At 41.7% G+C, this 261,945-nt stretch overlaps 2 protein-coding genes across 4 annotated transcripts; both read left to right on the forward strand.

Annotated features, from left to right (window-relative positions):
- Positions 1-61,688: 61,688 nt before the first annotated feature.
- Positions 61,689-66,736, forward strand: C6H11orf24 (chromosome 6 C11orf24 homolog). The gene is made up of 3 exons (XM_062494713.1): positions 61,689-62,647; positions 63,684-63,800; positions 64,948-66,736. The coding sequence occupies exons 1-3, from the start codon at positions 62,491-62,493 to the stop codon at positions 66,075-66,077; spliced, it is 1,404 nt and encodes a 467-aa protein (XP_062350697.1). The 5' UTR covers positions 61,689-62,490; the 3' UTR covers positions 66,078-66,736.
- Positions 66,737-105,110: 38,374 nt separating this feature from the next.
- Positions 105,111-235,729, forward strand: LRP5 (LDL receptor related protein 5). 3 transcript variants are annotated; one of them, XM_062494691.1, is made up of 23 exons: positions 105,111-105,210; positions 135,597-135,993; positions 149,833-150,030; positions 153,572-153,768; positions 155,397-155,528; positions 170,546-170,942; positions 171,413-171,584; positions 207,208-207,424; positions 208,891-209,180; positions 211,117-211,343; positions 211,655-211,839; positions 214,059-214,382; positions 215,190-215,392; positions 215,678-215,889; positions 217,555-217,745; positions 221,246-221,455; positions 223,746-223,871; positions 226,832-227,068; positions 227,613-227,723; positions 230,328-230,564; positions 231,872-232,011; positions 234,866-234,963; positions 235,468-235,729. In XM_062494691.1, exons 1-23 carry the CDS (start codon positions 105,111-105,113, stop codon positions 235,727-235,729), a joined length of 4,863 nt encoding a protein of 1,620 aa, XP_062350675.1. The 3 variants fall into 3 exon arrangements, with proteins under 3 accessions (XP_062350675.1, XP_062350677.1, XP_062350676.1); XM_062494693.1 differs by lacking the exons at positions 105,111-105,210; positions 135,597-135,993 and having other exon boundaries at positions 230,328-230,570; positions 234,866-234,979; positions 235,466-235,729; XM_062494692.1 differs by lacking the exons at positions 105,111-105,210; positions 135,597-135,993 and having other exon boundaries at positions 234,866-234,966; positions 235,465-235,729.
- Positions 235,730-261,945: the final 26,216 nt, after the last annotated feature.

Consider the following 261,945-nt stretch of genomic DNA (forward strand, 5'->3'; position numbering starts at 1 on the left):
GATATTGACCCTATATGGGGAAGGACTCGGTAGAGTCAGCAATCTTTATTTCGAAAGTGGAGACCAGGACAGAAGAAGAAAGGAGAAATTAGTAAAATGCATGTGATGCTGCTCAGCTGCATTTCTCCGTCTGCTCGGCATCACAAGTGTTCAGTCAGCATTATCGGCAGAGGCTTATTCTAACACCTAATTCTTGTTCAGTGAGAGGCACTGCAACACTTGCTAAATAAAAGTACCAAAACTGCAAAAATCGGAGGGAAGGATGAAGTTCAGTAGATTCTTTGCTGTAACAAACACTTCTTGCCTGCTCTTTCCAATCAATTTATTCTGCTGTATGATCACAGAGGGATCATTGTTAGGTTTCCTTATAGTAATCACTGCAAGGTATGCTAAATTTTTGGCATTCTCTCTCTCTGTTTGCCTTCAGGAAAACTCCATTCAAACTAACTGCAGAGTAGCAGGTGTAAACTAGCCTGTATGAATCTTTCTGCCACATATGCTTTAGGGTTTTCAGGATCTGGGCTAGCTCTTTTAATACTCTATTTTATGATGACATTGGAAGCCCAGCAGTTTTCAATCTCCACGTTGCTGTGAGTGAGTTTTTTCCTATGGCATGACCAGCTTGAGTTGGATTGTGCTCGCCTGCTTGGTGTTCCATGGTGAATATCTGGTATTTGTTTTAGCATGAGGTGCTGGAAAGAGACTGCAGAATCCTTCATTGCATCAGCCTTTCTTATGCAGTAGGGTTTCTGTAAATGTAATGGATGTGTTGAATGAGAAGTGTTTCTTCAGTTTGGAAAGAAAAGAGGAGTAGAGGATTTTCTTAGCAGTATCAGGAGCAGGATTTCTCCCAACACTTGCATGGTCTACTGAGACACATTCTTTCTTAATTTCCATTCCAGAGGTCAAGAGGTGGAAATCATGTCTCTCTGTGGGAAAACCTGCTCTGAGACACTCCTTCCAAAGGGTTTGAAAGGGCATGGTTGTATGTGCAAGTCCCAGCAAGTGCCAGTTGCATTTCTTTGCCTGGTTGGAAACCCTCTTGAAGTATTCAGTAGTAAGGCAATGCTCTACTTGAGAGGGAGCAGGCAGAGAACATAATATTGACAGTATTTAGAAGTTTTTCAGGTCTGTGGACAAGATTAATGCACTGGGAACCAGGGAAGAATTGCAAGGGAAAAAACCCACAAGTTAAATAGTTAAGAGACTATGGTTTCATGTTTAGTCTGGAAACCTCTCAGGATGTCCTGTGAGTTCATTATGGCTCCAGTGGTGTTTCCTATTATATCACACTACAGTCTAATCAAATAGAGAATGTATATAATGCTCAGGACACTTTAAGGGACCTAAACCTGTACTTTTTCTCTGTCTGTTGTTTTTCTTTTGGGCAGGCTTTGTGAATAAATTGTGAGAAGACATGTTTTCTTCTGAGCCACTTGTTTTGTACTAGCAAGAGAAGGCAGCCTCCTTTATCAGTCAGTAAAGGACAGCTCTGCAGTGAAGTGTGTGTCTTGACAGATCAAAAATATGCCTTGGCAAGGAATTGCTCCAATGAGATGGGTGAAGGGAAGACATTCCCATCACCTTATGGACCTAGGGGCATAAAGGCAGCTTGGACTGTGAAAATAATTTTGTCCAACAGATGAGGTCCTAAAATGTTATTGGAGCATCTGAAAAAGGAAGATAGTCTCTAAAATCAGGAGAGATAAAAGTGTTTTACCAACGCATAGCAAAGCAAAAGTTTTTTTCTGACCCACACTTGTCTTCTTGAAGTAGCCAGTCTGAAACCTTGTGCACATGGCTTCTAAAAGCCCTGAAATGTCAGTGCCTCCTAGTTTGTGGAGATGAAACAGAACATTGATTTGGTAGCCTGTAAGAGTCTGGCATGGTGTCAAAGATGATCTTCATTGTGTTATGAGGGAAAATTTGTGTTTGCTGTGATCTGATCTCTTTTGCTTAACAGTCCAGTGATGTCATTTAAGAGATGAGAGGAAATGAAGAGTGTTTGGTCTTTGTGCTGATTTTATTGGGGTAGAGTTAATTTTCTTCTCAATAGTGTGGGTCTGTGTTTTGGATTTGTTCTGGAAACAGCTCTGAAAATTCAGGGATGTTTCAGTTATCATTGAGCTATTCTTACACAGAGCCAAGACCTTTCCTGCTTCTCTCACCTCTGCACCAGCAAGGAGGCTGGGGGTGCACAAGGAGTTGGGAAGGCACACAGCCAGGACAGCTGACCCCACCTGACCAAAGGGATATTCCAGACCATATGGCATTGTGCTCACCTTATAAAGCTGGGGGAAGAAGGAATGGTTGGATGACGTTTGCCTTCCCAAGGCACCATTACACATGATGGAGCCCTCCTTTCCTGGGGAGGGCTGAACACCTGCCCATGGGAAGTGAATTAATTTCTTGTTTTGCTTGTATACACATGGCTTTTGCTTTACCTATTAAACTGTCTTTATCTCAACCCACAAGTTTTCTCACTTTTACCCTTCTGATTCTCTCCCCCATGCCACTGTGGGGGATTGAGCGAGTGCCTCTGTCTGGCTGAGTTGCCAGTTGGTGTTGAACCATGACAGTCTCAGATCCAAAAAGATATTTAACCTAAGACTTGGGAGGATAAGCCACAGGGTCCAAAAAATTATGTATGGGTTTTGTATATTCTAGTTCTCAGAAAAATATAATTTTACATCTTGATGATTTGAGATTTTTAATCTCCAAAAATCCTTGTTTCAGTATCGTATCTATTTGTACTTTTTGAATGGTCTGTGTTGATATTTCACATCAATAGAAAACTGGTTTTTGGAGAAAGTAGAAGCATCTGGATATGGAACACTATTAAATATACAGTACAGCAGAAGCTGGATGCACTCTGCTTACTTTTAGTGCTGCTCCATTTCATTTGAGACCATGTACTTAACTGAGTCTGGAAATCTGTGTTTTGGGGGCTGCACAAACACAAGAACATTCAGAAGCCATCCTGTTCTGAATGACTGCTAGGCTGCAATCTTTCTGTCTAAACAAAAAGCTGGAGATAAACAGGGAGGGAAGGGACCAGTTTCAGAGATGTGCAGAGCTGGGCAAGTCTGATCCTTACTGTGGTGATTTGCCAACTTTTCCGTGCTGCTTCCTCAAACTATGCAGGGAGCAGGGCAGTTACCAGTCTCTGCCAGGGTACATACACTGCAGCCACACACAGAAGTGCAACAAGTCAGGCAGGACACAGGGAGAAAACAGCAGTACTTAATTTGAACTGACAGCGTTTGATGCAACACATCAGGAGCTGTAAAGGGACAGGAGGCGTTTCTCTTTAGCTGGACAGCTGATGTCAACTTGGATAGCAGATGCTCCAGCTAGATTACAGAGGCAGGATAGAAAAGGTTTTACTTTCTCACAGGGTCTACCTGCTAATTCTACTGTTTTCCTCTAGCTTTCTCAGTTTTCTCTTACATTACACTGAGACCTCTGTGGTTTTCATATGTAAAAAGTGAAAATGTGTGGTCCTAGTTCTGCATCACTTTTCCTACAGAGGGGCAGAATTGGCAAGAAATGGTGATTAAATATTTGCACTTTCTCGCTTTCCATTTATTTCAGTAATCAGCCCACACCTGCACACATGCACATGTTGAAATGTGAAGCTGAAGTAGTCAAGGTTGATACCATCCTTTAATTGTGCCTTTTGCAGTCAAGATTATACTTAGTGGTATGATGCAGAAGCATTCTGTGGGAAACACAGCAGGGGCAATCCCATCAAACCATTGACAGGAATGCATAATCTACAGCCCTGCATAAAACCTGGGTCCTACAGGAATCTAAATCTGACCTGTACAACATAAGGAATTGCTACACTTGAGATAACCCGAAGCAACTGGAGAAGGCTCAAGTGCTGACCTTCCTGTTTTAGACACCTGCTGGCCCAACTCAAGGAATTCTATCCTGATCCTGCCAAATGATGTATATTCACACTGCTTATTGAAAAAGACAATGCCCTGGCCATTAAATCTCATACTTCCTGATGGGTTTGATATTGTTGCTGTAGCTGTTAAGTAAAATGTGTAATTTTTACTTTCTTTTTACTTTGTTCTCTAGGAAGTTGTTTTAGCATGTTCAAGTTGCCTTTGGTATAATGGATTGACTAATCTCTGTACATAACTATTATTCCAGTAGAGCCAGGAGAAAAACCTGGGTTTGGGGTGCCAAGTAGAAGGCACTGTATGTGCATATTATCTGCTTCTCTGCAGTGCTTTGTTCTTGCAAACTTGCTCTTACAAAACACAACACGGAGAATGACAGGAGAAAGTGAGATTGAGAATTCAGAGCTGTGGAAATTACCAGTTATCTGAAGGTTTGTTCCTGTTCTTAGTGTCTTGGATGGCTGTTGGTTCGGTTTTTTGTTCAAATCCCGAAGACTGTAGTAAACGAGTAAGAGGCAATTCCTTTGTTTCTGCTCTGTTTGTATCAGTGTGCAGCTATTGGTATGAAATGCTGCCATTCCCTGGGCATCCCGGCTAAACAAAAACCTTGGGAACAAAGTACTTAGAAAGGGCAAACAAGGAGTGTGTGCATGGGGTGAGGATGCGTGTGTGAACACTGGTGTTTAATTTACACTGATATTTCTTCATCCACCTAGGAAAGAGTTAAACGGCAGAATCACCTGATCTGCTTTTCACCTCCCGAGGTTGTTCCTTAGAATGAGAAATTCTTTCCTATCCGCTTTTGAAAGAAACAACTTCAAAACCTTTGTGGCCGGGATGGCATCATGCTCTGCACAGCCCGGGTTCAGCTGGACCGAGATGCAGTCACCGTCAGCAAGACAAAGGCAGAGATAATGAAAACGGGAACTAACCCAAAGAATTAAGGGGACCGAGCAGCATCTGATGAGAGCTGAAAGGAAAACCCGGCTGGTGTTTGCGGGCACTGTGTGGTCATCTCCTCTACAAGTGACCGGTTTCATCGCAGGATGCCAGGAGGTGAGGACGGGACCAGCAGCTCCCTCCGCAGAAGGTCCCCTATCAGTCACAGCATAGCTTGTGGCCAATTAAAGGAGGGGAAGCGACATAAATGGAGGGCTTTCCCCCCCCTCCCCCTCCGGCAGAATTTTGCAGAGAGATTGGAAGTGGAGGGAAGGAGTTAATCTCTGTGCAGTCAGGCTGTGCCTCCTCCCCGCAATTTTCTCCTCAACTCCTCTGTTGTTGCTGCACTGTAGTGCTCAGGCTGAGCTGCCGATGGAGCAGCTCCCTGACTGCACTGCCCAGGCACAAACACCGCCTGCTCCAAAACTCGGGCGAATGACTTTTTAAATCACAAAAGAATCCAAAAAACAAAAACCCCAAAACCAACCAAAAAATCAAAAACAAAAACAAAAAAACCCAAACAAAAAAAAACCACGCCAAAACAAAAACAAACAAACAGAAAAACCAAAACAAGAAAACAACCCCCCAAAACCCCAAACCAAACCAAACCAAAAAAAACAACTAACCAACCAACCAGAAAACCCAAAACGACAAAAGCCCTCAACACCAAAACCACTCATACAAGGGCTTATTTAGCATATGCTAGCAGTTTGCTTTCCTCTTCCCTTAGGATTCAGCTTAAGTCTCTGAGGCAAAGCCTCATCCATTGCCTTCTTGAAAGCACTCCCAGACACTGTAATTCTGCTGCTTCTGTGCATTCCTAAGCAACAGCCGCCACCACTGTCAGCTCTGCCATGCGGATCATCCTGCCTTCCCACTACTTCTTCATTTATAAGCTCTGCTGCTTTCAGAGATCTGTGTGATTGTTCCCGTGGGGCTACTGCAGAAAGGCACAGTTACAAACTTAAATCAGAAAGGATCATTATTATAGCCTAGCTCCACCCTTCCCATCTAACAGAGGACACAAAGCTTCTTGCTGGAAGTCTTGAGTTGGATCTTGTAACTTTTGGCTGAAGAATAAATTGCCTAGATACCTGTCTCCACCAAGAGAGGATAGCAGAGCAAATTCTGGATCAGATCAGGAGTTTGTTTTCCCCAGAATCGTATTTTCTTAGGTGCTAAAGTAATTAACACTTCAAAGGCAAATGATATAACATTTTACTTGCAAAATTGTAGATAGGGTGTTGATCATAATACTTTTGGATTTTGACATGAGCTATTTCCTGACAAGAAACAGGAATGGTACTGCATAAAGTAAGATCTCAATATAAAAATTTGGAAGTTGCCAAAGTCCATCATGCCAGTGTACACATTATTATCTATCCTTACTTTGTGAAGACTTACCCACAACATCTGACATAAGCAGTAATCCCTCACTCTGTTAAAAGGTACAGGTAGGATGTTTTCGTCTATTTTCACATCTAGGAAATGCTGCACCTTGAGGTCCCTATTTTGCAGTATGACTGTGGGTGCACACAGCAGCCTGCACTGTGCTTTTCATGTGACAAAGTCACCTCTTCAACACTTGGCCCTGTGTTGGTGACAAGATCTGAGTTTTTATTTTAGTATTTAAACTGGAAAAGCATTATTCTTTCAAGAATGTCTGAACATCAGCAATTCTAAGCTCTACTTAGATTTTTTGTGACCTATCTTGATTGCAATGTAGTCTTTTGGAGTTTATTTCAGAGGTGTGCACAAGTTCAAAATCTTCCCAAGTACAAGCATGTGCAGTCTCACTTGGCATGAGGGATATCTGCTGTGCCTGCAGGGCAAATTACTGAACTGAATTTAGCCCAGAAGCATAAGCCAGCTTTCTGCTTCTCTTGCACAGTATCAGAAATATAATCACATAGGCCTGTTCCTAGAACACTCCTAGACAACACAAGCTCTGCCAATGGAATCCCAGTTTTAAATGAACTGTGAAACCAAAGAGCTGTTGGTGATATCACAGGGTGGTGGTAGTACCAGAACCTTGTAGAAGAGTTATTGACTTTTCTCTGCATCATTTTATTTTCAATTACAGAATCAATCTAATCTAGAAAATCATTGCGGGGAAGTAGTCTATTAATTGACAAAATCAAATCATTGACTAACATGATTTTAATTTTAGGACTAGCAATAAACTTTTCTATTTAACCCTGGGTTTAGTTTTATCTTTTGAAGATCAGCCATTCTGGCCTCTTGCTTTTCACAAGGAGGTAAACTTTCCATGATGCAAACTTTCAGTCTTCTTTCTGGAAGAAAAATAAACATTTTTCTTTAAGAGGAGAAAGAAGAGTACTTTTTGTGATGCTTGAAGTCATATTGCATCATCTTGCAAAGCATGGAAAAAGGATTTGTGACTTGCTCCCTTTTTCAGGGCCCTCAGACACAAAATATTCATCTTATATTATAAAGCCTTTTGCAAAGAGGTGTTCCTCATTAAGAAGTTGATAAGGTGAAGTTGATAATGTAAATTGCCCTTACCTGTGGGAATGTGACAGTATGTGCCAAACCTCAGTAAGTTCAGTGACCCTTGGAGTGAGCTGGAAAGTGTGTGCTTACTTCAGCACTCAGCTCACTCAACTCATGTTGAAACTCAGCCCATTTCCAAGGAGTCTTAGAGGACTGTCTCTGGAAAGTTAGTTACCCATGGACAGGCAACATAAATGTCATCAGGCACGAGCTCAGCCTCCACACAGTAGCAGTGATCCTTCCTGAGCTGACAAGTTGTTGGGTTTCCATGGCAGTTTAAGGCATGCTCAGATTTACACTCAAGCCTTAAAACCTTGCCTTGAAAATCTTAGAATTTGAATCCATGGATTGACTCTGTCGCTTGTCATCATTAACAGGAAGACAGAAGAAGCACAGACTCATTTTCCCTAGCCCAAAAGGCTTCCAAAAAAGGTTTCTCAGGGAATAGGGGTCAACCCAAATCATAACTCTTGTTGGCCACAGAGAATTTCTAGTAGACAAGTGAGAAGTCAGGGTGAAAAAGCAGATTGACATAGTTTGATCCCTTATTGTTCTCATGTGCAGGCTGTGCAAAAATTCATGTGTGCTTTGGGCTCCATTTTACACCAGTGATCTCCCCCAGTAACACAAACCTTATAATTAGCTATGGGTATCTTATTGTCCCTCCTCCCTGCTTGTCGAGTCTTCCTTGGTTAACGAAGCCTTTACATTTTTGAAATGTTGCCTTCAAAATGTGAATTCCATCCAGAGGGACTACAGCAGATTTGGTTCTGTGGTAGCCTCATTGCACTTTTATGACTGTCCCAATGGCTGGGGAAAGAAGGTGATGTGGGTGATTTGCACTTGTTTCTGCAGAGCTGTTAAATTTCTTAACAACATTCTTAAACTAAGACCTAATTCAGTTTACACGTGGTATCCAAGGGAAAGGCATTCGGGGAATGTCCAAATACTAAGGCTGTAAATTTTATCACTGAGCACAGTTAGATGGGAGGAAGAGAGAGAAGGAAGGTGGGCCTGCTGCTCTGTTGCTTTTGTTGATGTCTTCTTCTGGACACAACAACCAGAATGCAGCTGATCCTTTGCTTTGAGCTGTGAGTGATGAGTGTATTTGTATTTGTCTGCCTGGCAGCACATGCCAGTTTAGAGGTAAGGAAGCCATGGCAGTGGGGTGCAAAATAACTTAAACCACAGAGCTGGGCAGTGCAGAAGTACAACTGTTTAGTTTTCTGAAGCCAGAGAAGTTAGTAGTGCTGCCTTGTGAAAATCCCCTGCCCTGAAGGATAGCTGTGGGGGGATCCTCATGGATCACAGTATAATCTGGTGCCCAGAAACGCCCTGCTGCTAGCATAGCTCCAGAGTCGAATCATCATGGATATCAAACGAAATCCTGACCCATGTTTGCCCACACAGATTTCAGACAGCACTAACTCTGAATGTGTGGCTGCTGGATGAGACTGTCCAATGCCCGAAATGCAGGCAAGGGAGTGTATACCTGCCCCTTGTTCACTGACAAACATTTCAATTTCAATTATGGGTAAAGGGGACTTTGAACTGAGACATGAGTCTACAAACTGCAGCACCCAGCAGCTTCTCCCATTCTGCCAACTGTGCTGCAAGGTGTGCTCCTGCTGCAGCAGGGCTAGCAGAAACCTAAGGATGGTGGTATAATAGGCTACCCCAGGAAGAATTAATGAATTTTGCTCACCTGAGTCCATAAACTTGACTCTGAAATTGCTACAGTGGTTTTAATAATTCAGTTTCAATCAATACTTACAAATTAGCCTGGGGAGATTTACTCTTGTAGATAAAGCTCACACCTCTATATTCTGCAGCATGTTAGAAAGGGAAGATGCCCCTTTATCCTAACTCAGAAGGATGTTTTTATTACTGTGAGATAGTCTGAAGATGAGAGTAGCTACATAAATGAGAGGGTATGGACCTTGCATTCCTGTATGTGCATATGCATCACAGAATCATAGAATATATCAAGTTGGAAGGGACCCCAAGGATCATAGTTTCCAATTCCTAGCCCTGCACAGGACACCCAAAGAATCCCATAATGGACCTGAGAGCATGTCCAAAGGCTTCCTGAATTCCATCAGGCTGGTCCTGTGGCCATTTCCCTGGGGAGCCCGTTGCAGTGGCCAAGCACCCTCTGGGTGAAGAACCTTTTTCTAATATCCAACTTAAACCTCCCCTCATGCGACTTCAGGCCATTTCCTCAATCCTGTCCCCGTTACCAGAGAGAGGAGATCAGTGTCTGCCCCTCCTCTTCCTCTCACAAGGAAATTGTAACTGCAGTGAGGTCTCCCCTCAGCCTCCTCCAGGCTGAACAGACCAAGTGACCTCAGCTACTCTTTATCCAGCTCCTCCACCAGATCCTTCACAATCCATCCTCGTGGCCCTCCCTTGCACACTCTCTGATAGCTTTATGTCATTTTTGTATTGTGACACCCAGAGCTGCCCCCAGCACTCGAGGTGAGGCTGCCCCAGAGCAGAGCAGGACAATCCCCTCCCTTGCCCAGCTGGCCCTGCTGTGCCTGGTGCCCCCAGGACAGGGTTGGCTCTCCTGGCTGCCGGGGCACAATGACTCAGATCCAACTTCCCATAGACCAGGATCCCCATGGCCCTTTCCACAGCACTGGTTTGTGGCATCTCATTCCCCAGTCTGTCTGTGCATCCAGGATTCCCCATATACATAGGTATGTATCTACAAGCAGCATTAAATATAGTTCTTATTTGTCGCAGACTGATCTAGAAGCACTTTGGAAATTGGAAGTGCTCCACCCCCCTTCCTCCTACACACATATTTACAAATGCCCTGGCACTAGTGTTCTTCAGACCCTCAGTGTTACACATGGGTTTGTAAATGGGGAACTGAAGATGCCAAAGCAGGAGAGACAGAAGGAAACAGAAGCCAACATCTAGGGGGGTGGACTGATCACAGCCCAGGGACAATCTTCTCCACTGGTAAGGGTGGCATGAGATGTCTAGTAACCCCACAGATGATCCAATTCAGCATGACTAGAAGATTGACCTCATTGTTTAACTTGGTGTCATTTGTGGTGAAGCTACATGGAGAGTGAAGTTCACAGGGAATGGAAACAGAAGCTGAGCCCTCCCAAAAACCCCTGTCATGACATAACCCCTCCGGCCCCCCAGCAGTTGAGTTTTGTGTAAGTTAGCACCCCTGCTGCCCCTCCTGAGGACACAGAATTCTGTGTGACCAGAGCACAGCCAGCAGTAGCACGGCTGCAGGCTAGGAGTGAGGGGAGGAAGGCTAGTTCTTCAGCTCTGAGCTTTGTTGACACTGGTTTGTATTTTACCAAGATTGGTGTTTGTATGCTAATATGCTAAAGGAGAGGCAGAGCTGGTTTGACAGATGCACACTTGTGTTACAATGAAATTCCTGGAGCAGTGAAAATTTTCAACCATGCGGAAATTTTTTGATGTTGCAAACTGTGTTCAGAATGGCAGCACTTATTCTGGGAGCCCCTAACCATGAGCATGTAGATAGTGACTTCAGAGACAGGATGGCATTGGGTGAAGGTTTTATTCATGGAACACTCTTTGACACACAGACCTATTTGATACAACAAAGGAAGGGAAAAGTCTCAAAGCTGGAAGATTTTTTTCTTCTCTCTTTCATATAAAGGGTGCATAATCAATGGATGTGTCACTGAGTGAAATCAGATTTGTATCAACAAGATGAACTGGCCCAACACAATATTGCAAGGGCCAGTCCCAGTAGTCAATCTGAAAAGGTAGAATTGCAGTCATTTGCTAATAACAGTTTCTTCAAGTGTGAGCTATCAGTTCAGAATTTCATTATCAAGCGCTGCTGAAAAATGTATGTGTTTATATTTGGTTATACAGCAATCTGCAGCTACACGAGGAGAGCAGAATTACAGTGACATATAAATGATGAAGCTTCAAATGTTATTCCATTACTGGAAATGTCTAATGTCACATGAGTTTGGATTATTGTGCTTTATCTTAAACCCTTTAAGATTCAGCTTAGAATTGAGCTTTTGGGGTCAAGCTGGGGTGAATACAAGCAAAACTTTCAAATTTTTCATTACTTCCACCTGAAGTTACCGCTCCAGTCAAGTAAAAAGCTTCTGAAAGTGAGCAGGCTTCAGATAATCCAGTGAAATAATGTGTTTGCACTGGAACCTGAACTTTAATGAGATGCACATGTTTGATGACAAGTTCTGCAGAGATTCAGCTGTGGCGTATGGGTAGACTTCAAGTGTTATCTCTCAGCATACCAGGCTGTTAAATGTCAAACAAAAGAGCACAGGGATAGAGTATGGTGACAGTCTACATCGAGGAAAGAGCAGATATATAAAAAAAATCTTATTCCATTAATTGTTTTCATTTGTCATGAAGGATTTATTGTGAAACCTGTCTTGCTCATGAAGAAAACAGCAGTACAAAATGTGAGAGACCTGGACAGAGAGGTAATATTGAAAGGTACTCTTGAGCCTGAGCAGTCTTGAGAATCATGGGATACACAAACGATGTGTGGTTGTAGAAAATGGAAATTAAAAGTTCCTGGGGCAATGATGTGGAGGAGCAGGAAAGACTGCTCAACAGTGCAGACCCAGATGTGTGACATGAGACCATCACACTGTGTGACAGAATGTGGGAGTAAGGCAGGACATTTTGTGAAAAGTCTGGAAGTGCTAAAGTGTTCTTGCCAAAAGAAAAAAAAAGTCATTTTCTGTGGGAGGGCTCAAGGTGACAGCAAAGGGAAAACAATAAAGTGAGTTGTTCCGGGCTAAGAGGTTATTTCTATCATTAAGGGATATTAAAAAGTTTACTGACTGGATAGATGCTGGATGCTCTGTCTTTCCTAAAGATAAAGCTACTGAAAAGATCACTTGGTGCTCATAGCTGCCTGTATTAGGAAAACTTTGACAGAATGAAACTTGATGGAGGGCAGAAATGTGAGAAGTAGAAAACAATATAATTGGTGTGGCAATCAGTGCAAATGATGCAAGAAATTTGTAGAGCTTGTAACAGACACAGGTCACTGTCAAAACATTTACAAAATGCAGGGAAACTGCATAGAGAGCAAGGAAAGAGATTCCTACGTCATGAGAGATATTCTTAGGATTGTAACACAGTGCATCAAACCAGAAAAGGATTTTTCAATTAAGAGTCGCAAACACGCCATTACTGGCAATATCACGGTCAGTGTGAGATGTATGTTAAAATGGAAAGGTGACAAACAAAGCTGCAATGAGCTGCTAGCTGAAAGAACCGTGCCTGAGCTGGCAGAGCATGCCCTGAGAAGGGGAAATGGTTAGAAAATTAAGATGCAAGTCATCTAGTGTGGTGATGTAAGTCACCTAACTATGCGTGACAGTACACGCTCCATCTGTCAGTGCACAATCATATTGTCTGCATGAGACATTTCACACCCATGATAAGGCCATTGTATCTCTGTTTCTCTGGCCATATGCGTCTCAAGTGTGAGCCAGGTATTAAAAAAAAATAGGCTGCAGGCTTGCAGGAAGGAGACAAAGCTTCACCCCTTAATCTTTCATTTTTCTACTGAGGTTCTCCCTGAGAGGCAGGTGTGCAAACCCTCAAGGAAGGCCAAAGGGCACTGACCCTTCTTTCTCTACTTGTGTTCAGAGATTGTTCCTATGCCTTATTTTCAGGATAGAGCACAACACTAAACTGGCAGCCAAAATATCCTGTGATAGCACTGATTGCTCTGGTCACGTGATGAGAAATTACTGGACTGAACAGCAGAAGAGCAATGACTATATCCAGAAGAAAGAGGCAGAGAAGTTCTGTTTTGGACATAGCTCAATGAAGCTACAGCACAAATGCAAGAAAAACAGTTAGGCATGGACCAGCCCAGAAAAACAGAGATTGTCAGGAGAAAGGACTGAGATTGCTCAGTGAACAGTTTTCAATTTCAGGGAGAAAGATAAAATTTTGTGAGGCTGTGACCAGCCTGTGGTTGTATCTTGTGAGAGACCATGGGATGGGACTGGGGTGGGAGATGTAGGAGATGTTGAGACAGATATCAGCAGGTCAGCCAGGAGTAGGTGTGTAACAACCCACCTTCCTGATTCAACATATGTGCCCACACATATCCCTGTCAGTCTCATCCAATACTGGAAATGATAGGTACTGTCAACAGACATATGGATATCATCTGGCTCATGTGGCCCCTTGCATCTTGCTCAGAGTAATAAAAAAAGTGAAAAAATGAACTCTACACAATATGAGTGCATGCCCAGGACAAGGAAATTGAGATCAGATTCAGAGGCTGGAAATTATTCACTGAATTATTTCCCTGTTAGTTCCAAAGCTGAACAATCTGTTGCTAGTGTGGATTTATCTAAAAAAGTTACATAACAGCAGATTAGTAAGATTGACTGAACTTCCAGAAAGTGCTGTACTTACCATGATTTTCAAGCAACCTGAAGGCTTATGGTATTTTGTCTTTTACAGGTTGCTATCTTTACAGGTAAGAAAGGAAATTTCAGATTACTTCTAAAAAGTAGTACAGTTTGATATAGAACAGTAGTTTTTAATCTGTTGTCTATGAGACATCAGGAGGTAGGCTGCAAAGCATTATCAGTTTATTTTCTTTAAAACCCACATAACATATTCCCACGTATTCAGACTGGGAAAATCACCTCAGATTTAGAAGCATCCCACAATATATCTCAAGAAAGCATTTATTTTAAAAGAAAGCACTGTGCCTGTAATAGCCCATTCAACTATTTTTGTAACAATTGCACCCACTGTACTTAAAATTGCTTTGTTTTCATATGACGTGGCACAATGACAAAACCCATAGACACATGAGCACCATGGCAAGAGCTTGTCCCAAGAACCTCAAGTATTGTGTTATACACTTAAGGGGTGGGTGGGGAATCTGATTTGAGGGGGGAAGTTTTGCATGCTGATAGGACAGTGTGGGATTGAAAATCTGGTAAAACCTGGTTGCTGGCAAGAGAAGACTGGGGAGGTACAGAACACATTTCAAGTTTTAAGTACAAAATTGATGGAAGTTTTTGTTAGTTTATTTTGTATGTAATTTCCACTTTTAGTTGTAAAGGTTCATCTGCAATCAGTCTTGTCTGTTAAGCATACAGCATTTGTGACATCTCAAAATCATAGTGTTGGGGTTTGTGCACTATGAAATACAGTGCTAATGACTTTAGAAGAGCCTAGCAGGACTCAGTTTGCTCTCTGTGGTGAAATTCTCTGCATTTTTATGTGCTCTGCTTGGTACACTGGCCCACTGAGTAGTTGCATGATGTCAGTTTTCCTGTCTAGGACTTTACCTTTCTAAAGCTTTATGTTGTTACGGTGTGACACACCAAGGTGCAGAAAAAGAATGCTTCTCATCAAATGAGCTGAATTAAGGGTCCTTGAACTTGAGATTCTTGAGCAGCTGAATTATTTTTGGTTATATCTTTATACCTTGTGAACAGCAGAAGTTAACAGGATGAAGTAAATATGCTTTCAGGTTCTCAGGGGAGTCAGGCACACTTCACTACTACTGGCAAAACTTGCATAGATTTTTTTCATTAAAAGAATTGTAGAAACAATAACAACATAACCATTACACACATAAGAAACATTTGCATTGTTCAGAAGAAAAACAGGGGGCTTCTGTATGAAATAAGATAACCTAATTATGACGTACCAGCAGTAAATATTAAAAGACAAAGACTTGATCATATAAATGGTGTGTATGCGTGTGTGTGTGTGTGTGTGTGTGTATGTATGTGTGTGTTTGAATTTCTATGAAGATTGCTGGAAGAAAATTATTGTACATCCCTAAATAAGGATCCTTTAGGCCTATCTCAGATCAGTGAGCCATAAGCCTGCTGGACAGTGTCTTCCTCTGTCTGCTCTGTGCATCCCTGTATGCCTCTGAGACAGAAAGGTCTGCCTCTTTTTGGCCAAAGCTTGGAGCTCCTTTCAATTAGTGGCACCAGATGTGCATCACTTCTCCATTTGAGGGCAAGAGGAGCTACGAGGGGGAGTTGAGAGAGATTTAGGGGCCAGGAATCCACACTGGACACAAGAAGCATCTTGTTTAGTGCTTTGTTACAGAAAAAAACTCTGGCATGAGAGATGCATGGGTGGAGTTGCAAGCTCTTCCTCTGCTGGAAACAGCATCTGGTTGTATCTCCAACACATCTTTCCTCCTGCCCTTGGTGCCTGGCAGTGTGGGGACACGAGGGGACTGCCACTGCAGGAGAGAGGAGTCCTCTGCGTGCTGCTTCTGTAAGGAGTTTTCCCTCAAAGGGAGTCCTTGTCTTTGCTGGCTGTTTTAGGGATATATTTGTGTGGACTTAGCAAACATGAACGTGTGGTTTGGTTCTGCCAGGACAAGTGGCGTTACTCGGGACTGTGTTAAGAAGGTGAATTATATGCTAACAGCAGGCAGGGGGTCCTGCAGCTTTCCCTGGAGCCTCTAGGCCTGGCCTTGGTGGTGAGGAGACCATGGCCAGCCAGATCAGGGGCGGACAAGGTACTGCACACTTGGCTGAGTTGCTCTTGAGTTGACAGTCCCTACTGCTCCTGTTTAAACAAGCATGCTTTAGAAATTGCAATGCTGTTACCTGACTTGTGCATCACCTAAAAGGCAAGCAGGCTTGACAGCAAACGGGGCTGAGCAATAAATGGACTTGTACTGTGTGACTTCATGTGGTGACCAGTGACAGGACCAAAGGGAATGGCCTAAAGTGTCAGGGAAGGTTTGGTTTGGATATTAAGAAAAGGTTCTTCACCCAGTGGGTATTTGGGCACTGAAACAGGCTCCCCAGGGAAGAGTCAAAGCACCAAACCTGACAGAGCACAGGAAACATTTGGACAGTGCTCTGGGGCACATAGTGTGACTCCTGGGGATGGTGCTGTGCAGGGACAGGAGTTGGACTTGATGATCCTTGTGGGTCCCTTCCAACTCTGCATATCCTGTGATTCTGTAATTCATATGCCAACAGGACAGGGAGAGAATGTGGAGGAGAGAAAAACCACAGTAACTCACAGCTTAATTTCAGACCTATTTCTCTCTCTGCTTCAGTGATACAGGTTCCTGCTTAAATCAGGACCCTCCAATTTTTCATTTTCTGAATGATTTACTGCAATTCTGAAACAGAAACAATAAAGTAAGGTCTGTCTATGCCACCCAAATCATTGTTGCAGCACATCTGTGGCTAATGATTGCCAGCAGCATTTGCTTTTTGCCCAACCAGGAATCTGTACCTGCCTCTGTAGGAAGTGGCGTGACTAATTTTTTTCTTCAGATGGAAACATTCCAGTCCTTAGCATAAGGTGAGGAGAGTGATTCTTGATCCCTTGGCAGTTCTAAGGATGCAGGAAGCAAAGAAATATACACAATTCTGTGAAGACACAGCCCCCCACACTCCATTCTCCCTTCCAAGAAGGATTAGTTCAGGCTGTAATGAATATGCACAAGAAAAGGTTACGGAGATGATCAAGGAGTGAAGATCCTATCTCACGTGAAATCAGAAAGGCTGTGGATGTTCAGCCAGGTAATCAGGAATGGAGGAGGAGAGATGATTCTTGTCTGTAAATCCTGCATCTGTGTATTCATTATCTGAGAAGAGAGAAAATAATGATACATGTTGGCACAAAACCTAACACATTTATTTGGGATATATACAAGTATGTCTAAATTTAAGCAAGAAGTTAGAAGGCTTTTAGTTGTTTCAGGGATGTCTCAACTGCTGGGCAGCTTTAGAATAAAAGCCTTTGCTTTTCTTTCCAGAGTCTACAACAAAGCCATTATTTGTCTTTCCCTGAGAAGTGAGAGCACATGTCTTAAAACATTTCCAGCAAAGATATTCATTGGAGCAATTTGTGTTCTCTGATTTCTGTTTCTACAAGGTTTCATCTTAGACTGATGCAACAATTTCTTAAATGAAGAAACTGGGTTTTAACCTAGTTTGTTTTCTTCTTGCGTTCCTCCCACACCCCACACCCCCCCCCCCCGACTCTCCATTTCTATACAAGTGCTGCAGGTCTCTCTTGAGCTTGCAGGGGTGGAGAGTAATTTCTGCCCTTGCAAAATTGCTGTGGCATCAAACACAGCAGAGGGAAGGAGACCAGAGGAGCTTTTCTACAGCATTGCTATCATAACCGCTCAGTCATATCACAGACAATGTGGTTTTATGGACTACAGAAACATCTTTTGTGAGTGTAGCATTTCTCCCTGGTTGTGCCTAGTTTAAATGAAGCCTAAAAAGAGTATGAATGGGTGCGATGGATTTGCCTGTGAAACTGGGGACAGTGCTTACAAGCTCAAGCAGTGTTTTCTGTTCTTATGTCCCTTTTTGTTCAGTGCTGAACAAACTGGTGTCTGAAGAAAGTGCTGTCCTGCATTTTGGATGGGAAGCAGAACATTAGTAAAGACTCTGGTTGCTGGAGTGTTGGAGCTGTGCTGGGAGGGGAAGAGGCACTCGTTACTACTGGCTGTTATCAATAGCCTGGGGGTATTTTAATGGAGGATGAAGATGCTGCTGGCATTAGGCTTTGTGCAGGCAAATCTTCCCTTTGGTTTCTGGAATAGGAATAAAAATAGGAGCCCAAATGAAGCCTCATGTGGGTAAAGGTGCATATGCCCAGGAGTCAAAGCTCCTCTGAAAAATGTTTTATTCTGAAAGCCACAATCATGACATAGATTTCAAAAGCATCAAGTGAAGCTTGGGTTGACCCACTGTACAACCCACCTGCCCTGCCAGAGCAGTGCACCAGAGTCTTCCTGTATGCTTGCAGCTGTCATCCACAGGCAGACCTCAGCAGTGTGGCAGACAGGGAGCAGACTCCTGAGCACAGAAATGCCTCTGGTGGACCTGTCCGTTCTGCCTGTGATGTGACTCAGTGTCCTAACAAACTTGGTGAGCAGCTGGTTTGTGGTAAAGTCCTTCTCTCATAGGGACAATGCATCTGTATACATCTCCTTCAGAGAGATGACAACGTCAGATAAATCTTGATCAGGCTATCATTCCTCATTTTTCAGCAGCTGAGAGGCAGAAAAACTCAGCTTTTTTTTTTAAGTTGGGTTAGAAAAAGGAGGGTTGAAAAGGGAAATACAATTTTTTTAACCAGGTCCAAAAGTATTGATGATGATGATGATGATGATGATGATGATGATGACCTGCTGACATCCCAGCTGTAAACAATTAGCTGTAGTATTTGTTAGCAAAGTCAAATCTTATAAGGAGCAGCTGAGGGAGCTCAAGTTCTTTAGCCTGGAGAAAGGGATGCTGGAGGGAGCTCATCATTCTCTACAACTGCCTGAAGGGAGGGTGTATCTGGGTGGGGGTCAGTCTATTCTCCCTGTTAATATGATAACACAAGAGTAAACCCAGCCTCAAGCTGTGCCAGGGGTGGTTTAGATTGGATATTAGGGAAAAATATTTCTCTGAAAGGGTTATCAAGCATTGGAACAGGGAAGTTGTGGAGTCACCATTCCTGGTGGTATTTAAAAGACATGTACTTGTGGCACTTAGGGACATGGTTTAGTGGTGGATTTGGCAGCATTACCTTTGAACTTGATGATCTTAAGGGTCTCTTCCAACCAACCTACATGATCCTATGATTCTGTGTTTAGTGCGATTTGAAATTAACATCTCTCACAAGATTGTTAAAAACCTATGATTATTTTCTGGGAACAGAGAAGTTCCATTTCTAGCATTCCCTCTTTCTAAACTTTACTTTTTTTTGGGGTGGGAGGGCTGGGAGCTTTGCTCTTCATTGCCAGGGTGGTACTGGTTTAAATACTCTACTTTCCCGAACTCTAGTCCTAACTCTGACCTCTCCCTCCCTACCTCAGCATCATGGCACTCTGTTTTATTGTGATGTTCCCTTATCCACTTCTGCTGTCACGTGAATGGGCTGTTGTGCCACTGCCAAAAATAAATGCTGTGCTGGCTTTTCCTAAATATGTACAGACTCAGCTGGGTCTCCAGGACTTTTTATAGCCCTCCAGCGCAGTCCTATCTTTGGTAGCATCAGCATTTCCATGGCAACTAACTGTGATGTCAAAGCAACTTGGGGTTTTTTGGTGAGAACAGGCAGGAAGCAATGAGCTCTTCATAAGCAAAGATCCAATTTTAATTCAAGCGTCTCTCATAGTGTCTGCCACCACTGCTGTTTATGGTTCTAATCCTAATTATCTCACTGTTATCTTGCTGTCCCCCATCTGTCGCACCCACCTGCTGCATGTTCTTCGGTTAGGTCCTGCAGTGTGCCATTCCTTACAGGAATGTGTGTGTATTATTGAGGACAAAGGTGTGCTCCATTCAAAGCAAGGAGAAGCACCAACTGGAATGGGAGAGATAGAGCAATGGCATTTATATACAAGCTTTTGTTTTCTCTAAACCAAAACTAACATAACTGGTCAACACCAGCCTTCTCCAACCTTTTTCCAGTGGTGGACGTATTTCCAGTGAAATGGGTAGGTTGTAGTGGTGTGACCCGAGCCTTCTGACTATAGTTTCCAGGACCTCTTACAGTCAGGTTCTCCAGGGGGAAGGATTGTGGATTGATGTGTTACACTGACAGCTTATAAGGGGAAAAAAGGGAGCAAACAAGCTTCTGAGTCCCAAAGGCTGTTTGCTAACCCTGTCTTAAACCCTCAAGACCACAAATTCTGCCTCAGCCTTGTCCACTTGCAGTACTGCCACTTTTCATGTCCTCTACCCAGAGCACAGCAGGGGACAGTAGGGGATTTAACTTTTAATAGGATCTCTCTGTCTTTATCTGTAGTACTGCATACTCCTTGGACCAAAGATTTACATGATGGAGACTGCCTTGTGGTATTAAGGATTAAGCCTGTAAGAATTTTGATTTGTAGGGCAGACTCCTCCCCCTGCTGAGGGTGGGAGAAACAACACATTGTGACTTAATGCTGCAAAGAGTATAATTTATCTACTCAGAGCTTTCCTAGATGTCATCTGTTTTGTGGGACTGGTTGTGTTTTACAGTTTAAGTGAAAATATAAGAGTGATTTTTCTATCTACAGGAGTGAATGAGGTTTACCCAATTCTACTTTGGGCAAGGAAGGGTCAATGTACTCCTCCCTGCCCAACCTGAATCAACAGATAAATGAGTTTACCTCTTCTTTAATTACAGGTAAGTCACTGGCTCGTTGGCTCATTGTGGTTTCTCCTGCTTTTAATTCTCAAACATTATTAAACAAATACATACATATAAAAAAGAGCTGAGAGGGAAAAATGAACTACTGATTCCCTGGCCCTGCAGAGGAGACAAGTTCACACAAAACCTTGTCTGCCTTTACTACATGGGAAGACATAGGCAGGGCTCTTACTCATCTATACATTGCCTTGCAGACTTACTTCTCCCCCATCTCACAGGCACTGGCTGGTGCCCTGCATCCTCTGGGATCATGTTGTGACCATGGGGGTGCTGGACTGGGGTTTCTTAGCCCAGGTGAGGCACAGTGCAGCTCTGCATAGAAAAGGGACATCTCATCACTCAGTGTCCCTAGGGCAGAAGTTTCTTCTACCTTCTGTACCCATGACAGCATGACAAGACCATCTGCAGCTCCCATCTCATCCCTGTCTGCTGTGCAGTTAAACTGTTTGCTGTGCTGAGCTGGCTGCTGGCTCCAGCAGCAGGCAAGACACTGCTGCACACAGCCAGGGGATCTGCAGAGTCCCACCTCACATCCCCAACCACCTAGGTGCAGCCATTAATCCTGAAAACTAATGACGACCACAAACCTGGCTCGTATTCAATCATTTAAAAAAATGCATATAAACTCAGGGTAAGGATAGTTCCTCTCATAATATAGCCATCACTGTTTGCAAAATGCTATGGTTACAGTTACTCATTACAGACATACTGCAATTTACTTCAGTTTTGTCACCATTTCTCAAAAATTCTATCTGTGGCAAAGTTTTTCAACCAGTATGATGACAATAATAATTATTTTAAGGAAAATCAAGCAAGTCAAGCCAACAAATACATACATAATGATTCATGTTTTATGACAAAATATCCTAGTAGAATATACATAATACATCATGGCTTTAAAAGTTGTGCTGATGGGGTCTTGTCTTGAGACCCTGCTGCCCATCCACTTCCATGCCAACAGAGCTGAATAAGCATTTACTGTTTCTCAAAAAAGCCCCCAAATGCATTCATCAGAGTACAGGTCTTTTGCTTTTCTTTTCTTTTTTTTTTTTTTTTTCCTTTCTTGTCTATAATGCTTCCTAGAACCTGAACTGCAAAGGTCAATCAGCTCAGATAACCAGTGTCTGCTTAGGGAAGAGAGCCAGGTAGGTCCTCAATGGGATTTAGAAAAGGAAACATGTGTTGGCACTCAAGCATCCTTTATTAAACTCCAGCCAGATCTCACCCACTGCTGATCTTCTTTGCCTGTGACACTGCCAACCAGATGAGGTAAATCAATGCCCAGAAATCTTCATTTCTTCCTCTAAGTTTGGCATTTCAATGCTAGTAAAAATATTATTAGGAAGTTGGGGTTTCTGTCTGTCATCATAGTGTGATTTAATGTGCTCACCAGCACACTCAGGTTTATGAACTTTGTGCAGAAGATGGTCTTTAGCAGCCCCTCCTAAGGAAAATCACCTGCTCGTGCTTTTTGTATTGCATTGTCATTTTTGCAACTGCTCTGCATATCATCTTCTGTGTGGAGTTTTCTTAGCAACGGTGTTAACAATTGGCCCAGGTATAGACCCCAACATTAACTCATGTTTTGGTTCATATGCAGTGCCAAAAAAGGAGGGGAAATAATCTGCTTATTGGAAACCCAAGATAAAACAATGTTACCATTTAAAATGTCTAAACTTTATAATTCTTGTGCTACAAGAATCAGCTGAACCTGACCAATGCTACCTAGTGAACAAGCTCCTGTTTTCATTATGGTATGAGTATAATATGGGATTGTAGCATGACCTGCATCTGGCCAATGAGTAACTGGTTGTTTTGTGATAGGCCACAAGTAATCTTGACCCCATGTATTTGTAGAGATACTGGAATTTAATTCATTTACTCAGCAAAATTTTATTCACTTGTTTGGTTAGCAAAACTGATTACAGTCAGGATTTGATGGTTGTACTAGGTAGAGGCTCCAAGTTTCAGTCCTAAATGTTTGGAAACCTGGAGAGAAAAAGGGGAGGGGAAAACATAAATTTGAAAAATTATCCTACCTCTAAGGCCTTCTCCATGTCAAAAGGAAGGCCATGATTACTTGTACTGGCAGAAGAAAGGCAAGTTGCAGAGGTAATACAGGTAAAAGGAGAGAGCTTGTGGTGCCCTGGAGGTTATTACAAAGGCGGTATCAATGGCTGCTATACTTGTTATGTAAAGCTGACTGAGAGGAGAGAGTTATAACAAATGTCTCCAACATCTTCAAGTATGTGTCATTTGGTGTTACTGGGACCACCCCTTTTCTCAGCTTGTGCCTGAATGCCTGTACAACACAGAACCCAGACACCGCTTTTCTATCCTTTTCCTTGGAAATGCTCAGTACTGCACAGACAGTTGTTCCAGAGAAGCAGTGTAACAAGCACATCTCCCTCTGCATGCCCTATATCTGGAGGGAAACCAAGCCAGACTCTGCAGGATATGTCTGACACCTGGTTCCTGTGTGGTGTCAATCTTGTGTCCACATTTCCCCTCCGTGGGCTCACTAACACAAGGTGTCTGGGTATACAAGTATAGTTATGCTTCTGTGACTTGCTTGACCTGTGGTAAACAAAGACAGTGAGCTTTGCTCTTTGCCATTCATTTTGTTCTTCCTGAGGTGGCAGGGATCCTCTCAGACACTGCTGAGATGATGCACAGGGAAACAAACAAGGCACACAGAGGAGCTGAGCTTCCACATGTAAGGTGAAGGTGGAAGGTGTGCCTCTCCTCTCGTTCCTAATCCATGAGGGTCCTGTCTTGATAGCACTGCATTTTTTTGGAGGGGGGAGGCGAGGCCCTTTATGAAGCCTCTTCTGAGAAATTGCCCATCTGTGAGGGGACAGCTTCTAACTTGCAGTGGGAAACCAGGTACCTCACTCACAGAGAGCTGATGTGTGACACCTGTGTATTGCTCATGAAGCAAGGAAGGTTTATCTGCTTTTGGAGCTGCTTTGTTACATTTAGATTTTTAGTTAAGTTTCCTTAAAATAAGAGGCAGCAGGGGAGGATGCTGTTCCTCTACCTACAATGCTTTTCCAGATGCCAGGATGCCCCAAGGGGCTAAGACATCCAGGAGAACAGGTTCTTCCAGCAAGCTGGGAGAAAAGCATCTTCCTAGTGATTCCAAATGGTTAGCATTCAGAAACTGGTCCTGATCTCCCTGCAAGCTCTTTGTGCATATGCTGTGGGGAGGACTTTCCCTGCTCCCTTCCATCTTTATAATCTCCTGGGCCTGTTAATAAAAGGAAGCCACAAGAGAGGCAGCTGTTGCAGTGAAACATGGCAAAAAACTTCCACAAAAGACAATATTTATCTAAGGCAATAAAAAGGAGCTTCCTTATTTTGCAGAGCTATCAGTTTTGCACGTCTCCATTTTTTACATTTATTTCCAGCCTGCACAAGCCAGTGGGAACTGTCATTGTTTGCTTACAGGGATTGTTTTGCCTTCCAGCAAAAATACCAGTTATTGCTAATTCTCTTTTACTGCTAAAGAGATAACTCTGCTTGAGGGAAGGCTGATATTGAAAGCTTTGAGACTCTCCCAACTCTCTGAGGCGCTTTCTCCACACACCTGTATGGATACACCTCCCTCCCTGGCTTCCTTTCCCCTGACCCAGAGTCTGTTTGCCATACTGAAGAACAAAGGGATGTCACCCATAGAGAGGAAGTTATCCTACAGATGGGATATCCTTATAAACCCCCTCCAGACCAGTCTTAGCCCAGGTTGTCCTGCTAAGGTGACCATGGTCTTGCCCTGGCCTCTCTGTAAGCAACACTGTGGTTAACAGGTTTTGGAGTGAGTTTTTTCTACCACCTCTGAGATAATCCAGTGATCATGTGCTGGAGAATGACAGCAGAATGGCAGTGATGGCAAGACTGATCATGCTGGGTTGGATACACGTACAAGCTGACAGTCCAGCCACAGGATCAGGGCAGGAAGACATGATGACTGTGGATTCGAGCACTGTGTGTGAAAGGCATGAAAGGAAATGGTTACTGACTAGAGAGCAGCTAGAAGCTCTGAGTGAGGCCTTCACCTTTGTATTACCCATGTTTATTATGGAAGTGCCTGCAGAATTCAACCTTTTTTTGTGGGAGTGGAACCAAGTAAGGAATCCCACCATTCCTTCTGGAGTAGTTCAGAGATCTCTCCTTGGCAACACATTCTTGGCCAATGGCTACTCCGTGAAAGCTGGGACAAACCTGAATTTCATCTCTTGTTTATGCCAGGGCTCCCTTAGGATAAAGAAAGTTGCTGCATTTTCTCACCCTCTAAAAGCATTTATGTGTATGGGGGGAGAGGAATCTGTCAGTCTGCATCCATAAAGCTGGGCAAAGAAAGGCACAAAACCTTTTCTTGTGGTCCACTGATTGGGACGAAAAAACCCAGGGAAATCTCTTCCAGCTGTTTTTGTTCACTCAGGGCTTCTAAGCAAGACGTTTAGTTCCTCAGGGCACAAGGGAGGTTGGGTATATTCTCCTCAGAGCCCAACCCCACATCAAGCACAAGGAAGGTATTTCCCAACACTGTCTCCCTCTTCTTAGCTGAATTCAAGGGCAGATCCCGGGCTTTTCTTCAGCCACTGAGGATGTGGCAAGGCTGCCTGCCTAGTCCAACACATGGTCTCAGGCTGGTTGTCTCTGCCTCTGACATCCCTGCGTTTCAGACTTTGGACTGAACAGCCCCAATCCACAGATTGTGAATGACTCAAATGCTCTTCATCTGCAGTTGTTGAAGCTTTCCCTTTTACTTTCCAGGAAGGGGGAAGAGACTGATTTATTCACTTTGCTGGGGTGGCAAAGGACAGAGACAAACTGTAAAAAGGAACAGCATATTCCAACATTATTCAAATCCTGCAGTTTACTGCATGCAATCTGCCCTTCCAGGATTACAGCCCTCTCATGAGTGGTATCTTAATTTGCATCCAATTATGAATAAAGTGTGCACCATTTAACTTTCTAATGGAACTCTCACAAATTGACATGTGAAATGCTGCTCATAGCTTAATGATAAACTGGTTGCAACTCTGTGTGTGTGGTTGTATCATTGCTTTTCAGAGAGCTCAGACTGCTCATCTTTGTCTCATGTTCCACACTGCAAACTTCTCAGGGAGATTTTCATTTTGTTGGAGAGTGAAAAAAAAGGGAAAGGAGAGAGTGAGAAGTCAATTTTTTTTAAAGGAATGTTATGCAAACCCCCCTCACTGTGGTGCTGAAGTCCTGAGAGGAGTTTTATCACTGGTATTTCCTTTTACTATGATGATGATGATGATTAGAGGTATCAACAATTTTACTGGGCATGGTGCAAACATTATAAATTGCTTCTCCCAGCCTCTCAAATTACCAATAATCTAACAGTCTGATGTCAGCAAATCTGAAACCATCGAGTGGCTGGGAATTTATCACCCTACAGAGAAAGAGATCACTGATCACCTCCCCCACATGCTCCAGCCTTTCCCTCAGTCCCCTATGCAGTGTCTTCTTTTCCCTTTAAGAAAACAGAGCAAATCAAAGGTCTATGCCATGACCCAGGATTCTGTAGGTCCTGAGACTCCAGGGACTGTTGGTAGGGAGCCGAGCTGGGTCTGTGGAAGGCTTGCAGCAAGTGACATTTTGCAGCCAGGCAGGCTTCATTTCAGGGTGGGTTCATCTGTCCAGAGCTGTGTATCCTACCAGCCCAGCCTTTTAAAAGACTTAATTAAACAAATTCCAAAGGAATGCTGCCAGGACACCACAATCAGCACTGCTAAGATTTTTTAAAAATCACTCCACTACCATTGTTTGAAGGGTATTTTCTATTTCTGCTATTCTTTTTTTTGCTGAGAGTTGGTGACACCCATGGAGAGAAGCATTTGTAAACATGCATAATTCTCTCCTGGCTAAGGCCAAGACAATACCCTTTCCTTATCTCAGAAAGCAGTTGAGTTAATGGTGATGTCAGTCAATGGAGTCTTGATTTTGCTGATTCCTCTCCAGCTCAGTCACCAGCCTCCAAGGAGGATATGAGGTTCAAACTGGTTGTGTAGCCAATAGTTTTTACAAAATTTTTGTGTGTCATGCTGATATGATTGACTTTTGTGAAAAGCCAATTTCCCAGTCCTTCAGTAAAGAAATCCACAAGTCTCAATTCTTTCCCTGCCTTAGATAATCCACATTTTAGCCTCTGGGGAGCTGGTAGGCCCAAATTCTGGAGCAAATTGTAATTAAACAGCTGTATTTCAGCCACACAGGACTAGTAGCAAAAGGCAACAGCTGTAAGAAATTTTTCCCCCTTCAGTGCTGAAGGTAGTAAGCTGAGCAAAACTTCTTGCATTCCCCATTCCCTCCCTTGTGCAGGTGGTTTGCACAGTGCAGAGCACCACGTGGGCCTTGGGTTCTGAGCATGTTGGAACACAAACAAGCAAGAGGGACTGAAGCTTCCCTTCTATCAAGCAAGAAAAGGTGCATCATCTTCAAACAACTCTATCCTCCTCCTGAGAGGTCAGCTCCCCATGGAAAAGGGGGATGTGCTCTTTTGGATGATGGGGAAGGCTTAAATCAGTTGAAAAAAGGAGGCCTGAAATCTTGTCCCTTTTTTTTTTTTTTTAAGTGGGGATGGGGGGGATGAAAAATGAAGTATTTTTTCCTCAGCTTGGTTATTTTTCATTACAAATAAAGCCAAGTACCACCTGGCTTTTCCTCTGAAGTGATGTGGAAATGGGTGAGTTAATACCACTGTAACCATGACAGATGCCAAGAGAATTCATTTGAAGGGGACTGATAAGAAAAAAAGACACAACCGTATTTTCTTTTGTCAACACTGAATCAATTCATATTTTCAACAAAGGCCTGGGAGAATAGACTCTGAGAAGGGGTCACAGGCCATCCAGAACCATGGAGGATCTCCCACCACTCTTGCTGTGCCTGTGGTTCCATGTGCCTTGGTTACTTGGTCATTTTATTTGGGTGCTGCAGCTGGAACATCTCACAGAGGTCTGAGACTGTCAGCCTCCAGGATACCCTAGTGAAGCTAGAGCAATCAGTTTCAACCACACCTTGGCATTTCCAGCAGCCTACTTGAGTGCAGCAGATATTTTTAGCAAGATTAGAGGCTCTGAGGTCAGTCTGAAACATGCAGGGACCTTCTAACAAAACAGCATCTGTAGATGCAGCTGACACCTCAACTTAAAACAAACCAGCAGTTTTTAATTTCTGGTAAACACCATGCCTGTAGGAGAAAGGCAATTTCATCCTCCTGCCTGGCTGAATGACCTAACTAAAGCAATCCAGCTCTTGTGAAGTGTCCCTTGACAATACAGAAGTAGTGTGGGGCCCTAGTGCCCAGTGCTTCTCCCATAGTATCTTTTTCTGACTGACAGACAAAGCTTACTGTAGTTTCAGCTGCAGGGCTCTCCTCCCCCTCAGGGGCCTGCTGACCTCATAAACTACCTTGGCTTTGCTCTTGTGTCCTGTGCTTTATGGTATGAGTTTCACACTCACTGGTTGCTTTACAGCTTTCTGCCTATTCCTACTGTGTGTAACAGGACGGGACTGAAGAGCCAAGGATGAATGTAAATGGGGCTCCTGAGTCCATGGGCAAAGACTGTGTGGTGGTTGGATCAATTAAGATCTATACATGTCACTCTAGAGCTGCCTGAAAGGACATTGTAGGGAGCTGGGGGTCAGTCTCTTTTATTCTCCCTGGTAAGCAGCAACAGGACGAGAGGAAATGGCCTCAAGTTGTGCAGGGGTGGTTTAAATTAGATATGAGGAAAAATTTCTTCACTGAAAGAATGGTCAGGTGTTGAAAGAGACTGCCCAGGGAAGACTTGGAATTATTATCCCTGGGAGTGTTCAGAAGGCATATGGAGGTTGCAACTGGGGATATGGTTTATTGGAGAACATGACAGGTGCTGGGTGACTTTACAGTCTTAGATGCCTTCTCCAGCCTTGATAATTCTGTGTCCTCTAGGCCCTGACATGGCTGCAAAGGAGAAGTTGTAGAAGTTGTGAGTGAGTCTTGGGTACAGTGAGAGCCTCCAAGTCACTTGTGCCTAGCAGTGGGCAATTGCAGACACATGAAGAAGAGCCCAAGAACAGATCAAGCCCAGAGTGTGAGGGTTTTCACAGCCTCCACCAATTAATGGTTTCTGTATTTTATGGTTCCTTTGTCTGCCCTGAATCTGTCCATCCTTTCCTGTCCAGAATCCAACACATCCTGCTGTAGGCATTACTCCAGTGTCACTACACATCATAGGAAAAGCTCCTGTTCCCCCTTTATGAATATGTTGTTTCTTGCCTTTGTTTGAGTTCTCTGAGCTTTTTTATCAGAGGAGGCAGAAGTTAGTTATCTTTACTAATTTCTTCCATGCCATCTGAACTACTGATTTCATGATTTCAATAGGCACAGAATAGCTGAAGGCTGCAAATTCTGTGTGCTGTAACATGTCAGCAAACATACAGTGGATTGGTAGCACATTCTGTGTCTTCTCTCTGCCTTTGAATGAGTTGATTTTAATAACTTGATGGCATAGAGAGAAAGGGATGGAGGTACCCAAGCAGATGCTTCTCTCTAGTATTGCAACTACTAGACTCTTTCAGACAAGAGAGCTAACAGCACTGTGAAACTATGGCCTCTCTTGCCTTATCCCAGCCTGGCTGGTTGCCAGGCCAGCTAGGCAGATGAAATCCCACTGCATCTCATTGCTTGCTATGACCTGATGTTGAAAAATGCACTTTTTCAGCCCATGTTCTTGTGTGCCACCCATCTCCTGAGCCATGGAAATTCAGTTTGAGACAGGGAGTGACATTTAGCTGTGCTATTATCTCCTTCACAAAAATTACTATCTCTTTATATGTTTGCTTTTAGAAAAGTCAGGGCCTCAGGAGAACAATTTGTCCTGTCCCTAAAATACTGGGATATACAAACACTGAGACCTTGGGCTCAGTGTTAAAGGTCACTGGAATAAGCTGCACCTCTCTGCTCTCTCTCCAATTGCTGATTCTTCCAATTCTACCCTTCAACTCTGAATGTGTCCCTGGATATTATTCCTTCAGACAGCCAGTCCCCAGCAGCTTAGAGGATACTCCTGCTTGCACAAGAGCAGCTGGATCTCCTCTGCATGCCTACAAGGCTAAAACCCGCTGATTATTTCATGGGAAAAGATGGGAGGGAAAGACCCAGATAGCCAGAGCAGAATAGCTTAACTCCTACACTGCTGGATCTCCTACCCCAATGCTGTGCTGATGGTCTGACAGAGTGTGTGCAGTTTGGGACACACCCAGGTGCTGCCTAGATGCCTGACTTTTGAAGGAATAGTTGGTGAAAGGGAAAAAGGTGAGGTGATATCAAGCAGCAAGGAAAGAAATGCAGCAGGGAAATAACACAACGCCTGTATGTTTTGAGGAGAGACAGCAGAGAGGAGCTGGGAGGTGCTGCTGCATTTCTTGACAAGGGGAAAAACACCAGGGTTGGGTATCCTTTCTGAAACAGTCATGTTCTGCTCACACTCATCCTTTTCTCACCTGGAATAATTTTCTACTTTCAGAGGAAGTAACATCGTTGCTCTTAAAGGGTCAGGCTGGTGTGTTGAGAATGAGCCAAAGAAGCCATTCTTTGAGGAGGGCCCCTGGGTGCCCTGCAGATGGTGAAGACCACCTGCAGTAGGTAAGAATTGGGCAGGTGGTGGCACAGTTCTTTAGAAGAAAAGCCCCTCTCTCTCTCAAAGCCTCCTGCAGTAGCTGGAGCCTTCAGTCCTCTACAGAGCTCTGACTGATCCAGAGGCCTTTGCCAGGCCTTCTGCCTTGCTTTGGTGAGCAGGAAAATCCCTCAGGGAGAATTTGCTCTTGTACTTCTTTAGCTTGGCTGTCTGCTGGGCTTTGTTCCATCCTCAGTCCCAGCCACTACGCCTTCCTTCTTTCCTTCCTTTCCTTCCTCCTTCCTTCCTTCCTTCCTTCCTTCCTTCCTTCCTTCCGTGCTGTTCACCACCTCTTGAGTGCAGCTAGCGTGTGCTGGGGCATGTGAGTAATTTGGTGTACGCCAAGCAGGGAAAAGCCATCCTCCACCCCCCTGCGCTTCCCTCCCTCCCCATGACAGCCCCACGGCTCCTCCCACACTCGGAGGGAAGGCTGCTTTGCCTTGTCCCTGCAGGGGAGGACGAAATGCACATCCCTCGGCAGTGTTCCCTCCTCCTCCCCTGCCAGCAGCATCAGCCTGACGGAACTTGGAGCCGAGCTGTCACAATGTGAGTGGGAAGCGGCAGCACAAAGGGACTCGCAGCCCGTATGGATCGGCCCACCGTCCTGCCTCCTCGCTCCCTTCATGCCCGGGCTGTGGCTTGTTTCCTGCAACCATTGGCAGGAGGAAGGTGGAGAGGGAGGGGTGCAGAGGGGACAGTGCCCCGCAGTGTGTGTTGTGTGAGCCCACACCCAGGAGCCTCCGAGCCGCGGCTGCTCCGTGCTGCATCGACCACGGGCGCGTTTCGTGCGGTGGCTCTGGGCTGGGGCCAGCTCGGTGCTGGGGCGTGCGTGAATTGAAATGTGTCCTTGGAATAACACCCCACCACGGATGTTACGCGTGGGCCACTTGCCCCTCCTAGAAGAGAAGTTCCAGCATGTCTGGCTCAGATATCTCTGCCGTCCACTTCATCCCGAGTTCGCTGCACTTGGTGGAAGCAGTTCAGTCAGTTCTGGCTTGCATCTGTGTCAGCAGGGAACAGCAGAGGCTGCCAGCTGAGCTGAGAGATGCCAGCAAACCAGTGGCGCCCTCTTCTGCCTTATCCTTCCTTTTCGGTTTGCAGCCAAGTCCTCGCTGTCTGGACAGGGTTTTGTGGGATAAAGTACCCGCTGTCTCTCCCCCATCCCGGGAATGCAAGACTTAGCGCGTCCTCCTGGAGACCTCTTCTTTTCACAGCAGTTTGCAAGCCACCACTCTTACGGGCCGGTTGGCATCTTTCCCTCTTTTGCCTCTCATTTCCTTCTAACAGTTTTTAAAATCGAGAAGACTCATTTATTTCCTTTGTTGTGTGTTCCTGAGGACAGATTTCCTGGCTCGTAGCTTGGATGGAGGTCTGAACAGACCCTGCACTCACCTATCCTGCCCCAGCAGTCCTGATGGTGGCAGCTGGGCTCGTTCTACCTGCAGCACACCCTGGGCTTTGTTTGCAGCTGCCTGGTACGGGGAGCTGTACAGATCCACGCTGGTGTGCGGTGGAAAGGGAGAGGTCTGATTCCTTTGGTACAGGGCTTGCAATTCCAGCAGTGGGGTCCTGCAGCAATGAATCAGTCTCAGACTGACACAAAGGGACTCCTGCCCTGCAAACTCAGGTGTAAGAAGTGAATTTGCAAGGGGATTTTTCATCTCTATAAACACCATTTGAGACAGTATTAATTATTTCACAGCAAGTGATCAGATTTAAAGGAGAGAGAAGACATTTTGTCATTGACTGTAGTAGTTATAAAATTAGAATATGATGCAGGTTGGGAGACCGATGTTGTTTTATTTCCACCCAGATCTCATGTGTGAATACAGAACACTCTGCAGTGAAGAAAACATGCACTTTACTCTGCATATGATTCCCCCATGAGGTGCCTCTCTGTTTAGGTAGAGTTTTCCAGCAGTCAGTTGTCCTTCACATCCTGAGCAGCAAATGCTGCAACCCAAGATGCCCAGAAAATTGTCTATTATTGTGGCTATTGCCATTAATGAAAACTTGCATCTTAAGAGGCTGGAATGGCAATAGCTATAACATGGTACTAAAGGCAGTGGTTCCAGTAGCAAGTGATGAAGCCTAAGAAAACTCTGCAGGCTTGAGATCATGGGAAATACAGGAATCTCTGACCTTGTATTGTGTGCGCACTTTTTCTGCCAGCTGATGCTAAATCTACATTTGCTTTGAACAGCAGAGAGGGAAGAGGCTGGCTGGCAGAAGGTGAAGTCAGGATGACCACTGATCTGTGTCCTTGCTCTGAAGTTTGACAGCCCTGTTGGAGACCTTCAAACCATTCTGTTTTCCTTTGGCAGCTACTGCAGTCCAGCCCTGAGGGAGGACCTTGCTAGCTGATTTGGAATGTGATTTTATTGCATTGATGCTGACTCAGATGGTTTACAAGGGTAAATTCTGAAAAGCTCATCTACCTGCTACTGTTTCCTTAGATGTCTGGGGAGTTAGAGCATAGGAGCAGAGCATCTGTCACCCCCAAATCAAAAGAAATATTTGATAAATTCACTTGGAAACAGAAAAGTGCATCAGCTAGGGGTCAAATCTGGGACTCTTACACTTGAATAACCCCATATGGAATGGTATTGGCAGGAGCTGCACCCTCTAGGGCATACAGACATGTTGCATTACGCATCTGAAATGCATGGCTGTGCGTGAAGACTGCCAGAGTCAGGAAGAAACAGCTGCAAAAGAAGCACCAGATTTTGATGTAATATGTACTGCCTTCCATTGGATCAGAAATAAAACCCGTGGGGAAGAGGGAGTGCTGTCCATTCAGGCAACCTAGCTGTCTATGGTAAAATGGTCACTCCTCCTGCCAGCCTTCAGCAAGGGATTAGATACCCTCAGCAAAATGACACCTCACAACCTACACCCCAGGAACACCTACCCAGGACACAAGCTGATAAAACAGATTAAAATTTGTAAATCCCTGTTGGATTTGGGGCTTTCAGCTCTGCTATGTCTATGTGAGCCCAGGAACTGCCAAGGAGTGCCAATATTTTCTAATATAAGTTGTGGATGACCAAGAGGGGATTAATTGCATATCAATTCACTCTGCTCTGCTTGACCATTGAAAGTTGTTAGATGCAGATAGAGTGATAAAAGGCTGAGCTCAGCTGTCACTCTGTGGCAAAGCCGGACTGGTGCCCTTTGGCAATAGTAGTGGAACAAATAAGTAGGGAGAAGGTGTTCTACCTGCCCAGTGAGAATCTGGTTGGAGATTCAAGAATTGGCTTTAAGGTGCAGATTCCTCAAAGGAGAGTAAAGCTGGGGGATGGAGAGGGTGACCATAAGCATAATATGCACTAGTTCAACATTAAACATCTTGAAATACTGTGGATTTGTTTTTTCCTAAAAACACAGCACACTGCTGGTTACTGTAGGCTACAAGGTATGCTTGTTCTTAGGCTTTTTTCTCTGCTCCTAAGAATTATAAATCTGTCTTATTGCTAGTGGGTGAAACCTCAGGTATCTAAATCACTATTATGAAACTGGAAATACACCATCTGAAAGCCCTATTTCATGACTGCAAAATATCCAGAGTTTACAATGCTGCAGATAACTCAGGTCCAAAGCATCTGAGTTAATTCCCAAAGGTTTCCCTCCAGCATCTCCTCCTCCTAAAGGCTCCTGACTGCTCTGATGTGGGTGATCTCGATTGATAATGCAGAGATGTGTGAGAAGGCAAAAGCAGCATAAATCCCTAGAGGCAGTTCAATAAAGCAACAAATGGTTTTCTCCTGAGGTGTGTATTTATCCTGACAGTAGTGTGATGAGACAGATAAAAAGCTAGGCAAGGAGGCTGGTTCTAGTGACTCCTAGAGCAACAGGCATCTTGTATGGCTCCCTTCTGCCTCATGACAGATCATAGGCTTTGCATCTCCTCTTCCTCAGCAGAAGTACTGATGAGATCCTGGCTCCTTACAGTCTCAGCTCCTCAGAGCTCAGCAAGAGAGAGCACAAGCATTCTGTCCCACAGGCCCCAGCTACTCTGGAGAATGCGACTTTAACCTTCACTTCAAGGGGGAGCCAGAGCAGCAAATATGTAATTGAGGATTAAAAAGAAGTGATTGGAACAGGAACCTTTTCTGTGTCAGTTCTGTGGCTGTTTTTCCGGAGTGGCACAACGTGCATGGAGAGGTCTGGGATTAGTAGACATAGTTTAAATGCTCTTATTGTGGAAATTTATATAAGATGTGTGACACCCCATTGGATGAAATGATGCCCTGATTAGCTCACTCCTCTGTTTTCTATTCACATTGCTCAGATATGTTTCAGTGCTGGTCGAGGTAGTGGTGCAGTAATACAGGTTGGATAAAATGGCATTGCTCTGTTCCCTTTGGAAAATCAGCCCATCTTCTCACACACAGGTCTAGACTTGGATTCTCCTATTCCCTCCCGCCCTGAACAAACCCTTGAGCCACCAGCAATGTGACTGTGCCCTGTCTTCCTGCATCTTATGGGCAGGAGCTGGTCCAACCAGCCACCACTCAATACCCTCCTGACACACTTGTACAGACAGTGCTGCTGCTCTTGGCTTCTCTGTACCATGCTGGGGGCCCACTATTGCAAGGCCTTTTTGGCTCTGGGCTCTGCCACCAGCTTTAAGATTGGGCTGGGAATAGATGGGCTGTGTATGTGTTTGTCTATACTGGGTATGTGGCCTGCAGCAATGCATGCAGGCAAAATGGAAATACGTGAGAAGCAACATTAGCAGAATGTCTAGAGGGACAGACCCTGATGGTGTACATGCACCTCCACACCCAGACAAGTACCCTCAGTGCCTGCAGTGACAACCAGCTCAAATGAAACCTATCATGAACCAAAAGGAAAAAAGCAGCTTGACAACTCAAATCCTTGGCAAAATAAAACTGATGTGAAAGCACATATGCAAAAAATATGGCAAATTAACAAACTTATTAATTAACAAATTCTCTTGTAATGAGTAATGTCTCCTGGCACCTAGCAAACAGTCAACCTCAAACTAGCAGAAATCAGGAAGGATGTTGAATAATCCTGTTTTTTGCATCAGGTGGTCATTCTGGAGGCATGTGTCTTCCCTGGTTGTTTTAGAGGCTCTAGCCCTTTCAAAGGCAAGGCTGTAAGCTGTGGTTGCAATTCATGAATATGATCCCTGAAATGTAATTATTTCTTTGAAGGCTGCTGGCCCTCTTTTGCTGGAACTCCAGTTTTCACTTCCCCTTCTGCTCTCTAACCTATTAAACCAGAGATAATATGTTACTGTAGGAAGTTAGAAACTACTAAAAGTGGTTTCTGATCTGCTAAAAACTTGGAAAGTTTTTTCTGGCCTTTTGGGTAACCGTGTGAACTGCCCAAAGTATTGCCTAACTTGCTTGGACTGCTGAAGGTTTGATGTGGCTTTAGGATGTAAGGAAAAACAGTGGCTGTGTGCAGCCATGAACAAATGGAAGACCACAGATCTCACTCGTTGAGCTCAGAAGCCAGCAATGGCAGATTTTTTCACTGTGTTATGTTGTTGCTCAATGAGTTGTGCAACCACTCAGGGTTTAGAAGTACTGCACCCATTACCTTATTAATTCAAATAGCATGCTGCCAGCCTCAGATAAAGAGGAACTAATGACCTCCTGCAGTGTCAGGGGTTTGTTTGCATTGTTTTCTATGCCAACAACTGTGAATATTTTTCCTGGGGTGAAGAAATTTCCTCTGGTTGGGTTCTTTCTGATGACCAAATGAGCAGAGGAGTGGCATATGGCCATATTGCTTCATACTGATAGACAAAAAAAAGGCCTGTAAGTATATTTGTTTGCTCAAGGGTTTTTCTTCTCTGATGTGACTGCACTTGTTTTTTTCTATGCTTTTGCAATATTAGGGATGTTGAGTCCTCTCTTTCTCACTTTTGATGGAATACATGTAAACTACCAAGGAGTTGCCTAACACAGAGATATGGCTCATGACTACATCTGATTGCCAGTTGCCAGCCCTGAATAATCCCATGTTCCTTTTCCTGCACTCCTCCTATAAACAGCTCTCCAGGGTACACAGATCTTTGAGACAAGCTCCCAAGACACCTGCTCTCTTCTCACCTGCTGTTCTTTTTTTCTTGGCATGAAATGTCTGGCTAAAGTTCCTGTCCCAAAGGACCTAACAGCTGCTGAACTGGGTTATTATCCACAGAGAAAGGAGCTAGGGAAACAGAGAGACCAGTAACTTAGCTCTAATTTTTTCCTCTCCAAGAGAGGAACATTCATGAGACTAAAAGGCAAGAAAAGAAGCTTTGCTTGAATTGTCAGCTTTGTACTGTGTCTCCCCTTCCCTCAAGACTGATCAATCTACAAGGCTTCTGTCAGCCCAAAACTAATTCTTGGTACCCAAAATACCAGTTTTTTCCTTGTATCAACAGAGAGCTCTTGTTACCTCACCCTAAAGTTGTATTAGCTGGTTTTGCTGTCTTGTGCAAGGCACCATATATCTGTATTCAGCTTGTGTTTCATCCACCATGTCCCTATCCAAGATGCAGCCTGTAGTTTTCTGTCCTCTACACCACATCTTGTCAGCTTAGGATGAAACCCTTACTTCTTGGAGTTTGTCCTTACACATTATTGTACTAAAAAGTACTCAGACTGAATGGGCCTATGGCCAAGTAATCCAGCTCATGCCATATGACTGATGATGGAAGATACTTCTCTGGAACCTGCAAAGAGTTGTGCAGATTAAACCACCTGGTAGTATTATGCTGCCCTTAGGTACACTGTCAGTGTGATTATTTCTGTTATTTGTATTCTTTTCTTCCCTCTCTATCCTCTTTCTTCTTACAAGAACATCATATCTATTCTGAGTACCACTATACACCCATTGCAATGAGACCTGGTGGAATTTGGTGCAAGACCTTTTCTCAAGGAGCCATTCAAGAGCTTCTTATTAAACTCTCTTTTCCCCTCCCCTTCCATAACAGAACACCCTTACTTCTTATAGTGTATTCCATCTCTCATCTAGCAAATACTCTTTGAGCCAATGTGCATTGCTGGAGAGCAAATCTGAGCCAAAGGAGTTTCCACACTTCTGATTTGGGAAATAGAGATTACAAAGAGGTCAGCCCAGAGGAACAAGCAAGAAAGTTTAGCTGTTGACTAGATCAGTGGTCTCCGAAGTGGGGTGTGTACACACCATGGGGTGCACAAGACCATTCAAAACTTTTTTTACTGATAGTGGTATGCAAGATCAAAAAAGTTTGGAGGCCATGGATCTACATTTATCACAACACACCTCCCCTTCCACGCTGTTCTGTCTGGAGGATCTTAGCTCTACATTTATGTCCAAGGAGCCAACAAGATTAGCCATTGAATGGGCACTTTAAACTTGGTTATGAACCTCAGAGACAGGACGGCCACATGAAAAAGAGATGACCAGGGAGAGATCTCTGATGACTGGGTTTCTGCATATACACAAGACAGAGGCAATAATTTGCCCTGTGGACAAGCAGATCTCCATGGACTGGCATGAGTCAGTGTTTGCCAAATGGTTGTTTTCTGTTTTCAAGGTGATTCTCTGAAGACCTGAACATGAATGCTGACAGATGGTGATCTCTGGTATAGTGAATGTGTTTTTAGTATAAGAACACATATTTTAGTACCATTTAGAAAGCAATACTTACGCTTATAAAGGGCAATAGATATCTTGCCCCATTAATATGGGCATTTTTGCATACTTGTAGTTTGCTGTTGTGTTAGGCAGTACCACATTCTGCATTCGCATCAAGTCTGTCATCTTAATGAAAGTAAAAGGTGTGAAGCCAAAGAAGGCATGTATCTGTCCACTGATGATTTAGGGACATGGATGTACTTTAGTGTGTATGTTTTTTGGAAACATTTATCGTTTTTCTACCATTTTCTAGGTGTGTGGTTTCAGGGTGAGAAAATGGGTGCCAACTCTAAACAACTGACATTTTGAAGTGATTACCACTAGGTTTCAGAGTTAAATTATCTAGTTGTAAGGATGGAGATAGTGCACACTTTCTGTCAGTTTGAGAGAGGCAGAAGAAACAATGCTATGACCAGAGATTGTAGTGCAGCTGTAAGATCAAGCACTTGAAAGTCCATTGAAAAGCAGTTTGCTAGTTCTGAAGGTATCACTGTAGAGCAAAGGGGAAGAAGGACACACCAAACTGAAGGAAAGGTAACAGAAGCAGTAGCTGATGACAGCCTCTTCTGCACTGTTTGTGTGGTCTTTGGGAGTGTAGGTATCAATGGAGACCCATTTCCTCTGTCTCCAGCAGCCTGGGGAACTTCACATGTAGCATAGGTTACAATCTGAAACTCAGATTGTTTCGGAGCAGTGTTGCAGAATGGTGGTGGGACAGGCACAAAACGTCCCATCTTGCCTCAGAAATGTGCAACAGTTGGTGGGGCACTGAGCAAGGTTCCCCTGCCAGCCTGCTCCCACATTACACTGGCACCTTGGACAGCCTCCAAGTACTTCCTAGCAGCTGCTGTGTTGAGATGTGCAGGAGATCCGGTGCAGCAGGAGGAGATGGTCTGTCACCAAAGTGGCATGATGGTGGGCTTATATCAAAGACATTAATTTTGGCTGACAGGATGGCAATAGGTTAATCAAGCAGAAAAAGCAGCGGGCAGAAGATGCTTTAACCCTTTTCTGCTTCCTCGCAGGCTCTGGAAAGGGGAATCAGTCCCTAAGCCACCCTCAGACATGTGCATGCACCTCCTTGTCTAGCCTGCTCTCCAGGCTTTCAGTCCAATTCCCCACTGCTGTTCAGGCTATTTCTGCTATCTCCTCCCACCACCCCACTCCTTCTTTGAGGCTTTTTGTCAGTCCTGGGTCATGTCTGGAGAGGAAGCCCTCATAAGACACCATTAGTGGTCAGCTCTCAGCTCACTAAAGAGATTATTATTTAGGAAACTAAGCACCAGAAAGTATGCTAATGGTTAACTGCCCTCTCTTCCCTGTCTGTACCTGATCTCAGGAGGAGACTGGCACCAGGCTTTGCTGTTCTCCAGCTCCTGTGGATACTCCATGGACCCCTGTTTAAAAAATGTGGATGTTCATGCATGTGCTGTATCATTAGAGCAGCTGCCTTGTTCTTCCATTAGTACTTCTACTATTTAGACTGTTCTGTGGTTTGTTTGGGCTGATTTTTCTTTTCTTTTTTTTTAGCTAAATCTACAGGTACAGACTCTGATGGGCTGGTAACAATACAGTGCCTCTTTCTATGCAGGGATGCCTCAGAATTTGTCTGAATCCAGTCAAAAGGCTTTATTTTAAAATAGCCAGCTTTTTTTTCTTTTGTAGAACAACAAACCAAAACCACATCTGCTCCACACTGAGTTAATTTGAGCAGGCTCTTGATCACCTCATGTTTCAATATTGCAGCTATAACCCCTGGAGTAGAAAGGTGGTGGTCAGAATGGTGACTTGCAGAAATGCCACCAGACACAAGGCTGACAGCAACACTGTGAGGCATTGCTTTAATGATATTTGTTTCTTTGAGTTATGCAAATAGCTACAGACTTTTCCTTCTGTATCTGTCTAAGGCCAGAAGGCTGGTGGCTCAATGGAGGCTGCTGTTAAGGTGATAAGTAGAGAGAAAGTGATAGAAAATTCATTGGCAAATCCATGGTTTGCACACACACAGGCTGAAAACGAAGCAAAAAAGCCAGCAGCAGCAACATTTGCAGAGCATTCATCCAGTTCTGGCCTCACCTGTACATAGTCTTCAGATGTTCTTGGCATCAGATCAAGATCCTGGTTTGTGGTGTTAGGAGGGAGGGAGGGGGACTGAAGCAGGAAGTCCTGTGTTGGAATTGAATACTTTGCACTCAAAATCAGGTGTGGTGCAGTCTGCCATCTATTTGATTGGGAAACTAGCATTTGAGCTTGACTCTTTATTATTGATGATCTTTTCAAGCAAGAAAACCCCTGCTTTCAGCATAAAGGGTATAGGCTTAAGTTGCAGGTTATTATTTTTATGCACTCCTAATCCCTCAAATTCAACACCACCACTCCCCCCCCCCCCCCCAATAGCTCTAGGCAAAGATGGGATTTGGTAACTAGTATCATTATTACTTTTTTTTTGTCTTTTCATAATGGTGGTTCCCTGTTCTCTGCCACTCCACCCAAACCCCCACTTTCCACTGTATACATTCTTGCTTATGTTGCTTTTCCAGCATTACTTTCTGAAGAGGTTATCTCTTGATCCCAAATACATTCTTTCCACCAGCCTGGGCTGTTCTGCAAAAAAAGGAAGCAGCCAGTGCACAGCATTCTAGCATGAGTCAGAAATTCTTATGGATGAGCTAAACAGAGCAGAAACCAGGTCAACAGCAGCTCTCATGAGAATTTATCTATATCCTTGGAGTGGCCATTCTGATCTGTCCTCCCAGCCCTTCTACTTCCCTGTACGGTCACACCTATGCCAGGAAGGGCATGCATAAAATCTTTGTGTGGACAAAGCAGGTTGTGCTGACCAGCGACAGTACGTTTCACTTTTCCTTAGGAAAAAAAATCATCAAATATATAACTTACTGGAAACATTTTCCACCCCCATTAGTGAAACAAAGCCTGTCTTCTCCCTTTCAGAATGGTGTTTTGCATGTGAGGACCAGCTCTTGTGTGTGTCTGTACAATAAGCATTGGACAAGTCCCATGTCTCTCTCGTCGGGAACATTACAAACCAGAAGCAGAAAACACCACATTCTCCCCCTTGTGGTGCTGTTGGAGACTCTGCGTCACAAGAAATGCAAATGCTAGGACAGCCAACAGTGTGGATTTGGACACTTGGGAATTGGAATTAATTCATCTGGCAAGCTCCAGTTCTGGTTTATTATATAGCCCTACAGCATGTATAGGTATATACAGGATATATAGGTATATACAGGATGTATAGGTATAGAACAACAGCACTGCCTGCTGAAGTGTGTACCAGGCCACATAAATGGAGCACAGCTGTCCAGAGGTGAGCTACAACAGCACTCCCATCCAGACTTCACAACATCTTCCATGGATGAAGCATTCATTTGTGCTTGGCTAAGATATTTTCCTGGCTACAGTTTGTTAGCAGGGTAAAACAGTAGGTCTGTGGTTAAAAACTTCTGAAGAGCTGCTTTCTGCCTTGTGTCATGACCCCAAAGCAATTTTAAGTTTTCTGATGCCCCCTTTCTGCCCTACCTCTTGAGCAGTTTGTAGCTCTCTTTGTTCCCAAGTTCTCCCCATTTTCAGACAGACTGAGTTAAAAGATGGAAGAGATAGAAGCACAGCTAAGTAAAGATAAATGAGCGCAGGATGTTGCAATACATTACTCCACAATGTCAGGTACAGCACACATCTGACAACACACTGCTAGAAATATCTTTCAGGCTGCTTCTGTGAGGAGGTAATGTATATTTAACTTGTGCTTCAGAGTTTCCCACGGCCTCTAAGAGGAAAGATTTCTGGCAGAGTGTGATATGCATTTTTCATGGCAAAGCTGCAGTAATGTGATGCCAGTGGCACAGCTCTAGGAGTTTGAACATAAACAGGAGCATCCTGGTGAGTCCCAAGTAATGTTATATCTGTGGTTGAAATATTCTATGGATGCACAGAGAAGATAATTCGTAGCTGTTTGCATTTACACTTTACAGTAATTAAAAATTCAGTCAATCTGATAGTCTCTCCTTGTGACCAATTAATTTGATGTATACTGTTGAAATTAAATTACATCTTGGCTTTAAAATAAGTTTAAAAATAGAATTTGGGATTTAATTATGAAATCTTTTAGGTGACTACTGTCAGTGGATGGGAACCCCTCTGCTCAAATATGAGGAGCTAATCTCAGTGAAATTTAGATAAGTTGATCCACATTATCACTTTTAAGGGCACTTGTTTCACATTTCCATATGTTTTCTCACATACACCAAAACCAATTTAGAATGATAATCAAGATTTGTATGCAGTATCTTGCTTGAGGGAGCTAGAATGCTCTGAAAAGGCTCAAAAATTAGAAGAGTTGGCCAGACTCATGACTTGGTGGGACTGAATTCAGGAATGGGCAAGATGTAGGATCAGAAAGAAGTCCAATCCCTTCAATATTGTCATACCAAAGCAAGCCATTGTACACTTGGCTGCTGGACAGCAAGGACTCTCTTTCCCCAGCTAAAATGTCTCTTCTGATAAACTAGGAAAATCAGTAGTCCTGCAACCTGTGCTGTCTCAGTTGCACAGAGCAATGCCTATTCCAGTGTTGGTATTTTGCAGAGAATGTAATTCCCAAAGAATGCATTTCCTTATCACACCACTGTCTTTAAAAATAAAAGCTTCAAAGAATCATCATGCAATTTTTTTTCACAATGTGATTTTCATTAGTAATTTATTCAGTCTAGCAGATGCCAGCATGCAAACTATCCAAAGAGCAAATCTCTTCCTCCAAGTGTAAATATTTATAGATCATATTAAATGGTATTTAGTACTGTGCAAACATATTGTCAACAGTTCTAGCCAGATTCTTCCCTAATCACAGCCTGGGAGTTGGCACAGGCATGTCCTCCATGAGAAGATCATTATCAGAAAAAACTAATAGCAGGCTAAATAGGTTCTTGGCTTAATTAAGACTGGAGTTTACACCAGAGGTGAATCTGGCCTACACCAAGTTAAAACTCTGTTATAGCAGCTTGTATGTACCACACACCGAGCTGGAAAGATGATGCTTCCCTGGGGGGACAGCTTTCCCAAATAGGCTGGGAACCTCTCTTGGCACTGGACAAAATGGGCAATTACAATGCAGGGCAGGGAGTTTCAGCCTTTTATATGTTTTAATGTAGTTCCACACTTTCTTAGACATAGTAGGAGATGTATGACTATTCTTCAATTTGCATTGACTTGGCTACATTTATTTGAATAGTCCAGAAGAGCAAATATTCCCGATTCAAATCACCATCTGTTCTTGAAACAGAAATGTGTTATTTTCGGTCTCCAGCTCAGCCAGAGCAAACCCTGAATGGGTTAATGTCTGGGACGTAGCTTGACTGTACTGAAGCCATTTGTGTTTAAACTAATATCCTAAAATCTCCTTTCCTGAACCTCCAGCCCAAACCCCTTTGATAGCATTTTGTTGTATTCCATAATCTCTACTCTCCTGACAATCTGGAATAAATGCTAACCAAATGAAAGCTCATTTATATTCCAAGAAAACCTGCTTTTGCAAACATGTCTTAGCACCCTGGCTTTTCACAAGAGACATGTCAAGTTGCAAAGATCTCTAAACACTTCAGAATTGTCCTCTGGGTGTCTCAAACAAAAAGCTCAACTGTCTCCATGCATTGTAGGGAGACAGGCGAGTGAGGGCACGTTCATGACATCCCATCCTCTTTGGCTGCATGAACACAGCTTTTTTTCAGTGCCTGCACTTTCCCATTGCACATCTGGACTTCTCTATGGGCATTTTTTCTGTCTCCTGGGACTGTTTCTCCCAGAAATGTGTTTGTTTTCCCCTACACCAACCCTAAGGGCCACATGCCCTTGTGCTTTGCTTAACAGCTTCACAGTATTTTCTCCACCATTGTGCTTGGTCCTGCCAGATAATCTCTTCTACAGCAGACAGTCCCCTTCCCCCCTTCGGCTGTCTCTTCTAATTCTCTTATATTGCAGAGCTTCCTTCTCCCTTCCTCCTCCTCTGGAAAGGAGGGGAAGGAATATTTCAGTAAATGCTGGTATCCTATATGAATGATGGAATGATATACAATGTATACAGACAGACATGCTTTAAATGGACTACTTAGAGTGCTGGCCAGCTTTGCATTTTATCTATTTTTAATTAACTGACGGAGCAGAGTTTCAGCTCCTACTGAAAGGAGCCTCCTCCTCACTACTCATTTTGAAAAGTAAATTCTTGAGTTCTAAAATTACATTAGGAAGTGTGAATTTTTGGCACCACTTTGATCTATGGTCAAATTAGCAGTAGCAGAGAAATCCATACATGACTTGAAGGAACAAGGATTCCTTCCTCACCTTTAATGGTACGGTAACTATGTGAACTGTCTCACAGTCTGGACTATGTGTGTGCACAAGGCTGGTTTCTGCACAGTTTTTTTTGATTACTCTTTTTTCACAGCATCACCAAATGGTTTCAGTTGGAAGTGATCTTAAAGATTATCCAGTTCCAACAACCCTGCCATGGACAGGGACACCTTCCACTGGACCAGGTTGCTCAGGGCTCCATCCAGCCAGGCCTTGAGCACTGACAAGGATGGGGCAACCACAGCTTCTTTGGGAGAACTGATCTAGTGCCTCACCACCCGCACAGTGAAGAATTTCTTCCAGTGTCTAATGCCTGTCTTCTTTGTGCAATCTGGAAACAACCCAAAGGAGCTCAATTCAGGAGACAGTGCGCTCGCCCAGAAATGGGCACCCATGGTTTCTTGAAGTCGTGCACCTGATGACATTTCATGGAGCCAGCTCCACACTTTGGAGTGCAGCTCAGACATTTATATCATGTATATGTTTGCATATACATGAGCAGTACATGGCATATAAAAGATTCAAAGATCTGCTGCTGTCAGGGTTTGCCCAAGTAGCTGGGGGCTGCTGATGTGCAATCTTTTACCATGGACAGCAACACTAAAAACAACAAAGCAATCGTCGAAGAGCTGATTTCTGGTCTTTGACTTAATATTTATTTCAGCAACATTCTCTGTTTAAACAATGCTGTGGGCAGTGGATTGGCATGTGCAGTAAAGCAAAGTTTTGTACAGTGTAGGGGTTATATGAGAACAGTTATGTTTGGATTATAGTGGAATGTGTGTTTTTCATACTCCAGTATACCAAGACGCTGTTAGCCAGTACACTTATCCATTTCTTTTTAATTTTTTTTTCTTTTGTTTTTCCTGCCGGGTGGTCATAACGAATGCTTTGGGTTGGAAGTGGCTTTAAAGGCTTTAATGCTGATCCAGTTCCAGCCCCGCTGCCACGGGCAGGGAAACCTCCCACTAGACCAGGCTGCTCAGAGCCGCGTCCAGCCCGGCTGGAAACGCGCAGAACGGGCCGGCACCAACGGGAGCTCTGCCAAGGCCACTGCTGCTGCCGTGCCAGGACCCGCAGCCCGTGGGGCCGGAGCTCACGGTGCGGGAAGCCCAGGAGGAGAAGGAAAATAGCCTCGCGTGAGCACAGCCTCTCTAGGGCCGCTGCGCCCTGGACAGAATTGCGCACACACCCCACCAGTGCTAAGCCGCGGTAACTCACAGCAGCCCCCGGGGCCGCGGTCCCGTCACTTCCGCGGGTAACGCCCGCCCGCCCTCCGGCCCCGGCGCCTTCCCGGGGCCTTCCCGGGGCCTTCCCGGGGCCACCGCCGGGGGGCGGGGCCTGCGCGCGAGGGGCGGGGCGAGGGGGCGCAGGCCAATGGGGCGCGGGCAGGGCGGGGCTCGGCCGTGGCATGTGGCGGGGCCGCGGGGCTCCGGCGTTTCTTCCCTTCCCTTCCCTTGCTTTCCCGGGGCTCTTCCCTGCCTTTCCGTGCCCGCGGGACCGCGCCGGCGCCACCCGAGCGCCTCTCCCGCCCCGGGGCCGCGTCCTCCCACGGGCTCCGCCACGTCGTGAGTTGCGGGCGGGCGGTGCCTCGTCCTGGGCCTGAGGGGGCGCGGTGCGGACGAGCGGCCGTGGCGGGGTCTGCGGAGGGCGCGGAGCCGCGAGGGGGGAGCGGCGGCTGGGCTGCCGTTCCCGTGAACTGCCGCTGAAGTTGCGAGTGCCTTTGTGGCACGAGTTGCGAATAAATGTTGCAGTAAGTTGCGGCGGCGGCGGAGGGAGCGGCGGCTCTGCTCCCCTGCGGTCTGGGAACGCTCGTAGATGGTTTTGTCAGTGGGGAGGCGGCGGCGGGGACAGCTGGGTTTCACTGCGGGGAAGAGGTGATTGATTCAGCAAATAAGTCGCCGCCGGAGCGAAACATCTCCAGGCCCTGTGGAGCGCCTCAAAGATCCGATGTCCGTAGGAGTCACCACCCGTAGGCACGGCATCGCTGATACGTAAATATATCGTGGGTCCGAATAAATAGTGTTGAGTGTGTGCAAGTGAGGCTAGGCTGGTAAGTGGCATCCTGTGGTATCGCACTGAAATATTTTTCAATTTATCCTAGCTTAAGTAAAGGTTTTCAGAAGGTTTAACTGTACCCTGGGCTATGTTAGCAAGGTGTCAGCCGGAGTCCAGGAAATAGCAGGGAGAATAAACACTGTTCTTTGACCAAGCGCTCAAATTCGGCGTTCTGTGGGGTTATCCTATTGCAGTGCGTCTTTGTCTACTGTATTTGGCAAATCCTCTTAACTTTCCCCTCTGTCTCCCAAACTTTGTTTTCTAGGTTTGGCAAAGAAAACTGCTGTTGCAGGATCGTGTCAAGTAATGTGCTTTGATATCCTACGTGTTAGCTGACTGAATCCCTGCCAGACTTGGTCATGCAACACCATTGCTGTTTCCTGATAAAGTGAGTTATTGGACTGCTTACCAGAGGGACAAACCCAAGAAATCCTCCCCATCATAAGATAGATTGCAATGCAGTTTTGATGAGCAATAGAAACTTGCTGATAGTGAGCATTTGGTGCCCTTTAGTCCTCAGGGTTTGTGAGTGAGCAGTAGCTTTGAAAACTAGGCTATAGGATGGAGGTTGATGCAATGTTTCTGTCTCAAAACTGCATGTATTTCTGTATTCATCCAATCTATCTGCCATAATCAATCACTACTATCTATGTTAATGCAGTACATTATGTGGCAATGGGTATTTTAGAAGGAGTCCATCAATTTGTATTACCTTTCATGTCTGTAGTAGATTTGTGCGTGTGTTGTGCATGTTTGCTGCTTGTTTCTGGCTTATATATATATATGTATATAATGCATGTATACACACATGTATTACTTTAGTACTTTTTTGGGAGAAATTCCAGGCTACATGCCTCTTAACATGTTGGTGAGGACATCTTTATTTTTTGGTTTTAATTGCAAATTCCCTGCTGGATTTATAAACCCATCTGCCAGGAAACAGACTTTGAAATTCTTATTGACACATCCATACAACCTGAAGCCTCTGCCTTCTGAGGGAAGTCTCCTGGCATGGGCATTTTGAAGGCTACAGATGTAATTTGCAAGCAAAATTTCAAGCTGTGTTGATGAAAAACATCAATGCTGAAGACCTGGTGATGTATCTAAAATGTCTGGATGCATACCCTGGATTACAGGAAATGTACTAGTAGACTTTGCACTTGGATATTACTGGCTAAATTTACAAGGGAAAATATTGCAGGGACATTAAGATGTTTGGGCATGGGAAAGCTGGAGGAAAAAGCAGTCAATTCACCAGGACTTGCAGATAGCTCCTCAGCTGCTGTGCTTTGCAGAGCAATGACAACTGACACCAGCTGGCCATTTGTCCTTGTTTCAGTTGGGATGGGATGCTTTTCTGAAGGAGGTGCCTGTGCCTATATACACAGCTGGTTCAAAGTTCATTTGTGAGGTACATGAAATACCTTCCCACCCCTGTCCAACACAGTAATTGTTGGATGAAATGCCATGGGTTGTGCTGAACCAGCAGCCAGCCAAGATGATATGGGTGTCTTTTTTTTTTCTTTCTGCCCTTAAAAGGACTGGGAGGGCAGTATCCTTGCTATGTGTGCAGTTGCTGGATGCCATCTGACACTGTGTGCTCTGGCTCAGCCAGGTTTGTTCCCTTCCCAGCTTCCAGCCTGTTCTGTGGGTGTAATTCTTCATCATACTCTACATGTCAGTGATACCCAGCCTGTCTGGGTCTGGAAAGGGCTCCCAGAGGGCTGTTGACTTGGCTGATAGCAAAGCCAAAAAGTCCTGTGAAATAAACTGCTATTGAACCATCTCTTGCTTGATGGTAGCAAGCATTTGATGTGTTCATTCCTCCAGTCATTTCTGGTTCCTTTCCTACAGCTTAGACTGGGGTGAGTTAGTGAAGGGGTTGTGAATTGGCAGCTGGGGTCTAAGGATGCTTCTGGTACTACAGGGACAGTGACAATGCTGAAAATTAGTGCAGGCACCTGGTTGTGCATTTTGGGTTCACAGCTCCTCCAGCTTTTGACTGCTGGCAATCCAAGAGAGTCCCTGTGCAGGTAAAGGTGCTCAGGGTGTTTGTGGTGCAGCATTTCATGCAGTAAAGGACAGCTTATCTATACCATGGTTTGGAGACCCTCTTCTTGAAGGAATGTCCACACAGACATTTCTGCATGTTCCTGTGAACAACTTAACCAATGAAAATAAGTAGCAAGAACTGTAGAAGTGGGCTCTAATGCTCTGTGGAACCATGTGATTGTCTTGCTGGTGTGTAAAGTAGCACTCGGTTGCTGTTTTTGCTGTCTGGCTTGCTCACCGCTTTGCTTCTGTAGGTGAAAACCTTGTATTTAGCTGAGGGCTCTTCTTTGCAGTTCTTGTGACTCAACTGTAATGAGGTTTCCTCAGGGCAGTTATGAATGTCCATCACTGTAGTTGCCAAAATGTCTTACAGTCTTCCATTTCCTTTGCTGGCTTTATTTTTCTTTGCTGTTCTGGGCACAGCCTCCTCAAGGCTCAGATTTTGGGTTTCAGTGCTGAGGTAGGTGTGCTGCTGCACTGATACCAAGGTGGTGCTGTGTAGGGCTATCAGACTGGATGGGACTGAAGCCCTCACTGCAGTGGTGGCATTGCTGTGGTAGGAAGGCTGGTCTTCAAACACCCTTTCCAGAATGTGAGGTCTGTGGAATGGCAATGTGTGGGTCTGGATTCTTCATCACATCCTTTCCTCCTGTTTCTCATAACTTGTCAACTGTCTGGGAAGCACACTGAGTGCTTGTTTGGTTGGTTGTTTTCTTACAGGACGATGTGCTGTGAAGAAAGGTTCAGGAGGCAGAGAGCCAGGGATATGAGTACTTGTTTATTTTCAGCCAGCTGGACTGTCCCCCAAGGTGGCAGAACCCACAGTCCATTTGTACATCTTGCACCTGCTTGAGGTACCAGCTGGTGACTTGTTTGAGCAGGAAGCTCATCCCATGCTGACAGTGTGGGTTGCAGGAGTGTGCCTGGATTATCTCTGTGGATCACCACAGTTCCTGGCACCTTTGCTTGGGGAGACTCAGCCTGGGCTGTGTCCCTAAAGGACAACTAAATTGTGTTCTGCAGATGTGGCCGTGGGGTGTCCAAGCCCCCACAGCTACCTCTGTTATTCCTTAAGTATGCAGAGAGGAAAGGAGGGGTGGTCTGTGTACAGGAGCCTTTTTATTAACTTACTGAGACATTCAGCAAGTCCCCTTTACTGCTTATGCTATCACTGACTGTCCAGGAGAGCATTGGGATTGCCTTTCCTGGCTCCACCTAACTCTGACTTGGTGCCAAGCCTGGAGAACTACTTACGCAATAGTCCAGCAAAACATGTCAGTATATATTTCTCATGTTTCCTGGTGTCCTGGTTTCAGATTTGTTTAAAAAGGGGTAAAGGAGAGTGGCTCATAAAATTTGTGTTGAATTTTGCATATATGTTTGTATTGGATTTATATTTGTTTGGCTTGAGGAGACTGCAGCACTCTAACTAAATCTGGTTTTAAATCCACTTAAGTTAAACTCCTACTACAACTAGTGTGTGGAGACCAGGATGAAATCTCATTAATTTTAATAGGATTAAGCATGTTCTTTTGCTGAGTCGTCTTCTCTATCTTTTTTTTTTGTGTGTGTGTGGCTTCTCTGTAAAGAAAGCAGGATAAACCTTTCCACTCTTCCACCTCTTTGTGAAAGTGCTTTGACAGTCTCACAGAAATGTCTCTGACTGCATACAATGACATTTTACACATTTTTTTTCTATGCTTTCAGCTGTAGTCCTACTGCATCCAGGCTTTTATTGGCTTTTGCTTTCCCTAAAGGTGCAATAATTCCTGACAGCAAGAAAACAGTTACAAGTGTTTGCATGGTAAGTTTCTGCACTCAAAATCATTATTTTTGCTTTTGGTCTCTCTGGATAGATTTGAAACTGCTGTAAAACAAGCCAATTATTAGAGAGAAACTCTGTAGAAGTCAGCAGGAACTGAGCATGTGCAGATGGGTGAGGGCAAAATTAAACTCTGTTCACCAACCCAGAATAAACTGAAGAGCAGGAAATAAAGGTAAAAGTGGTCTAAATGTAAACTGGTTGAAGGGAAATATTTGGAATCTGTAGAAGATTAAACAACCATTAACTGAGGAGCAGGCTGCTTCATGCATTTGTGTTGCCTCTTTACTTCCATATTGCTCAGTGTACATCATGTCCTGAATATCGATATAGGAATTGGATTTGTTTGTAATTTATGTTATATGAACACTCCTCTTCCCTCTCCATCTGAAAAGACAAATCCCACAGCAGGTATTTCTGGACATTCCTGAGATGCTCCTGATGACACACTTACTACGTATGTACTTGCATAGGAAAAGCTGACTGTCCTGTAGCTGTGTACTAAGCTGGATTTCAAGAGACTTGATTTTTTTGTTCTCAATTCTAGCTCTGACCAGTTGCTGCTGTAGCTACAGACAAATGACTCAGTCTTTTCACACCCATTTTCCCACCCTGTGAAATAAGGGAGGATTGATCTATGTTGCCTCTGCTCTGCACTTTTGAACTGATGCCCTGTTGTGCTGTGGACTAACCCATACTATAAAGGTTGGGCTGGTGTTTTTGTGTCAGCAAAACTCCTCTATGCTATCAATCCTTTTGATGAAACTTTATATCATCAGTGTGTTGTCTTGTTGGCAGTAGCATCTAGATTGAAACTCCTGTATCTAATTAAAAAGGAGAATGCGGTGGGGAAAAAAGCTTTCTAGGTATTTTTTTTTTCTATAAGATAAACAGAGATTGTCTTACTAAGGGGGTTAAGGATGGAGAATTCTGACAGATGAGAAATGCCCAGTGATATCTTGAAATTCTCTATGTGCAAGCAAAGAGCATTTATTCCCATCATAAAAGGGTTAGGCTTGGAAGGGTTAGGCTTAAATATCATCTAGTTCCAAACCCCCCTGCCATGGGCAGAGATGACCAGGTTGCTCAGGGCTCCTTCCAACCTGGCCTTGAACACTTTCAGGGAAGGGATATCTACAATTCTTCTGAGCAACCTGTGCCAGTGCCTCACCACCCTCCCAGTGAAGAACTTATTCCTGGCATCTAATCTAAATCTCTCCTTGTCCTGTCACTGTCTTCCCTTGTAAAATGTCCATCTCCCTCTTTTTTTATATGCCCACTTTTAGTACTAAAAGACCACGTGCGGTCTCCCCAGAATCTTTTCTTCTCCAGCCTGAACAACCCCAACTCTCTCAGCCTGTCTCATAGGAGAGGTGCTGGACACAGCACTCCAGGTGGGATCTCACCAGAGCAGAGAGGCAGAATTCCCTCCCTTGACCTACTGGCCATGCTGCTCTAAATGCAGCCCAGGCTTTCTGGGCTGCAGTGTGCATTGCTAAGACATAAATTATATCTTCATCCATGAAGTTTTTTTAAGGGATTGCCAGCAGTTCATATCTGCATTGTGGAAGTGGCAGGACCCATGTGTTCTGGCTGTAATGACCATCTCTGAGGTGGCTGGAGTAGGTGTGTGCTGTGGCTGGAATGAATCACTGACATTGTCTGGGATATCCCTGATCCAGTGGGCATGTTTTGGGTGGTGGAGCCATCAAGGGAATGCAATGCCATGAGCCTGCTGGTGGCTACACAACTTATCCAGGTCCCAGGTTCCACAGGTTCTGCTGGACTTATTCTCACATATAAAGTTAAACATGGGCTTTGTGTGTTTGAAGAATTCCTGCCTAAAACAGGTATGCAAATGTGGAAGCAGCTGATAACGTTCTTCAGGGACACTTGCTTGAGTCTGAGAAGCATGTGGCCTGGTCTGAGCTCTAATGCAGATGGCTTTTGTTACCTGCTGACTGGGTAAGAAAAAGCAGGAAGTTGTGTTTGCTTGCTATTTAGCAAATACCTTTTGACTTAATCTCATGTATTTGTAGATTCCTGTTTGTTGCTTTTCTGTCCATTGTAAAGGGAGCAAGGATTTTGAGGCTATGGAAGTTTTGTCATGCATAGAAGCTGAATATATGCTGATGCTATGAAATATGTGAATTAACAGCTGTAGCAGAAGTGGGTTTCCAGTGCTGATGATCCATCCTCTTAAAGAATATCTAAATGAAAGAGTTTAAAAATAAAATATAAACAGAAAATGCTGGTGAGTTGGGGGATTTTAGTTGCCTTTTTTTTTCCTGCAGGTTTTGGCAATATTAGTAAGCAGTTCTTTCTGGGTGGTATGTTCTGCACTTGGTCTTTGACCCCTCTGAAAGTGGAAACAGATGTAATGCAAACTGTGGAGTAGGCAACCTGTCCCCTGGGAGCTGAGTGGAAACAAACCCATCTACTGAATGAGCTCTTAAGTTATGGCATGTCTTGGGACAAATTTGTTTGCAGTAAATCAGTAAGGTAACACCTACAGAGGTCCCTTCTGGAGTTAAAATACACGCTCCAAAATTGTGATAAACAGCTGACTCAGGCATTCACGTTTACACTTGCTTCTTAGTAGGATACAGTGAATGCCATCCAGTGAACATAGAGCTGTAACACAAAATTTCATACAGAGATTTATCTGCATGAAAGGTGTCTGGGTGAAGGAGAGAATTTGTAAATAACATACGTGGACAGATTTATTTCAATATTTTTCTCTCATCTCCAGGAATGTTACTGCTGGAGGGAAGTGCTTTAAAAAGCAAAGACTGAAATGGTGGGCATACAGTTTAAATGCTTAGAGATCATTTGATTTTGCAGATGTTAATATGCATCTGGATATGTAGAGTTTTTTATCTTGGCCTGTCGGTGTTAGAGGGTTTGCTAAGCAAGATCCTTTTCAGATGGCTGTCAGAAAAAAGGCATATAAACCCAACACTAACCCCAAAATCCTCAGCATGTGACCCTCACTGCAGTGCAGTTTTTCTGCTCCACTGTCACCTTGGGCAGATTTACCTCACAATATAATTCCAGGCAATTGACGTGGAAGTGCTCTTCTCCATTACATCCTGAGAAGGTGCTCATTCTAAACTGCCCAAAATAGAGAAGTAACCTGAAGAGAAAACTTCTAGTCCTCTGACCCATTGCTGTTTGGAGTTTTCTCTGATCTCTTTTGGAAGCTTTCAGATTTCTGGGTGATTTTAAGAGGCAAACAGTCTTTTCAGTAGTTGACAGTTGTGATGCCATACATGCATTGTGTCACTCTGAGATTCCTGACATTCTGTAGGGATGATTGTGCTGCTTATAGGGCAGTTCTTGGTTTACTACAAACTGCAGCTTTTGAAGAAAGCAGAACTGGTGCCACTACTTCTTGTGCTCTGAGGTAGTTTAGTGGTGGGATTTAACCCCTCTGCTTCATTGCAGTTGAACAGCAGCAAGAGCAGCTGAGAGGCAGGTTTATGGGTTTGAGGTCCCTACCAGCTGATGGGACTCTTCAGCCTTCAAGTTGGACTTGTTAGTCTGGTCTCTAGTTCTGAGGGTCCTAAACTTTGTTTAAAGGATGAGGCTGAAGAAATGTTGCACCTCAGTGTTGCTGCCTAGGTTCTCACTTTTCTGCATTTATTGTATTTCTTATTCCAGTCTTGCAGAGTCTCTAGCAGCCAACAATTTGAAACAAAAGGTGTTGTTTGATGGGTAGACATGCATGTTAATTCAAGCATGAATTATTTCGTTCTTGGCACACCTTTTGTTTTGTATCTGATTTCATCCAGTCACAGTCTGTTCCACCTGTTGATTCCTGACCTGTAATGGTATTGTGCTGATCTAATGATACTGGACAGATTTGTACTGGAGTACACTGGAGGTGAAGTCTTCAGAACACCAGTCGAAAGCAAGCAGTGAGAGTTACTGCTTGTACTGTGGTTTTCATATGCTTGTCCTTTCCCTTAATTTGTTGTCCAAGCTTGGACAACCTCTCCCAGGGAAACTCTTGGCCTAGATACTTGGTGTATGGTGAGCTCATCTTTGAACCAGGGTCTATCTTGTTGGTAGTTTGGCTTTTCTAGTCACTGTTCCCCTCATTACAGGATTGGAGCTTCTTTGGCATAAAATCAGTTGCCAGAAGTTTCTCATAGGTTCAGTCTTCCTGCTGATGCTAGGTCACAGCTTCTGGAGGAGTAAGAATAACCTCTTGGTTTTGTTACAAGTTCAGGTGTTAAAATTTGAGAGCGAGGTTTCAACTTTGTTTTTTTTTTTCTGTTGGCTGCTGTACTGCTCAGCAAAAATTGAAGACTGATGCAAGCACTGAGGTATCTGAGATGGCTTCTGAAAATATCTGTATTTGTGCCCCCATCTATCCAGTCAAACACAGAACACTTCACATTTGTGTCTTTGGTACAAGTTAAACTGATGTTTGTGGTGGTTTTAATTTCTCCTGGTAGCTGCTCTGCTGGCTTTCTGTAGATGCCCATAATATTCAAGTAACCCCCCCCCCCCAAACAGTTTTGGAGTTCTTGTTAGCCACATCAGCAAAAGACAGACAGATAGGCAGAATTCCTATATGGGGCTCAGAAAGGTTCAGAAGAACCTGCTGCTGCCTGTGCAGTCCCTCTTCCATGAATGAGGGGCTCGGTGGTACTGGAAGAACTTTGAGGGGCTCCAACAAGCTTATTTTGCTTTGATTTATCAATCAGTTTTTGACTATCAAGACTCAAAACTGTAATAAAGGATTACTCTGAAATGGAAAAGAGGGAACCTGGAGTGATGTAGGAGAACACAGCTACTGCTCTGTTGGTGTGTAGGAGATGAGACCCAAGAGCTGGGCTGAAGCACTGTTGTAGATGCTGCCTTGGCAGTCCATGAGAGTAAGGAGAGGGAAGGATGTTTTTCCTCTAGGTTCTGATAACAGGTTTAAATTCAGGTTGGTGCATGACCTCAAGACTTGCTGGCTAAGAAGAATCTGCCACAGGATAAGACCAGCAAGGATGAGGAGAGCTGTTGCTGCATTTGATTCTTTCTTTGGAAAAAAATAGATTTGGCTAAACTTTCCCACCTACCCTGCCCTGTGGTTTCCACACCTTTCAAGCTGTCAAAGTCACAAAGCAGGGATGCATGTGCCAACAGACTTTATTTGGTATTGCTATAAATATATTCCTGGCTTGGAAACTTCAGGAAGAATCTGTTCTTTGTCCTAATATATATATGGCGGAAACCTCCCCAGTGTCATACTGCATCGAGATAAACTGGAGTGTCTTTCTGCTGTATCTCACCTGGGAGGTCTTCCATATGAAACTACCTTTGTTTTAACCTGATTTGTTAAGTAGAGGAAGCCTCTTATAACATCTTATAATCTAGGAGCCTTCAGGTTGTTTTGCCTGTGAGGATAACTGGAGGTGGAGAACATATGTTTATTTTTTTAAAATTTGTGTTCATTTTCCATATTTCAGGGTGTCCACAAAGATCTTACTTCCCTGAAAAAAGTAGAAATAGCCAAAAACATTTCCTTTTCTTCCAGTTGTTTTAGGGCTGAGCAGGCATTCCCTTTCAGTCATTGCACTGGGGTCATATTTTGGCTGTTTCCTGGCTCTCTGGACTTTTCCTGAGTTTCTGAGCTCCCACAGTTTTGCTTGATGCTTTTGTAACATAAGATGACATTTTTGCCCTGCTGAAAACCATGCACAGGCTTAAATTTCTAAGCAAAGTTGCAGAACCTCGTGTTCTGGGTGGAGGTATGTCCCATGTTTCCATGGGCCTAAAATTAGTATTTCAGCTACGTGAACCTATAAAGGAACATAATGATTTCTCATAAATAACTGGAGTGGAAGATAGCATTTCAGTGAAACTTGAATTGGTCTGGATTGCCAAGAATTTGCTGACTGTGGTAAAATTCTGCAGGGCAGGAGGTGGGTGGGTGACCAGGCTTTAACACACTGGCACTTGCTGCAAAAGTAACACTTGGTTATTTGTACCTTCATGCTGAAGTTGCTGCTTGCTGAGTCTTTATTAGCTCCACACTTGTCAGTTTTGGATTCAATGGCATATTAGGCACAGTTTATTCCTGTGCATGTGGAATGTGCTGGTTCTAACCTCTAATGCCATCCCTCAGCAAGCACGGAGCACCTGCCCTGCAGAGTACCTGCTTCTGCAGGCACTTAGAGAAACCAACATTGGGAGTTGGCCTCTTACCCTTCTTGATGAACTTTGCTCTGTGTTAGTTCAGGGGCTGCAGAATTCATGTGGGAGCCCACTGGGATGGTTCCTTTGAGGGTCTTGTTGAAAGCTGGTTAATTTGAAACACATGGTGTGAAATGCCCTGCATATGATCTCCAGTTCCCATGAGACAACAACGTGTCTGAAAATTTCTATCTGCTTCAAGTGCAGACCAGACATGGGAAGATTGCAGTTGAGCCATGGTACACATTTTTATTGCTTAAAGGTATTTTTTGTTGACAGATTTATTGTTCAGTCACAGCTTTATGCAGTTAGCCTTTGGCAGCTTGCTCTTCTGTATATTAAAACTAGATTGTTTCAGATAGTTCAAAACAGGGCATATTTTCATAAATCAAATAGCTGTCTGATCATTTTTCACAGGAAAAATGATTTGCTGAGTAGTACTTCTCAGCATCAGAACTGCAGCACATGGCACTAATATGGGTGAGAAAGGATGATGGATGGGTGGTGCTGGTTTGGGAATTCTAGGCTTTAACATTTATTTCTTCAGAGGCAAACATGATGGCCACGAAGCCTCAGTAGTGGCATTATGAATTGTCCTCAGCTGTGTAAGCTGTCTGCCTTGTGCCCTGAGAAAGGAATCAAGTGGGCAACCAAGAAACAGAGAGATAGAGATGGGTAAAGCTGGTAGAAACAGCTTTGCAGCTTGTCAGTAACTTTCCTGGAGAGCCAAGTGAACTTAATGGCTCTAAAGCTGCTGTTCAGAGAATCTGATTTCATCTGGTCATACTCAGCTGACATTGGGTCTGCCTGATGTGCCTTGGTGTTGCTCCTGTCTCCAAACCTATCTACAATACATGTGCATCTTCAGTCTTGGAGAGAAGCTTGGGAAGTAAAATGCATCTGAGGATTGCAGTGCATATTCCCTGTCTCCTCTGTTCTTGCCTCGATTTACAAAATGATGTGTGCTTGTCTTGCCTTAGCAAAATCTGGTTTAATTCTGTTTTTCTAAAGAGAGAAAGGTTGCACTTGTTTAGAGAGCTGACAACATGTCAAACGTTGAGCAGCAAATGCAAGTGGGAAGCAGGCCTTATGCCTCCTCAGTTTGATGGAAGAGTAGCATTGTCTGCAAAGGCATTCCACTCTTGTTTTCCCTGCTTTGTTGTTGTACTGAAGATTAGAATATTTCTTTGCAGCTCTGATCTTATTTCATTCTGAGTCCATGCACACTTGTGGGTATGAATTTTGAGGCAGTGTCTACTGGCTCTTCACTGACAGCTCAAAGGAGCACATGTTGCCCTTGCTTTGCACACTTTGTACCTGTGATCTGACACCCACACTCCTTTTTGTGTTTTTTGGTCTAGTTCTGTATCTGTCTTCACCCTGGTGCAGTCACTGCATACACCTTGCAGCTGCTTAAACAGGAACAGCTGAGGCTGCTGGCAGGGGCATGGAAGGGAGGGATTTATATTCCAAGGGCTTCTCTCTGCTCTTGCAACATTATCCCAATTGTTGTTCTTTGAAATAATGATTTCTTTTATTAGTAGTGTAAGTTCCTTGGCTTAGGCACTGTGAGATCAGCAAGAAGTGAGGAACTCTTCTGAAACCCAGCAGGCAGTGCCCTCTGGATATGTGTGTACACTGCAAAGTCATCAGTCATTCAGTTGTTGACTCAAAGTTGTTCTTGTTTGCCATCATGCTTGTTCCCTGCTGAGTTGCAGCCACAGATAACAAAAGTGAACTTTGTATTTTTCAGAATATAGTATTTTCCCAGATTTTATTTGTTTCTGTCTTTTGTGGTTTGTTTTTGCTTTGGTTGGCTTTGAATTTCCATGGGGTAATCTATAGGTGGAGAAGGTAGTGCTGGAGGAGTGGATTTTGCCCCAATTTCTCAAAATTACTTCTGAGGGGAACAGTAGCATTAATCTTTTGGACTGTTGTCCAGACAGGGATCAGCATGATTTGGACAAGAGGGTTTAGTTAGTGCTGTTCTGGGATGTGGGTGTGAGGGGTGGATGCTCAGAGGGGTCTCTGAGTACAGATGGAGCCATGTGGGACTGGCCAGAAGTGTGACAGAAGTCACAGAAATACAGCTTATTGCTAGTGATAACAGGGCAGTTGTGAAGTTGGGAAAAGTGATCTGCAAGTAATTGTAGCTCCTGTTCTTGATGAAAGGAATTGGCTAAGGTGGAAGAGGCCATAAAAACACACCTCTAGCTGGAGTTTCTGATATTTAACACAGCATCCCAAGCCTCATCTGTACTGCATTAAGGTATGGCTGCAACTGATTATCCTCTCACTGGTCTTGGAAAGGAGCTGTTTGCTTGTCTGGTATACTTATAGTCTGTGCATTGTTTGTCTGCTTCACACACTCACTGCAGTCTGCAAAGGGATTTCTATAATTGGCTAAAGGATGTTGAAAAGTGTTTTAAGCTTGTTATCTTCTATTGAGTGCCCTAGGGGAGGTATTGCCAGTTGGCCCCTGAGGAGACCATGTTTAATGAGAGGGAAAGGGGGGACAAATTTCTTGTGCATGAGCTTGGTATGTCCCCCTAAACCAGTACTGGCCCAATCCAGAAAGGCTGCCAGGTACTTTTGAAGAGGTGAGAGCCATTTTCTGGGGTTTTGTTTTGCTCTGCAATTGTTGCAGTCAAGTGGAACCAAAGTCAGCGGTGATGGGAAAGACTTCTAGTGATTTGATGTGGCTGGGGATACAAAACATCTCTTTGCATAGGGGATGCATGTTAATGCAACAGCTTCTAGCTACTGGGGTGATCATTTGGTCTTGCAAATGTATGTAACTCTTGGGTTGGTTGAGATTAATATTAATATTTTATTTGTCCTAAAACTGCGATTTTAATGATAATAATAATGATAGTGTTTATTTATAGCTATAATGCTGTTATATCTGCAGTTTCAAAATTCAATGCAATAGGTTTATTCTTTGAGGGTGGTTATTATAATTGCAAAATTCTTACTAAAGGTATGAAAAATGCCTGTAATAAATGTTTAGTGTTTGTATTTGCTGCTGTTATTCATTACTAATTTATTTAAAACAGTGTATTCATATATGACATGGGTAATTAATTCTCAGGGTCACTTCTTAGGTTGTAAATAATGCTTTTTATAAACCCTGAACCTTGAAAAGGGACATAAGCTGCACTCTTGAAAATGTAAAAAACATGAATGATGTTTTTTTTCTTTCCTTTCTGTTTGTGGGTTAAGTACTACTGCTTTCTGAGTCTCTGCCTATGACCTGTGAACTTTGCAAAAAGTGCACTTAATTTGGCACCGTGTGGGGGGAGTGCAGGTTGCTAAACAGTGCTATGAGGTGAGGTACCTCTAGTGTGTATGAGGGAAACCAATTCACTTGCTTTAAGTTGAAGGGTTTGGGGTTTGAAGGAAGTCCTTGCTGTCTGCTCTAGGAAAATCTCTTGTGGGCAGAATATTTAAAGTTTTTCCTTGCTTTCTCCTTTGCTCACAGTCATATCAACTGCTGCTTTCAATGGTTAATCTGCAACACATGTGAAGAGTGACAGTAGGAGTGTGATAAAGGCTGAGACAAACTTGTGAAAGTGCCTTGCAATATAGGACTGTGGGAAAAGTATTGGTAATTGGCTTGGCTGAGCAACACCAATTAGTATTGCCAATTCCCTGATGAGAATGTGGGGCTGCTTTCCGGAGCAGCTGATGCTGGTGTAGCATGTTGCAAAGGCTGTGCTGGTATTGCACAGGTCATCTCCTCTCCTGTCCCGATTCTTTCAACTTTGCTAAGGTGCACTTGAAAGAAGTGATACATAAAGAGCAAAGTCAGTCTGTGCTGTGCTTGCACAGTGTGTAATGACAGAGAGGCCCTGGCAGAGCTGATGCTGGCTGGACACTGGGCGTAGTCCCTGGTACGTAGGACTAGATGGGGCTGCTGAGCTGCCTTTCCCTGCCAAGATTTGTTGTCAGGTCAGATTTAGAAGTATTTCCAGCTCCCGGGTGAGATGATGCAGGCTTGAACTTGTGGGTGCAGTGAGAAACCTGCTCATACAAAATGAGTGTGATTCTGTGCACACTTGCTCCAGAGAGAAAGCTGCGGAGGGGTGCATGAGCTGAGGTTGGCAGTTCAAGGACCCTACAGTCATTTGGGCTTCCCATCTCACTGGGAGAACAAATCTAAAAATGCTCCATCTATTTTTGAACAGGTAAAATAACTCTTTTTACTAGAATAAACGGGCAGGAAGGTATCAGCAGTCAAGAGAGGGGGAAATCCAAGTTTGGATCAGAAGCCAGTTTTATTGAGTACACATGGCATTTATACAAGGTTTTACTTGTATGGCACTTACATAACTTACATAGGGTTCTATTTTTTTGGGAACAATTTCCCACTGGTTATGCATTCTTCATGACATCTTATCACCTGGTAACATTATATTATAGCAAAGTTTCACAATATGTTTCTTGGTCACTTCTTGCCCAGGGAGCATTTACCTGTGTCTGTCTCTCCCATGGTTCCTGCCCAATTAGGCCTAAGTTATCAGGCTCCTTTATTAGTTCCAGTGTACTCTCTGTTTCATTACCTATAGGAAGGCGACTCTGAGTTCCTCAGGGAACTTGAAGGTTGACTAGGAAAACCAAATTTGAGGCGCTGCATTTTAATATCAAGTTTTGTCCCCATCTTTGGCTCTTTGACAGTCCAGTGTGGACCTGTATATTGTGTGTCTTGTGAGAAGCTTGGGGTAGCTGTTTATATTTCACCCCTTTTCAGATAGAGTGGTTTTGAAGCTAAATCTCTGTGGCCCTGTTCAAGGCTTTAGGATATAGCAGAAGGAAAAATTGGAAGCACAAGTTTAATGGTACAAAGCATCAAAATACTGAAATCTGGGTAACAGCTAACAAATGTTATTTGGGGCTTTTTTAGAGGAGAAATAGCTCTTAGATTCTTAAACTCACAAGCATGGTGGAAACTGGAGTTCTCATGGTTGAAACTGAGACTTCTAGCCTGGATGGCTAAATTAGGGTCTTACGCACATTACTGAGGACTGTTAGATGTTCTTCACTGTGGTATTTATACCATTCACACATGCTGCTCATTCTGTGTTGTGAACTGCCTTTGCAGTCATCACATCCATCTTGGAGATGGCACACAAAGCTGAATCTCCACACTCTTTGAAGGCTGTCACATTTCATAACTTCAGAACAGTGACTAAAGCTTGCTTTTGTGATGAGGAAGAGGATTGTCCTTTAAAAATTACTTAGTGAAGAGGCTTACAATAGATTTGGTTCAGGCTGAACTGTTTGGAAGCTCATACAAAGCTCCAAAGACCTCAGAACCAAGAGGGTAAATCCAGATAGAAGCTACTAATCTACTCTAATGTCAGTGGGAGCTGTTTCAGTGTCTTGAGTGACAAAAGCCCCTCCATTGGGTCAAAGTCACATGTGTGCATTAATAGTGAAGGAAGGAAAGACATTATCTATTGTTTTATGTGGGGACATGAAGGCTTAGTGTGGGTGTGAATATTCTTTAGTAACAGCTGTATCTGTGTACTGTCTTGTAAGACTAGAAATTGTGGGGTTTGCTGGTTTTCAATCAAAATTTCTTTGAGCTTTTTATAATGAGCAGGAAAACCAAAGCAGAAGTCAACCTTGGTTACTTGATTGTGACTGACTTGGTGTAAAGGCAGGGCCAGAACAATAGTTCCCCTTATCAGCGTGCCCAAACTGGTAAAAACCCTTCTGCTGAGCCTGAGCACAATATTTGGCTCAGAATGAGTCAAAAGGCATGCCTGTGCTGCCACATGCTTCTGGGCTTGAGATTGACTTTGTACACATGATTTTTGACTTAAGCTGTTCTCCACTGGGATGTGAGGGAAGGAGAGCAAAACATCTTTTCAAAGAAAAAGCTTCTTTGGGAAGTTGGGAAAGGTCTTTACTCCTCTTGCCTCTGAGCCCTTGCTTGTTTGTGGTGTGTAATACTTGCCTGCCTTTTGTACATTTTTATTTGTCATTCCTGCTCAGAGGGATATAAACTGTTACTGTTTTTTTTTTTTTTTTAAATAGGTATATTGCAGTGAATCTGAAGTTGATATAAGAGTGAATTTCTTCTGGGAAGAGAAGCTTCCCTGTAAGGCTAACCCTGAAGATGTGGACTGCCACTGTGTTCTTCCTGCTGATTTCTGTCTGTATATGTGAACACCAGTTTTCTGTCCTGAAAGGGAGAGGAGTCCATGTAGTGCAAATAAACAGGCTTACAAGTGAAGAGCAATGCAGGCAGGCTTGTCAGAGCCCAGGTGCTTCAGGTGAGGTTCTTGTCCCTTGGATGGAATTCCAGCTGTGTTTTCTGCTCCTTGAACATCTCTGCTGCTCCTTTGATGACTTTCTTTTTTAATTCCAGTTGTTGGCAGACACTTACAGTTATGGCTTGTCTGTGTAGTTCTGTGGTGCTGAATAACTTCTGACAGCTTTGGTTAAATTGAATCCAGAACAACTGTTTCCCAGGGCCCTTCAAGCTTCCATAAGAAGCAGCATGTGCTGCTGGTGTGCACTGATAGCGTGCAAACAGTGTTAGGTCACTTGAATTGAAGAATGTTTGTTCCCTGCTGCCAGATGTTTGCAAGTGAGCAGTGCTGTTGTAGACAGCTGCACTAGAACAAGTAATCTTTGCTCCCTGGTATTTGTGTGTGTTTTCTGCTCTAGAAGAAACCACTTTGTCCTGCAACCAAGCACAGGGTTAAATCTGTTGAGGTAAAAGTTGTCTCACTACCTCTGAGATGTCTTTCCAAAGAATTAAACTTCTATAAAAGTCTTTGAGTTGTCCTTTTGAATGTCTTAATCCTGTCTAGGCAGATGAGAAAGCTTGTAGCTCCTACAAAAAGCGGGTGATGCTGTGGTAAAGATGATGCTTGGCTCAGGTGGATGAATATCTGACATTCAGATGGTCAGGAACCTAATAAATATGCTGATTTTTAATGGCTGTTAATGGTAATTTTCCTCATGAAGAAATCTAGATGAATTTTCATGGGTCCTAACTGTAATGCACTTTGTTTGTCCCTGTCTGGGTGAGTGAATTGCTGTTGTCAGGAGATGCTGGTACCAGAAGACAAACAAGTGGGTAGACTGCATTGGCAGTATTTGTTTTGTTGCCTTTCTTTGGTTATTTTCACTAAGGCTGAATCAGGATCCTTTAAGGACAGACTTTCTAGATAGTGTGTAGTTTGGGGGCTCTTTTGGTTGTGTTTTTTTTTCTTTTTTTTTCCTTTAATTCTTTAATTAGAGCCATGAAGCAGCATGTTTGGTGTCCTGTGTGCAGCAATCCATTTTCTCTTCTGTTTACAGGGAGCCATCACTGTAATTGGTCTGTGCCCTACCAGAATCACTGCCTCTTCCTGCAGTGTCACCAGCTGAGTGTGTGCCAAAATGCTGGAGAGCAAGACATCAAAGACCTGCTTGCAGGTAAAGCTATCTTTCAGGCTTCTGGGAAATCCAGGATCCTGATTCTTTTGCTTTAAACGCCTGTGTTTAACCCCTGATAGGCTTTCAGCTGAGGAAGTTGGGTTGTGAAATGCCTGCAGGGTGATTCCGTAGGTACAGTTCACTGGAATAACTGTTCCACTTTGTCCTAGGGACTCTGGCACTTGCATGAGTGCATGATGTGTCTTTGAATAGCTTTTGTAACACTTACTGAATAACAGTTTGTCTCAGTGTTGAAGACATCATTCATACAAGCCATTTGCACGCCACACGCTGTCCTAGTGAAAATAAAGGCATAACAGATGTATTTATATCTTTTTTCAGAGAAAGGGAAAAAGTCCTGGCATTGTTTTTCTCTCAGATTGCCAGGATTTTGTTCCAGAGTCAACAGACTGCTTCTTTAATCAGAGCAGCAATTGCTCATGGTGACTTTCCAGTGCCAGGGTATTCAATTTTAATAAAGTGACACAATTACAAAATGGAGCTTATTTATAATTGGAAAATCAATCTTCTGAAGTTGATTTCAAGAGTTCACTGTACCCAAGTTTAAAAAAGAAAATAATTTGTTCATGGTTCTTTTGGGTTGGCAAATGTTTCTCTGCAATATAACAACTGGACTTGTGATAAGCAGGTGAGATTTATGTCACTATAAATCTAGCTCAGTTATGAAGGAAATTGTCCTGATGTATGAAGGTGTAAGTTGAAATTTCTGCTTAGTTTTGATAAGTGAAAATTATGAATCTAGGCACAAAGGCTTTGTCGATGATGTGTAACTTTGAAAGCATGAGTCGTCTCAGGAACTGATGTTGGGTAAGACTGCTCCTGTTGATACTGTGCTTCTGCATTGTAGCTCTCTACTTCATTACTCCCCTTTTCGATTCCCTGGTTTGGCAAATAGTAGACGTCTGTGGCAGAAAAAAACTAAAAAGCCTCAAAGGGATTATGTGCAATAAAGGCAGGGGGGTCTTGAGTTTTTCCTGTTCTTGCTGAATTCAGGACTGATTTATTCCACTTGTACTGTGTGTACTGCAGAATATGTGTTCTGGTTTGTATGTTGGGGGTTGAGGTTAAATTTGAGCTTGAGAGTTTTTTATTCTTAAAAAAGGTAATTTGTTTTGTTTTTTGGAAGAAATTGTCGGTGGCAAATGGGAAACAGCCCTGTTTCAGCACCAGAGCCATCTGCAGAAAACGGAGAGGATGCTGAATGCACAGATTGACCAACACGGTGTGGAAAACACGTTTTCTTTAGCTGCTCAGACTCACAATATTCATTTGAGGTATTTGCTTGGGATTGAGAAGACAGATGTCACAACTAGTACAAGAAGAAGAATCACAAGCAATGCTGCCACCACTGCCCCTGCCATAACAGCAAACATAACACTTGCAACTTTCTCTACCACTTATGGAACAACTGCCAAAGCCTCAAATACCCCTGGAGATTCTGATCCCTTTACTAAAGCCACATCATCCTCTGCCTTTTCTCGCCCTCAAGGTAACATCTCTGCTCCCACTTCCACCCATGTCACCCAGATGGTGATCACCAGCGAAAAATCAGGAAACGGGTCTGTCTCAGTATTGTCTCCCACTTCTGCTCCCCTCACTGTTGCTTCTGAAGCAGGTACCCAAGCACAGCAGCCTGGACTGGGTATCACCAGCACCAGTGCTCTTCACCCTGACAGCTCCACCACTGCTGGAGCTGACCTGAAGTCACTGACCACCCCTATCCCACAGGATGCAGGAAACTCTTCCACTGCTTCCACACGTGCCATGGCCCCCATCCCAACAGAGACTTCTCACTCTATGAATCCAGTGCATTCTAGCACCTTGCCAGATCAAAAGCCAGAAGCAAATACAGCCACAGCATCTTTGAATGAATCAACTTCTATTCTGGGCTCTACAAGAGGTGCCGTAGTTTTAACTACAGCCTCTACAGTAGCAACTATGACTGAACATGGGATGAAGTCAACATCTGATGTCTTTTCAACAACCATGGCTCCAACAGATGCAGCCAAAACAACAGCTTCGGGCCTCACAGAAACTCAGGACACAGACAACGAGTATGTTCTCATTGCTGCCGAGCCCTTGACTCAGTACTTAGTGGATAAAAGTTCACTACTTGCTGTGCTTTTAGTTGGTACATTCTTTTTCATAACTGTTATAGTACTTTTCCTCATGCAGGCCTATGAGAGCTACAAGAAGAAAGATTACACACAAGTGGATTACCTGATCAATGGAATGTATGTGGACTCAGAGATGTAAAGAGGTGGGGATAAATAGTTGGCCAGAGATGGAAAGGAGATTCAAAGTCTGCCTGACTTGTTTTCCCTTTCTATCTGCCTATAACACAAACTGAAAGTGCTTCCAAATTTACTTCTAGTGCAATTGAGGAGAAATGCCATGTACTGTATTAAGAAAAAAATAATACTTTTTTATTTGACTGTGCAACAGGTTGCTGTAAAATCATTAAAAGAGGAAACAATTTTAACACTTTCATAATGCACACTAGCTTTGGCCATTATAATTAATTGCAAAACAAATCTAACAAGGTGTAAGTTGCCATCCTCTGAAAATGCTGTAGCGCTTTTCAGCTGTTTACAGTGCAGGTTGTGTTTCATTTTTTCATGTGTGCTCCTCTGAAAACAGAGCAAAGGATGCTATCACCTTTTGTGAAGTGCTCCCAAATAGCCAGATGAGAAGTGTGGGGTACTGTTGCAACAGGAGACTTTTAATCCAGTGAGTGTCATATTTCAGTGTGCTTCTTGCTTATGAAGAGGTCTGTTTACAAGGTATTGTAAACTCTGTTTACTGCTAACCCAAGGTATCTTTTCACCACGGAGTGGATTACTGTGCCTCTGCACTTAAATGATCTTATTTTTATATTCAGTTAATAAATGGGGCCCTGGAAGGGCAGATCTTCATGTGTTTCTTGTTTCATTGCTGTCCCTGCCACTTCAGAAACAAGCAAATGGGCTTTTGGGGCTTAAGTAAATTAGCTCCACTTCAGTATTCCAAGTGTGGGGGCTTTGAAGACCTCACTGAAAGCATGGACATGTCACAGAAGATACTGATCATCTTCCAGAGTACTGCTTCTATAATTTAAAACAATTATGCTGCCAGTCTCCCAGGTATGCAGACCCACTTACTGCTTATTATCTTTCAGGCTTAGAGCATCAGCCTCTGGTTTTGTTTTTTTTTTCATTTGCATTTAGGACCAGCACAGAATTGTTAGTATTTTGGGAACTTAATTGCACATGTAGTTGCAACTTGCCTCCCAAGATCTGCAGCTGAGGGAATGAGTAGAAAACACTTGATTTTTTGTGTTTTTTTTTTTTTTTGGCAAGTATTCTTCAGCGATTAATGCATCTTACTCGGATGACACGTACATACCAATAGCAAAGTGCTGGATTGAAGTGTGTTGGGGCTTTTTTAGCCATATTGATAGCTTGTCTTTCTCTTTGAATTACTTGGCTCTTCTTTAATCCAGCTTGCATGTAATCTTCAGTGAGAATGCTAATAAGCAAACCTCAGAATTTGAGCTGCTGGGTTTCAGTTTGATTATTTATTCAAATTCTTGGGCTGTTTAGAATTTGGAGGGAGCCTTTACCCTGGAAGAGGCTATTTTGTAGATGACTTGATTATCAGCTGAGAGTGATGTGAAAACAGCTGCAGAGAGCACAAGCAGCAGCACAGCCAAGGGGTTGTTTGAACGAAATAGGCTGGAGAGATTTTCCTGAATCTTACCCAACACAAATTTTGAGGGTAAAACTTCAGCAAGTAGAGTGTGTTGAGGAAAGATTGCTTTGGAAGTGAGAGAAGCTGTTTTTCAGCATCAGGGTGCATTTAGCGGTAATTTTGCGTGGACCTCATCTGCATGCCAGTAGGCAATGGGTTAGAGCATCTCTCAGGGTAAAGGGGTGTGGGGAGTCTTACTCCTTGGAAAGTTTGAAGTCTAAGAAGCATAACCCACAAAATTTACTCCATGTTTCCCCAAGGTGGGGGAAGGGGCCAGAATTTTTGAGGGTCTCAGTTTTATTGTATTGGAAGATTACTATTAATTGGTTTGCCCTGAGCGGGAGGGAACTGAATTCTGATTTCTCCATTTTCCAGGAGCCACCCGTGTAGAGCATCTGTGCAAACAAGGTGCTGGGAACATCCCCCAGCACAGCTGGGGAGTTGCACCCTGTTGAGATGCTTGGGATTATGTTGAGCTTTTAGCAGATGTCTGGCAGATGCTGCTCTACATCCACCAAGTCCAGAGATTTATCTTTACAAAGTGATTTCAGGTTTCACCTTAACTGCAGGTGAGTCACTAACCACAGACCCAAGCATGTGGTCTTGAGCTCTGCTGCAGATACTGAGATAAGAGCTGTCTGCTGGCTTCCTGCCATCTCCCAAGTAGGGAGACGAGCTTTGCCTCAGACTCGGCTCACTTCTTTTCCTCCTCATTTAGCTAGCTTGGATAAATGCATTTTGAGAGGACAAATCCAGGCAATAGTGCTCTTCCTTTCCTGTCTGTGTAGTGAATTCCTGCCTTTAGGAAGTACCTTCCTACAGAAAGGGTCAGTGTTGCAACTCTTCTCCTGGTTCTCTGCAGTATTTTTGGGTTTTTTTCTGAGTTGCCTGAGCCATTTCCACAAATACAAACCATGATCATCAGACTTGCAGTTGCTTATCCTGGAAATGGGGAAATTTCTGATGAAATTAGTACTCACTGTGGCCTTTAATCTTTTGGTCTCTGTGGATCTCTTCAGAGAGCTGGAGTTAGTTAGACACCAGGTTCTGTGGCACGGAAGTTTGTCAAGTTGCATTGGTATTTATTTTCCTCTTTGAAGAGGTATTAGACTCTTGTCCTGATTTATTCAAGAGACTTGGAGGGGAAGGGAGAGGAAGGTGACATTACTTAAAAGAAACTCTTGAGTTGTTTCTAAAACTTGAAGATTGGTATATTTATATATATTAAAAACAAATAAAACCCTTCAGGGATAATTTACATGGGTATGATACAATTACAGGAGTTGGAATTGAGTTGCAACTCTATTTACAAGAGTCTTGGGGAGTTTCTCATGGACATAGTGAGAATATTACAAGTACATTGCGGCTAAATGAAACCACCACTATAAAAAATCTTTGTGGCTTTTTAGCAGGTCCATACAGGAAGGTGAGTATTCATCAGAATCTTGATGCAGTTCCCACAGCCCTGGTATGTTTACATCCAGGTCTCATCAGATACTGGCACAGCCTGTCTTTTTTGTTCTTATTTGAGTTAGTGCACTTGTTTCCCAACAGAAGCTGAGCCTTTTAGAGTAAGGCTGAGCACCAGAGTCTTACCTCAGTGCATTTCTGCATACAAGGTGGAGATCTTTGTTTGCCATGGAATCATAGAATGGTTTGGGTTAGAAGAAACCTTTAAAGGTTATCTAGTTTTAACCCCCCTGCTGTGGCAGGGACATCTTCAACTAGACCAGGTTGCTCAAAGCCCTGTCTTACCCTCATCATGAAGGTTTCCAGGGATGGGGCAACTGCCACCTCTCTGAGCAACCTGTTCAAGTGTTTTATCACCCTCAGAATGAAAAATTTCTTTTTTATATCTAGTCTGAATCTATTATTTTTAGTTCAAAGCTGTTACTGCTTGTCCTATCTCAATGGTATTTAAATTGCAGTGCCAGCTGAAATAGGTTTTCCTTTGCAGCCCAACAGTATTATTAACAAAATAGCTCAGTTTAGGCATTTCAAAACAAAAAGGAAAAAAAAAACATCCAAACAAATAATAAAAAAACCCCACAGACAAAAAAGCCCCAAATCATACAAACCTGGGCTGGACCTTGGCTCTGAAAGGCTAGGTATGTTTTCTGGCTTGTACATTGAGACCCAATTGTAAAGATTTGTCGACTATGATGCATTGTGTCTATCTACTTGTACGTCTTGAAGAAGGAGGGCAGTGGGACCCTGAAATGTGGGCTGCACGTGCACTTTTCTAAAGGGCTTTTCTGTATTGGTGACTTGATCTGCAAATCTAAAGCAATCAGGCTTTCTCCCCTTCTGGCTCTTTGAGCTGGGGGTCACCACCAGCAAAACATCAAACATTCACTTGGTTGTTTCTACCTCCACCTCTTTATTTCTCTCTGGACTAAAATTATCCTCCTGGAATGGCTTCCCTTATTTTGCTTTTGAGGCCACAAATGGTGGCCCATCTACTGCATTTCATGGTGTAGTGTTGAAATAGTTGATAGTATGTTAAGGGAGAAAATGCAACAGCTTTGGAAGTTTGCTTGCAGAGCTCACAATATAACAATAGATAGGGTCCTACCAGGTTATCTGGAAGACATCTGCCAAGGAAGTGCCAAGAATAACATTCTGCTGCTGTGAAGTGTATCTCATGCATATTGGGATTCAACCTGTTGTATGGTCTAAAACAGGATCATCCTGGAATTAAATTTAGATTAGATTAATTCTAAATGCCACCTTCCTTTTGTTTAATTACCTGGACTAGAAGGACATTCTTCTAGACAGAAGAGAAGAAAGGAAATAATGGAATATTATAACATTCAAAGGAATATTAGGAAACAAGAACTTTGCAATTGCAAATGTGAGTTTGCAATATGCCGTGTAGTGTCCGGAGAATTAAAAAACATATGCAGAACTCTTTAGCAGGACCTTTAAAGCAGCTATTGGTCGTTGGAAAATGCTCAGGAAGGTCTGGAAATTGAGGTATCATGGACTTGGTTTCTCTGGATGTGTCTGGTGGCTGCTTATTTTTGGCATCAAAAAAGGAAACCTGAGCCCTTTTCTGCTGAAGCATTTCTGAGGGCTTTTTCCACTGTGGGTTCTCTGGTATGCAGTGAAGGCAAGTGTCCTTAGTTCAGCTGGGTGAGAGTTAATTTTCCTTTAAGTAACTGGTACAGTGCTGTGTTTTGGATTTAGTATGACAAACATTGACAATATTCTGATATTTCAGTTGTTGCAAGCCAGCGGCTGCTTGGTACTCAGTTGCCAGCTGAGGTTAAGCTGTGACAGCAAGTTCAGATTGCAACATCTCCCCAGCCAGGGCAACTCCAGCTGCCTCCTTTCCATGGCCTCTGAGTCTCATGAAACTTCATTTCCTTTGTTGTGCTTGGCTGAAGTTGGCCCGTGGGTTCAAAGACAAATGCTTTCATCTTGCACAAAGTATGGGCTCGTAAGATTGTGCTTTTCTAGAAGAAACCAGGCTGAAGAACAGCAGAACCTAGGGCTGTCTGCTGGAAGGACTAGGTAGTTCAGGGTTAGGGATTACTTTGACTTTTTGGGCTTGCTGGATAGCTGGTTTTTGTGGGGAAAGCTGGTCTTGGCTCTACAGCGTTTGGGGTCGATGTCCTTGTAGTTTCACGTCCTTGGATCTTGTCTTTCTGTGCTGCTGCTGGGTTGGGTGATGTGTTTCGAGCAGCGCTGCCTTGGCTGAGAAATGCCAGCAGGTTGTGCTGCGGGGCTCCATAACAGCTTGTCTGTTCAGCCTCCCTCTGGCAGGGAAACCCCAAAGGATCTGGGGAAAAGTCTCCGCCTGATCCGGGGCTTCCTGATTAGCCCTGGGCGATGTTCAACTTGTGCCTTGGCTGGAGTTATGTTTGTTTTATGATGTTTGAAGGAGAGGTCCTTTGCAAGCACGCAGAGCTTGCCCAGCATCCTGCTGGTCCAAATTAAGAGGGCTAAAACTGTTTGGACTGGATTGTACAATCTGTTTGAAAAAGCAAGCAAATAACTTGTTTTCACGAAGAGTGGTGAAATTATTTTAACTCTTTCAAGCTGGGACAGGTGAAACTAATTTCACTGTTTTTGAGGGTCATGGATTTATGCAACTTGTTCCTGTTCTTTACTGCAGATGATATAGCCAAAGCTTGTGAGTGTGAATACTGTTACATCTTTCATGTAACTCTTATAGCATTGAGGAACAGAAAAGGAAGGAGGAGAGATTTATTCAGCTGGAAAAAACTCACGTTTAGAAGTGACTATCATGGCTAGTTAAAACAAAAAAACAACTAATTACAATTTAACCACATTCTAAAGTTTAAATTAATCTCTGCTCTCAAATCTTGATTACAGGCACTGCTGTAGATTAGAAAGTGGGAATTTTCAAAAGTACCCATGTTGTGATTTCTCACAAGTGCTGCACCTACTATAGGCATACCTGAGCAACTTTGCTCATCCTTGGTCAGTGCAGTTAAGCTGAAGTCAGCAGCTGACTAATGACCAATGTGGGCTGTACCCTGGGGCAGAAGTTCCCCTACTCTTGCAAAACTGAAACATTCTACTGCAGTAGAGGAGTGGGGATGTGCACAGTGGCTGCCAGCTGGTCCTTCACCCTTGTGGCATCAGGCAGTGACAAGAATATCCTTAGTCTGGTGTGGTATCTTGTGTGATGCAGGTGATGCCAGGGAGCAGATGAGCCTGTAAAGTACCAGAAAAGAGAGTTTGCTCAGGGAGGAAGCTTTGCTGATATTGGTGCATAGGGCAGTACTGTTAGGCAGCAGCTGAAATCCTTGCTGATTACTTTTATTGGAACTAGGAGAAGCTTGTCATGTAGGGAGGTACTAATATGGTTGTTCAAGGGACAGGGAATAAATGGAAGTAACTTTGGATGGACTGAGCTGACCAGCTCAGCTATGGGCACTTGCTGCTGGTAGAAGACAGCTCTAAACTGATTCTTCCTGCATGCATCCTGGTGAGTATTCCTGACAGTGAGAGAGCAGCAGCAGTGCTGTATGTGCTACAGCCAGTGCCTACAAGTTCCAGGCAAAAAGCTGTCTGATCTGCAGGAAAAAAAAGCCACCTGTCCTATCTCATTCTCCTGATTGCTGGGTCAAAGTGTACTGTAGAGATGTTGCAAGAGCTCAAGGCAAGTTGTTTACAGCTTTTATTTTTTTACCATTTATTGATTTTTACATATACCTGCATGTCTTCAGTATTTAGACTGAAGTAGTATTGGGCTAAAGATTTTCAGAACACCATGAGCTTCCCTGCTAATGGCACCCTGGAATAGGTAAATTTTCAGTGGAGATTGTGGAAAATTTTTGTGGAAAAGTTTTACACTTCTCATCCTACTTCAGTCTGCAAGGAAAAGTAGAGAGACTCTTCTGCAGGAAAGAGCGATCTCAGACACCAGTGGTTTGTGACATGCAGTGAGCATCCCATTTGGAAGGAAATGGTGAACCTCATGAGCATGGCCTCCATGCCGCTCCCAAATCACACACAGTCCTGGGGCGTGTTTATAGCCAAACATGGAACTTTTTCAAAAGATGTCACCTGTTAAAAATCACATCCATGTGAATTCGAGCAGGAAGGGGAGCAGCGGCTGAAAGGGGTGGGGGGCTTCACATGGGCAGCAGATGTTAATGGCTTGCAGTAGGACAACCCATGTGGTTTTTTCCAGCTGTGAGCCGTGGTTCTGCCATCATTGTGCGCGAGGCTTGGTAGAGTGTACTTTTTGTTGAATGTTTGCAGTTTTGTTTGACAGCGGGAAATGCTGGAAAATGTTAGTGAGATCTGTCAAACCCTGTAATGATCTCCCAAGGGAAGGAGTAGCATCCTTACAGGAGTTCAAATCCTTACGGACTTGATGTAGCACAGGAAAAATCCTGGCAATGAAAGGATGACCTGAGAACTCTCCTGTGGAGAAGTAATGAATGATGTGAGCAGGAGAGATCTGTGTGCATGCTAAATGTAAAGGAAGATTAGACATTTCCATGAAGAACAGTCCTTCCGTAATTGGACTGGGCTATTATTCTTTATGCTTCTGGGTATATGTGATTGCTGGCCAGATAAAAGCAAAATATACCTCTGAGTGTATTTGTACAGAACTGTCTGCAGAGGGAATTAAAAGCCAGAACAGAAACATTCTTTGAGGTATGTGATATTTGTGCTCAAGTCAATTATTTCCCCATTGAGTTGCTGGCTGAAAACACTGGGCTGAGCAGATCCATGTGGCCGAGTCACAGAGCCAATTTCTGGCCACAGGACTGGGTAAAGGTTTGCTACATTACCATGTCTTTTTCCTAACTGAGCTTTAAACTTATTCTGATACCTGTCACTAAGGAGAGAGGACTGCAGAAGTGAGGTGAGGTTGCCTCATGTCCCCACTATGGTGTGTGGATGCCCACTGTGGCTGCTCCTTCCCACCCTCAGCATGTGTTCATGTGGGGATGTCTTGGTCTAGGAATTGTCCCACAACAACTTTGAAGTGTATGTTCTTCACCTGTTCCCAACACAGATGTCATGGCTCTTTTCAAAGCAAAATGCAAGATCTCTCCTGTTTAAAAAACAAAAAGTCTGAGATGTCTCTTCCACATCTCTGAATCTGGCTCCAGCTCTGATCTGTGAGGTTTAATATTCCTTCATGTCTTGCCATTTCCTGCCAAAAATGACCAGCAAAGTGCCAGGAGGAGGCTGATTCTTATTCTGCGATTTATTACACTACAAATCCCCCTTTAGCACTGCTAATTAAGTCTGAGCTCCACTTACCAAATGACCATGTACCTTTTTGCAGGACTGCCATGCAATACCTGTTTGTTCTCTCTCCATGGGTTTCCTGGTCATTCCAGTGGGTTGAGGAGGCCATAGTGTAGATGAGACTAATAATAAACCTGCACTAAAAGCAGCTACAGTGTGGAGGAACTTTAAACCCTGAAGCAAAGCAGGCAGGGACAGTTCTAACCACAATGTGCTCTTTAATTGAAACCTGGGCTGGAGCTGACCTGCCTGCCTTGTGATACTGTGTGGGCTGGGTGGGGATGCAGTCTGTGTTGTTAACCTACTGGTATAATATTTACACAGATAATTTTAGCCTCTGACATTGAGAAAATGATTTTCTGTACAACCTTGTGGCTTGGGCCACCTATGTACTCGGGGAGAGAGGAGATTGCATGAGTACTGGCATGGGTCCTTTTGCAAGTTTCCCATGCTCCTGACAGGTAGTCACTGGCTAGGAGACAGCAGTACCTCTGGGGATGGTATATTGCAAATCACTTTACCTTGTCTTTTGCTCATCCCCTAGCTAGAATGGCCTTGTCAAAAGCTTTTTTCCCAGTGCACATCCCTCTTGTTGGGTGTTTATGTCGATTTCACAAGAGACCCTTACCTTTAGCATCTGGCTTTGAATTGCACTGCTGGAGCTGAGCAAGGGTGTGGGACAGAGCAACTTGTGCTGCAAGTTGAGGTGGGGCTGAGGTGCCAAGGCAGGTCAGTGGAAGGTTGAGACTCTTCTCTTTTTTATTGTTTTTTCCTTCCAAGGTTTCCAATGTTCCTGGCCAATACATTTTAGCTGCAGCTGTCACTTACTGGGAAGTGCTGCTGCATCACCATTTTGAGCCAGCAAAACTCAGAGAGAAAGGGGTGTCTTGAGAGACCCCCTGCTAGTAAGGTCTGTGGGCTGATTTGCTGAAACAGTTCAGCCAAAAGAAGACTTTGGGTGCTGATTTCATTGGGACCTCCTGAGGTACCTCCTTATTCATTGGCTCTGGACCACAAGTTAAAGCAGAAGGTTTCTGGAGCACAGCTGCTGCTTAGCCCCCAGCAGGGGTGAGCAGTGGCTGCCCTACCCCAAGTACAGCTGTTTTGTGTTACTGGGGCCTCATAATAACTTCCTCTTCCCCGTGTGTGTGCTGGTGGCCTGGCGCTAGTGGAGCCAGAGCTACTGGCTGTCCTTGGCACTGCTTTTTGGGAGATCTGTGTGTGCAGGCAGCAGAAGGGAGTCACTGATATTTTACCTTTGGTGTCAGGGCAGGCTTCCTCATGTTGACTCAGAAGAGAAGGGGCTAGGAGAACTAAAAACAAGCTGGGGGTGGCTCTTCTTGCTCTGTGGCTCTCCCAGCTTTGTTCACCAGAGTCAGGGAGGGCAGGAAAAGGGGGGTGTTCAGCAAGCTGTATAGAACAAGCTGTGTAGAAGTAGGGAGCAGGAGACAGGTTCTTGAAGTTGTGTGTCAAGCACCCCATCTGTTGAATTTTGGCTGCCTGCTCAGGAAGAGCAGTCCTTGCATGGACAGGCTGAAGAGCACCAGATTCCCTTGCTTGTGAGACTGGCTGGGGATGGGGGCCTGGACAGATGACAAAGCAGCAGCTGTGGGATAGGTGAGAGCATGGAGGGGTAAGTGGCTGTACCTTGTTCCTCCCAGATACAGGTGTCTGAAAATGAGTAACCTGTGAATTCAAGTGACAAGAACCAGCCTTGCTGCTCATGCTCTGAAACACCTTTCTGGTGGGGTCTGTCCTCCATCCTTCTGTGGCTGCCACACAAAGGCCAGAGGTATTTTACATCTGGGGACAAAAGAGTAAGAGATGCTTCCTTAATGCTGTACTTCCCAGATTAGCTGGCACAGAATTGTGCTACAAAGCATTTAACTTTCAATTGCATAAAAAGAAGAAAAGTTGACCAGCCCCTCCTATGCAATATGGGGTTTATTATTTGATGTTTCATTATTTAAAATATTTTAGTCATCCTCCCTATTGTGTTAGGCTGGAAGCATGGATATATTGAGATGCTGTCATGGCTTAAAGAGCTTGTGACCTGTACAGCCTGGACAGGTTTAGGGTACAACAGAGAGCCGATCTGGAGAAGGGATTCTGACTTAGGGAGGCAGAGGAGGAGAGTCATGAAGTCAAGAGAAGTGGCTAGGCCTCTCATGTGCAGCTTCCTGCTTCCCACCCCATCCCTGACAATACAGCTTTCCCTGTTTTAACATAAAAAGGATTTGTGGGAAGGGGGGAAGGAAACAGAAGTTGCCCTGCTCTAGAGGTAGTGTCAGTCCTGCACTGCAGCTTTCCACAAGGCACTGGCTCCCTGTCAGATGTCCATCCCAAACAAGGTTGTTCAGGATGTTTTCTCAATGTGCTGTGCCACAGCAGTCCATGTTGGCTGCAAAGCTGAACAGACTACTCAGGGTGGCTTGGAAGAGAAACAAACTGCCTGCCAGGAAACACACCTTTATTTATTGCCAGGCAGGCAAAAATGTGTGCAGGGCTACAGTGGTTTTGCATGTAAGAAACAATGGATATTTCACATTGCAGAGGAAAAAACATAGTACCAAGGCTCAGTATGCCTTGAAAGGGCAAGAGATGGCCTGCTGAGTACTAAAATCCATGGATTTTCATAAAGATCTGTTTCTAACCTTTTCTGGAATGGGGCTAGTTATTGCAAAAACAGGGGACTTTTCGTTGTCTGATATCCTCTCTCCTGCGAGAGACTTGTGTTGAACCTGTGGCTTCATGGTGCTGTTCTGTCAGCTACAGGCCCTTTTTGAGGTGTCACCTTATCGGATGTTTGTTCCCAAGGGTTGCTGCCTCATCTGCAGTGCACTGATTCAGCTATTTCTGCTGCTGTACTCTGTATTGAATTAACAGCAGGATTTTTGGTGGCAGACATTGATTTCTTTTCTACTTTTTCAAACCAAAATCAGGAGCAGGTATTTTTCCAGCACCATCTTTACTTCTTCATGCGTTGGATGCAATATTTGCTTCAAATTGCCTCCCTTTGACCTCAAGAACAGGTCAAATGTTTCTCTGAAAAAATGTCCCTCTGAAAAATGTGTTTTCTAGCATTCAAGGGCCATGACCTCTATCACCATTCCTGCTATTGAGTGGTTATTGCCTAAGACACTCATCTCTGGATTTGTTCCTGGATTTTAAGTATCAGATTCTGGGTAGGTTAGCTCAGTAGGCATTGCTGTGATTCAGCTAATTTGAGATGTGTTTTCACTGGAAAACTAAGAAGTGCATGTGTGAGCCAACTTTAAGGTTCCTTTTTCTTGGTGAAGTGAGAGATTGCTCAAGACAAGGTGACAGAATATTTATTTTAACTTTTAAATCGTGGCAACAGTTGTATTTTCCCCCGCCTACTCACTGTCTTAAAACTAAAAAACAGCTGAACCAAACTTTCCAAAAGCTTTACTGGCAGAAACCAGAAGGGCAGAATTCCACCTGAAAAGGTTGAAGTTGCTTACAACTGAAAAAAGCCACTTGAGAATAGAAGTGAGAGCTGTCTATATGTGCTTCTCTTCTAATATTAATAGTAATGAGAGTCCTAGATTGTCAAGGAGTGTTTTATAAGTACTTCAGGTACCTCAGAAGATGCCAAAAATCTGTCACGTTGACAGGCCTTAACAGTATAAGACAGCATTGCACAGCAGCTCTTCAGAAGTGGAGAAAACTGGTTTCTGATGAAAATTGAATTAAGTAAAGGGAGCTGTAATTACTGCAGCTGGAATATGGCCTGGCCAGTAAGATTTTTAAAACTTTGCTTGCTGCAAGCTCTGTCAAAAGCGGTCTATTCTCTACTTTGCATCCCACACAGAAAAGAAATCTCTGAGAGCAAAGATTAGCTGGTACCGTGCAAAGATACAGAGTTCAACCTGGCAAGGAAATCATCAAGTAAAATTCAAATGCCACCTTTGGCAGTACAAGGTATTTTATTGGCAGCTGTTTATTCAAGTGTTGACTCAGCCTAGCTTTTGAGATCTAACAAGATTGAGAGCCCTAAGGGCTAATGGCCATGGGCATTAATAAAGCAATCTAATTAAGAGATAATTAAGTCACATTTATTAAATTCCTAATTAAGCAGCCAACCGTAAATTTGTTAAGTAAGGAATGCTCAGTTGGGATTATTCACTTTCCACACCCTAGCAAAAGGTTAAAATGGAGGAAAAAGAACTCCAAAAAAACTCCTTCTGAAGTATGATTTATAGTTTAGGTGTGGTGCCTGTGGAAGAAGCAAAGACTAAACATCTCTGCTCTGCTGAAGTACAGGGAGAGAAACTTCTACAAAGTTTCGCTCTTCCTTGGAGTGATAGCGCAGTGGGACTGGATGTATCTGCATAGGTGCTGCTCCTTGGGAAGAAAAGAAATGCAAATCTGAAGAGGGGAAGGAATCTCTGTTTGCCTCCCTTAGTGCTGGGTTAAGCTCAGCTCTGCTGAAAACTCATGGCCTCAATTCTTAACTAAGACAAGAACCAGTCCTGCACTTCTCTAGGATATCATATCTGACCAGAAAAAAAAGTAAAATAAAAAAGAGAATCTTTTATGTAGAGAAATAAGATTTTTCTACCCCTGTTTCACAGATGAGGAAAAATAGGATGTAAGAACAACTGATGACATACCTAAGATGACTTGGGGAGACCATAATTGAACACTCAACGGGAGGCCTCTGAGCAACCTCTCTTAAACAGCATGTGCTACCTCTATACTGACAGGCTTATCCTCTAGATGTTACAGTTCTCTGCTCTAACTTTCCACTGGCTTCAGCTCTTCTTTGGAGGAATCCCAAACAGGCCAATTTCTCTTTGCTGAAATTCAACAACAGCAACAAAAAAGCCAGCTAAATTGATATTTACGGACTTGGGAATCCAGGAGAAAAATGTGCCAGTATTATTTCAGGGCTTTTGTTTGCTGATGTAGAGAAGAGGATGACGGGACAGGACTCCAACAGTGCCCACGAACCTTGCACAGAGCTGGCGAGGGCGCGGCAATTGCGCTGGGTTTGGCCACACCTTGGGGAGTGGATGGGAGGCAGCAGCGTTTGGCCTGGGGCTCTGGGGCAGACTTCTAGGTGGAGCCTCATAACCTTCCTTTCCTGCTCCTCCTAGCTACTGACAGCAGTCTTGGGAGCTCTTCTAGATTACTGATTTGCCTCCCAAACTGTGCTTCTTTCCTGAAGACTCTTTTGGACCACAGCACTAAGGCAAATGTCTTGCCACAAAGTTTAGCTTCCCTCTCTGGTTTATATTTGAAGGGGTGGACACACTCATAGCTGTAGACAGCTGGTGTGTTTGAACTGAGCACAGACACTTCTGAGATTTTGTTTCTCTCGTTTGTCTGTCTGGTTCAAGCTCCTCAGTTTTCCAGAAGATTACAAAAATGCTGATGGAGTTAGAGGAATGGTTAATAGTCTAGGGCACTGGCAGGTGTCCAAATTTGCCAACTGCTAAACTGTGGCTCAGGGCAGTAAATTCTGGTTCCAAGCTATTTAAACACCTGGCCTGTCTGGGAGTTGTTTCTTTCAGTAGTCAGAGTCAGCAATATGAGATTTCCAGATCAAATGAGGATTATTTTCCTTTCTTGCACACGCCATGGCTGGAGATCGTATCCCAGGTTAGCATAGATCACAATAGAGACTGAAGGATAAAAGTGTTAAGCATGCATGCATGCAGCAATAACCAGTTTATGAATTGTTTTGTTCCTGTTGCCTTTCCTGGTGCCTCTGCCTTTGCCTCCTACTGTGCAATGGATTCCTCAGTCTATAACAGGACCTATAGCTTTAATGATATTTTCAGGCAGAGCCGAGTCTGCTTCTTTCTGTCCCGAGTCCAGTAAAGTACAGCCATCAAGTTTCAGGCTTTCTTTGGCTTGCCTAATTTTGAGAGGCCCCTTGCTTCTCACAGGCTGGGGTTTTTGGGACAGCAGTAACCTTGAGGTGCTCCAAGTCTCTCAAACTCTTAACAGCCCGTAGCAGAGATCCAGTGCTGTGGATGGGCTTGTCTACAGCAGGCTGAGCTCACAAATGTAGGGGTTTAGATAAAGTTTCCAGTCAGTTCTATCCTTTTTCAGTGCCTTTTGCCCTTCACCATTACAGAGCATACAGGTCAAAGGGAACTGGCCATGCTGCTTTTTTTCACCTCTCCCAGCTTGGGTAGTCTCAAAGAAGATCTAGGTTACAAGGCAAGTTCTGAAGATGATGGCTGGACTCAATGATTTTAAGGGTCTTTTCCAAACTGAACAATTCTATCACTTACAATGATGGAACAGAAGCACTGTGGTGTGGACACAGTTTATGCTGCTTCAGCAGTTGCATCCAGCTCTGGATTCACCTTCAGACCTTCTCTAAGGAAAGCAGGTCTGGTGAGATGGGCTGGGTGAGGGACAGAACATGGAATTAAGGACTCAGGCTACAAGGTGGATGAATGCAGATAAGGAGGATGCTTTCTTTTGTCCTGTCCTTTTCCCCTTTCAAGTAGCAGGACAATCACTCAGAGCAGTATTTTCTTGAGCAAAATGATCTTGCTTCCACTGTTGAGCTAGGTCCATGGTTTTGTAGGAAGAGATGGTCTTGGGCAGCAGGCAGGGCTGTCTTTGAAATACCAGGAGTGCTATCTACCAATGAAGCCTTCTTTCATATGAACCTGAACTTGCACTTGCAGAAGCTGAGAGCGTCTTGTCACTTTTGTAGATTTATATTCACAATCACATACTAAGAATGCATTTTGCCCCACCCTGCCTTTTTTTTCTTTCCATTAGCTTTACTTTCTCCATATGAATTCTCGTTTCTAATGATACTTCTTCTGGTTATTAAGACTCCTTTTCTCTACACCCTTCCTCATGGCTCTTTCGTGGCCTAAGCCAAAAATATTTGTCTACCACAAGTGATCAATGCCAGATTTGTTGTGTGGGCAGGATTAACAGTGAGGGATAACAAAATAGAGGCAAATTGATGCTTCACTAAAAATAGACCTGCTGCAGAAGGTAGAAACTGTTTCCTCATGTTGAAGCTGAAGGGTAATTAATAGAGCAATTGGGATGAATTTGGGAAATGGTTCTTGGTGAACCACATCCTTCCTGCACTCAGTAAAGGAGGCAGAGGATGGTATGGATTTGAAGCAAGCACAGCAGTGGTGAGAGGGTTGGTGTTTGCAGACATTAATAACTAAAGCTGCCTGTCATTTGGCTTTGTTGTAAGTGGCTAGAGCACTACTGCCCACGGCAATGCTGGCAGTTTTTGTCCTCTTCCTTTGTGGATGAGCAGGAATTTATGTGGATCCCAGCCTCAAGTGGAGGTAGCAGATTGTGCAGAGAGAGGGACCATGACAAGGTTTCTTGCTTGCTTGTCTGTTTTGCATTCTGGATCAAGCCCTGAGACTTAATTCTGCTATTTAATTGCACATAATTTAATCTGGTGTCCTGTAAATCATCTTCTTTCCTATAAACTGTCTGACCAAAATGTTTTCATCCTTTTAATACAACAGATTGTAGCAGCCAATTCCCTAAGCAGCACCTGTTATTTAATTATAGCTAATAGACTATTACCTACAAGCACCACTCTTGCCAACATGGGGAAAAAAACTGTGCCAGAAATGAGACATTTCTGATGTTGGGAAACTGGAGGTGGCTGGAGGGCAGGGAGAATGTCCACCTGAGTCTGGTGCATATTCCTTTAAAGGTACTTTGCAGTGAGAGGAAGGGAGAGATGATGATATAACAAGTCCTGGGATAAGGTTAAAAATGTGCACTCCTTTGCTAGTCAGGTTACTGCATCAGGATATGGCATCTGGGGCCCCCAGCACAGACCAGATCTACTGGAGTGGGTCCAAAGGAGGGCCACAAAAATGACCAGAGGGCTGGAGCACCTCTCCTGTGAGGGAAGCTGAGAGAGCTGGGGTTGTTCAGCCTGGAGAGGAGCAGCTCCAGGGAGACTTCATTGTGATTTTTCAATATTAAAAGGGGGCTCATAGGAGAGACTGTTTAGTAGGGCCTGTTGCAATAGGACAAGGAATAGTGGTTTTAAATGAAAAGAGGGTAGGTTAAAATTGGATACTGGGAAAAAATTCTTTATTTTAAAGGTGGTAGGACACTGAAGGAGGTTGCTTGGAGGAGCCCCATCCCAGGCAGTGTTCAAGGCCAGGTTGGATGTGGCTTTGAGCAACTTGGTGTAGTGGAAGGTGTCCCTGCACATGACAGAGGTGTGCAATCTAGATGATTTTTAAGGCCCACCCAAGCCATTCTAAGATTTTGGTATGTGATAATTTGCATTTATTATATTCGTGTCTGTGGTAATGACAGACAGTCTATTTTGAAAAGTAGGTTCATCTAAACCCTTATCACCCCTTAATCTTCCATTTAATAGCTTAGAGGAAAGCTGGGTCTCACTGAAACCAGTAGGTGAACCAATCACTACCTGAATAATTAATTTCATGTGATGATTCCAGTGATGCCCACTGATGACATATTAGGCAGAGGACTTGTAATGAGGGTAGTAGTTAAGTGCCTGTAAATTCAGTGAATCCCCTGGGGACGGAAGTGAGGAGCACAGGTTCCCTGAGCAGGGAGGAGAATGGCAGGACTCAGCTGTGACACTGCCCCAGGATCTGTTTTGCCAAAAAAACATGATGTGGTCTGGCCAGCCTAGCACATGTGCTAGACAGATGATCAACCTACACACAACTCACAACTAGCAGCAAAGCAATATTTTTTGCCTGGTGGGCATGAAACAGGGAAGGTGAAGGATTTTTAACTGTGAATGTATCACAGTGAACACTGGACATAGATTACTGGAAAAAGAGTTGTATCAGTTCTGCTCTTATCAGAACAGCTTATCACAATCAGTGCAGATTTCCCTTCTCTCCTACTGCTAAGTCTTTAACAAATGGGATACAGCAATTCTTTCAAACATTCTCACAAAGCTTTAAGAATGCCAATGTGATAAAATGTATAGTTTTCTATGGGCAATTCTAACTCCCCTTGTGTCTTGCCTTGTCTATACCTCACAGTTAGTCTTTGCTAATTTCCTTCTTGGCTTCTTGAATCCATGGGAGTCCTAGACATGTAGGCTGGAAAAGACTTGATAAGTCATGCAATTCTTCCTATGAGCACAGGTGGGATCAATATACCTGGACCACCTTGTAGACCTTATCAAGACATCTTGGCAATGATTTGTCTACACCTGTTCCTAAAGATTCTACATGAAGAGGATTCAATATCTGTTTCTACTATAATGCTTAACTAACTTAATAATTTCTATAAAATTTCTTATTTATAAACTGAAGTCCTGCTTTTAAAAAATGTAGCCTTTTAGATTCTTCTCCAGGCAGAGAAAACTTACAGAATGTAATTTAGTTTTAAAAGTTTGTAGTTAAGGTGTTTTGGAAAACTTTACTAATTTTCTTCCTGTGAGGCAAAACAAGTGTGCTCTTTCTAACTTTTTTCTTGATCATAATTCCTCTAAACTATCAATATTGTTAGTTTTCCTTTAACTAGATCACATTTTCAGTGAGAGATATTTCAGAGAGGTTAAAACTCTGCTAAGGTGGAGAACTATAATTGTAGAAAGACCTTTTAATACCAGCTCAGACAAAATGGTGGTGGGTGTCTCATATGTCCAGTAATGAACAGGGAAAATTTAAAAACTGGAATATGCTTCCTTCATAAGGCACACTCATCTTTCATCAATCAGTGGTTTAAAAACTTCCTGAACTGGAGGTTGCATTTCTATCATCACATTTAATAGACCCTGATGGGCTAATTCAATTGACTGGAAAAGAGATTAGACAAATTTTATGGTTAATCTTCAAAGCATGTGGTGACATTGAGTTCCTCAATTTACGTGCTATCCACATGAAAAACGTATTTCCCACAGCTTGTCTCAGACGTGTTTGCCTGGCATCTTAGCCACTGCTCCCACCCCTTTTATCCCCCATAAGCTCTTGCATTCTGAGAAATAACAAGTGTCCTCCATATCATGCAAGTTTGCACAGACCTGTGGAAGCAGTAATTTTTTTTTTCTAGGAACAGAAGTATATCACTCCTGAAGTCCTAGAATAAAATGGACCTTCCCTAGTGAAACTATGATAATTGGTCAGCACTCCAGGCTCTCATCTCACAAGATAGGCAACCAGAAGTTTGCTTTGGTGTTGTCCACTTCTGCTTGGAATTGTCCTGTATCTGTTTATCAGAGCAGAAGCAGCAGACTGTCTTCACTAAGGATCTAAATGGATCCATTTCATCTGTGGCAGGGAATGAGTGCACTCCTGCGGACAGTTCCTGTACATTCCTGCCACGTGGGCCATGAACTTTGAGAAGTTATTACTGGCTCTACTAGGCTAGACCAAGAAAGTCTTTCATCTGCTTTGTTCCATGGTTCTATAAGAGAAAATAAATATTAAATGCTGGTCCCTGCCCAAATTAGTCTGCCAATTCTTCACCTTAATGGTTCCATCCAGCTAAACAAAGATGATCACTTAAGGATCAAAGCTTTAATCTGAAAATTTAAGGATGAGTCGATGTGTTGGGAAATGTGACCAATAGCAATTAAAACAATAATTGGAAATTTTTGTCTTCTTGAAAGCTTAAGGGAGGAGGTAATGCAAAAATTCAATTTGTAGTAGTGTACTGTAAATCACTTGAAACCTTCCTTGTGGAGTCTCACTACCAGGTGCCCAGTGACTGCTTGGCATATGGACTGTTGGGTTCCAGCAGCTGGCTGGGAACTGGATGATAATCTGTCTCCTGTTAGCACTCTCAGAGTTGTGTCCCTGTGCTATGCTGTGCCACCAAAGGAAGACAGAGGGAAAGTTTCTTGGTGGCTCTCATTTGGGCTCTCCTGCTTGTCTGCAAGCTTAACCAGGCCACTGCTGTAGGCTGAGAACTGACCCTGCATACTGCTTCAAGTATGAAGGGGTTCTGCTGCAGGTATTGCATGTGTGTGTATTTGTACATCTCAAGTTCTAAAACTAGATGACCTAAAACTGCTACAGGCCCACAAGGTCCTCAGCAAAGGTTACAGTAATCTCTTGCCTCTCTTCCAAGTATGACCTGAATTAATGGCTTTGGGTGTGACCTCTAGCACTTTGTAAAAGGGAGTTCTTGCATCTCAGCAAAGCAGCATGGCAGTCAGTGAGAGAAATGTAATAACCTCTTCTCTTTTTCCCCTTTCCTTCCTGAAAATACTGGGTCTTTCCTGTTCTTTGTGTGCTTTATCATTCACTCTTACTTGCATGTATTTAATACATATATTTCTCCAAAACAGCAGAATGGCAAGACCTGGTCCAAATGTTAGCAGGGATGGCTCTGTGGGACTACAGCTGGACTGAAGTGACCTGCAGGTTTAACAGTGCTCTGGAAGACTGAAGAGCTACAGTGTTCTGTGCTAGGACAAGTCCTGCTTCGTGGTCTGTTTTTGGAAGAGCACAGTAAATATATCTTATGGAGCTCTGTGAGGTTTTAGAAAAGAGGTTGCACATTTTTTAATTCTTGAGGGTAATGAAAGATCAAGAAGCATATTATTATTATAGTTTGCAATCACCAAAGTCGTCTTTTTTTTTTTTCCCCTATCTTGACTATTCCTTGACCCAACCTCAAACTTCTTTCATGCGCGGAATTGTCCCATGCACTTTCTTCCCAAAAGAGATCCACCCTGATTGTTCTGCTTCAGTAATGTTATAAGTCTGATTCAGTAAAAAAGAAATTGCTGTACAGGTGTCCCTATAGATGTTGTGAAAATTTTTTTCTTCTCTTCCTTTTCCTACTTATTTTCTATAGCTTACTCAGGAAAATTATGACTAATCTTCTGAGACCATAGCTGGCTGCTGGAGCCTGTAACTGTAGGGTGGTGTAGAAATCATACAGTGGCCCTGCATCTATACAAAGAGTAATAAAGTTGTGTGCAAGACAGGAAATCACAGTCCAAATATTGGCAACCACATCCTATGTAGATTTTGCAGAGATTGGCTTTGATTGCCAACTGGTGGCCAGAAGCTGTCTCTGATTCAGTTCTTCCCTAAGGCCACCCACCTGGTGGCTCGGAGGCACTGGAGCAGCCAGACTGGTTATGGCCACAGCAGTGTTCTAGCCAAAGGTCAAGTGAGCATCTCCTGCCAACACAGAATGGGCTGATTCCTTCTTTTTGGTAGATTTGTATTAGGTAAGGAATTAGGATTGCTGTGTTTGCTGTGGTTTTAAAGAGTTGCGTACATTGATTTACCTCTTTCTGCTAGGAGAGTGCAAATTTCAGGGTTTGCCAGTAGTTTGTGAAAATCTATTGTCAGGGTGGGTAGCAGCAAGTGTTTCCAAACCGTCCCTCTGGGGACTTGTGCTAACAACTCACTGCAGTAAATTGGCCAAAGACCTTGTTGTTGGGAGGTAGAATTTGAGATGGTTGTAGATGTGGCTGGGATTGCCCCACTTAACCAAAATACATCTGCAGGTACAAGCTCTAGAGAGTCCTGTGAAGGCTGGTGTTTGCTTCTCATGGCCTCTAGGTACTCTGGTGAGATGGAGCTTCCTGGGATATCTGAGTGATTTTTCTGGTCATCTGGAGCAAGGAGGAGATGGCAGGGGAATGATCTCTCCATAGGATGTGATCTACCATGCTGCCTATGTAGAAAAGTAGCTGGACTGAGAAGGAGAACCAGGTAGGAGTTAAAAGGCAAGAAAACTTGCTTTTTGGCAGTCAGGCTGACAGAAGACCTTCCTTTCTAAGCCTCAAAAATTCCAGTGTTATGGAAATTGTTGCCTGAAGAATAGCTTGAAGGAGGACAACCCTTGTGGTGGTAGTCTTAATGCATCCTGGTTATTAAAGAAATAATGTTCTTAAAGGTCTGATGGGAGGAGAGGCTGTTTTTTGACCTTCCTTTGCTTGGCTTTGATTGCAGACTTTCCCTTGCTTGTTTGTATAACACTGGAGCAAACTTTGATAACTTAAATTGCTGATCTGGAGCTCAAACAACTGGCAGAAAAGGTCAGGAAAGAAAGTACAGTGCTACTGCTTTCTCCTGGCTGGTGACCCCTCCTTCTCCTTATCACTGCAGCCATTGGTAGCTCAGATTGCCTTTATTTTTGTAACCTGGGTAGGAGGAGAGTTGAGCAGCAAAAGGCAGACAAGACCTCAAGAGCACTTTGCAGGAGCATGTGTTAAAGCTCAGTTCAGAGTAAGGGGTGAGCACGGCCTGCATAAGAAACTTTCTCTGCAAAAGGTTGCACAGATTGTGCCAATACACATCCCTGTGCTCCCCTCACCATTTCCAGACTGCAGTCTGTGATTCGTGGAGTTGGATCCTGCTCTTGAGAGGCTTCTGCTAAGATCCATCACCAACCTCATCCTGGATGGTATCCTAGGACCTGTCTGACACCCCTGTATGGCAGCTGAGGGCTGTGTGGGACTTGATCTAGCTCACTCAGATCACTGCAGTACTTAAAGCCACTTAATTACAACAGCACACATTGACTGGTGCCTGAACTCATCTTGTATGTCTTGACTATGTCAGAGGCTTGCATATAGTGTTTTTTTTCCTCTTGTGAGTAGCAAGATTTACAGATGATCACTCAGTGGGGTTCATAGAGTCATTCTGACTCTTGCATGTTTGTCCTCACGTTTTTCAGAGTGCAATCTACAAAAATCAATTTAATTGCTTTTGTGTGTGCAAAGGCCAAATTCAAGACTTGTTTTTTTGCAGTCACACCAAAGGGGTAAAATGTACATTGGTTCACAGTATGCTCCTATTCTTTTTCTTTGTTTTGAAACCGAAGTTGAATTACCCAGACTGCTTCAGTTTGCAAAACTGGGCCTGAAATATCCAAAGTCCAGGCTTTCCCTCTGAACTTTGCCATACTAACTTCTGGGAAAAACTATCAGAAAACAGAATGCCAAGTAAAATGCAGGGGAAGAGAGGTGTTCACCACCTCCCTGTTTTTAAGCAGTGATCCACGTTCTAAGAAGGTCTAGTACAGTTCAGAAGGATTCTTGTTGTGTCATGGTGATTTTCCTATCTCTACTTCAAACCATTCTCTGCAGTCTTTCAGAGAAGGGAGCATGTCCTACTCTGCTCCACAGAAGCTACTTATAGCAATGTTCATGGTGCTGGAGAGCTGTCAGCTTTGCTAAGTGGTGAGGCAGGGGGGAAGCAGAGACTTGAGATAAGAATAGTAAGCAAAATCTTAAATTTGACAGGCCTGTCAAGGAGGAAATTACAGCTTGGAGGAGGAAAAGTGGTTGTGTTTTGAATTTTCTGTAGTAAATATAAAGTCTGGGGGTTTTGGCGGTAAGGAGGCAGTTCCACCAGGAATGTGTAAAGCTTTGTTTTGGACATGCCTGCCACAGCTGTTTTTCATTATAAGAGGGCAAGAAGAGGACTTGGTGACAAGGAAACCTTGTTTACTATGGTAAAGCTGATGTAGAAGATGCAGGAAGGCAGGCGGAGATGAGTGTAAAGGGAGCCTGGAGGACACTGGAAATCTCTTAATCCAGGTGGCACCTAAATGAATTTGGTGTAAGGTTACCCTTTTTACCCCATCTCCACTGAAATAACAAGTTGCTAACCTCACCTGGAAGTAACTGCAGTGCAGTTCCCAGCTGTGCCAGGGGCTGGGCATTTGTTTTTCATGGGCAATGTTTAAGAATGTGATGCTTGCGTTTTAAATTTTATTCTAAATTCTGCTCTCAGGCCAGCTTGAACTTGTACTGTGGAAGAAGTGCTAGTATTTGTGGCTGCTCTGCTGGGTTTCCATCAAGATTTCTGCCAGAGGGAGTGGAGGGTAAAAGGGGGGTTGAGGGATGTGCAGGAGGGCTCTTTGAGTCCAATCTAGAAATGTGCCAGCACACAGGCACGCACCATCACCTGCTGCTTACAGGAGGCAGAGATGTCAAATTATGTTTCCAGGGCCAGGCAACAGGCTGCAGTCAAAGCATGAGCAATGCAGCCACGTCTCAGCCCTTCCTGCTGGACTCTGCACTGCTCTGGATAAGCTGTGCTACTCATTTCCTGCTCCTCCACATGGAGCATCAGCTTTTTTTTCTGCAGGCTGCATTCATGTAAACTGAATGCAATTTGCAATGGAAATGGAAGAGACATACACCTTCATCCTTTTCTAACCTTCCCCCCCCTCCCAGAGTACTGAGGAGGTTTGGTCCTGCACCAGTAATACCAGTGATGAGTTTGGCAAAAGGAGGGTCTGGGGCACCAGCAGTGACAGTACTCCAGTCACAGGATGTTCTGGTCTCACTTTTCCTCACTTTTGAGGAAAACTCTGGGTGCATTGTCCTACTGTTGGAACAAAGTTGTTCAGCAGGACTGACACTGAGACATTCTCTAGCTGTGCTGTGCATTTCCTCCTGGATGGGACCTCTTGGGTGAGCTCCTGTGCAGCTGCTTCACTGGATTTCAGTAGTGACTCAGATGTGAGCAATCCTCATCTCAGCAGGCCTGGGCTGCTTAGGCTGTAGGAAAGACCTTCCCCATGGGAAAAGGGGACACTTCTCTGTGCCTGAGTTAATGGAGGGGTGTCAGCTATCCTGATGCTATGGATGCAAAGCAGCTGGGCTCACATTTCTCAGGTGTGACCCCCCCAGGACCAATCTGGCCATTCTTAGTGCACTCAGATGTTTAAGATATTCAGCTGTTTATTTTGATGCTTCTCTGTTTGCCAGTCTAATTTAAATACCTGTTCTCAAGAAGTGAATGCTGAAGCACTTCTGAACATTGCTTGTTCAACTCTTAGCCAGTGTTTTGTAAGAGATTTAGCTTGTAGCTACCTGGGCAAGTGTCAGGATCAATCTGCTCTCCTATGAATCAGCTGGAGGCTTCAGTGCCTAATAAGAGAGAAGATCTGATTTGAAAAGTTGCCTAGACATGGGAGTCCAGTAAAGGGTCTTGACCACTAGAGATTCTCAGGTGTTTAAGGAGAGTTTAGGTCCTGCCTCTCTCTTCCTCTTATGACTAGACACCTATTTCTATGAACTCATGCAAATTTGGCATCTTGGAGCCCTTACTTCTGTCATGACTGAGAAAGAGTTTTAAAGGATTTCAGGAGGAAAAAGAAAATTATGGGTAGCAGACAGGCACAGGTAGAGCCTTGTCATGTAAACTGAATATACAGTTCTGTTTCTGAGCACTTATGGCCATTTGAGATGGCCACGATGTTCCTAGGATTGTTTGTATAAGATATCAGGGCATTTCACTTTTCCTAATTGTCCTCCTATTTAGACAGAAGGGATGAATGACTTTTGCCACTTGAAGTGACACTCTTAGCAGTGTTAATATCCAACATATCATGTTATTGATGAGCTCAGTCTTTGAGTACAAAGCTGTTTGCTCCCACCTCTTCCAGAGTGGATTGTGCCCACGATTTCTAAGCTCTGACAAAATCCTTTTGGATACTTTCTTATTGTTACAGAGCAAATAAAGGGGAGTTCCTAGTGCAGACAGCAGGGAAATAAGGTCAGAGCCAAAAGCTGTTGTGGTCCCTGTGGACATGCTGGTGTGATAATGGGGAGCAGGGTAGCCAATGGCTAAGCCAGGGCAGTGCCAGAAAACCATCCTGATCAGCACCTCCCCTACCAGGGGTCTGGTGTTAGATCCTTATAGTGTTATCAAGGTGCCAAGAGCCTGAATCAGGGAAGCCATGGAGCCAAAGTAAATATTTTAGCAAAGGCTGATGAGCACAGACTGCTTCTGTAACATGGGTTTCTTAGAAATTTGAGTGCTAGGACCTTTAGCTTTTTTCATTTCTGCCATAACAAAAAAGTCTGCTCAGGTGACCTCTTTCTTTCCTTTCTTTTCCCCCATCCCTCTTCTTTCAAGCTTTTTTTTTTTTATTTTTTCCCTAGGTCCCAAATCACCATTATTATCACTTACAAGGGCTAAAATAAAGGTGAGAAAAGGGAACAAGTATTCTACTTTACACATTCAGATTCACTTTGGGCTGGAGCACAAGGTAAGCAATGGGGTTTGTGTCCTTGTTCCTGCAAACAGTGCAGAGGATGTGCCAGCCATGGTGGCAGAGAAAAAGGTGGTGATAAAGCACTGCTTGGTTGAGCCTGGATGTTGCCTCTCTAAATCTCTCTTCTTTTTAGCTCCCCCAGTCTACAACACTTGCAAAGAGGAGTAGGTCTGGCTTCTGCTTCCCAGTCAGCTGAAATGCCACAGGATGTGGCTTCTCGTTTTTGCCTCTCTAGTTCTCTGGGAACAAAACCTTCATATTCCAAATACAGGCACTTCAGAGAGGAGGCACAGGCAGATTTCCCCATGCCTGCCTCTCCGTTTTCCTCCTTTGACCAAGCAGCACTGCACTGGGTTCTTTTCACAGCTTCTTGTTTAAGTTAACTGTCACAGATTTACCCATCACTTGCCTTCTTTCAATTTCAAATTATTCATGGACTAAGGTATACCTTTATGTTCAAACCCCAGGAGTCCTCATATTTCATAGGAAGTAGACACATGGTCATATTTCAGCCTGCAATTTTTAGAGGTCTGGAAATAAATGTTTGGCTTTTTTCAATGCCAAGCTGCTTAATAACCTCTTACAGCCTACCCCTACTAATGCTCTCAGACACAAAGCTGTTGTGCCTTTATTTTTTTTTCTCCTGGCATGCCTTCTTGAGGTTGATTTTTTTTTTATTATTTCTTTTTTTTTTTTAGTCTTGGCAGATAAAGTGCAAGGTCTTTTTTAGCAAGTAGCCACTTTAAGCTTTCCACTTTGGCTTGTTATTGCCCAATTGCTAAGAATCTTATTTTCTGTTTTCTCTTTATTGTCATTTGGTTTTGGTTACTTCCTGAGTTATGGTGTCTTCTCACAATAGCAGCAGATGTCAGCAGGGCGTTTTGTGGCATAGACTGTACAGAGAAAAACAATATTGCCCACTGTGCCCATTCCAATGAGCTGGCAGTGCACAATGAAATTCCTTTAGTGCATAAACGGTAAAGACAGGCTGATTTTTCATGTGAGAAAGTGATGGAACCTGTGTGTAGCTGTTACTGTGTGTAGCTGTAGTGGGCTTTACTGGTAGAATTGAGTGCCTTTCAGAGATTGCAGCGAGGTAATTCCAACACTTTTATAAGTGGGAAAGCCAAAGCACATGTAAAAGTTATTCAGCAGATACGCTGCTGAGCTGAGAATACAACCAGAATATAAGTCTCCAGCCTCTCAGACCTGTAACTTCTCTTTTCCCTGAGTGGAGAGGGTTTATGCACAAGCATGATTAAAAATGCCAAAAAACTATGCCTTGACTAGGTTATTATGTGGCAACTAATGTTGACATCTGTTGATTTATTTTTTTCCCCAAAGCTCATACAGCAAATGGAGAGAAAAATGAGAGGATTGGAATGTGTAACACTGTAGTATTATTCCTCATATAAACCCCAGGCCCCCATCTTGCTGTGATTTGATGCTTGTATTTGAGCTCTTCACAAAGGGCACAGAGGGTAGCTTATTCCTTTCTTCACAGCAGCTAATACTGTTCTCACCTCTCCTCAGTCCTCCTTCCTTTAGGCTGCCAGTGCTGGTGAACATTGCAGCTACTGATGCAGTTTTTGCAGTGAATACTCCAGCACTCTGTAATGTTTTCATCCACACCATGTTTTTCCTAGTTTGTTTCTGCCACAGTCACATGAAATGCTGTCAAAGCCCTCAGCAGAGTCAGTGTGTGTGGGGTTTTTTGTGTTTGCCTGGTCTCTCTACAAGGTTTTTGTCATAGAAAGAAACACACTTAATTGGATCTGGTTGTGACAGATTGTGGGTGGGATTTTAACTACCTCCCAAATATTAGGTAGATGCTCCCACATGGTTTGTTAGTGTTGTTTTCTCTCAGAGTTGAAGTTTAATGAAGCAACCCATAATTCTGACTCCTCCCTTTCCCCTTTTCTGAGATGGTCACTGTCTTTACAACTCTTTTGGAAGCACCCTGCTCCTGCACAAGCTGTCACATACCACTTTTGATGACTCTGAGGGTTCTTCTGAATTCCTCTGGATTAATTTCATCTAACTAAAAACTGTATAGCTTATCTATTTTGTTCTTTATGAATTCTAACCTGAGGTTAAATATTACTGGTATTAATTTTGTTGACTGCCTGATCTGTAGTGGCTTTTTAATAGACCATTAATGAAGGTCTTTAATGAAGCAAAAAGAATTCATGAAACACTTCCTTGCTTAGTGATGTTTAATAAGAGCTTCTAATGCCTCTTAATAGATCTGTTCATGACTTGTTTTCCTTTTACTAATTTTTCCATTTACTGAAATGCAAGCTTTAACATGTTCTTTTTTTCTCTGTTAGTTTTATGTTACTTTCTGCCATGGCCTCTCTGATTTTCATCTTTGTACATCTGTACCATCATTGCTTGTAATTTTTATCTCTTTTTCCAGAATTTACATGCTGCTTCTCTGTGGAGGAGGTTGCTGAACAACCATATGATGTAGTCTCTTTGTCCATGCCATTTCTGCATTAGGACAGTTTGTGAGTTAGATGTGCTTCATTTAAGGACTTCAGGCTCCTACGAACTTTTAAAAATTCTTTTAGTTTAATTCTGAATTCTTTTAATTTAATTCTTTTAATTTTGTTCTTCCCACTTTTTCTTTTCCTAAGATTCTAATGCTTTATGGTTTGGTCCTTCTCTACCAGTTTCATTCCTTGCATTTCTGTTTCACTGCATTTCACTACTGTCAGCATCAAATACTTCTCTGAGGGATTTCAGAAATTTTGCATCTACAGTATTTCTTCTTGCATAAGGCTGAACTACCTGTGGAACAGCCTGTGCCTCTTGTCTCAGCTCATTCCTTGCTTCCCCTGATTACTACAGGTAACCACTGTCTTGTTTTAGTTTGGCTAAAGTTTCATAATTTGGTTTCTAGATTGTTTTCTTATGGCCTGAATTTACCCCAGCCATCTCTGCCCTCTCTGTCAGATCTTATTCCAATTTACCAACCATACTGAGGAGTTAAAATGCTTGTTTTACAAAATCCCTCAGGGAAGAGAGCAGCAAAGAAAACTCAGAAATGGTGGATGTGTGTGTGGTGGAGGGTTGTGAAAATCAGTATAGCAAACTGAACTTGGAGGCTAGCCTGTTTCTGAAGTGAAATCAGTAAACTGAAGATAGAGCTGATAGAAATTTCTTGTAAAGACCTTTTTTGCTCTCGAGTGAAGAGGATGAAGACATTAACTCAGTCACCTTCTCCTTGTCAGCAGAGTGTTCTGCTGCATTGGCTGGAACAATTGTTTTCATCTCATAGAAGTCCAACAAGTAATGAAACTTTAATGCTTCTGTTTCCTAAGCAGAACATCATGCGTTCTTTATTTTAATTGGCTTGAGGCCATGCTGATACTTCATTAGTACAACTATGAGCCTTACAAATTCTCATGCATAAGTTCTGATCTCCTGAATGATGTTTCAGCTTCCTGTTCCTGTGCCTGTGTGTGCCTGCTGTATTATTCTGTCAAAAATCCTGTCTAATACGTATTTGTGTTATGCAAATACTGTGTTTTTGACATATACTTTTATCATCAGATGAAGATGCATGGAGAAAAACTGTAAGGTCTGGAATATGCCCAGTATCTGATCATAGAATTATTTGGGTTGAAAGGGATTTTTTAAAAGATCATGAAGTCCAATGTCCCTGTCTTGAGCAGGGGCGTCTTCATCTCCATCAGGTTGCTCTGAGCCCTGGAGGGATTTGTTCTATGAACTTCCCAGGCACAGGTCAGTAGTTCACAGGATCTCCCCTTCTACCCTTTTCTAAGATGGGTGCAATGTTTCCCTTTTTCACCTGGGACTTCACCTCACTGTCATAACTTTTCAAACATCATGGAGAATGGCTTGCCTGCCAACCACATCAGCCAAATCCCTTGGGACTTTGGGATGCATCTTGTCAGGTCCCATAGACTTAAGTATGTTTCAGCTGCTTCCTCATGCGGTCTCAGAGCTGATCTTCTCTTACAGTGAGAGGGACTTCACTCCCTCAGTCCCTGCCTTGCCCCACTCAAGAGGTGTGGGAAGACTGATGAGGCAAAAAACTGAGCATCTTGTCTGTTGCTCCCAGTTTGCTGGTCATGTTCATCAGAAATAGTTTATTTTTCAGACATTCTTTTCTGGCAGATGTGCCTGTAGAAGCCCTTCTTAGTATTCTTTGCATCCCTTGCCAAGTTCAACTCCAGCTGCACCTTGGCCTTCCTGACCCCATCTCTCTACAAGTAATATCCCTATAGTCTTCCCAGGATACCTCTCCTTATTTTCACTGACTGTGCATTTTTTCTTGCCCTTTTACTTTGACCATCAGGTCTTGACCCGTCTATGGTGGATGCCATCTCTTGCCACTTTTTCCTAATTTCTCACAGGTGGGGATCGAGAATTCCGACTAGTTCACTTGTGCTGGTGAATAACAGGTCTGGTATTGCATCTCCTTTGACAGAGATGTCTATTACCTATCTTGCCTGGCTTAAGAATTTACCCTTAATGCATTCCAAGAGTTTCCTGGATCACCCACAGCTTGCTCTGCTACTTTTCCAGTAGATGCCATTTGTTGAAGTCCCCCTGAAGGATGACAGCCTTCATCATGACTTTAAGCTTCTCTTCTGTATGCTGTATTTGTAAGGTGCAAACTATGTGAAGAACTGAACAGATGCAGCAAGTCCAGCCCCAAAAACAGTTTGTAATTATTGATGCTTAGAGGGTAAAGAAGCTCACAGAAATACTGTTGTGTTTGCTTATCATTGTACACACAATTCAATCTGTTAAGCTCCCTCATGCTGTTTACAACATAAATTCAACAGTCACCTGCTGGCACATGAGAGTTTGGAACTCAAATTAACTCTGAAGTGAGAACAGGTTTTGTAATTCTGTATGAACAAAAGTTTGTTAATTTTATAATTGATCCTGGACTGTCTGTAAAGAAAATTAACGTTCTTTAAACAGTATTGACAGACCAATAGGAGCTCAGATTTTTCATCACTAGATTCCTAACTTCCCTTGCATTATCACTCTTCCAGAAGTAGCAGCAGCCCTTATCGTAGCCGGGCGCTGCCCATTCCAGTGATTTCCTTATCACTCTCTGGAGTTCCCTCGAGCTGCTGACACAGCTCGGATTTGGTGCGATGTGCTTTGTCCAACAGGGATGAGAGAAGGAAAACTAACTATTAAAAAAAACCAACCAAACAAAAAAAAACAAACGTGAAAAGCAAATTAATGGTGAAAACCCCGCCGGTGCTGCACAACGAGGAGCGTCACAAGCAGCGATCGCTCTGCCATCGCGGGTGCCGGCGCGGCTCCCAAGGCTGCGCTCCCGGGAGCGCCGCTCCCCAAGGCTGCCATCTGCAGGTTCCCCAGCTCTGTGCCGGCCCTTGGCAGCGCCTCACACTGCGCCACGACCGCCGACACACAGAACTTCATTCGGCCTACGGGCAGGGTTTCGGCATTCTGATTTGCCGCAAAGCGAACTCGGGGTAGGCGATGTGCGCTCGCAGCCCAGAAAGCCAAAGGTACCCTGGGCTGCATCCAAAGCAGCGTGGGCGAGGAAGGGGATTCTGCCCCTCCGCTCTGGTGACACCTCACCTGCAGTGCCGTGCCCAGCTCTGGGGTCCCCAGGACGCACGGGACATCAGCCTGCTGGAGCAAACCCGGGGAGGGTCACAGAGTTGATCGGAGTGATGGAGCACCTCTCCTGTGAGGAAAGGCTGAGAGAACGGGGGCTTTTCAGCCTGGAGAAGTCTCTGAAGTGACCTAACTCTGGCCTTCCAGTACCTGAGGGGAGCCTACAGAAAAGAGGGAGGGGCTTCTCACGACATCATGTAGTGGCAGGACAAAGGGGAATGGCTCCAAACTAAAATACTAGGTTTAGTTTAGATGTTAGGAAAAAAAGTTCACTGTGAGGATGCCGGATTTCCCCTGTGCATTACAACATGAGGGTAGTGAGGCACTGGAACAGATTCCCAGAGAAGTTGTGGACACCCCATCCCCGTCTGTGTTCAAGGCTAGGCTGGAAAGGGCTCTGAGCAACCTGGTCTGATGGAAGGGGTCCTTGCCCATGGCAGGGGGTTGGTACTAGCTCTTCTTTAAGGCCTCTTCCAACCCATGTCATTCTATGTTTCTATATACTTTTATTTGTTACGAAGTGCAGACCAGGTACTGTTCAAGTGAATGTTAAATGCAATTAATTTTCATGTGTATTGACATTTAAAAACATGCAAATCTTGTATGAAACTTTATCAGTTTTTTTTCTTCCCCCCCCTCTAGGTTACATTCATCTGCAACTTTCCCCCACAGGTAACTTCTCTTATTTTTTATTTTTTTTTTTCCTCCCTTAACTTCTATTTTGTTTGGCAGCCACCAGAAGCATACAGTGTAATCCCAGAAAGAACTGCTCCCAGCATTGTCAGTGAGCAGATGGCAGGTAGAATTGATGTAACTGCATTCAGGGTTGGTTTTGACATCCACCATTTTAATATCTCAGCAGTCATGGCACTGAGCCATATCGTAAGGGCCTTTCCTACTGCATGCAGTGGAAAGATTTACATCTTGCTGGGACAGAGCAAGTCTTGCCTGGCATCTTAACCACCCACAAAAATTAGTCAGATGGTAACTTGTTGAGCGTGGCTTTACCCCTACTCTAGAATAGTTTTTGTGTTTCAAAAAGTCAAAGAGCAACTTTCAAAAGTAAAAGGGACTCCTAAGGCTGTAAATGTTGAAAATCTACTTCAGTCTGTGACCTTGTCAGTAATCTATTTCAGGGAGAATATCACCACCAGGTTGTTCTGATACTTTTCTACATCTTCCAGTCCTACTTGGCTGATGCTTTTAATAGTGGAAGTGAGCTTTGGCACTGAAGGTGTGAATTACAATGACAGTCGTGTGCCGGTGTCATGCACTGCTATTTTACATGTGTGTATCAACTGCAGTTGGTTGGGGTGTAAAGTGAGGCAGAACCTGGCAGTGATATGGATACAAATTGCGTTTATTCTTTTTTCAAAAAAACCCTCTTGTTGCTCTCCTCATTATCTAGACAATTGTGAAGTGCAGATATGTTTGGACCAGTGCAGGGGCATGTAAATATGTTACCCTAAATCACATCAATTTTCCATGACCCATTCAGCATCTGTTCTTGAATCCTCAGGGTGGTTCTGTCTGACGTTTACTGGATCTGGAGAAAGTTTCTCATGCTACCCCTTTTCCTGTGCTGTGGTGAGACTCCACCTGGCGTACTGCATCCAACTCTGGGCTCCCAAACACAGGAAAGGCTGTTGGACCTGCTGGAGTGGCTCCAGAGGAGGGCTGCAAAAATTATTAAAGGGCTGAAGCATCTCTGCTATGAGGAAAGGCTGGAGAACTGGAGTTGTTCAACAAGGAGAAGAAAAGACTGGGGAGACTTTGTTGTAGCCTTTCAATATTAAAGGGGTCTTCTAAGAGAGATGGGGCCAGACTGTTTAGCAGGGCCTGTTGCAATAGAATAAGTGGTAATGGTTTTAAACTAACAGAGGATAAATTCTGACTAGATATAAACATCCTGGTTTCAGCTGGCATAGAGTTCATTTTCTTCTTAATAGCTGGCACAGTGCTGCATTTTGGATGTGAGTGAGGAGGTGCACAAGAAGGGAAGGAGCATGGCCAGGAGAGCTGATCCAAACTGGCCAAAGGAATGTTTCATATTTTAAAATGTCAGGCTCAGTATAGAAACTGGGAGGACCTGGCCTGGAGCCACCAGTCACTGCTGGAGGATGGGGTGGGCACTGGTCAGCAGGTGGTGAGCAGTGGTATTCTGCATCACCTGTGTTTCTTGGGGTTTACTCCTCTCTCTCCTTTTCATTGCTAATATTGGTGTTGTTATTGATATTATAATTGTTATTGTCGTGTTTCATTTTAATTCACCTATTAAACTGTTCTTATCTCAATCCATTAGTTTTGTTTCTGATTCTCCTCCCCACAGAGGGAGGGAATGAGTGAGCAGCTGTGTGATACTAGTTGCAGGCTAGGGCTAAACCACCACAATATAAGGAAGAAATGTTTTATATTGGGAGTAATAAAAAGTAATAAAACATTGGAACAGGTTGCCCAGAGAGGTGGTAGATGCCAAATCCCTGGGAACATTCAAGGTCAGGTTGGGCAAGGCTCTGAGCAGCTTGGTTCAGTTGAAGGTATCCCTGCTTATTGCAGAGGTATTGGACTAGATAATTTTTAAAAGATCCCTTCCAACTCAAACAATTCTATCATTCATATAGGGTTTTTTTTAAGTGTTTCTTCAGTGTTTATCTCTGTGATGACTTCTTTAATTTTTGCTATTGCTTTTGCTACAGAAATATCAATGTTGCTTGTAATAAAAGATGGTCCTTCATAATTTTGCCTTTACAGGGCAAAGAACAACTTCCTCCTTTGAGGTACTTAAGATGGTCATCTCTCTCCCCTGCAAAGTAATTTCCATGCCCCTTCACAATATTTCCTCATTTTGATACAGAACTTCGATGACATATAGTTAATTTTGTAAACAGCTTTGCAGATGTTGCTATCATGGAGGTTTTAAAGAAAAACTTTAGCTCTTACAGTGCAGGAAAATGTAGTTACTGCTGCTCTGGTAGCTGTAGCAGGGAGTGTAGTTGTAACCAGAAAAGCATTCAGAGTCCAAGAATCACCACTAAAAAAACCCACCGAACTATTTTTATGTTTTCAGAACTTTTCATGGTGACATGTTTCTCAGGCAGTGTCAGCCACTCTGTTCCTGACATTGCTAGCCAGCATGAGGCTTTGGGAACAGGCTCTTTACACTTGCTGTCTCACTTAAATGTTTTTGAAATGAGATAGCAGCGTGACATTTGTCAGACTTTTTTAATATTAATTTTCCTCTTGCAATCCTATGTGAGCCATCTCTCACCTGAAACTCATTTCTGCCAGGAAGTCTCTGTCCTGTAGCACTCTGTTCCCTTGGCTTCCAGTGTCTTCTGATTTCCCTGTACTGGAGTTACTGGTGTGTGTATCCTATTTATCCCTCTTGGAGCAGAAACTGTTGGCAGATGAGCCCTGGGCACTGCAGAAAATCTCAAGTACTGACAAATCTCAAGCACTTGTTCTTTCTGTGGTCCCACCTAGGTTACTTGCAGCACTATCTTCCCTTAAAACATGCCACAGCTATTTGAAAAAAAAAAACCTTTTTTTTTTTTTTCGGTTGATCTCCGAGTCCTGTTTGTGACTCCATAATTGACCTCACTGTAGTCACAACACTGGAAACGCTGGGGCTGCAATTCAGGTGTGGCACTGGAGCCCTCTCTGTGCAGCAAAGTCCTCCAGCTTCCATGTACTATAATGCAAGATAATCATGTGCCTAATGATCTCCAGTTATACCTGTAATGCACCTGTGCTCTTTCACATGGCTGCCTGAAAAACGTAGTTTTCTTCTATATTTCATTTTAACCTTTCACTGCACATCCTAAGATTTTCAAGCTTTTTTAATCCTAAAGATTTCCCAATAAGCATAAAAAGTTCTGTATAGAGATTTTAAAGGCACTGAAGTTTGACTTCCTTTCCATAGTTTCTTTTAGGACTGCCTTAAAAGGGCCTTACAACCCACAGGCTGAAAGAGCATTGATTTTAATCTGTGTCTGCATGGCACACTGTGGTGGTTTAATTGCAAATTCATGTCAGGGTTGAGCTGTGGAAGGAGCAGAAGAAAGGGGAAGAAAACTGTCACAGAAGTTAGGTTGCTGAAATATTCCATGGAATTAGTTTTTAAAAATTAGGCTATTGCCATTATGCAAAGGCAGGGAAAAACTTAATGATACAAACAAAGGTATTATTTTCTTACTGCCATTTTCTTGATGGATAAGAAGGTGGTGATGGTGACACTTTCCCGCCCTTTCAGGCAGCTTGAGTGGCACTGCAGTTATTTAGGTTTAAATGTTTAATTATTATTTGGTAACTAACACCCTACCTTTTCCAAAGCAACACCTCAATGCCCCACGCAGCCTCAGAACCAAACCCACCCCTTATAAAGACTACTTCAGATTTCTGCTCAGGAGGGGTAATCTTAACTATGGCTGAATGCATAGATATGTTTTTCTCAGTGTGTCTAGTTTTTTTTGAGGAGATGAGGGAACCTGTGTCCAGATAATACTTTCTGCTATAATTTCTGACTTGTTCTAGATTACCTGTGAACATTTTCTCTTCTGATACAGGGTGATAGAGAATAGAGGTCCATACACATAGTTAGGTGGAGACTGCTTTTTAGCTGGAAGCTGAGAGCAAAAGGGTGAAGAAGTGTATTTGAGATGTGGTAGAGGAAAATTAATTTGTCATATGGCCTTAGAAGTAAAGAGGAAAAATGTTTTTACTTTCTTTGTCTTTTACTAATCACTTTACCTTTCTTTTGCAAAGCACCAAAAGAGCAGCTTCAGTCTATCTGGGTCTAGTGATTTCATCTTGACTAAACTGCACTGCCCCAGAGGAATAAAGATGTGTGTCTTGGTATGATATTCACCATGAAATAAACCTGGGTGTCAGCTGCAAGACAGTAGATTCACTTTAGGGCCTTCTGCAGTTGTCATTAAATGTTAGCTCCACAGAAGCTCAGACAGCTCTGGCAGCTGGGAGAGGATACTGTAAACCGGGGTAGGAAGGAGAAGTCCAGGAGGAGTAAACATGCAGAAACATCTGGAGCATTTCAGTTCAAACCAAGCTTCCCAGCTGTGGCAGGATGGCCACATTATCCTGGTGCTCAGACACAGCTCTTTGTTTTCCTTCCCTTAGCTCTGCGTGTCCCTCCTTTCCCCATCAGGGATGGCAATGGAAGAATGCAGGAGCTGACCTGCTTTTACACCTTGGCAGGGGAGGGCTGGGCTCCCAGTCTGCATTTTATCCCTTTCCTGCTTTCTACAGTCAGGCTCCAAATTTGCTGCAGTTTCTGTCAAACTATAAATAGAAGTTATGAAAGTTAGGAAAATTATTCCCTCTCCTCCATTTATTGTAGAAAGAAAAACCAAGGAAATGTTAGACTGACTTCCCCAGAATCACACAAGAAATATTAGATTAAATAGGCCTTTTTGGGTTTTTTTTGTTTTTGCATTCTTGGATGCTGTGAGATGCAGCAGTATGAAAAGAGATCCCTCTTTCTTCAGTTAAAATGAAGGTTAGAACTATGATTGTGCTATCCTGAAAAGTGTTTTTTGTTTATTTTGACATTGTATTTTTACTTTCTTGTAAAAATATGTACACCTTACATTTCAGGAATGTCACAGCTTTGCCTCTCCTGGTTTTGCTGAAGGAGTTGTTGCAGGGCTGGAAAATAGATGGAAGGCAGCTTGCTCAGCTCATGACTTCAGATTTGCACAACTTTAACTTCCTCCAAATTCCCCTTACAACATAATATATAAATTTAATATGGCATCTTCTGGCTTGGAGAAAGACTGTGTTCCTGGCTGCTACTGCATTTGCCATCACTTTAGATGAATGGTTTTAATGTTTTTTTTAGCAGAGGAGTTATGGTCAAAGCCCCAAAGATGTATTCTAGTAAGATTCTCTTCCCTAATTTCCTGGCTCTGTGGCCTGATCTCTTCTCATTTTGTTTTAGACTGTGAGTCAGTCTATTACCCAATCTGCTAATTGCTCACATGCTGCTCTCTCTCCCTTCTGGTATAAACTGCTGCCATTCCTAACTTGACCATGCGGTTTGACAGGGTCACATAGGGGGATAATCAGCTCTTGGATGGAGCAGGGATAGCAGCAGGCCTGTTGCATCCCAGTATGGGACCTTAGCACCCAAGTTGCCAAGTTCTGGGAGCAGCTGCAAGCTGAAAGAGAAGTTGCTGCTGCCCTCCAGCAGCCTGTGGGCAGAGTCACCCCCTCCACATGGCTTGGTGCTGGCATTGGAGTGATGGGGATAAGTCATCTCAGCAGCTGATCCCTGATCCTGTTAGGGCCTGGGGCAGGAAGGGCAGGGGACCCGATTGCCCTGGTGCCATTGAGGCCATCACAGGACAGCCTGGCTCTCCCTGCAGGCACACAAAGCAGTTTTGTATATGGCCCCCAAGCAGCTTATGGTTTGGGATGGGATACGTACCCCACTGTTCCCCACTGCCTGCTGCAAGTATAACTCCTTCATGTGCCCTTTCTCTGCCTCTAGCTTCAATTAACCCCACTTACTGTCATGCCTGGACTGCTGGGTAATTTCCACGATGCAGGAGGTCAGACCCATCAAAAGTAAAGTCCAATCATTGTCTTCAACAAAGAAATCTTTCTTCCAGTTATTTGTCTGGTGTTGGGCAATTTCTTTAAGCAGATGCAAAACAAAACCCTCATTCAGTTCATGTTCACACAAAGTTTTTCCATTAATGATTTACAGCAGTTTATTACAGATCTATCACCAAAGACCAACTTCTGCTTTTCCTGCCTTCAAGGAAGTTGAGATTTTTCTAGGTTTTAAATACCACCTAAAATGAGCCCCCCTTAAAACACACATTCTCTATTTGTTAAATGAGAAGCAAGAGAGAAGAAGGTCTTTCCCCTTTATAGGTGATCCTTAATGTCAGCACTATAAGCCTTTTGTAATTCCTTGAATTTTTAAACTGCTTTCTGAGCTAAGGTGAATATCACTGACTTTAGAAACAGACCAACTAAAAACACTCAGCCTTTCCCCTTGCAGGGGATGTCTTCAATGGAGTAACCAAGAGGACCTAAAACAATTTTTGAGTATTTGATCCTGGTATTTGAGTTGGGCAGGGGTCCCTGAGGCACCAAGGAAAAAATCTCAGTTGCTGTTCTAGTGCCTACAGCAAGGCAAATAAATTAGTGCGTGGCAACGGGGCAACCTGAAAGTCACTCATCTCTGAAATGTAATGAAACTATTAAAATGTAGCATCCATTTGCTAAGTGCTTGCTTGTGATTTATGGCTCCTGCTCTGAGACTCGCAAAAACCATTTAAAGGGGAGGCTGGGCAGACCCTTGTGATTTCCACCTCTATACAAGGCCATCTAGCAATCTTATTGTCAAATTGGTGTCAGTACAAAGACGCTGATGCCCAAAACTGGACACTTAAATAAAATTCTTGATGTACGCCGTTTGGTTTTATCCCAAAAAAAAGGGAGGCAGGGGCAGTATCTGGCCTGCGAAAGGTGGGGGATGTTTCAGCGTGAACCGGGCGCTGCTCAGCCCTGTGTCTCTAACCCCGGCACCACGCAAGCCACGTGTCACAGTGCAGTTTCTGCCTCTTTCCTGGTGGCAATGTGTTTATAGGAGCAGGTGGCGTGCTTAACAGGGACTGGGGAAAGGAAGGCAACGAAGGACTGTTATTGAATGCATTTTTCTTTGTAAAATTTTTTGTAGAAGAGTGAGTTAATAAGATGTCTGTTTTGGGGAGAGGAGAAAGGCAAGAATGAACCTCCGTTCGGGAAGAAAACCACTTTTTCCCGGAGAGAAAAAGGGGCGGCCGTCCCCGCTGTTAACTTCCAAATCCACCGGCGAAAGGTTGCTTTAGGAAAACGCAGCGAGCCATCTTCTCCAGCCTTCCCGGCTGGCTCTGGAGTAATTGCTCCAGAAGGGAGTTAACAAGATAAAGAAGCAAGCCCCACCTCCATCCCGCGCGGCCAGGTGTTCCCACGCGTGGGACGCGCCTCGGCGGGACGGTGCGCCCCCGCTCGCTCCCGGGATGCGGTGCGAGCCGGGATCCTCCATCCCAGCCCCCTCCCTGGCGGCGGCGTGAGGAGGAGGAGGAGGAGGAGGGTCGGCTCCAGCGCCTCCCCCCTTCCCCGCCTCCCTCCTCGCCGAGCGCAGCGCCCCGAGCATGGAGCCTGCCTGAGACGCTCCGTGCGCTCCGGCAGCTGCTGCGGCGGCACAACATGGAGGCGGCGGCCGCCCCGCCGCTCCCGCTCCCGCTGCTGCTGCTGCTGCGGCTCCTCGCCGCCTCGGTGCTGCGCTGCGAGCCGGGCTCGGCCGGGGGTAAGCTCGTCGGGGCGTTGCGGGGCCCGGGCCGGCGGGGAGGCGAGCGCCGCTGTCCCTTTTGTTGTCGGACTTGGGCAAACTTTCCCCCGCGCTCCGCCGGGAGTGGGGCGGGAGCTGGGCCAGGCTCCCGCCGAGGGAGAGGACGCGCACATGGACGAGACGGGTCGGGAGGAGGACGGGGGAGGCTGCCTGCGCCCGCTCCCCCAGAAAACTATTGCTCCTCGCCCCTCTTTCCTGCAAAAAGGGTGCTCAGGAAAAGGAGGCCTCTCCTCCCTGTTCCCTCGGGACATATCCCGCTGGGGGGACGAGGCGGTTTTCCCTCGGGGGCGGCTCAGGTAAACGCGCACAGTTGCAAAAAGAGAGACAAAAGTCGCCCACCCCCACACCCTCCCACTGCCGTCCTTCCGCGGTCCCGGGCAGGGATTTCTGCGGGGTTTGGAGGGGTCGGTGTCGGGTGTCGCTCAAACTCTTGGCCGGCCCGGGGAGGGGGTGGGGGGAAGGAGACTTTGGTGTGCGTGCCCTGTGTTTTCCCCAGCTCCGAGGTGAGGCTGCGGGCGGCTCTGCGGCGGCGGCACCGGCGGGCGGGGGTCCGGTCCGGCCCGGCGGGCGATGCGGTCCGGGTGGCCCGTCCCGGGCACGGAGCCTGCCCTCCGCTTTCCCTTGGCCGTCCCGTTTTGAAGTGAGTGTGCTAATCCTTTTAAATCGCAAATGAACGGAGACTGTGCTGTGCCTGCAGCACCCGTGGGGAGCGGGCCGGCGTCCGTTCCTTCTCCGTTTCTCCTGCGTGCGGCTTCGCTCCCGACTTTGTCTCGCCCAAGACGGGGAGTTCGGGCTGCATGTGCGAGACTTCTGGTTTTTTGCTGCTGCATGTGGTCTGCCTGAATACACCACCTCGGTGCTTGAGCAAGCTGAAGCCTGGTTGTTGCGATTTCCTAGGTAGTTTAGAAAACTCGGCAGCGTGGCCAAGGCTGTCAGAATATCACCTCAGGGCCTCTTTTTATTAGGCCACCCACCTTTTCAAACCTCCTGTAATTATTAGAACTGTCATTTAGAGCAGGAGAACCGACCATTTTCTGCTGGCATCATCATTCTGTATTTTTAGTTGGAACTCTGTGTGGGTGTGTATTATGTATTGCTTATTCTGTCTGGATTATATCAAAAAGATAGCCTTCATATCACAGGGCTCACCTTCTCCATATGCACTGCCACAATCTTTTAAAAATGTTTCTGAAAACCTGAAGCGTGGTTTGTTCCTTCTGAGCACTTATGTTTGTGTAAAGATTTTCACATTCCTGCTTGACTGAATGAAGCTAATGTAGCTTTTGGGGGGTGGAGGGTGGAAATTGACTTCTATGATTCTTACATGAAGGCTTTTTAAAGGATTTCCCTACATTTACTCAACAGGCTCTAATAAAAAAGGGTATTCTTATAAAGGGATAACTTAGCACTTGGAGCTCTTAGGAAAATAAGAGTTCATGATAAAACTAAGGAGTAAGTTCTAACTTGGAGTTTGGTTTTCTTTCACCTAGTTTGAGAGTGATTCATTTTATATAGTGCATGTTTGGTATGAACAGTCACCTTCCTTAACATGCATGGAAGAACTTGGCTACAAATGTACCATTTTTAAGAATTAGTGAAGGAGTCTTAGTTATAGATCTTAATGACATTGCCTGCCTACTTAGTAGGAAGGTTTTTTTGTGTTGATCTGGACAGCACTTTTAAGGACAGATCATCTGTCCTCATTTTAGAAGGAGCATGGATGTACTACGAGAGGCTCTCCATGGATTTAATTCCCTGTCTGAGAATCCCTACTCTGTAAGGAGATGCCCGACTTTTAGCTATTAGAAGTATTTTGATGTTCTTATCTTACAAATATGTAAATGCATCTCTGCATGATTGGGGATCTGCTGGAGCTTCTGCAGCACTAAAGCTTCACTGAAGTTTGGCATGTTATAATAGATCTTGAATACTTTGGCTATGAAATTATTTTGCTGTAGAGCTAAGTTCTTGCTCTCTATGTGGTGGTGTCAGGAGTGGTTTGATTTATGTGGCTTGAAATAATGATAAACCTGTTTTAGATATGGCTTGTACTTGACTCATTTCACTGTGGAGAGACAAAACAATCATTGCATTTGGTTCATCCTTAGGAAGAAAGGGGAAATTTCTTGTTCTTGCAAAGTATTTAATGCTTTTTTCATTTTTTTGTGAAAATAATATAAATTCTAGATTCTTAACTATTGCACAGTGGGTATTTCATGTAGGGGTCTTAAAATGTTCAAGTAAGTTGAGATAATGCTTGCTTAAGAACCATCTCAAGCAAGAACTAGTTTTACTTAAGCTTGCAAATGCTTGCTTAACTGGGCCTTGTCATGCACTTGAATGTTTCCCAAAACTGTGCGATTGTATCTCAGTTTTCTTTAATGCAACAATTATTTGCCTCCTCCAATAAACGCAGGATACAGAAAGGTGGAGAGAGAAGCGTGACACAGGGAAATGTGATGGTTGCAAATCTTTGAAGCTAGAGATGAGCACGAGGTAAAACATGCTGTTGAGCACAACCCTAGAATGACTATTAGTCCCTACTGTTTTCCTGAGATAACCTATAGCTAGTGAAACCTGTTGCTGTGCTTGAATGTAGAACATAGCAGGAAAAATCGCTTACTAATTTTATGACAGGGAAATGTGCTGTGTAAGAGTCCTGAAGTGCATTTCAGTGCCATTTCAGTCAGTCTGTCATTGATTTAGGGGGCTGTTTTCCTGGTAACTACTACTAGCATGATGTGAGGGTCTGTCACAAATTATGGTCATAAATCCTCTTGAAATAGTGAGGAAATAATGAAAGTTCAGGTTGGCTCTGAAGTTTAAGTTGATACTTTTGAAGCACTGAGTCTTCTCTCTCCAGGGAAAGTTAAATGGGTTTAACTGTCTTTAGGTATGGTATCTGAACTAATTTGTTACTATTTCATTTTAGATTAAATTATTTAAACTTTTATTAAAGTGCACAGATGCTTTAAAATCACTCCTACTATAGATGTCTGAAATATGTAGATCAGCATGACACACAAAGTCAGTACTTAGAAGAACCTGAAAGTATTTCATCGATACCCCAGGGTAAGTTCCACCCTTGCCTCTTGCTGCTTTAGCTAAGATTTTTTAGTTGTTTATAATGCAGTTGTTAGTAAAATAGGCTATGGGTTTTGTCCCAGCTGTAAAATTTCTCAGTCCTGCATGTTTCTGGAATAGGCAAGCCAAGGTAACTTCTTAGCAAACAGAGATTGTTTCTGGGAACTTGTTATCCTTTAGTGTTAGGGCAAGATTTGGCAGCATAACAAGAAATAAAGGTTACAAAACCTCTTCTGGAATATAGACACACCTGACTTACTATGTAAGAGTGTCTACTGTAACTCTGCTTCTAGTTAAAAATTAACAAGTGTACATTTCAAAGCAATTGTATCTCTTTTTGTCAGAGCAGAAATACATTTCTCTTGGTGAATTTCAATTGGTGGTGCTCAGAAACAGCTGTAGCGACAAAGACAAGCTTCATGTCAGATGAGTATTTCTTGTGAACTTACTGTATGGTATGAAAGCAGCCTGCCATCTTGAGACCCCGGGGAAATAATTTGGTTTAAATTTCTTCTTACACTGAAGAGAAATGAAGTTACCTACAATACCTTCCTTATAAGAAATAATCATATTTTTTTTTCCTTATGTGTTTTACCCAAGAGCTATTAAACATTCAAAATGTTTGGCTTTTTTGAGTTCAGAATTTCTCTTGGGAGTTGATGTGACTGAAAAGAAACCTACAGCACTGAGAACACTTGAAAGAAATGGATGTTATTTTCTGCTCAAGACTTCTGTGGAGAACTCATATAGGTACCAACCTGAGCTTCAGGTTCAAAGACAGTTGGACAATTATCCCCCCAGGTTTGTGGCACAGGCCAGAAACAGTGCAGCTCTACTGTGCACAGTGGAAAGCAGCATTTTCCTTAGAATTTGAGGCATGTGGATTGTTCTTTTTCCTATTCTTTCTGACAGGACATGTCTCACAACACTGCAAGTTCGCTTGGGACAGGAACAAGTAATTAAGATAATGGTTAGGGATGCTGACTAGCCAAATCTGTGTGCTGTTTGGACACTGAGGTCTTTCTGAAGAAGGCAAAGATGTGCCATCTCCTGATAGCTCACATCTGGTACTTCTAAACTGGAAAAAGTAGTTCTGGAGAGTCCAACTGCCATTAAGTTAGGCTATGGAAAAGCTTATGATAGAGTCAAAGGATATTTTTAGCAATTCTTGAGATTTTGTGTGATGAAACAGTTGTGGTGAGAGCAGGAAAGAAAATGGGAATGATGTCCCACAAAGTATTGTTCAGTACAGTTGTTTGTTAGGAGCTTATGGGCCAACAATTTTTCTGGTTTCTTCTCTCTCAAAAAAACTGGAATGTGGAACTTAGCAGTGTCTCATCTTTGTGGCTTCTGTTTACTAAAGACGGAAAATATCTGTTAATCCACACAGTTCTACTGAGAAGCTCAAAGAGTGTAAGGAATGGGGGATGGGCAGGTAAGGGTGCTGAGGGTCTATGTAATAAACAAAATTTTTTAATTTAGCTGTTCTTTCCTTTATTCTTGCTTGACTCACACTTTGCCTGCCAGTACAGACAGATATAAGGTGTCATTTTGTACTGATGTTAAATCCGTAGGCGACTTTTGCAAGGATGCCAGTAAATTGACACATGCTTGATTTAAATTGGTGTGTTTGCTCTGGATGATAAAACTGCTAAAGCAATTGAAACTGCTTTCAAACCAGTAAATAATTTGTGGTATGTTAGATTAACTTAATGGAAACAGCCTACTGGGAAAAGAGATTTCTTGACTGTAAATCAGCTACAGAATTGTCTTCATTTCAGAGTATGAAGGCTTTTTGCTGTTGCAATAAAGAACACTTACAGCAGATGCAGTAGTAGGTTGTTGGTGAGATTGTCAGTGGTCTGAGAAGCTCAAATGTTGGCATGTGTGCTTAAGAATGTGCCTGGTCAATAATATAATAATTGTTGAATTTTTTTTGTCACTTTCTGAAATGCTGTATGTATTTTTAGCTAATTCTGAATGATCTGCAAGGATGGCATCTATTATTTTTCTATAATACATAAGGAAATTGAGTTTCCTCAGCTAAAGTTTGCTTGCTTTAAACAGTAACAAAAGTTGTCCTTGTGGCAGGCAGAAGTTTTGAACTCTGGTCTTCCTGTTGAGACTATAGACGTAAACCAGGTAATTGTTCAGTAAATCAAATGTGGTGTTCCTGAGCTATGGTGAAAGGTGATGCAACTGGAAAAATGAAGTTGCAAGTGTGTTGTGTCCCCTCTACTGTGGAAAGTAGAAAGATGGAAATTGTATTTCTGGTTTTTATTTGGTTACACAAAGGTCTTGGTTTTCATTTTTTTTTCTCATCAATTCTTGTTAAAGGGCATATGGTGTTCTGTGAAAGTGTAATGCTTTTAGTCTGGTAGTTCTGTCCTTAGAGGACACCTGTTTGCTTGAGTTTTGTCTGAGAGGGAGATAGATGAGTGAGTTACTTATCTTGATATCTCTTCATGTGGCTCAGAAATTAATTTTGTGATGGTGATTCTGGAGGTTTTCTGTTGCCATTTCTTTAAAAGCCATGACTGCATATTTAGTTTATTTCACCATGTTGTTGTATTAAATATGATCCATTATGCATTTTTTAGTACAGGTTTTTGGAAGTGACTTGTTACACGTGATTGCTAAGATGATAAATTAGCCCTGGGGGGGATTCTTAATCCTCAGCCTTCAAGAATTAGACTGGAGGTAGGAGAGTGCAGTCAGTAGAGGCAGAAGCTTAACCCCTTTTTTCTGTGGTGTTTTTAAGAGTAAAGCAAGGCCAGAGAGTGTGAGAGAGCGTTGTCTGCATTGTGTTTCTGCACCTCTGGGCAGATGTAACAGGAGTAGCTGTGGATTGCATGGACCTGCTTAATGAACTTCTTGGCTTTGGGATTTGGCAATCATATACTGTTACTAGAATGTGATTTTGTTCTTTTTCTTTTCTGCCATTCACTTCTGGTTTTAAGTAAATCAGAAGGAAAAGGAGTAGAGAATCTGAGAAGACTCAGATGATGAAAGTGTACAGTGCTGCTATAATCCATCGGTTGTTGGTACATCATTTGAGAAATTCTATAGAATTCTGTATGTATTTATGGCTTAAGCATATACTCCAGGGCTTGAATTAGGCACAGATTACCCCTAACAGCAGTAACACAATTAAATCCTGGTCAATAACTTCAGCATGCCTTCTGTGGAAATTGTGATTCCAGTTTCATGGATGCTTTTTCCAGTCCTTGTACTATTTCGATTTTGCACAAACACATTTTCTGTCCTTCAGAGCAGAAAAGGAAGATTGAACTCGTATTAGCTGGGCTTAAGAAGAGGCAAAAAAAAGTCTTTAAAACACAAGAAATGTAACTAAATTGTGTTGATTTGGTTTTGGTTGGGTGTTCTTTTTGTTCACACAGCATCACGCTGTAAAGTATGGCCATCAAGAAGGTCAAGTTGCTTCATTTTGGCTTTGCTGTAAGAGATGAAATGCTTTTTTAGTGGACTTTCTGTGATGGTGGTGTTCAGAAGTACCTTGTTTTTATTTAGTGTGTGCTCTTGAAGCAAACAGCTGGGTTGTGCATGGGGTAGGTAAAAGATTTTTCAGGGCTCCCACCATGACACATCTCTAGGGACTTTCTGGCTTATGCCACCTCAATCTTGATTTCTTTGTAGTTAGGATTTTTTTTTTCTTGTTTCTCAGACTTCCTAAATAACACATCTTTTAAATCCGTTCCTTCAGGTGAGACTGAAGGGTATTTTTTGTGACATTGAGTGGGTGGTCTGTTAGCTGCATTATTGTTATGAGGTTTTGCTCTTCCTTGCACACAGTGGGGTGCTTGGGCACTTTGTCATGTTGTTTTCCTTCAGCCCATCGTTTCTAGGGTGTTGTGAAAGCTGTGGCATGTTTCTGTGTAACAAGACTTTGTCTGGAGAGGCTGTTGAGTGTTGAAATGACAGTGTGTCAAATTTTAGAAACTCTTCTGATTTCTCTAGTTTTAGTTCTAAAGTGGAACATATACAATACTCAAGGAAATGTGAAAGGACTTGTCTTTACTATAATTACTAATGTTCAAGGATTATTTTCAAACAACTAATGAGGGACAGTTTTTACAAGTTTTTGTTCAGATACAAAAATAAGATTTCTGGGCCAAAAATGATTGCTTTAGAAGGACAGTCACAAAGCCCATGGCATTTGGAAATATTTCTGCTGTGTATTTGTCTTCACAATACTGTTTTTAGTTCTGTGGTGGTTTGGCTGGATGCCAGGTGCTCACCAAAGTTGCTCTATCCCTCCCCTTTTCAACTGGACAGGGGAGAGAAAGTTTAATGAAAGGATCATGGGTTGAGGTAGAGACAGGCAGAGATCACTCACCAATTGCTGTTCTGGGCAAAACAAACTCAGCTTGAGGAAATTAGTTGAATTTATTACCAATCAAATCAGAGTAGGATAATGAGGATTAAAACAAAATCTTAAAAATACCTATTCATCACCCTTCCTTTCCTCCCTGACTTAATTTTATTTCCAATTTTTCTCCTTCCTCCCCACCAGCAGTGCAGGGGGACAAGAAAAGGGGGCTGCAGTGTCTTACTGATGCCAGGAAAATATATTCTGAAATAGAGCTATCTTTTTCTCTCTTTTACATTTCATTGTAGAGGAAGAGAAAAAGCGAGAATTTGCCTCTGAGGTAACAAGCTGTCTCTGCTGATGACAGTGAATGATTCAAGGAAGAAAAGGAATGGGAGGTTATGAGATTTATTTCTGTAATCTAGCTAGGGAATGTCTATCTAACATACCTGGTGTTCTTTCTTAGCACTTGAAGCCAATACAAAAGTCAGTATGCTGTTTCTTGAACTTCTCAAAGCAGCAGAACATGAAAACCAAAACCCTAATCCTTTGTTTTATAGAAGGTGTCACCTTTGGCCACTGAAACATAAATTACCCAGTGTTAAATATATATATATATTGGCCCCTACTTACATTGTGCATATTGTTCCAAGAGCTTTGGAGGCTTTGTATAACTAGTTATTTCAAATAAAGTGTCACTTATGTATTCTGTCCCCTTAAAGGAAGTTTACTCATGATCACCATATTTCCTCTTTTCTCTGTTACCTTTTGCTTTGTTTTCAGTTGTTGAAAGGTTTCTGGTTTTAGAAAAAGCTCAGAATAGAGTTGCCTGCCCTGTAGGAATGAATTTGGACATAAAATATTATATAAATAGTTTTGCTTTAGATTTTTTTCCCTGATTACTTCCCCTGCTTGAAATTCAGTAGCTTGAAGTATGAGGTGTTTAAGCATCTATGGTGGTTTTTTTTTTTTTTTTTTCCCCAAAGGGAAAATGTTTTAACCTCAGAAATCTGTATTGCTGACTTACCTGGATGTGTCTGTCCCAAACGATATAAAAGCAAATTAAACTGCTGAGCTATTTGTGTTCCAAGTGAAAGCTAAGAGGATGAAAATGCACATGGGTGTCATTTCCCACTTAGTCTGCCCAGCTGTGGATGATTTTAAAAAATCTATGCATTATCTGTATCTTCAAAGGCTGAGTAAAAGAAATACGTAGTTGGGGGGTATTTTGGACTGTCTGAATTTTAACTGTATGCTTTTTACTGTCTGAATGTGGCAGACTATTACTTATGTTCTAAATCTCCAGTTTGCCGGTGTTCAGTTATAGAAGGGGCATACTCAGAAACAGTTACACATCTGGACTTAATTAGGCAAGCTACATGGTGAGAGTAGGTAGGTGTAGCTAAGGCAGGCAAAATTATGGTGGAGCCTCAATAAATTGGAATTGAATCATTTGCAGTCTTTTCCTGCCCCTAAAACCTGTATGAACTTGGATTTTCGTCTCATCTGGCCTATCTTACATATCTATCCCACAAACCCCCCTGGCTGGATGTCAGCTGTGACTTTGGAATCTGTGCACAGGAGGAGGAGGAGGAGGAAGGAGGTGTTCTATGCTGCTGTTAAAAGTGTGCACTTTTCAATTGCAAAAGCCGGGTATGGAAACTTAACAGAAGGAGCCATGCATCCTCTAAAGAGTGGGCAAATATTCCTCAGGACTTTTTGAATAGAGTAACTGAATTTTTAAGGGTTCTCTTAACTTGGTTTCTGTGAACACTGTAGCTAATGGTGAAATTTGGAGAAATGCACAGACACCAGCACAATTGCAAGCATTGGTTATACTTGCAGTGAATAAACCATGGTCTGCAGGTGTTCTGTAAGAGTTGCAGACAGCTCAAATGAGCTCTGCAGCTTGTGTGTAGCTCCCAGACCATTCAGGTTTCCTGGAGCAGAGACAGAGTTGCTCCTAGTTTAGAAAACTGCTGACTTAGACAGAAGTAACCTTGCAAGGTCCTGGCTAGTTTAGGGTGAAGTATTTACACAGGGAAGGGTGTGAGACTTTTGGGGGAATGGGGTGGTGATGGGGAGGTTTTCCTCATGTCTATGTGTGAGCATGTATACAGCAGGTACCTATGTTCTCACATGCTTACACACTTGGTTAACCAGTTTCTCCTGCTGTTTTTTCCCCTTTCATTCTAATGCCTGTGTTATTGAATAACCTCCTGTTTCTGGAAAAAAAAAAAACTCTCCATAAGCCAGAAAACCACAACCATACTTTTTATGTAGACTTGAATGCCTGATGTTAGGTGTTGACACAGAATTTTAAGGAGGAGAGTTTCACAGTCACCAGGTATGGGACTGGAATTCAGTATACCTGGATTTGGCTTTGGTGGTGTTACCAAAGCATGCCCTGAAGTCTGTTAACTCTCAGCATTTTGTCTCACTACAGGTGACAATGATTCAGAAATGGTCTCTGAATGCAGCTTGGAGTGTTTTACACAAGAAGCACCTCAGAACCATCTTCTGTGCATATGGTTTTTAAATAACCGTGGATTACTCCATTTACTCCAAATCTAGGAATATGCTTTGTTTGACTTCATTGCATTGTTCTCTTAATGACTGTTGTTCCATTAGAGATAAATGAAGCCTCAAACTAACAGGATGATAGGTAAAGTATTCCTTAAAAGGCAGGGCATTGAGTATTTTATTCATCAAAATTGTATGCCTGATCAATGCTCTGCACCTAAATATTTGACCTTGCATAATCACTTTCCATACCTTTTGCAGTCTTTGCATTGCAATTTCTGGATGCTGTATCACTTTCCTATATTGGTAGTATTTCTTCTTCACTTGAAAGCTCTTCTAGGCAGGGTTTTGTATATTGTTTTTAAAACTTTTACCTGCTTCCTTTGTGTTGTTCCCCCCTCTCCCCTGACTGTATGAAGTGCCAAGATTGCTAAAGGCTGAAATGTCTGTAGGTGGGTAATTTTTATTACCCAGTGGTCAAGAGAGCTCTTGGGAACTTATTTGGTTCTTTCCTTAAGTAGGATGAGGAGGCAGCATTATTGAATGAAAGGCAGAAAACCAAGCCCTAAACAAAACAAAAAACCAGCCCCAAACCACCCTACTGTTTCTGGCAGTTTGGAAAAGCTGCCTGCTGTCCCTTTAGCGTGTGGCTCCACTAACATTGTCTGCCCATGGCAGAATTGGTGAAACTGGAGAAGCTGCAACTGAATGTGTGTTTGTGTATTGCTGCTTCTCATTCAGTCTAGGGCACAATGGAGAGAAGATGAGCACATGGAAATAATTGTGACCTCTCTTGATGTTATCTCTCAACTTAACATGGTCCAAATTAAGGTTTCCATTGTTACCTGCAAAATGTGTAAGTGATCTAGGATTCATTTACCTTGGGTCTTAACCACCTTGACACATCTGGTCCTTCACCATCTTGACATTAATTAGTTTGTGGAAAATAGTGCTGGTTGCTGATTCCCAGGTTATGGAACTCCTGTCATCTGGAGATAGAGCACATCTGGTGCTGGTCCTCAGAGGCAGAATACAGCCAGCCCAGAGTTTATTGCATGTGGGGAATGATGCAAGTAACTTGTTTTCCCAGAAAATGGCTATGGGATCTTTGTGAGTGTTGACCTCCTGCCTCATTGTTTTGTTTTTGGTGGTTTTTTTCTTTTCCCTTTTTTTTTTTTTAGTTGGTTCCCCCCCCCTCCCCCCCCCCCCCCAAGGAAATCTGTGCAATGAGGGAGGATGTGGAGTACTGTAAGTTCTTGATACAGCTGACTTGGTCCTCCAAACAGTCTTTGCTTCTTGATAGTGCTGCTCTTATATGTGCAAAATGCCTACTTCTACCCATATAGAAGACATTGGTAGATACAGGTAAAGATTCTGGGGTCCTGTCTTTTGTGCTTTTCTGACTCCTGGGATTCTGTGCAGTCAGTGTTGCAGGGCCATAGGAGAGTTTTCTTTCTAAAGGAGATGTACTGAACTGTTCAACTTTGAGGAACTTACTTGGGGCCTGTTAGGATCTCCTTCCTTGTACAGATTATAAGGCTTTTGTAGGGTAACAAAACTTGCTTTGTTTGAGGTTGAACATGAATTCAAAATCTAACAGCTATTCCACAATTACTTCCCCTGGGGTGCTTGTATTTTGGAATGCACAAAGATTAGTTCTGGAATACTTTATTATGGTCTTGTATTCGTCTTGGTCTTGGAACTCATTTCACACTGTGGGGATTGAGAGTGAGTTACAGGCTCATGTTACTGAATCTGAGCATCTGCTGGTCACATCTTGATGTAAACTGTTTCATTATCATGGCTGTTTATAACATGTCACGTTTCCATACACTCGTTGATGGCTTCTTAGGATCCTTTTGTCCACAAAGAGTCATTTCTGAGGGCAGAAGCCTTCCCAGAGTCTGTGGGAGCACTTTGGGTCCCGTGGCAAGAGTGTCTTTCAGACACATTTGGCAATGAGGCAGAGGTGGGTGGGAGGACTTGTTTGAATGGACAACAGTAAAAATACTGATTTGCTTGGGAAGTCATGGTGTGGGACAGGTACACTCAACTTGTGTGTACTAGTGTAGGGTAGGAATTTGTTCTGTTGCTTGTAAATCCTGCTGTTGTATTTTCTAATTACTGTAAATTCTCCAGGTGTTTAGATCCCTGGCCATTGAGTTATGAGGAAACTGCTTTACACATTCTTTCTTGCTTATTTTGAAACTGTAGCAGCAGGTTTGTTTGGTTTTTTTGTTTTGTGGGTTGTTTTTGGATTTTTGTGGGGTTTTTTTGTGTGTGGGGTTTTGCGGTTTTTTTCTGTTTTTTTTTTAACTTATTTAAATTTTATTAGTAAAACCTTGGTCTCTGTTTGAAACAAAAATGACTTCAGGTGTCTCTTTGCTGATGCACAAGTTCCATCACTGCTGCAAACCACTGTGTTGGCAGGAACTGATCAGTGGCATCAGTAAAGCTTCACAGCACTTGAGGAACAATGTTCCATTACTAATGAAAAGCTTTTGCATGGTTTCTCAAGCCTTGGGCATCAACTGAGGATTGCAGGGAGGTTGCAGGGATAAAAATATAGTTTGCCAGCTGCTGTGCTGAATTGCAGCTGCATGCAGTGCTTTCTCCTGTGTAACTTGTCTTCCACTTTATTGTGTGTGAGAAGCAGTACACCAAATTCTACAGAAACATCTGATTTTCTCCAGGAACTAATTTTGATAATTTTTTTTCTTTTTAAATTGGGATGTTTTGTGTGCAAGAATAGAGCAGTCAAGCACAGTGGGAGATGTTTAAACATTATGTGCACACACTTAAAACTGCAAAAAGAAATTTTAGCACCAGTTTGTTATTATAAAGTCTGAACTAATGTTGGCTGTTTATAAAAGGGAATGGACTTCACAGGGTTATTTTCGTATTTAAACTTCAGCAGGACACTGGGAACAGATTACTGTGAGTATTTGAGTAACTTGTGTTTGCTTAGTATGCTTGGCAACATTTCTTGTAACGAAAGTTTAGCTTTTAAGCTATTCAAATTCAATTCCAAAACTACTTTGGCATTCACTGGGAAGGTAAGATGACTGGGAAAAAAAATTAGTGTTTTTTTTGTTTGTTTGTTTTGGGTGGTTTTTTTGTTTGTTTGTTTGTTTGGGTTTTTGTTTGCTTTTTTTTTTGTTTGGTTTTTTTGGGGGGATTTTTTTGCAGTTAATGATGTGTATGATGTCAGTTGTGAGATCTCTTTGTATGTGGCCAGAAGTGACTGTGTTTTATTATCTTCGTCCGTGAAGACTTTGAAACATGGAATGCTAGTTTATTCAAAGCCTTGTCATAAATATTAGTTAATCCTAAGAGGAAAATTTTTTCTAGGATGATCCCGAAACACCGACAGATAGATCAGTGTACAGCAGATAGGCAGGCACAGAATGCTTTCTCCCACATTTGGCTGAGCATGTGCCAAGTATATGGTCAGACTCTGCTGGATATTACACATCTCCCAACTCCAGCTCCACCTGTTGCACTGGCAAAGCAGTAATGGTTTCAAAATTCTTCCCAGTGTCTGAAATGGGACAAAACTTCCTAATTCTGACAGCTGCAAGTTCACGTTATAAAAAACAAGGTTTCCCGAAACTTATCTGTTGGCTGCCTCAAAATACATCTTTCTATACAGTTGTGAGATTGGCACTACCAGAAAACACCAGAATTTGATTTATTTGCAGTTTTCTTTAGGTTTGAGTTATTTTTTCACTCTTTTCCTGAGGCTTATTTCACACAGAACTCAGCAACAGTTTGGTTCCGTTACTGCTTCCTAAATCCTGGAGAATGGTCGCGTGTGTGTGTTTTTGTTTTTTTTTCCCCCCCAAATACAATACATGGGCGCAGATCATGCAAATGAAGTTGCAACAATGTAATGCCATTCAGTGAATTTACCAATTTGATCTATTTTAGAGCCTACTGGGAACTTTTTGTAACTGATGGTGTTACACTACACTAAGGCAGAAGGAGCTGGTTGGCAACACCTGGTGTAGATTAGGACAAGGCTGTGTTTCAAATGGAGGGTTTTGTCCAGTGGTTTTAGTTGAAGCAGCATTCTGCTTCAGTTCCGTGCTCCTTCTAGTGACAGCACAAAAATGTGTGGCCATGTAGTAAACTAGGCCTGAAAGTAACCTGCTTAGTTATATTTTTGTTTTATGGGATGTCTTATCCTTACTCATTGTTTTAACTGTTCTTTTATTGTTTTAACTTCCTTCTGTTCTTCCGTCACCACGCTCCCTCCTCTGTCAAAATATTATTAATAAATATGTGCATCAGAGAGGAGAAAGAGGGAGAGTGACATAGCCTAAAATGTGACTTAAATAAAATTTTCTCTAACTAATAAAACTGTGATACTGAAAGATCAAGGAATTGATGGGTCTAACATATTCAGCTTTGAAGGAAGGACGATGCCACATGTTTCTGTGCAATTCACATGTTGCACAGCCTGTGACGTGATGGTTCTCTGTGTTGGGGGTTCTTTTTTAAATAAAAAATCCAAGCTCTGTGTGTTATTTTTGCAAGTCTTTAATTGTTTGTGCTGCACCTCATTAGTGACAAGAATAGCATCTTGGAGAATCTTCTGAGCAATGCAGAAGTGGAGCATGTGTTCGCATTTATAGTGTGATGTGATGTGAAGGAGGGTTAATTGTATGGATTAACTGTTCTCTGGAGTAGATAGATGTTTTCTCCTTTGATGTTGCGGTGTCGTTGGACAATTAATGCATGAGCTGAAGTTTTTGGTTTGAAAATTTTGGCTTAAGTAGGTTTAGAAATGTTTGGTGTCATTTGATGTCAAGTCTCATGAAGCATATATATATGTGTGTGTGTGTGTGTGTATCTATATAAAAATATATTCTGCATTAGGAGGTTTTATAAAGGAAACAGCTTAATGCTCCAATCAGTGGAACATATTCTTGAGAGGTTTTAGATGCTCTAACTTCCTCTAAGTAAAACTTAAGAAAGCTGATGTTTGTCATTTGTTGATAATAACACTGGGGAAAGAAAGCATCTCGTTTCACAGCTTCTTGTTGCACAACAGTGAATGGGTGGTAATAACTTGTAGTTACTAGCCCCTGGGTGGCTTTTCTGAAGTAATTTGATGATTTTTGAATCGCCTTGCTGCAGAGGTATTTAGGTCCCCTCTTTAAAGCAGAAAAAGTTTTAATTTTCATTTGCATCTTTATTTATTTCTTTACGAGATGATAAAGGACTTTTGATAAAGGACTTTCCTGTTTCCACTTGGCACTACTGTTGTTGTAATATTACATTATTTTCTCTAAGGACAAGGTGACAGTTGCCTTAACTGGAAGCAATTATTTAGTTACAGGAGCAACCTAAGTTTAGTATAAAAGTGGAAGGCTTTTGTCAATTATGCTTCGAGTTAGTGCTTGTTTGGTGTGGCTTGGGGTGTTTTTGTTGTTGGTTTTGTTGGCAGGTGCTTTTTTTGGTGTTTTTGAGGAGAAAGCAATTTTTCATCAAAAGTGAATGGTTTTGTGGTCTAGTTTACATCTTGTTTTTAGAGAAGGTAGGTTTTTCCTTCTAGTTTAACAACATTCTGGCAGTTGAGCCTTCTCTTTCAGACAGTGCATCAAAGGTTAGATGAATGCAGACGGCATGTTCAATTTTCTTGCATTTCACAAATAAATTTAAGTTGTCTTCTGTTTGCTTTTGAAACTATTCGCATAAGCCTTACATTTGGGGCATAATATATTTTTAAGCAAATCTTCCATCTTCAGTATGTAGGAAGAAAAACCCTTCCCTTTGCATGTTAATCTGTGGCTTAAATCTGGTTTATAAGACCCTATTGTATTATAAGAGGGCAGATGTTTGTTTTGTATTTAGTCATTGTCATTCATACCTGGAGGGAGTTACTTAAATGCAAATGCTAATTTCTTGAATGCATTTGATGTTTATTAACAGTCTTGGTTATAAAATTTAAAATGCAGTTAGTACTTGACAGTGTGCTAGTGTCTGACATTTCTGGATTGGAAACATTATTTTAGGCTGTTGGTCATACATTGGTTTTGGTATTAGCAGCTCTATTTTGTGGTGTTTTTAATAAGTAAAAGGATATGCACATGTTTAATTGGGAGGGTGGGATCCAGGACATTCTAACTCTGAAACAGTCTGCAACAGCTGGAAATAGAAGAGGTGTAAAACTGGTTGTAATAAACTTACTGTGCTAAAAGGCTTTCACCAAATAGAGGACAAATGGCACTGATCCTCAGTCCAGCTGTGAGTGTGTTCAGTGCTAGGCAGAGCATGCAGTGGTGAGTGTTATGTGTCTGGTGTCTGAAGGACTGCAGTATTTGTTAATTTTTCTCCACTGTTGTGTGTGGTTGAAGTAGTTGTTTGGAATGCCATTAATCTGAAATGCCCTGGATGTTTTCCAGACACTAAGAAGTGTTCCTGCTGTGAAAGTCCTGGGTGATGTCTTCACTGCTGAAACAGGTGTAATTACTACACTGATACTGCAGTCTTGATGTAAAATTCCCGACAGTCAGTGCAATTCTGTGCAGCTTATGAAGTCTTGGGTGAGGAGTGAAATAATGCCACTGACTTTTTACTAGATGCAAAATTTCCAGTTCTCCGTGGGCACCTTTACATTCGAATAGCTGTCTCAATGGAAAAATTACATCTTTCTCTTTAGCAATGAAGGCACAGCCATGTAGTATAAATGAAGGGTGGAGAAAGGAAATATGGTGCATAAAACAGGATGATCAGATCACTCATGGCCACACATTGCTTGAGTTAGTTTTGTTAGAGTATAAACAAATGCATTTTGTTCTGCCCTCCATGATACTGCTTCCTTGTGTAATGTTAACAGGCTTGTGCCCTTCCTTCTGCAGAAATCCTGTTGTTGTTTATCAGAAATCCTGTTTCTTACTTGCAGTACGCCTTGTCTAAGCTGCCAAAGGAATGGGAGATTTGGGGTGGCTGAGACAATTTCTAAACTATTCATTATAGTAAAATCTATGCCTTTTTAAAAAAATAATTGCAAGGTAGGTTGAGGTATGAAAAGTTGTAAGTTACTCTGTCTGGAAAGAAACACTGGCTATGGTTCTACTGTGGTCCTGGTTAGCACGTTGGGCTCTTGCCTTGGTTGTGCCGTGGACTGCATGACCCTTAATCCTGGTCCTCTGTGGGTTTCCTTTCATTCTTTGCTTTCTGTGTTTCTAGACAGTAAGTTTGTCAGCTGTGACAGTCCTTCACAATGTGTCCACACTGAGTCTTTCTGGGTGCAAATCACAATTCTGGCTTGTAGGTGTCTCCATAGTAGGAATGACCGCAGTTCTTGTTGTGTAAAGTTTGTTGTTTCCTTTTGTTCCCCCCACCTTGTTTCTCTGCAGGGACAAAACTGACTTTCTTCCGATCCCCCTCTTCCCTTCCCCCCCCCCCCCCCCCAATAATGAATTTCAGGTTTTTTAGACATTCATTTCCTTTCTTGTTTGGGAAAGGCAGATATGTGTTGGGTTAAAACAATAATTAGGCTTGGCTGTTTATACAGGTGGGGAAATCATGTGTAAAAGGAAAAGGAAGAATTAAGTCTCAAAATGACCTGGGAAAAAAAGAAATTTTTTTTCTTTTTATTTCTTAGCTCTTTCTGGAGTAAGCCTGCTGTTGAAGTTGAGTTGCACCATGCTTTTCTAGTACCTCTCCTACTTTATATTTCTGTAATAGGAGAGTACTTGGCAACATTGTGGCAGCTTCTCTTGCCTATGCAGTGCAGACAGTTAATTTCTTATGCCACTAAGATGTTATTGAGACTCACATGAAAATTCAAGAGGCAAATAAGACTAGAAAAATAGCTAGTAATCTGTCGTAGCTCTACATGGAAATATTTAAAAATCTTTAGTTTGGGAATTTTTGCTTGCTGAGTTTATGCCTAAGGCATAAGAGTACAGCAGACCAATGCATTATACCAAAAAAGATACCAATGTATTATTTTTTGTAAGCACAAAGCCTCTTCTGAAGTTCCTTCCCCTGAGCACCATGTGGACAAGACACAGCAGCACAAGAGAAGGTGCTCTGCGGGCCTGTCTGCAATATTCTGTCTGCAGCTGAACTGGGCAATGAAGTTGCCTTATTGCTTTTTATAAGACCTACATGCCTTTTAAAACCAAGACTCTTTTGACAGGATCAGTTCAAGGAAAGGAACTGTGTGCAGTCAAATGGGCAGATTTCAGGACACCAAAACTTCTGTGGTGTAGTGGGAGACTGGGAGAGAGGCAGTAATGTGGGGAGGGGCAGGAATGGGTGGCCAATTCGATCAGACGGCAGAACAAAACCCATCTGACCCAGCCCAATGCAAAGGGCATATTTAAATCAAGATCCCTCCTTACACAGTGTAGCTGCAGTTTGGTTTGCACAGTTTCTGGTTCTCTTGCAGTTTTACAGCCTTCTCTTGGTGCACCATGCCAGCACTTCTTTAATATTGTTTAGAGCCTCCTTTTTGGGTTCTTCATCCTTGATTATATACCCCACTATCGATAGATGCATGTCGCACAATTCCACAAACACCAGAATTCAACAGACACCAAGAGGAGTGACCAGATAATAATCTTGAGATGATACAGAGCAGTAATCAACTGTAAAAACAACAAAGCAAAAATACTAAACAGCTTCTATGTAACTAACCTTTTAAAGCCCCTAATTTCCATTGCCTCTGAGATTTTCTTAATTTTAAAATAATTATCTATACTCAAAACCTTTTCCAAAAACCAGATTAGGCATTCTGGGGTTGAATTCTAAAACATGTTTCCCTTCTTGCACACACAAACTACCTATTGTCTATAAATTTAGGTACAGAACTAAGGCAATCTGCTTTCTTTTGGACATTATCAACACTTCTCCAAATGTGGAGACTCTTCCATTCTGGAGGATTTGAGCTGACAACTGTGTTTTCTGGAAATGTCCTTAAATTCTATGTTGTGGAGAGACAAATAACGCGGGCGATTATTTTACGTTTCTTCAGCAAAGCTAGCAGAAGATCTTCTTTTTTGTAGTTCCATTGGTACAAACACTCCAGATAACTTGCATGACAAATACTGACCTTAAAAAGATAAAAGGAGCCATAAGGAATTGATTTGGTTGCATCAATGTTTTTGGCTAAAGCAGAGTCATCTTCTGCAAGGAGCAATTTGCAAAGCTTGGAACAGGTTGTTCTGTTTATTTGCTGCCTTTGAGGTGGTAAATTAAGTATTACCAGTGATATAAGTACAAGCACAAGTTTACAGATTTCATTATCTGAAATAACCTTTTTCACTTCATCCTCTTTTTTTTCCTCCTTCCTAACAAGCTCTCACAAAAACTAAATCTTGAGTATTTGACTGGAACATAGTCAAAACATAAAACATAAGTCTTGTCTACAACTTGGCACTAAAAACTTCTCTTAACTTTACACCCTCTAAAGCTCAGTATCATGTAGCAGGTTCCATTTAACAAGGTGGTTTTATTTGGGAATATTCTTAACTGTTAGAAGAAAACCATGACGAATTGTGGAACCTACATTTGAGACTTGACTGCATTTTTGTTCCAATGAGTAACATTTGTCAGCAGCTGAATCCAGCACATGCTATTTCTGAGTTTCTTTTTCTGCAATTTGTAAATACAGTACATATTGTACCTTTGGTGGAAATAGAATTAAAGTATCTTTTTTCAACTTTCTAAAGATTTGTGTTTTTTGGAGTTAATGTAACATCTGGAATTGGAACTAAAAATTGGAAACAATTCAGATCAGAAACAAGCACACCTTTGTCAAGCCTGTATTTGTTCGAGTCCTGCATAAAATTTGCAAGCCAAATTTTCCAAGTTATATAGAACCACTATTTTATCCATTAAAAGTTTGGAACCCTCATCACTGTGTAATCTACTATTATTGGCCAGACAGCTGTCTGCCAAACCAAGGAGGAATACTGAAAAAGAAAGAACAACAGAAAAGAGCCTTGCTCCCATTGACATCCAGAGTCTAAAAAGGGGACACTGCAGGATTTTTTTTCCATTCATGGATTGACCTGAAATGTTATTCCCAGAAAAAGTAATGTTTAGACGTTCAAGGAAGTCATCCTTTTGTCTGTGTTCTTCTAAACCAGTTTATGCAGAAGTAGGGCAAATCTTCAGTTTCCTCTGCAGTTTTAAAATTGTTGAGCATGTCATGGGGGTGGGGGGAAATCCACACTTATTGCATTTAGAATAACAACAGGAAAATTGTTGCCATGTACTCTGCATCACAGAATGTGAAACATCCAAGTGTATTTTTTTCCTGTCACATCCCCCAACCCTATTTTTAAGCACTGCCTTCTGCACTTACCCGTTTTGGCAAAGCCCAACAGCAGTATCGTGTAAGAGACTACTTCAGTGCCACTTCTGCTTATTCTAAAATCAGAAAATGCCAGGAATCTCAATGGACAAGCTGTTTCCAACTTTTGTGGGTACAAGCAGAGTGCCACATTAATTCTCACGAAGAAAACTTTTATGAGTCCTGTGTGGAATGTAGTGAAGACTTGTTATGGAATTGGTTGTTGTTGAAGCTAATGGTATTAGGCAAAATGCAGGTTTGTACTTTAAAGAATCCTTAATCAAAATGTGAAATCTCACTGACAAAGCAATAAACCTGCTGTTGAAGTGAATGTGCCTGTGATAAGAATCTCTATTTCTATGATGGTATCTTCTCAGTGACTTGCTGAGTGATTTGCCTCAGAGCATGGTTGTCAGAGACTTGTGAACTGAGCTTCTGGCAGAGGTAGGGGCACTATGGGCTTTTGCATGAGAAACACTATAAATCAATACTCCTCTTCCTTCAGTGGAAGTAATTTGTCATTAAAGGTTACCCATATCATTAGCTGTCTTGGCCCAGGGTTATAAACCGTAAATGCTTACAGCATCTTCCACTCTTAGGGGCAGCACAGACCATAGCTTTGTACACCTGGAGGAGGTGAGCATCCAGTGTGGTAGTCTGTGATGGGTCTGCTTGGTACATCTTGCAACAACAGGTGCTGTGTGGGAGTTGTGATGCCTTCCTTGTGCCACACTGTTCTTAATTTAACCCAGAGGAGGACTGGAGGCTGGCTGTGGTACCAGTGGATCACCCGTGTGTGTGATGGGTCTCTGCTTTCCAATTCCTCCGTTTTGACACCGTCAAACCTCCCAAGGTAGACCTGTCAAATACTGCTGCCTACTTGTTCTTGGAGAAGGGCGATTTTCACCTTTTTTAGTGGGGTTTACTGTCTTCATTTAGAGTGGGATTTTCAGTGTACCTTGGGAACTTTGACCATCATCACTGAAGTTTGATGCAAGTTGTCAGTTTAAGCTCCGTTGGAGTTCAGTGCAGATTCTAATCTCCAAGCAGCACCAAACTCAAAAGCTGACTTATAAGACTGGAGAATGCTCAGTTTAGCAGCCATTTTCAAAGTACTAGTTCCCAGAGCTCATTGGTGGTGTCTATCTGAAGCCAATTCCCTAATCCCCAATAGATGGTATATTTGTATTTAAGCTGTCATGTGCATTGTGGTTCTTGAATAGCAAATTGCAGCAGAAGCCTCAAAAGAACAAACAAGCGGTTAAGAACAGTATACTGCTTTTGGGAAAATCACATGTATATTTTAACCTCTGTAAAAAGCTCGGGTGACAACTTTCCTGAGGTCGGGAAGATGTGGGGGCTCAGACTGCAGAGATTTTATCGGGTTGACGTTAGCTAGTCAGGATTGCATGAGGCTGCAAAACTGTTTGGCTGAATGCCAGTTGTGCATTGCACAGAGAGATTGCCAAGAACCAGTTTTGCAATAATGTTTAGAAATTTCCTCTAACAGTACAGACCAAATAAAAATTGTTTTATGCTCTAGTGAATAATGTTCTGTAAATGTTTGAAGTGCTTGCAAGTCTTATCTGGCGAGTATCTCATTGTAAGTTGATGTGTCCCCAAATCACAGCTGATATTTTGGGTTTTGTTTAGTTTTTCAGTGGCTCTTCAAATATGTTCTGTATGCTGCTTGGTGGTCCTTGTAGTGTTGTCAGCTCACATGGGCTTGGCTGTTGTCCTTTCCAGCTGCTAAAGCTGTGTTGGAAGATGAAATATGTTGTCCTTCGTAACCAATTTCAGTATTTGCTACAGCAGTACTAAGGGCAGTCTGAGAGAGCCACTGCCCTGGTGCGCCAGGACAGGCATTTGTGTGGTGTGCTTAATGGGTGGTCTGGGGAAAAGACAGAAGGTTTGAGAAACCCTCCTTTAAAATAATGTGTCCACATAAAAATGGTCTTGAACAGATGTAGCTTGCTTCCAGGATCTGCAGAGATGCAAGCGCGCTGAAGTATGCACACAGAATCTGGTAACTTGGCTTTTTTGACATGTGAATTTTTTTTTACTTGAAGTAGGTAATATAACTAGAAACAGGGCAGAAGAATAATGAGTAAGTTCAGAGAGTGTTGTTGGCGATTTTAAAAATACTGAATTGCCATCCAGCTAAATAGAACAAATCCTAAAATTCATAATTTGCCTAAAGCACCTTTGTTGGACTTCTTCAGAGCATGCTCTTCAGAGAAACACTTTGGCATCTCTTGAACAAGGGAAATGAACTAATTTTGACCAGTGGAAATGAAATGGTATATAATCAGTGCTATATTTTGTTGTTACTGCTAACGTTATTATTTAAAAACTAGGCTGCCAAAGAAAACCAGTGGTCTGAAGTAACTCTCATCCTCCTAAAACCCTGTCATTATTGTATGTGTGGGAACCCTATGCCATGTGAAAAATATAACAAGGTCTTCAAAAGACTTGCTGTTTGTTTATTTAAAAATGATAACAGAAGTAGCTTGAAATTTATTTAACAATATTTTAACATTGCTATTTGATAAAGCTACTAAATTAATCTTTTTCAGGAGGGCAACAGAAACAGTGATGTGAGTTACTGGGAAGTTCAAAACTGTTCTGTGTAAAACCTGGCATAAACACAACCAATCCCAGACCCCCTTAATCAAGATTTTCAATGAAGTACTATGGGGAGTTCAGTCCACTGAGATTTTTTTTTTTACATTAGTTTTTGATTTCAAGACACATAAAAGAAACTCCTTTCTTGAGGCAGGAATTAACTGTACAAAAACCATACCTGGGAAATGGCTATCCAACTGTTATTAAAGCAGTTTTTGAACCTTTTGCAGGCAGATTCGTAGCTTCTCTAGTGTGCTCCAGTATCTTCAGAGCATGTTCCTCTCTGCATTGTGTCTGCATTCTCTTCCCCATCAATGAAAACCACAAAGTCTAACTTGATCTAGTTTCTTCAGTGTGTCCTTTCTCCACTGGCTAAGAAATACTGAACTTCAGCCTCTTATAAAAGTGTTTGCTCACTGGTCTGTTGTTTTACTATATTTTTATCTCACAGTCTACCCAGCTCCTCTTCTTGATGAGAGGAACATGCTTCATATGTTTTCTAAACCCACTTTAACCTTATTTATATATTTTCTGTGGACCCTTTCCAGCTTGTCGCTGCTAAACCAGATGTTCTTTAAACTTGCATCATTTATTTACATAACCCACTTCCAAATATATTTGTGGCTAAAGCCATGTCACTTCTTGTAGGGACATTAGTAGGTGAACAGCCTTGCTTCTGCTGTAGCCTGATAGCAAATAGACCTGAGCACTGAGATCCTGTCTGTCTTCTGGTGTTCTGTGGTGATACTCAAGATAATACTTAGCATATATAAACAAAAGTTTTGCCAAATATGTTTTATAATATGGGATACTAGTGTGGACTGGATTACTGCACACTGGTGGGTGCCTGGTGTGACCATGTGAATAATTTAAAATATAGGCCGGTAAAGAGGAAAGTTTATAAAAATTGCCTGCTGTACATAATGTGTATAAACTTATGATATTCTTAGTGGTTTCATTCTGAATTTCAGACCTTGATCTGAAGCAAAATCAGATAAAATTGAAATGAGTCCTCCTTATTTGATAACCAAGACCTCATGGTTTGGAAAGCAAAATTCCTGTCAAGTGGGTTGAACAGGAGGGTTAGAGGAATGGGATGTGATTTGGAGAAGGAATGTATTTTCCTCTTTAAGTAGTGCTATAAACCAGCCATCACTGAGAGGATCAGCTCACAGAGAGAAAAGTCTTAGCCATTCAGGAATTAAAAGCTGAGTGCATCACTGAGCCTTTTGTTGGAATATCTTCAAGTGCCTTACTTCAGCATGAGTGGCTTTACTGCAGCCCGTTGAAATAATTAATAGCAGGAAGAAGGGTATGTTTGTAGCAGGAGGAATGATTTTTGTGAATTGTTGGGCTGAGGTTCCTGCTCAAGTTCTTTACTAAGGGAGAAGAAATGTGTGGGAGTGAAACCAAGGAGTCCTGTTTTTTATTATTTTTTTAGTCTTGTGCCCTAAAACTGCTACCACCTACCTCTGTGTTGGAGCAGAATATTCTGTAATTCAGTCATTTTACTGGGACTTCACTTTATTTTCAATAATGTGTTTTGAGGATGACAGCCATAGCCCTCTGTTCTTCAGAGGATTCTACCTGGCAAGCTGAAACTTGGCTTGAGTACAGTTAGTACAGGAAGATCAACATTCAATCTTACTTTTTGACATTGATGGTTTCCCAGCACAGGAATGACATTGACCTGCTGGAGAATCCAGAGGAGGGCACCAAGATGGTTACAGGGATGGAGGACCCCTCCTACAAGGAAAGGCAGTTGGAATTGGGGTTGTTCAACATGGGGAAAGGAAGGCTTTGAGTTGACCTAGTTGTACCTGAAGGGGCCTACAAGCAAGATGGAGAGATACTTTTTTTGAGAACATATGTTGACAGGACAAAGAGGAATGGCTTCAAACTGAAAGAGAGTGGGTTTAGATTGGTTATTAAGCAGAAAATTGTTTACTGTGTGAGTGGTGAGACCTGCAACAGGTTGCCCAGAGAAGCTGCGGATATCCCATCCCTGTCAGTGTTCAAGGCCAGGCTGGATAGGGCTCTGAGTGACCTATTCAAAGGTCTCCCTGCCCATGGCAGGGGAATTGAAAATAGGTGGTCTTTAAGGTCTCTTCCAAACCAAACCAGTCTGTGATTCTATGACATCCAAGGTCTAAGCCTCCATATGCTCCAGAGAGTTAGAGCTGGACAAGAGGGAGCACTGTGTTGTAGAAGTGGTTTCTCCAATTAATTTATGGCTGTTAGGATCCTACTTACAAAGTCTCGTTTCTGCCTAGCAGCTATTTTTAAGTGTAGAGAGCTGATGCATGCTAATTCCATATCCTGCCTAAGAGTTTCCATAACATGGTGCAGCCTTGGGTGCAAAAGTTTTGACATGTTTGTTTTTTACCATCTTGCATGCCTGTGGTAGGGGTGTGGGGTTTTTTTTTTTTTGCTCTTTGGTAATAAATGTTTTTGTGGTTTGAGACATTGACTGCTGCAAGAATTATGCTATTCTCTCTGTCCAGCCGTACAGATGGTTTAACCACAGAGGTCTCCATTGCAATTGTCCTGTTAAGGATTGAAATAATATTTAAAATATAAGTTGGTGCACATGCTGTAATTTTAGATGGCTATTTTCACTTGTATGCTTATTAAAATGAGACCCTCATTTTATGTTGTGTGCCAGGTTCCCAAGATCCTCAGTTGCTTTTCTTAAAATCACAGTTAAACCCTTCCATGAACTTCAGCCTAGTTAACTGGTTTAAGAACTGGTAAGTTAGGCTTTTCTCCTGTGCTATACATAGGATTTGTGTTTGTTCTGTGCTTCTGATGCTTTCAAGGGTAGAAATCATGCATGTGCCTCAGTATTGTCATATCTATTTTGGCTTTAAGGGGAAGGAGGCAAAATGTAGGCATGTCAACAAGTATGAAGCAGTAATATAAATATAAATTTATATAAAACTAAGAGTTTCTAAAACTCTTCTCAGCTTGTCTTAGAACTGTTGCAGCTTTGCAAAACACCAACAATCGATGACAAATGCACTGTTGATTATCATTCATAATCATCTTAGTCTTAATATGTATGTTGGGCCTTGTCAAACTGTTTTTTAGAAAGTTATTACTGAAACTAATAGTAAAGATGATATAGTGCATTTTTTAGTTTTGTTCTATGTCAATTTAGTGGGGCTAGCGAGGACCCCTGAAGCACTTAATAAAATTTAAGTGCTCTAAGTGGACGCCATTTAAGCAGTGGAAGTTAATGGCTGAATTCAGAAACTGGTACTGCTTATGGTGGTCAACCAGATAAATTATACAGAAGCATACAAATCCCCTAGTCTTAAGTTATGTCTGAACAAAACAACTTTTTTGGTGCAGGTGAAATAATTAAATTTTGATAATTGGCCACAGACAAGGAATCAGCATTTAAAGGATCAAAGGCAAAGCTGGAAATTGAACCTTTGCTTGATTCCTACCCTGCCTAATCAGGAGTGTTTCCTTTTCTGCAGTTAATAGACTGATGAGCAGCTCTGTTTCCACAGGGTTGTACAATAGGCTTCTGTGTAGATAGCTCACTACATTGTCAAGTCAAGGGTGTGTTTTCCAGTTAGCAGAAAACCACAGGAAAATTGGTGGGTTTTTGCACAGAAATAATATGTCTTTCTAGAATGAAGTGGTTTTGATCAAGTACTGCACGATCCAAGTATGTGGAATTGCTGCAGGAAGAAATACTGTAACTTTGTATAGTTCAGGCTGTTATCTGTTTAGAGTTTATTTAAAAATTTGTGGGATTTCAGGTTCTTTTTTTGTTTTGTCCAAAGACTGTGAGCTGCAGCCATGTACAGATGTTTTAAATATTGCCTATTAAGGAAAAAATATGGACTGTTCTAATTTTCCTGAGAAAGAATACTCTTTTTTTGTGACTACATTAAAATGTCATTTCAGTTGGGTGGTAATAGACTGGATATAAACAGTTTATCCTCCACATTCAGCATTCATCCTTTCACTGTTTATTCTTCTATTTTTTTTTTCAGAATAGAAACTGGTGTTTCCCTTTTCAAGCAATTTGCAGTTGTCATGAGTATTGCTGATCAAAATAGAGCGTAACACTCAGTGTTCCTTTGAGTCCCTTAACCTTCTAATCATGGAATAACTTCTCAAGGAAGGGACATTTTCTCCTATGGAAAAAATAAGCTTATGTGAAGATTAATGGTAGTCAGTTATTGCTGCTTTTTTGAGGTCTCCCCATCCCTCCCCTCAGAAACTCCTGTTAACTTGCCTTCCAATTTCCCTTGTCAAGAGTTGGGCAGTAAAGAATTAAATGCATCAAGGATAAAAGCATTTTGTGGGCCATCAAGTCCAGTTCAGGACTGGGAAGGCAGCATGATTTGGAAGGAGATTGGTCTTCATATTACTGGAAATGAAGTTGTAATCCTACTTTCATGTGGGATTCAAAATAAACTTGTACCATGTTTGGGTGGGATGACCTTGAATCTCTAGCAGCATGGTTTATTGATGGCACAGCAAATCAAGTGTTTTGTCAATGCCATTTGTTTTGATGCTTTTTGAGCTTTGTTTCTCATTCTCATGCCTTGAAAACCATATTGGTTGTCATTTTGTAGAGAATGAATGTAATTTTTTAGAGTATTGAATTGCTAAACTGTTGAGTTTAGTAATTTTATTAAACTAAATGCTATGCATCTATCTTTCTAGAAACACATTTATTGTCTTGGTTGCATCTTTCAGATTTACTGCTTATTAACTGGTAAAGTTGAAAAATTGAAAAGTTCCATGAACTTTTCTTGGGACATCTTAGAAATTGTATTTAGTGGAAGATGCAGAGTTACCAGAACTAACTTTGTCTGCTCATGAACCATCACATTCTGACCTGAAGTGATAAATACAAGACAGTGAAAGCAGAGCATTTAAGTACTTTTCTGACTTTTGCTTTATTTATTTTATTTATATGAGAGACATGGGGTTTCTTCAGCAGCATTTCAGGCAAGAATTACTATAGAGGAGGAGATCACTGTTTTTTGTTAGAGTTCTTGTATTTTTCTTGTTTATTTCCCTAACCAGTATTGCTCTAAAAGGGCTCTCTAGCCATTTTAAAAATAAAATTTGGAATCAAAAAATAGGCTGGTGGGGAGGAGCACAGAAGTGAATATAATTTTCAGAATCAGACTTCTGCCTTCTGTTTTTGCCTTTTCCCAAAGAAGTGGAATACTTACTTGTTCTTAAAGGGGATAAAGCCTGGCCATTTTCAGTAATCAATCAGTTTACATGCGTGTGTAGTGCAGTGAAGTTCTAACACAGCTGCAAGCAGGGCAATGTGATTTCCCTGCTGGGTGCTCATGGCCAGCACAATGCAGTTGCACTTCAATCAGGACATCTCTGAAGAGCAGAAGTGACAGAGAACACGGTGGTTAATGCGTTATCTGCCTGCTGCTGCCCTACTGCGTACATCAGCAGGGAAGAAATCCATTGAAAGGGATGGGGAGCTGGGATAATGTTGATACTGATTGGATTAGACACTTTTCCTGTCTGATCTTTAGTTAAGAAGCTGTTGAGTTCCTCTGCTGTTGATTGGACTTGATATTTCAGGTTTGTTTTTCCTTTGTAGTAGCATTAATAATGCCTTCAGCATGGAAATGTCTAGATGAAAACCCATCTATTCAGATTCCTTTAAACATGTTTTTGGAACAATATTTTTTTAAAAAAAATTTACATAGGCTTTTTTTGCAGCTTTGATCTTCGACTGGGTGTGGGGCTGGTTTTGTGAGGCAGTGTGCATAACTTGAGAAGGTCTCTGCCCCAAAGGTTTTGTGACTTAGAGCCTTCCAACATGAAACTTCTCAAGTGTTCAAATGGTTTGATACAGTGCCACTTAAAACAGATGTTTCTGTGGGGAACCAATGAGATGCAGAGAAGAAAACAAGCACTTGGTGTTTTAGACTTTTTTTGGTCTGTTTGCAATAACTAACCTGTCAGACTTTCCTGATACAGTTCCTAGTGTTTTTAAAGATGACTGAGAGGAGGACTTGGCAAGCCAGGAAAATCAAATAGGGGGGACATTGAGACTTCATTTCTTAACAAGTAACTCTCCTCAAGCTGTATAAACTTTCTTGAGTTAAAATATTGTAGAGAAAAAAGATATTACATCTTCAGTGAAACATTAATTATAACAATTGGTTCTCTCTGCTGTTCAAGACCCTCATTAAAACCACCAGGTGATGTAAATTACATCAGCATACTGTTCCTTCAAAAAGCAAAATAAAACAACCTCTTTCCTGACTTAGGGGAAAAAAAAAAGACCATGGAGAATAATAATAAAAACTCTAAATTTTTATGCATGTTTTTGAGTTCATCTGAAGTTAAGATGCATATTCTGACTGAAGTCCTTGGCCTGCACATAAACACATTAGCTGTTGTCAAGGATGTGCAGAGGCACACGCTCTCCAGTGAGTATGTAACCAGAGCCAGAATTCATGAGAGAGGCAATAGCATCTGAAAGGGATGCCAGCATTGCAGACCTGCAATTCAGACACTGTATAAACTGTCTTCTTTTTTAAAAAGTGCAGGAGGAACTGAATCTGAAAGACAATATCAAGAAGTAACTCCTATCTATTACATAGAATAACATGAATTTAAAACTAAAGGTAGGTTTGAACCATAGAAGATGTAGTATTTGCTGCTCTATTCTATGTGTTGTTCCTTGAGTAGCAAGTGACTGGACCTGTGCTGACTGTGCATTGAAGGAAGCACGTTGAATGAAATGGTTGCACATGAAGCTGGGAGTCAGCAGGTGACTGCCATGGAACTCCAGCAGCTACTGGGAGTTAGAAAAATTGGGCCAGATTGGGGAGGCTGGGAAGCCTTTGTCCTTTTGCTCTCTCTGCCTCTTTCAGCTAACAGCATTTTTCACAAACACCCACAACCCATGTCATTGCCTGCCTTTCAAACTCTGTCTTGAGTTCATCTTGCTGTGGTGCAGGAGAGGAGACAGGAGTTCTGACACTCACAGCTTTTGCCTTTTGGGAGGGTGCTTGGTAGGAGCATTACAGGGTGTTGTGTCTAGTGCTGTTAGCTTTCAGCCTGCTACTAAAAGGCATCAGTGTTTGCTTTCTGCGTGTTGTTACTAATTCAACTGGTTAAATTTTAAACCATGAAGGCTTAATTTGTTCTAATCTGTCTCTTGTTAGATCAACAGAAAGAAGGTGTTGTTGAATGGTGTTGATTTGAGCTCCTAACTATGTGGAAGATGCTATTCACGTCCCATAGATAAAAAATTGGGCCTACTCTTCCATCTCTCTTTACACCTCTGTCTGACATAGGGAAGGAAGAGGTTTTTCAGATACTGTGATGCTTCTTCTGTACTCCCTGCCCTGCTGGTCTGGGAGAAGAAATCCTTCTCTGCCACACACATAGTCAGCTCTTGAACATCTGTAGATGCCTGTAGTGCTAATATGTTTTCATTTTTTCCTTCTGTAGCATCTCCCTTCCTGCTCTTTGCCAACCGGCGGGATGTTCGGCTCGTGGATGCCGGAGGCACAAAGCTGGAGTCCACTGTGGTGGTCAGTGGTTTAGAGGACGCTGCTGCGGTCGACTTCCAATATTCACAAGGCATCGTTTTCTGGACAGATGTGAGTGAAGAAGCCATCAAGCAAACTTACATTAACCAAACTGGGAATGTGGTGCAGAATGTCATCATTTCTGGTCTGGTTTCCCCGGATGGCCTGGCGTGTGATTGGATTGGGAAAAAACTTTATTGGACGGATTCAGAAACCAATAGGATAGAAGTAGCTAATCTCAATGGAACATCTAGAAAAGTCCTCTTCTGGCAAGACCTTGATCAGCCCAGGGCAATAGCTTTGGATCCGGCTCATGGGTAAATATTAATTTAGCTTAAATGCTTAAATAGATACGGTGGTGATTTATGTTGAGTTTTTAGTTCTGAAAAGAAAATGAACACAGTCTTTTGTTTCACTTTTGTTTCATTTTCCTGAGGTATTTTTCTCAAGATCTGTAACTGAACATATGTTTGAGCTTAAATATTTTGTGGCAAGAAATGGCAGCCCAGACCTTGAGCCAAAAAGAAAGTACAGCTGGTTCTTAGGTGCCAAGCCAGATATTCCACCAGTATAATTACCTGGCTTATCCTGTTGCTCTTTGGAAAAGTTATTAATTTTCCAAGCATTTTATTATTATTATTATTATTCTGATGATTTTCTCAGCCATTTTGTCTGGTAAGTTAACTTTGATTTTATATGTGATGTCTATTTAATGCAGACAGCAACATGTGCAAGTCTGCATGCGTTGAAACAGGAGTTCTCACTTGCTGTGCTCTGGTAAACAAAATCAGGATATTTTTAAGTGATGGTGTTGAATAATAATGCTTGTGCCAGCAAGGAAGGAATCCAGGTGAAACTGGATTCTCAGTCCTGTGAAGTGACCATATTAAGAAGCAGTAAGAGTGCAGGCTGCATGTGTCACTTCCAGTGCACTTAAAACACTTGTGTATGTGTGTGGTTCCTCTCTGCCTCTTCAGCCAGGGCATCACATGTGCTGTTTGCTCTCCCTGTGCACAAGCAGTGCTGGTGTTGTGTCCTTTGGGCCTGGCATTTATTGCAGTGATGACTGAAGATGTGCTGTGCTAGATGGATCCTTGTGAAAACAAGGAAAGAGAAGTGCATTTCTCTTGTGTGCACGGATCCACACAAGTAAGCTGTTTGCCACTGATCTGCTGCTGTTTTCACAATACTTTCTCAGAGATCACTTCATCTTCCTCTAAGGGATACATAGGTAGCTTTCTTATCTGTAGGAAAATTTGGCATTAACTGGTATTTTCACTGAGTCTGGCCTCTGCAAAATGATGCTGAGTTAATGCAAGGGCTTAGTATAAACTATAAAAATAAAGTATTTGGTGGTTATCCTGCTCTGTGAGATGGAATGTTTCTTGAGAAACTACCTGCTTCAAGTGTGTGAGGAGTGAAAATGGAAGCTAGGCAACAGAGGGCAACTTAAGATCACCATGTCAGCACCTTCCATGCCAGACTGGAACTTTGGTTGTTTTTGCAGTGTTTCCTGTGTAAGATTTTCCAGATGAATGTGAGGATTTACAGGTACATTTATGATTAATACATAAAGGGCATACAAAGGCTAAATAAAGCCGTGTGTTCCCAAAGTAAAAAAATCCTTGGTTTTGTTGATATGTCAAATGCTGGAGCTGCCTGTATCCTTTAGATAATGGCTGGGAAGGTACAGCCATTACCAGTAAAAGGGGAAGCAGAGTGACTTTGTTGGACTTTTCCGAAGAGGTCCATATCCTCTTAATCATGCCTTACTTACAGATGCCTTTAGGTGAAAGGAATTCTCCCCACAGCAAAATGTTGTATAGAGGTGTTTTAAATAAAGTATCAGGAATCCTGTTGTATCCTGACAGCAAGTAATCTACGCAGAGTTAATTAATATTGATTAATTAGATGTAGAGTTCAGTAGCATATTTCAAGGAAGAATATGATGTTAAATTGAGTATTTTGTGCTGAGGTAGATTGCAGAGAATGATATAGCACTTTGAATAAAATGCCAGGGCCAGGTTTGCTTCTCATAAGTGGATGCAGTTCCTTGCCTTTTGACTGATTCTTCAAATGTTCAATCAAAGACTGGTTTGCCTGAAAAACTAAGATATTAAACTTAAAAGAAAAAAAAAATAAAAAATCAGATGTCACATGTATTTGTGGAATAAAACATTCAGATTTGCTTTTACAACCACTTCTTTTCACCTGGTAGTTCTGAAATATTTCCTAGGTGCATCTGTGAAATAGTAATCATGACATTTGATTTTGGCACAGCAGACCCTGGGGTTGAGCTCCCATAGAACAGTATGTTCCTTGTTCCGTGTGTTCTCAAGGGAAGAAAAGAGGGCGAAAGTAGGAGAAAAGAGCCATTTAATACCTTTGTACTTGTCTTTCTCCTAAAAAGTTTCTGGAATCAGGTGGCTAATAGTGTTCTACAACTGTAGGAACAGTATTAGATCAGAGCACCTGAGTAAGTTTGTGGGGTTTTTTCCTGGATCATGAAATCTGATGAAGTTCAGACTAGGATTCTCAAAACTGGCTGAGGCAATCTGTCAGTGGCTAGTCCTTTGCTTTCAGTTTGGAAGATTTTCCATTCCACAGATGTGATTTTGTCCTTTTTAGCAGCTTCTACTAGAGAAGTGTGGGTGGGAAGCTTAGAAAATGGGGAAGAAAACTTGATTAGTCAACCTCAGTTTCCAGAAGCAACATAGGACAAATAAGCAGTTTGCAAATACTTAGCTGATACTCTCAGTGACCAAACACGGGTTTGTCTAGAATGCTTCAAGTAAAACAAATCCATTTCTCTCTCTTAAGAAAATAACGTGTTGTTGTGCAGAATGGTGACACCTTCTCTTGTCTTTTAGCTTTAGTAAGACTGTTCTTTAGCTTTGTGGTGTTTGCAGTAGAATGCTATGCCCAGAGTGGTGTTTGCTTAATAAGTAGGTTTTATTCCATTTTGAGTGCAATTCTTCACGACATAGGCTAGTTTGAGAGATTAGAGAACATACTGAATGTAGAGTCATCATCTCTCAGGGACATCAGAAGTGCAATGACCATGCCTTAGGACGCGGAAGAGGGGCTAAGTTCACTGCTGGAGTTTCCTTCTGAAGCCTGTTCTTCTGTGATTTCCAATTGACATTCAGGAGTATGATTTTTCAGATGCTCTGATGGGCTTCCTAAGTAGTAAGTTGGATGATTGTGGTGTAGTGACATTTTTAAAGAGACCTGCATCTTTTGTACACTCAACCTATCTTCGTTCTTTAAAGGCAGTGATTATCTCAAGGTTATGATGGAGAAAGAGATTCCTCTCCCCTAATGATCATTCAGTGCATGCCTAAAATTGCTTTTTTTAAAAAGCAAACTGAGAGACACTCAAAGATTATATAGGGGTCTCTCTTCTTCTTAGAGCTTATGAAAATCATTAATTGTACAGGGTCTTCTGACACTCCAAAAGGATATCATAAGTAACAGGAGCCGGCTTAATATGTAACATCATTCTTTCCAATGCACATTAAAACTTTTTTGCTGGACCCACTGTATATTCTAGGAATTAAAGGAAGCAGAATACGTGATAATCCAGTTATTCTTCCCTGAAATGAAGGACAAACTAAGAGTACAAAACATTTTTCTGCAAATTTGCTGCTGCTTTGTTTTGAACATTTAGATCCCAATCCTGCTCTAGGTAATGTTAAGCTGACTTTATGTAATGTTATATAATATAAGTTTATATAACGTTATATAATCTTAAGATGACTTTATATATAATATAATTAGGCTAAAATTCTTGGTATTTTTTTGTAGAACATTAGCATTTATATACATTCTTGATAGGTAGACTGTTGATGGGGGATTCAATAGCGTTGGTGTTATTAATGCTTAGTTTTAAGCCATTGCATATGTTTTTACATGTTTTCAGGATAGCAACTTCTAACAAAGCTGAGTTTATTGTATGTACAGGTTTTACTCAAATCCAGCTAAAAGAGGTAGCTCAAATTCCCTGCAATGCAGGGCAAAGAGCTTAGGTGTCATGAACATTGTCTGAAGAAGGAGGAATGTATTTGAAAAGCAGATTTTTATCATGTGTCATGGCAAGCAAACTTCATTTTCCTGAAAAGAAATCTTCAAAAGAATGCATGAATAAGCAGCCAAAGCAAATTATTTAATTCTCAGTCCTGTAGCGAAGGTCCTAGATCTGAACACCCTAGAATGTGTGTTGACAAGGGTCATTAAATCCATGACATAAAAGTCTCGAGGCTTGCTACCTTCTCCATGTAACACAGGGCTCTGATTCTGAGGATCTGTAGCATATCCATAATCCTCATATCTGATTTTCACTAAGTGCTTAATGAAGTAGTTAGTTCACATTATTGAAGTCTTCAATGTATTAGAGATACTTACTTTGGTTAATATAAATCTTGAATTTGTTCCTACTTGTGTGATAGCTGCTATTTTGCCTGCTGGAGTGAGTTTCCTGTCCAAGTTCAGGCTGTATTTTCTATAACTTGGCTTGCTCAGCAGACAGTAATGTCTGAGAAATTTCTGTCCCCTCTGTCTCCTGAAGCACAAAGAGCTAAATGAGACACCTGTGAAATGTCTGTGAAATGATTATTTTAAGGAAAGATAAAAATTGCTTGCCTCAAAGAAAGGGGTGGGTTTTTTGGTGGGTATAACCACAGTCATTGCTTGGTGTAGTCACTGGGGTTGTTGAATTTGCCATACCTGAGCCGGCTTGCTATCTCTGGTGGGATCTGTAGAAATGGTGCTTGTGAAAGAGGAGAATAAGGACCTTTGAACTGGTTTGACTGAGTGAACTGCAAACTGCTGTCTACATTTCCTTCCTCATTTTAATTCTTAAAAAGTCTTCCGTGGCATGGTGTGGGGCTGTTGGGCAGGGGCAGTGCTGGACCGCCACAGAAGCTGACTTCATTTATGGATCAATCTTCCCCTTTTGGAATAGCAAAGCTTCAGGGGAAGGAAGTAAGATACAAATTAGAATGCAGCAATAAGAAAAAAACTACTGAGTACTGAAAAGAAATCATCTGTTTTGGCATTCTGCAGAACGGCTATTAGTTTAAAAATTAGAACAAGTCTAATCATGTCTGAACAGCATTAAGGGAGTGTGTGCCTTAGCTTAGCTTAGCCATTGCCTCAGGTTGCTTATGGCATATTAGCCAGAATCTGCAAGCAGGGGCTGTCATTGGCCTAAAGTATATTTGGCACTGAAGAAAGGATTAGATGATGAATGTACCAAATGGGATATTAAGAAATGGATATAGAAGGGATAGCTATTACAATTAGAAAACTTTCAGTTCAGAGCTTAGAATTAAAAGCCTCAGACATGCCTAGTTGTTAATCCAGTGTTTCCTCAGTGTCACAGCAACACCGTGAACCAGACCTGGAGCTGTTCTAACTCACAACCGTGTTTATACCAGCACTTCAAACTGCAGTGGTGTTTACTGATGGTTCACCAGGACCTTGGTCCCACACAGCAGCGTGGCTTAACTAAAGGTTAAACATGTTGGCCTGCTGTGTTGAAATTATTTGGATCTGTAGGAGCTGCAGCAGACTGAGGCTTTTGATACAAATGAGTGTGAATGATGACATATTTTAAGCAGTGTATCTTCTGGTCTTAATCTCCTTTGCAATAGTTGAGAGGAGAGGGAATACTGAAGAAAAGCTTGTAACTGTTGCAAGTGGTGGAGAAGAAAAGCAAGAAACGTTCTCTGAGTAAAGACTGTACTTTTTAGAAAACCTAACTTGTGGCTGCTTGGTTAAACTGCAGAAGATGCCCGGGTTTTGAGTGAAACATGCTTATTGCTGCCTGAAAACTAGAGATTAGTTTATATCCTGTGTGCTTCTAGTTAGTAATTAATTGCAACTATAAAATTATTTTGAAGCTTTTGGTTAGTTATTTGAAACTCTGTAATATATGAGTAGTGCAATTATTATCTTAAAATGAAAGAAAAGTACTCAACTGTAAAATTGGTTCACAGTCATATCCAGTATCTTGGTATAGCTGTAATTTCTGGGACTTGGAAAGCTTTTGAGATGTGTCTCCAAATAGCTGCAAATAGTCTCATGCATAAGAAACTTGAGGTTTTTGTGGGAATTGTTATTTACTCTGATTTTCAGATGATTGTCCTTGTTGGTGACAGCCTTTCTTTAAATAGTTCATTAGTCCTCTGCTTATTTCTCCCTTTTCCTGATCATAGATGTGACTAAAGGGCATATATTCTTTAAAGACCTCTTGCTTCATTTGAGAGCATCTCTGTTCAGAGATTATGAAAAAAAAAGTGGTTTACTTTTCCCCTATCCCCCAAAACTGCATGGGAAAGAGGTGGAAACATGTAGACTTCCTGAAAAACCCCATTGAACTCCCTTCCCTGTTTGCACTTTTCTTTTTGCTACAGATTCTGTGATTTTTTCCTATCCTGAGTCCTGGAAACTGATACTTCTTTGCCCTGTCCACATTTAGTCTTATTAAGTTTGGGAATTGTATTCTTATCTTCTTAATTTCTGCACGATTTCTTGAGGGAACAGAAGCAAGAGGAGGATGGCTTTTAGTTGTCACAGTGCCAGTGTGTGTTGCAGTGGTTTCTGGGTGAAGTCAGGAATGCTCTGGGACCAAAGAGGTGATGGAAGCTCTTTGATAAGATAACTTAATTTGGTTCATTTTATAGCTGCACAATGTGGAGATCATGGCATATACATACAGCATGTTGGTCTGGCTGGACTGACACTGTTTCGTTTGTCATGAATGAGTTGCTTTGGTTTAACTCAAAGCATGTTTCTAATTTGTTCTTTTTCATGTAAAATTAAGCATTGGTATAAACTGAAGTAAGAATTTTTCCACGTAACCTGCTGAGGTTGTTCCAGGGTTTTGTTTGTTATTGTGTTTGAAATTACAAGGGTGCAAACGAACATGCTGAAGTTGCATGACTTGACAAATTCCTGTCTGTAGTTGGAGCGTGCCTTTCCCTAAACATTGAGTTAAAGCACATCAGCACAGTGAAACATAAAATGCATTGGTTTGAGCAAAATTTAAGAGCAGTTGTGAGATCTGTGGATAAGAGAGCCACGAGCAGCTGACTTACACAGTTGGATTGCCATAGTTCAATACATTTGCTGCACCCCATCTTCTACTAAGTCAGTACAATGTGTAGATACAATTTTTTGGATTGTCCCAGTATGTTTTAATTCAGTGTTTGATTATGGAGAGAGGAAGAAATCTAGGTTTAACTTCAGGCAGATGTAGTTAAATCGTGTCTGAGTCTAGTTCAGAAGCTGATGGAGAGCTCAGCAGTTCATTCTGCACTTTTTATATGAGGATAGCCTGAATTTTGAGTGTCTGCAGTGTGTCTTAAAATGGGCTGAATGTAGTGAGATTTGGACTATTTTTTTCCTGAAATAAATCACACTTTGTGAAAGAAGAAGGGGACCTGGAGTCAATGGACTGAACATGAGACAGCATTATGCCCTTGCTGTCAAGAAAGCCAGCAGCACTCCTGGGCTTCATTAGAAGGAGTGCTGTCATCAGATCAAGAACCTCCCTCTCTACTCAGTGCTGGTAAAATGCCTCTTGAAATGCTGTGCCCAGTTCTGGGCTCCTCAGCAGGAGAGAGGTATGGATGTGCTGGTGTGAACCCATCAAAGGGCCACAGAGGTCATTAAGGGCATCTCTGTGTGTTTTAAAAGAATAAATCGGAATAAAAGACACTGTAGGAAAACTGTAGTGGGGAAGGTTTGTTCTCAAGGGCTTTGTTTGCTTCATACACATTTTTTAATACAATGTGATTAATTGCAATGATTACCTGCTGTGGCATTTTTTGGGGGGGTTTGATGTAATGATTTTGTCAAGAACATCCAGGCCTCAAACTTCAGTGCTTGAAAAAAAAGAATAATAAAAGGTAATTTGAGTAAGTAATTTGCAGCTTAATGCTATGTGAGATAGACATTCTTTTCTTCTGTAAACAGTTGGGATATTGAGTTTCACAGTGGAGTTTTTGTAGCTTTAGAGGTGGGATGAGGGAAGTAAGTTTTAAATGTGCAGGAATCTCAACTTCATGGCAATTTCCTGTAAACTCCTGTTTTGTGCCGTGGGCTTGTATAAGTTCGAGAGCATTGTTGAAATTGGAGAAGTTTGTACTGATTTATATCATCTGTACTGCTGGCCCCTTTTGTGTAAGCAGGTTATGTAAGGTTTGGCAACTGTACTGCATTTTGGGGGATGGAAAAAGTGTTTGGGCGATGTTGGCTGCTTTTTATTATGTCTGTGATACCTTCCAGCTCAGATGGCTGATCAGCTGCTCTTGGAGGGCACAGCCCTGATTTCTAATCTTTGTGAAAATTATGACAGGAGACACAAAGCACCAGGGAATAAGAAATGACCTGCAAGTTTAAAACTGAGGGAAAATATGGTCTTACTCCTGCACCGGGAATTTTAAAATGAATTTAACAACCAAACAACCAAAAAGACCCACCCGAAAACAAAGCCAACAAAAAACCCCACTGGGGTGCACTTTGCCAAATTCAAAACCTGTTTGTTTTTGCAAGGTGGTTTTCAGTCCCATTCTTCTGATAGGAGAGAAGCACCATTTAAGCCCTGATTCAATGTGGTAATTTATAAACCAAAACCCATGACTTGTTGACTGCAGTAGAATTGCATTTAATTAAGTTCTGACTAGAAAGCTTGGTTGTGAAGCTTGCAACTACTGTGCTTACATACAGAGCAGTGACTAAATTTTATGTACTCTCTTGGGTCTGGTGCTTCTGGCTACTGGACTGGATGGATTTGTTGGTGGCTTTGTGTTCAGGAGGAAATATGCATTTACATCATAGCTTTGATGGAGCTTTGGGTTTTGCTCTGCTTTGTTCCAGCTTGTTTCTTTGGTGTAGCAAAGTGCAGTTCCGTTTAGGGACAGAATTGGTGCAAGTGCTGTGAAATTTGATGTTAGTCTCTTTTTTGCCCTGCCCCTCCTTCCTTTCTGCCTGGAAAGTCTGGAGTTCAGGTTTAATACCAGTGAGAGGGGAAAGACGCTTAATCATCTCTGAAGAACTAGATAAAGTAACCCACAAGTTTGTCCAAGGTCTGCTTTTTGTTTAGAGCTTCTGTAGTGCTGCTTGGTTACTTTTTTTTTTTTAAAGAATATTGATTTGTGATAGCTGCTTAGCAGTGAATTTTGCTCACAAGGGCTTTTTTCCCCTCTCATTAGCTCTTTAGGAATTCATGTTTTCGTTTTCTTTTGCAGCCTCAGTGCTGTTAGACTTTTATGGACCTGTTGCAATGCAAGCAGGATATAAAACTCCTCAAATGCCAGATCTCAGTCCTAAAATGTGATGGATCTAATGCGTACAGAGATACTGCTTTTGATATTTTTAGTTTCTTAGAATTGTTATGGTGTGCCCTGGCCCTGGGGTGTTTAAAACTCAGTAATTTACATTTAAAAACACCACCACCACCAAGAAAATCAGCCAAACAAAAAACTACCCAAATGCTTGCCTTAGGCTCTTCATTGTTATTCAGTGTGCATCTTTTCAGCTGGCTTCAAAAACTGGGAGGCATAATAGCACAGGTAGTACCAGACTGAGTCTTTGCTTAGTCTACTTATTTTTCTGAAATGTTATCTGGCCTAAATACTGGGGGTTTTTTTCAGTGGTGAAGTGAAAACGATAGGGATTGTTAATATACTGGACATGTGAAAAATAGGTTTTATTTGGAAAAAAAAAAAAAAAGATGAGTCCTGAAACATCATTTATCCCAGAAACATTGATGATGTCTTGGCTGTTTGAAAGTGCTTGGTGGTTTCTTTTTTTTTTTTTTTTTTTTTTTCCCCTACAGAAATAATATGTCAGTTATCACTCCAGGCTCCTGAATTAAGGTTATTTTAAATCAGGATGATTGAAATCAGTTCCTACATATAAACTGTTAAAGCATGCAGACTGATTTTTTTTTTCTCTGAGAAGCCACTTGGAGCTTTTTGTCATGTTCTCCCCCTGTCCATAAAGCTCCAGTCAAAAGTGTCTGCTATTTGTGTAAGAATTGATCCTGTAAACTGGAGGCATTTGGAAGAGGAAAGATGTAAGGCTTAATGATTACTTTGGGACATTACTAAAATCTTTAATTTCTCCACTGGTTTTCCTGTATTGGTCTTTCTCTTATGAACCAGCTAATGCAAGCAGATTTCCTTACTTTTGACAGGAGACTAATATTTTTAATCAGATCCATGGGTTATTTCAAGGAGAGTTAACCTTTGTCTTTCTCTTCATCACAAATCATACCAAGGAAGCTTTCCTGCTGCCTCAAAATTTTCTCATATTACTGTTCCAATTAAGTTTTCAGTGCTGGTTTAGCTGAGCTTCTGTCATTCTTTCCATAATAACCATGGATGTTTCTTCTCTCTAGGATTTATAACTGTTACAAAAGAATTTCTGTCTTCAGGTGGCTCTGTGTTCCAGCCAGGACACTGTATTTTTAACTTGGTTTGAACTAGCTTTGTCACTCAAAATAGAGGAGGGCCAGAAAAAGGGAAAACTTGACACTTTGTGCATTCTTGAAAATCCCTCACAGGCATGAAGATAAAATATGGCATTTTATGGCCTGTTAGCATCTCATGTCCAGTGCTGTGTTGTGCCTTGTGCTGCCAAAAAGTGTCGAAAGAGCCTAGATGTTAGGGTGGAAGAAGAGGGATGGAAAGGACTGCCCTAGCTAATTGTAGAGTCAAAGGTGAGTGGCTTGCCTAGGAGGAGGTGATGAGAAATGCCTCATTCTCTGGGCAAGTCTCACAGATGGCTCAGCTGGCTGGTGGCTGCCTTTATTTGCTCCTGTTAAAGCACCACTGCTGCAGCAGCATTGGTAAAGACTGATCTTTTGCTAAGGTAGCGGAAAGGTTTTGGGTTTTCTCCTTTTGTTTCCTTGTAGAATGCTAATGTCAACACCAGGGAAGAAGTGCTCCATTTGGCAGTGGTATGGTTTTAAATGGGCTCACTTAGACCAGAGAAGATCAGTCCTGCTGCAGGAGCAGCTTCTTACATTGATTTCCACACTCCCAATTCAGGGTCTTGATGTGCTGAGAGATCCCCAAACCAGAGCAAATTTCCAAGAATTCATGGCAATTCAGCACCTGCTGCCTGATGAAAGGACGGAAACCTCTTTGAAAAGGAGGCAAAAATTGTATTTGCCATTCCATGGCTTGACATGTGCTCCTGTGATGGGGAACAGAGGGAAGGAAACCTTTACCTCTTCAAGCGTTTGATTAGTGCAGAGACTCAGTGTACTCAGAAAATTTCACTGAGAAGATCAGCTTTATGATGCTTGAGGGATTGCAGAGACACCCTGCAGTCAGGACAAGGTGGTGACAGGGTATGTTGCTTTAAAAAAGTCCAGCTGAGAAAAAAGTGCTTTGAAAGAAGGCTGCCTGCATTCAGGTCGTTTGCTTCATCTTGTCTAAGTGCATCTTCATCCTGATAACTCTTCCTTTGTGGTGCAGTTGCTTTGCTAAATGTTGTATCAAACATTTGAATAACATTGAGCTTGGTGCCTGCTAATGAGCTGAACTGTAGAGATGCAATTTTCCTGTGACAAGTTTGTGTGTGAATTTGAAAGTACTACTTTGGTACCGTGGACTTTGTGAGGCCAGGGGTAAACACGCATCACCTATGAAATTAAACAACACTATTTTTTGGGAAGAGGCTCTTGAGTTGGAGCTCCTATAATATCATAAAAAAGCTATGATGGCCCTTTGGTTTACTTATTTTTATTTTCCTTATCTGAATTAATTGAGAGTGCAGACTGAAATTTTAATGGAAGGCTTGGGGAGATGAGTTTTGTTCCATGATCATTTTGTGGGGGGGATGTTTTTTCATCTCTTTAACTTGCTTTAAAGGTTTAATAGGACTTGGCTAGTTTTGTCTCCTTTGTTTCTTCTTTTAGGCAAATTTAATGGGATTTTTCATTTTGGTCTGAACTGCTTTTTAGTCTTCTCTCACGCATTTCAATAGACACATGATATGGCCCAAAGCCACTTTAATAGCCACGTTTTTATTCATTCAACAGTCTCTCTTTTGTCTGTCCTTATTCCTGTAGAGTTGGATGCAGGTGGTGCAAGCTGGTGCAGATGAGCTGGATCAGACAACTGATTTGACCTGAAAAATGAATATTTGGCCATATCAGTTTCACAGTGTGATTCAGCAGCTGGCTGTGCAGACAGGTTTTTTTATGTTTGCTTTTCTCTGTCTTTAGTTGTTTGTCAATAGCTGCTTCCCCACACAGTCCGAGTTGCCACAAATTACAGCCTGACTTGCTAAGGAAAACCAAAATGAGTGGGAATTTACATTCATAGGTTGTCCTCTGAACTGGGGCAGCTCTCTGCTCCTGCTACTGCTTTTTCAGGAGCAGTCAGTCTGTCCTAGTTGCTGGAACTAAGGAAGGCATCTGGGGACATGATTGTGCCTCAGCCGCTCTAATGTGAGCTATCAGAAACCTGAGGACTCACCTGCGTGGAAGTTTTTTATTTCAACTAGAAAACTTGTTTAACCTTTACAGGTGCGTGTGTATTGTGATACAAGTGAGCAATTTCTGTCTGTCTCTGTATCTCTATGGTTATCTATATTCCCCTCTTTAGTGGGGTAAACTGCTCATGATTATATATGCTGCTATGTAAGTGTTGTGGCTGCCCTGGAGATCTGCCTAATGTGGGGTGGAGAATGCATGTGGAGATCAGAGCATTTTAAGGTTAAATGTGTTGTGAGGGACATTTGCTAGTGATAACTGTAGAGCTGCCTGTTCCTCCTTGGCTGAAATGGTGGCCCCAGCTGCAGGTATAGCAGCTCCAGAGCCTCTGCAGTTTGCAGGAGGAACTTGCACTGTGAAGGGGAGACCACCCTGGAGAGGAACATAACAGCAATTGCAAATGTAGTCCCTACATTGTCCCTGAAGTGGACGGCATTCTCTCTCATAAAATAAAGCATGAAGCTTTTTCTGTATAAGTGTGTTTTCACAATCCACATTAGTTTACTTCCCTCGTGGTTCCTACTGTGATTGCACAGTGAGTGCTGCCTTCTTTAGGGGAGCTAAGGGTCTGGGACAACCCAGGTTATGAAACATCTGGCTAGTTGCTGTGCAGGACTGAATAGATGTCTCTTTAACCATGCTTTTTTGGACCTCCAGTGTCAGGAGGACTTAGCTCAAACGCAGCTCAGTGTGCTTGCCCAGGTGGTGCCCCTGCTCCTGTGGATACTGTTTGGGGAGGTGATGGGTCCAGTGCACAGATACCTGGTTATGTTTGAGAGCTTCCTCAGGGCAAAGGCTTTCTCACACAGACCCACGCCCCAGATGGCTGTAATGGCATTGGGAAAGCAGTGTTGTATCTTTGACCAGCCTGAAGCAGCTGTGCTGCTTGTTTGTGCTGTGTTTACATGTCAAACTTGCAAGCTGGGTATGTGATGCTGGGTAATGTTTACCAGCTGTGAACTGGCTGTCCTCTCCTCACCAGACCACTTTTGTCACTGTACAATCTCAACTTCTCATGCAGATTTTGTGTGATTTGCCACTTTGATCTGGTCCTTTCCAATTGCTACATGCTCTTAATGTCTACTGAGGCTACTTCAATTGCCCATAAGTAGACTGACAGGGAAACTGGGATGTGGATGGGAATGGGGGAAAAAAAATCAGAAATTTAATGTCTTTCTAAGTCTTCATGGATTCATGATTTATTTTTTGACAGAAACAAATTTCAGGACACTTGATTTTATTCTTTCTTTTTCTCTATGGATTTGCAAAAGGAGGTTAAGCTGTGGTCATTGCCTGCTTGGATAGGTAATTAGTTGCTTCAGAACGCAATTTAGGATATTAACTTGTAATAACTGACCACACAAGGATGGTACTCAGTTGTAAATGCTCATAACAATCAGGTACTGCTCAGCATTGGAAAAGAATGGCAAATACATTACACAGAGGCAAAGCTTGAGACGATTTCATGGAAGACTTATTTTGTATCCTGTGGGCCTGGGATCTGATTTACTTTAATAAGTGTGGTAAAGTTTTGGAAGTAACCATTGTGTCTCCACCCTGCTGTTTGTACCATCTCAGGCTTTGCAAAGAGCTGCTATCCCAGCATGTCCTGTGGCTTCACTTGTGTGTATGTCTCTTTCAGATACATGTACTGGACTGACTGGGGTGAAACGCCCCGGATAGAGCGGGCAGGAATGGACAGCAGCATGCGGAAGATTATTGTTGATTCCGATATTTATTGGCCAAATGGACTCACGATAGATCTCGACGAGCAGAAACTTTACTGGGCTGATGCAAAACTGAGTTTCATTCATAGGGCAAATCTGGATGGTTCCTTTAGGTAAGCTTCCTTTAGTCTATAATAAGGTGTAAGTTGTTTCTCACTTTCTGTGTTCATTTTGAAATGAGACTTATTTTTCCCAGTAGTCTAGAATAATGCAAATACATTATTGGGTTTTTTTAATGCTGTTCTTAATAGCCTTGCAAAAAAATAACCTTATACTATAAAACTGGTTTTCAGAGTAAGACTATTTGTATCAGTATTTCACTATAGACTGTTCACAGCCTTCTTATACAGCAGGATTCTTCTTTTTTAGACTCTTACTTGTCTTGAAAATAGTTGGAGATGCTTATTTTTGACCCTAGACAAGATAATGTTTAACTCCAGACTGGGATTTTTCAGTATTGTTAGTGTTTCTTTTAACAACAATACACATTGAGACACACTTGTCCGTGGCCTCATCCAGAGATGTCCTTTATGTCATGCCTGTTAGTTAACCAATTTTGGGTTGTTTCAGACAACAAGCAGTTAGGAAGCAGATTTTCTTAAAAAAAGAGAGCACAGTGTGCAAGTTTTTTGGTGGCTGCTGTCCAAGTGTGCTGTTAAGTTTTGGCTTTTGGAGACATGGAGAGGTAACACTTCAGGCAGGGCAGACTTAGGCATTTGAAATTGCATCTCCAGTTCTGTGCAGTGTTCAATGGGCAGGTTGTGTTGGTCCTGAAGGGTGAGTGTCACATGCAGTAAAATGTCCTGCCAAAGTAATCTCTGCATTGTTGTCTGGCTTTGGTCTTCAGGTGGCTTTATATGACCTTTTCATTTTCATGATTTCATAACATTTTAAATGCCTGTGTCAATAAAATTGGTTTGCCTTGCTGAAAAGTTAGAGTTCTATTTTGCGCATTTCTGTGTAATAGAATAATATGCCTTCCTCAAAAACAACATTTTCCATGGCGTTTTTCATTTTATTTTTATACTGAGATGCATTCTGTGCCTGTTTTTCACAGTCATAAAAGAGCAATAGCAATATTGACACCCTTTATAAAACATTCTGAAGTTCCTTTGAGAGCACTGTGTAAAGAGGTGTATAATGGTGGCATTGTAGTAAGTGACAAGTATTGACTGACAGTCCCAAGTATAGAGACAAGGGAAAAGGCCTTTGTGGAAGGCAGTGGTAGCTCTGAGTCTGGCTGCAAGTTTGTAGACAGAAAGAAAGATTTTCATATAATTCAGCATGAATATGTTTGCCTGATTTGTGCATGAGTGGCAGAGTTTGAGGATTCCAGGCTCTTTCTGTTCTGTTTCCATGCACATACAAATTGTAAAGACTTTACTTGCACATGTGTGTAAATTTTGAAGTTGTAGTTGGCAAGTAAAATCTATTCTGCTCATTTTATGGTAGAGAAAGGCCACCTGAAAGGGAGCAAGACTTTGAATAAGCTAATTCCAGTAATCTGTCCGGATTACTTTGTGGTAGATCAATGCCCCACCTCCCAAACAGATTTCTGTTGTAGCATAAATTAAATTATATTTTAGGAAAAAATAATGTATTTCACATTAAGAAAAAATTGGCTCACTCTCGCATATTTTACTCAGCTGCTAGAGCATGTAAATGCCTGCTTGAGGTCAGAATATCCCTGTACAGGGTGCATTCTGGAAGTTCCTGATGTCTGGCTGCATGTGAACTTTTAGGTAATGTCCAACATCATGACTCCTAAAGTGTTATGGATATTGGTAAAATGCTGTGAAGATTGATCTTAGTCATAACTCCTTTTAAATTTTTATTTATTCCTTTTTCCATTCCATTGATCCATATTGAAACAGACATCTGTGGAGCTGGGACTCCTATGTTCTGGTGTTAAGGTGTTCTTGACTAAGGGCTCAGACTCAGTGGTAACTTTAGAAGTTGTTTCTGTTCCTTAAACATGGAGCAAACAAGTTTCACTCATGACAATAAAGAAATCTGTGATGTTTCAAATACTTCCACCCCTCCCATCCCAGAATCCATTCAGGATTACCTCAAGATTCAAATAAAAAGGAAATCTGCATTCTGTGTGGTGGATTAATGTTACTGGAGCAATCTGCCTCTTAGCAAGCTTCAGTTTGCAACCACATTTTCTGGAACTATTTCAAGGGATGTAATTACAGGAGAAAGGGAGACTTGATATCTAAGAATAATGGAAATAGGGGCAATACTTAATGGAAAACAGCTGTTACGATACTAGGATACAGCCACTGCTGTTACTGGTTAAGAGGAAGGAGCAATGGCGAGAGTGGAAAGAGAAAGTGAAATTAGCATTTGTATTTATTCTGTTGTGTTTTATGGTAAGAAGTAGTGGTAATTAGACAGAGTTTTTAGAACAGCTTCAATTTTATCTCTAGAAGAGAAAGATCGTTAATAATTTTGTTTCCTCATGTATATGCTGGTACTTGTGTGTGTGTGTCAGCCTGTTTTAAACTCCCCTGTGTCCAAATGTATATCAAGAATTTTGGGGGTATTTTTTTATTCTCTTCTACCCTGGAAAATGCAGATAATTACCTATGCTGCTTAAAATGAAACAGACTTCTTTCCCTGCCAAATGTTAGCTGGTTTTTATTTTTCCTTAAATGTCTTCAGTGGAAAAAAAATTAACACAGACTTAATATAGGTATAAGAAAATTAAGTTCCTCATTTTTCTTCAGGATGACGCTGAGACTTCAGTTTTCTCAAAGTCATATGATGAAAAATTTTGAATAATCCTTTGCTGTGTCATGATACTCTTTTGAAAGGTGTGTGCATGCCTTTGTGTATACATAAAATGCATGGATTTTGTGAAAACTGAGTGCCTAGTGTTTTGACTGGGGAATTGTCAAGCATCTTTTCTCTGACTTAATGAATTTCCTCAAAACTACTGAATCTAAAATACATGCATTTATTCCAACAGGTATAAATTCTGTGATCCTGTGAAAACATGTTAGAAATGTCCTGTGTTTTGTGGCTTTCAGTTTAGCTAATTCTCGGGGGTGTGGATGTGGAGGTGTGGAAGCATTTCAAATGTTTCTGATTTGTATTAATTATAAATATTTAGTTTTAGGAAAAGTATCACTGACCTTTGTTCTACATTAAAAATTAATCTGAAAAATACTTATTTCTGCTGCAGACAAAGTTAAGAGGGGTCATTCAATGTGACTCATAGGTCATTTCTGCCTTTTTCTGCTAGAAGAAAAGACTGAGTGCATCTGAAGTTCTGGGCAAAGATGTCATATAGTGCTTTAATCAGAGGAGCACTCTTGGACCTAGGTTTCCTTTAAAAGTCACGTGTGTTTGGGTATTTACACAGCTCGTGAAGTTAAGGAACTTAAGGGGTCAAAATAGAGCCTGAATCAGATACTTTGATCCTCTGATACCCAGTATATTTGTGTTCCTTATTACTATGAAGGGGTAAAACTTTATTTATTTTTCAGTCTGCTTGTCCCTTCTATCACCAGGTGAATCTCTTGGTCTGGTGAATTTGCTGAAAGATGACAGTGCCTACATGAGTTTCTACAGAGCCAAATCTTTCAATGTGTGGTAACAGGTGGAAGCAATCCATTTTTTAATTCTTACTCTCTCTCCCAAAAAAAGGCAAAAAGTCGTTGAAGGCAGCCTTACTCATCCCTTTGCTCTGACGCTGTCTGGGGACACTCTGTACTGGACGGACTGGCAGACGCGCTCCATCCACGCCTGCAACAAAAGGACGGGAGAGAAAAGGAGAGAGATCCTGTCTGCCCTCTACTCACCCATGGACATCCAGGTCCTGAGTCCGGACCGGCAGCCCTACTGTACGTCCTGCTTTCCCTCAACCCCCCTGCATGCCTGCTACTTACCTGTCAGGGAAAACCTTAGTCAGAAGAGTGGTTAGTGTGGAGTTCCAAAGTTTTGCACACTTGTCAAGGGATTGCTTGCTAAAGGTACAAGTGCTTGAGTCCTGTACCTTGCTTTGAGTATTCAAATTGAGTATTGAAATTGCTGTGAGCTCACTCACTGTCCCAGTCGGTAGCAAAATCCAAAATCCAGGGCAGTACTTAGTGACTTCTTTTGGTTTGGAATATTTGAACAAGAATGGTACCAATTTACTTGGCATCTTTTTAATGCCATTGCTTTCAGGAACTGTAAGAAATGCATATAATTACTTTCTTTTTTTTAATAACTAAAACTGCCACAAAATATATAATAATGTTGTGCTTATAAGTGTCATTTTTGCAGTCCAGACTTGATCTCCAATACATATCAAATAGTTTGTGAATATCTTAGTATGGAGGAGTTTTAGTTTTGAGCTTTCATATGAACACACACGTACATCTATTTTTCTCTATATTCTGTAGAGCTGCATATATTTTGAATGTGCATGTGATTACATGTGGCAGCTGGTCTAGGTTTTGGAGTTTTTTTTAGGATTGTGAGAATGTGTCTTAAAAGCAGTGTTGTAAAGTGTATATAATTGAGTAGTTCTCGGAAGAATCAACTCTTGTCCAGAGGAAATATTCTTCCATTTGAACTGGCTTCTTTCTGTATGCCAACTGTAAAATCTGCTTCCCTAAAGATAACATTTGTTATTTCAATGAAGTTTATAGGATGTGAGTAAACAGGCCTGAAAGTAGGCAAAAGGAGTTTGAAAATCATCTTGGGGATGGAACATGTGCACGTTTTCCTTGAGGTTGCTGGGTATGCACTGCACCTTGGTCTGTCTCACAGCTCCAAATAAGAGTTTGTCTGTGCTGAATTCTTGTCATTGCTTTTAGCTCCAGGAATGTCCCAGCCTTGGGTCATAGTATTTGTGTCAGTCACAAAGAAAATACAGCGTATGGAGAAAGAGCATATGCTGAAAATAGCACAGATGCCATTGACTTCATTAAGATCAGGCTTGGATTCCTTCCTCACCAGTTTTTTTTTTTTTTTTTTTCTTTGTGAGTGTCACTGGAAGTAACGAAAGTCAAATTATGAGATATGTTGTGCTTTTATATTAAAGTAGTTCAGATGATGATTCAAACTACAGTTTTGCAGAAATCTTGCAAAAGTTGCAAATATTTTTTGTGAGTGGCAATATTTATCCATAATTACTTATTAATACAGTTTCCTGCCTTCTAAAGGAGAAAGGCATGTTCATTCGCCTTATGTTCATTCTGTACATGCAACAGTACTGTAATGTAGGAATTGTACAAATGGTCATGTTTTCTTTTCTTTCATAGAACTAGTCATCCCATCAGTTGCATACATCTCAATTTAGGTGCCCCTAGAGTTAAGATGCTGGTGGGGAGGGAATATCAAGCGTTTTATATTGTGATTCCTCTGGTTTTTTAGCACTAAAGCTTATGCCGGTTGTTTGGGATTTATATTTTTTTCCTCGTGGAGGAAACAGGGCTTATGGGCTTCTAGAAAAATTGGAATGAATCTGTTTTGTTTCTTGAAGTTCACACTCCATGTGAAGAAAACAATGGTGGATGCTCCCATCTGTGCCTGCTGTCTCCAAGGGACCCCTTCTACAGCTGTGCCTGTCCCACTGGTGTGCAGCTGGAAGATGATGGCAGGACATGCAAAGCAGGTAGGAACATGGCTTTTGTCTCCAGTCACAGTGTTGGTATGGTTTGTGTTCACTGCTTCAGAGCTGATCCTGGAAGAAGTGAGTTGAGAGGAGCTGCCTGCTACACTGAAACGTCATTTTGCATCCAAACCTTCCACCAAGCTCTCACCAAAGACAGTGATTTTTATGAACTAAAGTAATCCCTTGTAGTAGAAATCAGAGAAATATGTCTGTATTTAGGGTTGCCAGTTCTCTGTAGGAATGTGTGTGGAACCCATTGCTGAAGGATTTTATTAGAAGTAGTTAATGTAGGACATCTTTCCATTTGGACAGTGGAGAAACTTCTGCTCTCTCCCATTAATTGTTCAGAAGAGATCTATGATAAAGTAGTGGTGGTTGAGTTATTGAGATAGCGGAGAAAAATCTGTCCTAGGTGAGTTGTCCATGTCCCTGAGAAGTTAGGAGAAGGTTGTGTATCACCAAAAAAAAAGCTGTTCACAGAATAATAGCTTTAGAAAGTGTAACTAGATGCATATTTTATATCCACAGGTTGAAGGAACATTGTGGTATACTTTGAAAATTTGTTTTTTTCATTGATTGAGGAGTCTCTCAATCAATCTTTCAACATTGCCTTACAGAAGGAGGCAGCTAACACTGATGTGGTGGTAGAACACTAGGAGGCAAGGTTTTGGAGAGTGTTCTGCTGGCTCTGCTGCCTGTTCAAGTGCACTTTTGAGTCCAGTCAAATAATATAATTATTTTCTGGTGTGTCTGATTCCTCTGCGTACTAGAGCAAGCATAAGAGATGCCTTTCATTTGTGAACTAGAAGCACAATTTAAAAATTCAATCTCCATGGTTTAAGGGCTGGCTTTATTAGCTCATCCTGCTGTAATTGAAAGGCTTATAAGGTAGTTTTGCTGCTGCTAAAAGACTTTCCCCTTTGCTCCTTCCAGCTTTGGAAAGTTTCCCTTTCAGAGCCTTTAAAAAACCTCACTGAATGCTCAGGACAACCTTTTTAGACGTTCATATTGACCTTGTGTTTCTGGCAGAGGAAATGAAGGTCAGCCTGCTTTTGGCATTTTGGCAGATAGCACAGGCAGGACCGACTGCTTATACTGTGCTTTCACCTTTCCATTGTCAGGCCAGACAGTCTGCCAAGGCTTTTTTGTCAAACGAGGGGAAAAAAGTGGGATGAGAACAGGAAATCTAGTTTTGCATAAGAATGTGGCTTTTTTGGTTCAGTTTTATGGATTATTTCTTTCCCAAGCTCCACATCTTTTGTTGCCCTGTCTGCCTTATGCCAACATCCATGTGCTTCTCTTTCCCATCTTACTAATTAACTCCTTGGTTGCAAGGAACTGACTTGTTGTTCTCCACATGAGCTCTTTGTAGTGATGTTGTAGCAGGAGCTGCAGATCCATGGGTGCTGACCACCTCTTCATTTTGTTACCTGCTGGTTGGGCAGAGGTGCAAAAATACAGAGTCACTTGGGCATATGAGCTTCTTTGACTTGAGGCTGTTAAGTGAATCACACAAAAGCTGCTGGGAATTTATCTGCAGAAGAGAAGAGCATTCTGTTCTCAAAATCCTTGTCCACATGGGGAGTTTACTGGTGCAAGTATAACTATATGATGTTATTATATATATCTGTCAAAAAGAATTATTGAGCAGAAAAGCCCTCGGGTGCTTGGGTGATTTTAGCTCTCTTGAATATTGAAGTATACATACATTGGTAATACTCAGATAAGGGCACTCTGTAGCTCTTTACAAATGGTAAAAGGCCTAGCTAATTGACACAAAATATGAACTCAAGGACAGGCTGTGCCAGGATTTGCCTTGCTGAGTTCTGTCTGTTTGTAATGAAACTCTGAATTTTTATGCTTTGACTAAACTAATCATTGATATACTGGAACCTTAAGTATTGTGCCTGTGTTAAAAAAAATAGTTCATTTTCCTGTAGCTTTAGCTTTTGGTAAAAATGAATTCATGCTTTCTCTCTGGTTCTAAATAGTTGCTCTGAATAAATTAATAAATAAATAATACCTTTACAGTAAATATCCATCACTAATAATGGATGATAGATAGATAGATAGGTAGATAGATAGACAGACAGACAGACAGATAGATAACAACTGGCATCAAGTATATGTTCTCCTCTGGGAAAGTGTTTTGTGCAGGTAAATTTATTGTTTTGCAGACCTGTGGTGCTAAGTCTGTTTTCCTCTGTTGGCTTGAAGTTCTTCCTCTGCACTGCCTTGAAGTTCCCATATCAACAAGCAAGGGAGTTATAAATTTGGGAAGTAAATCACCTGCGCCTGACCATGTACTCTTAGCAAAATTAACATTCAAGCTCTGGTCTTTGAAATTACTTAGGAGGTTGTGTTGGACCACTGCTGTCTTGTAGGATGTGTCAAATACATGGTTTTAGATAAGTGTCTGAGCCTAATCTTGCTGGCATAGAATGTAATGAAGTCACAGTTTGTAAAGCCTGTCAGAGTCTGATGATTCTAGTTGTGCCTGTGGGGAGTAGCATATTCAGTAGGAACTGGTAACACCTTGTAAATGTCAAAATTAACTTTGAAATTTCATGTCTCCAAATGGAGCCTCAGTTCTTAGATTAGGTATTTTCTTGATCTGTGTTCTGTTTGGGGTTTTGTTTATTTTGTTCATTTGTTTGAAAGAGTTTCCTAAGATGACTTGAGGAATTGCAGGAGTATTTGAGAAAAGAACTAAATTGGGTTGCAGTCATTTAGAAGTCATTTAGAAGGGCTGTGTAATTCTACCAGCAAATAGGCCAGTTAAAAGCAGAGCAAAAGGGTGGAAGTTTCACAAGCTTTGGGAGCTTCTTTTACTAATTCTGACAATTTAGGACTATCCTGAAGTTTTTCTTCCTTTCATTGTTTAAGGATCACATTGATTTTCTTTATGAACAGAATTATTTTGATTCATGAGTCTTGTGTCCATGTGCAATGTCTCCTTTCAAGAAGCTGTTCTTTCTTGTCCTCTCCTTGTCTTGTCTCCAACAGTAAATTATTTGCTCCATTTTTATCTTGCAAAGCAGAGGCTTCAGATAATACCTGTCACCTTTTTTGAGCACACTGACCTTTCTTATGCTTCTCACTTTCCACAGTGCACAGTGAATGACATGAGTTTATCTGTAGTTTCTCACTCCAGCTCTGGTACACCTTTGGTATAATTTGTACCACTTAAAGTCAATGTTTCCAGGTAAAATGGAGCTGGATCTTTGCACCCTGTTCTGCATTTGTGGAGCAGGTTTGTTTTGCTTTGCGGGGTGAAGCTGCAGTCTCAAAGTATTGGATGACTCCCCCTTGATTTTTCCTTCCTTCTCTGACTTGACCATGTGGTTCAGTTTAATCACATTCAGGGAAGTCTAGATGTTTTTTGTGCATCTTGCCAGCTAACTATGATTAAACCCTGATCCCAGTCTCTTGTATAGCAGCTATTTGTCTGCATCCTTCCAAGACTGAGCTGGATTTTATAAACAGCATTCAGCAGCATGTTTCTCTTGTGTTTCTGGAAAATATATAATTTCTTTCTGCTGTGTTCAGTGTCACTGGCATACAGCTATCACTGCAGTCCTTCTAAAGGAATGTCAAGAGCCTCATCATTTTTGTAAGTGAATATATTTCCTGTAAGCAGTCACTCTGACTTCCTAAATTCCTTCTGCCTGTCAGAGTTGTGCTCCCAAAGGTTCTTACTCTCATTGCACATAGCTTTCTGATATCATAGTACCAAGTTAGTCAAAGTATATGAACTAGAATTAGTTGGATAGCATTTTGAAATTTATTATCCAGGCTGATACCTCCAAAATATTTTCAGTATTCCGCACTTCACTCTCCCAAGTCTTTACTAGCTTGGCTCTATGGCTATGAAGCTGTAATGAGTAGGATAAACTGGGACTTGAGCTAATGTTCTTTTTTATTCTATATTTTTAACTTCAGCAAGAACGCTCAGAGCTACACAATGTCAGAATTAGTCCAGATCCATGCAGCTTCTGGAAGCTGTGTACCCCTAATTTAAAAAAAAAAAAAGTATTTTTCAGAATTTTGTTTTGCTTCTTGTTAAATATGTAATGCTTGCTGCAGTATATAAATAAAATATTTCAGCAAATGCTATAGAATTTTACTTTACTCATCATGCAAATTCATTGCAGCAATTTCATGTGGCCTACATATCATTACTTCTTGATCCATTTTACATATCTAAATTCCTCTCTAACCAAATTTAAGTCTCTATTAAGAGGAACCTTTTTTTACTTGCTTCCACATAAAAACACGTACCAAAACAAGCTTTTCTGTGACACTGGAATCTCTTGGAGATTTAATTTTACTCTGATTTATGGTCTTTCCATTTGTGTTGGGAAAGGTCAGGATTCTGTTGCCTTTCTTGTGTTTGAAAGCAATGTGAGACACCTCTTGGTAAGAAGGCATAAGGGTGGTTAAAGTATAGATGTATTTGCATGCCGTGCAAAGAGTAGATGACAAATGTGACATGCAAATTTCCCATGGTTTTGGAGAAATGCTTTTGATATTTTGAATTTTGCAAAAAGGAGTGATGCCTGGAAGTAAGGGCAGTGCCAACTGAGGTATGTTCCTTCAATACACTTGGCATTGGCTCAGTGTAGAGCTAAGCCAGGGAGAGTCTGGGCAATGTTTTTGGTCATAGGGTTTAGTTTTAGGTGGTCCTGCAAAGAACAGGGACTTGGACTCAATAGTCTTTTACAACTTGAGATATTCTACGATTCTAAGTAGACCAAGTAAAACTGTCTCCAGGAAGAGCTATAAAACATAAGTGATCCTCTGCCATAGCTGAAGACAAAGAATTTGGCTGCAAAAGCAGCCATATTGAAATGGTACTTTAGCTTCCGCTTACACTGATATCATTACTGAACTCAGAAGAAGTAAATGCCCATGAGCTGAGGGACAGATTTGTTAGCTAATGCTATCCATGCAATGCTTGCTAATGGATTGCTCCTGTAAGGGGTCTTTTCCTAAAGGCTGTGCAAAAAATAAGTTAGGGATAAATAGCCAAGATTGCATTGACTCCTGCTAGTGACTTGCCTTAATGCTGAGGTAGCTGGCAGGTTTGACAGTGAGACAGGTACCTGAATTCACAATTATCTTAGTGGCTTCTTTACCACCGCAAATCTACCCTTACAGAAAAGGGGGTTTGCACTACTTGGGATGTGGAAATCAAACTCTTGCTGTGCATCATCATGAACATTTCTTTAAGCCAACATTAGAGAACTGCTGCTGTATATTGAGCTTTAAGCATAACATGAGTCAAATGAAAAATGTTACTCATTTTTAGAATCTTTTATATATTCAGTGGCAGGAGTTGGGTTGTTTTAAAATGTTAACAAGGAGAATTTCTTCCCTCTTCTGCTCCTGTTCCTTGAATGTACCTCAGTTGGTAGATACTTGGTAGAAATCCTTTTAGATATTTCAGTCCAGATGTTGTAACTAGCCGGCTGCTTTTTGCAATAATACTGTCCCTGCTATGTCAGAATGTCAGCAGCCATTTGAAACATGGTGTATTGACCTCAACTCACCAGAAGCATTTCTTCAATGGAAGGCAGCTGTTCTTTGCTTGAAAATGGGAGGATTTGGCTGTGAGTTAACCTTGTGTGGTGTTAGAAGTTGTAGAATTTCTGCCAGGAAGGCATGGCAACTGCAGTTTCTCAAAAAAATGAGGGAATTCTGTTCTCCCAAATGAAAACCAGAAAAAAGCCCCCATGTTTTCATAACTGGAAAAGAAACTACTTGCTTCAGGTGTTTGGAGAGTCAGCTACCCTTTTCAATTGTTGATCCTGTGGTTGAGGCAGTTGATCAGGGTGTTGGCTACTATTCCCAGTGTCTTATTTCTCTTTGCTGTTCTTCACATTGCAAAATAGAAAACAGTGGTTTTGGAACCCGCTGGCTAATACTGCAGGGCATAGAGTGGTTTATTTTATATGCGGGAGATAGAAGAGTATTGAAGGTAGAAATGCTAAGGAACTTTCTTCTCATCTCCTGTGTATTTCTTGGTGCACATCATATGTTTTCAAAGTTTTGTCTGCAGTTCCTTGGTGAGCAATCATGAATTTATTACAGCAGCTAAGCCTCCAAGCAAGACAAGCTGGCAGACAAATACGTTCAGGGTAAAGTATGATTAAGTAGCACAGCCATTAATTGGAGAAGACAGTCTTTTTGAGAAAGAGAAGGGTCAGGGAGATTTTTTTTTTTTTAATTTGGGATAACCGCTATAGAATCAGTTCTTTCAGGTACCTGATAAGGCTTCTGCTGGCATTGTGTGAATAACTGTCTTGAGTATTCTAGCACTTGGAAGATGCTGGAAGAGAAGCCTGGTATATTAGTAGATAAACTCTGATTGCATTCTAGCATTGATTTGGAGTTGTATTGGGAAGCAGCACTCATGTCCTAATCTGTTTGTCACGAGATAAAAAGGAGAAAATAAAACTGTATTTTACCTTGTATTCTAGAACCTTGACAGTGACTGGTGTATCTGTCTCTCCCTGTTGACAGCTCTGTGATTGAAATGCAGCTGTAGAAAGCCACAGGCTTTTGGTTGCAAGATGCTTTGATTTCTTAGGTGTTTTCTGTCCTGTGCCTGGTGTCTGGCTACTGTAGGGAGATGATATCCAGAAGCTGGAGGACTTTTTCTTCACTCCCTCTCTCCCTGTTGCACTCCTGAAGGTGTATTGTACTTCCTTTGTTTACTGAGGATTTGTTGAAACTGCAAGTTGGTGTGAACACTGCTCAGTAATGGGTGTCTGAGAGTATGGGAAATCTAGAGGTTACCTCTTCTTATTCTGTTCCATTTCACAAAAATTTCATGAGTAGTTTCTTTCCCTTTCATTCAGTGTGTAGATCTTTGTTTTGAATCTGTTTTGCCCTTGCTTTATTTAGTGTGTAATGTTCATTTGTTTATTTGATTTGTATGAAAAGATTACAAGACTTTCTACTCATAGAAACTTTAATGTTTCTCAATGGGGACTACTTTGTGTAGAGACAGAATGAAATAGCCTCATATGGAAATGGTCTTATTTATAATTTCACTGGATAAAAGCCATTAGAAACATGCCATAAGGAGTAAACCTGGAGGGAGTGAGGAGCATTCTTGAAGGTCTGCCACATCATCATCTAGTTCTGTTGTTGGTGGTTTTCCTGGGCTATGGTGAATGAAGGTTTCTTTTCAAGCTTTGTTGGTGCATGTTTCCAATTGATGACTACTTTCCAGGACTCTGAAGCACTGTCTAGTTAGAGCTGATTTTTGTGGTTAGGGTTTTTTTTGTTTCAGATTTTTTTTTGTTTTTTGTTTTTTGTTTTTTTTTTTTTTTTTTTTTTTTTTGGTGTGTGCATATAAAGGAAATAGTGACACTCTCCCTTTTCAGCTCTGTTGAGTCTCTGGATTGAATCTGGTTTTATGCTGCAAAAGGACCACACCCTGGGTCTGCACTGAAAAGGTTTACATGTAAACTTTGTTATCTTGCATTCACTATGTGCTGGGAATATACACAGGCAAAGTCACCAAGACCCAGTGATAACTGCCTAAGCTGCTGTGGCTTGTCTGATTCTTCCAGCATTGGGTGGCTGAGTCTCTGTTGTACTGCATCAATGTGAGATTGAGACTATCCCTAGATTGGCAAACCCTAATTTGCAGCTGTTTGTATCTTTTTTGTTTGTTTTGTTTTGCTGTTTTGCTTTTTTCTTGATTGTGTCAGCTCAGAATTGAATTTTCTGGGGCCTCATCAGACTTGGCACTTAATAAATAATGCTTAAATTTCAAAGCATTATACAATTTTCAGCCTCAGAGAGGGCTGGTGGGGTGTAAAGTATTTATTTCTGTTTGTGTAAAGGATGACAGCAGTGCAGAGAAACTTAATATGTTCAAGGTTTCTTGCTGAATGGGAAACATCTGCAATTAGAAGTCAATAGAAGTGGGATTGTAGAAAACCTACTCTATTTCTGTTCAATTTTTTAATATATTAATTATGTATCTTGTTGAGTTGTAATGAATTTTTTATTCTTGTCTCTGTGCATTTGAGGTGTTACTGCCAAAACTCTGTTGAACAGAAATTAGGTGTTAAAATGGATGTCAGTTCTAAAGTCAGTGACTGCTTACTCTGAGCCAGTGGGATTGTGTATCTCCAGCAGAGACCAGGTACATGTAAACCTGAAAACCCTTCCTTGCAAGGAAACACCACAATCCAAAGCCTACCCTTTTTCTAGCAGTAAGGATTTCTGACAGACTTTTTCTTGGCCCATCCTTTTTCCTATGGCTTGCAATGAGCTGTTATTAAGAATTCTGTGCAAAGGGATATTATTTTTTTTTTGTTAATAAAGAGTGGAAAGTGGGAGTATGAGCTCTGTAATGTAACAGTCAGACTTAGCACTTAATATTTCCAGCTTTCTCTTCTCTGTCTTTAAAGCACATAGAGAATAGACTGACCCCAGGGCAGGGTAAGACTTAGTTGCTCAGCTGCTTTGAGGTATTTGTTTGAAACCTATGTGTAAGGGCAGCTTCTGGTTAATACCAATGCAGTTATGACTATATCAGTGCTGTTTTGAGTAAGTCTTCCTAAGAGTTATCTACTCCTCTGGCAGTAGTAACTTCTCAAACCTTTGTGCTCACAGCTGTAGTACTGGGCATGTAAAATTGAATGTGTATCTCAGAAGCTCCGTCCTAAACTGGAACAGGGTAACTGGGATTTCTGTCTTGCAACAGCTTTTTCTGGAAGAAACATTACTTTTGTCCTAGTCGGCTGCTTTGTGCTAATGATCTTATCAGCTGTGCAGTTTAACTAATATTCCATTTGTGGGATTTCATATTGGTGACTGTGTGAATGTGTAAAAACTGATTTGTTGATGTTTTTTCTGGTTCAGGCGAAGTTAGAAGTCTGCTGCTATGATAGTGGAAGAAGCAGGGAGACAATGGCTTTTCACTGTAACATGCAGACAGATATGATGTAATTTATGAGTTACGTAAGTGCTCTGGTATTTCCTTTCTTTGTCACAATTGTTAGTTTTCCTTATGCTTGCTTACCTTTCAATTAAATCAAGTCCTGTCTGAATGTGGCCACTCAAAACATTCTTTCAAAGAAACCTTTCCTGTTTCTATTTTGCTGGTTGCACACTCCCACTGCATGCAGTCCTTGGTTTAAAATTGCATGTGCAGTGTCCAGTTGGAGAGTACATGGCCAGCCTTTCACAGCCCACCACTGTCACACAGTAAGAAGAAGCAGTCTTGTCTTCCTCTCAGCCTGAAAGATAAATAAAGGCCTGAACTGGACTGGAATGCATAGTGCTGTTCATGTTGCAACTGGCTCTAGTAAGGTAACCAAGGAGAATGTTAGAAGTTAAGAATGTTAAATCAAAAAGATTTTCCATTTATTTCTAGGTATTGCTAACATTTATTTCAACTCCTTAAATATTACTGTGTTCTGGGGAAGTTGAGGAACAAGGAGTGGGTTTTATAGAGTTTTGTTGATTTAAATCCAGTCATTACATCATTTTTTTTTGGTGTGAAGAGTGACTAATGTTAAACCATTGTGCAAGGTGCTGTAGTTGTTTTGTATGTTGGAAAGCTTATTAAAGAGCATGGCAGTGTTACCAGTGTTTATACACTCCATGTTCTTTCTCAGGACCATATTCTGGCCCCCTCTTGCCATATACTGAAACTTTGCCAGGTAATGCACTGTATTGCAGCAACCACCAAAATCCCATGGGGTTTTTTTATATTTTTCGTTTATCAAGAGTGCTGAGGTAGCTGGGCTCAAACAGCTTGTAAAGGAGTTGCCTGCAGTCAAAGTACTTCCAACACACCCTTCAAAAAGTACTTAGCATTTTGTTCTTTGGAGCAGAGCTAAAATCTTTCCTGTTTTTACAGTGTATCTGATTTTCTCCCCACAAGGATAGAGATTTCCAGAGCTGTTTGAAATGAGACTGAGTCTGTACATGCAGGTGCATGCTCATGCATATACATAAAACTGGGGGATGAGTCCTACAATGGGTCATTGTTCTAGCCTAATTAGCAGACAGACAAATGGGAAAGGAATAGCATGGCCTTTTCTGGCAGAGATTAACAGAGGTAGCCCCTGCAGTCCACATGTTTAGGTTGGGTGAATAAATTGGAGCGTTTGTTACTGTGTTATAGATGTCTTGTTACTTGTCAAATGTGAAGTGGGCCAAGGGAAGAATAAAAAAGGGTCTTGTCAAGCTGGTGAGATGGCCTGTTTTGCTGTTGTCAGTTCTGATTGCAGTTAATTTTGCAAATAGAATACAGTTGCCATTTCCAGCAGTGAAGCATGAATTTTTAATAACAAAAGCACAAACCAGTCAAATCAAAGCAAGCATGATATCCTAGCATTGGTATTAAAAATACTGATTTTTGGGTATGGCAGGAAAGCATCTTGTGTAAGTGCCAAAAAAAAAGGTCTTCTAACCTGTTTCTCTAGGATTTATTAGTTGCAAATATAGAGTCTTCGGGGGGGGGGCTTGTTTGTTTTTTTTTTTTTAACTCAGATATTGTTCTGGTGTCCTGTCTCTGGAAGAGTTCAAGGCCAGGTTGGCTGGGACCCTGAGCAGCCTGATCTAGTGGGTGGTGTATGACAGAGGGGTTGGAACTAGATGATCTTCAAAGTCCCTTCCAACCCAAACCTTTCTGTGATTGTATGTCAACCAGAACAGCTCATCATCTCTTATGGTTATTAGATCTACTGAAAATTTCTCATGAATGTCTGCAGAAAGCTTGGGCTGAATAGAATAGAGAAAAATAAGCAGTTCAAAATTTAAACCAGTTGAAAAAAATAAAGCAGTTTGAACTCGGGTATTTTAAAATACTTTCCAAATGGAAATTTTAGATTGATCTGGTTCTTCCTGGTTTTCTGTTTATGGTTTGCACAGAAAATTTTTCATACACTTTTGCTGAAGTGTTTGGTTGCTGCAATTGTGATGTCAGAATAGCTTGCATTTCCCACTCCTCTCCAAAAAGATTTTTGTTCATTGTGTGGTGTTATAAATGACCATGTTGTAACAGTTAGCAGTTCTGTTGGGAATCTCTTGATCCTGTGGTTAGAGAAGTGATTGCAGTGAGAGAGGTTTTTGAAGATGAAGTTAATTAAATATATGTTATAGCACTTTAGCACTAGGTAAATAGCTGGCTGTAATGTGTTAGGCAGATTCTAGAGTATCTAGGTTAACACTGGGCAAGTCACAGCACAGCACTTCTGCAGCCTTGGAAACATTCCTACCAATATTAATAATCAAAATACCTCCATGATGCAGATAAAACTAATGAGCCAGACAAGCGTGTTTGTCCAGGTTTCTAGAGAGAACCAGGTTCAAGTTCTCATCTCTTGGTCATGTGCTCAGAGCCTGCTGCCAACTTTCTCTCTAGCAGAAATTCGTTAATGGAGTTAAATACAGTTATAACCAACTGTAATTTTAAACTGTGTCATAATAAAAGACAGGATTTTTTTTACACCTATCAAAAATTACCTATGATAACAATCTGTTACAGACTTTCAAGTTGGGGGTGTAATGTAGTGATACACGCTGTGGTAACATTTACTCTGTTCACTTTTTTTTTAAGGTTCAAGGATGTAGGTGTATGTCTGTCAAGAGTCTTTTTGTGTAATATTTCACTTAATTTTAAGCATCCCTAGGAACTGACCAGGTAGCTCATTCCCCTTGTTATTTCTTTTCCCCTACAAGCCTCAGTTAAAGGTATGCTAAAAAATAGGAAAAATTACCAAGAAGTATCCCATTCAATTACCAATAAAATGTCCCGATTGTCAACTGAAGATTTTCTTTTTGTTCGCTAGATCAGCAGGGATAAGTTTTCTTTTTCCTGTTTATTTTTAGCCATATATGTCCACGGGACAGAACTGAGGTTGGGAATATATCTGCAGTAGTGTTTGCTTAGAGAAAATGTTGGAGCAGCTGAATGTGTGAGAAACAAATTGTTTCTTTTGGTTTGCAAGGAGACTTTAGTCATGTAGCTGATTCAAGGTATCTGGGCTGTCCTGCTCCTGGTCAAAATAATACTTTGTGTTCAAATAAATATGTGGTCTTATGCAGAGGTGAACCTGTCACAGAGCTGGATGAGATGAATCTGAGTCTTGTTATTGCTGCTGTGAGGAAGTTTTGGTACTACTTGTGACTTTTAGGGGGTGTTAACAGTGTCTTTCACCCTGTTGTCTAGTCAGCATTTCTAGACATAATGTGGGCCTTAGACTATTGGTTTCTTCCTCTGAACTTGTTCACAGTTAACCTGCAATCCCTTGTGTGAAGAAGCCAAACATATACATTTGATTCTTATCTATTTGTTCCCATGCAATGAGACTTGTAATGTTGGCTATCCTAGAAATACATGTAATATAGGTAATTGCTTGGTATCACTTGCGAGGCATGTATTTAATGGTCCTCTTCTTCACTGTTCTTGTACTTCAGTATTAAGGTTATGACTGCAGACACATTGATGTAGTAGAAATTCAGAAGTTAAGGTGGATATAAACTTGAGTGCTCTTGGTGTATGAACAGCTGCCATGCTTTTCCTTGAGTATTACCCACCTCTCGTGGACCCTTCTTCCCTCTAGGGCGTGTTCCCATGAGATTGTTCCAAGATGCCTGAAGAGATCAGTTCTCTCTTCAGGACCGTACCCCATTTCTTCATTGCAGGATCTTGTGCTGCACCACGTCATGGTCATGGCAGCCAAGACTGCCCCCAGCATTCACATCCCAGCCAGTTCTTTGTTTTAGTTAGTACAAGGATCAGCAGCACACCTTTTTTTCACTGGCCTCTCCACTACTTGTGTTAGAAAGCTGTCATCAGTGCTCTGCAGGAGCCTCGTGCACTGTGTGTGCTCAGCTGTGTTATTCCTCCAGCAGAGATGGGGGTGGCTGAAGTCACCCGTAAGAAGCAGGGTCTGTGACTGTGAGATTCCTTCCAGCTGTCTGTAAAAGACCTCATCCACTTGCTGCTCCTGATCTGGTCCTGTAACAAACACCCACAACAGTGTCACCCTGACTGGTCCTGTTCTTTAATCCTAACTCATAAACTCTTGACTTGCTCATCATCCTCCCTGAGACACAGCACCATGTGTTCCAGGTTGTCTCCCAAGTAAAAAGCAACTCCAACATCTCACCTGTCTTTTTAAATGTAAAATTTAAAACCCTTCTGTGTCTGTACAACACTTAGATGACCAGATACATTCCCTTTTTCCACGTTGAGTTATAAGGCCTGAATTTTTGCTTAACTTGCACTAAACAAGTTAAATTTCGATCATGAAATATTTCAGAACCATATAAGCTAGACAAAAAACTTTGTTACATGAGGTATTTGGTTCTGCTGTAGTTACTGTATCTCTCTTGCTTTGCTGTCATGAATGCATGGACTTTCATTCCAGTGTTTTCTCCAGGGGGTTTTTGAGCTCTAGGTGTTGTTTCTCTCCTATTACCTAAGCCTTCCCTCAAAGTGATGCTGTCCTTATCAGACCCTGTCAGCTGATGCCGACTGGGAGAAGCACTCTTGCTGGAGCCCCTCACTGTGCCAGCACAAGTGTTTGTGGAGCTCTGCAGGTCTGGTTGTTAACTTAGGCTGATGGCTTTATTTCTGCTGAGTTAGTTTCTGTTTGGATCAGCTCTTTGGTGTGGTTTGCAGCACACAGCCATAGTGCAAGGCCATGCTGTGCTTGCTTGTGAGAACGGGTGATACAGAAGTGAAAACAAGCAGTCCATGGCCAGGAAGAGAGCAGCACTGCTTCATCCAAGAGTTGTGATGGCTTGAGGTGCTTCAAAGTGCTTAAATGATATTAAAATATTGCTCTTTTAGATACACTTGTGCCTGAGCACTATTTCTTTTCAGAGCTTCTGAGATGGTATGCGGAGGCTAAACCCTGATTTCCAAACTCAAAACCAAATCCAGCACCCATAGCGAATGTGACTTTGGTTGTGTTGTACAATGGATTCAACTTCTGTGTTTGCAGAACTACATAAGCATGTCTAGGTGTGAAATATTTCTGGAGGAATGTTCTCATGAGGATTTGAATTTCTGTTATTCTTGGAGGGCTCAAAAGATATGTCCCCATGGGCCATTTACATTCAATCTCAGCTGTTGGGGGGGAACAGGAAATTGCCACCTCCTAGTGGTGTTTGCTGGTCTGGATGAAACACAACAAATTACTTTTGTTCGGGTTTCCAGTTTCAGAGTATTGCTAAACAATACAATTTCCTTGTCAGTTTTCAAAATACACAGCATCAACTTAGTAACAGAAGTAGGAAAAAACCCACTTCTTTTTGTACTGAAGCATGCATGGGTGGATGTGGGGAAACTTTATTAAGCAACTGCATATTTTGCTGTCTGTCCTCATTTTTGTACTAATAAAAGAAGCTGCCACTTCAGTGTCAGGAAACACTGAAGATGTCATTTGTCCAAGTTGTTGGTTGACACACTTTCCACAAGCAGGAAAACTTTGCAGTGGGGAGAAAGAACAGAGGAGAGAAATTAACAAAAATCCTGTTGCCTTAAAATTGTTTTGCATCAGCTTTGGCCAAATGATAAATACTTGCTGTGGTTGTGATTTGTTTTCTTATTGGACTGTCTGGAGTAAATTGTTAATGGAATTTGTTTACAAAATACTCCAGTCTTCTGTTAGCCCCTGTTGTTTATTGTATAGGACATGTGTGGAAACTTGTCTAGTGCATTGATAGAGCTAGTGAGACATTTGGCTGAGCAAGTCTCTATAATGTGATGAAATATTTTGGACCTGCACCCACCAATTTTTTTTGGTTTTAGATTCTAGAGACAGATTATGTTCTGTATTTAGTTTAGAAGACAGGGAGAAATTGTCACCTCAAATACAAGTAGGTCTTTATTTTCATGAAAGCTATATGACCTCATTTAAGGAAATCTCTTCTTGTTTCAGAGACAGTAGCAGTTCACAGTCTGCTGTGCTCTACTGCAATCTTCACATCAGTAGCAATGGAAATGATGCCATGAATGCTTTTCTCCCCAGGTGCTGAGGAAGTCTTGCTGCTCGCTAGAAGAACTGACTTGAGGAGGATTTCCCTGGACATGCCAGATTTCACTGATATCATTCTGCAGATAGACAACATCAGACATGCAATTGCCATTGACTATGACCCTGAGGAAGGCTACATCTACTGGACTGATGATGATGTCCGGGCAATTCGTCGGGCCTATCTGGATGGCACTGGAGCCCAGACTCTGGTGACCACAGAAATCAACCATCCAGATGGCATTGCTGTGGATTGGGTGGCCAGGAACCTGTACTGGACTGACACTGGCACGGACCGCATTGAAGTGACCCGGCTGAATGGGACGTCAAGGAAGATCCTTATCTCAGAAAACCTGGATGAACCTCGAGCCATAGTGCTCAATCCTGTAATGGGGTAAGTTTTCTGTTTAGAGAGAGCCCTGTGGTAGGTCTTGGGATCCAGCTTATGGTCTCCAGAAACTGAAAACATGCATATTGCAGGATGGTGTGTGTACTGTTTGTCAGATATTCAGGAAATTACTGGTTTTCCCTTGATTCATCCCTTTAATAACTGTACATAAAAGGTAACTTTTAAATATAGTGTTCTTCAGTGAACATTGTGTGTTTGGTTGAATTTTATTTTCTCTGCATCTTCAGTGTGATCCTAACTATGAAAGAATTGGGCTACTGCATATTTTCAGTAGTTTAATTTATTTACTGCTCAAACTATATATTGTCTTCACTGATTACAGTTTGAATTGGCTTCTTTGCTGCTGTGGGGTAAGCAGAAAGAAAATTCTTTCAAAAGCAACAGACCTTAACTCCTGTCTTGCTTGTTGCATGCATTAACTGTTCCCCCCCCCTTTTTTTTTTTTTTTTTTACAGCTACATGTATTGGACAGACTGGGGTGAAAGTCCAAAGATAGAATGTGCTTATTTGGATGGCTCAGAAAGGCGAGTTCTGGTGAATACATCCCTTGGGTGGCCTAATGGCTTGGCACTGGATCTTGAAAAAAACAAGCTTTACTGGGGAGATGCAAAAACAGATAAAATTGAGGTGAGTAACAGAGCTTTATGTGGGTGCATTTGTAGAAAACAAGTGCAGTTCTCCTATGCAGCTTTTTCTTGGGTACAGTTACCCATTCTTGGATGAGTCTGTTGTTTCATTAATATTAAAATGATATTTAGCATAACAAGACATATTTGAGAAGAAAGGAAGTGCATTCATGTGGTTCAGAAAATTTCTGCAGGAAAAGGTATGTTTGTTATGTCTACATTGCTCCAAGTATAATTTAATTGCTTGAAATCTCAGGTTTTACCCGAGGCTTTTGCAACAAATTGGGACATTCAGGTAAAATTTGTTTAAAAGATGTTTTGGCTTGTTTCTTGGAGCTGCTATCTAAAATTGCTGGATGCAAAAGAGTGCAAGGTTAATGTACAGGAGCCAGTTGATATGGAGGCCCTGGAAAGCCATATTTCAGGACATTAATGATTATATGGTATCCAGATTTGTGGACAAGAAGTAATTTTTAATATACCTTCTGCTTTGAAAACAATATTGACAGTCTGTGCCTGAGTTTGAGGAGGGTCATATGGTCATGGTCTGTGAAATCAATTGAGTTTTGGTGTTGTTTAGGGTAGTAGCATATGCAACATTTTTTTGATAAATAGTTTAGATAAATAGGTTTTGATGAATGACTGCTTTCTAAAAATTTTGACACCAGGAAGAGAGGAAATTAGACTGTCTGCTACCTCCAGAAATTTAACTTCAGTGTTTGGCAGCAGCTAATACTGAGTTTGATGACTACCAGAGAGAGATCCTGTCTCCCCTTGCCTTTCAGCTTGCAGGACAGGGAGCATGCCAGATGCCACCTTTTATAGCTGTGGTAAAACTTATGCCTTGTGTTTCATGGGGTTAAGCAATCTGTTCAGTCTGTCTCACTTCACTGTCCGGCAGCAAATCCAGTGATCCTGTTTGGTTTGACATCAAAGTCTAGGAAAACCAGAGAAACCAATGTAAGGGTTTTTTATGCACTCAGTTTTTCTTTTGTGCTACTCTACTGGCCCTAATATGCACAAAACCTCACTGTGTGGCATTTGAAGTGGGGCATTTCCAGTTTCACTTGCTGCTGGAGTAATCAGCATAAACTCATTTACCTGTGCTTGTGTTTTGTTGCCATGAACGTGCCATTTCAGTAGCAGCCACAGTGTCTTGGTGATTTGTTCTGTATGTATGTATGTTGCATCCACAGCTTGTCAGAAACAAAAATCAGCTTACTTCAAGTTGAGAATACTTATTTATATTATAGTTGACCCAGCTGGGTATTGGGATTTTTCTTTTTACCCAATAGACTCCTAAAACTACCTTGAAGCATGCTACTGGATAAATTTATTTTTTGTTATCACCTAAAACCAGCATAAATGGGATGGTAGATAGTAAGCTCTATTTTGTAGCTTATTAGGTAGCAAAAGGAAAACAAAAAGCTGATGTTTTGGGTGGTTTACCCTCTTGCTACACTGTAAGGAGGGAGTCCTTGCTTCATCTTAAACAACATTCAGATTTATACTGAGTGCTTCTGAAGAAGAAAGTCTTCAAGTATTTTGCCCCTACACAGTTCAGAAAGTTGCAGTATTCTACTGCAGAAGGTAAGGAAGATGCTGCCTTGTCTGTGCTGAAGATGTGATCCCAAATTGCTGTTAGATGGTAATTGAGAATTGCTTTCATCACATGGCATGCCTTCAACTGCTTTCTACATAGAACAAAACACAAGAGTAAATACAGCTTGTGCATATTTGTGTGTATCTCTGCTTGGTATTCTGCTCTGGTTTCTGGTATTTTAGATCTGTAGGGAGTCATCTTACTCTCACTGGGAAGGCCTGTTTGAATTTAAAGTTCTTAAACAGTGGATGAACTTTGTACAGCTTGGAAATTTGATAGGCTGGAGGCATCTGTCCTGTTTTTCCTGGACCTTGGGTTTGAAATATCCTGCACATGCCCGTGGGTGGGTGGGTGGGTTGGTTGGTTGGTTGGTTTCAGGAGTGGTTTTGTTCAGTTCTGGTAACACACTGTGACATCACTTTTGGGTGCACTCTTCCTCAGTTGGCAAATAAACCCTGTAGAGCTGTTGAGGCTACCAGGCATCACCCTATACCAGGAGACTGTGTTTTATTTGTGCATGGAGAACTTCACAGAGTGAATGCAGCAGTTACCCTATCCTGTCAAAACCCCTCTGCTAACCTTCCCATCTGCAGCATTCAGCTGTGACACAAAGGGCTCAGTCACTTTGCAAGCAGTTTGCATCCTGAAGAAACCACTTGGCAAGGCTTGTCAAAATTTTGTGTGACAGGAGCCTATGGGGCTTTCGCTGCAAATTTGGCACCCTGTGGTAACATTGTTCCCAGGTTTTAAGTTTGTTTTTTAAAATTACTTTGACAAAGAGTATGGCAAATAGAAAATAGATAGCAAATTTTGAGTCCTGTCTGTCAAAATCATGTGTTTGTTGACACAGCTTCAGCTACAAATAAAGGGCATGGATTAATCCAACCGAACTTTGGATTTTACTGACAGAGAAATGTTACTTTCCAGGAACAAACAGCAGATTAATAAGGATTACAGGGTTCCAGCAGAGAGAGAAGCAAAGACCCACGTGTATAGTTTCCTAATTCTCCTTTAAAAAAATTTGTGGCAAGCCAGGTTTTCCCATGCATTATTTCTTCAGTATTTGCTTAAAGTGCCTAAGGTATAGTTGCATAATGAGCAATTATGAAATTTTCAGCTGCCTGTCATTACTTACACTTTTCAGTTGAGCTTGTGCAATATTCTAGGAATAAGTATTAGGCAGACTATCCCTTCTGGCAGCTTCCCTTCATCCCCCTCTTCCCTTTCCCCTCTGTTGACCAGCGTCCTCCATTTGTTGTTTTTTTTTGGTGGTTTTTTTTTTTTTTTGGTAGGAACTTCATAATCACGTAACTATCACATACACAGTAATATATCACATGCAGTAAATCTTTGGAAGTTTGTAGGGTGTTTTAAGTTTAAAGTGTAAGTCAGCACCAGTTGACAGTCATGGAGCTCACCAAAATTTCTTTCCAAGGTGCAGTTGTGTGGGCTGCCCTTGAATTTTCAGGAAACAAGCTTTATAATTAGTGTGTTGTTGACCACATTCTGCATAATAATGTAAAAGAATATTTGGAACAATTTGCAACTTAAATATAGGAGTAGGGTTTGTAGAAGTCAGTTGTAATGGGGAGAAAAAAGAAAAATAATTAAACTAACTTAAAGCTGCTTTTTCTAAACAAGTCCACGTATACTTCACACATTACATTTTATTTTCCAGTTATTTGACCTAAAAGATGCAATATTTAGTTTATACATGAGACATTTTCTCATAACTGATACATTTTTGTGTGTGTGTTTTATTTTTTAGCTAAGTTTTTAAAAAAGATGTAGTATAATAAACTACTGCTGAAACAAGCAAATCTTATAGGGAGAACAACTAATATAAACATACTGCCACATGCTAATTAGCTGTAAAAATCTCAAAGCATTGTTTTACTATAAATATAAATGCATTTCAGAAGACCTAGTTTATACTTAGATTAATGTAAATAATTCCCACACTACATGAACAGAAGAGTTAAATGGATATAGAAGTAAGAAATGCATTGATTGAAATACCATCTACAATCTTGGATCAGTCTAAATAGGCAGGTGCATTAATAAAATCACTTTGATTCATAATAGCAAGGGAACCTTAATGTCAGCGGTTTTTTGGTTTTTTTTAAACTTTTCAGTGACATTCAATTCAATTTAAAACTGTGGCAAAGAAATGTTATTAACTGAACTTACACTGTAGTCCTTAGATGAATGAGATCTGTATCTCCTATACTTTTTACCACGTCCTATATTTTTACTTCTGATAAATTAGCAAATCACATCCTTTCCAGCTGCAAGTGCTACATGTCTGAAGTGATACGGATCGCATGATGCTGACATACAATATGTTAATGTTGAATAGCATATATCAGAATTGGGCTGGCAAGCCTCATGTTCATCCCTGCACTTCATATAGCTCTGTTCAGCAGTGTATTCCTGCAGCTCCTTTGGATGCTGCCACTTCTGGTTTTTCTGTTTACAATGCTCTGCTCTCCTGGCTGGTATTAAGCTGCGTTGTTGGGGGAGTGACATGTGTGCATGTTTGTGGCTGTTGGGTATGCTTTCTTGTTGGGGATTGTCTGTGTGGTTTGTGAGCATTATATACACTGTGTTTTTATTAATCTGAAGTAGCTGTTAGGCCTCTGTATTGCTCTGTGTTTAGCGTGAAGAACCAGCAAGCATGAATGCAGTTGTAGGTGGATGAGGATTCTTTTGTTTTGCTTGAAGGGAGATGCTCAGCAAACTTTTATCACATGAGAGGTCTGTTTGTAGCAGTGTCCAAAGACCTGGTGTACAGCTACCTTTTAAGCTTCTGGAGGGGTATAATCTGTACTGTTGAGCTTGGGACCAGATTTACACCAGGAGCAACATAGCCACTCTAGAATGGATAGGAGGAGTCATTTGGAGGAAGGACTACCTTAAAATGTTGCTTCAGGGTTCTTTTTTATGGAAAGAGTGATAAAATATTGCAGTTGTCTGCCTTGGAAGGTGCTTGAGTCACCATCCCTGGATGTGTTTAAAAAAATGTGGCACTCAGTGCCATGGTTTAGTTGGGGTGTTAGGATTGGGCTTGATGATCTTGAAGATTTCTTCCAACCTTGTGATTTTCTGAATTCTGTGACAGTTCTTGGACTTCAAGACTGATGACAAGTCAGTTATGTTTGCTTTTCCCAGAGGATGGAACACAGACTTTCTGGGAGGGAAGAGAGCTGTATCTTTGACTAAAACAAATTCTAATTCTACAAAATCATGTAAGGCCTCACAGAGGTGTGCACCTGTAGGAAGAAGGAGGAAACCTGGGAACCAGGGGAAGGGGATCTTTATTCTCTCTTGTTTAAGAATCCCCACTCTCTCATCTGCCTGTTGGCTGTATTCTGCTTGCAGCACCAGACTTATCACCACATTTGGGGTCAGGAGTAAGCACCTCAGTTCAGACTCCCAGGAATGTTAGTGAAGTCTCAAATTCCTCTGCAATGAAGAATTTTTTTGCTCATGCATATTTGGAATGATCTTTCTTGACTAATTTGCTGTCATAGAAATGATGTTGCAGTTTGTCCAGCCTTGTACACACCGGTCTGCAGTGTGGAACAGACTGCTGAGATGACATACCATGATCTGTAATGCTCAGCAGGTCAGACTGGTGAGTGATTTCAGATCTTAATGGCTTTCAGTGAATTTAAACTCCTCTGAGTCTGTTACATGTTTCTAAACCCTGATTTGTGGTTCAGGATTTCCTGATGTGATACTACCTCCTTCTGGAATACAGAAATATAGCCAGTCTCCCTGCCAACAAACAATGCACATATCCTGTTCAGGAACATAGAGCCTTCTAGCTCTACTCTTCTAATTACAAGATCAGTTTGTCTGTGTTTTGCTTACTGCTTAATTAGGTATTTCAATATGTTGTTTTATACCTTGCACCTCATGAGCTTTGTATACTTCTCAGAGGACTTTTGCCAAATGTGGGAACTGTTGAAGTCAGATCCAGTTTCACAAAATGAGATGCTTTAGATCAGAACAGAAGGGTCACACCTTTCTGCTCTAAGCTAAGTAGAAAGGAAGTGTTCACAGAGCAGATACTTGTTGACCGAAGGGAAGAAGATGAACTTATGAAGGTGAATTTCCTCCTGTCCCTTGTCAGTGTTAGCTGCCAGGTGGACTTGTATCTGAGCCCTGAGCAAGTGACAGGTAAGACAGTGTTGAAGAAGGAAGTGTATATTATAAGGAACACATCCAAGCTGTGGCTGGTTCCATCCTGTGTTCAGTAGTGCTTTTGGAGATACATTAAACATTCCATTCTTCAGCAAAATTTTCTTGAGAAAATTTTTTTCTGCTGTTCTGGATTGGATTATAGGATGGGGTGGGATGGTGGAGTGCTTCTGCAGGTGAATGATGACCTAGCCTCAGTTATTCTGGTCTTTATCATCTCTTCTCTGAAATGCAGCAGCCCAGTTGACAGGGCTGTGGAGGCTTTAATCCTCAAGGTATGTACTGTGTCTCCTTGGCAGCATGAGGTGCCATGAGCACCTTAATTCTTTAAGCTGAGATTTCCCAGATAACTAACTGCAAATCAAATTCAAGATGCCAGTTCTTGACTTCACAGCCTAGGCCATAAATATGGAAAAGGCAGCTACGTGTCTAAAGTGAAGACTGTTGTCTGGGCTACTGTTGAGCATAAATGATTTTCCACAATAAAGGCAAATCTTTTCTGTAGTAAAGAGAATTTTTTCTTGGAAGTTGTGCTGAGATACTGGATTAGCCTTCTCTCTTTTCCCCTTCCCCAGTTTTCAGGAACTGAAAAACATCAAGGAGTTCTGCTTCTCTGTTCCAAGTGCAAGGTTCAAATTAGTTAACCTTCCCTTCAGCATCATAAATAACCACAAATTCCCATCTGTAAAGAAGTAGAGCAAAACCAGCCTTGCAGCAAAACCCCATTGTGTAGAAGCAGTTGCAGCAGGGACTTCTTGTCCCACCTGGATGTTACAGGAGATGATGTGGCCTGTGTTAGTCATGTCATTTCATGCACTAGTAGAAAACTCTCAGATAATGTTTTGATTGAATGAGATCCCTCTATAGGATGGTTTTGATCAGAGATTCTCGTAAGCTTTTATATGCCCTGCTTGGTACTGTATCAAATAGCTTCAAATTAAAAAAAATACACAGTTTAAATACTCCTTTGAGTCTTTCCACACTCAAATTTCTGCCAGTATGAATTACATTAATCTATAACAATTTGGGATTTGTTAGAGCTGCTGTATTGCCATAAAAACCTCTAAATCTTGTGTAATTATCCAGGAACTCTTTTGTTTTGTACTATTCTTTTAAAGGGAAAACTTAAAAAAGAAGCAACTGACAGGCAGCTTCTAAATTTGGTCTTTGTGGAGTGCTCAGAAATTACTTCTGTATGTGCAGCTTTTGCCATATTTATCGAGAGGAAATCCTGAGGATGTATTAAAGTACAAAGTTGAAGAATTATTTGAGTTTTACATGTTTGGGGCTCTCCTTTCTCCCTGAAGAATTATTTTAGGCTATCTGACACCAAATCACCCTTTTCCTCTTGCTAGGGGGAGAATTCTGCTTTATTTACTTCCATTGCTGAGATCAGCTTTCTGGATTTAAGAGGGATTTTGTACGTTAGTGGTATAAAGGCTTCTGTTCCTATGAAGTGTGGGAATGAGCCCCCCTTTTAGAGAACCTGGTGTATATTCTAACACAGAACAAGTATGTGCTTTTCCAATTGCTGAGAAAAAGTTGGCTCCTGTGGAAGTTGGAGTAACTTTGAATTTGTCAGACTAGCAGGTAGGATAGTTGAGAGAGGTTTTAACTTGGTAACCTTCTTGAAGTTACTTGATATCTTGTTTGCCAATAGCTATAAGTGATTTCCTTTAAATACTGTTGCCTTTTGTGATTTAGTTTTCCTACTTTCTTCTGTATTTTCCCAAGAAAAATGCTGAATTTGCCATAGAACTTACCTCTAACTTAGATGGAAGGTGATTTTTGCTGCCTAGGAGTTGTGTTACCATGAATACTGTCTTACAGCAGTGTTGAAAGGGACTTGTTTCTCTGATGTTTGAAGATAGTTGTGTCAATATGCTCGGTTAGTCACCATCGTTTGGGAACTAAATTTTCACTGAGAAAAGAAGTCCTCCCCTGCTCTTGTTTGAACCCTTTCTTAGTGTTTAGTGACCTTAGGTGTGAACTTCTTAAACGAAGAGTACAGAAATGTTTTTGCCACAAACACAAATTCCAGCCTCCTATTTCAGCTTCGTTGGGTCATTGTTTTTAAGGCCATCTGCATTAGTGATGATATTTCACAACACCACAAAACATCATATTGGAATGTTCCAGCTGGATTGTCTTGAGCAATGCTGGGAGAGCAGGTGATGGTACCAGAGCTTCCTATCAGCACAGATTTCTGCAATTTTTGCTTGTGAAACACGTGAAACTTGGATGCTGTGAGAAACAAGAAAGTTGGTGTGCTGTGCTGGCCTGGTGAGGTTCCCATGCTTCTGAAGAACTCACACTACAAATAAAGGTGTGGAGCTTGCTTTTCATGCCACATCTTATTAGTGAAATTTTGAAAGCTGTCAGTACCATTTTTAGACTCATATCATCCAGGCCTAACGAGAGAGGCATCCAACAGACATACATGACAGCCACCACCAGCCTACCCAAGTTCTCCCAGGATTGCCTGCAATGGTGGGAAATTTTTCTGATAAATGTCGGTAGTGTGGATGAGACCAAAGGTTTTTGTGTCTATTTATCCTTTCTAAAAATTCTTCAGTGCACTGATGGGATAGCAGTCACTCAAAGGAGGACTTCCTTTGCTTGGCTTGATTGACCAGAGTCATTCTGTGGGAAAGGATGCTAACTTATTCTAAACTGAAGGTGACCCTGGCCTTTTTGTGGGCAATAAAGACATAATAGAGGCCCAGTTAGGGTTCAGCGGAACCCCCACAGCCATCTGCACACTTCATTGGCAGAAGTGGCTTTCACTTGAACTTGCATTTGACAAGTGTTTTCTGTCTCTTTCTCATTCAGAAGGGTCTTCAAAGCCAAGTAATTGAAATGCTTTCACCCCTCACTCCTTTTTCTCCTTCCCCCAGACTTGCTTAAATTGCAGGGCAACTGGCATTCAGCGTTGAATGAGTAAAAATACATCCACTTCTAAAGCTCGCACTTTCTTTTCCTTCCCATAGGGAAGGTTTCTAAATAAAAACCCACCCTCTTTTCCACACTCTCCAGCACCAGCTTCATAAAGGAAAATTGGGGGGAAAAAGTATTTCTGTTGCAAGATGCGTTGCTGGTTTTCTCCCTCCCTCCCTCTCTTTTTTTTTTTCCCTTTTTTTTTTTATCCTCCTCCTCATCAGGCTGGACTTTTTGAAATGAAACACAAATCAGGTCTCTGGAATAAAAGGTTGTGAGTATGCCTTGTGGCATTTGGAATGAGGCTATTCACTGCCTGAATGACTATAAATAGAAAGCAAGGAGCTGCGTATTTCTGAGTTCAGACTCCCTGCAAAGAAGCGCCCTTCCAGTTAAAGGGTGACTTTTTGAAAGAAGCCTTGTTCCTTGAGCTGAATTGAATTGCTCCAGGAATTCTTCTCCCTGCAGCTTGCATAAAAGGCGTTAATCTCTAATTTATTTCTCCTTTTAAAAGGCAGTGTACTCCATCATAAATGTATATTCTTAGCCATGTTGCCAGATATGCCTGTCTTGTCTGTACAGAGTTGCATGTAAGAAAATTCTGAGTGCAGAACATTGTTCTCGGCAATTTTTGTGCCTGAAAGGTTTCTTTTTGGCTCTGGGCCAGCTGTCGGCTCCCTTTTTATCTGGTATTCATTCTTTAGAGAAGGCTAAATTAGCAGCACTCAGGTTTTTGTGGCTTTCTTTTTTTTTTTTTTTTTTTTTTAGGGATCAAGGAAGAGAATGGGAATTGTGATTGATTTTTGTAATAAAAGATTTTATTCTCCCAACACACTTGTGATGTTGCCGATGGTAAGAGCTCCAATAGGTTACTGTTGCAGTTCTGCAGACAATTTGTTTGGCTGATTTGGCTGCTAAAAAATGCTGATAAATCTCCTGTGTTGTGCAGTTATGTAAATGTAGTGCAATCATTTTTATTCTGCCTCCCCTTTTCAGAAGGACTGTAGTATTGAAGACACATAGTAGATGGGAGGAAAACGTTTGACAGGTTTGTGAGTTGGCAGTGTTAAAGATCCTAGCACTCAAGCTGTTGGATTGGCTTTTTTTTTTTTCTTTTTCACCCCTTTTTTCTTCTCCCCCCTATTTTTTCTTTTTCTCCCCTCCTTTTTTCTTCCACCCTTTCCCCTTTTTTTCCTCCTAACACAGTGGTGTTTTGTGTGGTGTTGTTTTGAAAGCTGCTTCTTATTTTCTCCTCAGACCTTTTGTTTCACTTTTTTTTTTCTACCTTCAAAAAACTAGCAAGGACAGCCTTTTTCATAGTCTTCTTTTCCCTGTTCATAGTTTTTAAAGAATGGGTCTATAGATTCTTTGCATTGCTCTTTCCATTACTTATGGAAACCTAGCTGTGTGAGTGATTTTTCTTTTCCTTTGTTTCACAGAGGAATTAAAAGGTTGACAAATACCTTGGGTTTTTTTTAAAGCCCAGTCTGTGCATGGTTTGCAGTGGCTTTTGCATTAGTGCTAATGTAAAAATGAGAGCAACAGTGAACAGGCAGGAAATAAAGGGAGCAGGATGCTGGTACTGTTCACATTTCTAGTAGAAGGGAGGAAAAGCAGAAAAAGAAATGTGCTCTTCAGCAAGACCAGGAAAGCAGGTTTTTAAGCGGTCACCATAGCAGACTAAGGAGATGAGAGATTCTGTAATATTTGATTTCTTTGTAGTTTTCTAAATTGTCATTTTCTTAGCTTAAAACTGATGGTCAGTGTCATTCAACTGAGTTTTTCATAGCTGGACAAATGAATAACCAGCTTAGTAGAGAAATATAGTTGAGTTGGTCATTTCCTTCCCTTGATTCCACCTCTTGGGACATCTTGATCCTTGTCATTTCATCATTGTCATCTTACGTCCTAGCTGTGTTCTGGTTTCTCTCTGGGGTGCTCTGTGTTTGCCTTGTCACTTTTGTTGTCTGGCTGACTTCAGCTCTGTTGGGCCTCTGGTGTGCTCTTGCATTTGCAGCTGGTGTAGGTATTTCTGTCACCCTGCTGTCCCTCAGGAGCCTCTTGTGAGCCATGGTAAGGACAGAGTGGCCTCTCTTTCAACTTGTCCTGTCTCTAGTCACTTCAGTCCAGCTTCTAAGGCAGCCTTGTAGATGTCACCTACCATTCACTCATAGCTGTAACATTTGCCTGGTACTATTCCCATCTTAGATTATATTCTTACAGTAAATTTTCTCCTGCTTCTTAATTTGAACGCTCTTTGCTTCATGGGGTGTTTTACATTTATTAATCCTCTTGAGCTGAACTCTTAGTTTAGAAAGACAAGTGATTGCTCAGGTTATATTTTGCCAGTTATTCATATGAGCTGCCTTTGAGTTCTTCATTTGACTTAAAGTTACTTTCCAGCTAAAAAAAAAATTTGCATTTTTTTTCCTAGATCAAATGTTGCACTAGTTTATTTTTAATTATGTTGTCTACTAGCTCATGATTATATGAAATTTTGCATCATTTGCTTTTTTAATGTATTGGTAAGATCATTTTATGTGTTTAAAAGTTAAACATTGTGATTGGTAAAATAGGCAGCAAGGACAAAGGGCATTTTTCTCCTAGTTATGGATCTGGTTTTATTCATTGTTAAAATATCAAACTTTTTTGGCAAATTTAAGGCAAGAAGAAACTTTTCAGGAAGGACATCCGGAACCTAGGTAGTTGCTTCTAATGTAAAACTGGCCTCCTTTTTGTCAAATAACATTTTGGTCTTATTTTTAAAACCCCATTGCTGTCACCTAGCAGGTGAAGCACTGGAGAGGCCCCAGTCACAAAAGCTGTGTCCTTGGAGAGAAGTCAGATGAGGTCTGTCTCTGGGAGAGTAGAACTGGTATTTGTTCCTCTTCCCTGGGGTTTGTCATTATCAGGCTGGTTGAAGCAGTGAGGTTGTGGCCCCAGCTTCCCTGCTTTCACCTTCCATTCCTGTAGCCTGTCCATCTGTTCAAGGCCCCAGCAGTTAGTACAGATCTACGTGAGCAAAGGCTCCACTCAAACCCCATGCCTCTTAAAAACATCTTGGGAAGGATCTGTTTTATCAGACAATCAGAAATAACAAACTCCATGCATCAATTTCACCGATGTCTGTGATGAAAGATCTGGTTTGGTTTCAGGTCTCTCTTCCCTTAGCAGTTAGAAGGGTTTTACAAATTGTGCTGAAACTGTGGATGCTCAGTCCTCTAATTTACCTTCTGGTCCTTTCTGCTCTCATATGTGAATGTTTCTTAACCCAGAAACCATGGCTGTTGGTCTCGTCTAAATTCTGTGCTGCCTGTGAACAGTAAAAGTGATGTAATTGCCTTTACCAGTGAACTGAGATCTAAATAAAAATATTTATTTTATTTTAATGCTGTTTTTATGGAATCCTTCTGTGTTCCTTTGGTTTTGTCTTTGCTCTACTTTTCTTCAGTCTGGCCTTGTGAGGTAGCAGTATTGTTAGCTCTCATGGCTCCAGCTGTAGGAGTCAGAAGGTTTCTGTGTCTTGTGTGCAACCAAGAATTATTCACTATTCAGCTTGGCCACCTCTGGAGGCATGACATTGTTGTCTGAGGTGATACAGAAAATCCTTTTTTAAGAGGTACTTGATGTGCCTTGTATGTGAATGCAGGCTCAGAAGGATCTGGGGTTAGGAAGGAATATTCCCTATAATTTGCTGTCCAGCCTGGTATATGGCCCTGTTCCTGTTGGCACGGTATAGAAGTGGGAGCTCTGCATCTTTGTGGCAGTGTAGGTGTCATCCACTTTGCCTGTGGCATATGGATGGGTGACATTCAGTGCCACTAGGGGGACCTCAGTGTGGAGCAGGGTATGGATTTACCTGGACCCCATGCTCTTAAATAGTTTTCAGATGGACATTGTGAACCATTTAATGAATTGGTGATTTGGCAGGTGTCAGGTTTTTTTCATTGTAAGGGAAAGCAGTTGTGTTTCTTTTTTGTAAAACAGTTCTGTGCTTTCCACTGATAAAATGGTGTTGTCATGCAGCAGCATAGGATAATCTACATATACCTTGTTCTAACTGTATAACCCTTTCTGAACATTTCTGGTACAGGTTCATCCTCACTGGGAATAATAGAACTATCCAAGGCTGTTGTTGGATCAGATGATTAATGGGTGGCATATTATTAAATCGAATCAGTAGAAATGGTTTTAAAAGAAGCTGCAACCAGCAGCTGAATGTAGAGCCAGTACTCCCTGCATGTAGCAACATGAAGCAGGACCTGGACGGAAAGCACAGAAATGTGTCTTTGATAAAATGCAAGTAAAATATTTGTCAAGAGCATTAAAAAGAGAATTGTTGGGGTTTGTTTGCACAGCTCCCACAAAAATAATGTCAACCTAAGCAAATTTTCAACACCTAGCTTGGCACTGTCTAGACAGCTTGTGCAGAAAACACTGCAGCTGGGAAAATCTTGTGACTGAATTTATGCTTAGATTGGAAGTTACTCTTGAAGGCTGTGCTGTGCTTTGGAAATTTCCAATAGTCCAAACTGCGAAAAAAGTACAAGAAATGTGCATCACCCTGCTGAATTCCTACCTAAAAATGGAAAAGACCTGCCTAAGGTGTGACGTTGCCTTAGTGATTCAGAAATGTTGGGCACAGGAGAATGAGCATTTAGTGCCAGGTTCCCTAGGGAATCTTGGAGGTGACAGACATCAGGACTAGAACTTTCTGAAGATTCTCCCAGAGGAGTACTCGCAAGACTCCTGGGTTTGGGGTTTTATTTTGTTGGTCTTTTTCTTATAGGCTGGTTGTGTTTAGCAGAGGTTTAATAAGGTCCAGCCTTGGATTTGTTCCCCTAGGGAGATACTGTATTTTGCAGCAACTTTCTGGAGTGTCTTGTGAGGCAGTGGAACATGCTTTTTAGAGAAGGGTTAAAGTTTGCACCGCCCAGTTCTACAAAGTTAAAGAGCCCTTGTAAAGGGTAGTGATGTTCCCTGCTTAACTTTACAGATTATTAAATTGAGACATTAAGGAAACTGCTGGGAGATGGTCAGATTTGGGCCAGCTATTGGAGTTGGGAAGATTAGGAGTGTGGAAGAAGTCATGTCCTTCAGCTTGTGTGAGGGCCAGGGAGGTCATTTATTCAGAGTGCTTGTGTTATCCTGGGAGCATCATCACTCCTCCTTCCTTCAGTACAAGATGTTCCTCTGCTAGTGGGTGTTTCTGGCTGAGCTGCACTGGGGAAATCTTCCAGAATAAAGTAGATCCCCAGGGGACAAAAGTAGGTGGTACTTGTACTGACTTGCTGCAAGACCTTTGGCTGAGTGTTTCAGCATCTTGTGCCCTTGCAGTGGAAGAAGGTTAAAGTTTTTCAGCTTTTTAAAGCATTACTTATTTAAGGTTCATTAAATACTACCTAGATGCAAACCTACTGTTGCCAGCAAATGAAATTTAAGGCATCTTTGCAGAGTGCCACAGCTCTTTCTTCTGTATGGATTGACTTACGGTTTTAATGTTGTGATCTTGTGAATCCACCTTTGAGGACACCAAATGGCAAAATTGTTCTTGGTAGAAGCATTTGCCTTTTGCTTCTGGCATGGCCATACAGGCCAGAAAAGTAACATCATCTTCTCCTTGTCTTTGAGGTATTGTAGTCATGCCATTATGGAATGTAGGTCTGTGGACTTTGTTTGGTACTTATGTATGAACAGGGTTTCCTTGTGGTGTGAATGTAACACCCTTGGGACAGTTCTATCTTGTCTGTCGCCTGTTTGTTCCCACTATGGAGACAGCTCACAGGGAGGAGGAATCACATGTGCTCCACAGAACCAGTGCAGCTGATGTCATGCCTGTGTGGTCAAGAGCATCTCATCTGTGGCTTTTTATGTCTTCTACTTCTGAGATGTGCAAGACTTCATTTTCATAGTTATCAATTACCTGTTGACAATGTACAATGTATGAAAATTCTACAATGTATGAAAATCAATGCTTGCTGTTACCATTTTTAAGAACACAGTAAAGATGGTATCAGTCTCTGCTTTCATTATCTATTTCCTGGCTTTTGGAAGTTTGGATTTATGATTGTAATAGTGCACCCAGTACCACAGGACAGGTTTGTCAGTGCAAAGTTAAAGTTGGTTTTATTTATGGATATCCCATCTTGACAAAGAAGTTGAAAACACGTAACAAATAATTCTAAAAAGATAAATGATTTGCCAGTGAGATTTGGGAGGAGGATGGCTGAGGTCAAAGACAATTTGTTGCTATAGATTGATAATAAAACACAAATCATTTAGTGATGGAGCAGCAGACAGACTTCTTAAACATGTCGGGTAAGTCTTGTCTCCAAAGTGGAGTGAGATACCTCATGCTATGAGTTAATTTCTTTTTCTCCAGATTAAGCTTGGTACAAATGCACATTTTTCTGTGCCAAAACAAGCTTTTGTGTGAGAGGATGAAGAGGCCCTTTGCATCTGTACACTGTTAACATCTGACAGGTTTATGTCAGCACGTGAGACTCAAACAGTTTATTCCAATAGCATCCGGGTCCTTGCTCATCTTTGAGCTCTTGAGGAATAAATCCACTTGTGAATCAGCTTGAGAGCCCCTGTCTTTTTCAGCCTTGGTGATTTCAAGTAAATCGTCTTGAGCTTCTCCATTAGAGACCCCAGCAAAGAGTGAAATGAAATTCATTTCAATGAGTTCTCAGATATCTTTTGCTTTGGAGAGGTGAGTAGTAGACAAGCCAAAAGCATCTCACCTGTCAACTTCTTACCCTGGTATCTTTCCAAATAAGTGGTTTAAAGTTTTCACCATAGTTTTTTTGCAGTTACTTTTGTGTCCATGTTGCAGCTTCTTTTGACAGCTCCTTAGAGAAGCTGTTCATGACCAGGGGTAAAAAAGAGTCTCATGTGTTGAACATAGAGTTGGAACTTTGACATGGACATCAAGATACAGGCAGTGGAAGGTCATGGGAAGTCTCCTGTCTATGATCAAACCAGCTTCACCTTCCTATTTTGAGAGGAATTTCCTCCAAGTATCTAGTAGTTTACTGCATAACAGCTGCATAGTCCAAGCATTCCCAAAATTTGAAGTATTTTTTTCTGTGGAGATGGCCAATTCTTTTATAAAAGGAATTGGTGTTGGATGTAATGAACAAATTCACCACAGGCAGTCTTTGAGTAAATTAGTTGGGTTTTTTTTTGCTCACAATTGACATGAAATTGGCAAGTATAAGCACTGTGATCCAAGTCAGGAAACTGTGTTATCCTTCATATAAACAAACAAACCAACCTTCCCTATATCCAGAGAAGCTTCTCAGATGATAAGACATCAAGTCTAAATACAGTCCCAAATTTAAACAGGAAACTGATATTTTTGTAGTCACAGTGGCTGCCTCCTCCCATGTCCTCATGCTCAAAACCCCCATACATTTCCAATAGATGTGTGGAATGATTGTTAAAAATGCTATTCTTTTAAGTCAACTTGGTATCTAGGGATAAAAAATTTCACTATTTTGGTCTGTTTCAATGCTCTCTCTTGCTTTCAGCCTTGTTTAATAAAACCAGGGAAAGAGGTTCTCCATGAGTCTGTATCTCTGCTGGACCACAGGGTTCTCTGCAGCATCCCTGTGACCTAGCTTGTCATCCTTGCTGCCAGTGAGCTGGGGACTGAGGCTCAGACATGGCCTTAAGCCATTTTCTGCAGCAGGTAAAACCCGATGTGTTCAGCTGGGGCTGTAGCAGAGCTGGGCACACGGGACTGGGGGGTGTCCGTCTGTCCTTACCCTCTGCTCCAGAGAGCCACTGTGCCACTTCACTGTGGTCACTTGGCTCATGGGAGAATGATGCTGTTGAGTCCTGTCTCCCAGCAGTGCTGTGAGGTTTTATTCAGAGGTGTTTTGCATTCCCTCCATAAATGAGCAATTGCAGGAGCTTTCTTAGTGAGTGATTAGAATATGTGCTGCCCCCTGGCTCAGAGGAAAAGGCTTTCTGACACAGCCCTGAGTGCAGAGCACAGTTCTGGCACCCCAGGGCATCCGGGCTCTCCATGTGTTGTCTGTGAGCTCTCTTCCTTCCATAGTTCTGCAGTGCATCTGGCTGTGCCTTTTCTACCAGATCTGGAGTGTTGTCACATATTATAAGTAACTAAACTGGTCAAAACTTAGTATTGAATAAATATGAAGAGACAAAGCTATACCCCAAGCAGATATGTTCTGAGAAGAAAGATCTTGAGAGTCCACAAAGTATTCTAGAAAGGTCTTTCTCCCCTTGTAGGTGGCAGGTACTGTAATTTTAAAAGATCCTCATGTTCAAAGTTAGTATTTAAATTACACTAAGCTGAATTTGTGAAGCTGAAATGATAAAAGCCCCTGCAGCAGGGAAGCAAAACTCAGTTTAGCAAGACAGATTTATTTTCCAGGCTTTTGTACGGTAAGACCTGGTACATAGTTTGGCTTAAATTTACATGGGAGTGAGCTGTGTCAGAAACTTCATTTAATGGTGAGGGGTTTTTTATTTTCCAGAACAGCTATCTCAGTCTTGGGCACTAAGTACTTGACCCTGGAGATTAGCAGTGAGATATAATTTTTCTCTGTTGTAGAGATGCAGTTTCATTTTTGCCTCTGGCATAAGTGCGTTATTGCAATATTAAATAATTGCAATAATTTGTGCATTGACTTTGAGCTTCTGAATGGAGAAAATAGTAGTGCTGCAGTTTTGTGGTCTCAGCATTTGGAATAAGGAGTAACAGAAGCCATACATAGTCCCTTGGTTACATTTTTTGTATTCCTTTTAAAAACATGTTCAGCCAACCCTTCCCTTCAACTTCATCCTTTCTACCCTCTTATCCACCGTCTGTCAAGGATGTAAAACTTATGTCTTTATTTTTGGTAATTCCTGTGTGGTTCTTTTAAAATGTGTGTGGCAGTGTCAATCTGGAGGCAGCAGTGGCTCCTGTGACTTCACTAATGCTGCATTACCCATCCATGTGAACTACAGCAGCGTGTGGTGGAGTCCTGAGTGTTTTCTTGCATGCAACATGGGGATAACTGATAGCTTTCTGTACAAAGTGTTTGGATCCATGGAAGGACAGAACTGAGAGAGAGGCTAAGCACTGTAGTTTGTGAGTGGAAAATTGACCTCTAGTTAGCCTCCTCCTTCTTCTAAGTATACACTGTGTTTTGTTTGATAGTGGAAATCTAATCCTTTGGGAAGCACAAATTCCTATAACAGCTCTGATAAGTATAAATAAACCCATATTCCTCATTACAAACAACATCAAAGCAATCACAGTATGGATTAAAATACACAACCCACCCTCCTCCATACTAATATGCAGCAATGCAGAGTTCAAATAAAGCCATTAGCAGTATCTCCAAGTATTTGGCAAAAGCAACCACACTTGTGTAGCTACAGGCGATGAAAGTCCCTACTACAAAAAGGGAGGGACAGGGGGAGTAGCCTGCATTGATCTAATTAGTCAATGAAGCACAAAGAATGTAAAATCTTATTATATATCACCAGGAGAATTTGGCTTGAGAAGTAAAGAGTATGAAACTGATTTGTCCATGGGTGGGTTATTTGTGTCTTTGAATCTTCCAACAGGAAATGGGATTTCTGAAAACATACTAGAAACATGCACATGTACATACATGCACACACAGAGAATGTATATGTGTATATCTGTGTGGATACATAGGCACATGCATACATATAGCCGGGTCCTGAAACTTCTCAGACCTTACTCAAGTTATGTTTTTATGACAAAGTTCCTGATAGGGAGAAATTGAAGATTTTAATTTTGGTTTTTTTTGTTTGTTTTTTTTTGAATTTGGATTGCTGATGCCAGTCACAGCCTGAAGACACAGTGTGTGGGTTTTCCTAAACTGAGACCTGGGGTTTGTCCCATTGCCCTAGGCAGTGCAGCTCATGTATGTACCAGCTCTTCTTCCTAAAGATCTGCTTAAAAGTGATGCTTAAAATGACTTTTTGTAGCTTGCTTTTTGCCCTTATCTTTGAAGACTTTCAGGGATTCATGTTACATTTTTGGAATTTCTCTGAAACCCAGAGTACTAAAAACATTTCTATTTCAGTTTAGGCCAATTTTCCATCCCAGTCAGTGTCTCCCAAGAGCTGAAGATATAAGTAGAGTGCCAAATAAAAATTACAACACATTCCCCCTGCACACACACCCCAAAAATTTAAAAAACAGCAAAAATAACCCCAAAAAATCACAAACCTAGCACAATACCCAAGCAGCCACCCACAAAGCCCCAAAGCTAAATACCTAAATAGACAAAACAAAAAGGGAGAGGAAGAGAGACAAGCACTGAAATGAAGAGACTAGTTCAGTCTTGCAGGTGGCCAGTAGAAGGAACAAAGGAAGAAGTCATCCTACTTCTTCCACACAGAGTAAAACAGAAAGTTTGTGAGTCTCCAGATATTTGTAGAATCGGGAGGGATAACATTTGGAGAAAATGGTGAGTATTGACAGTGGAGGTGCAATTAATAATTTAGCTCTCGATTCCTTATTTTTAAATAAATATTTAATGTTGTCTGTGTTCCAGCTGCATTCTGCTCTGCCCCAACCAGACTAGTAGGCTCATTTTTGTTTGCCACTTTTGCATCTATCACCCTGGTTCTGCTTTGCTCCTTTCCCTTGAGCTCTGCTGTGACAAAAGTTCCCTGCCAAACTCATATTTTACTCTGGTTGAGGTTGTAAAGTGGATTGGGATGATATCAGCAGTGACTTGAAGAGGAGAAAGATGTTGTGACCCTCAGCAGTCAAGGTGAGCACAGTCAGATCCCACAGTCCTGACTGGGCGTTGTGTGCAGTAAACTGAGGAAAAGATCTTCTTTTCTCCCCAAAACAAGAAGCAAATCCCTCTCAGATACTGCAGACATCCAGGTCCCATCTTGAGGTATTTCTGAGCATTGACCACATTTGCCATGCTCAGATAGAATCTAAAAAAACAGCAAAACTTTGTATTTAAGTCCAGATCTACAGAAAGAAAAAATGTGCATCTGCACTGCTGACAGTGGCACTGAACTACCCAGGGGGTGTTTATATTCACAGCTACTTTGAGAATTCTCTGCTCTGTGGGGAAGGACACACTGGACCACAGAGCAGCTGCAGTGCAAGGTATTTTCTCTTCTGGGAGTAAATCTCTGTTTGCCATTGCCCTATGCCTATCCACAGATCATTTGTTTGTGAATATACAAGTCTGCTTCAAAATTTGAAAAAGTCAGGTGATTGGAATTAACTCTCACAGTTGAAAGAGTCCTGGTTTTTCACTCTGTGTCAGAGTAGAAGTCTGTTAGGTGTTTGATGGTTTGCAGCTCCCCATTGCCATTGTTCTGTCAGCAGTGGTGGAGGCACTGGGAGTGCCTCAGTGGGAGATACTGCACAAGGGAAACTGATGAATTGGTGTGTAGAAATTAATGATTATCATCAAATTATAAATAAATTTTAAAAAATACATTAGCAGACTAAAAGCCAGATGTGCAGGTGGACATCCAAGGACCAGGTTTTTGATGAGGGTTTCATCCCTGAAACTCGCCCTTTCATTCTGTGCTTTCCAGTGAATGAGACAGCAGCCATAAAGCCAGGAGTGCGTGCAAGGTTATGAGATTAAAAGGATAGCTGGAGCTAAAGCAAGAACACTGAGCCCTTTTCGGAACAGGAATAGAATGCTTCACAAGTGTGGGGGCCTTGCTGTTTGAGCCAAAATCTAAATCTAACTTCAGAAAAGAAGTTGAATATTTGTGTCCATTTTCAGGCCTGCAAACTTGGTGGAGATTATCATGGAAATAAAAACCATTGGCAATTACTGAGATTGCTAAATGAGAAATTACTTAAATACCATGCAGGGTTGGCAGAGGTCTGTGGTAAAGGGTAGAGGGGGTATCTCCACAGCCCAAAGTTTCAGCTGGCACAGTGAGCTTAGTGCCTAGAGCCCTGCAGGTGCCATGTTTTCAAATCATGGATCTCAGCAATGGTTCTCTGGAGCTGGACTTGGCCCTTGAGTGAGAGGATGGAGGGAATGGTTTATGCTCATGAACTGTGAATGCAGCACAGTGTCTCATTCTGAGTATCTGCTGTGCTTTTGCAGCAGACTTCTTAAATGGAAAGGCAGAAGGTAACTAAAACATATTGTCTAGCCTTTTTATGAGCTGCTTTGTGTTAAAGTTGGCTGTAGGAGTGAGTGGAATATTAGCTGTGGTATGTTGAGGTAGACTGCATCTTAACCACACAGCCAAAAAAGGGTGCTCGAATACTTAGTACAGTTCTCAAAGAGAAGACAGTGGCTGCAAGGCCAAAATCAGATGTTACACTTCTTTTTTTTGTTGTTGTTTATTCCATCGTAAAAAGTGACCTCTTGGGGAGAAGCACTTTTTCATTGTCCATATGTGTATGCATAGAGGAGGTGCATGAGCCTGCAGACACTGGGGGAGATAAGTAGTGCCATCCATGAACAGGGCGCTGGGAGCCACTGAAACCATGGTTCCCTGCCCCCAGTCGTGTGCTTTTTCAGTAATTCAAATGACAAGGCAGCTAAGTCATTTGCTTTCATAAACCATAAGCTCTAGGAAGAACAAATTTAAAGTATGCAAGTGCTTTCCTAAAATTAATGTAGAATAAGAGGAGGGTTATAATGTATCTGAGAAATACTTGTTAGCTAATAGTCTGTTCTCTCATTGTATCAAAAGCTGGGTCTGATACCTATGTCACAAACTATGATCATAAGAGTTTTCTGAACCCACCTAGTACTGAGTGAGAGAAATACATTTGTTATTCTCTTTGGGAACAGTCTGTTGTTGTCAAGAGGTTTTTTGCATTACTGTGTCAAAATGACTTCTAGATCCAGGACGTTCTGGGTGTGAAGTCTCCTACTAGTCTGACATGTAGCATGCAGGTTTGCCCAACTATAACAATTCCTCAGATTTTTCTAGTGTGTTACAGTGAGGTTTTTTAATTGAATGAAACCAGAGATATGACAAAAAGTCTTCTGTAATCTGTGATGATACTGCAGATGCTCTTCCTCTTCTACTACTAAATATTTTGTCAAGTGAATGATATCTGAAATACAAATATTTGAAAGGGTGCGGGGCTATGACATGAAACAAGATTTCAAGAGTGGGTTGTCACCTATTTTTACTTCAGAATATGCTTACAAAGACTATCTAGAAAGATGCACCTTTAGGCTACGTGTGGAAGACTTTACTTCTGTGGGGTGGTAATGACCTCTAGACAGCAAAACCAGACGGAAATTTTACACTGTTAGCTATGCATAAGTTTTAAACAATGCTTGGAAATATATCTGAAATCTAAGTTTACCCTGTTAAGACTAAGTTCTGAAGTACTTTTTTTTTAATATGGAAAAGAAATTATAAATTCTGTATCTTGCCATGGTGCAACTTTTTTCCCCCTTAATCTAATTATATCAATCTTTAAAAAGTGCTTTTATTTTTCCTCGTATGGTTGTGTTTGAGACTTACTAACATAATTGTGCCAAAAGCAGGGTTGAAGTTTCTTGCTTTATAACAGCATTGCTGGTTTCAGAGCTGGCAGATTGTCTGTTCACAATGGTTTCCATATGTGCTGGAGACCACAGCGTGAAGGGATTTACACAGTACAAGGTGGAGTGCAAATAGTGGAGGTGGGAAGCACTCATCTCCTCGTTTTTTAGTTTTAAAAGGCTTTATTAAACAGTAGTCACACAGAATCCCAGAATGGTTGATGCAGGAATGGACCTCTGGAGGTCATGTCCAGCCCCCATGCTCAAGCAGAATCACCTAGAACTGGTTGCCCAAACCACATAACTTCTGAGTATCTCCAAGAATGGAGACTCCACAGCCTCCCTGGGCTGTGGCTTGGCCAGTGTCACAGTGAAATAGTATTTCCTGATGTTCAGAGGATGTCACCCAGAGTGTCACTTATCTGAGTCTTGAGTTCATTGCTGCTGGTGCTGTCACTGGGTGCTACTGAAAAGTGGTATGGCTCTGCATTTTTTACTTCTTTCTTCCAGGTGTTTACATACATTCACGGGATTTCACCCTGAGCCTTCTCCAGGCTAAATAGATGCATCTCCTTCTGCTTTTTTTCTTCATAAGAAAGATGTTAATCACCCATGTAGCCTTTTGCTGTGCTCACACCAGCACATCCACATCTTTTTGTTCTGAGGAGCATAGAGCTGGACACAGTAGTCCAGGGGAAACCTCACTAATGCTGGATAGAGAAGGACTGCCTCCGTTGACCTTCTGGCGGCACTCCTCCTGATGCAGCCCAGATTACCATCACCTTCCTTGCAGCAGGGGCACATGTTCAGCTTGGTCTCCACCAGGACCCCCAGATCCTTCTCTGCCAAGCTGAGTGGCACCCAGCATGTGCAGGTGCCTTGGCATTGTTCCTTCCCCCATGCAGGATATTTTGGTCCAGTCTATGTAGATTGTCATTGACCTTGCCACAGAAAAGGCTAAATGAAAATGTAGTGTTTTGTGGGCCTCAAGTTCTGTGTGAATGCTTTGTCCAAGGGTAATCAAGCTACTTGGATCCATAAGATGTAGTGTGCATTACACCCACGAAAGTAAATGAATGACCAGATATAATTCTTTATCATATTTCCATTATTTTAAGCAGTTTGCGCCTTTCAATCATTTTGAAAGTCTGAAACTGGAATGCAAGAGAAGAATGTGCTGCTCTTGTGTTTCAGAGTGGCTCAGTCTGAGGTTGCCTTGCTTCACAAGGCAAGGGCTTTATGCACACAGCACTGTAGCTGAGAGAGGACAGGAGAAGTTTCAGATTTTACACTGAATCAAATTCTTTGTCTGGCTGTACAGCCACAGAAAGGCGTGTGCTGGCAGAGGAGGAAATGAGAATGAGCTGCAAAGTTTGATGTGTAGGAAAAGGTCTTGAACTGTCTCTTCCAGTGGCTGAAAATGATCATGAAGTTGCTGGGCTATTGTGTAATAAATTTATAACCTCAGCTGTGTTAAGAGAGGCAAACAAGCATCTTAAACCTTTACTGCTGGCTTCAGTTTTCTCAAGTGGAGCCAAGCATTCACCTGGGGAAAAGAAGACTTAGCACTGCTTTTAGATATCTATGGAACAACACTGGCTTTTCTAGCTTTTCTTCCAAAGCAAGAGGAAAATCAAATTTAAAAACTATTTCTAGGCATGTCAAATAGTGTTGCACTGGTAGCAACAAGATCCAGGAGAACCAGTTTCTTGTATTCACATACCCCTTCAAGAAGCAAGAAAGAGAGCTGGAAGTCTTCATATGCATTTCTAGAGGTACCAGCTTGAGAAGAAATAATACTGTTTGAATTGCCATACTTCAGTTTTTCTTGGCTGAAAAATGCTAAGATTCCTTTATATTTTACACAAAACTATTTTCAGGAAACATTCTTTGATTATGTAACTGTTTTCACAGAAACAGCTTTTAGATTAATTTTCCAGTAGAATATGATTTCTAATATTGGGTATCTGACTCCTGAGGAGACTTCTGTGAATACCCTTGCAGCATCTTTCATTTCTGCCATTGGCCTCTTCTAAGCTGAGAATAGACTTGTCTCTAATTCCTTAAGAAATGAGAAAAAAGTTTGCATTGCATTCATTATGTGCTACTGAGATAAAAGCTGCTCTTTTTTTCCCTTTTTTGTTTGCTTGTTTTTTTTTTTGTTTTTTTTTTTAACCCTTAGTTCAGGTTTTCAGGAATTTCATACAGAATTTTAGAATTTTTTGTGCATTCTTATAGGCAGCTTACCAGTGATTCTTTCAAGCTTTTTTATTGTCAGAAGGTCCATCAGTTTTAAATAAAGCTTAAACATGTGTTTCTGATTAATTGAAAACTTTCTGTGCAAATATTGGAAAGTAGACTGATAATATGACTGCAAATAGTTTTGTTTCATTTAGAATACATGAAATAGTTTTGTTTAATTTAGAATGCATGACATACTGCTTAAGGGGGAAAAAAAAGCAGCAGTGTTATGCCATATATTCCTAAAGATAATGACATGAACAAGTGCATTAGTAGGGTTATGTCTGTATGTTCCAACCCTTAACATTCCATGATTTTGAGTTACTTTAACAGATGAAAGTTGCATCCAGGCTGGATGCTATTGTGCTCACTGCTGCATATGGATATTATATTTGGTGGAGATCCTTCAAAGCCTGGAGTGTTGGACAGCACCAGCTTGGCCTTTTCGCCTCTTATTTCTCTATCTATTGAAAGTATTATGAACTAGATGTGTCATGTCCAGTCTATATGCAAACTCTGTCAGCTGTTAATGTGAGACACAGTTTTGGGTTGGCATTAGTCAGTTCAAGCTCTCTCTTCTCTTGCAACTCTGAGAGTTGTCTTGTTTGAGGAGACATTGGTAAGACCTTGGCAAGGGCAGTGGGTGTAGCTGGTGATCTCCTGTGATCCCTCTCTTTCCTTTAAGAGCCTGAGTACTGCTAAAATCATATTTGACTTCAGGGGCCTTGAGGATTCCAATTTGGAGATTCTTCCCCTCCTAATTAGTATCAGAAGGCAGGAGATACTTTCCTCAGATGATCATTTCTAGTCTTTCTTTCTAAGTCAACTTCACTTCTTGTTCCTTTCAGGACTTTCTATTAAATTATTGAGTTAGAACTGTAAAAGGCCATGTGGGCTGTGGCCAAAGTCCATCTGGTGCTAGTCTCTAAATCCCAACAGTGAACCAAACCAGGTATCTATAGAAGAAGAGAAGCTGGGTGTGCATATACTGTCTACCTGAATAGCTTTCTCATCTTTCAATTGTTTTTAAGCTCAGGGGCTTTCCCATCACATGGCAGGGCAACAATTGATCCATATAGATTGGGTGCCTGGAACATGCAGGTTGAGTCATTGACTTTCTGCCTTTGCCCTTTACCTATTTTAAAATACAAAGTTAGAGGAGTGTGTTTGTGGCTCACAAAAAATCCTTTGTTTTTTTCCTTCTACTACTCCATCACTCTTGCTCTAGCCTGAGCTGCCATGGGAGCAGCTGCTTTTCTGCTACAGAAAGAACTGCTTTAGAAATAAACATCCTTGAAAAAATACGACTTCCAATCTAAAACAGTGATAATGTAGTTACTGGTGTTTTATTATCCTTCTTTTGTCAATCCAGTCTCCTGTACTAGCAGGTTTTCAGTTGTGCTGCCCTTCAGGGAGGGATATACTGCCATTAGTTATTTATTTTTAAAATTTAGATTTTCCATTCCAACCTCTTTAAAACTGAATCCTGGTCTTCTGCTGAAGCCTTCTAGACTTGGAAGCATCATGTTGCAATTTCTTGTAAGATGAGGTTTTACTCCAGTCCAATGTTTGCACAGTCATGGGAATACAGGGCAGAAAGACAGATCTTGGAAGACAAGCAGGTGGAATTGTTGCCTTCTCTGCAAGTTTAGAGTGAAAAATAATTTGAAAGCAAGTGTAGTGTTTTTGATTTCAGTTATTCAGAGAGAAAGTCATTAGTTGGCAGATTGGTGTTGGGTCAGTTTTCATTGCTTGGCTTTGCAGACATACCCTGTGGGTGGCTCAGTTGTGTGCACAGGTTGTGTTTTGCACCTCCTACCTGGGATTAAGTGTCTTCAGGTAGTGCTGGTTTCACATTAAATAGGAGCTTTTGGGCTATTTGCATAGGATTAAGAGAGCACAAGTTTTATGATTTGTTTCTAATTTAATGTCAGCCCTCCAAGGTAAATTGTCAACTATACAACATGTAAGTCATCAGTTATTTACTGTCATATTGTTACACAAGTTCTTCACATCAGTACCTGCTCTTACTGTCTCATAGTGTGTTCCTGTTTTGTCCTGGCTGGCATAGCAGTATGTGCAGCCCATGTGGAAAAACAGAGCAGGGAACAGAGCCAGCTGAAAAATAACCAGCCAAAAAGATTTATATTTTTCAGTCTGATACATTTTCTGCCACACAAGTAGTTGTGCTGGCATGGCAAGAAGGTGGCAATGAAGGTAGAGTGACATCTGCATGAACTGGACTGAGCACCCCTGCCTGCCAAATTCTAAACAGTGCTCTGAAAGATATGTTATCTTTCTCAATGCTGAAGAAAGGAGACATCAGTTTGAGCAGACCAGGCAAAGTTCAGAAGAGGGGGAAGAATTTTATCCATTTCATGCATGTGTAGAAGTAATGTTTGGAGAGATGAGGTGACTTACTTGAGGGTACACACTGGGATCTCTCTCTGTCTGATATTTGAGCTATAAAACCAAGTCATCATCTTGATACCTGAGTTAACTGCTCAACTTCAAATAGAAGGGAGTCTTAGGTACAATTCTTTTGGAGTAGAGCTCTTAAGTGTGACTTTAGACCATCCTGATAAAGGCAGAGAAGCAGCTTGCAAGTTGCAGTTGACTGTAGCTGACTGCCTGAAGAGTTGTGTATGTCTGCTCTTCTCTTACCAGTAGAGGCTAAATACACCTCTTTTATTTACTTTCATAGAGGTGCAGGAAATCATGCCCTAAAAATTTGTCTTGTAAGCTAAAAGGACATCCTGAATTTCAACTAAATTTTTTACTATTTCATATTGGTTTGATCTGGGGGGCTCTTCATGAACAGCCTTACTTGGATTTACTGTCAGGAGCCTCAGGGTGTTTAAGAACTGTGGTGGGACAGTTAGATCATACAACTGTGAGAGCTACATGAAAAATTTAACATTCTAGGTAATTTTGGGTGGTGGTCTGACCTCGAGGAGGTTGATGAAGAGAGAGCTATGTAATGGAGCATCTCCCTGTTTTACATTCACCCCACCAGAGACTTGCACGTTCTGTCTGCAGAAGTAGTGGCACCCTCCCTGTGTGACACCACAGAACACATTCTGTACCACAGTCATCAGAGATTGAGCCTTCAGCTGTGCAAGACTTGCTTTTCTGCAGGGAGCCTTGTGGGCTGGGCTTTAGAACATCCTCTGAGAATGTCTGTCTTGCCAGACTTGGCAATAAGGAAGATAGCTTTCTTTTGAAAAGAGATCAAGATTGTCCTGGCTAAAAGTTAAGTGTTTTGCCTTTTTAACCATTTGTAGGGACTGGAGACCAACTGGTAACTACATTTTTTTCCATAAACTGAGTGCTACTTTGCAGAACTTGCTAATATTAATAGTGTCTCAAATAGATATGATTGATAGTGCTGCTTATCCCCAGTGACAGTGGAGTGCAGGCTCTTATCAAGGCAGGAAGCCTTGTCATTATCTGTTCTTTTGGGAGAGACATTTCAGGTGTCAGAGGCTCCTGGGCTAGTTCTGCAGGAGGTGGCAGTGAAGTTGTGTTAGCAGAGTGGTAGCCTGGCCTCTGTGCAGCTGTAGATACTCCAGCTGACTGTGGACATTTAGGTTTCCTGTGCAAGGCTTCTGCTTTTGTGACATACACCCTACATGGTGGTATGTAAGACTGGATTAGTCTATTGCAATGCTTCTATAAATGGTAGAAATAGAGGGGAATCATTAGCGTTTGTTGTTTACTTGTGCCAGGAAGCTTCATGAGGTGAGGAATGGAATGAATATTTGTAAATGCGTACAGGAGTCCTTCGACTTTCATTGCCTCCCTCCAAGGTGGCATTGCATGCCCTCTGCCTTTGGTTGTGTTTGTATTGGATTAATATTTCATGTCTCCCTCAATAGAAATAGTTAATGAGAGAACTTTGATTCAGCTTCTGAGGAATTTTGAAGGAAGAAGGTATATAAGGCTTGGCTGATAGGCTGTTAAATGAGGGTAATAGCATCCATTCTTCCAGGTGTAGTGCTATAAATGGACATGTCAGCTAATCTAGGGTCTATTCTTTAAACTTTGACTTCCAGTGGAATTTCTGTGCGTGACACTTGTGATGACATGGAGCATAAGGGATTCATTACTGTGCTCTTTGAAGCACTGTATGTGCCTAGCACAGTATGAAGAGGGCGTGAAGAGCTACAAGTGACTTCAGATAATTGCACTGTGGTGAGGCTGAGCAAAGGAGCATGTTAAAGTTCTCCAGGGCAATGTTAAGAAGTTGAGTTCTGAGCAAGAGGTCCCACTGTGCTGGACAAAACACCAGTAGCTGAATCTCAGTTTGCTGTGGACAGAGGCTGACTGCATGAGATCTTGCATTTTAAGGACTCAGGAGGAGGCCATGACTTGACCAGGGTTTCTCAATCAATTGTTTAGGAACCTTTCATTGTCTGTGACATAAAAGATTTTTGAAAAAAAACCCAGTAAAATCCGCATATTTGGGGGTAAGGAAACAAAAAGAAAGTAGCAGTAGTTCATACTACATTTATCTTATTTTATATTTCATTGCCAGTTAATGTTAAGCATGGTAGCATTGGACGGGAGACATTTTTTTCTTTGGAAAGATTGGCCAGTATTGGTGCCACTTTCTATGTCAAGATCTGTTGTAGCTGCTTTTTTTGGCATCCTATTGACTTTTTAAGAAATTCCAGTTGGCTGCTGAAATTGCTGATTTGTTTTTTGGACTCAAAAGTTTACCACAAATTTTTTCTCATATCAAGTTCATTGCATTTCTTTTCATGTCTTTCCTCCATGTTGTACATATACACCAGCAGAAAAACAACATAGAAAATATTTACATGATGTGCTATTTCTGCAGACTTCTAGTGGTCTACTGAGTTGAGAAAATGTTTGAATTTGGAAAGGTGAGATGATCTTACTGGATTATTCCAATCCCTTGGAAAAAATGGGAAACCAGGAGAGAAGTGGGGCAAAATTAGGATACATAAGTTTTAAAAATATTCCTGTAAAATGTTCAAATTCTTCACCTTTCCCAGACTAGTTATCTAGAAGTTGGAAAGGCATATTGTTTTCATAATGGGTGTTAGCTAAATTTCGGAGTTGTTGCATGCACCTTTAAAGTCACAGTGATCAGAATTTGAGAATGAAAAAGTATTTACAGAAGGTCAAATTTCCCTCAGGTGCATTAAATAAGCAACTTCTACCTAAAAATAAAGCTGGAATAGTAATTCGGTAGTTTCTGCATGCTTTAGGGTCTAGCCACCAGTTGCCATAAATTATTTTTTGTGTTTAACTTTTTCCGCTTTTAGTTTTGAAGTATGTGATCATATTCCTGCTTATGAGAGATAAGTTATAGAACTGACCAGCTGTACCCTTAATCCTCTGATATCCTGTAAGCAGAAAAAAAGTTCTGGAAATGTCAGGCTGATGTAACTCTTTGAGAACATTAGCTACGCCTAGAAGAGGCTTCTAAAATGTTAGCAGGTTCAAAATCACAGTCATGTTCACACAGCCTTTCCAAAAAGAAGTTCCTCCACTTATCAGTGTCTGCTAGAGCCTATTTCATGTGCTTGTATTTTGGAAAGTCTGTCTAAAAATGCAATACTCTCTGTGGAACTAAAAAAATGTTGTGAAGTCCTAAGAGAACACTAGGTGTGATGGTGATAATATGAGCAGAAGGATAAGAATATATTCTGTTTATTTTATTCCCAGAGAAAATGGGAGATCACTATGAACTGCCACTTTTTATCCTGTAGATTTATATTCTGTTGCATTTGTCATCTTTGTAGTTGGTTGGGTTGGTTTGTGAGTTATTAACAAATGACTACTTGACTGGCTTACATTCATTTATAAGTGTAGATTTTATTTTGTATGAGACAGAGCACAGTGATAAAGAAAATATATTGGAGTCATTGTCTTTGGAGCAAAGTTTTAATGTATTCTGTCAAGAAGGTGACATTGCTAGATTGTAGAGAATTTTGTTTTTAAGACTGTCAGAAAAACATTTGAATGGGAGCTCTTTTACCAATGGCTATAATTTGGAATTTCACATTACCTGCTTTGCTTTACCTCTCTAAGGACTGGCACATCTGCCCTGACAACCACAGCAGGCCACCACCACAGCTTCAAGAGAGAGCCAAACACCAGGGATGGTTTGCCACCACTGCTGTGCTTTGGTTCTAGGAGACTTCAGTGGTACTTCTGAAGGGAGATCATAGTTAAAAAAAAAAGAGAGTACTGACACTCAGTGATCCTCTTTGGAATTTTCTTTGCTGAGTGTCTCAAAGTGGCTTTTGTATTACGAATAAAAATATAGCCCCTCTTTGTAGCTGTAGAGAAGGATGTCCATGAAATGAAAGGAAAAGAATATGAGAGAAGAGTTGTGATGGGTCACTATGTGTATTTGCAAGCTACAAATGGTTATTCACAGTTCAGTAGGGGTGCTGAGCTCATGGTATTGTAGGGATTGATTCTCGGTGCTCTCTTGGTTCATAGCTTGCTCTGAATGTTGGTGGGTGATGATGGTTTGGAACTGCAACCAACCAAGCAATGTAAGAATTCAGAAAATAATGATATAGATGTATGCAATCATCAAAACTTGTCTGAATGAAGAGCCACAATAGTACATGTAGGACTAATCCATGACATGTAGTAGCAATAGAAAGCTGATGAATATTATGAGGCAGCTTTTACCAAGTAGCCAAAATATTATCAAGGGGGACAGAACTATGGACAACTATGAGGAACTTTGCCAATTCTTGAGTACACTCAAGTGTTTGAGGAAATAGTTTGCTAAGAGACTCAAGCAGCCCATCTCTGGTGGAAAATGACCAGATATGTCTGCTGTCCATCCATCTCTTCTTTTTTGATATATGGATGCTGGTACTGTTTGGCTGAACGTTATTTCCTTTTCTGCTTGCCAGTATCGGCCAATACATGCCTGACATTAGTTCCCTTTAGGCATTTGGGGAAAAAAAAAAAAAAAGGTGTTCGCTTTTGTCCCAAAGCATCGATGAAAGGTGGCTGTGTTTCAGCTGTTGGAAATATTAATGAAAGGCTTACACTCAGCTGAATATAGACTGTGGTATAGACTGCTCACAGCTGCTTCACTCTACTCTTTTTTGGGTAGGCTTCTTTACCCATAGGAGTTTTCTATGACATTCCATTTTTCTTTGTCCTTTTCTTTCCCTGCTGACTTTCCTGTTTTCTTTTCCATACTACCTACCTGATCTGTCTCACAAGTTCTTTCTTGAGCCAGAGAAGGCTGGGTATGTTCACTTGAGGAGCCATTTCAGAGTCTGCTGGTGAGAATCCTTAGAAGCCATTCACAGAAGAGTTGAGTTTGGAAGGGACCTCTGGAGCTCAGCTGGTCCAACCCCTGCTCAAGCAGGGTCACCTGGAGATGGGTGCTCAGAGCCATGTCCAGACCACTTTTGAATAACTCCAACAGTGGAGACTCCACAGCTTCCTTGAGCAACCTGTTCCAGTTCTCAGTCACCCTCACAGCAAAAGTGTAGCTTTCCTCAAGATCTGCAAGACTCACAGAGCTACAACCCCACCATGTGAGTCTCCTGAATATTCCAGTCATGTCATTTTACTGTTGCCAACCTGCCATGTCTGCTCACATAGGGATGTAGCTCAGCCCAAGAACTGATCTCCATTTGACTACAGCTTTGTCTTTAGCAATCGAATAAATTTTGTTTTATCTTAGTGACTGAAATATTGGTGTAGGGTCTTAGAGGTCTCTTTATTGTTCTGTCAAAAGATGTCTTGTATCTATGCTGAATAGCTGTTTTTTCATAGATGCACCTGAAATACAGCTTGACTACATGAATCATGCTGATGTGTAGAATTTAATTGCATTGTTTTACTTTAATCTTCTTCAAAGAGCCAAGAGCTTTTGAGTGTTATATTTAGAAATACTTGTAAAATCATTTTGCATACATTGCAGCAGCATCTAAAAAAAAAATCACACCTTACCACCTTCTCGTGTTTTTTGTGTAATTCAGTTCATTAAGGCGTTTGATGTTGATTTCACTTTGCCCACAACAGATTTTAGCTGAGCTTGGCAAGGCCTCATTAGGAGATTTGTTATTGAAGTCTTGAAACTAATCAGGGGTTTTCAGTGTGTGACGCTGTTCAAGGGAGCTTTCAGTGTTTCGTGTGTAAAGCACAACACATTTAGTGTTTCATTTATCCTTTTGAGATCCATTTATCACTTACAGAAAGAGAAAGAAAACCCTGAGTAGAATAAAGCCTATTCTAGTTAATTTGTGCTAAATTATAAGGATTGCACCTTAAAGTTTTCCCTTTTGTCTGCAGTCAGCAGATCTTAGTTGTCAGATATTAAAAGATGAGTTAATATGGTATTTTATTGTCTTCACTTATTTTTCCTCCATGTTATACATGTACATTATAAAGGTTCTTGCTGTCCCGATATCCCCAGCAGAAGAACAACAGGGTAAATATTTACATGGTGTGCTATTTCCACAGACTTTTAGTGGTCTGTTGAGTTGAGAAGATGTTTGAATTTAGAAAGGAGAAGGTAAAGATCTTGTGGGATTATTCCAGTCCCTTGGAAGAAATGGGAGGTGCTGATTTAGTAACAGTTGTGCTTTTGGCCATGTTGTGAGGCCTGTTTGTAGATTTTTACTTTGAATCCTCGTGGTTTCATTTGATATGCTAGAGTAGAGCTGTATCTCTGGGAAGGCGGGTGGCAGCAAAATCTGAAGTGAAGACTGTGTACGTGGACCTGCATTGACCTGCATGTGACACCGCCCTGCTCTGGCTTTGCCCTGGCTCCTATAAGATCATCTCAAGAAGAGATTTTAGCATTTCCTGCTTGTTGCCATGAAGTAACTACCACTTAGGGGGTTCGACTGCTCTCAGCACAGAAAAATCCTCCAAGTCAGAGCTGCCCTTGCTGCGTCCAAGGGAAGCCTGCTTGGATTTATAGGTATTCTGCCCATAGTATTGGGGAGGAATGTTTGGGAGAGGGAGACTGCAAACATTTATTCTACCATTTTCTTAGCCAAAATGTAAGCTATTAAACATTTTATTGCTGTCTGATTTCACATTTTGGACCTCCATTCCCACTGTGTTGAACAGCCTTATAATTTGGGAGTGCTGCAGCACGGTTTCACCAGTAAGGTCTCTCTTCTCTTCCCCAGGCTGAGCAACACCATCTCCCTCAGCCTTTCTGCTTAGCTGAAGTCTTCCAGCCTCCTGATTTTTGTGGCCCTCCTCTGAATGGGGTGTCTGTCTCTCTTGTACTGGGACCACAGAACTGGATGCAGCACTCCAGGTGGGGCCTCCCCAGAGCAGAGTAGAAGGGGAGAATTGCCTCTCTCCACTGCTGGCCATGCTGCTTTGGATCCAGCCCAGGATCTGAGTGACTTTCTGAGCTGTAAGCGCACGCAGCTGGTCTATGGAGATCCTTTTCACCTGCCAGCACACCCACATCTTCATCAGGGCTGCTTTCAATCCCATCATACCCCATCATCCCATCATACCCCAGCCTGTATCAATACCTGGGTTTGCCCTGACCCAGGTGCAGCATCTTGCACTTGTCCTTGTTGAACTTCATGAGATTCCTGAAATTCAACATCTTGGTGTTGTCTGCAACATCCGCAGATGTGCATGGGTTTCAATAAATGTGTCTGCATCCTTGGATTCAATATTCACTTGGACATTTTAGTCAGCAGCTCTAGTATTTGAATTATACTTCTATTGTCCATTTCTGTAAAAGTAGATGGAAATGTGGAAGTTTCATCCCCATGCTGCTGATGCACTCTTGTAAGGGAAATGGTGTCCTGTGTACTTAGTGTGGCACCAGTTTGGCTCCAGCACCTGAGTATGTGTGATGAACTTTTGAACCTGCAGTATTGCCTGTGGGACTGATAGTGTTCTGAATAAGTGAGCATTTGGAGTTTGCCTGGACATGATGTAATGACATAATTGCAGAACCATTTGGCTTTTAACCACCGATACAGATTTTTTTTAATGTACTTTCTTTAGCTTAACAAAATAAAAAGATACTAATCTTCAGTCTCTGCTACTCCATCAAGTAGTAGAAGAATCATAAGTTGATGGGCTGATACAAAGCTGCCTTGAAACTTAGTTTGCAGGAATGCCAGTGTTATTTTTAACTGTCTCCAATGGGAGGCTTTCTGTCTGGAAGGAGTCCAGAGGTGTACATCATAGCCTCTGTTCAAATTCACATCTCTTACAGCACTGATTTTTGTGCACAGCATAGGCAGGTGCAGTTGTAGCTGTAGCTGAGTGCTCATCTCTCTGTTTGGCTGGTGGTAGCTGGGAAATCTGTGTCCCTTGGCCTTGGCTGGATGCCAGGTGCCCACCAAAGCAGCTCTGTCACTCCACTTCCCAGCAGGACAGGGGAGAGAAACACAATGAATCCAGATAAGGATCCAGATAAGGACAGGGACAGATCACTCAGCAGTTACCGTCAAACAGGCTCAGCTTGGGGAAATTACTTTTGTTTATGGCCAATCAAAATGCATATTGTTTTCACAAATCTGTAACATATTGTAAAGTTTTAAAGTGGAGATATAATTTTAAAAATTATTTGGATATCTCCTGTGTATGCATGAACGTACTGAAATTCACATGCTAGTTTAGAAAGATGTGGTAATAATAAAACCTAATTTTAGGTGTTTCTGCTGTTAATTGTATATGAACAGAGCCTTACAACTCTGTTAAATTGTGGTAAAAGTGATGGTTGATTTTGACTGCTTGCATTTAGGCATTTAATGTTTTAATATTGCATTCCATTAGAGTTACACATATTTGTAATGAAAAATTTGTAATAAAAATTTGTAATAAAAAATAAATATTGCTCAAACACTTAGAAATTTAAAAGGAAGATCCTTAAATAACAAGAAGATAGAAGCACTGCGTAGTGAAGGGAGCATAATCACCTGCAAGGTACAGGTTTAGTATGAGTCTGAATAAACAATTTCCAAATAATAACAAGGGGGAGGCTATTTAAAATTTCAATCATAGATCATGGAAGGGACATGCTGGGTATTTCAAGAGGTTCTTGCATAACAGTAGCTGTTCATATTGCTGTTTTAATTGTACCCACATTAGAGAAGATTATTTTTTCCTTTTTTTTGGGCATCCCACAGGTCATAAATGTTGACGGAACAATGAGGAAAACCCTCTTAGAAGACAAGCTTCCACATATATTTGGGTTCACACTGCTGGGGGACTACATCTACTGGACTGACTGGCAGAGACGAAGCATTGAAAGAGTTCACAAGATTAAGGCCAGCAGAGACATCATTATTGATCAGCTGCCGGATTTAATGGGCCTTAAGGCAACGAGTGTCACCAAAGTATTTGGTAAGCATGGACACCATGGGTCTCTAGGAGTCTTTATATGGCCTTGCTTTCATTAAGCAGCTGTTGATCACTTGTTATGAGAATAACTGGTCTGGTGGGTTTGAAAGAAAAACGGCACCTCTCATTCCTAAAGTTGGAAAAATACAGTGTTGCAAAATAAGTTTCTTCCAGTTTTTGGTGACATAAATCTTCCACAGCTTTCACCACACTCTTTGAATTTTTATGAGGATTTTATTCCTCTATGCTACAGGAATCATTATTCTCACAGAAATGCTCTATTTCCTGGTGCTCTTTCCTTCCAGAGCTAAGTCCCATGATGTTCAGTTAGCAGAATGCTTCCTCACTATTGCTGGTATAGGCACAGTCAGTCACCATTACAGCATTGTCCCAAAGCATGTGGCACTTACAGATTAACTCTTAACACCTCAGCTGTACCTACATTTTAGCAACTAAAACTTACCCTTAGCAAAGTATCAGCAGCTGGATCTCCATGTCCTTCCATTGCATCTCTGAAAGGTGCAGCCAGTTTTAAGTCCTCTGCTGGCACTATGCAGCAAGTGTGTCACAGGACTCCTGGTTTCAGTGCACCACAGATTTTCCAACTAGCTGGAACACCAGAATTTGGGCATAGCAATGAACAGATTAATTAGTCAGCTGTTAAAATTACTGAGAAGAGTCGCAATGGAGTCATGGGATCAGTCTGAAATATGTATGCCCTGAAAAAGGGAATATGATAAGAACCCTGGTTGAGACTGATCTTTGAGAATTTTTTGTGTGTGTGGTAACATTCTTAAAATCCCTAAATCCTTGGTTCCAGCTGATGGAGAGAGGCACTCATTTATGTATTGATCCATACTTTCCCCTGTATATTCCATCCCAAACACGTGAAAAAATAAGTGTGAGACTGTGGTGATCTTGTTGGAACTTTTTCTGCTAATGAATCTTCTCAGCTTTAAATTAAACAGGTGGGAAAGAACTGTGATTATCCAGCTCTTTTCTCACCCTTTTGTATCACTGAACATTTGTAAAAGCTGGTGGTTTCAAAGAGATACAAAGACTGAGTACTTAGTGAAAAGTAGCTAATTAATTATCTGTCTTCAGTGAAAGAATTTAATCTTTGGGGAGACAAGAAAGATCTGTTTGTAGATGGTATTTGTAAAAGAGGATGGGATAGGAGGGATAGGTCCAGCTTTGTAATCCTGGGTATACAGAAAGAATCCTTGGAGTGTTTTTTTTTCTTTTTTCTCTTTTTTTTTAGAATTCTCTGCTGACAACCTATAGTGTTAACTTATTCTGGAAAATTATATTGTGTTTTTGCTCAACCTCCAGTGCTCCCCTTTCCCTTTTACCTTCACAATGCACTAATATGTGTTTTTTGGGCTTTTTTGGTTTTTATTTTTAAAGAACTAATTCAATGCATTAATATCTGTTCTGGTTTGTTGTCTTGTTTATTTCTTTTTTTAAAGGAACTAATTCATGCGCAGAGAACAATGGAGGCTGCAGCCATCTGTGTTTCTTTACACCCCAGGAGGCCAGGTGTGCTTGTCCCATTGGCCTTGAGCTGTTGAGTGACATGAAGACTTGCATCATTCCTGAAGCCTTCTTAGTTTTCACAAGCAGAGCAGCAATTCATAGGATTTCCCTTGAAACCAATAATAATGATGTTGCTATTCCTCTTACTGGAGTCAAGGAAGCATCTGCTCTGGATTTTGATGTCTCTGATAACAGAATCTATTGGACTGATGTTAGTTTGAAGGTATTACTGACATGTGAATTCCTTGAATATAAAGCCACAGAGCAATTACTTTGATCTAACAAAGGTCTCTGTTACATGATCTGTCCTGCAGTTGCCAGTGTTGTCATTGAATTGCATCCAAGGAGACCCTTGGAAATGAAGGTAGTTGCATTGCTGAATGTGCAGTAGGGTGACGGGCATCTTCTGCTTCAAATAAAAATCCAGAGTGGTGTCTGCTTGTACCCAGTGCCTAAATCTTGGATGCTGGGTGTGTTGCATCCATATATGTATCTGGTGTAGAAAAGCTGATCTTGTGTCAAAGAGTAGAGTAATTTAAACATTGAGTTCAGCAGCCCACTGAGTTTTCTGTCCTCTTCCAGTTTTGACTTGAAATACAATTGTACTCAGTACTAACATTTGACAAGTGATCTTTGGATTGTTTGCTGTTAGTCTGTGGCTCCAGCTTGGCACAGAAAAAGCCAGGGAACTTGTCCAGTCTCCTCCAGACTGTGTTAAGGGCCCACCTGCCCCCAGTTCTATCTCAGTGTGTTCCCCAGAACACATTTCCTGTGATGTTTGGTACACATCCAGGTGTGTGCTAAAGTGAGGGTTGGCCTCCTCATCAGTGTTACTTGGCCTTTTGAAGTGAACTAAATATATGGTAGAAAATAACAGGTTCACTTCACAGGACCTAAATTATTCTATTTAGACTCTTCATAGGTTTTCCAAGAGCAATCAGAGTTTCCTTGCCAGCTCACTTTTGGAGCCTGCAGGGCTCAGGCAGTTTCCGTAGCCTCTCTGTGGAGACTAATGAGGGCTGTGCTTCAGTGTTAACAGTGCTGCTTGTGGTGTGGATACCATTCCTTCAGGGAGAGTGCCAATGTAATAAATTACTGTAGTGTAGAAACAGTTACTAAATAAATCCACACAAGCACGTGAAGAGCAGGAGTTATGGACATCTTAACCATTTGGAAAGCACGTTCCTTCAGCTGCATCAGTGAGTACATCTCAGTCTCACTCTCTGCAGAACTGGAAAACATTTTACTTTGTTGCCTCTTGAGTTTTCCAGCATACTCTTATTTTCATATACATACCAGGTATATTCTAGCACCTCTGGCTTCTCATTCTCCTTGTCCCCCACATCTAGCTGCTTAGGAGCAGGAATTATAACTTCAGAGCTCCCAGTAATCTCCCTTTGCTTTGGTGACCACCACTTCCCTGATCTCCACCTGCCTCTGGTTATAGGAGGATTCATTTTCAAAAACTACACTACGTGATTTCAGGGTTTGACATTTACCTTTAAAAGTATAAAATGTCCCTCACCCTTACACATTCATGTATCAAGTTATTAAGAGATCAGTAGCTGAAATATTGGCAGACTCTGTCTGATTGCTCAGTGTTGATAAGCAAGGGTGGGTATTTGGTCCTGGAAGTTACTATTTACCTGGGGGTTGTTTCAGTGCTGTTAGAAGTGACTTATTTATATTTGTGCAGTCCTTGCCTATGGCTTATTTTGATGAGTGTGCATAACTAAAATGTGGATGGGATCAGTAAGCATGCTCCAGGTGACTGATTATAAGAAACAATTCAGTTCAGATGCCACTGAGATGTGTTTCTGAGACTTAAAGCATTACAGCAACTTAAGTATATTTTTAAAACAGCTTCTTGTGTGCAAATAGAAGAGAGGGAGAGGGATCAAGGAAGAATCTGCAGCTACATGCTTTCTGAAAATCATGTCCTTTACAGATATCTTGGTCTGGCCATCAGAAACAGCTAGCTTTCTGAAAATTCAGGTGTTTTATCTCCTGATAATTTCTATGTCTTTTTTAACAACAGAAATTTTTTGTTTAACAATTGCTGGAGGGTTTTTTTTTGCACACTAAACTTCGTAATTATTCCTTTTATTTCACTGGGGTGAAATAAATCACTGTAATATTTTTACATCATTGTTTTCCAGACCATAAGCCGAGCTTTCATGAATGGGAGCTCTGTTGAACATGTAATTGAGTTTGGGCTAGATTATCCTGAGGGAATGGCTGTAGACTGGATGGGAAAGAACCTCTACTGGGCAGATACTGGAACCAATCGCATCGAAGTCGCCCGCCTGGATGGACAATATAGGCAGGTCCTTGTGTGGAAGGACTTGGACAACCCAAGGTCTCTGGCTCTTGATCCCACCAAAGGGTAAGGGATTCCTGTTTTTCAAAGCTTTGTGTGGGTGTTCTTGTATGTAACAAGTTATTTGGCACAGCTCTGTTTCTTCAGAGTCTTTGAGAAGGCAATAAACCTTCCACAATCCTGTGGGTTACAATGCAAAATTAATAATTGTCAAAAATACTATTCTGCCTTTGTGTAAAGAAAACAAGTATTGTGATGCTGCATATAACCATGTGGGTAATTTATTTTTCTTTCAAGCGCTGCAAAGAAATCTAGAAAGGCAAAGCATGCAGCTATATTTGGCTGATGTCCTGTTTTTGTTGCACTTCTCATTGCAGATACATGTACTGGACTGAGTGGGGAGGTAAACCCAGGATCGTTCGAGCCTACATGGATGGGACAAACAGCATCACTTTGGTGGACAAAGTGGGGCGTGCCAATGACCTCACTATTGATTATGTGGACCAAAGGCTCTACTGGACTGACTTAGACACAAGCATGATTGAGTCATCAAATATGCTGGGTAATCTAATGTTATATTACACCAGCCAGTACAGAAGTAGGCACTGGCCATAGTAAAGTAATTGAATAATGCAATTTGAACAATATAACTGATAGTAAATCTGTGTGTATATTTTCTTATAAAAGGAAATGGAGAGTTAAGTGTTTCAGAAAATGTAAAAATCCTTCATAAATTAATAATTTACTTGTGATTTATAATGGTGGCAAAATAAGATGTCATTTGTCTCTATTGGTGTGAAACTGTCTGCATTATACCAAAGCAGAGGTGGCCTCCAAGTTCTCAAAGTGAGGACAACTTATAGGTTCATTGTAAATCATCCCTGACATTTTAGCCTGGACACTAATATTCTGTTGAAGTACTATTTCTTATTTCTGACTTCAGACCAGTTGTATTAGTTCTAAACCAAAATACTTCTTGCATTTTGTGGAGGCTGAAATGTTGTGCAGCTTCTTCTGCATTGTATGTTTCAGATACAACTTTACACATTCTCATGTTTTCCATTGGAATTTCATTTATACATACAACGGGTGTGCTCTGATTGACAGCATACATAATTTCACTGCAACTGGGTTTTTTTTTTTAATCTGCTGAAAGATGTTTTTAGAGGGGTTTTTTTTTTTTAAGCTGTTGTTCTGTGTTCGTATCTTCAGGATTTTGAGATTCTGAAATCATTCCATTGTAGAATGGCACAAGGGTGGTCAGGCTCAATTTGCCCTTAGTGAAGTCATGCTGGCTCTGTCAGATCATCTTGCATGTGCCTTAGCATTGCCTCCATGAAGATCTTTTCCATGATCTTCCCAGCCTCAGAGGTGCAGCTCCTGGGTCTGTAGTTCCCTGGGCCCTCCTTTTAAAAATAGGAGTGATGTTTCCCTTTTTTCCAGTCACTATCGACTTCATGGCTTTTCAAATACAATGGACAGTGGCTTGCCAGCCTCATCAGCCAGTTGCCTCAGGACCCTGGGATGCATCCCATCAGACCCCATGGACTTGTGGCCATTCATTTTTATATTGTACAGTATCTTTGTAGTCAGCAGATTATAAAGACTCAGGTAGACTGGTGACAAGTGGGCACATCAGTTAAGGGATGAGCAAAGCACTCTGAAGTGGATGACTGAATGCTGCTCCAGCTCACTCTTGGACACTATAAACAGCGGGGGGGGGGGGGGGGGGGGGGGGGGCATCACACTTTTGGGAGCTTTTCTTCCATATACTATAAAAATTAAATTATACAGCTTATCTGCTTCCTTCAAAAGAGTGTTTCTCCTGAATTCATCACTATGGACCAGAATTGCTCTAAGAAGATACTGTACAGGATATTTGTACCCCTAGCTTGGAGAAATTAGATGCCTAAAAGTTGCATGGGAAGGTTGCCTCTATGTTTAGGTCAGGTGGCTGATAGGGAAGCAGCCTCATGTTCTGGTTTACGATTATTTTATTGTTTCTTAAGTTTGGTGAAATGGAACGTAGGGAAGAGGAAGAGAATTGAGGTGTTCTGTAGAGTCTAGCATTGGATGTTTGAGACAGGAGGAGATGGTACTGCATGTTCATTTGGTGGCAGAAGTTCAATGAGGTTTATGCTTGAAAATGTTCAGAAAGGTGGTTTGCAGTAAGACTTTATCTCCTTCAGTAATGAATCTCTGTCAGAGACCATGCTCTAAAAGGTGTTAAATCTGTTGTAAATGTTGCTAAATGAGTGTGGGAGTATTGAGATTTCTGCCAAACAAATGGTTTCCTAATCTCCTGGGATATCTGTATGTTAAATTGCACTGCAAAAGATTTGTTTCTTGAGTGAAGTACCATAATTTCTCATAGCAGTTTCTCTGTGAATCTCAAGGTTTATTTGTTGCTTTCATGCATACTAATGGGCTTTGTTATTGGCCTAAATAATTACTGGAGCTGATAGCAGTCTTGGATATGTTTTTCAATGTCTATTTGAGTTGATAAGCATGAATATATGAAGTGGTATTTATTTAGATTACAATACACTGGCATAATTTCAAATTGCTCTGTAGGCAAGAGGGTAACAAGAGGTAAGGCTTTTGAATGAAACTGTTTGTTACCTCTTGAGCAGATACAACTTCATGAAGAATTCTGTGATGCTGATTTGGAAAATGCGATTTTATTTTAAAAAAGAAGAAAAAGGTCTATCTGCATGTCAGTCACACTCTTAATTTTATTCCATAGGAATTGTCCTTTAGTTGGTATCTTTGTTTTTGCAGGACAAGAGCGAGAAATCATAGCAGATGATCTACCTCATCCATTTGGATTAACTCAGTACAGTGACTACATCTACTGGACAGACTGGAATCTTCACAGCATAGAAAGAGCAGACAAGACCAGTGGGAAGAACAGGACACTTATTCAGGGCCATCTGGATTTTGTGATGGATATATTGGTCTTCCATTCTTCTCGTCAGGATGGCTTGAATGATTGTGTGCAGAATAATGGCCATTGTGGTCACTTGTGCCTTGCCATCCCAAATGGATTTAGGTGTGGCTGTGCTGCTCATTACACCTTGGATCCCAACAGCAGGAACTGTAGTTGTAAGCCTTTTTATTTGCTACTGCTTTCTTCAGTGCTTCTGGCTCCCAGTTGCAAAAGGAAAGGGGTCCCAAGTGTATTTCAGAGGTTCTGGCTTTAAAAGCAAACTTTGAATATGAGGACAGAGTATGGAATTTTATGTCCATTTTTGTGACATGTACTAGGCATGAAGAGGTGTACTTCAAGTCTTAGAAATGACAGCACTGTCAAGTCTGGTCTTTCTCGTTTTACCAGAAGTACTTTCTAGGTGATTCAGCTGTGTGAGTGAAGCTTTCCCACTCCTTACCTAAGTGTGTAGGTGGGTGGAAATTACCAACCAAATACAAAAAAATGTATTTTTCTCTTACATGCTTGATAAAGTCAGCTATAATAGTACTCAATAAAGTAGTCTAACTCCTAAGTAGTCTGCCCAACTTGCAGAAGCACTTGAAATGCATACCATTTTTTTCTCCCTGTATGTGATATTATGAGCCTGCCAATTGACTGGTTGTCCAATAGGAGCTTAAGTTTGTAGTAAAAATGGCACATGAATAGAAAATGGGTGCATAGTAGCATATGAAGCAATTTTAACTGAATGAAAGGGTGAGTTTTTGAAAGGCAGGTCCTACAGATGTAACCTGATCTCCTTCTACAACTATAGAAAGAAACATTTCAACTTTATAGCAATGATCTCCAGTTATGAGTTATTTAATTTTCATTGTGAATATTTGTGTCTCTCTGTGACTTTGTTCTAAATATTCTCATTCTTCTCTGGGGATATGATTTTGGGATTTGTACTTTCTCATGCATTCTGTTTTGGCTTGTTTCAGCCCCGGCCAGCTTCCTGCTATTTAGCCAGAAATCTGCCATCAGCAGGATGATACCTGATGATCAGCAAAGCCCAGATATCATCCTACCTATGCATGGTCTAAGGAATGTCAAGGCTATTGATTATGATCCCTTAGATAAATTGATCTACTGGGTGGATGGGCGCCAGAATATTATAAAAAGAGCCAAAGATGATGGCACCCAGGTAGGTGTACATCTTGTATAGAGTTTTATGTCAGCCTTTTTGTGTGCTTTTACTTTATGCTTGACCTTCCTCTTTATCTGCCACACCAAGTCATCATCACAGTCAACTGCTCTTGTCAGCACTTACTCATGGATACTTTATTTATATATGAAAATTACTGAACGTTCTTAGGATTGTGGGTTTAGGGGTTTCCAAACCATCAGGCATGCTTTCTGTGCAATCAGTGTTCTTCAGTCAATCATCAGAATAATGGTTGGAAATCATTGCCCATGTGTTGTCTTGCAGCCTTTCACTGTAATGAGTACCCCAAACCAAAGTCAGAACCCGGAGAAGCAGCCACACGACCTCAGCATTGATATATACAGCCATACCTTGTATTGGACCTGTGAGGCCACAAATTCTGTCAATGTGCACCGGCTGAACGGCGAATCCATCGGGATGGTGCTGCGAGGGGACCACGACAGGCCCAGAGCCATCGTAGTGAACGCAGAGCGAGGGTGAGCTTCCTTTCTCACCTCGTGCAGGGCACTCTTGGGATATGTGCCAGCTCTGTGTGTGGGAATCTTGTGCTGCATCTGTCTGTTTTTACAAAGAGAAATTTTGAATATTGTTCAGGGTATAGGTGACTGCTTGTCCAGTTCTGGGTTCTGAAGGTATCCAGCTTTCTCTTCGTGTTGTCTCCTTTGCCTCTGTTCTCACAGCCATGTGGGAGGCACTAACCCAGGTGGTGACAGCAAAGTAAAACCACTTTGTCCTGTTCCTTGTGTGGATGCACAGCCCTGCCACCTAATAAGAGAGTCTGTATCACCTCAGAATCTGGATCAAAAATGTTTAGTCAACATAAAATAAATGTTTCCAGGGGTAAAGAAAAGAGCCTCTATAGATTCAACAGACCCTCTCTCTGCTTCTGAAGTAGCTTATTTCTTAGATGTCAAAGATGGCCCTTTACTGTTCTCTTAAATAAGTTAGGTACTTAAATTCCAGTTTACTGTTAAATGGCTTACCATGTGCTTGACCAATGTTGAATGACAATATTTCACAACTGCATGGATACAGTAGTAGCCAGAGACTGTCTCGAGTGTTTATAGGGCTGGTGTTTTATACCAGTGTGCTCAGCACAGTTCAAAAGCTGTTGTGGGGAGAGGGGGATTAGAGGAAAGATTCCAGTCTTATTGGGACTAAGTCACTTGGATATGGTTTGTAATTATAAAAGCTTATCTGCTTTCTCCATTAAAATGGGAATTTGGGTTTGTTGATCTCTAAAACTCTGAAATTTTCTAGTCAGGTTTTCAAGTAATTTAACACTAAATCCGTTTATAAATTAAAGGAGGAAAAATGGCGAAGACGCTATGTTAAACACTCTGGGAGAGCTGAACAAGTGATCTTCAATAATTTCTGCTGTGGTTATAGAAATTCCTTCCTCCACCTCTCCCTTGGCTGCACGTTCTGACTGCTGCCTCCCCTCCTTGTGCCATCCGGAAAGGCTGTGCAGGAATGTAGCCCATGTTGTTGGAGAGTTTGCCTATGCTACTCACCTCTGAAAAAATAATGGACTTTTCCTTTAAAGAGGTCTCAGCTCATCGTGGGGGTACACAAACCCTTTTTGCTCTGTGCATGAGGAGGGCAGAAATTGCTTTTGTTTGCAACTCAGCTGGCTTAGATAGATGTAAAGAATTCATGGAACTAAGATGTCAAGAACATGCTGTCCTCAGTTGTTCTGTAATCGTTTTTCAAGTTTGGTGGGAAATTCTACTTGCTGAGAAGGAAAGGTAACCTAGAAGGAGGAGAGGAGGTGGCAGTTAATGTGTTTTTTTGTCACAAAGAACTTCTGGACTTAGATTTTAAATGGGGACAGCTTTACCCAGGGAGAGCTGCAGAAGGTCTGTGCCAGTCTCTTACAACCCTCAGCTCTGTGCAAGAGCAGTGCTGCTGGTGCAGCAGTGCCGAGGCACTTTATGGCCTGGAGATAAATCCTATTCATTTCAGGCTGAGTGTGTCAGTTAGCAGATGTTTGGTTCTGCATCTTTGCACCTGGGAGCAGTCACCCCAGCCATGCCTGTGAAAGCATTCCCACTTACAACTTGGGTTACAAGACCCTGCAGGCAGAGGCGAGCTGCCTGTCCCTGGAGCTGCCAGTTCAGTGGTGCTGTCTCTGTTCTCAGGTACATGTACTTCACCAACATGCAGGAGAGAGCTCCCAAGATTGAGCGTGCAGCCCTGGATGGCACAGAGAGAGAAGTGCTTTTTACAACTGGGTTGATCCGACCAGTAGCACTGGTGGTTGACAACAAACTTGGAAAGCTTTTCTGGGTGGATGCAGATCTGAAGCGCATCGAAAGCTGTGACCTCTCAGGTATGTGGTATGAAGTTAAACATTTGCAGCACAGTGTACAGGACGTTATTCCCTCTTTGATGCTGATCCTGGTGACTTTGATCTCCACTGTCACCAGTTCTGTGTAGGCAGTCACAGACAGCAATTGCTGGTGGGCTCCCATCTTTGATGTAATTAGAATAGACATGACTGTAATGATTGACACCCTCCAAGACAGTCATTTGACTTTTGATATGTTCTGAAAGCGTTGTTGGTCATGGAACCCCTAAATCACCTCCTCTGTGCTCCTTTTTTTGCTTAGTGGTTTGAAGACTTTGCATACTTTTAAATTTTTCTTTCTCTGGAGCTTACAGCTTGGTAATTCAAGTTAGCTTGGAAAAAAAAAAAAACAGAAGAAAGGGCAAATTTTATAGTTTTTTTTTCCTAATCTGGGTATTAAGACAGCTCATCAGAAATAGCATTGTTGCAACACAGTGAAGAGGTGCTGACTCATCACAGTTCTCCCACATTAGTAATATAAAGCATTACTCTATATACAAAGCAATAGCACTTCATGGATCTTAGAGAGCACGGTTCATCATTGACTTTTAAAAGCACTTCATAGTGCTGAAGAAGAGGAGAAATTGGCTCTGGTGAGCTGTATAAAACAGAGGATGCAATGGCCCTATTTTCTGTCTCATGACTTATTCTCTCATCATCATCCATGTATCAAGAAGTGAAGCCCATAAAGGAAGTGCAGAGAGAAGGGAACAAGTGTGAAAGAATAGAAGCTGGGCTGTTACAGTGATTGGTACATGCCAGAGAGGGTTGAATCCAGTTTTGGTGACTCTTCTTGCCAGGTAGTCACATCCTTCCCTTATGTTCCAGTGAAGCAATGAACCAAAACAGCAGGAAGTTGTTCACCTTTTTACAAGGATAGTTTGCTTTTGAGCACCTAAAACTGACTTAAGGTCAGACTCTTCCAAAGAGGGGGTAAAAATAATGAAGCTGCAGATGGGAAGGTAGAGCAGCCCATGTCTTTCATCAGTTACCAAGCTGAATAGGGCAGTACTGTCAAACTCCCTGAGCAGCTGCAAAATGTTCAGTACAGGATAGGCATCAGAGAACCTACAAAAGAGGAGAGGAGAGGAGAGGAGAGGAGAGGAGAGGAGAGGAGAGGAGAGGAGAGGAGAGGAGAGGAGAGGAGAGGAGAGGAGAGGAGAGGAGAGGAGAGGAGAGGAGGACAAGACTTCGACCTATGAAATCACATTTGAGAAGAAAAGTTATATTTTGTATAACAGTATATATTTTGTATAACACAAAATGCATCAGAGGTATTGAGAAAGGCTTCTCTAGTGATAAAAGATGTGCTCTAGGAAGACATTTAAAAGTAAAATGCCAAGGAGGTAAGGCTTAATGTTGTAGGTATGCTGGAGTGGTATCCCAAGAGAGATGGAAAAGGCACCAGGTAAAATGATATAGAAATCATATCCAGTCACAGCCAAAGAATCAAAGTTTATAAGTAATATAGAAGCAGGAGGAAGCTACAGGATTAAAAGAAAACAATTTTTATGGACTAGAGAGAGATGTCTCTGTAGCCAGAAAACTGGTTATATTTGATCCAGTTGAGTTCACTGTAATTTGATTCACTGAGATGTTGATTTTTTAATGAGCTAGCAGCATATCTTTATTTTAAAATGCTTTTCAGTCTTGCATCACAACTTCAGAAGAAATTTGAGAGCCAAAGTGATGTTGATTTGAGTTACTTCCTCTAAATAGTATTTCCTGAGCAAAATACTTTAAAATGGGCATATGTTAGGAAAAGGTTTTTAGCATAAAATGAGGCTGCTGAATAAAAGGAACCAAAATTGTGTATAGCATCCTTTATGCCAGTTAAACTGGTCTAGACACTTTTATTCCATTATAAACTTGTAGAGGTGAAACGGTTCTGGAGGTTCCTGAAGTTTGCACTGTACCCTGGTTCAAACAGCATCCTGCTAAATCAGGGAATAGCGTCAGACGTCCAGTGCTTAACTTCCAGAGAGGGATGAAAGAGCTATAAATCCATGTAACAATTCTCTTTGCAAGGTACTGGAATTTTTCAGTTGGAGTTAGACCAAAAGTTGGTTTTAAATTCCTTTAGTTAAAACCATTCCCCCTTGTCCTATCACTATCTGCCCATATAAAAAGTTGCTCTCTCTCTTTTATACGCTCCCTTTATGCTTCATGAAAGGCTCCTTTAAGGTTGCTCCAGAACCTTCTCTTCTCCAGGCTGAGCAATCCCAGCTCTCTCAGCCTGTTCTCATAGGAGAGGTGCTCCAGCCCTCTTGTCATCTTCCTGGTCCTTCTCTGGAGCCGTTCTGACAGGTCCATGTGCAAAACTGATAGAACCTGTTAATGCTACATTCTCAGTCTTGGCTGAGCTCTGGATAATTTATGCAGCAAATTCTTTGAATCTAATTCTCACAGCATTTTTATTGTGTGGACTCTATAACCTCGTTTTATGTAGAGTCTAAAAACTTACATTTTCTTTTTATATACAATCAGACATAAGGCCATAGTTCCAAAATTAATTATGAGAGCAGAAGTAGCACCAAGTTATGATTTTGTTTTAGATTTTCATTTTCTTAATCAAATATATCCAGTTACATAGGCATACACATAGGGTCAGAATGATTTCAGTGAATTAACAGAGTAATTTGGAATATCTTCACCATAGAAAATAATAATAAAAGTAATAATTAAACGACTCTAAGTGTAGGGGTAGTATGCAGTAGAAGAATGCAAGTAATTAAAGTGAAAACTGGTAATAAATGCATTTGTGCTTGACCTCTTTTTTACTCATTGGCTTAAAGCAGATTTTTACACATTTTTATAAAGCAGAGAACTTGAGCATTTGACAGTGTTCCTATTTAGGAGCATATTGAGTCACTTAAAGTTTGGGTTTCCTGGTGGGTTGCTAAATAAAAAAAAGTTGGGTTTTTTTTAAAGAGCTTCTCTTTTTTGATCATATATCTGTAGTTGTCGCATAGGCTGTGACAAGATTTGGTACTTGCCTCTTGCTTTGCGTGGTGAATATGTTTTATTTGACTAAAGGCAGTGAAACTAAATTGGTCGTATTTCGCTCTCTCTTGCAGATTCCAGAAAAAATGTACTGCTCTGTGTGTGTGTGAGTGCACTGTAAAACTTTTGGCCTAAGAGCTGAGTCTGTATCAGCTTTTGGGAGCGCTCAGAGTTGCACATAACAGATGTCAGCGTGAGGCTGAGCAGCCAGGCTGTGCAGGGATGAGCTGGGTTTCATGCTGTATCTGCTTGCCCTCAGGATGTGGCACCTGGTAGCATTTACCTGAGATGAGACTGAACAAGCAGAGCTTTGGTCTGCAGAGACAGATGAAGTCAATGACCTTGTAGCTCACTGTCTACAGGGTTTGCTTTGGTTTGTTTGTTTGTTTTTTGCTGGGATGTCGCTTTGTGATGTTTTTCTAAGGAATTACTTAGAAGTTGGCTGGTGTAAAATGAGTCTTTGTTTTTGTTGGTCTCAGGTGCCAACCGTGTGACCCTGGAGGACTCCAACATTCTTCAGCCCATGGGACTCACTGTGCTGGGGAATCACTTGTACTGGATTGATCGTCAGCAGCAGATGATTGAGAGAGTGGAGAAAGTGAATGGGTACAAAAGGACTAGAATTCAAGGCCGGATTGCTCACCTAACAGGCATTCATGCTGTGGAGGAGCTTGATATGGAAGAATTCTGTGAGTTTCAGTATCTGATATCTTGGTCATTGTATCTCAAAGTCCTCATCTGGTTGGATATTCTAATATTGCTGCCCGTGGGCTTCAAACAAGCCATAGAATGCTTCCAACTTTTCTGGTTGGGATTGCAGGAGAGGAGGAGAAACAATTTCTTGGCTGTGGAGGCGACTACTGCTGCACAGCTAGAACATGTGATATCACAGCACTGAGTTACCTACTTTGTACAAGTTCACATGACTCTGAATTCAGTCTAAAAGCTACTTAAAATGCTGGTTGTTAATTTTCTCAGTACAATCAAGTAACTGGTCTCGGAAAAACCTCTAACAAGAATCAAAAAGATTGTACTTGCTTTTTCTCCAGGTGCTTCAGACTCTTGTGCAAAGGAATGTCTGGTTTTACTCAGCACAATGGATGATGTAAAAGCCTGAAGTGAGGGAAGCAAAATGGGGAGGAAGCTCCTACAATGAGTTGCACTGTGGATAGGGAATTTTTCTCCCAATGGAGTGTTTTAGGTGCTCACATCTGAAAGGGATCACGTTCTTTTCCTGGACTAGTGGTCCAAATTACTGTGGTTTGGTGGAGAGTGCAGAAACCTCTTCAAGTAGTCACTCCTCAAAGTGACAACCTGCAGCTCCTCTTGCTTAACAGGACTGTAAAAGAGAATACAAAATCACAAACAAAATGTGGGAAACAGGGGTCTCTGTTGCCTGTGATGAGTTGTCTTATATAGAGAGGGTACTTTGGTGTATAATGCTTGAATTTTCAGAAGAAATGTTTCAGCTTCACAACAAACACTGCCACATACATTCATGTTTGTGATGGCTGGAAGTATTTTTGAACTTGTGTATGTGGGTAAGCTGTTACAAATCAGGTAACATAAACATTTAAACTGTGTTAGTAAGCTGTTACAAATCAGGTAACATAAACATTTAAACTGTGTTAGATTCTATGGGCTAATCATGACCCAGAGATTTTGGTTTTGTTTTTTTTCACAGCATCCAGCTTTTCTTCTTCTATGCCACTTCACAGATTTCATGTATATTGCTATATTTCATAAGTAATACTGACAGAAGCAAAAAGATTTTTTTTGCTTTAATTCTCATCAGTGTTAAAAAAGAAGTTTGCTTTTACCCCATGTGCTTATTTAAGATGGGGAAAAGGAATTCTCTTTTGCAGCTGAAAAATTTCTACATAGGTGACTTCTGTTACAACAGGCGAGTAAATACACATATGCACATGCAGGTATATATGCATGCACTTCTGTGAACAACTCATGCCTCAAACACTGTATTAAACTAATAAATTTGTTAAAGGTAGAAAACAGGTTGATGAGAAGCCCAGACAGACAGTTGGAAAACAACTTTGGCAGAGAAATTATGTTACCTATACAGTTTTTTCCCTGTGGAAATTCCTGGTTCTGAGCACTAGGAAAGAATGCACTGTTCAGCAGCATCACAGATAACACAGGCTGTAGCCCCACAGATTGCTGCAGCAGATGCTCAGCTATTAGCCTGAATAAGCAGGCAAAAGACTGAGTCTCTTCTGACTCTGTTGGGCTGGGGTCATCAGACAGTGACTTCCTATCTCTGTGCCTGTTTCTGATCCGCCTAATGTTTGTTAAAAATCGTTCTTTAAGGACCTCTCAGTGCTTCTGACTAACTGATTTGGAACACAATCAGTAGCTTCCTATCTTTAAAGAAAGACAAAAATATTTGTGCCTATATTGCAGTTTTGTGAGGAAAAGGGAAGTTGAGGCACTAGATATTAAGAGCTCTTTAAAGGAGAAATCCTGAGGGTTTTGCAGGTTGGCATTCTGCAGTGGCATGTATTATTTCTTGATGCCTACCCGAGAAATGCAGGTGGGGCCTCTAGGTAAGATGTAAATGCAGCCTTCTCAAATCTGCCTTTTCAGTTCTCTTCACCTCAGCTCCCAATTTCTTTTTAGAAGTTCTTGAAAGGTCTCCATATGATAGAATCATAGAATGGTTTGGATTGGAAGAGACCTTTTGATGGTCATCCAGTTCCAGCCCCCTGCAATGGGCTGGGACATCTTCAACTTGATCAGGTTGCTCTATTACTATGACTGGGAGAAGTTTAGTCCTTATGAAGTAATAAATCAGTTTTCAAGCATTGAACTGAAAAATCATGCATGTGTCTTCCTAATAATTTATAGTGAAATCTTTGTTATTCAGACAAAAATGGTTTGTGAGTAGTTTTTGATTTTGCCCTATCAAGGAATAGTTATAATTTCTTTTATTTTACATAATATTCTCTTTGTGTGTTTCACCAGCTGTGCATCCATGCTCTCGTGACAATGGTGGGTGTTCGCACATCTGCATTGCCAAAGGGGATGGAACTCCCAGATGTTCATGCCCTGAGCACCTTGTGCTTCTACAGAATCTCTTAACGTGTGGAGGTGAGTTGTGTTTAACAGCACTGCTAATCAATCTGTCTCAAAAACATGTTGGCTGAGGTTGCATTACAGCCCAAAATGTAGATTTAGACACAGTTGTTCTGTACATGTTGTGGTGCATCATGTGTTAAATTAGTCTTTGATAGTTCTACCAGCTGTTTCTGCTTGAGGTTTTGGGCATGCATGACTTTCATTCTAAGCAGAATATTCTTCTTTGACCTTAAAATACTTGCATCTTCTACTGAGACTTTTATAATTGTATGATGTGACAGGTTTGTGCTTCAAACAAGTGTTTATAAGATGATGTTGCATCAACCTGTGATGACCTAGCAGCAGGAATTGTGCCTATGATTCCCACTGTATGAGACTCCAGTCTTTGTAATTAATTTGGCCTTGTAACATGAAACACTGTAATGGTGACTTATCAAATGTAGGCTCCAAATGTGGTTCTTTTTAATTAAGGTACCTCTCCTCTTTCCACATGGTAGACTTCCTTTAGCCTTCCTTTTTACCATCCTAGTATTTTTAAAAACTGTTAACATTACAACTTCCAGAGGGGATTAAAAACAAAACATTGTTTCTTTTTGGGAGACATTGTGTCTTAAGTTGTTTGGCTCTGTTGGTCCTTTTGACTTCTTTTCATGTATTTATTTTGCTGGGGATTTCATTTTCTGACTGAACTCTGAACTACCCTGGGGCAGTCATTTCCATGATAAACTGTTTTCTTTCCCATGACCACAACACATTATGTGGCTTTAGAGTAGTGGTGGTTACATAGGGAGGGCAGGGTGGATCAATCTAATTTTACTTTTGCTGTAGTGTTGTTGCACAATGTGGACAGTGAGAGAGTCTCACATTCCACTCCTTTGGATCTTCAGATATAAATATAAAAATTCAGGGGCTGCCATTGCAGTGCCTTATTTTTTTTTTTTTTATTCTAATCTTTCACTAAGCCTGCAACAACTTTTTAACCCATCTCGTCTGTCCTAGTAACAGCCACTACCCAGTGTTTCAAAATAGCATAGTTGTCTGGAGAACATTTGTCCGTGTTCTGGACATCCTGACTAATGCTTTTGTCAAGATTTTAATGCAAGTTTGTGCTTGCCAAGTGCAACCATAGTGCAACATTAAATGTGCCTTTAAATGCAGAAGTAGTGATGTGTTTGTTTAATTATCCAAGCAGCACACTTCCATAAAAATTTAATTCAAGAATTACCTTAATATGTGTGTCTCACATCTTTATTTTACCTATGGCTGTCAGGACACTGGCTACATTTGTAATTCTCATATTGCTCCTCCAAATAATCATAAATGAGGAACTTTTAAAAATCATAATTTTTTCAAAACCCAAGCACATTTTGGTTTTTATTAACATTTTGTTTTTTAAGTTCTTGATTATACTTTTGTTTCATTCTTGAATTTTTTCTCCCTGATGAAGGAAGGACTGTAGCACTTTAAAAACTGTTTGCATGTAATTCTAGAATTTTTAACACCACCCTCAGGAGAAAAAAATACTTGTACAGGGGGGAAACTTTCCTTATGCTGGGTTGTTTGTCATGTCCTTTCCTGAGCCTGGATCTTAAGAAAAGCCCACTGGGCTTCCAGAGGAGTGTTACCATCCAGTGCCAGAGCACACCTCTAAATTGATCATACTGGTGTTATAGGCAGGGTATGATTTGGTTCTCTCTTAATCCAAGTGGTGAAGCATCTACTCAGGGCAACAGCAGCTCTGGGGAGGAGCGACTGCCTCTGCTAAATGATTCAATTATGTCACAAGGTTTTGGCCCAGCAAATTTTCAAATCGGTGGAGATGTATGTGATTGCTGCAGGGGTGTTTTGAAATGGCCCTCACATTTTGACTAATTGCTACTGATAACAACTGAGTGGACTTGCCCATTGTCTGTTTCTTCATTGATAACAGCAATGGAAAATTGTTTGCTAACTTGTATGTAAGAATTTGGAGCATTTTTTGCAATGGATTCTTGGTCTGGGTTGTGTTTGTCTCCTGCCATTCTGAAGAAAGCAACTATGGATGCTTTGTAAGAGCATGATTGTTGTGTCTCTATATGGAGTTGTAGCTGCTGCCTGATGCTATCAGTGTCTCACTGCAACTTGAACAATGGTATGGATGTGAAAAGGAGTGATACCAGAATATTGGGGTCCATGAAAAGTCAAATTTGAAGGAAGTCACAACTTTTTTAGGTCAAACAAACAAAAACAGCTGTGCATAAGTTAAAGTGGTCTGTCTCTGTAGTGAGAGAATATAAGATTAGGGCAGGTCTGCAGGGCTCCTTAGACTACTCTCTGATCCTTCATTGACCTGCCACCCAAAGACTTTCCAGCAAGAGAACTTAGCTTAATTTTTACCAGTCCTATACCTATATTTTCTTCTCCATTTGTAATTTTCAATTCACAACTGACTCAGAATTTTTTTATGGAAAAACCACTGGAAAAATGACTAAACAGGTACAGTAGAAGTCATATGTTGTGGATTTTAGATATATTCATTGCTAGTTAACCTGATGTATCAGGTTTTTTAATGAAGAATTGGTCCATGCTAATATAATTGCAGGGATTAGAGTTGTTTAGAATCTGGTTTGCAATCAGAAATTGAGTATTCTTTTGAATTTATGTATATGACGGTGTCTTCCAAAAGGTGGCTGTAAAAGACAAAGCAAGTATTTGTAGACTAAGTATTTGTAGCTCCTGTCCTTAGTTCACTGCTTGACTGCTAAAGCAAACTTCTTCTATCAGCATGCATCCAGTTTTTGTTACGAAGTTGGTAAAAATTAATTCCTTATGCAAAATCAGGTTTTCCTCTAAGCTGGAATCTTAAGTCTAGTCACGGAAGAACTCCAGGAAAGGAATAAGTGTGCTTTGCTTGACAAACTCTGTCATACTTTTACTCTGTTGAAAGACATAAGATTGAGTATACAAATCTGATCTGTTTTCTCTTTCTCCAGAACCTCCAACTTGTTCCCCAGACCAGTTTACGTGTGCAACTGGAGAGATTGACTGTATCCCAATGGCATGGCGATGTGATGGGTTTCCTGAGTGTGATGACCAGAGTGATGAAGATAGCTGCCCCATATGCTCTGCATCCCAGTTCCAGTGTGAGAAGGGACAGTGCATTGATGGACACTTGCGGTGTAATGGAGAAATTGACTGTCAAGATAAATCTGATGAAGCAGATTGTGATAGTAAGATGAGTTTTCCTGAACTCATAGCTCTAACACAAACATCCTTTGAGGATTCTAACTGTTCTTGAAATGTATAGATACAAGTCCTTTTTGTTGAGACAGAAGTTCCTGAATATAGATAAGAAATTTAGCAGTTACTTAGCAAGGATATATTCTACATAATATATCTATTATGTATACATAATATAGGTGTGGAGTACATAAGGTTTTATAATATGCCACATTACCACATTTTGTTAACATGTCAGGTTATCAACTACACTTTGTTAGGTATTGTGAGAGATTCATGCTGATTTGATCTTAGTTTTGCCCCAGCAGGACTGATTTGACAAAGGATTGGGAGTTGCTGGGGACAGAGTTTTATTTTAGTTCCACTGAGTAAGATGTATAACAAGAAGGAAGAACCAGAGATACGCAGGCTTGCAATTTACCCACTGCAGTGTTCTGGTGCCTACCTGATCATAATATAAAACTTACTTCTTTCTCAGGAGGCTCAAATGCTCCTGTGCTGTCAGTACTTGATTTTTCCTTTCTTTCTGTGCAGCAATTTGTCTGCCCAACCAGTTCCGATGCGCGAGTGGCCAGTGCATCCTCCTGAAGCAGCAGTGTGACTCCTTCCCAGATTGCATCGATGGTTCTGACGAGCTCATGTGTGGTGAGATGTCTTTTCTTGACACTCAGGTGCTGTGTTCAAGCATGTTCTACACCCCTGTGCAGAGCGCTGGTCTTTGCAGAGCAATATACTTTCATGAAAGAATACTTCAGAAGGGCCTTTAGAACTATCCTTAGGGAAACCTGATTTGACTGTGCTCAGTGCCTTGGAACTTGCAGAGCTGCTGCTAAGCCTGAAGTGGCTTTTAAAAATGTGCAGCCCTATCCACTGCAATAACAGGGCCAAACTGGAGGCTAATTATGTGGAGGAGCTAACACGCAGTGAGCAAGTGTCCACAAGAGACCACAAACCAGTCTCTTACAGTGCAGGTGTGAAAAGAATATATGGAGAGATGTTGATTTTACTGGGAAAAATGTAACTCTGAATTCTCATGGCACCAGGTATATGCAAGTTACATACATGCTGATGGCAGCTGTTGTGTTAGTCCTTAAAGAGTCTGTTACTTTGCAGTAAAATTCACTTACTTTTGCTCTTCCTGCAATTTCTGTTGTTTTGCACTGTTGGGGTGACTAGAACATACAGTATCCAGGCAATGGGGCAGATGGAGGGAGCGTTTAGAATCACACAAGTAGTTTACCATAGTAGTTGGAACAAAGCATTTTAAAATAAAAGCAAATAGGTGTGCTGGTCTATCTGTAGGTAATTCGGAACAAATAGCTTGCACTGGGTTTGTGTAGAGAAATGCTGCACTTACATTGCCTGTAGGACCAATCTTAGTGAATTGTGAAGTTTTTAGTATCTTAGTTCTTGTCATGTTTTGAAGCACCAGTTACCAGAAGCTGATCCACTGCTGGGATGGGATCAGGTTTGGTCCAAGGTAGCCTTGTTTCTTCCTTCCATCTTCATGGTGGATACTTCAAGGAAAAGCGTATTCATGAGTAAGGTGAAAGGAGCCCTAGTTATGAATAGAAAAAGAGGCTAAAAGAATGGAGACAGAAACTTGGAAATTTCAGACTGAACATGCTTCTCCCGCATCTTCCATTTATCTCTTTAGCTTTCATCCAGTTCCTCCAGTTTCCTGGATAATATAAGGCCACTTTTTCCTGGTTTTATTTTCCCCCCTCAGTTTCTTTGTGCACTTGGAAAACTTTCATGCTGCCAAGTTAATGCAGCTGTTTCCTGTTTGCACTTTGGGTCCAGTCCTGCAATTAGGTCTTAACTGATTTAAATGTGTCTTTATGTAGACACAGGATTGTGTCCTCTGGACCTCTTTGTGGAACAGAGCATTCTGTGGTTTCCTACTTGTCTGAGGGAAAGAACTCAAGCAGGGAATAAATATGATTGCTACCTTCTAGATAAGGATCTTGCATTCAAAAGAAGCTAGGTTTAACCAAAATGAGAATTGTGTGTTTAAAAATAGCTGATTTGGGAAAATGTTTTGATTTTGGCTTTGTTTTTTTTCTGATATCATGACTGAACTAATCTGACCATTTGAAAATTAGGACTTCAGCTGACATAAAAGTTGTCATACACTAATAAGTGTGAAAAAAACATAAAGACTTTATGACAGAAATAAGTTATTGATGCTGAGCTGTTAAGAGTTTATTGCTATATCTTTGTATTTCCTTTAACTTTCTTCTCAAATTTCAGTTGTTTTTCATTCCCTTCCACTGGAGTGAAAACCAGAACCACTGGAGAAAAAATTTATGAAGTGAAGGCCTGAATCTTATATGAGCCATTTTACTTCTTACAACTTCATCAAGGCAGAAGGGGTCTATAGTTAGAACTGAGCATGTAAAATTTGGACAAGTTTATTTTAATTTTTTCACTTTCTGAATGTATCTATTAGTGTATGTTAGAGAATAAAATTATAAATGTGTGAATCACATGGAAAAATTTGCTTTCCTGAAAAACATTGCATATGTGAAAAACAGAGAGGTTTCAGGTTTATCTGACAAGAATTTTGAATGTGTTATCCATAATCAGAGGGAGATGTGAGGTGTAACCCATTTCAAATACTTGAGCACTTTTTATTATTTAACATTCGGCTACATGGGGGGGAAAATAATGCGTAGAAATTATTTGAGATATTGATTGTGTTTTCCTTCCAGTTTTTAAGGTGGAGTTTCTTTGAAAGCAGGTCATATTTTAGGAAGGAAAAGTATTCTAAGACCTGTATTAGCTAGGAAGACATCCACTGCTTAGTATATATGATAGCTTCCCTACTGGTAAATTTTCTTGATTTTTCATGTTATTGCTAGCCCAAATGGCTTTGAGAGAGCAATCCTCTCTGATTAAGGCCTTAATATTTGTAAGTATCCTCTATCTTTGACCCATTGACTTTGGAGGGCAGGGAAGAAAAGGAAATTTTCTGACTGCTGTTCTATCCAGACAAGTAATCCTGATACAAGATAAACTTCTAGACAAAAAAGACAGTATTTTGTTCATACTGCTTTATGGAGGAGGAGGCATGAAGTCTTGTGTTTTGAATCAGAATATCTGGAGTTACAGCTGCCTGAGTGTGATGCAGATACTTTTAAAGACACTGTGTAAATGACTGTGTGCTGACTGATTTGCTGAATGAGCTCCAGGACAGCAGCACATACACTGCTCCATTTCCGTAATTTTCTTCTTCTCTCTTTCCAGAGAAATCAAAGCCAGCCTCAGATGAGTCCCAGCCACACAGCAGTGCCATCGGTCCTGTCATTGGGATAATCCTGTCCCTTTTTGTCATGGGAGGAATGTACTTTGTTTGCCAGCGGGTGGTGTGCCAGCGCTACGCGGGGCCCAATAGTCCTTTTCCACATGAGTATGTCAGTGGCACTCCTCACGTCCCTCTTAATTTTATTGCTCCAGGAAGTTCTCAACATGGCACTTTTACTGGTAAGGGTGCTAAGGACCTTGCATCTAATCAGTACCATTACACTGTCTGGATTTTGAGTTTTGCACGTTATTAAGTCTGCTGGGTGTGGAGTTTTCAAAGAGCAGAAGTTAGATGTTGGTCTTCTCAGTGTTTTTGGGATGAATCTGTCATTTGAATAAAATATGTAAAATCTATTAACTTTTCTTGCACTTTAATGGCTATGGTTAGCTATTCCTGCTTAAATTATGATACTATGGTTATCAAGAGGTTTTTGTGGTAGGAAATAAAATTAGAGGATGAAATAATTGCAGGTAAAATATTTGCAGGGGTGTTTTAAATTGGACTTCACACTAAAGCTTTTTTAATTAAAGCAAGTATCAGTGTTTTTTATCTGTACTTCTGTAGGTGCTAAACTTAGCTGTCATTCTGATTCTCATCTATATTTGTTAGCTTTTTCTAATCCATATTTTTGTGACAAGTTGCAACAGCTGAAAATCTTACTATTTATGTTAATTCTAAAGAAAAGACTGGTTTCTAATATAATGGCATTTCTGAGAAGGATGTATAGACATGAATGAGGATTACAAACACTTATTCTACTTGTAAAAAATATTTCCTACATTTGAAAAAAAAAGCAAAACCAACATTCTGAAAACTTCCCAGACTTTACTCTTACATTAGCACTGAATAGTCTGACAGGAAGAAGCTGCAAATGAATTGTCTGAGTTAAGAGTATATTGTAGTAAAACAGATTGGAGAATGTAATTTTCCATTTTCCTCTAATTCAGGTTTCCTTCCTTTTGTCTCTACTGATTTTTAGCTGTGATCATTTTCAATAAAAATAATTGGGTTTTGCAGTTATTCATGTACTTGCAATTGAATTTCTTGTGAAACTTGCGAAATTTCTTCTTGTAAATTGAAACTTTGGAGGTCTCAAGCTTGGGGTTTTTTTGGGCATTGTATAATGGCTTTTTTTTTGCAAATGCCTAAGTTTGTTTAATTAGAATTTTTTTTAGTTAATTTGGGTGAACAGTTTGGATCAGCTGCTCTGAAGATTCCTTTCTCAGCAGTGTGATAGTAGGTTTTGAGGAGTTCAGTGCTGCAGTGAGACAATAGGTGGTCTGAGGGTGAAATGTTTTCTTTACAAAAAGAAATCCGGTAATCCTTGTTCCTTATAATCCTGAAGTTTTACATAAAGCATTCTTCCCAAAGTGTGACAACCATTATGTTGCATGGGTTTGCAAAGCTAGGGATTTGGTTTCTGTTTGGCATTGATAGATAACACCGTGGTTTATCTAACCTTGTTTTCCTCTCTGTTTCAATGCAGGCATCTCTTGTGGAAAGTCCATGATTAGCTCCATGAGTCTCATGGGAGGAAGCAGTGGTGCCCCGTTGTATGACAGAAACCATGTTACTGGAGCATCTTCAAGTAGTTCATCCAGCACTAAAGCCACTTTCTACCCACAGGTATGTCTTGGAAGTACACTGGTGAGTGACACTCCTGCTTCTGAAGAAAGGAAAGGTGGAACTTTGTGCTTCCTAAGTAGATGCTAACAACTGTTACCAACTGTTGGGTCTTACTGCTTATGATATGCAGGCCCATTTTGACACTCACTGAACTTCACAAAAGGGCTTTGTTGTAGTCCATCAGGATTATATAGTGCTCTGTGATGTCCACAGTGTTTTGTTATCAGAGTGATACTCAGCTGGTTTGTTCCTGGGTACTTCTGTTCTTCCCTCGGAGATGCCACCTCCTGTGTTCTTTGTTAACTCTGATGGCTGTGACCTAATGACATTTTGCACTGCCTAGTACTGCAGGCACACATGGAATAATAAGGCAAGCAAAATGAAACAGGACTGGAATACAAACGTGTATGAAATAAGTGTGACTTATAAACTGTTTAGATAAAGTGTTGGTTGTTGATTCAGAAAACCAAGTGCATGGACTGGGGGGAAAATGCTGGTACAGCAGGGTGAGGCAGAGGTTATTTTGCTTGCTTTTTTTCAGCTATAATTTGGCTTCATTTCTGATTTTTGAGTTTGGGAAGTGACAGAATTCTCATCCCCATATCACAGTTTCACAAACTCCAAGATGTATATTCTGAATGGAAAGAGTCCTCTGTGAATATGTAGGAGAGACATACAAAGGTTCTTGTTTGCCAGCATGTTTTGTCATGACAGTTTTGTTTTTTTTCCATTGTGAGTCTGAGCAATGCACCCATTGGCTTTTAGGTACTCACAACAAGCTGCCAGAGTTGATCTGCCTGCTATAGAGGGGATTTTTGTGTAGTATTGAATCAGGAGCCCACACCCTGTGTGGGTATTACATGCATTTGTGTTTACATGTAAGCTGTTATGCTCTCTGTGGACATTTTGACTGATAGCATTTGACCAGTTACAAAGGTACTTTCCCTTTAAGAAGGGCAAAAATGGAAAAGAGAGGCTTGTGAGCTTATCTGTTGGTAAGGTAAAATTGGATACTTAATTATTGCAATTCTTGCATTGCCTTCTCTGTGAAGCCATCAAGAAGCCGATGTTTGGAACTCAGTAGCCCTCCTAATTTAGCTTGTCTCATGTCATCAGTGTCTCTGTGATGTGCTGAACAATTTCATGCTAGACCTGGTTGATATGTGTCAGTAGCACACTAAAAAGGATGAACAGAAAAAACACTTACTTAAATAAAGCTTGAGAGAGAAAAGAAGCACAAGAGCTGATCTGCCTGTGTGATTCTATGGGGTCTGTGTCGGCCAAAAGATCAACTCTTCCGTTTGACTTCTGGTCTAAGTTAATCTGACTGTTGCTGAGAATTCTTTTTCCACACTTTCTATGTCAACCAGGGCCTGCAGGGATGATACCAGCATTTCCTTCATGAAAGGCATGCTGGGTTCTTAGAAGGAAGCTATTGCAAGGGCTTTGTTACATTAAGGTACTGCTTAATCCAAATGTTTTGGTGAGTTCTGCCTGGTAGCTAATTAATTACCCAGCTATATGTTAATAATCAAAAGGACAGATCTGAGCATCTTGGCTTTCTTGGTTTATTTGGTTTGTTTAAAACATCTTAGTGGTACTCAGAGGTGCTCCAGTGAATAGAGACTGGGAAAGAATCAGTGCAAATGAAAGTTATGCCAGTTTATATACCTGAGAACCTGGCTACAGGCATCCTGGCTGACACTGTTTGCTGTATTTAGTCTCAACATGAAGTGCAGCTCAGGATGTCAGTAGGAGTGAATCCACAAATAGCATACAGTGCTTCTCAAAGGAAGAAGATTTCTGGAAGATGCTCTTGGGGCACTTACTCATCACTCCCCAGAGCTTATCTCCTTTCACATGAATCTGGGTGCAGGGCTTGTCAGTAACAGTGTGCTCAACTCAAAGGCCAGGAACCACTTTGCTGGATGATGTGCAGTGAATATCCAAACAGTGATCTCCACTCCAGTGATTTTAGAGTGTTTTTGTGGGAGAAGAGCAGAGGCAGAGGAAGGATGGTCAATGGGGCAGGCTGAGTGCCCAGGGTGGGCAGTGTATAAGATGTGCACATCAGTAGCAAGGCTCAGTCAACAGCAATGGTGTAGTTTTCCACACTGGAAGAGATAAAATGCTCTTTGTGAGTTTAGGCCAATGTCCTGCTGGCTGCGTCAGAGGTTCAGCTTCCTGCTGCTGGAAGAATCCTAAATAATTTTGAAGCCTGCTAAACATTTTCCTTGTGTGAAGGCCACCAGTAACTGTGTGTAAGCACTCATAGCTGAGCCATATATGTGTATGCTGTCTACATGCACACATAGGCTATAAATAGTTTTTTAGATCATAGGATTTTTGCATTGTGAATTCTGCCAAAATGATATGTTTGCAGAACAAGAGTAAAAATGAAGCATTCAGGGAAGGATGGGTGAAGGAACTTGGCTTCCTGACCCTGCTATTGAATTGTGACATATTTAGGGTCTGGGAGTGGAACATACTTTATTTCCCATTAGCATCTGCTGAGGATGCTGTCAGTCCTTATGTTCAAGGAAGTGCACTCAGATTCAGCCAAACTGGGTCTCATTTCCAGCTTTATTCCAGCCTTCCAGCATAATAACAGATGTGGCAAGGAAGAAAATTCCCTGTACTGAGAACTTTGAAGGCCTGTACAGTACTCAAGTCCAAAGTAAAGTCTTGGAAGGAACATCTGTGATCTTTAAAAATACATTAACACATCCAAGCAGCTAGGAGAGGAAACTAGAATAAGGATGAATGAGGGCGAAGGCATAAATACTCTTTTCAATCTAAATAAAACTGTATGATTAACCCAAAATTTCAAAATTCTTTTTCCTGTTGTTTCTAGATTTTGAACCCACCTCCTTCCCCAGCTACTGATCGCTCCTTATACAACGCAGAGATGTTTTATTCCTCAAACATTCCTTCTAACACAAGATCTTACAGGTACAGTTCAGATAAAAAGGTTTGCTAAGTCTTCTATTTATCTGCCTTTAGTTTTGGATCTTGTTCAGACTTCATTTAAAAATCTTTTCCTCTCTTAATAAATTACCCTTCAAATTATGTACATTATACTGCTATGTAACAGTCCCTGAGCATCCTGTATAGAAATTGGTGTTTTTTGCTCATTCCCTTCAGCTTATCCTAAAACTCTTTCATAAGTCAAGCTGTTTGTTAGTGACCAGGGTTAATGGTCATAGTGCTCTTCTCTGGTAGGAGGTTAGCAGCTGGAAGAATGTGCTGCTGGCTGAGGGTAGTTGTGCCATTCAAAATTGACACAGTTCAGATGCTTCTTGTTGGATTTCTGAGAGCCTGAATTAAGACTTATGTAGTATTAATGAACAGGCATCTTGTCTGAACACAGAGAGCTGTTCAATCTGTTTCTTTTTTTCTTTTCTCCCCACATTGCAGCTAATGCATGTGCTTTTTTTCTTTTTTGCTTTTGTGCAGGCCGTACCTTATACGAGGGATAGCTCCACCCACGACCCCATGCAGCACAGATGTCTGTGACAGTGACTATACTACGAGCCGATGGAAGGCCAACAAATACTATATAGATTTAAATTCAGACTCAGACCCTTATCCCCCTCCACCCACACCTCGCAGTCAGTACATGTCGGCAGAAGAAAGTTGCCCTCCATCTCCTGCCACGGAACGAAGCTATTTTCACCTCTATCCCCCTCCACCCTCTCCTTGTACAGACTCTTCATGACCTCAACAGAAGGAACTTTTCCTGTAAATATTTTAAAATATGAACAGATTTAAAATATATATTTTATGATTTAAAAATAAATCTGGGTGGGAATTAAACAAAACTAAATGTGAATAAAAATGGGTGGGAGGGGTGGGGCTGTGAAAAATTGTACAGAGGAAGAATATTTATAAAATCGATTTTTTTAACTTAATTTCCATTCTTTTGTGCCATATTTGACTTTTTGAAGTCATGTAACTGACTCAGTCTCCAAAGGATTTGGGGACGGAATGTTGAAGCTTTCTGCATTATTAAGTCACCTTTTTACATGCAAAAAGTGTATGTAGTTCTTTTTGTTAATGTGAGACAAGAAAACTAAGTGGCTTGTGGGAAGGGAGGTAGTCTAAAGAAAGACGCAGGCTTATTCCTAGAGAAGAAAAACCCATTTAAATACAATTGTCAGTATCATCCTTTCACCACCACTGGAAGAAAACATGCAGGATCACAGCCCTTAGATGCTCCTGTTTGCAAGCGAGATGAATGCTTCCCAGCAGAACTTGAGTGCCAAGACCTGAATTTCAAACCCCTCTCTCCATCTGTTTAGCACTGAACTGAAAGAACATTTCTCTTGGCCAAACCTTCCATCTTATCTAAACCCACAGGCACCATGTCCTACCTCATGTCAGTGGCACTCTGCACACAGCCAATTCTGTAACTGATTCTGAGGCTGAATAAGATCAGTCCTAAAAAACTCGGTTCAGTTCCCCACCTGACTGGGTGAATGGTAGCAGAAGCAGTTGTACTGACATGAGAGTGAGAGCAAGGGTCAAGTTTAAAGTGTTATTTAAGCTAAGAGGAATGCCCAACCAACTGCAGGTTTGGTCAGACTCACCATATTAATAATGATGCAACCAAGTTCCTTCATCCTTCCTTGGAAGCTTTGGTGACTGTTTCTTAAAACAGAGTGCTGGTTTTCTTCTTCTCAGAAGTCCTGTAATCACTGTGTCAGGTTTCTGAGGTGATCATCCGTGTTGACTTGATCAGAGAATTGCTTGTCTCTTAGTATTCATTTTCCAAAGTGGAGCGAAAGGGTCACTTTTATTCAAATGAGTAAAGTTGTTCAGTCATATCTCATAAAAATTTGCCACATGTTTCAGATTTAGAAATATGTAGAAAAAAGAACAGAAGAGGTACTAAAGACAAATACTTTTTTTTTATTCATGTTGCTACAAAAGTGATTAACTTGTACAAACTCTTGTAACCTCAGGACATTAAGATCAGCAAAGTGCCTCTTCCCATTCCTACAAAAAAACCCCAGACATTGGGGAATGGGGGAGCTAGAATCAGTCCCTTTCAAATTCAGAAGACAAATTTTTGCTTTAATTGATCTTTCTCTGTAGTAAAAATGATTGGGTATTGTATGGCACTTTATAAATTCAGCACTGGTGATGATAGTGTTGAGTGCCTGCTTGGGACATCTGAGGGAAATTCTGAATATGCAAACTTGCACCTGTTTCTGCAGCTGCTCAATAACAGACGTGTTGTGCCTTCAACAGCTTTAATATTGATGGCAACAATGAAAAGTTTTTTCTTGTTTGAACTAAAACTGTGCTTGGCTTTGAGTCTTTTTAGCTAGTTATTTGCGAGCACATCAGAGGAACCCTACAACTCCAGGAGAGAGGTGTTTGTTGTGCTGGTGGAAGGGCTAGGACCACAGTGTTCTGATCCACTTTGTGTTTTCAGATTTATTAGTCCAGATCTGTTCTTTCTGTCTGTATAGTTCAAGGATAGGATTTGTGTTGTCACTGGTGTGTTACTAAAACTCCTGAAGTACCTTTTACTACCTTTCCGTCTAATTTTTTACTTGAGAGATTAGGCACAAAGAAGATTATTTATCATAGAAAAAAGTACAGAAATTTAGTTTAAGAATGGGTTCTTTCCTCATCCCCTATCAACAGTAGCAATTTTGAGCTATGCAGTGATGGGCAAGGTCACAGTTTGTTACTCTTGGAATGACTTAGCCAACCTCTGAACTGATGGTTTGGTGAAAGAAAGCAATTCTCATGTGATCATGTTTAAATTAACTAAACTAGGAATATGCATCTACATATTTTATGTGGATATTTTATGTACCACGCAAGTTGTATAAAAGAGTATTTGTTCTGCATTAGAGCAGATGGTAGTCCAATTTCGTATCATATGTAATTGTCTGCTTGATAAGTATTCACTGTTTCTAATGAGTTCATTAGTTGTTTCATGTCACAGTTCTAGCTTAGAGATACACCACATGAATTTTGCTGTATTCCAGTGATGACTGGATGCATTTTCCATTTCCAGTGATGACACTGGATGCAGAATTACTTAATTTTTTTTCATTAAACTGCTGATCTTTTTGTAAGAGCCATAACTATAAGAATCCTAACCAGTTCATCTGAAGATTTGTATCCTATTACAAACATTGGAATTGAGTCCAAGGAAATTAGCATTTTTACTGAGAGCTGAACTATCTTAAGGGTCACATTCTTTTGGTTCTTTGGTTTTAAGAAGGAAGGAAGGAAGGAAGGAAGCACTTGCTGAATTAGGTGAATTAAGAGTACATTTTTACTTCAGTTGAACATTCATAGCCTCTTGCTGTTGATGCTTGCTGAGGAATTGCCTTCTCTGAGCCACTTGAAATTTGGTGATGAAAATCAATACACCACACTATCCCATGTTATTGACATTAAAAGCCTTTTTTTTAAAAAAAAGAGATTGTATACAAATTTTGCATGTTATCATTTAAATACTAAATATTATTTTTGATTGCTGTAGGCTATATACTTTAAAAGGATTACTGCACTCCTGGTATTAGAAAAGACCAGGAAGAAAATCTGAGCAACAGGAACTACTTCTTTCCAGAATATCCCCACTGTGTTCTTAGTGGTTTCCCTCCTGTGAACTTTCAGGCTACAACATAGAAAATAGGTGCTATTTTCTTTTAGATAAGGATGAGAGAAGGACTTGCAGGGAATTAATGAGTGCATGTGAGAAATTCTAGTAGTTCAGGGATGAATAGGAAGTGTATAGGGGAAAGTTGCATTTTGGTGAGGCTTAAGCATCATTTTAAGAACTCAGAAGTTTTCTGTGAAAGCTGACTGAAACATTTTGAGAGTTCTACCCTAACAACCTGCAGAAGGGGAGATGTGATTCAGCTACCTGTGTGAGCTTGTGAGTACTTGAATCAGTGTTTTCAACCACTATTTTCCAAGCCCATTGGGACTGCGTATTAGCACTTGAAACAACTCAGGGTGTAACAAGAAATGGTGTCTGGAGAGCAGCCAGTAGTGGGCAAATGATATGGTTGATTCTGTGTTAGATTTAAAGGACAGATGGCCCAGCAGAGAGCAGCTTACCTGTCCTGCAGTGCTGTCATGAAAGCAGCCATTTGGGTCTTCCCTCCTGTAGAATTTGTCCCATCTGCAGGGCAGGTGTAGCAGCAGTGTGAAGCTGTAAGGTAAATGGACAAGTAATCATCTTTGACAGTCAAGGATTATTTCATTTCAAGAAACAGTTTGTGCAAATCATTGCTTGACTTCAGCTAGACTGGTCTATAGCCACTGCATCTTTAAATTTGCAGTAGAAGTAGTGAATTTGTCCTAGATGAGTCTGGGGAAACTTCATGAGCACTATCCCAGCTGCCTTACTTAGATTTCTTACTCATATTTCTTCTGTCTGGACAGATCACTGTAGGGCACTTAAACTAAGATTAAGCTAAATCTGTATGTATGACAAATAATAATTTCTTCAGGACAGTGTTCTAGTACAAAATGCTCTATGTTTAAGATCATGCCATTGTCAGCATATTCTAAAGAGGAAGGCAGAAAAGAGTGGTAAACAAAATTCTTTTGGAATAATGGAATCGATTTTCAGTAATAAGCCTTCATTTCTGTGGTTTCCAAAGGTACGGGCACTTCCCTAAAAGTTCTAACTCTTTTCAAAGTATCAAAATGGTCTGTTCCCTCAATACCTGTTTAACAGACCTTGGATGGACTTTCTGGAAATCTCCAGGCTTGTTTACGCTAGATCTGTTTTCCATCTGATATCTAGAATGCCATGTGCAAGGTCCAGGACTCATGCTGTTCTCACCATTTTTATATCAAAATGGTGAGAGCATTTTGGTGCCTCTTGGATTCTGGGGCTTTTGACATTCTGATGCTCTGTGCACAGCAGTGAAAAAGGATTTGGAAGCAGGAGCACTCAAGTAAGAGGTGGTCACACTGGGCTGATGTCACTCCTCCGTGGCCTGCAGGGTCAGATCCCTTTGCTGGGGAGGGTTCTTGTGCTGCCCTTCCTCAGAGCCTCTCCAGCATGTTGTGGTACTTCAAAAGTGTGCTCGGTTAAACACCACGAAAAGTTGTGTGTCCTGTTGGCCTCAAGCATTTTTGGAAGCAGATCTCTTCTGTCATTTTGTTGGGGTTTATATTGCGTCAGTCCAATTGAGTAGCTGTGCTTACAGTTGTACTACAAATGATATCCATTAATGCTGGGAAATGAAAACAGAAGGCAAGAGTGTTCCCAATAATTAATAACAGGCACGACTGCCTGGCACGGAGCCCTGAATTAGAAGGAGTTTATTTGCTGTTGCAATGCTGAAGGACATTTGATCAAAGTCTATGAGTGGACAGAGCCTTAGACAAGCCACAGTCAAAGATAACTGTTTACAGCTCAGTCATTTGGTGGTTGTTGTATATTATAACTCAATTATGAATTATAAGTAGAGTCCTCCTTGTAAATTTGCCTTGTCTATAATAGGTTCATGGAAGGCTGAATCCTGCACTCTGAGAGGTGTCTGCTGTTTCTGCTGCTGTTCCCTTAGGTACTGCAACCCTTTCTGTTCATCATATAAAAAACTCCCTTCCTACAACAGTTGTAAGTTAAGCTAAACAGCTTAAGGTATTTACAACATGTTAAAAGAAATATTTAATAGGCATAGATATTTTCAATCCTGTTAGGTCTTCTACCTCTCCTTCGTGAGAACACTTACTCTAGATTTTCTAAAGGGTGATTTTCTTTCATTTGTTTATTTTGAGGTTGGCCAGCTATGCTTTGGGCTTTTTCACATAGAATCATACTCCCTGTAAAGGAAAAAAAAAAAAAAAAAGAAAAGAAAAAAATTGTTTTTAATCAATATTAAGCCTGCTGATAGGAATTATGGAAACCAGTCTGATGTCTTCTGCATTCCACAAGAAAATCCTTCAAAATGCCGTGTTGTGACATGCTGATGGTGCTCCCACCCACCTGTGCCAAGCTGCCACATCCTGGCTGTTGCCAGCATGAACAACAGCCCTTGTTGCAGCCCAGCTCCGGAGTTCGGGACTAGGTCCTCACCAGCCAACACAGAATCCTGGTGGATAGAAGATCACAGTGACAATTCCTGAACAGGTCGGTTTATATTGACAAAATGCATGCAGAGAATGTGCGCAGAAGGACTTGTCAGAGGAGAAAAGCAAGTTTGACAGCTCCAGTGAGAGACTTACTCAGCGGCATTGACACCTCTGAAAATCGAGTGCTCCCACTGATGCACCTTTCTGTACATAAGAATGAGGCTGCTCTGTGACTGCATTCCTGGGGTGGCTGCGTTTGACAGAGGGAGCGATGTTCCCGTTTGACTTTTACCGAGATCCTGCAGCCTGTAAATAGTTGTACATGGAATTCATCAGCCTGTGGAGGTAAAACAAAAAGGGATGGAAGCGGGAGGACAGCTGTGTGAAGTTTGGGGGGTATCATGAACACAACTCTAACCCAGACCGCTTTCCTACTCACCTACTTGTATCGCAATTGCTGCTATTGTAAATGTACAGGAATATACAAAGAGTACCAAGAATTTTTTATATAACCCACACGTAATCTTTTTATATTTATATTAAATTGTGTATTCTGCAAACGGCCTAATAATTGCAGCTTTATATGTGTATCGTTTTGTAGCATTTGTTACCTCAAAAGACAACCAAACCCAATACTTCAGTGCCTTCTGTATTTTAAAAAGATTAACATATAAACTGAGGGGGGGAAAAGTAGATTGTACTCCGCTGGTTTTAACAAAGCTTTGTGTTACTGTTAGGGGTCTGTTCAGTTAAAATACATACAGCCACAGGTCGTGGAACTAACTGAAAGCTTACCATTTTGGAGGGGTTTATTTAGAGCATGCATGTTTTGAATTTGTAATATATTGGAGTTTCTCTCAAACGCATTCTTTCAAGTTAACTTTGATTTATATATTCATATCTATTTCAACAGACATCCCAATACCTGTCAAAATCACGTAGCATTTAAAAAAAAATGCCAGTAACTGATATTTACATGTTTTGGGGATTAAATTAATGCTGTTTTCAGCATGTCACAATTTTCATTAGAGCCATAAAAATTGTTATTGTGTTGCAGAAAATCTTTATCAATTATTTTTCTAAGCATGGCCTTCTAGCACACAAATGACTTGGTAATACCATTTTAAAAAAAATCTTTGAGGCTGTCATCACTTCAGACCATTGTATGTTAACAATTTTATGGTCGTGGAACTGCAGTGTTTCTTTATGTTAACAAAACCAAAGGCTTGTTTGAAGTAACTGGTATTTTGTATAAATATTTGTACAGATAACAGACTCTGCTTTTGTACTATAGATTATGTGGATTTTGTTTTATAATAAATGCTTATAAAAGAAATGCTTAGCAGCCATTTTTTGAGCAAAGCTGTTTCATCACATACAGTAGAGACAACCAGCCATTATCACAACTGTTTTAGATACTATTTAAGATAAGGATAGTGCTGCCTCCTTGGTTTTAATTTTAAAAACTTAAAAAACTGTGAGAGCTGGAAAGGAAATCACCTTTAGAATTAGAGTTGTTAGCTATAGAACTTACCCCAAGTTTGTCAGCATCATAACCTTACAAAAATTGTTGCACTCCATAGATACAATCTCAGTTGTTCTGACTAGGCCAGATCTGATCTGTATTTCTTTTTTAATTGTATGATATCTTTTAAACAGATGCTATAGGATGTCAAAGTAAACTATTTAAATAATGGCTTCCTTTTTTTATGGTGAACATACTTGAAAACTAGTTCCATTGAGTCTAGGTTTGTCTTGATTTGTGCAGTCAATATTGGTGGTCTCAGATTTGTGAGATTTAACCTAGAAGTCAAAATGACTTTTAGTGGAGATATCCTTTCTCCTGACTGCTGGTTAGATGGGACTCAGACTGAAGTGCTCCTGAGCAGTCATCAGCAGTTGTGCTGAAGTCCAGTTCTGTTTCTTCTGATTTTTCCAGGCTAGAGAAAAAATAGAGCATACACATTCAGACACCTACTGGTTTCCTATGAAGTTCTTTCAGGTTTTTCATTATACTGAACCTGAACCAGAAAATGTCAAAAGATTTTTCCTCTTAGCCACATTATCCTTGTTAATAGTGATTAATGTGAATGGACCCTGGAGCAGCCATGTGATGACTACCTAGACCTAGTGATTTATACCATCACTGATTAGGATGGATTTGTAGCTTGAAGGAAAAAGACAAATCTGAACTTCTGGTGCTCTGCTCAGCCTGGAACAGGCCTTCCATCATCCTATTGCGTTAGAAGAGTTGGACCAAATTACTCAGAAGTACAGAAAGATTTTTAGGATTTCATATGGCCTGAAGCAGAAGAGCCCCACTCTTCTTTCTGGACCTCCTGGCTGTAGCTAGGCTTTCTCTCCTGAAAAGATGCACAAGGTCCTCTAGGAGTGGACTCTGTCTGACGCTGGCTGGTTGCAGGGAGGTGTCTGATACATGTATCCTGCACAACAACACAGATTTCTGCACAGCATGCCTATCATTCTGACTCCTCTAATCCTAGATGTTTCTTGAAACCAGAGGACACAGTATTTTCTTTTTGCTTCAGAAAAGCTTGCTCAGCTGTCTGGATAGATCTCTGTAAGCTGACACTCCCACAGCTTACAGATTTCTTAAGGTCGTAATTGACAAATAAAGCTCGGATACATCATTTGTCTGAATGGAATCTGAATTCATTCCCAGGGCTGAACCTGTGGTCACAGGGAAGGAGATCTAATTCCAAATTCACTGGTCCTGATCTTTTTGAAATTTCCCCAGCTGTTACTGTCCATGGCAGGTTGAAGCGAGGTGTTTGGCTGATTTTGTGCAGCATCACTGAGGATTGAACTGACTAACTGTGTCTGGATGTGCTAAGAAGTGGCTAAAGTGGTTGAAATGCATTCTGCCACAGCATGGGTGGCTCAGAGCTGCACTCAAGAGCAGCCTGGTTGTAACCTATTCAGCTCCATGAATCTCCTTCCATGCTTTATGCCAGCCTCAAAGCTTCTGTAAACATGGTGGTTGCTCCAAAAGACAAACATCATAAATAACTAATGCCCTTCCTTTCTCCTCCTGTCTCCTAGCTTTTATTGCTGAGCAGACATGTTATCACAGGGAATCATATCCCTTTGGTCGTGTTGGGGATGTCCCCTCCCAAGATACTCCCCTCCCCCCAACCAACTGGTGAGGGGTTAATGGTGGAGAGATCTCACTGTCTGTGGGGTCTCCTGAGCTTGAGATCACCCACAACAGGACATTTAGGTGGTTTAGAGTTCAAGTTTTCCCAGCTCAAGCACCAAAGAAGAGTCAGGAAGCCATTTTCTGTGGTTTCCAACGTTGTTTATTCTTTCTTATCTAAGAAATTCTTTCTCTAACTAACAGAGGTCTGTGTAGCACGTCAATCCAAGGCAGACTCTGCCTGCACTTGGGGCAGGACTTATCTTTTATACTATAAATTACGTACCTAATGTTTACCATTACTTTTCAATACATGACACCTTTATTACACTGTCCAACTTAGTCCCAAACCAATCCAGTGATGCCATCCTTACTCAGAAGATGAAGAAGAAGAAAGAAGAAGAGGAAGAAGAAGAAAAGACATACCACACCCAAAATCCTCCATCTTAGATTTAAACCCCCTAATATAAACATTTCTAAAAACTCATTTTTCTACCTTCTAACAATCTAATTTATACTCTACTTCATTTTTGTGACTTGTAATTCTTGCTGCAATGTTGGTAATTTTTGCAGTGACTAAAATCCAGTCCCCAGGGGTCTTGGGCACTATACCAAGCCCTCTGAGCCCCCTGCCTGGAGGGTCTCGAGGCATCCAGGGAAGCCAGGGGAACACCCTGGACTCCCACAGAGAGACAGTCCTGATGCTGTGGGACCACTGCTCAGGAACACCCAAAACACCTGGGGGTTACCAACAATGCAAAGCACAGCACCAGGAGAGCTGCTCTGGGGAAAATGAGCTCCGTGTCAGGCAGTCCCAATACAGTGAGACCCTCAAACTGTGCCAAAAGCCCCACACAGAGTTATGGAGAGGAATTCATGTGAAACTAGTGCTTTTTAGGACAGGTATTGCCTAGATTTGGTTGCTTTTCACTCACTTGAGCTCTGAGGGGTTTAATGCAGGTTGTCCTTTGAGTGAATGGCTGGGGAATGGTGGGGCAGCCTTTGAGGCTGTGTGTGGTGCTGCGGGGAGCAGGGTGGAGGGAAGGCCGTGGTTTCTGCAGGAGCAGCACTGCAGCAGGCTGCTCACATCCCTGCTGGCAGAGCTGCACACAACCTGCCACTGAGGAGGGCAGGTGGCTGCCGGAATCTGCTCAGAGAGCACACAGAGAGGAGTGCACACAGGAGCCAGTGCTCTTGTGGATTTAGGCATCACAAGAAAGGCACCTGTTATAATTAAAACTGGAGATAATGGTAGCATCTGAGGAACAGAGGCTTGATGAGCCAAGCTAATTGCCGGACTCTGTATGTTGAAAAAATGAGGCAAGGATACTAACTCAAAGGGGTATTGCCAGATCAGCTGGCTAAGATCATACCTACAGGACATGCAATTTTCTTGGGTCTGCCCAGTTTGGGTTTTGATGGATTTCTCACGGGACACAACAGTTGGAATAGGCATGGCAAGGGCAGGACAAGGTCTTGCAATTAGAGACTGGTCTCTTGTCTGGAATTAACATGAATAGTAAATAGCTATAGTGGCTTTTGGAATAGAAAAATATCAACGGTTTGCATATATTCTGGACAGCCTGCAAAGACAGGATCTGGGCTTGCCCTAATTGAGGTTAATACCTTCTGTTACAGTGTCCCAAAGACAGAGCTACTTTGGCAATATAAATCTGATTTAAGGGATAGCAACAACTTTGACTATCTATTACTTGGGGAGTGGTGTTTATTAGTGAACTTTGCATGGCCCAGAAGGGTATAAGAAAGACTCGTGAGAACAGGGAGAATTGTTCTCCATTGTATTTTAATTTGGCTTACCAGGCTATTGTTACAGGTTTAATTAGGAGTTAATTCTTAGACAATTTCTCTCATAGCGATCTGAATTCCTTCTAGGTTGTAAGGAAACAGATTTAGTGCTTATGCTCATTTTACTGTAGGCATTGTACATAGGCAGTCACTAAAAATCAGAATAGAATATGTGCATCAGACTTCAAAAGTTTGCCAATTTCCATGCTATACATAGCCTGCAGCATTTGGAAGGGCTGATGTCCTTAGCTTCTCTTTCCTGTTGTAGGTGTTCCCAGGTACTGGGAACAATGGAGTGGCAGTAGTTGGATTTCCTGGATACGGACTAGACAGAAATACTTAGGTAGGTGGGAGCTCATGAGCTGAAGTGTTGTCATGGTTTAGGAGTGGTACTCTCCAATTCAGTGTCCCCACCTAGACAGCAACAATACTGTAACAAAAGTGCTAAAAGGTGGACAAAGAGAGGATGATTTCCGTGCATCATGCTCGCCAAGCCCAAGATAATGAAAACCAATGGTGGAAGGCTTCCCTCTGCCTGCCACACTTTTCTCTGACTTGAAAAGAAATCCTTTTTCTCAGAAGTAAGGGGGAAAAGTAAAAAGGTTCCCTTCGTATTCAGTTCCCATTCCTTCTTTTTAACACCTGATATGCTACAGGAGCCAGCAATAAATTGAAGCCCAGATGTTTTACAATTCTCAATCTGAATATTAAGCTTAGCCCTTAGAGGAAGGTTAATAAGGAATCCTGGCAGATATGCAAGTATTTAATGCATTTTAGTCCTCATTCTTACTCTTTTCCTCTGCAGTTTTTGCTGCTGTATCCATGAAACACTAAAATCTAAAGTTAGAGGCAAGGTAAGCAAGTGGTCACTTTTTGGTGTTTGTTACACCCAGTTCCTGGGGAACAACGTTACCTGGGGGATGAATGCTGTGTGTGAACAAACTCAGGAACAGTTAAACAGGGCTCAGGGTAGTCCCAAGTTTGGAATCTAAAATGTAAAAAGCTGACTGTTGTATCTGTACAGGATGAAGCAGCACACTTCAACTAAAAGGTGAATGGGAACCCACTTGTCTTTACTTGTAAACTTGCTTGGAGGACCAGACCTGAAATATCAGGAACTGGTGATGAATGAGATTGTGGAATATGTGCATCCTGTCCTAAATTGGGCCTTGTGAGAGACAGTGTATTTTGTCTCATTATATAAGTTGGTATCTTGTTTGCATCTAGAACTGAGGGTAGGTTTTTTGAACAGAGCACTTGAAGAATCTAGTTTACATCCAGATCCTGCTGGATTTCTAGTGGTGCAACCAACAAGGAAACATTTAGAATCATGTCTTCAGTCTAGTTCCAGACATACTTCTCAGAGGTTGGGCCTTGCAAATACAGTAGCAGGTGTAGGGACAAAATAATCTGAGTCTTACAACGGAAGATTGGATTTAATTACCATGACTGCATTTAAGGCTGGGAGAGAAAGACCTGAAGAGGCACAGGATGGTTTTTCAGCTTGCTCACATAAAAAGGGGAGAGGGCAGGTGTCAAAAGAACAATACATTTTCTTCCAATTTTTCCAGAAGTTTTTCTCTGCCTGGAGAAAAATAAGTGACAGTCATTTTCAAAGGAATTTTCATTTCATGTGTTCTGTGTCATTTGAGGTTGTTTAAAACACTTTAAATTACGGTAACTTTTAGAGGTGGATTAGTGGGGTTTTTTTGTTAGTTTGTTTTTGTTTGGTTTGTGGTTTTTTGTTGTTTTTAATTGGAATGGCATGTCCTACCCTTGCATTTTTATGTCAACCACTTCTGGTTTTTGGAACTTTTCAAATTATATGAAGCCTCCCCGGTGCCCAATACAGGGGGACAATCACTGTCCTAGTCCTCCTGGCCCTATCTGACATTTATGGGGAGACATCCACGTTAAAATGTACAACACTTCAGAGTTTAATTACTAAACAAATCCACAAGGTGGCACAATTATCTACTCTGAAGAATCGCTCACCAAACTTAATTTCCTAAAGTAAGCACGGCTCCAGGTCTTCCATTTTCAAGGGGGAATCACCCAGTCTCTCTCCACCCCTGGATTCGATTTCACAGACTAAACACTGATGGTGGGTGTAGCTTTCCTGAGAGTGAGATTTTCTTATGTAGTAAAACCCTACTATGGAAATACTTACTTGGCAATATTTTGCTGCTGCTAATATTTCTCAGCCCTAGAAAATTTGTAACAGTACACCCCCCCCCCTTTTTTTTTTTTTTTTTTTTTTTTTTTTTTTTTTTTTTTTTTTTTGCTGCTGGAAGCAGTATCTCTGCTAGGAAACAGTTTGTTTGATTTCAGCATTTATATCATGAGACTTATGCAGGTTTTAAGAACAAGGTTATCAATCTATTTATCTATCCCCTCATTTTCTTCTTTGGAGGGAAACCTTCTTTGTGGAAGGTATGGAAATCCTGAGATGAGAATCTGGAAAATACAAATGCCCAGAGGGAACAAGGGATCTTCTGGGGGGGAAAAAAAAAAAAAAAATGTCCTTTTAAGTCTTGTTTTCAGAGACACCTGCATTTGTCAAGGGCATAGGGAGGATTTAGTCTCACCAGAAAAAAAAAAACAGAGCAGTAATGTGAATCATCAGCATATTTGTAGATTTTTCTTTTCTTCTTGCCTACCAAGGAGTAAGTGCAAACACTTGGAGCTACTTCTGTTTGGTCACTGAGTGTTGCTTGAAAGCAGGTGGAAATAATTTCTCTCATGTAGACTCTCATGGAGTTTTGTTTGTCTCTAACAAGAAATAAGCCGGTACCCAACCTGCCCACAGACATCCTGGTCCTTCAGGCTGGAAGAGCCAGCAATGATGCATCTCTGCTTGGTGTTAAAAAGTTGTGACAACTGATCCTTTTGGTGCTGTTGAAAATAATTATCTGTAAATACATATATACACACACACACACGTTTTCTTCCCTGCCCCTCACTTCTGTACTGTCCCTTTTTGAAGCTTATGGATATAAAGTTGTTATGCGTATTATATCTCTCTAGATATATATTTATAATTTTTACATATGCTTAGATATGAGTGCTTGGGAATCTTGAGGAATTAAATAATTATCCTTCATTCTGTTGAATTGAAATCAACCCCTGTAAAAATCCCAAGTCAAGCCATATTTCCACGTAGAAAATGTACATTTACTCCCCTGTCCATCACTTCTGTACTGTCCCTTCTTTGAGTTTTGCTCCATGTCACAGGCTTAAATGGCTGTGTTGAGCCTCCTGTCCTTTGTGAAGGCTTCATTCATGGGGCAGATCAAACATCAGGGACACACGTGTGACTCTTTAGGGTCCCAAGCCTGCTGCAGGAGCTGGCAGAGCTGAAGAGAGCCAGACTCAGGGCTGAGTGTTTACAAATAACATGTCCAAGCAAAGCTTGCTCCAAACTGTGCTGTTTATCAGTTGCAGAAATCTAGAGTTTAATTCAGCAAGAACCAAGATCAAACTTCTAGAGCTTCTTTGCTTTTCCTGTCCAGAGGTCAGAGATTTACTTGGGGTGGTCTTTCTCTTTGCAGCTAATGAAATACCTGAAAACCTCCTCCTCGTTGCATGGGAATTCAGAAGTTTGAAATGTGAACTCACACCCTGTACATGAGGCATATGGGAGTGCAGCAACTGATTAACTAAATGAGAACATGTGAGTAGTTAGAACTCAGTGTCTACTGTAAATTCCTCCTGTACATTGTGTGGGCTTTCACCACTGAACTTCACCAAATGTCTTAAATGCAGCAGCAGTGTGTCAGCATGGGCATATTATATTCCCAGTCCCTCCCACAGGCTGAGGTGCCTGAGCACCTTCATCTGGGCTGCAGCAAGAGGAGACACTATACTACTCCTCCTTGCTACCATCACTAGCAAGAAGAGGTAGGACTGCCCCAGGAGAATGGAACTTTTCTGTGGCAGCTTGAGGTTAAGATGAAAAATTAGTGGAAGGGCATCTCTACAGTGTTATTTTTTTCCCAGTCACTGTGCATCTTCTGCTGCTCCCCCAGAGTCTGACAGAGCAACTACATCCTTGATCAAAACATGCCACCTGCTGTTTGTCAGAAGGGAGACATGTATAGTCAATGAAGCCAGTGCATAAACTAACCAAACTGGAAATGTATTTGCATTGCAAACCCAGTTAAAAGTTCTGGGTGCGACAGGTTAGAGTCTGCTCTTGGCCATTGTACAAAAATCACCTGGCAACGCTGCACTCTTAGAATCATAGAATCATTAATGTTGGAAATGACCTACAAGTAACAGGCTCTACAGCCACTGTGTTCACCACTAAACCTTATCCCAAACTGCTCCATCTGCTTGCCTTCTGACCACTTCCAGGGATGGTGATTCCAGCACTTGCCTGGGCAGCTTGTTCCAGTGCCTGACAGCCCTTTCAGTGAAGACGTTTTTCCCAACATTCAGTCTAAACCTTCCCTGTTGCAACTTGAAGCAGTTTCTTCTTGTCCTGTCATTTGTTACTTGGGAGAAGACATTAACTCCCACCTTGTGACAACCACTCTAGACTGGTAAGATCCCCCTGAGCCTCCTTTCCTCCAGGCTGAACATCCCCATCCCCCTCAGCTGCTCCTCATAAGACTTGTGTTCCAGACCCTTCTCCAGCTTTATTGCCCTTCTCTGGACTCACTCCAGCACCTCAATGTCTTTCTTGAAGTGAGGGACCCAAAACTGAACTCAGGATTCAAGGTGTGACCTCACCCGTGCCGAGTACAGATCCTTTCCCTAGTCCTGCTAGCCACACTATTTCTGATGGCCATGATGCCACTGGCCTTCTGGGCCACCTGGGCACTGCTGGGTCATGTTCAATTCCTGACAACCAGCACCTCCATGTGCTTTTCTACCTGACAGCTTTTCAGCCACTTTTCCCCCAGTCTGTAGCATTACATGGGTTTATTGTCACCCAAGGGCAGAACCTGGCATTTCACCTTGAACATTATGCAATTGGCTTTGTCCCATCAACACAGCCTGTCCAGATTCCTCTGCAGAGCCCAGCTTGGTGTCATCTGTGGACTGACTGAGGGTAATCCATCCCCTCATCCAGATCATCGATAAAGATATTAAACAGGACTAGCCCCAACACTAAGCCCTGGGGAAACACCACCTCCAAAAGGCAACCACCTGGATTTAACTCCAATCACCACCATTTCTGGGCCCAGCCATCCAGCAAACTTTCTACTGAGCAAAGAGTGTACATGTCCAAGCCATGAGCAGCCAGTTTTCCCAGGACAATGCTTTGGAAAAAGCTGTCAAACACTTTATTAAAGGCCAGACAGACAACATCCAAAGCCTTTCCCCCATCTCTTAAGTGGGTCACCTTGTCACAGAAGGAGATCAGGTTGGTCAAGCAACCTCCCAGCTGCCTTTCACAGACCCATCCTGGCCAGGCCTGATCCCCTGGTTGTCCAGTATGTGCCATATGCTGGTACTCAAGACCATCTGCTCCATTACCTTCCCTGGCACCAAGGTCAGGCTGGCAGGTCTGTAGCTCCCCAAATCCTCCTTCCGACCCTTCTTGTAGATGGGCAGTGCAGTTGCTGACTTCAGCCAGCTGAAACCCCCCTGGTTCACCAGGACAGCTGACAAATGATTGGAAGTGGCTTGGCAAACTCTTCCACCAGCTCCTCAGTGCCTTTGGGTGGATTCTATCAGGGCTGTAGACTTGTGAATGTCTAGATGTGTAGCAGGTCACTGACCATTTTCTCCTGGATTATGAAGGCTTCATTCTGCTCCCCATCTCTGCCTTCTAGCTCAGAGGGCTGGGTACCTGGCGAACAGCTGGTCTTGCTATTAAAGACTGAGGCAAAGAAGGCATTAAGCAGCACTGTACTTTCCACATCCTTTGTCATTATTGACTTGCAAATCTGCAAATGCTGTGGGCCAGCAAGGCCAGAGCCTGGACAACCTTGCAGACTACTGCCTACCATCCAGAGCCAAAGCACGAAACGGGCACAGCCTAAAAATGCCACAGTGCAAGCGAACACCCCTGCTGCCTCCAGCTGAAAGTCCCTAGCACAGGACAAGGACGGGTCGAGCCAGGACACTACAGACTGCTGTTGAAGCAGATTACAAGGCAACGCCCAATATCTGCTTCACAAGAGCAGTGATAACAGAGGAGGCCTCTGGGAGGAAGCACTGCCTCTGTGAAAGGGAAAACTCTGAATAACATGCTTTAACTTTTGGTCAGCCCTGAAGTGGTTGGGTGGCTATGAGGAGGAGGTGAAGTGTCCTGGGACTTTTCAGCTGGTGCCTGGACCTGGATGGCTTTTGCGATGCTATTGAGATGCCATTCTGCAGCACAGTGGCAGAACCGAAAGCCTCTTTGCTATTGTGTGTGCAGTCCTGCCCCAGCACTGCCTCCTAGATTATCTGCCTGTTGCTGCAGAGCAGTCCCCACGGTCCTAAAGGAGGCTACACAGGTCCCTGGAAGGGCTGGGAGACACCATATGCTCTGCAGAGAGGGAAGTAGGGAAGAAAGGGTTAAAGGACAGAGGGAGGGAGGGCTACATTAGCAGATGTCCAGGGCTGAAAAGTAGGTCACCTATTTCTGCCTCGGGGGGGTGATTGAAAATCGACACCACATCAATGTACAAACAAAGCCAAGTAATACAGCAAGGAGTGAGTCTTAGAAGCCTGACAGAAATCATCCAAATACACACAGAGCTCTTCTTACACATCATACAGAGCTATTAATTAAAACTAATTAAAAATATATTTTTACCCACATAAACATATACGCAATCGCATAAGAGGAGGGACTAATGAAAAAGAAAAAATGGAATGAAAAAGACCCAATAAAAGCAGATTTTCACTTATTATCCATGCGCAAGGCTTGGACAGATGTTCCAGGCTTTTCTCAGCAGCCTTATACACATTATTTAGACCTATACTCTCAAGGCTAAGTACTAACTCCTGTTGGTGCCTTTGTGAGTCCTTGTAAGACATACTCTTGCAAATACTTCCGAGGTTGTGGTTCTCAGGGTGCCTGTGTCTCTCTTAACATGAAAAGTTTCCATAGCACGACTGAAGCGGGTCAGGTGGTCTCTGCAAGGCATTCCCTTCTTCAGATGTTGAATTACACGAACAGTTTATTGCAATCACCTACACTTTTCAGGAACCTAATCCCATGCTATGAGGGCAAGAAGGTCAGGACAGATGGGATGGGAAGATGAGATACAGAAAATTAGGTGGGTTTCTCCAGTCGGGTCAGGGTAGAGTCATTTAGTATTTATAGTCCCTAAATTATTGGAAAAAAAAATGAGGACAAATTCTGATAGACATAAAAGCATCCCCAGCACATAATGATCACTCCTTACATCACATTATCCCCGAAGGATAAAAGTTATTTGACTCACTGTAACACAAAAGATCTTACAGGTAGAAAAAAAACAAAGGAGGACTCTTATTATTTTGTATAATTTTTTTTCGGAAAACAGAACATTTTTAAACTTTTATAGATTTTTAAATGCTTTAACAAGACTCTTCTGAAATACTTTAGATGCTGCAGAAAACACACAGGTTGGGGGTTTATCTGTTTGAGGGTATCACAGAACAGTTACCAGGCACTCTTCAGAGCTCTCTGGTGAAGGATGTTCCAAGCATAGTTTAAAAATTCTTATTAATTGATACCTTATTTCTTTCACTACAACAGTGACATTACTTCTTTGGAAAGAAGCTGTCAGGTGAAATCCTCAAACATGAGTAATTAAATCAGCTATTTAAAATCCAGACTTGGAGGAGGACTCAGGGAGTGTTACACATTTGCTTCAGTCAAGCCCTTGGTGATATCAGTTGAGTTTGGAGACATTTGTTCTCAAGCAGGGGCTGGAGAACTACCCTTGCATTCTGGCAGCTGTCTTGACCCATCCTAAGGTTAGTTCAACTTCTGTTCAGCCTGGATATGGCATCCTTAGTGAGCCTGTGTCACTTGCCTAATTTAAAAAGGCTTAAATAAGCATTTTCAAGTGGGTCATGAGGTCACTGCAAGGAATTACCTATCTTAGAGATGGGAATTACCTGCAGAGCTAAGTGTACTCATTTAGACTTTTTAGGAGCCTAATCCCTTAGACAGGCACTCCTCATCTCTGCATACTGTTCCACACCATGAGGGCAGCAGGTCAGGACAGATAGGAAGAGAATGGGCTGAGATAAAGAAAGCATCTTAATTTTCCTGGAAGTACTGTGGAGGTAGTTTTTCCGCCTTGTTTTTATTTGCTCAGTCATCGTAGTTCTCAAAAGATGGGTCAGCTGATCATAGTGGTCCTTCCTGGCACTGAGACAGGGAAACATCTTCCTTTGTTCCTTCCTACCCAGTGGAACAATGGCTTAAAACCAGGGTTTGGCTCTGTATTTCAAGGTTGCAGTACTTAAACTATGTACAAGTTTTCATCTTGACCACTTTGGGAGAATGACACACCCTTTTCCATGGTGGAGTTGAAGGGAAGAAAGAGAAGAGAAGGGAAAAGCTTAAAGAAAAAACAACCTGCAACTGCTGCTTATGACATGCACCTCATTAGATGGCTGTGTTCACAAGTTTGCCTGGGTAATCCAGCCTGTTTCTATCATCTCTTTCAGTCCCCTGCTACCATTTCACAGAAACTCAGTAGTTACTAGGCAGCTGTATCATGGCTGGTTGGAAAATGACAAAATACATGCACTTTGCACACTTGAAAAGCACCTTAATTTTCCTAGGAGAAGTACCATGAAGGTAATTTCTCTAACTTGTTTTTCCTCTGTGCTAGTTTAATCAGCTTAGCTATTAAGAGATAACATGGGCTTAGGACTATCATTAGACCAGAGTGGTCATGTGGTTATGCTGGTAATTAGCACTGTTGCTGAACAGTGTGACATTTTTTTAATGGGTAACTACATAACAAAACCAGTACCCAGTGCACATCTAATGAAGCAAAAGGAAAATGAACACTCTCTCTCCTGGGATCTGTATTCAAATACTTGTCTAGCAGCTTTCTTCTCTCTTTTCTCCTCTGTCATATTAGTATCTGTATTGAAATGGGATTAAGACACTGCAGTCTAAAATTGCAATCCTGCAATCCTCCTGCTCAGCTGCTCTGTGAGCTTTAAGGCATCAAAAAATCCCTGGGAGAGCCCTGAGAGGGCCAAACAGGTGACATCTGAATCATGGTGCAGAAGCTCTGTATCATTTGGCCTGAGTCCCCAGGAGCTCAGTTTGGTCAGCATCCCAAATCCTAGGCCTACTTCCAGGATACTGGACTCCTTACAGCTCAAGAGTTGTTTAGTATGTTTTCTTTTGAAGCACAGCCAGAAGGAAAACAAATGGAGATGGGTGCTCCCTTTATACAAGTCTTAATGAGACTGTGGTTTATCTCCCCTTCCCTTCTTTTGCCATGGAAATTTCAACCTTCACCTCTCAAGTGTACCTATAATCACAAGATTACAAGCTCTCCTGGGGTGGGAATGTGCTGCCAGGCTCCTGTCAGGTCAGTTAGGACCAGAGAAGGATGAGAGGTGCTGTACACCAGTCATCCAAGACAACTTCTCTGGAGCTGCACTGGGTGCTGTAAATGTACATTGTGTAATCAATATTAAATTAAGTTCTGCTCACCTTTATCCCTACACTTGGGCTTCAGCCTCAGATGCTTGTTGGTAACTACACATTATTTCTTCTGCTTACAAGTCACACCCTGTTTTATTACTAGAGCATTATTTGCTTCTGATGGTAATAACTGCTATAACCAGGTTTTCCCCTATTCTCCATGTTTCCTAAGTGTTATGTTTGGATGGGACATAAACTGTAAGCCTACAGCCCTTTTATCTGGACAAAATAACCCAAAGGCTCAAGGGAAACCACCCTGTATATATATAGGGACAGGGTCTAATGTTTAGGATCATTAAGCTTCCATTTCTTCTTCACCCATTTTCCAATGTAATTAGATAAATGGAGCTTCCAACAAATTATGTCAAATTGCTTTTTGACCATGCCCTCATCAATCACTGTTTTCTCTGCTCTTTTAGAAAATGGATAAGGAGAAATTGGTGCCTTCCCCACACTGCTGGCAGCCTTCAGCATCCTCTCAGAAAAAGAGAGGCTCCATCCCAAAAGGGATGGTGTTGATTAGTCAGGACAGCTTTCCTGTGCAGCAACCCAGCAGGCTCCCACACCTGCATGCTGGGCCTACACTGTGCGCTTCGCTGGCAGGTCAGCAAAGCTAACACGTTCTGTCTGCTTTTTGCTCCCAGGTGATATGCCATTGATGGCTAGTGTTGGGCAGGTGGGAGAAAAGGATGACCAATACTGACATACACCCTCCCATGGAGATGGAAGGGGGATGGCCAAAGCACTCAAGTGAAAACAAAATGGGTTGGTGCCAAAACTTCCCTCCATACCTATGTTCTTTCCAGCAGGGCCACAAGCAAGGTATGGAGGTCCTACCCTACTCCCAAGCAGCTTTGCCTTAGAAATGCTAATAGGATCAGTGCTTGAAATGAGATTAGAAAACTGAACTTGAACATTTTGTTTCAACTAAATGGATTAACTTGTGGGTATGGTGCAGGCAAACATCTACTCTTGGGAGCCTAACCATGAAGTTATTGTTCAGAAATGCTCCTTATCTCTTCTTAAAGCTACTTAGTTTTCTCAATTTTAATAAGATGATGGCCTAAACATTAAATCATTACATTCTTTAATAGGTTTTATTCTCTCCTGAACTATAAGACAAACAATGGATTTTGTAAGGGCTATGTTTAAACCAGAGGTGTTTCTGTCTTGGATGACCTTAGTCTACAAATATTCATTCAGTGTTAACAGAGATGGGGACTGTGGTGCAAGGCACCCAGTTGTCCCACTTTTCTGCCTCTGTTTCCTACATGCAACTTATCAGGGCTCAGAAGAGTGAACCTCAACCAGATTAAAAGAGGCTAAGCTATGACTTCATTTTATGCATGAGTTGATTGAACAGTCAGACATCAGCAGTGGGGAGGTTCAGCTCCAGGCCTGTGTGCAGGTGTTCCCATTGCCTTGCAGGCACCAGTGCTTCCCTGTGGGAAACCCAAGCCTGGGTAAACTGGAAACAAATAACCCCTCAGCTGCCCTGGGGGGGGACAAAGGGAACACAATAATGTGTTGGTAGGGACAGGACTATGGTTATCTTGGCAGAGCTGAAGCAGAAACCCACCTCACATGTTCATAGTTTGATATTATGGCTTTGTAAGGGCAGCAGCAACTAATGGTGAAATGCTGCTGAAAAACTGGAGTCCTGCCTGCTCACCTCTGCTGTCACATCCAGCAATTGCAGAGCCAGGGGACAAGCTGGCTTGGCAGGCTGTGCCGCTCTTGGGAAGACAGGTTTGTTCTCCAAGGTGTGGCAGAGCTGCTGAGTCACAGCAAACCCTAAGGAATGCTTCCCCTGGCACATGCAGGGAGCCCACCAGAGTCTACCAGCTCCTGGAGGGAGCACAGCTATGGCTGAGGGGTTAAAGGTGCATGCTGAGGAAACATGCTCAGCATCCTTTGATGGGGTGACAGTGACTGAGCAGCTGATTATTTGTAATTTCTTTATTTGCCTATCACTTTATACTGAAGAAGTGGCTTCCTCAAGGGAGCTGAAGAATTAATCAGAAGCGCTGTCTCTCAAAGTGTCACAGGCAGCAGCCATCACCAAGTTAAGATACTGACACTAGAAACCCCAGTTTAGTGATTTAGTAGAACACCATCAAGCTTCAGGTCCATTGACTAAAAGAGTTCTCCTGCCAGCAATAAAATACTACAGTCACCCGAAGCAGTCTAGGTTTCTGTTTCTGATTTGCCTGTAATCACAGGCACAGGAATGGTGTGGAGATTTGCATGTAACTCCCAGGGATAAACGACTGGGATTTCACTCTTTTGCCTCTGGTTCAGCTTACTGTGTGATGTTGGGTAAGCCACTTAACCTCCCTGTTTCCCCCAGTTGTTCAGTAGTGTTTTGAGATCCTCTTCGTAGACATGAAGTGTTTCTACCTTGAGGTAGTAGTGCCCTGGTATTAGCAACTTATATGGTAATGCCAGTTTCACCTGGACAGTTGTAGTTTTAAAAAACAATTGCACATAAACAAGATTTAGAAATATATTGATAGGAAATATATAACATAAAAACAGGGCCTATGAAGTCCCAAACTTTTCTGAAATTTTGATGTTAGTGAAAGGACCCTTGAAAATCAGATACATGCCAGTGCAAATATTATCTTGCCTATTCTGAGCTAAGATGCATCCCTTGCTGCCAGGGCACATTTGCTCATGATATAGGATGTGTCCACAACAGCAGATTTTAACACTTAATCTGCTTAATATTTACAGAACTACACTAGGTATACCTAACTATTTTATTGCTGTAGCTGATCTACACTCAAGTTATTAATCCCCTCTCCAGATACTGCTTCTGGTGCTTGCTGTGTTTTTATATATATATATATATATATATATATATATATGTATGTATGTATGTATGTATGTATATACATTATATATATATAGAATACATTATATATATATACATTATTATATATATATACACACATACACATTTTTTTGTATCATCTCATTATCCTTTTAACAACCTACCTGCTTGTCCTGGTGAATGCCTTTTAACATGGTACACTCATCCATCCATTGTTTGGTCCCATTCTTTCTTGTTAAGTCTCTACTCACAATTTCCAGTGTCTTTCCTACACACTGTCATTGACAACACAACCAGAACTGTCCCTACACACTTTCTATTGTGAAATCTCCATTTGTTATAGGTAATGCAGGTACTCTTGGCTGGAACATGAAAGTGGCATGACATAAACAAAAGCACTCCACAAAAAGCCAGACACAGTGAAAGGAAAGAAAACAAAAAGAAGACAGCTAAAATAAATGTGGAACAAAGCTCTAGAGAGCTTTCTCGACTGACCACTAGTTGAAATAATGAATAAAGAAACAATGTCCCATTTCTTGTTGATTGTTTTGAGGATAATATTTTTTTTTTGGTACATTTTACTGAATAAATCTGCTTGCATGAAAAAGAAAACAAAAACCAGGCTGTATGCTCAGAGACCTAACTGTGGAACTCTGTGCAGTAGATACCAGCAAATACATTTCATGCTGCTGAGTTTTTACCATGTGTTTGTGACACATTAAGATCACATGTATCCATAATTGCTGCAGTAACTTATTCAGGCAGAATGAGATGATCATGTGTCTGTGCTGGCAGCTAACAACATCCTATTAACAGAAGCAACCCACCAGGCTCATAGCTTGGGGAGGGCTTCTGTTCACAGGGATTTTGTAAACCAGGGATGCACCATCATATACTGAAGGGGAGCAAGCACAAACATAGATCTTAGTAGGATAATACACACTGCAACTCAATCTTTGGGAGAACCAGTAATGCCTGAAGAGAGGACAGGAGCCAAAGCTTGGTCCATTGGTAGGAAAGACGCAGGAACACAAAGAAATCTGACTCTGTGGCCAGCTTTTTATGCAATAAGCATTATGAAACCAAGCACCTGAGCAGCTAGCAAGAGTTTCTGGACAAAGCATGAAGGCCAGGCCTTTGTTAGCTTATTTGCAGCTATTGTAAATCTGGAAGCTACCTTTTTCTTAGAAGCAAGCATCTTAACCTATTTTTCTATATTTAGAGAAACCCCAAGCAGCCTAAATCCTATTTTGAAATTCTTGAACAGAATACCATTGTGAAGATGTGGAGTTCCTCTGATCTGAAAAGGACAATCACTGAAAGGTAAGCAAATGCTGTAAAGTGTTTACACTGCTATTACACTGTCCCTTTGTCTAAACCCTAAGATATTTTATGTTGAGACAGTCTCCCATTAGCACCTTATTCTTATAGACCAAGGTTTGGGCCTATTTCTAGCTTGGATCACTGTCTCTCTCTTGAAAAAGGTGCTACTTTCTGCAGCAGCACCCTCAATATTTGTCTATTTGTAATATCACTAGTTTGGTCTAAATGGGAGCAGACCTGCTGATTGTTTTTCAGTAAGATGCAAGTACAACTGTACTGAGCTGGACTTTGTCAGATGAGCAAGTGAAAGATGCATTATTCACAGTGTAGTTGCTTTATTCTAGACTGCTGATTCATAAAGAAGTTAAATAAATGTATTGTTTCCCCTTCCCTTCGATACATTAAATAAACACAGTTCTACTCTGCAGTTTTCATGTCCTCTACACAAGCGGCCTGCAAGAACTACCCTAATGCTAAACTATCATTTCAGCTCTGTTCTTTCCCCAGTGTATATAAATAAATTAATGAGTCCTTACCTTAACTAACCCATGCCCTCTTAACAAGAAACCACATTGAAACCCAACAAAATCCCATTGAAGGCAGGCAAAAGCCCACCAAAACCAAACAAAACCTGTGGACGCCAGGCAGGGCAGGTACCTGACGGTAACCTGCTGCCCACAGGTGATGCGTTGCTGACCACAACTGGGTGGTCTCCAACAGGGACATGGATGTCATCCTGACTGTCACGCTCTGAAACCTGGGAGGCTGCCCTGAAAGGCCATGGGGCTGGAGCCAGAGGGGTCGCCACATTTTTGGGCAGAGGTGATTCAGGAGGCTTTGTGAGGGAAGGCCAAAAGGATCCTGGCTGGCCAGAATTTGTTCATGGCCTTAAGACACAGGGTGCTCAACGAGCTCCACGGGTGTCCTGTGCCATCTGTGGGGGACAAGAGGCTCCCTGTTCAGGCGTGTGTCACCTGTTCAGGTGTGTGTCACCTGAGCTTTCCAGCAGAGGCCCTTGCCCGCCGTGCTCAGCCAAGCAGGGCTGCTGTGCGGCAGCCACAGCAGCGGCTCTGCAGGTGGCAGCGAGGGGGCTTTGCCAAGGCTGAGGCCCAGCACCCACCCTGGGTCTCACACACGGTCATTCCAGAGCACTTTGGGCTGTACTGGGAATCGTGTGGCCACAGGACCAGGGCAGTGATTGTCCCCCTGTACTGGGCACTGGTGAGGCCACACCTTGAGTGCTGTGTCCAGTTCTGGGCCCTCACTACAGGAAAGTCACTGAGGTGCTGGATTGTGTCCAGGGAAGGAAAGGGTCTGGAGCACCAGTCCTGTGAGGAGCAGCTGAGAGAGCTGGGGGTGTTCATCCTGGGGAAAAGGAGGGTCAAGGGAGAGCTTATCACTCTCTACAGCTGCCTGAAAGGAGGGTGCTGCCAGGAGGGGGCTGGCCTCTTCTCCCAACTAACAAGTGACATGGATGAGAGGAAACGGCTTCAAGTTGTGCCAGGGGAGGCTCAGATTGGATAATAGGAAAAATGTATTCACTGAAAAAATGGTCATGAATTAGAACAGACTTCCCAGGGAAGTCGTGCAAAAGCGTTCCAAAAGGCAGGTGGAACCTGGGGACGTGGTTTAGCGGTAAGCAAGGCGGTGTTGCTGGCTGACGCCTGGACTTGATCACCTTAAAGATAGGTCGTTTCCAACCTTAACGATCTCATGGCTTTATAAAACACACACTGCCGGATCTCAGGAGGCCTTGAAGGACTCACGGGAACCTGCAGGGAGGCATGCTCAGAAACAGACAAGTCCCGCCGCTGGAGAGGGCGGGCACCTCGCGTCTCCCGGGCGGGCGCTGTGACACCGGACCCGCGCCGCCCCCCCGCGCGCCGCCGCCCCCCCGCGCGCCGCCGCCCCCCCGCGCGCCGCCGCCCCCCCGCGCGCCGCCGCCCCCCCGCGCGCCGCCGCCCTGTTGTCAGGCAGTTTGGCGCCCGCGCGCGCACCGGGGGCGTGGCCCCGCGCGCTGGCCAATGGTGAGGCGCGGCGGGTGAAGCTGCGGGACGGACGCTACCGCTGGCTCCCTCCCGTCCACCCCCCCCCCCCCCCCCCCCCCCCCCCGCGGCCTCCGGGCGCCTCGCCTCCGGATTGGAA

The sequence above is a fragment of the Cinclus cinclus genome, chromosome 6 (genome assembly GCF_963662255.1).
Source record: "Cinclus cinclus chromosome 6, bCinCin1.1, whole genome shotgun sequence".
Lineage (NCBI taxonomy): Eukaryota > Metazoa > Chordata > Aves > Passeriformes > Cinclidae > Cinclus > Cinclus cinclus.

What these genes read in the sequence shown, in the direction of transcription:
- C6H11orf24 (XM_062494713.1), top strand. Translation starts at nt 62,491, where the DNA reads ATGTGGACTGCCACTGTGTTCTTCCTGCTGATTTCTGTCTGTATATGT. An exon ending in TCAGAGCCCAGGTGCTTCAG is followed by an intron (nt 62,648 to 63,683) that starts GTGAGGTTCTTG and finishes TTCTGTTTACAG; the next exon opens with GGAGCCATCACTGTAATTGG. An exon ending in CATCAAAGACCTGCTTGCAG is followed by an intron (nt 63,801 to 64,947) that starts GTAAAGCTATCT and finishes GTTTTTTGGAAG; the next exon opens with AAATTGTCGGTGGCAAATGG.
- LRP5 (XM_062494691.1), top strand. Translation starts at nt 105,111, where the DNA reads ATGGAGGCGGCGGCCGCCCCGCCGCTCCCGCTCCCGCTGCTGCTGCTG. An exon ending in CGAGCCGGGCTCGGCCGGGG is followed by an intron (nt 105,211 to 135,596) that starts GTAAGCTCGTCG and finishes TTCCTTCTGTAG; the next exon opens with CATCTCCCTTCCTGCTCTTT. An exon ending in TCAACATGGCACTTTTACTG is followed by an intron (nt 230,565 to 231,871) that starts GTAAGGGTGCTA and finishes GTTTCAATGCAG; the next exon opens with GCATCTCTTGTGGAAAGTCC.